General features: G+C 37.1%; 2 protein-coding genes across 3 annotated transcripts; both read right to left on the bottom strand.

Annotated features, from left to right (window-relative positions):
- Nucleotides 1-4,717: 4,717 nt before the first annotated feature.
- RNF128 (ring finger protein 128) lies at nucleotides 4,718-125,717 on the bottom strand. Of its 2 annotated transcripts, none has more exons than XM_047844890.1 (7): nucleotides 125,100-125,717; nucleotides 36,173-36,420; nucleotides 19,386-19,457; nucleotides 16,303-16,385; nucleotides 14,806-14,902; nucleotides 13,709-13,877; nucleotides 4,718-6,147 (listed from the first exon to the last, which is right to left on the bottom strand). In XM_047844890.1, the coding sequence occupies exons 1-7, from the start codon at nucleotides 125,503-125,505 to the stop codon at nucleotides 6,014-6,016; spliced, it is 1,209 nt and encodes a 402-aa protein (XP_047700846.1). In that variant the 5' UTR covers nucleotides 125,506-125,717; the 3' UTR covers nucleotides 4,718-6,013. The 2 variants fall into 2 exon arrangements, with proteins under 2 accessions (XP_047700846.1, XP_047700845.1); XM_047844889.1 differs by lacking the exon at nucleotides 125,100-125,717 and adding an exon at nucleotides 66,613-67,331.
- Nucleotides 125,718-134,287: 8,570 nt separating this feature from the next.
- On the bottom strand, nucleotides 134,288-226,741 carry RADX (RPA1 related single stranded DNA binding protein, X-linked). Its single transcript, XM_047844975.1, has 14 exons — nucleotides 225,998-226,741; nucleotides 217,903-218,045; nucleotides 216,567-216,759; nucleotides 195,796-195,904; nucleotides 195,509-195,600; nucleotides 195,280-195,402; nucleotides 192,140-192,244; nucleotides 190,628-190,792; nucleotides 189,228-189,388; nucleotides 188,231-188,409; nucleotides 182,387-182,457; nucleotides 149,869-150,159; nucleotides 146,329-146,490; nucleotides 134,288-135,538 (listed from the first exon to the last, which is right to left on the bottom strand). Exons 1-14 carry the CDS (start codon nucleotides 226,638-226,640, stop codon nucleotides 135,408-135,410), a joined length of 2,568 nt encoding a protein of 855 aa, XP_047700931.1. The 5' UTR covers nucleotides 226,641-226,741; the 3' UTR covers nucleotides 134,288-135,407.
- Between the last annotated feature and the right edge of the window lie 8,182 nt (nucleotides 226,742-234,923).

Raw genomic sequence — 234,923 nt, 5'->3', positions numbered from 1 at the left:
CTGTTTTGAGAACAAAGCCTCAAGGCCATTTCAATTAAAAACAAAAATGGGGTGGGGCACACCCAGATGCCAAGTCGTGGAGCCAAAGAACTCTGCCTTGGAGCAGTGTCTCTGGCTTAACCTTTCCAAGATGTGGGCCAGCTCAAGGGAGGCAGGTGTGTGCTACAACAGGGATTTTTCTTGGGGGTGAGAAAAGGGTCAATTTGGGATTAGCTTCTACTAAAAGGCAGTAAGTAGTACCAAGGCAGCTTCCTGGAGAAGATGGGAAGATACAATCATCCCAGAGCCCAAACTGCAATGTGTCTTTGGGGAAAGCCATCCCAATTTGGATGTACACTACTGAAGACGATTTCTTATCTTCCTCATAAAAGCTCAGTGAATGTAGCAAATGTCGAAAGATGTGAGTTGTTCTTTTTACCTTTCCTTCTCTTTTGAATTTTCTTCCTCATCAAACCACATTCTTTTCCAACATCCTTAATGGTTACAGTAGTGACAAGGGCTGTCCAGAAGTGGATGGTTCCTGGGGTGCCTGGGTGGCTCAGTTGGTTGAGCATCGGACTTCAGCTCAGGTCATGATTTCACAGCTCGTGGGGTTGAGCCCCACATCAGGCTCTGTGCTGACAGCTTAGTCTGGAGCCCGCTTTGGATTCTGTGTCTCCCTCTCTCTCTGCCCCTCCCCTGCTCATGCTTGCTCTCTCTCTCTCTCTCTCTCTCTCTCAAAAAAATAATAAAAAACATTACAATAAAAAAAAGAAGTGGATGGTTCCTCTCTATAATATTGATTTAATCCTTATTTAAAAACTTGTATATTTTTACATCCTTACTTTATAGATGAAGAACAGGAGTCTCAGAGAAGTTAAATAACCTAAGATCACATAGCTAAATAAGTAGCAGAGTTGAGATTTGAATGTAGATTTTTCTCACTACAAATTATGACACTATACTACCTTTTGCATATGGTTAATCTATTAACCATATGTATTAGGACATCAAATACAACATGTCCAAAGCCAAACTAAATTCTCCAATATTTTCCCTGCACAAAGTTGTTTACCATTCTAGGTTCTCATAGTTTACAGCACCACTGTTACCAAGATGTTCAAACTAAGAACCTTGGAATAATCTTCAACTTCTTTCTCCCACCACCTTCACTGTCTCACACACATACCCTCCCCTCTACTTTTTTTTTTCAAAAGTCCATTCCACCCTATTACCACTTCAGATTGGCCTCACATCACTTTCCTGCTACACTGTAATAGCATCCCAACTCATCTTTCTGGTTCCAGTCTTGTTTTCTGATTTATCCAAGCCACATATTTATGGACATAATGTTATACCATGCAGAGATAATACCTCATTTATCCAGCAATCTTTTCAGCTGAGTCAGCCTTCTAAATCATAGCCTGAAACATCTATCTGAAAAGGTAGTAGAAAACCACAAATAGCAGGGTCCCTGGGTGACTCAGTGGCTGAAGCGTCCAACTTTAGCCCAGGTAATGATCTCGCAGTCCTTGAGTTGGAGCCCTATCGGGCTCTGTGCTGACAGCTCAGAACCTGGAGCCTGCTTCAGATTCTGTGTCTTCCTCTCTCTCTGCCCCTCCCCCATTCACTCTCTGTCTCTCAAAAATGAGTAAACATTAAAAAAAATTAAGAAAAAAAAAAAAAGAAAACCCCAAATAGCAATTCTAAACCCTGTGCCATTGAAGAGCTGAGGCTGGCAAAGATTCTTCTGGATTCTTATTTGAAATGAATTTCACAAGCTTAGTTGATGCTTGACAGCATGCAGCAGGTTTAGAAGCAGTAAAGATTCAAAACAGGTGGAGCACTGTGAGAGGAGAACCATTTAAACGTTTGCTGCTCAAAATGCGGACCCTGAACCAGCAACATCTGCATCACCATCTAGCTTGCTAGAAACTAGAATCTCAGAACCCATCCTAGACCTGCTGAATCAGAATGTACATTTTAACAAGATCCCTAGGTAATTTGTAGGCACATTAAAGTTCTAGGTGCATTGATTTAAGCAAATTAGATATTTGAAAGTCAAACTCTACAACAAATTGGGGGTGATTAATCATGTTTCCATTAAGACCTACATAGGCATCTTTTAAAAATAAGTCCTGTTAAAGAATTTTAGATGATTGAATTGCTTTTTCAAAAAGTTTATTTCAGGACATGCCCATTAAAATTTTCTAAGGCAGTGGTTGAAAATGGGTATGGGTTGGAGGAGAAATTGCCACTATTCATGCTAAGCCCTATTTATATATGCTACTAACCATCAAAATCTAGGTATGTCCACAAATATCTCACATTCATGATATGTTTTTGGAGACAAAAAGAACTAGTGGGTAGTGTTTTTCAATCTTTTCACCAAATTAACTCTAAGGTAGAGGACAGTGAACATTTATCTCTGGAGGTCAAAGTGCCCACCATACATACATACATAGTCTAAATTTTGTGTTGTTTTTTTTTTAAAGTTTATTTAGAGAGAGACAGAGATAGTGCAAGTTGGGGAGGGGCAGAGACAGAGGGAGACAGAGAATCCCAAGCAGACTCTGAATTGTCAGCTTGGAGCCTAATGTGGGGCTCGAACTCACGAAACTGTGAGATCATGACTTGAGCTGAAACCAAGAGCCGGACGCTTAACCAACTGAGCCACCCAGGCACCCCGAAATTTTATATTGTTTAAAAATATTTTATATTTAAATTTTATATATGTTTAAAAATATTTTTAAAATTCACTCCAAACAGAAGAGGCAATGAGTAAAAGCCTCAGTATTTGTTATAGCCTAGGGTGATAAAATTTCTCCAGATGTTACAGAGCTTAATTAAACTACTTAGTAAATGATCAAAAACTAGATGGGGGGTGGTGTGGGGAAGGAATGTTCCTAGCATTCCAACCTATCTTTAAATGCCTGGGAACCATGTACATTCTTATTTGTAACATAATACAAACTGACTCCTGCTAAACTTACATATGAACTCTCGGAAAATCCCTCCCAAAGTTGGAGACTCCCTATACATATATATCTACTGCCACTGTTAATCAGTTTATATTTTGATTATTATGTAAGAGTAATAAAGTCTGTTGCTCAAACTATCTTTTTGTTACCAATATAGGAAGAAAATGCACAAGTGACACGGAAATATGACGAAAAAAATTGAAACATACATCTACACAGACTTGTACATAATTCATAGCAGCATCATCCATAATGGACAAAAAGTAGGAACTGTTCATTAACTGATGGATAACCAGATGTGGAAAAATGGAATATCATCAATGAAAAGGAATGAGGTGCTGATGCATGCTTCAAACATGAATGAGTCTGGAAAATATTATACTAAGTAGAAGAAGCCAGTCACAAAAGATCACACGCATATTGAATGGTTCCATTTATATGAAATGTCCAGAATAAGCACATCTATAGAGATAGAAAGCAGATCGGTGGCTGCCTGAGGCTGGGAATGGGAGCAGAAATTGACTGCAAGTGGGTATGAGGGAACTTTTTGGGGCTAATGGAATGTTCTAAAACTGGATTGTGGTAACAGTTGCACAACTCTGTACATTAGCTAAACATTGTGGAACTATACATTTATAATGGGCAAATTTTGGGTGTATTAATTATACTTCAATACAGATGAAAATTTTATTTATTTTAATGTTTATTTATTTTTGAGAGAGTGAGAGATGAGTCGGGGAGGGGCAGAGAGAGAGGGAGATACAGAATCTAAAGCAGGCTCCAGGCTCTGAGCTGTCAGCACAAAGCCCAACGCGGGGCTTGAACCCACAGACAGCAAGATCATGACCTGAGCTGAAGTCGGACGCTTAACCGACTGAGCCACCCAGGCGTCCCAAGATGAAAATTTTAAAAATTATAAATTTTCCCTAAAAAGAACCCCCCCCCCCACACACACATAAAACAAGAAGAGTATAGATCAAGAGGTTGTTTATTATGGGGCATCACACACATGTACACCTGGCATATTGCCACATAAGACATATGTGTACCCAAGACATATGTGTGCCTTGGTTTGATAATCAGGGCTCTGAGGTGTCCCTGTTTATTAATAAACATCTGTTTATTCTTAACAAGTTTGACAAAAGAGTTAACTCATTAACAGCATCCCAACAACCATACTGCCAAAGAAAAGGCTGAAGGAAAAGAAAACTTTAATAAAGTGGTTTTATGTCTTGGGTAGTATAAAGATGGACTGGCATCAAGGTGTTTTTCTAACCTTATATTATCAGTGATCAACCTCGTTATTTACCTTGCTGACATTGAAAAATAACTCAGGGGGGTGCCTGAGTGGTTCAGTCGATTGAGCGTTCGACTTTGGCTCAGGTGATGATCTCATGGTTTGTGGGTTTGAGCCCTGTGTTGGGCTCTGTGCTGACATCTCAGAGCCTGGAGCCTGCTTCAGATTGTGTGTCTCCCTTGCTCTCTGCCCCTCCCCCACTCACACTCTGTTTCTCTCTCAATAATAAACATTAAAAAAATTAAAAAATAATAATTCATGGTACATTCAGTTGTATTAAAATGTCAGCAATTCCCCTCTCTGTAATGAAATATGTAAATAAATATCATACTAAAGTTTGAGTTTTTATTCATCAAATATATCAATGACCATTTGCATCAACCATTTTTTTTCCTCTCCCAAATCCAAGCATATATGAAAAGTTAGTATAGGCTAACTGAACTAAACAGCAGATGCAAACTTCTATTGGAATATTTTATTTACATTTTATATTTAAAGAGAATCAATAAAAATCGGGGAATATTTACAGAATTTCAAATAAGTGTACAAGAATGCAATGGTTTTGTCCATTCTACATTTAGCAAACAAAAATACATGTCTTTTCTGCTTTTGCCTAAATTCTGCTGGAATTTTCACTGGAAACACAACTTTAAAACCAAGATAAGCCACACAGAATACAAATAAAGTGCATTTTTAAATAGCTCTATTTTACTTTGGTGGATGAAAGCTTCAAACTTTATATTAAGGCACCTGGAATTCCCCCCCCCCCATTCTTTTTCAAACACCAAGAAAATGCATTCACAAAATTTACAGCTATATGGACAGAATTTTAGTTTACCTAATGTAATTAGCCCATTTAGGTAAAATGTAAACTAAATTTTCAAAGTCAACATTGTTTGGAAAACATTTTCTGCAGACTAATTTCTGCAGACTTAATTCATACACAAGGATCAATTACCAATTTTTGTGTGACTTACTCATTATCATTTTCAAATAGTATGATAATTTATATACTCTGCTTTTGAAAATCCCGTAACTTTGAGAAATAGTTACACAGCATTTTTATAAGGAAACTTTTTGTCTATAAACTTGTGTCAAATTGGTGTCATTAATCAATTGACAACCAATCAATCCAGTCCAGTCCATATTCTTTGACAAACTATGCTCCACACTCAAATGAAGTACATTTAGCTTAATTTTAAAAACAAGAAATAGTTAAAATGAATATTTTGTTTTAATCTTGTTCTATCAACTTAATGTAGCTTAAAAAGACATTTCATGAGGTACTAGCCTAAGTTTGCATTGCTTTTTACATTACAATTCCAGATCAATATAAGCACCTGGAGAAAAACCCTGACACATATAGCCCAAGCTAAAATAGTAGTATTTTTAATTAAGATACTATCATAAAATAAAGTGATCACAGCTACTCCACATTTTAAAAGCAACATGTTTTTATAACAAAATTGTTGTAAATGAAAACCATGACTACTTGAAGAGAGTTTTAAATGTTTAAAAATGTTGCTATCACTATTAAGAGGAAACTTGCCTATGAAAAACATTATGAGTTTGTGGAAAAAAGTTAATAGATTAAATATTTTAAGTAATTTAACTATAGCATAATATTTGTCATCTCAGCACTTTCAGTATCTTTCTTATTTAATTAAGTTTATCCAGTTCATTAATAGTAAACTAAGCCCTGATTGGCAGTTCTGTTGTTATTACTAAAGTTTCAAGTTTTCTAGTGACACAGATTTTAGGATTTAATTTCTCGAACTGCAGTCTCTTGATCAGGAGTTTCATCTTCTTCAAAAGTTGGGTTGTCAACATGAGGAACAACATCCACTGCCATGGAACTTGCCTCATGGTTTACCAGCTGTAGATTTTCATCTTTAAAAAGAAATGACAATTTTAGGATGATTTCACCCCTCTCTTCTTTAAGACAAAATTCAACACTCACGTCTAAGAAGCTTTTCTTGTCTAATGCTATCATACTCTGATTATTATACTCATTCCCTGGTTCCTTTAATAGTTACATGATTTAGGCTATGTCTTACATAAGGCACATATGACATTATTATATTGATTTACAATTACTCTTTTATTTTTAAATTCACATGTGTGCTTACTTCTACCTAGATTAATAGCCTCCTTAAGAGCAAAAGTTCTGTCTTCTGCTTTTCCATCCTGAAACCCGGCTTCACATTTCAATCACCTGGGTGCTTAAAAAAATTACCTATACCTTTTCATACGCATAAATAGACTTAAAACAAACAGGAAGGTAGAGAGAGTTCTTCAAATGGAGTACAAACAGTAACAGATGAGCATAATTATATAAAGAGGAAATATATAAACATCCTGAAAACAGTGGGGAAGAAAAAAACTAACCTAAGTAACTTTGGAAAGCAGTATTTTGACTACATCCTGTAAGGCTAAAAATAAAAAGGACTATATTAGTTAGTGAAATGTTGAGTTACAAACAAGGAAAGGGGAAGGCTAGAATAAACTCTGTGGTACTTGACTAGAATCAGGTGTATCAGTATTAAGTTCACTGTTTTTCAGATAGATAGATATGTAGACGATACCCCCATAGCAATGAGCATACCTAGTGCCCAGATCTTGGTTCTGAAGTACTATTTTCCAAAAAAGCACTCCCCCAAAAAGTAGCTCATTCTAGGGCAAGGGCAAGGAGAGCACAAGATTAACCCCTTGTAGCTTAGGGATCAGCAAACTATAGCCTGCAAGTCAAACCAATAGCTAAGAGTGGTTTTCACATTCTTAAAAGGTTGTAAGTCAAACACCCCCCTCCTCACTGTGCCAAATACAGCAGAGACTCATGGCTTTCAAAGCCTAAAATATTTACTATCTGACTCTTTACAGAAAAAGTTTGCCAATCCCTGGCCTAGAACATCCTGTGGTACCAGAAAAGTAAGGAAGTGCTCAAAAAAAAAAAAAAATGAGGCATGTTGAAAGAACACAGGAGCCACCTTGAGAGAGTTCCCGATGACCAAATCTAGGAGAATCTAAGCAATTAATAATTCATGAGAATAATTTTATAGAATAAAAGAAATATCTATGAGTCCATACTATTATAAATGAATAATTGAATAAATAAATAGATAAAGGATAACTGTTCCTTAAAATAGAAGCTTAATTAATGTAGAAAGAAGGATGGAAATAGAAAATTACCATTTGGCACACATTTCAGTAATAATTATTGCAAGGAAGAAGCATCAATTGCTAAAATTAGTGGGTAAAAAGCATGATGAGAAACAGAACATTTGCATAGTCTCTAAGTGTCTCCCTGTAAGATAATAATTACAAAGGGAAAAATAGTAACTTTAAAAGAAGCTTGGCAGACACTCACTATCTTAACCAAGTAAGCAACATTAAAAACCATCAGTAATAAGATATGAACATCATGTGCCTCATTATATGAGGCAGAGAAGAGCACAATATTATTTCTCTGGTATTCTTGCCAGAAACAGACAGTGAACAATGAATTTAATCATTGGGAAATAACAGGTTCAAAGTGAGAGACATTCTACAAAATAACTGACCAGTAATTTTCAAAGTGTCAACATCATATATGACTGAGACTAAGGAACAACCACAGATTGGAGATGAAGATACGACCATTAAACGCAATGTGGACCACTCAACAAATTGGGTAGAAAAGGAACATATCCAAACATAATAAAGGCCATTTATGACAAACTCACACCTAACATCCTCAACAGTGAAAAGCTAAAAACAAAACCTTTTTCTCTAAAATCAGAAACAAGACAAGGGTACCTACTTCTACCACTTCTATTCAACATAGTACTAGAAATTGTAGCCAGAGCAATTAGTCAAGAAAAGAAAGGGCCTCAAAATCAGAAAGGAAGAAGTAAAATTATATCCACACGACATGACCTTATATAGAGAAAATGATTAAGACTCCACCAAAAGATTAGTAGAACTAATGAATGAATTCAGTAAAGCTGCAGGATACAAAATCAACATACAAAAACCAGTCACATTTCTATACACTAACAATGAAATATTTGAAAGAGAAATAAAACAATTCCGTTTATAATAGCATCAAAAACAATAAAATACTTAGGAATAAGTTTAACCAAGGAGGTAAAAAATCTATACTGAAAACTTTGATGAAAGATATTGAAGAAAATACAAACAAATGGAAAGATATCCTAGGTTCATGAATTAGAAGAATATTGTTAAAATGTCCATATACCCCAAATCCATCTATAAATTCAATGCAACTCCTATCAAAATTCCAATGGCATTTTTCACAGAAATAACAATCCTAAAATGTATATGGAACTGCAAAGACCCTGGATAGCCAAAGCAATCCTGAGAAAGAAGAACAAAGTTGGAGGCATCACACTTCCTGATTTCAAACTATACTACAAAGGTATAGTAACCAAAATAGTATACTGGCATAAAAACAGACACATAGACCAATGGAACAGAATTGAGGGCCCAGAAATAAACCCATGCACATGTAGTCACCTAATATTTGACAAGGGAGCCAAAAACACTCAATGGAGAAAAGCCAGTAAGTGGTGTTGGGTAAACTGGATATTCACATATGGTAGAATGAAAATGGACCCCTATCTTACACCACTCACAAAAATGAACTCTAAATGGGTTAAGGACTTAAACATAAGATCTGACACCATAAAATCCCTAGAAGAAAACATATGGGAAAAGCTCTTTGACACTGGTCCTGGCAATGATTTTTTGTATAGGACACCAAAGCACAAATCAACAAGGGGAACTACATCAAACTAAAAAGCCTCTGCACAGCAAAAGAAACAATAGAGTGCAGAGGCAACTTACAGAATGGGAAACGATATATAATATCGTATTTATGTATTTGCATATATTTGCAGATCATATAAAGGATTAATATCTAAAATATATAAGAAACTCATACAAAGTAGCAACAACCCCCAAATAATCCAATTAAAATAGGCACTGAAAATAGAAACTGAATATATTTTCTTTTTTTTAAGGTTTATTTGAGAAAGAGAGAGAGAGAGAACACCAGCGAGGAAGGGACAGAGGACCTGAAGTGGGCTCTGTGCTGTTAGTACAGAGCCCAATGTGGGGCTCGATCTCATGAACCATGACATCATAACCTAAGCCAAAGTTGAATGCTTAACCAACTGAGCCACACTGGAGCCCCTGAATAGATCTATTCTCAAAGAATATGTACAAATGGCCAACAGGTACATGAAAAGATGATCATTATCAGTAATCATCAGGGAAATGCAAATCAAAAACACTAATCACCTCATACTTGTTAGAATAGTTACTATCAAAAAGATAAGAGATAAGTGCTGGTAAGGATGTGGAGAAAGGGATCCCAGTGCACTGTTGGTGGGAATGTAAACTGGCACAGCCACTATGAAAACAGCATGGAGGTTCCTCAAAAAATTAAAAGTATAAGTACCATATGGTCCAGCAATTCCAGTTTGGGGTATATATCCAAAGGAAATGAAATCACAATCTTGAAGAGATATCTGTACCCCCCATGTTCACTGCAGCATTATTCAAAATAACCAAGATATGGAAATATCCTAAGTATCAGTTGACAGATGAATGGATAAAGAAAATATGATACACACACACACACACACACACACACACACACACACACACACAGAGGAATATTATTCAGCCAAGAGAAAGAAGGATGGACCTTGAAGGCATTTACGCTAAATGAAGTAAGACACAGAAAAACAAATACTGCACAATGTTATTTATCTGTGGAGTCTTAAAAACTCGGAAACAGAGAGTAGAATGGTGGTTGCCAGGGGCTAGGAGCAGAGGAGATGGGGAAGTGTTGAGCAAAGGGCACAAATGCTCAGCTATAAGATGAATAAGTTCTGGAGATCTAATACATGGCATCATATCTACAGTTAGCAATACTGTATTACATACTTCTAAAAATTTATATATCATGCTATTTTAACCTTACGTGTAGCTACCATCTGTCACCATACAATGTTATTACAACATCATTGACTATGTCCTTATACTGTGTCCTTTATTCCCATGACATATTCATTCCATAACTGGAAGACTGGATCTCACACTCTCTTTCCTCCATTTTGCCCATCCCCCATGCTTCTTGCCTATGGCAACCATCACTCTGTTTTCTGTATTTACAGGTCTGATTCTGCTTTTTGTTTGCTTATTCGTTTTTGTAGATTCCACATGAGTGAAATAATATGGTATTTGCCTTTCTTGGTCTGACTTACTTCATTTAGCATAATATCCTTTTGGTCCATCCTTGTCACAAATGGCATCATCTCATCCTTTTTTATAGCTGTGTAATATTCTATTTTGTTATATATACCATATCTTCCTTATCCATTTGTCTATTAATGGACACTTAGGTTGCTTCTATATCCTGGCTACTGTAAATAATGCTGCAATAAATGTAAGGGTGCACATATCTTTTGAATTACTGTTTTTGTTTTTCTTTGGGTAAATACCCAGTAGTGGAATTATTGGATATACCTGAAAGTTGCTAAGAGAGCAGATCTTAAATATTGTCACCAAACACACACACAAATTTGTAATTATGTGAGGTGGATTTGCTAACCAACCTTACTGTGGTAATCGTTTTGCAATATACAGGTGTGTCAAATCATGCTGTATACCTTAAACTTACACAATGTTATGTGTCAAATATATATCAATAAGTCTGGGGGAAAAAGAGTAAAGGGGAAATGCAATGTGGGATCCTGAGACAGAAAAAGGACATTAGTGGGTCAATGGGTGAAATTTGAGTATGATCTGTCATTTAGTTAATAACACTTTATCAGTTAATTTTCTGGTGTTAATAATTATATATGGTTATAGAAGGTGTTAACATTTGGAGAAGTTGGACAAAGGGTATATGGGTATTATTTGTACTATTTCTGAAACACTTAGCCTGAAACTGTACCAAAATTTAAATTAAAAATTGAAAAACAAAACCTGTGCTTGGGCCCCACCCTTCATGGATTCTGATTTAACCATTCTGGTGTAATGTCCAGGCATCAGTGATATTTAAAGTTTCTCTGGATGAGCACTGGGTGTTGTATGGAAACCAATTTGACAATAAATTTCATATATTAAAAAAAAAAAGTTTCTCTGAGTGAGTTTTTTAAAAAATCTACTGATTTAAGTTAATTTATTTTGAGAGAGAGAGAGAGAGAGAAACAGTGCACAAACATGGGGGAAGGGCAGAGAGAAAGGGAGAGAGAGAATCCCAAGAGATTCCCAGAGAATCTGTCTGTATAGTACAGAGCCCGACGTGGGTCTCAAACCCACGGATTGTGAGATCATGACCTGAGCCATAGTCAAGAACAGGACGCTCAACCAACTGAGCCATCCAGGTGACCTCTGAATGATTTTAATGTGCAGTTAGGGTTAAGAACTAGGGCTTTATTTAGTGGTTCTCAAAGTGTGGTCCCTGGACCAGCAGCCTCAGTATCACCAGAAACAAAAATTCTCAGGCCCTATTCCAAACCCACTGAGTCAGAAACTGGTGGTGGTCCATCTGTTTTAACAAGCCCTCCAGGTGACTTGATGCATACTTTAGTTTTAAAACCAGTGCTCTAATAGAACTTAGTGCCACGATGGAACAAATGGACATGAACTAATCAACTATATGTTTGCAAAGTTATTTAAACCACTATCACCACATTAATCAGTGGCTGATAGGCAAGATACCCACACTAGTAATACATAATCATAGATAAAATTAAATCTATTCTATCTGGTCATTCATTCAACATTTGAGTATCTACTGTGTGCCAGGCTGTTCTAGGTGCTGGGTATATGACAGTGACTAATAAGACACTGTCCCTATCCAAATGTTTTAAAAGTTTTAATACAATTCAGTAAAATAAATGCAATGCCAGAAATTCTGTGAAAGCAGACGGTAGGGCCATACAGGTGAGCCAAAGGAGGCTTTTCAAAGGGGGGTAAGTTTTAAAGGAGGACCAGGAGTTAGACTGGGTTCCCCAATTTCTTGGGAGGAAGAAGAGTGAAAGGAATGGGCAGAGAGAAAACAGTGGCTCAAACTATGACTGTGGAATTAAGGTTGGCAATTAGGAGATGGATTACAGAAAAGGGATATTGAATCAGTAAGAAAGAGGAGAGGGAAGGATCTAGGGTCTCCCTAGTTTCTGGTTTGAGGCACCTGATTGGGTGTTACTACCATTTATCCAGATAAAGAATACAGGGGGAGGAATGTTGATCATCATTTCATTTGCTCGTCAAATTCTCTGCAAAAACCGTTCTGCTTACCACCTTGCCTCACAAGAAGAACAGAGCACACAGAGAAGTTGACTGGACTTTTTTAACAAGCCTAAATATAAACTGAATTATCCTGTACACTCTCCCTTATCATCACTGAATTCTATTATCACACAGTTGTGGAAACAAAAAATCACCTGGGGCAAATAGACAATGATTCTCTATTATAGGTAGAATAATCCACTATTAAGGTTCTTATGACTACTCTGTACTCCAAGAAATGTCTTAAGATTAGATTACAAGAAATACAAAGTGCACATTTTGCATGATGGCACTGCTCTTGACATCTTCAGGAATGATGTCTATGGCACTGATAAGCCTACAGAGGATAAAGGTTTAAGTCATAGTAAGCTGAAACTTTCATTAATCATCTTAACATTTCGTTTTCTTCTACTTTTAATGCCACGATTAGGTTATTTCAAAATGAGGATTGAGAACCATCAAACCAACAAAAATGATGAAAAAGGTAGCAGTTAAAGAAAGAAAAAATAATTTGTATGAGGGTCTTCTCTTTCTAAGGGAAAAAAGTAACAAAATTCCCTAAACTTTCTCCACTGGACGGACATTACCAAGTTACAGTATTGATTCACATGAATTTTGAAAATATATATTCAATTTTAGTTTCCATGGTTTGTTCATTTCATGGTAAATAATCAACAGGTGGCAGCACATATTCTTATACACAGTTTCTAATCTGTGCAAAAGATGGGTTCCTACGAAATCAAGCTTTTGTAAACTGAATTCTATTTTATCATTTCAGGACCCCTCTACCTTAGTTTCTGATTGCTCCACAATAAACAACGGCTTCTAAAGTTTGAAGTTTCTCATCAGCCTCTGTAAGTTAATAGCCAATACTTAAATCCATCAGAGAGAAGCTATCCAATAAAAAAATATTTTTATTCTGTGAATAATCCTGATGCATTTCATCTGTTTCAGAGACATTTGAATATGTGCATATTGAGTTAAAGTAGGGGTGTGTCCTGTACTGCATCACTGTTACTAGAAAAAACCTGGAATGTATTTAATGAATGAAAGGAACAAACACTAAAAAGCAGGAGCACTCTGCCAGGAATATGATCCTCAATGGATCATTTGTGGGGCTCTCCTTGCCCCTCAGCATGGTGCTTACTTGCTGACTGCACGTGTTCTTCCAAAGGTGGCTCATCTGCTCCCTGAACAGAAGCATATCCAGACGATGCAGTCTCACTGCGATTATCCTCTTCGTGAGGAGAGGCACTATTTGATATTTCATTGGATACAGGGACTTGTAAAGACACCGGTCCATCTTCAACATCCGCCTTTGGAAAGCATTTGAACTAATTAAAAGACGCTCAGAGTACATGCTTTTCCCTGACATATCATTACAAAGTTTCTTCATAAGTGACTTATTAGAGCAATGCTTCTTAACCTTTTAAGCCTATAATCCCTTTTGATGATCACAAAAGTCTCTTGCTGGCCCCAGCCAGAGCAGTTGGAGTAACTGGGTTCAAAATGGGGTGAAAGAAGTTATAGGCAGATTGCCTTCACATCTGATGTTCATTTGGGTGATCCCAACACTTCATAATATAATGGCTGGTACAAGGTAGGTACTCCAAACAAAAAAACCCAGAAAACTACTCTGGGTCAAGTTCACCTCCAGCAGTTTCAAAAGGCAGTTTGCTGGCAAAACTCAAAGTCTGATGTTTAGTTAATAGTAATGACTCAATGTCAGTTTCTCACTTTTGACATATGTACCACAGTAATGCAAAATGTTAACAATAGTAAAAACTGGTGAGAGGTATCTGGGAACCCTCTGCATCGTCTTTGCAACTTTTCTGTAAATCTAAAATTATTCATAAATAACAACAACAACATCTCATGCTGTCCCCCAGGGGAGCTCAGAATCGGTATCATCTATGTATCTTCTAAAGTCAAGAAACATAGATGCTCATTTAACTACAAGTTTGGTGGCTGTGCAATAATAAGAGAAAAAAAATGCAACAGGTATCACAAGCCATCACTTAAAATTCTGACCAAATAATAAGAGGGAAGAAGAAGAAAAATGGAGGTGGTCCAAAATGGCACCTCACTGTCAATATGATGTAAATAGGTCCAATTTTTGGTATAAATCACAAGTCTGGCATGTTACATAGCTAAAAATTAGGCATGTTATTTTCCTGAAGGCCCAGGTACATAAATAACTTAAGTTCCTTCACCTAAATAGTTAAATAGTTCAGCAATATTTACCTCAATTCCCAAAGCTTTGAGTATGTCACATTTGCACATGGGGCAAGTTCTGTGTTCTAACAGCCAAGGGTCAACACATGTCTTATGGAAAATATGGCTAGTGAAAGAAAAAAGACACATAATTTGGTTATCAGTTGTGAAATAGCAACAACACTTGGCCTAATATACTAACAGGTTACCCTATATTTTTATTTAGTTTTTCTAACAGATGACTTTTTTCTTTTAAACACACTATTACAGCATTAAAAACTATAAAGGAGCCACAGAAACAAAACTTGGAAATTTCATAATATAGAAGTTTTAAATATAAAAGCCTCATTACCTTAGTTTCAAAAAAAACCCCACTATTTTCAATACTTACTACTTCAAAACTGGCTAAGACATTACCTGACCTAAGACTTGTTCAGTATTTCAGATCGCTATTGTCTTGTCATTCCTTAACTATAAAAATGGCACAGTCATTCTCAATAATAAAGTATAGTACAGAGCACAAGATAATGCTGATACTTTAGGCCATGTGATAAGTTCTAAGAACATCACCATTTAATAGCTAAAAGAAAGAGTGTTAAGAACAGTTTCCAGGAGACGGATAATGAAAAACTAAACAATGAAGACTTCCAAACAGGTGCCCATTGAGATGAATTTTTTTCCTTCAACAGGACTATTAAAATGATTTTAAATTAAATAATCCAGTAAAATACACACACACACACACACACACACACACACACACACACACACTATGGTTATGGTGCTGGCTAAGTTCTTAGTTTTATATGGAACTGGTTTCTAAATTATACCAGATTGTGGAAACATTATATAATTAGCCTTATACCTATTTCAATGATATTAAAATATAAAGCATTCACCTATATTTAAATGAAAATAAACGCTCTTTCCATACTTTGGCTATTGTTGATAGTGCTGCTATAAACATGGGGGTGCATGTGTCCCTTTGAAACAGCACACCTGTATCCCTTGGATAAATGCCTAGTAGTGCAATTGCTGGGTCCTAGGATAGTTCTATTTTTAATTTTTTGAAGACCCTCCATACTGTTTTCCAGAGATTAGTCAGTCAGAGAAAGACAAAAATCATATGACTTCACTCATATGAGGACTTTAAGAGACAAAACAGATGAACATAAGGGAAGGGAAACAAAAATAATATAAAAACAGGGAGGGGGACAAAACAGAAGAGACTCATAAATAAGGAGAACAAACTGAGGGTTACTGGAGGGGTTGTGGGAAGGGGGATGGGCTAAATGGGTAAGAGGCATTAAGGAATCTACTCCTGAAATCATTGTTTCACTATATGCTAACTAATTTGGATATAAATTTTAAAAAATAAAAAATAAAATTTAAAAAAATGAAAATGAATAAAAAATGAAAATAAACCAAATACCTCAATTTGGAAACATTCAAAATAGTTTCCCCCATTATAATCATTTCAATAAACCAGATATTTTTACTGATGATATAAAAGAAAATCAAACTTACTTGCAGGTTAAGATGCGCACCAAATCATTTGGTTTATATAGTTCAATACACACAGCACAACTATCTCCATCAGGGCCAATTTCCTATGAGCAAATAGTTATTGTTACTCTGATGGATAAGAAAAAATACATTAAACTACAGAGCAAGATCACAATATATATGTATTTAAATTGCATAGATTCTTTCAAAAAGTGATTTAAAATTATTTAGACTTAATTGGAATCTAAAAAAGGTCAAATTTATAGAAACAGTAGAAAAGTGGTTGCCAGGAGCTGGAGGATGGGGGAAATAGGGAGTAGATGGTAAAACGTGTACAAACTTTCAGATATAATACAAATAAGGTCTGAGGATCTAATGTAAAACATTGTGACTATCATTGATAACACTCTTATACAATTGAAATTTGAAAATGATTTAGACTTAAAAAAGGTAAGAAAATAGAGTCAACCAAAAGAGGAACAGTACAAAGAGGAACAGGTAGCAGTGATTTGAACAAATGCATGCTGTTAATTGGTGTTAGAATTCAAATGCCATTTGTACAAGTTCTAAAGCTATGCTCCCAATTTCAGAAAAATTAAGGTATAACTCACATGCAGCGAAATTCACAGTTTTTAGTATAGAGTTTTGCAAGTGTGGACAAATATGCCGTCACTTAATCTTCACCACAATCAAGATATAGGATACTTCAATTACCCCAACAAATTCTTCTATATGTCTTTGTAATTAACTGCTACTTTCACTCACCCCCACCGTCTGGCAACCACATGGATTTTTCAGTTCCTATACTTTTTGCTTTTCTTGAGTGCCATATAAATGGAATCATGTATTATACTGCCTTTTAATTTGGCTTCTTCCACTTAACACAATACATTTAAGACTCATGCATGTTATTGTATCAATAGGGTCCTCCCCCACCACACACACACCCTTTTTTACTGCTAAATAGTATTCCATGATATGGATGTGCCACAGTTTAGGTATCCATTTACCATTTGAAGGACATTTGGGTTCTTTCCAGTTTTTGGTAAATATGAGTAAAGCAGCCATGAACAATTATGTGTAAGTTTTTATTTGAACATGTTTTTTTTTCCTCTAGATTAACTATCTAGCAGTGAGATTGCTGGGTTCTTCAGAAAGGGTTATTTTTTACTTCATAAAGAACTGCCAAATTGTCTTCCAGACTAGCTATACATTGTATTCTTACCAGCAAATCCGTAAGAGTTCAGTTGTTCCACAACTGGCCAGTGCTTGGTTATTGTCAGGTGTGCTAGTTTTGCCATTTTAATGAATGTGTTGTAGTACCTCATTATGATTTTAACTCACATTTGCCTAATGACTAATGATATTGAGCATCTTTTCATGTGCTTTTTTGCCATCCATATATTTTCTCTGGTAAATGTCTGTTTCACCATTTTTCAGTATGCTGTTTGTTTTCTTACTACTGACATTTGAGAGTTCTTTATATATTCTAGATATAGTCCCTTATCAGCCATGTAATTTTCAAATATTTTGTCCCAGTCTGTGACTTGTATGTTCATTCTCGTAACAATGTCAAAGAACAAAGGTTCTTTATTTTGACAGAGTTAGATTTCTTTCTTTTCTTTAATGGATTTGTTTTTGCTGTCTTATCTAAGTAATCTGTGCCTAGCCCAAGTCTTGAAGATATTTTTCTCCAAAGTTTTCTTCTAAGAATTTCATGGTTCTAGGTTTTATATTTAGGTCTGTGATCCATTTTGACTTAAATTTTACAGACAGTATGAAGTATGAATTGAGGTTCATGGTTTTTGCATAAAGATACTTAATCATTGCATATGGAGAGCCAACAATTGACTACCCTTGCTTCACTGAAGTGCCTTTGTACCTTTGTTGAAAATCAACTGACCATATACATGTGGGTCTTCTCCTGGACTCTCTTCTATTCCCTTGATCTAAAGGTCTAGCCTCTCTCCAATACCACACTATATTGTCTATTGTATCTTCAAAATAATTCTGAAAATTAGGGAAATGTGAGTCATCCAAATTTGTTCTTCATTATAACGACTGTTTTGGTTATTCTAGTTCTTTTGCTTTTCCATATAAACTTAGCACCAACTTGTCAATAAATACAAATGATCCCACTAGGATTCTGATTGGAAGTGCACTGAATCTATAGATTAGTTTGGGGGGATTTGACATCTTAACAACAGTGAGTCTTCTGACCCATGAATATGGCATATCTCTCCATTTTTTTGGTCCTTTGATTTCTTTCATTGGTGTTTTGCAGTTTTCAGCATATAGATCGTGTATGTATTTTGCAAGATTTATACCTAAGTACTTAATGGTCTGAGTGCTATTATAAATGGTAATTATTATTTCAATAAGCTCTATAGCTATTTTTATAGGTATCTTTGATATATGTTTTACACACCAATGGCAGTTTTAACTGTCCTAAATCTAAAACTGTTCAAGTAAAGTTGCACTGAGGAATTGTATTAGTTCCCTGTTTTTGCTATAAAAAAAGTATCATAACTTAGTGTCTTAAAATAACACAAATTTATTTTTTTATTGTTCTGGAAATCAGAAGCCTTAAAGTCAATGTTTTGGCAGTGCCATGTACCTTCTGGAGGCTTCAGGGGGATAATCCATTTCCTCACCTTTTCTAGCTTCTAGAAGCTGGCTGTATTCCTTGGCTCATGACCCCTTTCTGGCATCACTATAACCTTCTTGCTTCCTTGGTCACATATTCTACTGTACTGCAGTCCAATCTCCCTTTTTCTTCCTCTTATAACAACACTGTGATTATGTTTAGGAGCTACCTGAATAATCCAGGGTAATCTCCTCATCTCAAGATCCTTAACTTAATTTTATCTGCAAAGTCCTTTCTGCCATATTAGGTAATATTTACAGGTTCCAAGGATTAAAACCTAGATATCTATGGAAGCCACTGGTCATTATTCAGCCTACTTCAAGTATCAAATAGATAAAAAAAGTCAATAAGATTTATAAATTCCAATGAAAAGCATACTTCGGAAGAACATTTTGTTTTAACAATAACTTGGTAGCATTGCTTTAAAACAAACAGGATTTAAAAGTCATAAATGTACCTTGTCTCCTTGTTTCAGTGTACGCAGTTGAAGCCTTCCAATAGCTTTTTTAGCATCTGCCTTTAGTTGTCTCTGCAATATAAAAATCATATTAGAAAAAATATTTTTAAAAGAAATATGGTGAAAAAGGGAGAGAGGATTAATAAATATTTTTCAGGTACAATTATAAATAACATTTTTAATGATAATTTAATTATCCATAATAAATGTCCCACTTATCAGGCAGAATTTTCAAATTACTGAAACTTTTCACTTATGTTTCCCTACGTTCTTAAATAATACCTTTGGATTACAATGACAAAACTACTATTGCAATAACCCAATGACAAAGCTACTATTGCAAATGGATTCAGATGTATGAATTTTCAAAGCACTTCCTATTTTCAACCTGAGAGTATCTTAAAATGCATCTTTTCCCATTTCTTTTTTGAATTGTGTCTTGTTTGTAAAAAGTGTACAGGATTTGTATTCAAATGGACCTAGATTCAAAATATGACTTTGTCACTTACTAAATGAATAGTCCTAGACAGGTGATTGATTAAATCTTTAAACTTGTTTAATCACCTATACCATGCAGATAACACCAATCCATACAGTGTTATTTCATATTAGGGGGAAAATTGCTGTTTATAACCACTACTGCCTTATAAGAAGGGTAGAGTCTGATAAAGTAGTAGTAAGTCTTTCTTGTTTCACTGAACATATATGTACCTGAGTCTAGATATGAGAAAGCAAGCCCCAGACTCATTTAGGGACTAAGGACTAAAATATGCATACTTGGATCAGAAATGAAATTGGGAATTCAAGATGGTAGCATAGGAAGATCCTGAATTCACCTCCTCCCATAGACACAACAAATTAGTTGTATGACATATGGAATAATTTCCTTCGAAAAAGAGCTGAAAACTAAATAAAAAGAGCCCCCACAACAAAGGATAAAAGAGTAGCATCAAAATGGGTGAGACAGAGACATAGTCTCATCAAAAACAGACAAAACAAAACACAACAAAACAAAACCCATCCCAGATACAGTGATCCACAATTGAGAGGAATCTCAAACATATGGAACTTTTCCCTAAGAAGCAAGGGGTCTATGCTTCACATCAGGCACCCCAGCCCCTAGATCTTGCATAGGCAAGACAAGCCCCCAAAGTGCCTGGCTTTGAAAACCAACAGGGATTAGTTTCAGGAAAACCATTAAAATAGAGAACAGAGAACCCTCTCTCAAAGGGCTCAATGCACAGACTCACTTACCATTTGAACCATTATAAAAATACCAGCTTTAAGTGTGTGCCAGAGAGCCAGAAAATTTGTTGGGAATCTGAGGATGGAGACACTGGCAAGTGCCATTTTTGATAATTCACTCTAACTTGCTAATGCTGGTACTGGCAGTGACATTTTAGAACTCTTCCTCTAGCCTGTTGGTGCTAGATGGTACACCCCACTGAGGGCCCTGCCCACCCCCATGCCAGAGCTGTGGCCCCACCAAAGCAAGCAGTAATGCCCAGCTCACACAGGCATCGTCCCTCGAGCCTGGTGGAGGTGGCCACGGGGATAGCACTGCTGAGCTCTATGGGACATCTCCTACACAAGATCACTCCATCAAGTCTGGGAAAGGTAGTTGATTTGCATAATACAGAGAAATAAATACAGAACATCAGGCAAAATGAGAGAAATATGTTCTAAATGAAAGAACAAGGTCCAGGAACCCCAGAGAGTTCCAAATAAGACAAACACAAAGAGATACACACCAAAAACAAAACCAAAACCACTATAATTAACATGGTAAAAATTAAAGAGAGAATCTTAAAAGAGGCAAGAGAATAACCAACTTGCTACCTACAGGGGAAGCCCCATAAGTCTACGAGCAGATTTTTCACCAGAAACTTTGCAGGCCGGAAGGGAGTGATATGACATATTTAAGTGCTGGAAGCAAAACAAATTTCCAAGCAAGAATTCTCTACCCAGCAAGGTTATCATTCAGAATTGAAGGGGAGATTAAGAGTTTCTTAGATAAGTAAAAACAGAACAAGTTTGTCAACCATTAAATCAGCCTTACAAGAAATGTTAAAGGGACTTCTTTAAGCTGAAAAGAAATGGCACTAATCAATAGAAAATTTACGAAAGTAATAATCTCTCTGGAAAAGGTAAGTACATGGTAAAGAGAGCGGATTAATCACTTATAAAACAAGTATAAGATTAATAGACAATAGTAAATTTAAGACTATAGTAATTATTTAAGGGTTGCATAAAACAAAAAGATGTAGAATGTGACAGACATAAAATGGGGGGGACTAAAAATGTGAAGTTTTGAAATGTGTTCAAATTTAAGTTCCTATCAACTTAAAACCTACCATTATATACATATTATGTTATATACAAACATCATGGTTACCACAAGGCAAAAACTTTAGTAAATACACTAAATAAGAAAGAAACCTAGGGGCACCTGGGTGGCTCAGTTGGTTGAGTGTCCAACTCTTGATTTAGGCTCAGGTCATGATCTCATGGTTTGTGAGATCAAGCCCTGTGTCCAGCTCTGTGCTGACAGCACGAAGCCTGCTTGGGATCTCGCTGCCCCTCCCACACTTGTGTGCTCTCTTCCCTTCTCTAAACAAACAAACAAACAAATATTTTTTTTAAAAAAGAAAGAAAGAAATTTAAATATAACACTAAAGAAGCCCTTAAACCACAAGGGAAGAGAAAAAGAAGAAAGAGAAGAAACTACAAAAAAGCCAGAAAACAAGTAACAAAATGTCAATAAGTCAATATCTATCAATAATTACTTTAAATGTAAAACGGACTAGATTCTAAAATCAAAAGGTACAGAGTGGGTGAGTGGATAAAAAAAAGACCCAACTTTACACTACCTACAAGAGACTCACGTCAAAAGTAAAGAGACTGTAGGTGAAGGGACAGAGAAAGATATTCCATGCAAATGGAAATGAAAAGAAAGATGGTGTAGCTATACTCATACCAAACAAAACAGACTTTAAAACAAAGACTGTAAAAAAGACAAAGAAGGACATTACGTAATGTAAAGGGGTCAATCCAGCTAGAAGATATAACATTTATATATATGCACCCATCACAGAAGCACCAGCATACATAAAGCAAGTATTAACAGACCTAAAAGGAGAAACTGACAGCAATACAATAACAGTAGAGGACTTTAACACTCCATATACATCACTGTATAGATTATCCAGAGAGAAAATCAATATAGAAACATCAGCCTTAAACAACACATCAGACCAGATGGGCTTGATAGATATATACAGAACATTCCATCCAAAAGCAGCAGAATATACATTCTTGTCAAGTGCACATGAAACATTCTCCAAGATAAATTACATGTTGTATCACAAAACAAGTCTAAAATTCAAGAAGATTGAAGTCATATCAAGCATCTTTTCCAACCATAATGGTTATAAAACTAGAAATCAATTAAAGAAAAGTGGAGGGGCGCCTGGGTGGCTCAGCTGGTTCAGCGTCTGACTTTGGCTTGGGTCATGAGTTCAAGCCCGGAGCCTGCTTGGGATTCCGTGTCTCGCTCTCTCTCTGCCCCTCCCCTGCTCACAATCTGTCTGTCTGACTGTCTCTCTCTCTCACAAATAAACATTTAAAAAAATGTAAAAAACACAAAAATGTAGAAATGAAACATACTACTGAACAACCAATGAGTCACTAAAAAAAAAAAAAAATCAAAGAAAAAACATACCTAGAGACAAATGGAAACAGAAATACAACATACCAAAACCTATGTGATGCAACAAAAGCAGTTCTAAGAGGGAAATTCACGGTAATATAGGGCTACTTCAAGAAACAAGAAAAATCTTAAATAAACAATATAACTTTAAACCTTAAAGAAACTAGGGAAAAAAAGGAACAAAGACTAAAATTAATAGAAGGAAGGAAATAATAAAGATCACAGTGGAAATAAATGAAACAGAGACTAAAAAGATAGTAGAAAAGATCAATAAAACTAATAAAACTTTTCAGAGACGTTTCTCTGAAAAGATAAACAAAACTGATAAATGTTTAGCTACGCAACCAAGAAAAAAAAGAGACAGGGCTCAAGTAAATAAAATCAGAAATGAAAGAATTTACAACTGATACCACAGAAATACAAAGGATCATAAGAACTACTACAATTATATGCCAGCAAGTTGGGAAAACCTAGAAGAAATGGATAAATTCCAGGTAACACACAACCTTCCAAGTCTGATTATGAAGAAAATAGAAAACCTGAACAGACCAATTCTCTAGTAAGGAGATTAAATCAGTAATCAAAAACCTCCCAACAAACAAAAGGACAGGACCAGATGATTTCACTGGTGAATTCGACCAAACATTCAAAGAATATTTAATACTTATGCTTCTCAAACTCTTTCAAAAATTGAAGAGAAAGGAACACTTCCAAACTCATTTTACGAGACCAGCATTACCCTGATACCAAAACCAGACAAGGATACCACATAGAAAATTACAGGCCCATGGGGCGCCTGGGTGGCGCAGTCGGTTAAAAGTCCGACTTCAGCCAGGTCACCATCTCGCGGTCCGTGAGTTCGAGCCCCGCGTCGGGCTCTGGGCTGATGGCTCGGAGCCTGGAGCCTGTTTCTGATTCTGTGTCTCCCTCTCTGTCTGCCCCTCCCCCGTTCATGCTCTGTCTCTCTCTGTCCCAAAAAATAAATAAATGTTGAAAAAAAAATTTAAAAAAAAAATTACAGGCCGATATCTTTGATGAACACAGATGCAAATATCCTCAACTAAACATTAGCAAAGTGCATTTAACAATACATTAAAAAGATCATTTAGCACGATCAAATATGACTTACTTCAGGGATACAAGAATGAATCAACATCTGTAAGTCAATCAACATGATACACCACATTCATAGAATGAAGGATAAAAATCATGACCATCTCAGTAGATACAGAAAAAGCATTGACAAAATTCAACATCCATTTCTGATAAAAACTCTCAACTAAGTGGGTATAGAAGGAATATATCTCAACATAATAAAGGCTATCTATGAGAAACTCGCAGCTAACATCATACTCAATGGTGAAAAAACTGAAAGCTTTTCCTCTAAGATCAGGAACAAGACAAGGATGCCCACTCTCGCCACTTTTATTCAATATAGTATTTGATGTCCTAGCCACAGCAAAAAGGTAAGAAAAAGGAATAAAATGAATCCAAATAGGAAAGGAAGTAGGAAAACTGCAGATGACATGATACTGTATATATGCAACCCTGAAGTTGCTCCCAAAAAACTATTAGAAAAAATGAATTCAGTAAAGTTGTAGAATATAGAATCAACATACAGAAATCTGTTACATTTCTACACACTAATAATGAACTATCATAAAGACAAATTAAGAAAGCAATCCCATTTGCAATTGCATCAATAACAATAAAATACCTAGGAATAAATTTAACTAAGGAGGTAAAAAAAACCTGTACACTGAAAACTATAAGATGAAAGAAGCTGAATAAGACAAAAATAAAGGAAAGATATCTCATGCTCTTGGATTGGAAGAATTAATATTGCTAAAATGACCATACTACTCAAAGCAACCTATAGATTCAATGCAATCCCTATCAAAATTCCAATCCATTTTTCACAGAACTGGAACAAATAATTCTAAAATCTGTATGCAACCACAAAAGATCCCAAATATCCAGGGCAATCTTGAGAAAGAAGAACAAACCTAGAGGTATCACGCCCTCAGAGTTCAAACTATACTACAAAGCTATATAGTAATCACAACAGTATGGTATTGGCATAAAAACAAAGATCAATAGAACAAAACTGAGAGTTCAGAAATAAATCCATACATATGCAGACAATTTATGACAAAGGAGCCAAAAATATATAATGGAGAAAGGACCTTCTCTTCAATAAATGGTGCTGGAAAAATTTGACAGCCATATGGAAAAGAATAGAAACTAAACCACTATCTTACACCATACACAGAAATTAAAATAGACTAAAGACTTGAATGTAAAACCTGAAACCACAAAATTCCTAGAAGATAGCATAGGCAGTAAGCTCTTTGACATCAGTCTTAGTGATATGTTTGTAGATCTGACTCCAAAGTTAAGGAAAACAAAAGCAAAAATAAACAAATGAGACACATCAAACTAAAAAGTTCTGCACAGCAAAGGAAAGCATCATCAAAGCAAAATGGCAACTTACTCAATGGGAGAAGATATTTGCAAATCACATATTTAATAAGGGGTTAATAGCCAAAATAGAGAAAAAAGCTCTACAATTGAACAATAAAAAACTGAACAACCTAATTTAAAAAGGGAACAGAGGTTCTGAATAGACATTTTTTCCAAAGAAGACATACAGATGGCTAACAGGCACATGAAAAGATGTTCAATATCACTAATTATTAGAAAAATGCAAACCAAAACCACAATGAAATATCACCTCACACCTGTTACAATGGCTATTATCGAAAAGACAAGAAATAAATGTTAGAGAGGATGTGGGAATATAAGCTGATGTAGCCACTAGGAAAACAGTATAGAAGTTCCTCAAAAAGTTAAGAATAGATCTACCGTAAGATCTAGCTGCTCCAATTCTGGGCATTTATCCAAAGAACACGAAATCAAATCACTAATTCAAAGAGATACATACATCCCTATCTTCAATACCACATTATTTACAATAGCCAAGATATGGAAACAACCTAAATGTCCATCAGTAGATGAATGAATAGAGTATGTGGTTGGTACGTACACACACACACACACACACACACACACACACAGGAAGACTATTCAGCCATAAAGAATGAAATTTTGCCACTTACAATAACATGGATGGATCCTGAGAATATTATGCTAGGGGCACCTGGGTGGCTCAGTCAGTTGAGCGTCTGACTTTGGCTCAGGTCATGATCTCACAGTTCAAGAGTTTGAGACCTGCATCGGGCTCTGTGCTGACAGTTCAGAGCCTAGAACCTGCTTTAGATTCTGTGTCTCCCTCTCTCTCTGTCCCTCCCCTGCTCATGCTCTGTCTCTCTGTCTTTGTCTCTCTCAAAAATAAACATCTAAAATTATTTTTAGAAAGAGAGAATATTATGCTAAGTGAAATAAGTCAGGCAGAGAAAGACAAATACCCTATGATTTCACTCATATGTGGAATCTAAGAAAAAAACCAAAATAATATAAAAACAAACTCAGATACAGAGAAGAGATTGATGGTTACCAGAGGGAAAGGGGTTGGGCAAGATGGGCAAAGGGGGTCAACTGAATGGTGATGGATGGTAACTAGGCTTTGGTGGTGATCATTTTGTAGTACATACAGATGTCCAATTATGTTGTACACCTAAAAGTTAAAGTTATATACCAATTTGACCTCAATAAAAACACAAGAAGTTAGGGTATAGGGGGAAATCTAAAATGTAAGGGAAAGGTAAGAAAGAATCAATGAAAGGCTGTCCCTCTTTGTGGGGTGAACAGCTAAAAGGAAAAAAATCCCAGGTAGTAGGAGATATTTGGTGTTAATTTAAAATTACTTGTAATCCTGCAAATAAATCCTTTCTTCCCTTTCAGTAAAATCTACTACATACATGATTGCCTTAAGTGAATATAATACATGAGTAAATTGAATAAAAGGCTAGGTTTCACACTTGGGTGAATGCTGTTTGGAACAGAGACACAACATGTGCAGCATGGCAAGATGATAAGCAATCTTCCTATTTTCTACTATAAAATGAACTTAGTAGAAATTCAGCAAACAGTAGGTACTCAGAACCAGGGGTCATTGTGAATATGTACCTCTATCCCCAGCAGGGAAACCCCCAGCTAACATGAAGAATATGTGGAAATCAGAGATAATGTAAGTTAAGAATTCAGTATAATGTCTGGCATATAGCAGACACTAAATACAATGTTGATTAAATGAAAATATAAACTACTATTCGTCAATAAGTCTAACAGGTTCTTGTAACATATTTATACATATCTGTAGCAAATATATTTTGGAAAGGAATAATCCATGAGTAAAGGTATATATGAGGACATTCCTTAATGCCTAAGCCTGCCTCTATATAAAGTATTTTGTGAAAGGTATTTGGCTTAATGCCAAGGAGATTCCTAGACAAACTATTTCTTTGCTGTCTCAGGAACAGCTGAAACTTCTGAGCTTGTTACCTGAGTAGCAGATCTAGCTTAACAGAAACAGTTAACAGGAAGGCCTAGCTAGTCCTTTGAAGGAAAGATGGTAATCAAGACCATTTCACTCCCACTTTGGGACTTAATTGTGAGTTAACTCAAAAGGGCAATTCAGTGATGGTACTTTATTTTATGCACATATATTTTCTGTCCTGTTACCTGCATCATAAGTAAATAATAGGGGGACAGTGAAAGTAAATGAGGTACACTTAGGATCTTTAGAGCTGGAAGAACTCTTAGAAATCACCTACCCTGATATCTGATGGATAAGAAAACTGATGTCTACTGCCTTGCTCAAAATCTCAGAGTTGGTTAGTGTAGGTCCCATTGAAGCCTAGAGTTAAGTGTTCCCTTCCCTAATATCAAGGTAGTTGTCTTTTTTTTTTTTTTTTACCGTAGCTTGCACTAGGAAGCTAGTACTACTATTTCCTTATATTTATGTAGTTATTTTATAATTTAAAATTATTTTTGATGTCTGTTACCTCATTTAATCCCAACAACTCCTTGAAGGAGATTAACATCCCCATTTTAGAGATGAGTAAATGGAGGCTTGAAAAAGTTAAATAACTCATCCAAAAGGGAATGCAACCTCTAAATGATAGAGCTGTTACTGGGACTTTGCTCTTCATACTTCAAGATTCCATTACAATACGTCTACAACTCAGCTACTTTCTGAAGCTTTTCCAACACCTGGATTCTAAGATCTATGAAACTGTGGCCAGTCCTTATAGTGAACAATCAGTATGCCCAAGGGTCCTGGCACTGGCCTAGACTTCCAAACATCAGTACTTTCTTTTTACATAGATCATAAGCTATTTAGAAACCTAGATGTGAACACTGCAAATGGTTAAAAAAAAAGAGCTAACAAGAAAAACAGGCAAAGAAAAAAAATGTAGTTGATGATAAGTCTTTGACAATCATTTTGCATTTTGTCTTTAGAGCACTTCTGATTTAAACAAGCTCTGTGACACAATCAAGGAATTGCACTCACTAGGAGGTGATACATCTCCAGAGTATTTACTTGAGTCTACGTAGTCTGTTTTCTCATTCCAAAATATTCAACACAATATAAATGCTTGAGTCTCCAGTGTGAGTGCTTATTAATTTATTAGGAATGAATGTTAAATATATAACTTTCTTTAGCCATATCAAAGACTAATGTAAATTTGAGGGATGGCCTCAAAGGCAAGCTCTAAATGTAATGTCCAAGTCTATGCTTATGAAAATAGAACTCACATTATAGAGAAATGCTAAAAAAAAGTTGAGGGACTATAAAAATACAGGGCAAAACCCAAGATGCCAGAGGATCCTAGGCAAGGGACTTGATTTTGAAGGATCTGTAAAAGACTTGCATAATAGTATAAACCCATGTTTATTAAAGCAGCTCTGGAATAAAAACAAGTCCTTTAAAAGGAAATGTGGGTAATTCCAATAGCTCCTACTGAGCTTTTATAAGGAAAAGCAAAGCCATTTTCTTTAAACATGGATGTGAGAATCATCATTTTGGTAAGAAGCACAAACTATGTTTTAGAGCCTGAATGAGGGTCACTCACAAAACTGCCAGTCCTCAAAATAGTTCAGTCACACTAACAGCAAGAGTTTCCAAGATACATTCATTCTTCTAAAAACTGATATCTGAGAACAACATTAAGATCAAGCAGTTTATGTTAAATACATATGTTTGGATATATTACTTAAGTCCAACTTCTTGGGTGCCCAAATATGTTTCCACATTTAAAGACAATGTGCCCAATACTAACTGTAATTTGTATTCTATTCCTTAAAAAGAACTTTAAGCATGTATCTAGTTTTTTATACAAATTTCTCTGGACACTTTTTAAATGTCTTGCCACCATTTCAGAATTCCCTCCTACCTTATAAATTCCAATAGCTCATTGTTTCTACCTCTTATCATATTCTGTAATTGTACTATTCATGTGTCTTTCCTACTAGGTTGTGAGTAGCTGGAGGAGTGGGGCTTAAACATTTTAAAAATTTTCCATAAAACCTAGTAATTGCTCAAAGAATAGCTTCTGAATTTAGAAAATCAAAACAGATTGTCGCAATTTTCTCATCCAAGTCACACTTGTACTCATTAAAAGCCTCTACTCTGCTAAATTTGGGAAAAGAAAGGTTTCAGGAACAGGTATTGGCCTCTACCGTGTGTCAGATGCAACCCTAAGCTTTTTACATGTGTCATCTTGTTTAATCATTAACAGCCTTATGGAATAGGTATTTTAATATCCAAGTTTTATAGACAAGAAAAGGTTCAGAAGCTTGATTAAAGTCCAGGCAGCTGGTTAGTTGCAGAGCTGTGATTTAATTCAAGCCCAGGTTCTATCTGGCTTTAAAGCCCATGATCTCTCCACTATAGTACACTGACTCCATTGTGTAATAGCAAAGAAGCCTTTAAAAAGGCTTCACATTCTTTGTGAAGAAGATAAATGAAAGAAAAAAACCCTCAAAGTCAGCTATTATCCAATCTTCAAATCCCTCCTAAATTCACTACTTACTGTGATTTGGGGAACTCTTTTAAGCAAATATTTTATACCAACAGACTCTCCCTGCCTCCTCTCCAATCCTAAGAGATACCTGGTCTAAGAATATTTGACAGGAGACTTGAAGACTAATCCAAAAAGGCTTGGTTGTCAGCCATTTTTCTTAACAGAAACTTAATGTAATTACTCTATTCAAAAACTGTGATCGTTCTAGTCACTGAAGAATCTCATCTATATAGTTTTCTTAGTTCTGAGTGAGACTGTATTTGGGCTGGAAATGAAAAGCCAAGCCAATTATCATCAGATATTCCAACATTCAATTTTTAAAGTGTAAACTCAAAGATATCCTACCTAGTTTATTTGTGTATTTACATCCCATTAAGTAAAATAAATGTTGCAGGCTGGTGATTGATTTGTCAGCCTGGCTTTTGGTCCCAAGGCATTCAAGCTTTTAGCATAACTGAAACCCACATGAATAACACTAGGCATGGAGTCAAACCTAATTACTTGATGGGGGGCAGGGTGTGCAAAAGCAAGAAAGGAGAGTGGATGTAAGCAAACTAGATTTTCCTGCTTTAAGTCATCACTTCTTTTAAATAAAATTTTTCATAAAAAGTTTGACTCAGATAGAACAGAATACTTAAAATCAAGAATTATGGTAACAGGATTCTTTTCCTCAGATCTATTCCTTTGAACAAAATCAATGTCTGAGTCATGTGGCTATTCAGATATATGAGAACTGAAAGACTCTATTTTTTCAATGAAAATCTATGCATATTGTTTTAATGAAGTATTCCTAAAGGAAAGAGGAGGTACAGGCTATAAAGCAGTTTCTTATAAGTCTATGGAACTATAGAGATGGGGATAAATAGGAGTACAGACTACTTGCCTGGAGGTGATCACTGTGAACAGTGTGAGGAAATGCACTGTAAGGAAGAGTGGTGAGGAAATGGGGAATTTGACCCAGTAGATAGGTTATGACTCAGATTATTGCGTTAAAAAAAAGGCAATCAAAACCTTTAGAATTAGTGATATAAAAATAAAATTAGAGAAAGTGAATATAAAATAATCCTGAGACCCATTATAAGAGCTTCCTTTTGTTCAATGAGAGCTAGAGAAAGTCTATAAAACTAAGTCCTACTAAGAGAATAATTTGTTTAATCTGCTCTTCTAACATAAAGCCAAACAATGGTTTTGTAAAAGGCTCTAATAAGTCTTCAGGTAGGAACAGATACATACAAACACACCCACTGCAAATGTATGTATTGACAGTGGTACAGTATGCGACACCTGATAAGTCTTCCAGTTTATTTCATGCACTAGTAGAGAAAACCTAATGTAACCAGAAATACTTCAGATATTTTTAGTCATGCTTTAAGTTGAAGGACAAATTTTAAGATATTAATGTAGCTTAGTGAGACCACATGTGAGTCCACAAAGGAGTGCTATCTCTTTGGTAGCAAACTACAAAGACATGTGTGACATATCTTTGCCCAGGGAACCAACTGGAGTCTCAGGGCTTGAGACTCAGATTGAGGCTGGTCACTAGGTAATCCTGCTAGTAACTGGCCATGCTGCCTGACACTCAGGACCCCAACAATGAAAATAGGTGCATATCATCCATCTTTACTGCCGTGCCTGGCAACCATGACAAGCTGGCACAACATGGTCCGTTGCTCCAGGTGTGTGTAACAAAATCATCAATAACAAACATAAAGAACACTTTGAGGGCCACATTCCCAGGGTTGGCCAAAGGCCAATCATGGTTCCCTTGGAGACTGGCAAGGAGTAAGCAACCAGATGTACTATGCTATTTCTTACTTCATAATCCATCCCCTATCTCTTGATCAAGGTCTTTTTAACAACAAAATAGTCATAGTTATTTGGACTTCTGCAATTAGTACAGCATTTATACATAAGGTGCAGTAAGGATAACAGAAGCATACCTAATACTTGCAGAAGCCAGTGAAGGGTGTAAATAGGATTCTTTTAATGTATAAGACAATTTCAAGCATCTTTATGTTGATGTGCCAGTTTAATTATCTGTTTACTTCCTTATTCTATGACTACTTGAACTTTGTGATAAACTTATAGTGTCATTTAATGTAATAATGGAATTAAATCTAATTCTTCCTCAGGCTAATCACTCTCCATTGGTATCATATCTTTTGGAGGTTTTAATTCAGTTTCCCAATACATATGACTATCACATGATTTATTTATATCAGGTAGTTGAATTTCACTAACAATACTGGTATTACACCATATCACAATATGGTTATGATGCAGTTAGGTTTGGTCACAAAATAAATCAGGAAGTATCACTGAAGTGTTTACTAAACCTTCCTAGAAGAACTGTTCTTTGCCCACATATTAGATATTATTATGGACAAGTGTTGTCACCAGTGAGGATGATTCTGTCATTTCTAGGTTCCATGTTAGCTGAGGACAAAGTCAATCATTTGTCTCACTTCACAGTATTATATCGTTATAGGTTCCCATTGACTGCTGTGCAGCAAGGCCATCTCCCTCTCCTGATGAGAGATCATTTGATGGGTATCATTTGATATTATTCCTACTAGCTCATCTTATTTTGGCCCATCCCTTTAGTCAAGATAGGTTAGAGATCAGCAATGTAATTTCAATTTCACTCAAAAAATTTCCATAAGTTTGGGATCTGTATGTGTCTCAAAGATGCTCTCCCTGAGCTTCCATAGCTAAAAATGGAAGGCCATTATATTGCCCCATGGTTACTTGGGGGCCTCCATTTGTATTAAGATCGTTAGCAGGCCCTGTTGTGTCAGATATATGCTCTTTCCCAGTGTTAAGTGCTAGCATTCTCTAGCATTATGTATTGGGTTTGTGTGGCCATATTATCAAGGCTTTATCATCCTTCCAAGTGGATTCCCATTTTTCCCTCCTCCTAGAAGATGATCGCTTCCAATGTGTCTATTTCAAAGAATAAATTATTTTCTTATGAAAGTCAGTCTTCATCAAAAGTTAATTCAGCTTCTTCCATTATACCTAGGCCAGCTTCTATTTCACCTACAGCTCTCTTTCATTTCACCAGCCAATGTTCACTCCAACACACACCTTGTTGGTACTGAGTATTAACTGCTTAAAGTATGGTTAGGGTATGTGCACCAAACCACAAAATTCTGGGTATCTCATGCTTGAGTCAAGTTTATTGTGGTCACTCCCAAATTCAATTTAGTCTGAATACACCATAAGGTTTTCCATAATCTTCCTTGTCTTGGGTTAGGGTTGTTCCCAGTGTGGACACAAATCTACCATGTAATGCCTAATATGTTAATTTTGTTCACAATCCATTGATACTTTTGTTTAAAAGCTTTCACTGCACGGAAACAGGGATGATATGTATTCTCACACATCATACTATGACATATCAAGCATGTGGCCACTATATACTGCCCAATATATTTGGGCATCTTGGCCATCAAAATTTATGGTTACACATTTATCAGTTTGACTGACATTATATATTATGCATTATAATAGTTCAGAGAAAAGACATTCCTGAATACTCTAATGAATTCCTAATATTCTAATGAAGGTAAGTTTCCATAACTCAGTTTCATTACCATTTATACCTGTAAAATGGGGTTAATGCAGTAAAGTATTTAGTGATAGTTATAACCATCATATGCATCAAGCTCTACCTTTAAAAAAAACAGGAAGTCAGGAAAACTAAATAACATGTAAATGATATCGTAACACTCAAATATTTATAAGCAAAAGGGATTACCAGTCATATATTTAATCCTTTAGTCACCAAAGGATACATAGATATAGCCTACTAAGTTGTGAAAGAAGCCCTTTCCAAAGCCTTCTCTAAAAGGTGACAAGTTTTAATGTTATTCTTGACCATTTTTATAGAAGTTAATTTTCATAAAATATACTATAAACTATGAAAATTACTTAAATGAATGATGAAACCAGAGTTATATATTCAATGGAACTTATGCAACACCAGGCCATTCTTTATAAACTGTATTACTTTCTGACTAGATTTAATGCCATATTAATAGATTTATTATAGCACTCAGAATATAGGAATTCATGCCCCACCATGAACATACACAAACCAAACACTCTTGTCATTGTATCCATAACCTTTAGTACTCATACTAGATACCAATTTCTCTCCCACTTCAGAGATAAAACAGCACAATATAGAAATGTCAAATATTAACACAGTGTGAAACTATTGAATGGCTTGGCCTAGGAATTTTAAACATCCTTTTGACCACAGCTAGTAACAGGCTGAACCTGCCACCAATGTTCTATGAAGAACAGAAGTCAATTAACTTTAAACATTGAGATAATCATCACTCATTACCATATACCGGTGTCTAATTTTTATGAAGGTTTTATAATAAGATTTCAATTTCTCATCTGTTCCTAAATTCAATGAACTTTCTTGCCATATAGAAATCTTCATTGCTCCCCCACTCCCAAATAAATTGGGTTCATTTTTGTTTCTTGGAGAAAGAGTACATGAAGTGGCCAGAATTTCATGGTCTTTGGAGGAACTTCTCAGTGCATATAGAAATATATTCTTGCCCTTACTATAATGATCAGCTGAAAACATTAAATCCCTACTGAGCATTCTGGAGAAATAGCATACCACTCTGCAGCTGTGTTGAGAATACATACTTGAGAGGGGGAGGAGTTAAATGATGGTGGCTTGCACCAGGGTGGAAGCAATGAAGTAGTGAGAAGTAACTGGATTCTGGATATACAACAAAGGTGGAACCAATGATATTTGCTGATAGAGGTTATATGGGAAGTGAGAGGTAAAAGAAGAATAAAGAATAACTCCAAGATTTCTGGCCTGGGGTCAGGAAAAGCTCTTTTGAAAAGGGAAGCAGTAATAGCATGTTTGTGTGTCCACAGTAACAGAAGACAAGGCAGAGGACATAGGATATAGACAGTCACAGACAGATGCGTAGATGTGGTGGTAGCATGGAGAGGTACTCTTTTGATCAATTTCCTCAGTGGAGTAAGATCCAAATGCCAAGTTGAGAGTAAAGTTGGAGGAGGTGTTGTCAGTTTAAGGAGAAAGGAACATGAATGATTAGTTACCTGTGAAAGCAGGGGGGAAATGCCCAAGAAAAGATAGTATGGTTGTCAGGCCACATTAAAGGCTCTCAGTTTGTGGTCATAGATTTAAAGAGAGACCAGTCCGTACTGATGTCAGTGTTTTCCTGTTACTTCAAAGTAGACACAGAGTAGGGAGGAATTAGGATTTAACCAGGGTTGGATTTTGACAGCAAGTGTAACAAATAGAGGGGCCAAAGGAACTGAAGATGTATACATGGCAATGACCATGGAAGTGAAGCTGGGTAAGAAGAGAAGGGAAGATATCAGGTGGATGAGGAACAGTTTAAAAGTTGTGGGGTTAATGGCATACAACCACCCTGTTCAATGATGCTTTTGTATTTTTGCTCTATTACTTCTATACTTTGTACCTATTTATATGTCAGTTAAAATATGATAGAAATTATGAATATGTGACTCTGTTTGGAGCCTAGCACTATATCATGCACAATTAGATATTTAAATCTGCCTTCTCATGATATTCAGCCTAGTCTCCCTTCCCAGTCCTAACCCCACATGCAAATACATGCATCCACAGGCACACACATACATGTAAAATAACAGTAGTTAACTTTGGGTGGTGATTACAGTTTTTTTGTTATATGGTGTTTGAGTGAGTTTTTTTCCCTTGTACTTTCTGATTTCTCAATTTTCTATATTGAGCATAAAACACTTTGGTAATTTAGAAAGAAATTTAAAAGAACATATATATTTATACCCATATATAATTAATTGCTGGCTGTGCTCCCTAATGAAGTGTCAGAAGATTTAATTAAGCAGGATTAAGGCCAAAGACAAATTACAAAAAATAAAAGTTGTGAGAGGATGGAAGCTGATATGCTTTTAAAAACTAGCAGTTTTCATAAAACATATGCATGGATCATTGTCTAGCAAGTGAAGTATATTAAAATGCATGACTCCAAAACTACAACTGAAAGAGTATTTTTAGATTAGAAGAAAGGACCATTACGGACCTGTTTCCTGCTTTGAGCTCTTGCATTCCGTAATCTTCGAGCAGAATAAAAGATAAAATAGCCCACAGTTGCTGCCGTAATAATAAAAAAGGACACAGAGACGAAGAAAATTGAATAGTGATTCACCCAAGGGCCATGTTTCTTCCCTACTTCGATGACCATTGTTACTTGTATGCCTCTTTGAATGGACTGTAGAATTTTTGTTCCTTTCAGATTGCCAATCATGATTGCAACAATGTCTCCTGCACCTGTAAAAGAAAAGAAATTCAGTTTTAGTTTTGGTAAGGCATTCTTAGTATAAAAATCCAATTGCTAAAGTGATTTTAAAGTATTCCCAATGAGACAATGAAAGGATACTCATTCATTCAATTAACATTTATTGGGCACCTACTATGCATATATGTTATAGGGGATATAAACATACTGAGACTTGGTTATTGATCTTAAGTGACTCATAAGTTTAGTAAGGAGCTATGATATTTAACAAATACCTCCACTCTCCTCAGATTAACCACCTATAACTCAACAGTATTGAATTTGGGGTCCAATTTACCTCTTACATGAAAGCTTTCTTAAAGACAAATAGTCCCCTGGATGGTAGAGAACAGGGCTTTACATCCTAGGGAATCTGAGATTTGGGAAAGACAGAAATACTTAACTATGTATTTTCCCAATTTATAAAGTGATAGACTATCTCACAAGGTCACTACTAAAATGTACAAGAATTTATTGGGGTGCCTGGTGGCTTAGTCAGTTAAGCGTCCGACTCTTGGTTTCAGCTTAGGTCATGATCTCATGGTTTGTGGGTTCGAGCCCATGACAGTGGGCTGACAGTGCAGGGCCTACTTGGGATTCTCTCTCTCCCTCTTTTTCTGCCCCTCCCCTGCTTGCTCTCTCTCTCTCTCTCAAAAATAAACAAACTTAAAATGTATAAGAATTTACATATCAGGAGTAGTAATCTGAGATAAATGATGTCCACAAGCCCAAATGTACAATGTATATATTTATATATCTCCATGTGCACATTTTTCTATATCCTCAAAAGCAATATAAAATTTGTCCAGGGTACTCTAAGGTTTTGCATGGACCTAATCAGGTTAGCAATGAATAGAACATGAAAAATTAATAGTACTGTATGGTTCTACTCAACACCAACTAAAGTCAAGCCTGAAATTAGACTAAGCTTATTACTTAGTCTAATAGTCTAAATCTTAATCGAGAGGCTTAAACACTTCCCTCTCTACCCCAACTATATAAATCTTGTGAAAAAAATAAAGGACAAACATTATCTTTCCCAATGTTGTGAGAACGTCAGATTACTCATGTCATTCCAATGCTTATCAAGGTTTATATTCCTTCTAGTTTATATGACCTGAGACCAATAATCTTAAGCAAAAGAATAGAGTTCTTTGAACGTTAAGAGATTACCGACCAGAGAAACCTCCCACTGATACTAGGTTAAGGTACTAATCTTGGTTAATGATCAAACTTCAATCTGGAATAAACATAACTATACACAACCCCCCACCACACACACATACACATAAATCCCAAAGGCCCTTTAAACTAGAATTTAAACACAAAAGTACATTATTCAAATAGTACTCACTTTCAATGATCAAATTAAGAGTACAAACCTTAAATGGCAATGTACATAGCAAAATTACTACCCAAGTAATCCCTTAAATTTAAGGTCCCCCAGTAGCCAAAGTCTTCAAAAGTTCAAGATGACGTCCTTACTTGAAGTTACTAATTCAAAAAATATATTTACAGGGTAGGATTACAGATCCTTAAAGTTTCAAAGACACTTTTTGTTTTTTGCATATGATAGCCATCTAGTTAAAACCTTTTACAACTTTACTAATTTGCCATCACTCAGTTTGGTAGACAATGACTTTCTCTTCTCATTTACATGAAGAAAATCTCTAAAGCAGTGGAGGAGTCTGAAATGGCTTTTGTTGTATCTTTTTCCTCTTTCAGTAAATGACCCAAATATCCCTTATGGATCTAGAGTATTGGCTATTTTGCAAGAGAGTGGCTCACTTTTCTATTTATTTGGAAGCTTTAAATTTCTAGCTTTGGCACTAAAAGCCCAGATATTATTTCAATTCTCTTTTGTCATTATTTGTCTTTTCTCTATAAGCCATCTGTCAGGAACATTTCTGGTTATAAAATTGCAATTATATAATCTAGCATTCATTTCTGATATTGTAACCTCTATAATCTTTGAAAGTAAAGATAATTATAAAAATTCAGGTTTTAGAATATCATTTCAAAGATTTCTTTTTAAATCTAAGATGTGTCCCTCTAAATTTTTTTGACTGATAGAAATAAGTTTTCATTCTTTCAGAAGACATGAGGTGGGTGGCAGGGGTGGATGATCAGGAAAGTATGGACCATTGTAGTCAGATGGAGATTAAAAAGCAAGGACAGTAAGGAAATGTACTTTGTCTACACACGGCGAACAATGCTGTGCTTCAAATGCCCCAAATTCATATTCATACATTATATGTATGTATGTATATATATATATACATATATATATATTATGTATATATATATATGTATATATATATATATGTATAATATATATATATAGTCCAACCACTGTATTAGCTTTGTAATCATATAAAAGGCCCATTTCTAAACATTATTATACATCTCTTCCTCCCTACACCTTTGCAACTATTCAAAAACTGCCCCCTCCTTCCCTTCCCAATCACAGTTAATGGTATCACAACCCTCTGGTCATCTGGTGTGAATACCCAGAATCCTGTCTGAATATTCACTGCTAACCTAGTCAGTCACGCAGATGCTACTTTCCTGGTGTCTCCCATTATCAGATCCTTCTTTCCACTCCTGCTGCCTATTCAATATAAGTCCTCATGATTTCCTTGCCTGAACTACTTCAGTAATCTAACTTGTGACTCTGTATCCAACATTCCCCTTCCCTTAAAGCTTCATCAGAGTTTACTTTCCTGGTTGACTTTTGCCGTCACTTGGTTGCATTATGCCTCTTTCTGGCACTAAAGTCTTTAGTGATTCCTTGGCCTCACATTTAAAGCCTTTTATGATCTGGTCCCAACTGACCTTTCCAGTTTGATACATCCCCACTACACCCCCATCTCATGAACATTCAGATCCCAAGCACATGGGGTTGGCTATTGTCATTCACTTTTTTTTTTTTTAATTTTTTTTTTTTTAACGTTTATTGATTTTTGAGACAGAGAGAGACAGAGCATGAAAGGGGGAGGGGCAGAGAGAGAGAGGGAGACACAGAATCGGAAGCAGGCTCCAGGCTCTGAGCTGTCAGCCCAGAGCCCGACGCGGGGCTCGAACTCATGGACCGCGAGATCGTGACCTGGCTGAAGTCGGACGCTTAACCGACTGCGCCACCCAGGCGCCCCTGTCATTCACTTTTTATAACTCTCCTTTTGTTCATTCTGTTCCCTTAGACTAAAATTTCCTCCATCTGCTGACATTCCCCCCTCCTTCTCTGCCTGTTCATTACCCAAATCCCAGCTCAAATGCTACCTCCTATATTATTTTCCCAAGTTCCAAGTGGGAACGTAAATGTTCCCTCTTTGTTTCCCTGTCACTTGGTTTTTAACCTTTATCTAATACTTCATTTTGCTTTTGCGTTTCAATTGGCATGTCGTACTCCCTCCCTAAATTAAGAGCATTTTAAGGACAGAGAGTGTCTTTTAATTAACGATAGTAATCCTTTCCTTTAACAGGTATTGTCAGGGAATTAGGTATTCTATATAAGTAAAATTTCCAAGTAACAAAAAGTTTTACACAAATAATTAATTTTAACAATTTTGAATGGACATTTTATTTATTTATTTTTTTGAGGTGGTATAGGTTTATTGGTCCATTTATTAGGCTTCTTTTTCCTAATATTGACAGCTCTCCCCACTTAACTGTAGTTTTATTTTTTATTGTGTAAAATACATACAGCATAAAATATACCATTTTAACCATTTTTAAGTGTCAAGTTCAGTGACATTAAGTGCATTTGCATTGTTCTGCAACTATCACCACCATCCATCTCCAGAACTTTTTCATTTCCTCCAACTGAAACTCTGTCTCCATTAAACACTAACTCCCCATTCCTCCTTCCCCCAGCCCCTGGCAACCACAATTCTTCCTGCCTCTATGAATTTGACTATGCTAGGTACCTCAAAGTGGAATCATACTATATTGTTCTTTTTGTGACTGGCTTATTCACTTAGCATAATGTCTTCAAGGTTCATTGGTGTTGTAGTATATATCAAAATGTCCTTCCTTTTTAAGGCTAAATAATATTCCTTGAATGGACATTTTAAAAATTAATCTATACTGTCCTATTTTCCTAACCAAGATATACTGATTAGGATTTATTATTAGCAGTGGATCACCTTTGTGAGCCATTATTTTACATGGTACTAGTAAGGTTATTTGTCCCTAAACTGTTATGAGTTTTCACCGAAGTCACTGATTTTTTGGAGCTATAATGGACCTTAGAAATCATATAGTCTGACTCATTTCTGAGTTCTCACTTTGGGTTATTTTCTTTCAGGGAGGGAGGTTCCCACTTGTTGCCTCTAGCAGTATCTCTCACCCCTTTGTAATTTTATACTTCAAATCTGCTCTCAACTCTGAAAAGTCAGTGAAGCTTTGGTCCAAAGAAAAAGCAAACAGGCTTCCAAAGAGAGCTTGAGGGCTTTAGTTGCAAGTACCCTCTGATATTTATATTGGTTGCTCGGTGACATTTTTGTTTGCTTCCTGAATCCTGGCTATGCTCTGCATAATTGAGGTTGCCAGATAAGATTTATCTATAAACTAGACTCTGTTCCAAGTGCTTTATATGCATTAACAGATTTAATCCTCACATCAACCCTATAAGGTAAGCATTGCTATTATCTCATTAAAGATAAGATTGACTAACTTGCCTAGGAGAACACAAGCTAATAAGTACACAACTGGGATCTGAACCCAGGCAGTTTGACTCCAGTGTCTCTGCTCTTCACCACCATTCTACATCAGCTATTCTTTGACTGTAAAAATGAAAATTAAATAGATACATTCAGGATGGGGGGAATGTCATGGTAAATGTTTAACAATGAGGAAGCCTTGAATGGTAGTGTGTGCCAATTTCCACGGTGTAAATAATGCTCCTGTGGCCATATAAATGCAGAGTTGGGAAAATATGGGAACAATTATCTTGATAGCATTCACTCCATTCAATAAGGAATCCTTGAACTTGCTACTTAAAAATCATTAGTAACACAATGTAGATCAAGTTTTTTACATCTTCACTCTACCTAAAATATTTTGGGAAAAGGGATAGATTAGGAATAGGTAACAATTAAGCAGAAGAAATACTCCAATTTCAAATGTTCAACAAAGAATAAAGGTTTTGGCCTGTGTCTAGCTTGGGAAAAAGGTAATGAACTAGACTGTGGCAACTCTTACTAATCTTACACAGTATCTTTCAATTAAAATGTTAATATAAATAAAGCATGTCGACCCTTGGCACTACTGGTGAAAAACACTTTCCAGTTCATAACATGGAGAAATTTGATCTAGGATTCTGCTGGTGGCCAGCCCCTTTCATGTCCTTCGAAGAGCTAATGCTATTATGGTTATGGCCTAATCTTATTTATGAACACAAGTTCACTGAATATTTATTGAGTATAAACTATGTACTAAGTTCTATACTTCTGGACCTCCCCCCACACACATACATTTAAATATTAATGTGTCAAAATGCAAAATAAATTCAAAAGCATTTTACAATATATGAAATATTCAAAGTATAATGATGGCGTGCTTCCAGCACCTCGGTATTCAAACACAAAATACAAGGAGGTGTGGAAAGCTGTTCCAGTATCATTTTCAACCAGTATTCCACTTTTAATATTAGAAAAGAGAGTGTCTGCAATGAGTGACTTACAAGTAATAAGTAAGGGCAACTGAAGGCCAAAGTACCTCTTCCAAAACTTAGTTCACATTCAATACTGCCCGACATTCTGATAATACAATGAAATCAGCACTTCTGAATTCACTCATATGTACAATGAATAAGATCTAGGTGTGAAGAAGTCCAACATGATTCTCCAACAAACATTTCCTCCATTAGAAAATCTGGAACTGATTCAAGTGGACTTCTGAATATTCATTTTGTTCACAGTAGCTTTCAAAGGCTCAGTTTCCCCCCACTATACCAACCAGGGCAGGTCAATGTATTTCAACTTAGGGCAAGTAGGGATGGTGAATGTATTTCAAAGAGGAACACTAAAGGTCATAAGACCAAGGAGTCCTAAGTGGCATTTTTTTTAAACCAGTAAAAAACAAACAAACAAGCAAAAAACCTAAACATCTGAACTTTCAGGTCTGACTAGCTTATCTTTCTTCAAATTCCCATTTTGTGACCTTTTTTTGGCCCCCTTTTGATTGCCAGCCACAGATGAACCGAATTTAGGTTTCTTAAATTGACTTTTTCACATCAGCTCTCTTGATTAAAAAAATAATAATTCTACCATTGTACCACAAAAAAATATAAATGATTTCTCAAAGGTATTGGAAATATGTCTGTGTTTCACTGGGAATCAGACAAATCAGTACTGCATACCTCTTTAATACACCAGTATGCTCCTAACTAGCCTTAGTTAAATTCTACTATGTTGCCAGATATGAAACAGGCATTAGTACAGGTGAGCTGTTGAGTAAAGCAATGTTTCTTAACATATTGTATTGTTAACAAATTATCTTTTGGGGGGAGGGATGGTGACAGTGAAAACAACCTAAATCATCTTTTATTATCATTATTTTATGCCAAAGGAATGACGGAGAGGTAGACAGTCATGTAAAGCACAGAAAGTTGCCTTTCTCTCTGCCAGGAACCCACATATACTTCTGCTATAGGTTGTGGAGATGACAGTATGTTACGGAATGGGTCTCAGCTTTGATATCACACCACAAAATCTCTGGCAGTTGGGAGTCCTCAGAAAACAGCATATTAAATACACTACGGAATTAGAAACATCACTGTTGAAAAGGTCATATTTGCCTAAGTTGTGGATGACAGGTCATATTCAGAGGTAAACAATTCTTAGAATTATTATTTAAAAATACCTAGCCCTTGGGGCGCCTGGGTGGCGCAGTCGGTTAAGCGTCCGACTTCAGCCAGGTCACGATCTCGCGGTCCGTGAGTTCGAGCCCCGCGTCAGGCTCTGGGCTGATGGCTCAGAACCTGGAGCCTGTTTCCGAGTCTGTGTCTCCCTCTCTCTCTGCCCCTCCCCCGTTCATGCTCTGTCTCTCTCTGTCCCAAAAATAAATAAAGATTGAAAAAAAAAAATTAAAAAAAAATACCTAGCCCTTATTTAAAAATACTACTCTGATTCCCATTAGGGAATGTTTAGCACATTGTTAAGAAACAGGTCATATTCAGAGGTAAACAATTCTTAGAATTATTATTTAAAAATACCTAGCCCTTATTTAAAAATACTACTCTGATTCCCATTAGGGAATGTTTAGCACATTGTTAAGAAACAGAGGGCTAGATCAGCATTTCTCTTAAGTTTTTAGTCTCAAGACCCCTTTATACTCTAAAGTTACTGAGGAATCCAAAGAACTGTTGTTTATGTACATATAGTTAGCATATTAGAAATTAACACTGGGAAATTTAAAAAATATTTATTCACTCATTTAAAATAGCAGTTGTAAAAAAATATTAATGTAATAGACTTTTTAAATAAAAAATATTTCCCCCTAAAAAATGTAATAAGCATGGAATTGTCGTTTGTGTAAACCTCTTTAATGTCAGACTTAATAGAAGACAGCTGGATCTTCAGATCTGCTTCTGCATTAGATCTATTGTGATCTGTTCTTCTGGTTTAGGTATATTAAGGAAATCTGTACTCATGTAGATTTATAATTAGAAAATTGTATTTACAACACTTAATAGCATTTTGAAATAATTGTAGATATTCTTCTTTGATACTACACCAAAATTCAACGAGTGGTAATTTCTTTTTCTTTTCTTTTTTTTTTTTTTTTTACCATTTATTTATTTTTCAGAGAGAGAAAGAGACAGACAGAGTGTGAGCAGAGAAGGGGCAGAGAGAGTGGGAGACACAGAATCCAAAGCAGACTCCAGGCTTTGAGCTGTCAGCACACAGCCTGATGAGGGGCTTGAACCCACAAACTGCGAGATCATGACCTGAACCAAAGTCAGATGCTTAAGTGACTGAGCCACTCAGGCGCTCCATCAAGTGGTAATTTGCTAAACATTAGGTACAAGGTAGAATTTGACACATCAATGAACTCTTTGTACTTGGTTAAATAAAAATGCATTGATCTATCTCACATATCAAATAGACCCTTTCCCATGCATGGTTTTATAATAGCATACATTGGTCATTTGGAAAGTACTGGTCCACCGAGTTATGCAGATTTTACAAACAGTGATTCAAGATTATACAATATCAAAAACTCATGGTTCAGGAAAAGTCTAGAAAACCTCCAAAAACATGGAGGTTAAAGAACACCCTACTAAAGAATGAATGGGTCAACCAGGCAATTAGAGAAGAAATTAAAAAATAAATGGAAACAAATGAAAATGAAAATACAACAATCCAAATGCTTTGGGACGCAGCGAAGGCAGTCCTGAGAGGAAAATACACTGCAATCCAGGCCTATCTCAAGAAACAAGAAACATCCCAGATACAAAATCTAACAGCACACCTAAAGGAACTAGAAGCAGAACAGCAAAGTCACCCTAAACCCAGCAGAAGAAGAGAAATAATAAAGATCAGAGCAGAAATAAACAATATAGAATCTAAAAAAACTGTAGAGCAGATCAATGAAACCAAGAGTTGGGTTTTTGAAAAAATAAAGAAAATTGATAACCCTCTAGCCAGGGTTCTCAAAAAGAAAAGGGAGATGACCCAAACAGATAAAACCATGAATGAAAATGGAATTATTACAACCAATCCCACAGAAATACAAGCAATTATCAGGGAATACTATGAAAAATTATATGCCAACAAATTGGACAACCTGGAAGAAATGGACAAATTCCTAAACACCCACACACTTCCAAAACTCAATCAGGAGGAAATAGAAAGCTTGAACAGACCCATAACCAGCGAAGAGACTGAATCAGTTATCAAAAATCTCCCAACAAATAAGAGTCCAGGACCAGATGGCTTCCCAGGGGAGTTCTACCAGACGTTTAAAGCAGAGATAATACCTATCCTTCTCAAGCTATTCCAAGAAATAGAAAGGGAAGGAAAACTTCCAGACTCATTCTATGAAGCCAGCATTACCTTGATTCCTAAACCAGACAGAGACCCAGTAAAAAAAGAGAACTACAGGCCAATATCCCTGATGAATATGGATGCAAAAATTCTCAATAAGGTACTAGTAAATCGATTTCAACAGCAAATAAAAACAATTATTCACCATGATCAAGTGGGATTCATTCCTGGGATGCAGGGCTGGTTCAACATTCGCAAATCAATCAACATGATACATCACATTAATAAAAGAAAACATAAGAACCATGTGATCCTGTCAAACGATGCAGAAAAAGTATTTGACAAAATTCAGCATCCTTTCTTAATAAAAACACTCGAGAAAGTCGGGATAGAAGGAACATACTTAAACATCATAAAAGCCATTTATGAGAAGCCCACAGCTAACATCATCCTCAAAGGGGAAAAACTGACAGCTTTCCCCCTGAGATCAGGAACACGACAGGGATGTCCACTCTCACTGCTATTGTTCAACACAGTGTTGGAAGTGCTAGCATCAGCAATCAGACAACAAAAGGAAATCCAAGGCATCAAAATTGGCAAAGATGAAGCCAAGCTTTCACTTTTTGCAGATGACATAATATTGTACATGGAAAATCCGATAGACTCCACCAGAAGTCTGCTAGAACTGATACATGAATTTAGCAAAGTTGCAGGATACAAAATCAATGGACAGAAATCAGTTGCGTTCTTATACACTAATAGTGAAGCAACAGAAAGACAAATAAAGAAACTGATCCCATTCACAATTGCACCAAGAAGCATAAAATACCTAGGAATAAATCTAACCAAAGATGTAAAGGATCTGTATGCTAAAACTATAGAAAGCTCACGAAGGAAATTGAAGAATATAAAGAAATGGAAAAACATTCCGTGCTCATGGGTTGGAAGAATAAATATTGTTAAAATGTCAATACTACTCAAAGCTATCTACACATTCAATGCAATCTCAATCAAAATTGCACCAACATTCTTCTCGAAGCTAGAACAAGCAATCCTAAAATTCATATGGAACCACAAAAGGCCCTGAATAGCCAAAGTAATTTTGTTTTTTTCTTCAATATATGAAATTTATTGTCAAATTGGTTTCCATACAACACCCAGTGCTCATCCCAAAAGGTGCCCTCCTCAATACCCATCACCCACCCTCCCCTCCCTCCCACCCCCCCTCAACCCTCAGTTTGTTCTCAGTTTTTAAGAGTCTCTTTTGCTTTGGCTCTCTCCCACTCTTTTTTTTCCCCCTTCCCCTCCCCCATGGGTTTCTGTTAAATTTCTCAGGATCCACATAAGAGTGAAAACATATGGTATCTGTCTTTCTCTGTATGGCTTATTTCACTTAGCATCACACTCTCCAGTTCCATCCACATTGCTACAAAGGGCCATATTTCATTCTTTCTCATTGCCACATAGTACTCCATTGTGTATATAAACCACAATTTCTTTATCCATTCATCAGTTGATGGACATTTAGGCTCTTTCCATAACTTGGCTATTGTTGAGAGTGCTGCTATAAACATTGGGGTACAAGTGCCCCTATGCATCAGTACTCCTGTATCCCTTCAGTAAATTCCTAGCAGTGCTACTGCTGAGTCATAGGGTAGGTCTATTTTTAATTTTTTGAGGACCCTCCACACTGTTTTCCAGAGCGGCTGCACAAATTTCAAAATGACTGGCTAACCACAAAAGGCCCCAAATAGCCAAAGTCATTTTGAAGAAGAAGACCAAAGCATGAGGCATCACAATCCCAGACTTTAGCCTCTACTACTACACAGCTGTAATCATCAAGACAGCATGGTATTGGCACAAAAACAGACACAGAGACCAATGGAATAGAATAGAAACCCCAGAACTAGACCCACAAACGTATGACCAACTTATCTTTGACAAAGCAGGAAAGAACATCCAATGGAAAAAAGACAGTCTCTTTAACAAATGGTGCTGGGAGAACTGGACAGCAACATGCAGAAGATTGAAACTAGACTACTTTCTCATACCATTCACAAAAATAAACTCAAAGTGGATAAAGGACCTAAATGTGAGACAGGAAACCATCAAAACCCTAGAGGAGAAAGTAGGAAAAGACCTCTCTGACCTCAGCCGTAGCAATCTCTTACTTGACATACCCCCAAAGGCAAGGGAGTTAAAAGCAAAAGTGAACTACTGGGACCTCATGAAGATAAAAAACTTCTGCACTGCAAAGGAAACAACCAACAAAACTAAAAGGCAACCAACGGAATGGGAAAAGATATTTGCAAATGACATATCGGACAAAGGGCTAGTATCCAAAATCTATAAAGAGCTCACCAAACTCCACACCCGGAAAACAAATAATTCAGTGAAGAAATGGGCAGAAAACATGAATAGACACTTCTCTAAAGAAGACATCAGGAGGGCCAACAGACACATGAAAAGATGCTCAATGTTGCTCTTCATCAGGGAAATACAAATCAAAACCACACTCAGATATCACCTCACGCCAGTCATAGTGGCTAAAATGAACAAATCAGGAGACTATAGATGCTGGAGAGGATGTGGAGAAACGGGAACCCTCTTGCACTGTTGGTGGGAATGCAAACTGGTGCAGCCGCTCTGGAAAACAGTGTGGAGGGTCCTCAAAAAATTAAAAATAGACCTACCCTATGACTCAGCAGCAGCACTGCTAGGAATTTACTGAAGGGATACAGGAGTACTGATGCATAGGGGCACTTGTACCCCAATGTTTATAGCAGCACTCTCAACAATAGCCAAGTTATGGAAAGAGCCTAAATGTCCATCAACTGATGAATGGATAAAGAAATTGTGGTTTATATACACAATGGTGTACTACGTGGCAATGAGAAAGAACGAAATATGGCCCTTTGTAGCAACGTGGATGGAACTGGAGAGTGTGATGCTAAGTGAAATAAGCCATACAGAGAAAGACAGATACCATATGTTTTCACTCTTATGTGGATCCTGAAAAACTTAACAGAAACCCATGGGGGAGGGGAAGGAAAAAAAAAAAGAGGTTAGAGTGGGAGAGAGCCAAAGCATAAGAGACTCTTAAAAACTAAGAACAAACTGAGGGTTGATGGGGGGTGGGAGGGAGGGGAGGGTGGGGGATGGGTACTGAAGAGGGCACCTTTTGGGATGAGTACTGGGTGTTATATGGAAACCAATTTGACAATAAATTTCATATATTTAAAAACAACTCATGGTTATTTAGTATCACCATTGATCTTATCAGAAAAGTCTAAGTATTAAGAAATTGTGAAGTTCACATGGTAGATAAAAATTTTCCAAAATTCTAATTTTTGCTTGATCACTTACTTTTGACCATTAGCATCACATGCTGTTATTTTTTTCCTCAAAATGACAGGCTCACTTGATTCAATTTTAAGAAAAGGTCTTCCAAATACCCCAGTCTAAATAACCTGTTTGTCAGTAATACTTTTAAGTTAAAAAGGAGCTATTTAGGGGTGCCTGGGTGGCTCAGTCGGTTAAGTGTCCAACTTTGGCTCAGGTCATGATCTCATGGTTCATGAGTTCAAGCCCCGCGTCAGGCTCTGTGCTGACAGCACAGCAGAGCCTGGAGCCTGCTTCCGATTCTGTGTCCCTCTCTTGCTCTGCCCCTTACCCACTCATGCTCTGTCTCAGTCTCTGTCTCTGTCTCTCTCTCTCAAGAATAAACATTAAAGAATTCTTTTTAAAAAAGGAGCTGTTTAAAGAAAGGCTTCTTCAGCTCACAACTCAGTTATATAAGTGCTTTTCCTTCAGACAACCATCATACTTTGGTATGCTGCAAAAGTGCTTGATGCCTACTTCCCACTTCATCACATAGAATATTCAAAAAAGAGTTGTGTATGACAGGGTAGAGATTTCATAAAATTAATTATGCTTACTGATTCATCAAGCACATTCTTAAGTGAAACTGGAATTCTTTTACTGTAAATGCATAGAGATATAGTATACAATAGTTTGATGTCTCTGTCTTAATGTCTGCTAAGGTGCCAGCAGTATTTTCCTACCGACATAAACATCAACACAATGAATATGGCAAATTATGTCTATGTATTACTACGGGAACAGTTTTTACCTCATGGAACCCTGAAAAAGTCTGAGGGACCAGTGGTCCCAGATTATATTTTTTAAAGGTTTCTTTTTAAGTTTATTTATTTTGAGAGAGAGAGAGAGAGAGAGAGAGCGAGTGAGTGAGCAGGGGGAGTGGCATAGAGAGAGGGAGAGAGAGAATCCCAAGCAAGCTCCATGCTATCAGCACGGAGCCCGACATGACGCTCAATCCCACAAACTGTGAGATCATGACCTGAGCCAAAATCAAGAGTCAGATGCTTAACTGACTGAGCCACTCAGGTGCCCCCAAGATTATATATATATTTTTTTAAATTTTTTTTCAACGTTTATTTATTTTTGGGACAGAGAGAGACAGAGCTTGAACGGGGGAGGGGCAGAGAGAGAGGGAGACACAGAATCGGAAACAGGCTCCAGGCGCTGAGCCGTCAGCCCAGAGCCTGACGCGGGGCTCGAACTCCCGGACCGTGAGATCGTGACCTGGCTGAAGTCAGACGCTTAACCGACTGCGCCACCCAGGCGCCCCAAGATTATATTTTTTAAACTGTTGGGCTAATTTGCAGCAATGTGGGTGGAACTGGAGGGTATTATGCTAAGTGAAATAAGTCAGGCAGAGAAAGACAGGTACCATATGTTTTCACTCATATGTGGATCCTGAGAAACATAACAGAAGACCATGGGGGAGGGGAAGGGGGGGAAGTTACAGAGAGGGAGGGAGGCAAACCATAAGAGACTCTTAAATACTGAGAACTGAGGGTTGATGGGGAGTGGGGGAGAGGGGAATGTGGGTGATGGGCATTGAGGAGGGCACCTGTTGGGATGAGCACTGGGTGTTGTATGGAAACCAATTTGACAATAAATTATATTAAAAAATAAATTAAAAAAAATATAAAAATGTGCTGTCAGATTAAAAAAATTAAAAAATTAAAACTGTTGGGCTAGATTAATGACCTTCAAGCTTTAAAATGCATGACAATTACCTGAGAAACTTGTTAAAACACTGAACTCCCTGGACCCATTCCTTGATTCAGTTGAGGCCAGACTTAGGAATCTGCAGTTTAACAAGTTCCCTGGGTTCTTTTGTTGCATGTGGTCTGTAGCCCATATTTTCAGAAATATTGGGCTGGAGTTTGAGTTATAGTTTGATGTTATGTTCAAGAAGTTTCAAGATAGTGGTCCTCTCTGGACAGATCAATGTCAATCCTTCACTCTGCATAGAAAATATCTGCCAATAGAATAATTTTGTTTTTGTATGTACTTCATACAGAGAAGTCTGAAAATAGGCCACATCAGAAACAGGTCTATTCCTTTCCTGTTATAATACATCTCCATTGCCTCTCCATTGTTTCTTACCTAAGTCTCTACAACAACCTCTAACTGGTCTTCAAACCATCAGTATCAGCCTCTCATTCATTCTTCTCACAGCTACCAGACAAATTTTTCTAAAAGGGAAAAATATTCATATTGTTCCTTTGCTAAAGGCCCTTAAAGAGCTCCATTTCACCTACAGAATAAAGTTCAACCTTTTATAAGATCTTGACCCATCTGGGTTAGGTATTGTTTTGACACTGTCTAGTGCAGACTTCCCTTGAAGTTATCTGGTTTATTTGTGTTTCACTAACTATGAACTCCTGCAGGTTAGGGACTGAGTCTTTAATCACTGTATCTACGACATCTAGCAGAGTAACTGGCACATAATATATGTCAAATAAATGTTTGATAAATCAATTTTAAGTATGCTATACTTAATGATAATGTGAATCTTGATTCAATCTGAAAACAAATTTATCCTTAAAGATAATTGTAGAAAACAGAGTCTAAGGTGTGCCTCCTCCCTACAGTCAAAGACCACATATCTTGACAGGACATGTCTCCCCACAGAAAGGATGTATTATAGACACACAGATAAAAAGTTAAACACTAATTCTACTCTATAGACTTTGGGTTTAATGTGACGCTTACTGCCACAGTGCTGATCCCCCTGAAATTACCATACTGGCAGAGTAGTGCTAGTGGTGGCAATAATCTCTCTCCAACCTGGGGCTTGACTATGCCTCAGTTTCCCACTTAAATTCAGGAGCTAGGACAGGTGCCATTTCAGCTCCAAGCTCAAGTTAGAACACAGTCATCCTGGCTCACTAGGAGACTGGTAATTTAGACGCTTATGAGGAGGTTCAGAGGATATAAAAGAGAAGTCTTAAAACACTTGGAAGAGGTTGAATGTCTACACACCACTTGGAAGAGGCTGAATGTCTACACAACTCTAAATTTGTGCTGATACTGAGGAAAAGAAAATAAGATATGCTATTACAAGGCCATGTACAAATTGTAGCATACATGTTATCTAATTAATAGGGTATTCTGTAATTGTATTAAAATTTTTATGCTAAAGGTCTATGGTCATAGTTTTTGTTTTGGGGTAGCAAGGTTTCTACAAAGCAAATTCAACATTTGTTGTTGCTATATGTTAATGTTTTCTGGAGGAATGTCAGTCGGTAAACTCTATAACATCAATGTACTTATTCAATCCTTTGGGATAATAAATTGTGCAATATCCAGAGCTGTTCAGAATCTGATAAGAATATTTGATGGTGCAAGGTGAAGCAACTACTGACTAGCAACATATACACAACAGGCTAATAACAATTAGAACGATATTTGTTGGGCAGTGTAAAAAGATAAACAGGAGATTTAGGGGTTTGAGGCAAAGAAAACTTATACAAATGAACATAAGAAATTTTGGTGACCCTTTGTCCTTGTGTTAATCAGTTCTGTTTTCCTATAACACGAGACCTTGGGAAGGAGAATTCCAGTGAACAAAATGTTGCTGTATCCAGGGGGAAAACATGAGCACAAAAGCAAGCCATAGCCTAGACCTACAATGAAATTGGGACATGGTCTGTACCACTTGCCACTTTACCTGCAACCTTTCAGACCAGGTGAAACTTGTCCAAGAATGTATGGAAGGGACATGCACTTTGTACCTTAAATACTTTCAAACTCTATCGAGTGCCATTTTTGTGTAGATCTAAAAGCCCCATCTATTCTTTTTAATGTTTATTTTGAGAGAGAGAGAGAGAGTGCTAGAGTGTGAGTGCACGTGAGTGGGGGAGGGGAAGGGGGGCTGGGAGGGGAGGTGGGAGAGGGAAAGAGAAGAGAGGGAGAGAGAGGGAGAGAGGGAGAGAGAGGGAGAGGGGGAGAGAGATTGAGAGAGAGAGAGAGAGAGAGAGAGAGAGAGAGAGAGAATCCCAAGCAGGCTTACACTGCCAGTGCAGAGCCCATGAGGGGCTCGAAGTCACAAACCTTGAGATCATGACCTGAGCAGAGATCAAGAGTCAGTAGCTTAATGGACTGAGCCACCCAGGTGCCTAAAAGCCCCAACTAAGTTGATATTTCAATGTCAGACTAAAATGTCCTTAGTTAAAAAAATGCAATAAGGCCTGAAAAGATGAAGTCCCTGGAAGGAAAGGACCATGTCATTGTTTATCTTTAGCTATTCCCTTCTCACTCTTCTACTACCACAGCATCCAGTACAGTGCTGGGCATAAAGGGTATTCAAATTTTTGCTGAATTTGGAACTTTTTGTATGCATTCTCTTCAGGTATAGATTGTAATAGGGGGATTACATTGGAAAATTCATTAATCATTAAAATTAGGAACAACATTGTGTTTAGGGATAAGGTATTCATTTTGATCTGGCCATAAGAACCCAAGGGTACAAAAGTTACAGGTGTCCCATTAGTATTCTATGAGGTATCTGGATTAGAGAAAAAGAGAATTTGGTACGCCTCTGCAGAAATTTTCGTATCATTTAGTATAAAAAAATTCATAAATAAGAACAGTGTACTAACTGAGAATATTAAATTTCCTCCTGTATGAAGTATTACAAAAGTTAACTTTTGTACTAAGGTCCACACACTAAATATAAAAACAAACATAAGGGGCGCCTGAGTGGCTCAGTCTGTTAAGCGTTGAGCTTCGGCTCAGGTCATGATCTCCTGGTTCTTGAGTTTGAGCTCCCTGACTCTGTGCTAACAGCTCAGAGCCTGGAGCCTGCTTTGGATTCTGTGTCTCCCTTTCTCTCTGCCCCTCCCCTGCTCATGCCTGTCTCTCTCTCTCTTAAAAATAAAATAAACATTAAAAAAAATTTTTTTAATAAACATAAACCGGTCTTCCTTGTGATTTTATACTTTCACAATAAATTGTTTCTGAAAGTCAATAAGGAAAATAGCCTGTAAAACTATACTTTGAAGTTACATTAGCTTGATATAAAAAGTACCACATTAGTACAAAGAAATATAACTAAAATGCTTGTTATCACAGTCAAAAACATTCTGTTCTTATCATATTGAGATAACTAGTTCCTTGACATTGACAACAGATACAGTTAAAGCCTGAGGCCAGTCTGAAAATGAGGCAGGAGGAGGGAAGGAAAGAGAAGCTATCAAGTGCATGGTAATCAGTGTTTTCCAAATTCTATTTCAGGTGTTAAGTATTTTAAGAGAAAATGAGTTCTGTAGATAAACAAATTTAGAAAATATTTCATTTAACAGTGTTGAACAGTACTTCTTTAGCATATCAGAGGCTCTGAGAAGCCCTGCAGTGATATGCATTGTCAGTCTCCAAAAAAAAGTGCTATAGATAAGGGTGAGGAGGTGGTTAAAATATCCTTTAATGAACCAGGCTGTATACTTAGTGCTTTGTATATTATCTGATTTATCCCTCACAATAACCCTATGAGGTAGGTACAGTTATTACCATCACCCCCCTCCCCCCACATTCTATAGACGAAAAAACTGAGTCTTCAAGAGGTTAATTTGGCCAAGGTTATAAAGCTATTACACTACAGTGTTGGGATTCAAATCAAAATCCATCTGATTCCTAAATCCCCTCTCTTTATCACTGTGCCATCAAAAGGTCCACAGCCATTTCTATTGTTAGGGATGAACATCTTGATTTTAAGGAATTGTTGCTCCTTAAAATGAAAATGCACATGGAGAAGAACAAGATAGTTGTTTTAGTTTCTTGATTATGTGATTTCTCCCTGAATTTCTCAAAACCAGCCCAGAAAACCGGAAATTTGGATGGCATGGTTTTTTCCCCCGCTTTTACATCTAAAACAATTACATATCTCAAAATGTAGTAGGGAACAGCTGTAATAACCAAAGGAGAAACAGCACGTTTAGTAATAAAAAATGTTAGCAAAAGATTCAAGAGAACTAACATTTGCTAAATGCCCACTCCATGACAAACACTTTATTTACAACATCACAGAAAATGGGCATTATTATTCCACTTTTTATGAACAAGATAAATGAAGTCCAGGTTTCACAACTCGTCCAAGATTACATATTTATTAGTTGGTAGAACTAAAATCAAGCTAAGCAGTCAGACTCAAGGACACCCACTCTTCCACTGTAATATGCTATCTCTCAATTTCAAATAGACCACATTCATCTTTGGTACAATATACTGAAATAAAAATAGAGCAATCATGTAGCTTTCCTTATCATCAAAGAATAATCCACTTGTCTTTAATTACATTACTCAAGGTAAATCAATATGCTCCTCTTCATCAGTTCAACCAAAAGTCATCAGTCAAATAGGAACAGCAAAAAGGGTTGGAGGTTGGGGGATTAGGGTAAGGGAGGTGACTGGTGAGCTGGCACTAGCCAGTTTTGGTCTCTCTTAAACATCCTGTCCTCTTGCCAAAATGAAATGATGGTGGTGGAAAACAGGAATTTGAAATACCATTACAACTCAAATCATTTTGGGGCGATGTTAAATATAGGTTGCTCATAGATCTATGAATGACAACCGCAATATAATCACATTTTCTAGCCTTAATCTAAATGCCTGTTGAAATCCTCTACAATGAGAAAAGATGTACCAACTTGAAAATGTATTAATGGCTAACTGATTTACAAATCAGTTACGTTCTTACAACTTTCACAAACATTACAAATGCTATTAAAATAAGCCAACTTCTGAGATCACCATAGGTTAGGAAAACAAAATGCAGAGTCCTCAAGGTGAAACACACAGAAAAGGTGAGGTAAAGCTTGAATCGACATTACAAAGACACTAAATAAGCAGAGAAAATTCTAAACCAGCATAATCAGGAATAATATGATAAAGTATATTTCACCAGGCTATCATTATGAACAAAAGCTACAAAGGTAACCCTAGTGGGTTGTGTTTCACCTATTCACTTGTAAGTCAGCTGTTGGGAAGTAAAGGCAGCATATTTTCCTATAGTAATGTGCTAAACAGTGTTTGGGTTCCCAAATGAGCCTACAAATGATTACATGTGAAAGGTGTTGAGAACTAAAAACTGCAAAGCAAATTATGAACTATTATTTAGCCCATACTTGTAATAAAACTTTTCAGGAAGCAGGATCACTGGAATAACTAAAGCAAAACACACAAAAGCACTTCAAACTTATCTTAAATACCAGGACATAAGAAAATACATATATATTCAAGAGGATTACATGGCTAATGGGTGGTTTTTGTGGAGATTGTGGGAGTAAGTTATGGACACATTCAAGGTTGTTAAATACGAGAGCGCTGACTTGTTATGTTAAATTTCACTTCAAAAGAAGTGGAACCCCACAGAAAGAAGCTCAGATTTTTTAAAAAAGAACATGGGGCTCCAAGAGGGTGTGAGGGTATGTGTGTAACATTATCTAAGGTAAAATTAATCATGCTATGAAAGGCAGGGGAAGAGGGTGGAAATGTAGGATACAAAATCTGCTCTCAGAAGGAAAGAAGTGGTGCAGAAGGCACCCCTGAATAGGAGTTTCTGTGCAAACTGCCAACTGGTAGAGTTTTGTATAGTGGTCTATCATTTCAAGGGACATGCTAATTTTAAAAACAAGTAATTCGATTTTAATGATGTCTTAAATATCATCTTGATTGAGCTTGTATGTTATGCATATCATTAATAAGGTGTAACATATGAATATTATGATTCTCCTCTGCCCTTACTCTAATAAATTTTCCTCTTTCCTAGAATGACAAAAACTACTGTCATCAGATGAACCCAGTGTGTCATAAATGAAAATTGCCAATATATTTGATTCTTCATACAAAGCTGTTAAACTTAGCACTATTAAGTACTGACAAGAACAGATATTGAAGGGGGCAAGTGAGGGGAAGCAGGATTCTCATGGGAAATAAGCAAAAATACCAAGAAAGGTAAGAGGTGGGTATGTGCGTAAGGGGGGAAAGAAAAAATATATGTAAATAGTGATATGAAGGGTAAAGCGAAATTTTTCACATTAAAATAGGAAAAAATTAGTCTTTAAAGTTCTTTAGTGTTCAAGGTTCATTTTACGTATGAAGAAACCACTTAGTGTTAACAAGAAAGGACGACATTAACAATCATACAGGTTAGATATATTCAAAAGGCCAAAACAATTCTTTAAATTCTCCTAATAGTCTGTAAATCATTTCTATTATCAGGTATGATTTGTTCCTGTTGTTGCTATAGTCACATTATTAATGCTTCCTTTAGGATTTATCAATGGTATAGGAATATTTTGGGTTTTTAAAAAATAACAGGGGCGCCTGGGTGGCTCAGTCGGTTAAACGTCCAATTTAGGCTCAGGTCATGATCTCACAGTTCGTGAGTGCAAGCCCCACATCGGGCTGTGTGCTGACAGTTCAGAGCCTGGAGCCTGCTTCGGATTCTGTGTCTCCCTCTCTCTCTGTCCCTCCTCCTCTCATACTCTGTCTCTGTCAAAAAATAAATAAACATACAAAATTTTTTTTTAAATAATGGATTTTTTTCTGATTACAAGTATAAGACATACTCATTATAGGAAATTCAGAAAATACAGAAAAACATAATGAAAAGAACAATAATCACCCATAATTTTACCAACCAGAAATAACCAACGTTAACATTTTGGTGTATTTTCTTCTTAAAAGCTAAGACTTTTTATTAGTTGAAGGCAGCATTTAATTAACTAAGCTACTTCAACATTTTATCTGAAATGATAAATGTCTTGAGAAACACACACATCAACAAGGGAGTTCTAGACCATCTTCTTTCAAAAAAGCAAAAATAAATAGGGTTAACTCAAAATCACTGATTTGTATCTAACTTAAGCATTCAAGCGTTAAAACCAAGTAAATCACGACTAGGTCCTGATCCTAACAGCCTCCATGATGTCAGGCATGAATCACCAAACTTTCTTTTCAAAAGAAATGAATACTATAATAAGTCTATGGGTAAATTCAAGCAGCAAGTATATGCCATGATATATAGAAAGACATGCACATACAGCTGAAAGAGAAAAAAAGAACAGGAAATACAATAATAACAAAGAGCCCTTGTACTCTGCTTTGCTCATAGGGCTCCAAAGTGGGTGTTCACAGCAAAATGTGGCAACTCTGAATTGGCTTGGTAACTGCATCAAAAAGTGCATGTACTCTGTGCTTGGAAATAACTCCCTACACTATATAGCTGAGGAGCGTCACAGTTAACTAGCTCCGGAGCAGTGAAAGAGAGCATTTCTGTGGGTGACTGAGTTCCTACCACATGCTGCAAGAGGTCACTCCCTGAAGAGACAAAGTTCAAAAATTCTTCATCTTGGGGTGTGAGGTAGTCTTCTAGGGTTCTGGTACTGTTCTGTTTCTTGATCTAGGCTCTGGCTACACAGGCATGTTTACTTTGGGAAAATTCACTGAGCTATATACTAATGATTTCTGTACCTCATTGGTATGTATGTTATACTTCAACAAAATTTACATATACAAAAAATTCTTTGTCCCTAAGATAATATTCGTGGTACCCTATCAAGTTAACTCTGGGGAAAACCCCAACCAATAATTTACAGTTCAGTGGTCGTCATGAAAACAAAAAGTGATCTTAGCCAATGAGATGCTACTTCACCAAGCAACAAGGAAATTAATTAGGTGCAAAACTCATTTGTGACAAAGACATCACCGATAGGAATATTATGGGGAGAAGAGAAACTAAAGGTACAAATGGTGATCAAACCTTTCAAAAGACCAAGTACATAATAGGTAATGCATATGGGTTAGACCAGATCACGTTTATGGCCAGAAGTATATATATTTACATAAATCTCTATAGAGCATATTTTTGCTTAAAAATTTTTTTTAACATTTATTCATTTTTGAGAGACAGAGAGTGACAAAGCGTGAGTGGGAGAGGGACAGAGAGAGAGAGGGAGACATAGAATCCGAAGCAGGCTCCAGGCTCTGAGCTGTCAGCACAGAGCCTGATGCGGGGCTTGAACCCATGGACTGCAAGATCATGACCTGAGCTGAAGTCCGATGTTTAACAGACTGAGCCACCCAGGAGCCCCATTTTTTAAATGTACCAATTCATAATCCTCCCTGTCACCATTTCAGCACTTCCTTTCTGCCAGTTAATGAAAGAGAAGCTCGATCCCTACCCCCCTCAAAACTTACCCCATTCAACTTGTAAGGGAATCCTCTATTTTTAATTACATAGGGAAATGCTTACAATAACAAGCTGGATACAAAACTGTACATACAATATGTAATTATAATTCTTTAAATATATATACAGAGCAAAAGAAGAAAATAACAAAAATACCCCAAAATGATAAAATGCTTCTATTTATGGATTTTTATATTTTCCTTTAAATTTTATTTTCTTAATACATTAATACTCATAAAAAATAACCATTATGATAAAAGTAGGATATAAAACCCTATCTACACATGAAAAAGAAACATGAAGGAATATTAATGGTATTGTGGAATTATGCATAGTTTTTTAAAAAAATTTTTAGCGTTTATTTATTATTGAGAGACAGAAAGAGACAGAGAATGAGCAGGGGAGGCGCAGAGAGAGAGTGAGACACAGAATCTAAAGCAGGCTCCAGGCTCTGAGCTGTCAGCACAGAGCCTGACATGGGGCTCGAACCCACCAACTGTGAGATCATGACCTGAGCTGAAGTCAGATGCTCAACAGACTAAGCCACCCAGGCGCCCCAGGAATTATGCATAGTTTTTAGTTTTATGATTTTCTGTGTTTTCCAAGTTTTCTGCAAGAAGCAGGATTAACTTCATAATCAGAAATAACAGAAAATGTCTTTGATACTCTGTTTATTCCATTTAAGGCTGGGAACAGATTAAATATGGCATTCTGTAGGAGATAACACATCTTCCAGGGACTGAGGGGGGCATGGAGTTCTTTATGTGCTTAGAAAAACAATATCTGAGGTGCCTGGCTGGCTAAGTCGGAGAACATGTGACTTTTGATCTTGGGTTGTGAGTTTGAGCCCCACATTCAGTGCAGATTACTTAAAAATAAAATCTTAAAAAAAAATAATTTGCTGATCAAGCTATTTTTTAAAGGTTTTTATGTAATGGAATTCCACATATCACCAACAAATTCAGTGGAAGCATTTTAAGTGGAGACATAAATTGAATGCTGGTGTAAATCAAGCTTTTAAAACAAAACAAAAAAACAGAACAGGGAAAGTTCAATGTAAATACTCATTCTTACTATCTCTTTGTTACATAAGTCATTTTGCCATTAAAAACACATAAACCATACTTATGACCCAAGCTCAGCAACCTGGAGAGTGAGGATGGACAACCAGAACAGATGACAGGGTGTGTGGAATCCAATGACGAGAGCAGAAGTTGCAACTTTCTGTTGTATTTCCATAAAATCAATCTCTAACAATTTTTATGAAATAATGGAATACAGAACAATGAAATCATTACTTGTTCACTGTCTTTTCCTTTAAAATGCAGAATGTTTGTGTTCATAACTCTCTCACGGTGCTTGGAACAGAGTAGGCACTCAGTAAACATACATTGCGTGAATAAACTAGCGAAGGCATAAAAAAATAAAAAATGAATAAAAACCCATTAATTGGCCCATGATGGTGATTACCATAGAAATTAAGGAGCCTGCAATCTGGAAGAATTTGTACACTCTTATTCCTCCTAATTTACCTTAATTATTTTGTATATTCAGGTAAGAAGCATAGTATGCACACAATATATCCTTGATAAATGCTCAGTGAATGGGATTTCAATCCCCTTCCCCACTAGATACTTTTCTAATGAATCTTATGACCCTCTGGCATTCTTTTCATTCTTGGGTATTTTTTTTTTCATTCTTGGGTATTTAAAGCAACTCGACAAGCATTTTCAGAGCACACACAGTACAAAGGTTCCCATGAGGAATATGAAAATAAAATATTAAAATAACTACAATCCAGTAGGAAGGTAAAACATATAAATACATAACTACCAGTAAAATGCAAAAAGTACTATAAGACACGGAATGCCATGGGAGCTAAAACAAAAGGATTATTTTGTTTTTGGTGTGGACTGTGGTGGGAAGAGTAAAGGAAGGAATTGACAAAGTCTTCAAAGATGAGACATTTGTGTTGGGTTTTGAAGGATGGGTAAGTTTTTGGCAAGCAGAGCTGGGAAAAAAAGGGTATAGAGGCAAAAGAGAAGTACAAACAAAGGAATGATAATGGGAAAGGACAGAGGGCATTTAGGGATCAACATGAGAGAAGAGGTACATAAAGCTTTGAAAGTATGTTGGGACCAGATTAAGAGTCTTGTATCCCATGCTGGGAAATGGAGTGTAAAATTTGTAAGCAATGGCTTTTCACACAATGGCATAGATGTGATCAGAGTTCCAGCGGCAATGTGGAAGATCTAGAAGGAAGAAACAACCGATCAGTGGCAGGGAGAACAATTAGGAGGCTAAGCATTTGTCTCTATGAGAAGACACAGGAACTAAAAGCAGGGTAATAACAGTTGCAAGGGAGAATGGGACATATGTGAGATTTAAAGTGATAGAATCAATTGGATGTGGCATTTACTGTAGGCAAGGGTGGTGGTGGCCCGGGTGTGAACACCAGGAAGAAGAGGTGTTAGATGAATGAATTAATAAAACAACCAAAATGAAACAAAAGAGAGATAAGAGAAGTAAAAGACAGCTTGGGAGAATTTCAGAGCAGTGGTCAACAGTGTTAAATATGGTACAGCAGAAATATCAAAAAGGATGTATCTAGAAATGGATTTTGAAATGGTTCTTTACATTGGTAAACCATCACCACCCAGTCTCTTCTCATCCTCTTTTGAACCTCTCTATTGAAAAAAGGTTCTCTTCAAAGTCAACATCCTAGGAAAAAAGCAGAATAAAAATTAAATGTCAAGTGGTTGAGAAGGGATTGGGTGGTGATAAATCACTATAAAATATTATCTTGAAGTCCTTTGTGAATGAAAAGATTGGTAGCTTGAGGGTGGTAGAAATAGTTATTTGAAAAAAGAATGACAAACACAGGTGGGCCCAAAGATGACTTTCTTGTGAAGAATTCAGTCTACTCACCCTATTCCTAAAGTGTGAAAGTTAGGATTCCAAGTAATGTGGATTTAGTACTCTAGGGTATTCATTTTCAAAGTATGTACTACAAACATCAGACTCCATTTTTGTTTTCTAAAATACATTTATTTAACTATCTTGATCGTGATAAAAAAATATTTCAGGAGCTTCCTTATATGCCAGGCACTGTGTTAAATACTGTATTTGTATTATCTCATTTAATCCCAGCAACTTTATGAGGAAAGTGTATTATTAAGACCATCCTAAACAGGAGAAAACAGGCACATAGAAAAGTAAAATAACTGGCCTAAGATTTTTAAAATACAGAAAGTCCCTGACTTAATAATGGATCGACTCAATGGCTGTATCAAAGCCAAACGCATTCAGTAGAAACTTTGGATTTGGAATGTTGATCTTTTCTGGGGCTAGCAATATGCAGTAGTGAGGCCAGCAGTGATGCTGGGCAGCGGCAGCGACCTGGCACTCCCAGCCAGCCATGCGGTCGTGAGGGTAAACAATCTACATTTACATCCATTCTATACCCTACAACTATTCTGTTTTTCACTATCTGTACAGTATTCAACCAATTACATGAGATAGCCACATTTTATTATAAAACAGGCTTGGTGTTAGATGCCTTTGCCCAACTGTAGGCTAAGGGAGGTGTTCTAAGCATGTTTAAGGTAGGCTACACTAAACTATGATGTTTGGTAGGTTAGGTGTATTAAGTGCATTTTCGACTTACTGATATTTTCAATTTATGATGGGGTAATCAGAGGTGTAACCCCATCCTAAGTTGACCAAAATCTGACCAAAAATCTGAAGTAAGTGGCAAAGCCCAACTTGTTAATATGTTCTACTGTCTTTCAACAATGCATACAAGCAACTGTTTTATACATCTCATTGGAGACCACCAAATCATTAACTTAAACTGCTTGGTTCATTCACTTTTTTACAACCCTCAGGAATAACACTTACCCTGTCATGCCTTGGAATATGTTTCAAGTTCCCATAAATGTGTCATGGATTATGAAGGTTGTAGCACTGCTCAGGTCTTTCAATTAATTCATGCCTGCACATGTTTACTCGAGCAAAATTGTACAAGCAGGTACCTACAGCACTTCAACCCATGGGCTGTGCTCAATTAGATAGCATGCAAGGTTCAGGCCCATCTGCCCAGCAAAAGCAGAACAGTCAGTTGCACAATAACATGTGTAACGTGTCTCATCATGACAATCCTACATTTTACATGGCTTTAGTGCTTACTCTAAGTTTTGGCTGCTTATCTCATTTTCATATTTAAGATAAAGATATATGAATAGTGATTAACCTTGGAAACCAAAATTTTCTCCTAATTCCCTTCCAGGACTCTGGATCAATGTGGTTGAAAAATATCCAGAGACTGTAAGACAAGCTGTTAATAAACATCTATCATTTGCAATTATTTATCTGTGTAATTCAGGATTTTTCTGGATACTTTGCAACCCAAAACAATAGACAGAAATAAACTGCATGGGTTGATGCAAGGCTATGACTACCTTTTGTGAAATTTCGGTATATATAAAAACAGCCTCATTTTCCTGACTGATTGCTCTTTATATAGTGGAGTTCCTCTACAATAAACAAAAGTGTTAAAGCAACTGCTCTAAACCAGTTAGTTCTGTTACTTGAAACAAATGGGTCTTCATGTTCCCAGGACTGTGATGGGGAGAGTATGGATGTTCATCCTGAATTCAAAAGGCAAACAATTCAAGCACTCCTGTGAGAATGGCTAAAGAGAGGTTTCATAAACAAAGACAACAGCAATGGCTTTTCCACATTTGGTGGCCCTTGGGTAATTCAAGACAATACATACTGAGTTAATCAACATTTAAACCTCAGTCCTACCTCTTTGCCACTAAGATCCCAGATAAGTTGTTTCTGACCAGAGATTACAATGAACCCTAGCCTAGGCTAACTCTCAGGAATGAGCAAAGCAAACAATACAAAACTTTGGGAGCAAATATTCAACAACACACGTGCATGAAATGCAAAGTGATTTTGTCCCCTGTGTTGAAAAGAAGTTTCTCGAGGCATTCATGGAAGAAATGTGATTCTATACTTCAAGTAACTAGGCTAGCTTTTTATGGCTAGTTAGCCTAGTGGTAAAATTTGCTGTAGTTATCATCTCAGTAGTAAAATTTTTAAGTCTCAAAATACCTTTCTGAGTGTCACTTAATTAAGTGCTCAATATTTAGGCCTTTATTTCTAGACAGTATCTTGAAATAAAACAGCCATGATTCTATTTAAACTGACAGCTGCATAAGCATCTATTTGTATGTTTTCTGCATCTTGCGGCTTTAACCTACTGTAATAACCAACTTTAATTGAGTGTGATTATTATCTGCTAGGTGGTTTACATATATTATCCTTAATCCTAGCAACGTAGGGGCACCTGGGTGGCTCAGTCGGTAAAGCATCCAACTTCAGCTCAGGTCACCACCTCATGTTTCCTGGGTTCAAGCCCCGCACTAGGCTCTGTGCTGACAGCTCAGACCCTGGAGCCTGCTTCAGATTCTGTGTCTCCTTTGCTCTCTGCCCCTCCCCCACTCGCACTCTGTCTCCCTCTCTCTCAAAAATCAATACACATTAAAAAAGTTTTTTAAATTACAAAAAAAAGAAGAAAACAATCCCAGCAACATAAGTATCTCCATCTTACAGATGCAGAAACTGAGACTCAGTAAAGTTACAGAACCTGATCAAGGGTACAAAGCTATTGTGTGCTAAATCCAGAATTTGACACCCGTTCTTGACTATGATGCCTGTGCTTTTTGTAGTACACCATATTGTCTCTGAATAGCATATAAGTAAGATGTATGTAGACTGCTTGGCACTTAGTGGGAGCTCAACAAAAATTAATTTTAGTGTCCCTTAAAACTATCACATAAATATAAGCTTACATCCTTAACAGAAAGTAGGATAAAAGTGATCTAAATAGGAACTGTCTTATTAAAGAGTACTCTTCAATTTCAAATCATTCATGCAAACGAATCTCATTTGGAAGAGACAAAGTTAAACTTTTGCATTTAGATAGCCAATTGAAACTTAAGGACTTTAAAATTTACCAAATCCTTATTCTTCATTTTTATTAGACTTTAAAACATAATTTCATTCTAATCAATGACTTATCAACCAGGAGAGATACACTTGCTCCTTTAATCAATATTAAAATCTAAGAATCGCAGCATTTTAGAGCTGGAAGGGATCTTAAGAGTTCATCTCCTTCGCTTTTGTCTCTGCACACTCTGCCAATTTGGCCTCCACCTCCTAACTCTATACTATCATTTGGCTAGTGAGTAACTTGTACAAGGTCACAAAGCTGCTGGGGGAAAAGAAGGGACTAAAAGAACTCCGATCTCCTGAGTTCCAGTTCAGTGCTCTTTCCATTTTACCACCCAACCCATGCAAGTGCTCTCTAGGGAGGGCCAAACCCACCGCTTTAAGAAAAACACAAAACCTCTAGTACTGAAATAAGCAGATTCATCTCTCCAGTGACTCCTTAAAAGGCTAATCCTATCAGCTAGCCTTTACTGAAAAGGATGGTGTATTAAAACTCTTTACAGGCGTTAGTTCATTTCATCCTCAAGGCAAACCTGTGGGAGTAGTTTTTCTTAGTTCTTTCCCTTTTGATTGATGAGGGAACACAGACTCGAAAGACTTCAAATAAGTTGCCCAAGGTCACAAGACTAGTTAGCAATGGAGCCGGAATTTAACCAAGGTCTGACTTGGGGCCCAGCTCTCGAACAACTATGATATAGTGCTATTTTGTGTCTCTTCCTTTTTCTCCATTTTTTTTCTCTTTGTCCTTTGGGGCTTCGGATCATACATACACTGTCACTACCTAATCACAAATAGGGAGAAGGTTTCTGGAAGAATCACCCAACAGGGAAAAACTGTAACCCACACCATCTCCACAAATTGAAGACCCACCTGGACTATTTTTCCCAAAGTCTAGGCCTTTGCTATCCTCATCCACAAAGCTCTTTATTTTTTCAGTAACATTAATCACCTGTTTGGCCACTCAATAACCGAAATCGGATGTTTCAAAGGCAAACGAAAGCACTGATACCGACAGTTGCTTGGGACCCGAGACCCCGGGGCAGAGAAGAGGCCCCAAACTAGGCAAAGTTTCCACCCAAACTGCAATGAGGTTAACAGGGCACAGTAACACAATCTCCTGTACTTGATACTAGGAAACAGGGAGAGAAAAACTGGGAGAGAGGAGGGCAAAACCTGCCTCCGCCCTGAGGCTGTTAAACAGGAAAAAGAGTGAGGAAGGGATTTCCAGGCCGCCTGCACTCCAGTCATGTCAAAGCCAATGCCTACCACCAAAGCAGCCAACGCAAGGCACCCTTGTGGAACACCAGGAAAAGGCGACCCAAGGAGCCCAAACAGTCCTTCTCGACTTGCCAGCCTCCACACTCCGTTGGTCTTACCCTTTTCCACCAGACAGGCACATTCTGAAGGATTTTTTTTCGCCCCACTCCCCACGCAGGGTGAGATCTCGGGAAGGAGAAGACCCTGCCTCACTTGGTAGGGACAGAAAGGGCACTCGTTTTCCCAGCGATGCAAGGGGATAGGGGAAAGACAGCACCGAGCAAAATAAGAGGAAAAAAAACAACTGGCCTCGGAGGGGGGTTGATGGGGCGCAATGTAGTAAATGCACTCACCCGGGTGAGACATGGGGATGACCTCATTGCGGGTCCCCGGGAAGTTAAAGATGACGGCTCCAGACGCCCCTCTCTCGTAAGCCAGATGGATCTTGTCTGCGAAGGTGCAGCCCCCGCCGCGCTGGATGAGGGCCAACCAAGAGACCTGCACGGCGCTTCCCCAGTCCCCCGGGACCGTGGGCACCGTGAAATTCGTGTGCGGGTTACAGGCGTTGAGCGCCCCCGGCCCGTCGGGCGGCACCAGGACCCCGGCCACGGGTTCGAGCGGCGAATCCTGGCCGTACACGCCCTCCTCGCTCAGCTCCCACACCGTGCGGTTCACTCCGGTGTGCGGAACCCGCCAGGACACGTTGAGGTACGCGGTCCACACAGCCTCGGCCCCCCGGGAGCCGGGGGCTTGGGGACTCAGAGCAAGCAGGAAGCACCACGCCAGCAATCGGGAAAAGCCGCAGCCACCATGGCACAAGACCCCGGCCCCGGGCGGCGGCCCCATGACGCGCGCGCTCTGCGGTTCCCGAGGGGCCCCTGGCACGCGCCCTCCTGGCTCTCGGCGGGACCCGGCCGGGCCCAGGTGCGCGCCAGGTGGGAAGGAGGCGGAGAGGGGCCGGCACGCGCCGGAGCTAGGTGGGAGCCGCGAGGCACGTAGCGTAGGCGAAGTGGCTGCAGCAGATGCAGCTCTTCACAGCTCCAGTCCTCGCCGCTACTGCTGCGGCCGCGTCGGGCTCTGGGGCTTTAGCTGGAAGCTCCGCCCAGAGGACTGGGGGTAGAGGTGGCTGGGAGGGAGGAAAGGACACTGCGGGATCCGCCTCTTAAAAGGGTAACAGGATGGACAGGCTAGTTAGAGTAGGCTCTGAGGCTGTGTGGCCAGGTGTGTCGCGTCGCGTTCTAAAAAATGGACAGGCCAGGAACTATATACCATCTGCGACCGTAAAAGCTCTCCAGTAGGAGAGCCCGTTTGGGGTTGCAAGAATAGGTTTTTCACTCCAAACATTTGCCTACAGGCCTTTTCTGGCTTAAGGTGCCAGAATGTGAAAGTACTTCTAGAAAGCGCGAATCAGAAGGGTCTGAGTTGTAGTCAAGGGAATTCGGGTGGGTGGGTGGTGTCCGGAGAGCGGGCAGGCAGGCTGTTTATTGATTCTCTAGAGGGGGAGGGGCAGGAAAAGCGCATTGTTACTTTTTTTTTTTTTTAAAGCTTTCTCCTTTCTTGCTCCAGACAAGCGTCATACTGGGTATTTCCTTCTGACGCTTACCTCGTGCTAAATAGACTGCATCAGAAGCCCCTTCTGAAAGTAATCTTAGTCCTCAGAAAAGAATTACCGTTTTCACACACATCAAAACTAAGTCTCTTCTCTCGTCTTCCACAAACAGGTTTACTCGAATCTATACATCTGCGCCATTCCTGACCTTAGCTATATAATCTTTGCCCGTTTCCCACCAACTGAAGGGAGCCTGACTCACCTTGGTGATTCATGCATGGCACTATTGCATTATGATTCCTCCTTACTTTAAGTGTACAATTTTTATCTGCCCTGTCAATTACTGCATTTAAGAGGTGCTTAAGAAATATGCATTGGACAAAAGTGAATTAATACACCTGTTGTATAACAGTTATGGATAACTTTTTACCTTGGGGAAGTTACTTCTCTGTGACTCAGTTTCCTTATCATCTGTAAAATGGGGATAGTAATATCACCTACCTCATAAAGTTGTTCAGACGATTAAATGAGTTCATACATGTAAAGCACTTAGAACAGTGCTTAGCACAGTGTAAAAAATATATCTGTTAAATACTATTATTAGTAAACAGGGTCAGGGACCCCATACCTTGTAAATAATCTTAAAGTTGTCACTTTGAGATAATAATCAGAGACAGTGATGTTCAGGATTTTCAGTTTTAGCTACATTTTCAGTTCAAAGAGACAATTCGCTTTATCCAGCCCAGCATTTGTTAAATTCCCAGTCACACTCCCCTCCGTCCCTGGCCTAACATTTACTTAATCAATATTATTCCCAAAGATTAAGCAATGGGACAATTTTTCACTTGATACTCTCATGGCTTGAGACAAACCTAAGGGAAAATTCACACCATAACTAAACAGCACTAGAATCCAAATTAAATGGGCAAATCTGTGAAACATGAACCCTATTATACTAAAAGGAACATAAGAGATCAAAGTGGGTATGTGAGGCCAATAGCATGACACCCTCAACTATGGATGATGTTTATCTCTGAGATAAAAATTACCTACAGAAAAAGGAAAGGGTAGAATCGACCATCTCTAAGAAATAGTACAATTCTAGAAATTGTCTGAATTTGTTGAAGAACACACGAAATTCAATAACGATTACCTGTGTGGCAATCGACTATGTTGTACTTTAAAGAAACAATGTATTTAAAATTAAAGAGATCTTTGGGGCACCTGGGTGGCTCAGTGGGTTAAGCATCGGACTTCGGCTCAGGTCATGATCTCATGATTGGTGAGTTCGAGCCATGATTGGTGAGCTTCGGATTCTGTGTCTCCCTCTCTTTCTGTTTCTCCCACACTAGCACTCTGTCTCTCTCTCTCAAAAATAAATAAAGATTACAAAAATAAAGAGATCTTTTATAAGGCATCTACAAAAATGAAGTTTGGAGAGACATTTGTTAATATTCATTCTTAAACAAGTATTTCTTGCACATCTACTATATGCCAGCCCTCAACTAAGCACTGGGGTAAAAAGGAAAAAAAAGCAAATAAGACATTAACTCTGCTCTCAAAAAATTCATAAATTAGTTTCAATGGGACAAACAAACAAACTTATTATTGCAGTATAGAGAGCTATATGTGTATAGTGTGAGTGCTGTGACAGAGGTGTGCACAGGGCAGTAACGGGTAATAGAGAAGAGGAACCTAACCCAGGCTGGGAAGTAAGGAAAAGCTGCCCACAGGAGGTGACACCTGTCCATGCTGAGTTTGAGAGGGTTAGCCTTCCTAGGCAGAAAACAATACAAGGGAATGCGCTGAGGCATGAAACTGAAAATGTTGGGAGACAAAATGTACTACAGGCTCTATAAACACAAAATGGTTGGAACCCAAGAGTACAAGACACAAAGTTCTATGGGTGCACAGAGGTCAGTTCTCGAGAGTCCTTTCATCAAAGCTGAGGAGTTTGGACTTTATCCAAAAGCAGGGAGTAATACAATCAGGGTTTACACATGGAGTAATATAATCAGCTCTGAATTTTAGAGATCATTATGGCTCCTCTGTGGATAATAGACTGGAGGGGACAAGATGAGAAGGAGTGGGCCAAGATAGAAGATTTTCAGGAGTGCTCCAGGTGAGAGAAGAAGCTGGCCCAGCCTAGACAGGTAGCAGAGATAAAGAGAGGTGGACAGATTGGAAATTTATGTTGGAGGATAAAAGAGAGGGAAGAGTTAGGGTTTGCTCTGAGGTTTTTGGCTTGGAAGACTGGATGACATTCAGTCAGGAGGATGGCTTTATTTATTTTTTTAAAGTTTATTTATTTTGAGAGAGAAAAAAAGAGAGCACGAATGGGGGAGGGGTGTAGAGAGAGAGAGAGAATCCCAAGCAGGCTCCACAGGGTCAGTGCAGAGCCCAAAGCGGGGCTTGAACTCACGAACCATTGAGATCATGGCCTGAGCCAAAGTCGGAAGCTTAAACAGACTGAGCCACCCAGGCACCCCAGAGGAGGGGTGTAAATGGGCAGAAGCGGGTGGAAGAGAGATGAGCTCAGTATAGATACGTTGATTTTGAGTTGCCTATGATGTAACTAGGTAGAACCCTCCGGTGGGCAGTTGGATTTTCTGATTATTGAACACCTACGAAGTGCAAGCCACTGGAGAGGCATAGGTATACAGAGACAAAAAAAAAGTCCCTACCCTCAATGAGTTTACAGTTTAGTAGGAAAGTCAGAGAGGTAGACGATAACAGTACAGTTTAATAACTGTTATGACTGAGAAAAACGTAGGGTGCTATGGCAACATGGGTGTGGCTGAGTCTTTAAGAACAAATAGAGTTAATCAAGCAAAAGGGAGTAAGTATATTCAGGCATAGGCAATAATATATTACATGAAAACACCAGGAGCATTCAGGGAACTAACATTAAATAGTTAAGTATGGCTGGGATGCAAGTTGCAAAGGGAGAGCCAGGGAAAGTGAAGCTGGACAAGTAGGCTGTGCCAGAATATGAAGAGTTTAGAAAATTGTGTTAAAGAGTATGGATTCAACACATATGTGCATACAGGCACACACACACATAAAGTAAATATGGCAAAATGATAGCAATTGTTGAGTCTAGATGGTGGGTCTATAGGTACTCACTGTACTATTTTTTTCAACTTCTCTCTATTTTTTAATTTTTAATTTTTTTGTTTTTAGAGACAGCATGCATGAGTGGTTGAGAGGGGCAGAGGGAGAGAGCTAGAATCTTTTTTTTAATGTTTATTTATTTTTGAGAGAGAGATTGCAAGCATCAGCAGAGAAGAGGCAGAGAGAGAGGGAGACAGAGCATCCAAAGCAAGCTCTGTGCTGATAGCAGAGAGCCTGATGCGGGGCTCAAACCCACGAACTGGGAGATCATAACCTGAGCTGAAGTTGGATGCTTAACCAACCGAGCCACCCAGACGCCAGAGAGAGAGAGAGAGAGAGAGAGAGAGAGAGAAGAATCTTAAGCAGGCTCCATGCTCAGCGTGGAGCCCGACACAGGGCTTGACCTCAGGACCCTGAAACCATGACCTGAGCCAAAGTCAAGAGTTGGACACTCAACCAGCTGAACCACCCAGGTGCCCCTTGTCTCTATGTTTTAAGCATTTTGTAATGATGTTTTAAACTGTGAATTTATATTGAAGTCAGTGGAACAAATAAATGATTATTATGGTACCTAGGCTCAAATAGATCATCTGGATTGTATGAAGACAAGACAGGAGGCAGAAAGACTAGTGAGGAAGCTAACATCTGCAGCACTATTCTGGAGGTCTAGCCCAGTTGTGGAGATGGAGATATCACACTATTAATAGCTTAAAGACATGTAACTGTTAAAATCATCCTATGAACTCCCCTTGCTATGAGTCCATCCTCATCAAGCAACCTTCTTATTATCAGCTAGCTCCCCATGTAAATATGCCTATAGGGAGATAATGCACTGATCAGCAAACACTAGTATCTGGTCCACTTGGAAGTTATACTTCTCATTATAAATTAATCAGTTGGCATTCTGGCATGGATATTGGTCTCTTGTGAATTTGGTTAAATGTGAGTCAGTCCCCAAGAGCCCAGTCTCTAGTTATACTACCAATCAAATCTCAAAACCTACAAAGCTAAGAACCAGACTGCATATCATGACTGCATCAAAGTCCTTCCACTCTGTGGAGACTTGTCTGGGTAACTCTGTGGCTTTCCCCAATAATATCCCTCTGTCTGTGATTTCTTTTCAAACTGCAACAGAGCCTTGCTCCTATGAATAAGACCTGTTGATCAGGAGCATCAGCATCAGCAGGGAGCTTGTGAGAAATGAAGAATTTTGGGTCCCACTCCAGACATGCTGAGTCAGAACCTGCATTTTAACAAGATCTGCAGATGATTTGTACACATGCACACAAGTTTCAGAAGCCCTGGGGCAAACTAGGGTATTGCTGATGGGTAGCCAGCACCCAGGCTCTGCTTGAACACTCCCAGTGTCAGAGTTTACTACCTCACAGAGCATCGCATCCTGAATAGTACTACATTTTGCTTGTTGGAAAGTTCATGAAAGTGTAGTTTGACTTTGCTTCAGTCCTTCCACTTCCTCCTACCCAGCTCCTGCAAGCCCGGGTCCCTAGAGTTTCCTTGCTGCTCATGGCTATATTGCCACTGCACCAGGACGTTTGCTTTGAGCAATTTTCCTGTACCAAACTTCACCTTATTCCCAACCCTCCAACCAAATGGACTAGCCATAGAAGTATTCCCTAGAAGTCCTACTGTCCGTAAGGCTAAATAACAGCTACTGCTCATTGAGCATTCGCTATGTACTGTACATGCACTATCTCATTTAATTTTTTTTAATTTTTAATGTTTATTTTTAACAGAGAGAGAGACAGAGAGACAGAGCATGAGTGGGGGAGGGGCAGAGAGAGAGGGAGACACAGAATCTGAAAGCAGCTCCAGGCTCCGAGCTGTCAGCACAGAGCCTGATGTGGGGCTCGAACTCACGGACTGCGAGATCATGACCTGAGCTGAAGTCGGAAGCTTAATCGACTGAACCACCCAGGTGCCCCTATTATCTCATTTAATTTTCACAATCATCCACTATTATCCCCGTTTGCAGAAGAGCAGACCGGCTCAGAGAGAATTTACAACCTGATTGAGGTCATATAACTAGTAACAGAATCAGGATTCCAATGCAGTCCTGACTCTAAGTGTTAATAGCTGATAATGACTCCGTATCTTCCTTTTGGAGAGTGGCTTTCGCACTTTAACATGGCCTTATACCAAAATAAGTTCAAGTGAAATGTTTCTCATATGCATTTCAGGCACTGTAACCAGTGAGGGAGACACACTTGGGCCAGGAACCTTTTGGGATTTCTCAAATCCTACCACTAAGGCTAACCCTGCTAAATATTTGTATCAGCAGTAGTGAGCCAAAAGGTGCCTTGAGCAGTGTGCCATCTAAATAATGAACTAATAAGCAGAGAAGCATCATGCAGAAGCAACAGCAGGGCACCATTGTGACCAATTATGTTTCCAATCACCCTGAGTTTCTGCAGAGGTGCAGAGATGGACAACAGCATTCAGCCTTTAATATGTCTGCAAGAAATGAGACATCACATCTGGCTTCTTACCATTAAATAAATGGCAAAGCACCATCTGGGACAAATAGTGTCTTGACAACTAAGCAATGTCGTGGCTACACAGCTCATAATATAGGTGTAGAAAATGTGTAGAGAGGGGATGGCAACAATTTTCTGCTCCAGGCAGCTGTTCTGTGGATAGCAAGAGGGAATTGATGGGGGTGTGGAGAGAGTGAGCAGCCAGACAAAGCAAAAAGCCCACAATGTGATGGTGCAGCATACTTTCAAATAACATCATTTCTGAGTGCAGGTAAACTTCAGTCAACTCAAGTGGGTATGCAACTATTAGAAAACAGGGGATCGTTGTTAAACCAAGCTTTCCTGCACTCAAAGACAAGACAGAATTTCAAAGAAGTGATCTCCAAGAGTGGGTATGCTCTCTCTGAAACAGTCTTCTCACGTCCATAACATTAATAGCTACCCCTTTTTAATTAAAAAAAAAAGTTTATTTCAGGCAAAAACCTCTTTGATCTTGGCCACAGCAACTTCTTACTCAACACGTCTCCAGAGGCAAGGGAAACAAAAGCAAAAATGAACTATTGAGACCTCATCAAAATAAAAACCGTCTGCACAGAGAAGGAAACAATCAGCAAAACTAAAAGGCAACCGACGGAATGGGAGAAGATATTTGCAAATGACATATCAGAATCAGATAAAGGGTTGGTATCCAAAATCTGTAAAGAACTTAACAAATTCAACACCAAAAAAAACCAATTCAGTGAAGAAATGGGCAAAAGACATGAATAGACACTTCTCCAAAGAAGACATCCAAATGGCCAACCGACACATGAAAAGATGCTCAGCATCACTCATCATCAAGGAAATACAAATCAAAACCACAATGAGATACCACCTTACACCTGTCAGAATGGCTAACATTAACAACTCAGGCAACAACAGATGTTAGCAAGGATGCAGAGAAACAGGATCTCTTTTGCATTGCTGGAGGGAATGCAAGCTGGTGCAGCCACTCTGGAAAACAGTAGGGAGGTTCCTCAAAAAATTAAAAATAGAACTGCCCTGCGACCCAGCAATTGCACTACTTGGTGTTTATCCCAGGATACAGGTATGCTGTTTCAAAGGGACACATGCACCCCAATGTTTATAGCAGCACTATCAAAAATAGCAAAAGTGTGGAAAGAGCCCAAATGTCCATCGATGGATGAATGGATAAAGAAGATGTGGTATATATATGCAATGGAGTATTACTCAGCAATCAAAAAGAATGAAGTCTTGCCATTTGCAACTACGTGGTTGGAACTAGAGGGTATTATGCTAAGCGAAATTATTCAGTCTGAGAAAGACAAATATCATATGACTTCACTCATATGAGGACTTTAAGACATAGAACAGATGAACATAAGGGAAGGGAAGCAAAAATAATATAAAAACAGGGAGGGGGACAAAACATAAGAGACTCTTAAATATGGAGAACAGAGGGTTACTGGAGGGGTTGTGGGAGGGGGGATGGGCTAAATGGGTAAGGGGCATTAAGGAATCTACCCTTGAAATCATTGTTGCACTATATGCTAACTAATTTGGATGTAAATTTAAAAAATAAAATTAAAAAAATTAAAAAAAACAAAGGAAAAAAGATAAATAAAACATTAAATAAATATAAAAAATTACCAAAAAGTTTATTTATTTATTTAGAGAGAGAGAGAGATGGAGAGAGAGAGGGAGAGAGAGAGAGAGAGAGAGAGAGAGAGAGAGAATCCTAAGCAGGCTCCATGCTGTCAGTGCAGAGCCCAATGCAGAGCTCAAACCCACGAACCATGAGATCATGACCTGAGCCAAAACCAGGAGTCAGACGCTTAGCAGACTAAGCCACCCAGGAGCCCCCATAAGGATAGCCCTCAGCTATCCTTGAGAACCTACTATAGGCCAGGTACTTCTACCTATGAGATAAGTATATGCTACATCATACAGAAGAAGAAACTGAGGATCAGGTTAAGTAACTTACTGAGGTCACCCATGGTAACCATATGGCAGAATTGGAATTTGACCCATCTTAAATAAAATCTACACTTGTTCCGGGGTGCCTGGGTGGCTCAGTCAGTTAAGCGTCCGACTTCGGCTCAGGTAATGTTTAATAAACATTAAAAAAAAAACACTACACTTGTCCTATTATACCACATTCCACTCTGTTCAATAGTACTTTCAAAAATAACGGTAGGAAGGCAACATATTTATTGCAAACCTACTATGCGCCAGATACTTTACATGCATGAATTATATATATCAGTCAACTCTTACAACAGGTAATAAAATCCTATTATAATTCCCTTTTTTTTTCAGATGAGGAAAATGAGGCTCAGAAAAGTAAAGTATCTTGCCAAAGGTCATACAACCAGTATGTGGCAGAGTTGGAATTCACAGTAGGAGTATGACTCCAAATTCTATGCCATTTTCACTCTCCTATACAACCTCTCCACTTACATAGTAAGGAAATTATGACAGGGTGCAAAGAATGGGTGTTTTACAGTACATCCAGTAACATATTTTAGCATTCTACAAAGCCCCTCACCAGAGGGCCCAGATTTCCTGCTTTGCAGCCTCCAAATTCCTAAACAGATTATGAAAGTACATTTAGTCAAGTGCTTCATCATCATTTATAAATGCTTACATCTTCAGGTGAGCACTCTCACTCCCATGAGTGTGTGGCGAGCAGTGCCTGAACACATGTGTGTTATGTGCAGAAAGGGTGTTTTATGTCCGTGGATGAAAATGAGTACAGAAAGGAATTGTATTGATGGATGACAATGCAGAAAATTTGTACTAAATTGTGTCAATTTGGTTGCTACTGGGGATTAGATTAGCTATCGAGTTTGGGGAGATGATTGAGGAGATCCCAGATTGCTAAAGAGGAACAAGAGTGGGGAAGGGACCAAGATATGGGGAACAGGAATGGCATTGGCAGAACATTGGGCAGGGCCAGTGCTGGGGGGAAATGATGGACATGGCACGATTGATTTTTACCTTCCCTCCACTGCCGGCATCAGGACAGCCTACTTGGGAAACTCATCTGGTCTCAGGCAGTCTCCTCTCTTTCCTTTTCAGGTTTCTAGTAAGATGAAGATTCCAAAAGAATTAAATCTGTGACCACAAGAGATTTATGTATATGCTATTGAAAGAAAGAAAAGTAATTACTTGGGGAAAATGAGCGAGAACAATGTTTTTAATGAATTTGCCCTACAGATATGAAAACATGTGAGATTTAGTTCCAATCCATTAATGCTACTCAGTAGACTAGATCCACAGAGCACCCCACTCCAGCCTCTGCTGTTATTTTTTTTTAATTTTTAATGTTTATTTATTTTTGAGAGAGAGAGAGAGACAAAGTGCAAGTGGGGGAGGGGCAGAGAAAGAGGGAGAAACAGAATCCGAAACAGTCTCCAGGCTGTGAGCTGTCAGCACAGAGCCCGATGCGGGGCTCAAACCCACAAGACATGAGATCATGACCTAAGCTGAAGTCGGGCGCTCAACCAACTGAGCCACCCAGGCGCCCATCTGCTATTAGTTTTAGATTTACTGTTGGCTGGATATTTGACACTGAGGAAGTTTCTCTTTCTTCTTCTTTTTTAAAAGGTTTATTTATTTATTTTGAGAGAGAGAAAGAGAGCACATGCACAAGTTGGGGAGGGGCAGAGAGAGGGAGAGAATTCCAAGCAGGCTCCACACTGTCAGTGCAGAACCTGATGCAGGGCTCAAACTCACAAACTGTGAGATCACAAACTGTAAGCCACCCAGGCACCCCAGTTTCTCTTTCTTCTTGCTCAACTATAAAATGGGGAAAATAATAATGAGAAATTATATAGCTATATTCTGAACCACTTAATGTTCCCTCAAATTAAAGCCTAACAACTCAAATAGTATATCTGAAGAAGTATCTATGATCTTGCCACTGCCTAGCACAAATGATAGAAGAGCTATAGAGGAGGGTGGGCCTGGCAGGCATAGATCAGATCAGTTTACTAAATTAGGGAGGAGTTGAGTTCTTAAAAATGTACATGGACAATGGGTGTTTTTTTTTTAACCTACAGACAGAATGGGGTTAATTTTAATTTTAATTTTTTAAGTGTATTTATTTAGAGTGAGCATGTAAGTTGGGGAGGGGCAGAGTGACAGAGAGAGAGAGAGAGAGAGAGAGAGAGAGAATCCCAAGCAGTCTCAGCTCTGTCAGCGCAGAGCCCGAAGTGGGGCTCATGAACCGTAGATCATGACCTGAGCTGAAGTCGGATGCTTAACCATCTGAGCCACCCAGCTGCCCCAGGGGTTCATTTTTAATGGGAACATAATTTGATAATTCCTAGTAAAGCTGGGATTTCTGAAAAGCAGTTTAAGAATAAACATACTTGTATTAGAGTGCGTAATCACAATCACCTACTGAGGCCAAGGCTTGCCCTTTAGAAGCTCAGGTCTGCCCAAGTGTGGGCAAAGGCAGCCTTTGTATTCCAAGGGGCAAAGTCACAAATTCACAGCTGCCAGCTATATGCATTAGGATTAGCCACAACTGGCCAGGGCTCAAAACTGATCAATAACATGTAGTAAACAAGTATTTGGCATTAAGTGACCAGGTGCTGTCACATAGTCGAGACAGCTGAAATCAGTTGGCTTACTACTTGTAATTCGCACAGTAATTAAGTTTTGTCACACCAGAATTAGATAAGTGTTATGGTTATATTGGTCACAGGAAACAGGCAAGGGGCAAGCAGGCCTTCAACAAAAGGGTATTTTGTGGCTACAAAAATTACTTTGGTTTGACTTCATCACAAATCATGCAATGTAAAGGCATAGGAACTTTAATGAGGAAAAATACTAAGGGGAACATCCAAAGGAAAAAAAGTGTCCCGATCCACTGAACCACAGCACACTCTGGAATCTATAAAATCACTTCTCCCTTAGCTGACAAACCTTCAAATAGCAGGGAGTAGGTACACTTTTTTCTAAGTTGTCTCTGTGTAACTTTGGGTGCAGATAGCGTCAGTATACTTCATGTTCTTCATAGCAAACTAGTTCAGATGCAGAAGTCAGTGACTGCTTAATATTCTGGATGTTGTCAACTCTGGAGCCACAGAAAGCCTTTCACCAGAGGCAATGAAGTGGCTCAGCAATGTTTGCTCTTTGGGAGAGAAGAGAAAAAAAAGCAGAAATTGAAAGCCTGAAGCTCTTGTGTGTTTGAAGAAGAGGCTCATCAAGTTTACCTTCAATAATCCCACCAAGTTCATTAAATGCCTTCGTTTTTCTTAGGTGAGGATAGTTGAGGTGTTTAGGGACCTGATGAGAGCATACGTTTGGGCCCTACATGGTGTTTACAGCATAGCACTCTGCTGGTTTTTGGACCTTCTATTTGGTTAGATTCAAGGCAGGATGAAAACTTCACACGTTTCAAGAAGGCTATCTTATATCAGTGCTTTCAATTACGTCCCTTATAGGCATTTTCAGCAAATGTTTTCCAAGTTTCAAGACAGAGGCCATAGTTAAAAAAAAAAAAGAAAAGAAAAAGAAAAGAAAAAGAAAAAGAAAAAAAGAAAAAGAAAAAACAGAAGTGTATTTATAATGCCTGCTGTTATTCCATTTTCTTTTTCACAGAATCTTACCCCTGTCACTGAAAATTGTGTTAGGTAGCAGTGAGCAAAGAAGAAGCAGACTTTCTGGGGGGAAAAGTAATAGACTAATTCCACCTGATCACTTCAATCTGTATACAAATTTAGGAATAAAACATTTTTACTAACCTTTACCCTCTGGGCTGTCTGACATACAAAATTGTAAGCAATTAGTGACATCGGGCATGCAGGAATTATAATTTTCTCCTTTGGAATTTCAGTAATTTAAAAGAAAATTCCCCTGTTCTGTAATTTATTCATTAGAATAATAAACATTTTTTAGAGCTTCTAATATCTGCAAAGTCTTATGATAGTTGCTGGGGGAGATAAAAAATCAATGTTGGGGCACCTGGGTGGCTCAGTTGGTTGAGCATCTGACTTTGGCCCAGGTCATGATCTTGTGGTTTGTGAGTTCAAGCCTCGCATCGTGCTCTGTGCTGACAGCGCAGAGCCTGGAGCCTGCTTTGGATTCTGTGTCTCCGTCTCTCTCTTCCCCTCCCTTGCTCGTGCTTTCTCTCTCTCTCTCTCTCTCTCTCAGAAGTAAAATAAAAACATTAAAAAAAGGATCAATGCAACATGATCGCTCCATTAAGTATGCCAGTCTACCGGGGGTAAATTGTAGCAAGAAAAATTTTGTGGACCCTCTGTTTTTGCCTACATGCATCTGGATTATTAGCCATACAATCTTTAATTGAAAGCTTAGTCCAATCTCAATCGTCTACTAATGGAGAAGTAATAATAATTTTCTCTTAGACTATTGTAAATAGCTTTCTAATTGACCTCCTTGCTTTTTGTCTCTCCCCCGCCTCCAGATCATCCTTCATATTAACTGCCATATTACACTTATGAAAACATAGCTACAATTATGTCACTTCTCATTGCACATTGAATAAAATATAAACTTCTAAACTTGGAAGGATAGCCCCTCCACAATCTAGGTCCATATGACCACTCCTTCCTTTATGCCTCCACTGTATCTGACATATGCCTGTGTTATATATAGCATCTTTTATACCCTGCTGCATTTATTTACCTGCATACCTATCACCTCCATCAGAGACTGAGTTCCTTGAGAGGAGGAGCCACATATTTTTCTTCTTTGTGGCCCCAGCTCTTAGCCTGGCACATTACAGTACATTTGAAGAACAAGTAAATGGATGGCCAGAGCTAAAGGGCAGGTTGGGGGGCGCCTGGGTGGCGCAGTCGGTTAAGCGTCCGACTTCAGCCAGGTCACGATCTCGCGGTCCGTGAGTTCGAGCCCCGCGTCGGGCTCTGGGCTGATGGCTCAGAGCCTGGAGCCTGTTTCCGATTCTGTGACTCCCTCTCTCTCTGCCCCTCCCCCGTTCATGCTCTGTCTCTCTCTGTCCCAAAAATAAATAAATGTTGAAAAAAAAAATTAAAAAAAAAAAAAATAAAAAAAATAAAGGGCAGGTTGGCTGGCTGGTATAAATTTTTCTCATTGTTTTTGTGAAGGTGTAATTTACATGCAGTAACATTCACCCTTTTTAGTGTACAGTTCTGTAATTTTTGACAGACATACAGTTGTGTAGCCACTACCACCATCAGGACATAGAACAGTTCCATCACCCCCCAAATTCCCTTGTGTTATGCCTTTATAGTCAAACCCTGCCCCCCACCCTTACCCTAGTAACCCTTAGTCTGTTTTTTGTCCCTATGGTTTCGCTTTTTCCAGAATGTCAGATAAATGGAGTCATTCAGTATGTAGCTTTTTGTGTCTAAATTCCTTCACTTAGCAAAATGCATTTCAAATTTGTCCATGTTACTGTGTTGGCATGACAGTTACACAAAAGGGTGGTCAGAGAGATGGGTGCTGTAAGGGGGTTCAAAGTTCTGTGTGAGTACAAAGGCAGGAAGGAATGTTTGATTCTGACTCAAGGAATTAGAGGAGATTTCATGGAGAAAGTAACATCTAAGCAGGGCCTTAAGGGATAGATGGTGAGGGAAGAGATTTCAGCAATGGATATAGTAGGGACAAAAGCTCGAAGTCAGGAAAGAGCAGAATGAATTTAGAAAACATTGTTTCAGTTTGGTTAGAGCACAAGAGAAGGAGTGGGAGAGCAGAAAATGTAGGTTAGGGCTTTATTGACCTTGAATATATATTTAGGAATTTGGTCTTGATTTTGTTAGGCAGTGGTCTGTCATTGCAGGTTTTTGATTCAAACTCTTCTTTGAAGGGAGTAGTAGTTCTGCTGACAAGTAATTATGCTGCCCCGCCAGAGCTGAAGTAGACTGGTCTCTGTCAGGGTGAGTATACAACAGTGACTCTTAGAACAGGGCAACAAACGGTATCCAAATATATCTAAAGCATGCCAAAAATATAAAATATCTGCACTACCGGTACTTGCTAGAAAATGTATTCATCAAATGACTGAATCCAATACCTACAAAAAGCTCTTATCTCTCTATTCATTTGCATTGTCTCAATTCTCTCTATAGTCAAGGTATCAAAAAGCCAAGTATAGTTCCTGGATCCCATTTTACTAGTTCTCCACAGGAGTACTTGCCAAGGAATTTGGATGTTTTCTTATGACATTAAAAAACAATGTCTTCACAGGGGTAAGAATTAATGTTAGGGCTTCTATCTTATCCAATAAACAAGTCCCAACTTAACAGCATTAGTTTCTTTTATAAAACCTTATTACCCACCAATGTCACTCAAATTTCTACATAAAAAGAACCCCTTTGTATTTTGGATGCTTTTTCTCTGAGACAAGAACAGACATCTGACCAAAGAGGAAATGGCAAATAAGTGCATGAAGAGATGTTCAACATCGTTAGCCATTAGGGAAATGCAATTAAAACCACATGTGATATCACGGTGTGCCTACCAGAATGGCTTAAGAAAAAGTGGTGACACCAAAGGTGACAATGAGGATGTGGAGAAACGGGATCACATATACACATACATTGTTGATGGGAATGTAAAATGGTACAGCCAATCTGGAAAACAGTCTGGCAGTGTCTCATAAAAATAAACATGCAACTACCATATGACTCAGCAATTCCAGTCATGAGCCTTGACCTCAGATCAATGAAAAATTATGTTCACTAAAACCTGAATACAAATGTTTATAGCAGCTTAATTCATAATTGCCCCAAACTGGAAACAACCCAGGTGTTCTTCAATAGATGAATGGTTAAGCTGTGGTACATCCATACCATGGACTACTACTCACTAATAAAAAGGAATGAACTATGACTACATGGGACAATCTGGATGAATCTCCAGAGAATTATGCTGAGTTAAAAAAAAAAAAAAAGGCCAATCCTAAAAGGCTACGTACAGTGTGATTCCATTTATATAATGCTTTGGGGATGAAAAAATTATAATAATGGAGAACAGATTAGTGGTTTCCCAGAGTAAAAGAGAGGGTATGGGATAGAGGTGCGTGTGGCTATAAAAGGGCAATATGCGGGAGCCTGTAGTGATGCAATTATTCTGAATTTTGACTGTGGCCATGGCACGTGAACCCACACATGTGATAAAATCACATAGCACATGCAAATGAGAGCATTAAAAGTAGTAAAATCCAAATAGGGTGAGTGGATTGTATCAAGGTCAATTTATTTATTTATTATTTATTTATTTTTATTTTTAAAATTTAAATCCAAGTTAGTTAACATATAGTGTAATAATGATTTCAGGAGTAGAATTTGGTGATTCATCACTTACATGTAACACCCAGTGCTCATCCCAGCAAGTGCCATACTTAATGCCCATCACCCAAGTAGCCCATGCCCTCACCCACCTCCCCTCCAGCAACCCTCAGTTTCTTCTCTGTATTTAAGAGTCACTTATGGTTTGCTTCCCTCTCTGTTTTTATATTATTTTTCCTACCCTTCCCCTATGTTCATCTGTTGTGTTTCTTAAATTCCAAATATGAGTGAACTCATATAATATTTATCTTTCTCTGACTGACTTATTTCGATTAGCATAATAGACTCTAGTTCCATCCATGTTGTTGCAAATGGCAGGATTTCATTCTTTTTGATTCTGGGTAATATTCCATTGTGTATATATATACCACATCTTCTTTATCCATTTGACAGCCAATGGACATTTGAGCTCTTTCCATAATTTGGCTTTAATGTCAATTTCCTGATTGCTATATTGTACTATATATAGTTATTTAAGATAATACTATTGGGGGAAACTGGGCAAATGGTATACGATATCTCTGTTTCTTAAAACTGCATGTGAATTCACAATTTTCTCAAAATAAAAAGTTTTTTAAAGGGAGGAATAGTGTTGGTTATAGAAATGTATGATATATTACTTTAATTAAATTTAGGAAATTATTTTTGTTTTCTTTTTGCCAAGGAATTTGGATGTTTACTTATGACATTAAAAAACAACAACTGATGGGAGGGGAAGATGGCAGCGTAGGAGGACGCTGGGCTCACCACGCGTCCTGCTGATCACTTAGATTCCACCTACACCTGCCTAAATAACCCAGAAAACCGCCAGAGGATTAGCAGAACAGAGTCGCCAGAGCCAAGCGCAGACGAGAGGCCCACGGAAGAGGATAGGAAGGGCGGCGAGGCGGTGCGCGCCCCACGGACTGGCGGGAGGGAGCCGGGGCGGAGGGGCGGCTCGCCGGCCAAGCAGAGTCCCCGAGTCTGGCTTGCAAAAGCGGAGGGGCCAGACGGACTGTGTTCCCACAACAAGCGCGACTTAGCGTCTGGGAGGTCATAAGTTAACAGCTCTGCTCAGAAAGCGGGAAGGCTGGAGGACAAAGGGAGGGAGAGCTGATGAGCCCCCGGACGACAGAGCTCAGTTTGGTGGGGAACAAAGGCGCTCGCCAGCGCCATCTCCCCCGCCCATCCCCCAGCCAAAATCCCAAAGGGAACCGGTTCCTGCCAGGGAAACTGCTCGCTCCTCGCAAACACCCAACTCTGTGCTTCTGCGGAGCCAAACCTCCGGCAGCGGATCTGACTCCCTCCCGCTGCCACAGGGCCCCTCCTGAAGTGGATCACCTAAGGAGAAGCGAGCTAAGCCTGCCCCTCCTGCCCCTGTGCACCTTGCCTACCCACCCCAGCTAATACGCCAGATCCCCAGCATCACAAGCCTGGCAGTGTGCAAGTAGCCCAGACGGGCCACGCCACCCCACAGTGAATCCCACCCCTAGGAGAGGGGAAGAGAAGGCACACACCAGTCTGACTGTGGCCCCAGCGGTGGGCTGGGGGCAGACATCAGGTCGGACTGCGACTCCGCCCACCAACTCCAGTTATACACCACAGCACAGGGGAAGTGCCCTGCAGGTCCTCACCACTCCAGGGACTATCCAAAATGACCAAACGGAAGAATTCCCCTCAGAAGAATCTCCAGGAAATAACAACAGCTAATGAACTGATCAAAAAGGATTTAAATGATATAACAGAAAGTGAATTTAGAATAATAGTCATAAAATTAATCGCTGGGCTTGGAAACAGTATAGAGGACAGCAGAGAATCTCTTGCTACAGAGATCAAGGGACTAAGGAACAGTCACGAGGAGCTGAAAAACGCTTTAAACGAAATGCAAAACAAAATGAAAACTACCACGGCTCGGATTGAAGAGGCAGAGGAGAGAATAGGTGAACTAGAAGATAAAGTTATGGAAAAAGAGGAAGCTGAGAAAAAGAGAGATAAAAAAATCCAGGAGTATGAGGGGAAAATTAGAGAACTAAGTGATACACTAAAAAGAAATAATATATGCATAATTGGTATCCCAGAGGAGGAAGAGAGAGGGAAAGGTGCTGAAGGGGTACTTGAAGAAATAATAACTGAGAACTTCCCTGAACTGGGGAAGGAAAAAGGCATTGAAATCCAAGAGGCACAGAGAACTGCCTTCAGACGTAACTTGAATCGATCTTCTGCGCGACATATCATAGTGAAACTGGCAAAATACAAGGATAAAGAGAAAATTCTGAAAGCAGCAAGGGGTAAACGTGCCCTCACATATAAAGGGAGACCTATAAGACTCGTGACTGATCTCTCTTTTGAAACTTGGCAGGCCAGAAAGAATTGGCACGAGATTTTCAGGGTGCTAGACAGAAAAAATATGCAGCCGAGAATCCTTTATCCAGCAAGTCTGTCATTTAGAATAGAAGGAGAGATAAAGGTCTTCCCAAACAAACAAAAACTGAAGGAATTTGTCACCACCAAACCAGCCCTACAAGAGATCCTAAGGGGGACCCTGTGAGACAAAGTCCCAGAGACATCACTACAAGCATAAAACATACAGACATCACAACGACTCTAAACCCGTACCTTTCTATAATAACACTGAATGTAAATGGATTAAATGCGCCAACCAAAAGACATAGGGTATCAGAATGGATAAAAAAACAAGACCCATCTATTTGCTGCCTACAAGAGACTCATTTTAGACCTGAGGACACCTTTAGATTGAGAGTGAGGGGATGGAGAACTATTTACCATGCTACTGGAAGCCAAAAGAAAGCTGGAGTAGCCATACTTATATCAGACAAACTAGACTTTAAATTAAAGGCTGTAACAAGAGATGAAGAAGGACATTATATAATAGTTACAGGGTCTATCCATCAGGAAGAGCTAACAATTATAAATGTCTATGCGCCGAATACCGGAGCCCCCAAATATATAAAACAATTACTCATAAACATAAGCAACCTTATTGATAAGAATGTGGTAATTGCAGGGGACTTTAACACCCCACTTACAGAAATGGATAGATCATCTAGACACACGGTCAATAAAGAAACAAGGGCCCTGAATGAGACATTGGATCAGATGGACTTGACAGATATATTTAGAACTCTGCATCCCAAAGCAACAGAATATACTTTCTTCTCGAGTGCACATGGAACATTCTCCAAGATAGATCATATACTGGGTCACAAAACAGCCCTTCATAAGTTTACAAGAATTGAAATTATACCATGCATACTTTCAGACCACAATGCTATGAAGCTTGAAATCAACCACAGAAAAAAGTCTGGAAAACCTCCAAAAGCACAGAGGTTAAAGAACACCCTACTAACGAATCAGTGGGTCAACCAGGCAATTAGAGAAGAAATTAAAAAATATATGGAAACAAATGAAAATGAAAATACAACAATCCAAACGCTTTGGGACGCAGCGAAGGCAGTCCTGAGAGGAAAATACATTGCCATCCAGGCCTATCTCAAGAAACAAGAAAAATCCCAAATACAAAATCTAACAGCACACCTAAAGGAAATAGAAGCAGAACAGCAAAGGCAGCCTAAACCCAGCAGCAGAAGAGAAATAATAAAGATCAGAGCAGAAATAAACAATATAGAATCTAAAAAAAACTGTAGAGCAGATCAACGAAACCAAGAGTTGGTTTTTTGAAAAAATAAACAAAATTGACAAACCTCTAGCCAGGCTTCTCAAAAAGAAAAGGGAGAGGACCCAAACAGATAAAACCATGAATGAAAATGGAATTATCACAACCAATCCCTCAGAGATACAAACAATTATCAGGGAATACTATGAAAAATTATATGCCAACAAATTGGACAACCTGGAAGAAATGGACAAATTCCTGAACACTCACACTCTTCCAAAACTCAATCAGGAGGAAATAGAAAGCTTGAACAGACCCATAACCAGCGAAGAGATTGAATCGGTTATCAAAAATCTCCCAACAAATAAGAGTCCAGGACCAGATGGCTTCCCAGGGGAGTTCTACCAGACGTTTAAAGCAGAGATAATACCTATCCTTCTCAAGCTATTCCAAGAAATAGAAAGGGAAGGAAAACTTCCAGACTCATTCTATGAAGCCAGTATTACTTTGATTCCTAAACCAGACAGAGACCCAGTAAAAAAAGAGAACTACAGGCCAATATCCCTGATGAATATGGATGCAAAAATTCTCAATAAGATACTAGCAAATCGAATTCAACGGCATATAAAAAGAATTATTCACCATGATCAAGTGGGATTCATTCCTGGGATGCAGGGCTGGTTCAACATTCGCAAATCAATCAACGTGATACATCACATTAACAAAAAAAAGAGAAGAACCATATGATCCTGTCAATCGATGCAGAAAAGGCCTTTGACAAAATCCAGCACCCTTTCTTAATAAAAACCCTTGAGAAAGTCGGGATAGAAGGAACATACTTAAAGATCATAAAAGCCATTTATGAAAAGCCCACAGCTAACATCATCCTCAACGGGGAAAAACTGAGAGCTTTTTCCCTGAGATCAGGAACACGACAGGGATGCCCACTCTCACCGCTGTTGTTTAACATAGTGCTGGAAGTTCTAGCATCAGCAATCAGACAACAAAAGGAAATCCAAGGCATCAAAATTGGCAAAGATGAAGCCAAGCTTTCGCTTTTTGCAGACGACATGATATTATACATGGAAAATCCGATAGACTCCACCAAAAGTCTGCTAGAACTGATACATGAATTCAGCAAAGTTGCAGGATACAAAATCAATGTACAGAAATCAGTTGCATTATTATACACTAACAATGAAGCAACAGAAAGACAAATAAAGAACTGATCCCATTCACAATTGCACCAAGAAGCATAAAATACCTAGGAATAAATCTAACCAAAGATGTAAAGGATATGTATGCTGAAAACTATAGAAAGCTTATGAAGGAAATTGAAGAAGATTTAAAGAAATGGAAAGACATTCCCTGCTCATGGATTGGAAAAATAAATATTGTCAAAATGTCAATACTCCCCAAAGCTATCTACACATTCAATGCAATCCCAATCAAAATTGCACCAGCATTCTTCTCGAAACTAGAACAAGCAATCCTAAAATTCATATGGAACCACAAAAGGCCCCAAATAGCCAAAGGAATTTTGAAGAAGAAGACCAAAGCAGGAGGCATCACAATCCCAGACTTTAGCCTCTACTACAAAGCTGTAATCATCAAGACAGCATGGTATTGGCACAAAAACAGACACAGAGACCAATGGAATAGAATAGAAACCCCAGAACTAGACCCACAAACGTATGGCCAACTCATCTTTGACAAAGCAGGAAAGAACATCCAATGGAAAAAAGACAGTCTCTTTAACAAATGGTGCTGGGAGAACTGGACAGCAACATGCAGAAGGTTGAAACTAGACCACTTTCTCACACCATTCACAAAAATAAACTCAAAATGGATAAAGGACCTAAATGTGAGACAGGAAACCATCAAAACCTTAGAGGAGAAAGCAGGAAAAGACCTCTCTGACCTCAGCCGTAGCAATCTCTTACTCGACACATCCCCAAAGGCAAGGGAATTAAAAGCAAAAGTGAATTACTGGGACCTTATGAAGATAAAAAGCTTCTGCACAGCCAAGGAAACAACCAACAAAACTAAAAGGCAACCAACGGAATGGGAAAAGATATTTGCAAATGACATATCGGACAAAGGGCTAGTATCCAAAATCTATAAAGAGCTCACCAAACTCCACACCCGAAAACAAATAACCCAGTGAAGAAATGGGCAGAAAACATGAATAGACACTTCTCTAAAGAAGACATCCGGATGGCCAACAGGCACATGAAAAGATGTTCAACGTCGCTCCTCATCAGGGAAATACAAATCAAAACCACACTCAGGTATCACCTCACGCCAGTCAGAGTGGCCAAAATGAACAAATCAGGAGACTATAGATGCTGTAGAGGATGTGGAGAAACGGGAACCCTCTTGCACTGTTGGTGGGAATGCAAATTGGTGCAGCCACTCTGGAAAGCAGTGTGGAGGTTCGTCAGAAAATTAAAAATAGAACTACCCTATGACCCAGCAATAGCACTGCTAGGAATTTATCCAAGGGATACAGGAGTACTGATGCATAGGGGCACTTGTACCCCAATGTTCATAGCAGCACTCTCAACAATAGCCAAATTATGGAAAGAGCCTAAATGTCCATCAACTGATGAATGGATAAAGAAATTGTGGTTTATATACACAATGGACTACTACGTGGCAATGAGAAAAAATGAAATATGGCCCTTTGTAACAACGTGGATGGAACTGGAGAGTGTGATGCTAAGTGAAATAAGCCATACAGAGAAAGACAGATACCATATGGTTTCACTCTTATGTGGATCCTGAGAAACTTAACAGGAATCTATGGGGGAGGGGAAGGAAAAAAAAAAAAAAAGAGGTTAGAATGGGAGAGAGCCAAAGCATAAGAGACTGTTAAAAACTGAGAACAAACTGAGGGTTGATGGGGGTGGGAGGGAGGGGAGGGTGGGTGATGGGTATTGAGGAGGGCACCTTTTGGGATGAGCACTGGGTGTTGTATGGAAATCAATTGGTCAATAAATTTCATATATAAAAAAAAACAACTATGCTAAGCGAAATTAGAGAAAGACAAATATCATATGACTTCATTCATATGTGGAATTTAAAATACAAAAAAGATGAACATAAGGAAAGGGAAGCAAAAATAATATAAAAACAGGGAGGGGACAAAACATAAGAGACTCTTAAATACAGAGAACTGAGAAATTGCTGGAGGGGTTTTGGGTAGGGGAAATGGGCAAATGGGCAAGGGGCATTAAGGAGGACACTTGGGATGAGCACTGGGTGTTATATGCAGGGGATGAATCACTGGATTCTACTTCTGAAATCATTTTTGTACCAAATGGTAACTAATTTGAATGTAAATTAATATATATTATATTTTATATATATTATATATATAAAAGTACCAGAGAATATCGTCCATGCTACTGAATTTCTAATGTGTGGAATTACAAAGTTTTAATATCCCAATACATTTTTGACATCTGGGATTCATGTCCCATTTGCACAAATTATATTATTTATTTATTTATTTATTTATTTATATTATTTATTTTTTTTGGGACAGAGAGAGAGCATGAACAGGGGGAGGGGCAGAGAGAGAGGGAGACACAGAATCGGAAACAGGCTCCAGGCTCTGAGCCATCAGCCCAGAGCCTGACGCGGGGCTCGAACTCATGGACGGCGAGATCGTGACCTGGCTGAAGTCGGACGCTTAACTGACTGCGCCACCCAGGCGCCCCATGCACAAATTATATTTAATGCAATACGATATCAACTTACATTTAAGTCTACTGAAAAATTAATGTGGATAAGGAATGCCTAACCTAGAAGACTTTTCTCATTCCACATCGCCCTACCCACCAAAGTCTCCTCAGAATTACCAACAACTAAAACTGGAGAAAAAAATTACCATCATGGAAGTGTACATACACATATCTTTTATATGGTAATCTTAATTACCCTCTGCATCCCCTTATTCAAGCACTGTCAGAGCTGTAAGACTCACTATTTATAGCCTTTACCCATTGCCAGTGAGCTTCCATACCTACTACTCCAGTAATAGCCCAGCTTTTGATACTTATACTCCCTTTAAAGTGACATTTGAGTGCTGTTAATAATTGTTTTCTCAAAAATTCTCCCTTGCCTTGTTTCTCACAAATCCAATCTTTCCTGGTCCTACTTCTCTGGCTGTTCTTCCAACTCTGTGTTCTTTTTCCCTGCCATCTATTTAAATGCTGATCATCCCCAGGGTTCTCTAGCCTCTACTTTTCTAGAGATGTACACATTTCCCTAGGAGTATATTTCCTACACCCTTCACTACTTTGGTTGATGACTCCCAAATCTGTCTCCCTCCATGCAGATGATTTTGTTGCACTCCAGTTTGTTTCTAACTGTCCTTTCTACTACATCACTCTACCTGGTCTCCTGGTAGATTGCCTCTAGGCAATGTCTTCCACTTTATCACCAAGACTCCTCCTCGAAAAACAAAGATCTAACCATGTGATTCTTTTGAAATCTTTTGGAACTCCTCACCACCAGTCCTAAAGGAAAAAATAGCATAACATTAAAATCCTTCATGATTTTAGGGGCGCCTGGGTGGCTCAGTTGGTTGAGTGACTGACTTCAGCTCAGGTCATGATCTCACGGTCTGGGGGTTTGAGACCTGCATCGGGCTCTGTGCTGACAGTTCAGAGCCTGGAGCCTGCTTCAGATTCTGGGTCTCCCTCTCACTCTGTCCCTCCCCTGCTCATGCTCTCTCTCTCAAAAATAAAAACATTAAAAAAATTAAAATCCTTCATGATTTGATCCTAAACTACTTTTTCTGCCTCATCTTCTCTTCCTTCCCTCATATTATGTTACACAAAATCACTAAAAGTTTCTCAAACAAGGGGCATCTGGCTGGCTCAGTTGGTATAGCATGAGACTCTTGATCTCAGGGTGGTGAGTTCAAGCTCCATGTTGGGTGTAGAGATTACTTTTAAAAAACAAAGTTTCTCAAACAAGCTACCTATTTTCTTTCCTTCATGTTATTAACTCATGCTATTTATTGATGTTGCCTAAAGTGTACTTCCCCCTAATTTGCATGCTAAAATCTTGTTCTTCTTTTAGGACTTGTTTTAGATGTCACTTCTGGTGACATTCTGTTCTCTCCTTCATTGCCTTATTAATTGGTCATTCTAGCCTCAACATTTCTGCTGCAGTAATAGCAGCTCTCTTAGAAATTATTTCATTGTATTATTGTAATTATCTGTATACATGTCCACTTATGTAGAAACACTGAAGGCAGGGATAACCTCTTGTCACCCCTGTATCCCTGTCGACTTGCAAATATGCCATACAGTAAATGCTTAATAAAGAGATGCTCAATAAGCAAAATCAACAACAACAACAAAAAGCAACCAACAGTAAAATTCACCATGTTTCTAGTTTCAACTATGTTGTCAGGAAATGCAGAGTCCAAACAGGAGCAACTACCACTGCTTCTGCTATAGTGGTTCTAAACCTTTTTTGGAGTCAGAGCTACGTCTGAAAATTTGATGAAACCTATGTACAGAATAAATGAACACACACAATTTTGTGCCCAATTTCAAGGGGTGTTATGGGCCTCATGAAGCTTATCCAATGACCCTATGTTAATGTTTATCTGCTGCTATACTGTTCTATATGGTCGCCAGTAGCCTTATATGGTTATTTAAAATTAAATAAAATAAAAAATTCAGGTCTTCAGGTACATTAGCCACATTTCAAGCACTCAATGGCCACAGGTGGCTGTGGCTATGTATTGGACAGTATAGAGATAGAGCTGAATGTTCTATTGAAAAGAATTGCTCTGGAACATTTAGGACAAGATTTACTTTATTTTTTATTTTTACTTTTTTAATATTTATTTATTTAGAGAGAGAGCAGGTAGGAACAGAGAGAGAGAGAGAGAGATAAAGAATGCCAAGTAGGCTCTGCTATGTCAGCATAGAGCCTGATGCAGGGCTCGATCTCACGAACCATGAGATCACGACCTGAGCCAATATCAAGAGTTGGTCACTTAACTGACTAAGCCACCCAGGCACTCTCACTTTATTTTTTAAAAATCAGCTCCCTGTACTTAACTTCAATAATACTTCATTTGTATAAAGACCCTGTGCAGCCCACCTGTGCACCTCCAAGGACCCCAGCCTAAGAACCTCTTCTTTAGATGGATGCTATTTTATCCATAATTGTTTTCTTTTGTATCGGGTTTAATCAAGGGACTAATTTAAATCCCCTTTGAATTAGGTAGACTATACACCAAAATTATCATTTCAACAATTATATACAATGGCAGAAGAAGACAGGGCTGACATTTGCAAGTAGGGAGCATTGTTTCAAGTGCATGAAGTACTTTTGGAGGAGAATAGATACAGATGAATAGATATTAAGAGATAGTCAGGAGTCAGGCTCATCTATATAATACCAAAACAGTTGGTTAAAAGTGGAACATTCAGTTGCTTTGTTCAACTAGTATCTTTAATTTATTTTAGTGTCATGTAAACACATATGATACTGTGGCAAAGGGTTATTAAAATAGAAATAGAAGAACAAGATTTTAAATGTTGTGATGGGAAAATAAATAGCCAAGTTGAATGACATTTTAGATGTGTAGGCAGAGAAAACGTGTAGAAAATGTAAGGGAACTTGTGTCTTGCAATAAGTAGCTTTCTGGTTCATTGTAATTTGTCAAGTATTTAGGAATGGAAGGCATTCATGCTTCAAGTGGTAGGCATTTACCGAAGCTCTGATGATCTTTCTCTTATTAGAAGAATTATATTCTTAAAATGTAAACAACATCCTTCTTGGTTTTTTCCTTCAAATATTGAAATCATTAAAATCTTTTAAAATATTTATTCATTTATTTTGAGAAAAAGCATGCACATAAGTGGGGTAAGGGGCAGAGAGAGGGAGAGAGAGAGAGAATCCCAAGTAAGCTCCACACTGTCAGTGGGGAGCCCAACACCGGGCTCAGTAGTCCCACGACTGTGAGATCATGACCTGAGCCAAAACCAAGAGTCCAACACTTAACTGACTGAGCCATCCAGGCGCCCCTTGTTTCTTTTTTGAATTGAATTTCAATTTCCACCTAAAGCTAAGTACACACCAGAATCATTATTTGAAGGTATAGTTTTCTCAGGTCATTGTCTATTAGTCCTCTATAAAAGAATTGAGTTATAATTCAGTTATAGATACTAGTAGGTGGGAAGCGGTGATGTAGATGATACAAAACAGCAATCAAAAGACCCCTGGTGTTGGCTTTGAAATGCATTCTTCAGCACATTTTCATTTTATCTTTTACTCAGGCATTCCCTCCAGACCCCTAAGGGGTGACTCTGAAGTAGCATGAATGATCAAAGACAGCCTCTGATTTCAACATTGCAAGTGGATTTGCTGCATGCAAGTAATTAAATTAATGGTATAACTTAGCATATTTATATTCTGAATATCGCCTTACTCCCATGAGCATGTAACCAACCATTAAAGAGAATCTATGGACGCATGGTTCTTATTCATTCCAGGAATTTATTTACATCTTCAAGGTGCTTGGTTTTAAAGTAATCGATTAGATTGATTTTTGTTTTATTCAAATCTATTTGGCTGACCTTGACTAACTGAGCATCTTGGTGTTTTCTTAATTGAAAGAGTTGCCATATGGTGTCAGAAGACATTTGCAATTTTGATTCAGATGCCAATATAGCATGTTACTGTTTAAATATGCTTAAGTACCAAGGTGTTTGTATTAGCCATAAAAATGCTCAACGTGCCCTCTGCTGGGCCTTTCTAAGGTTGGAACAGAAAAATGCTGTGTCATCTAGTTATACAGTGGGTTGAGAAAAGGAATTCCTCTGTAACTATCACATGCAATGAATAAACGATAAATACCAATTCACAAGTCGTTCTGGAATGGATACGTCTGGCTCACTTAGTTTGAAAAGGAAGATTTTAAAATGCTGTCTAGACACCAAGAAAGTAAAATTTTGTGATGTGCTTAGGAACTCTCCTGTGTTTTATGAAATAAAATAATTTTATCATCAGATCATCTGTCCATAAATATGTAAACCAACTAAATAATTTTACCATTATTACATTGTTATATAATTATTACATTATTATGTAAACCAACTCAATAATTCTTCCATGAGAGGACATCTGTGAAGAGGTGAATTTTAATTGAAGATTTTTGCAGAGTGTGCAAAGAGTCACTTCCATTCACTGCCCCCATCCCTGCGGTTTTATCTGAGGCCCAATCTTATAAATCATATTCCTATAAATTAAGTGGATGTTTTGCTTATGGAGAAGATTAGAGAATTAGAGTCAATGTTTTCTTTAGCAAAAGATATTTATACATTTTTCTTGGATCAAAATATTTTTTAACATCCTATGTGGTAAAGTAACAAATATTCAGCAAGTATCTTCCAGACAACTACTTTCACAATCAGTGGGGTTGTATGCAATTCAGTTGTATAAATTGTACACATAGCCTCATTTTAGTTGACCACACATTCCTGCTTATAGCTTCAAAAGAAGCAAATCATGAAACTACAGGGAATCTAGAGAGACTATTGTTTTTACTCTCCCCAGCGCCAACTGGCACTCAAAAAATAGAACTGGCCAGAATATAGCTGGCTATTTTCTTTATGAATTTCTCCCTAAGGCACAAAGATCAGCTTCTCATACCCCTGGGAGTCAAAAAGATTTTCATTCTATCAAAGTGAAAATTCTTCTGGACTGTTTCAGTCAATGCCCTCAATTAAATCATTGTTCTCTGAGTTTTCTAAAACATTGTTCCCAATTGCTTGCACCGTTATTAAATAATAACAGGTGCAAAATTAATGCTTGGAGCACTAAGTGAAATTTGCCTATTGGTGTGTCAGTCGTCACCGCTTTTCTTTTGTTATGGATGTTAGTGGTGTGTCAAAGCCAAAGGTAACACAGACTCAAGGACAGAAACACAAATATATTTAAAGGAATTGGGATTATGTATTTTTTCATATTTCAATAGAATGTCGTAACTTTACTGTTTAGCTTCTCAGAAATCAAAATACAATCTAGGCAGTAATTAAGGGTAACAGTTTTATCTGTCTATTTTTGCCATTTTGTTTGGCAGAAGGCAAAGAAATCTTGAATAACCCTTGTACTCTGAGAAATAGTTTGTCTAAAGAGCAAATAGGGTATGTGAGTTCAGAAGACATTTTTAGAAGATTCACTCTCTCCATGATCTTAGATCTTACGGTAAAGAAATGGAAGTATCCCCATAAGAAGTTACACCATAATTCTCCCAAATGAATGTCAAAAAACCCCACAAACCACCACAACTTCATGTTTTTAAGATGTAATTACAGGGGCACCTGGGTGGTTCAGTTGGTTAAGGGGCCAACTTTGGCTTAGGTCATGATCTTGCAGTATGTGAGTTCAAGCCCCGAGTTGGGCGTTGTGCTGACAGCTCAGAGCCTGGAGCCTGCTTTGGATTCTGTGTCTCCCTCTCTCTCTGCCCCTCCCCTGCTCATGCTCTGTCTCTCTCTGTCTCTCAAAAATATATGAACGTTAAAAAAATTTTTTTTAAATGAACAAGTAAAATGTAATTACAGGTTAAGGGTACAGGCCATTAAATGGGAGCCTAAAATACCAGGTTTGTAATGTATGACTGCTGGAAGGAGACACCTTTTGTCAGTATTTACCACTTCACTAACATTTTAAGTATTCATAGAGCGAGGATTAATGTGCTGTGGACAAGTATTTTTTAGAGAAGTATTAATAATATATCCAATAGTTTAAACAATTTTCACAAATAAACAATGTGGATATTCTTTTAGGTTTAACTTTTTTTTTTCATTGCTAGAAGTATAGTCCAAGCATACAGAGTAAAGACAGTAGAACTCTACTTGCATTATGAAATTGTTTTGCAAATAGAGTAAAGCCTTACTAAATCAGACTTGCTTGAAGTTGGCAAGTTCTATCATTGCAATTATACAATATAGAAAGATTTTGTTACTTTGGAGGAAGGCTAGGACTCCTTATATGATGAAAGGAAATTTATGCTGTATATAAGTTCTGCACTGGGAGCAGATACCTTGAATGAAAAAACCAATTTTTCTAGTGCCTTAAGAAATACTCATTTATATAAAAGCAATTGGACTATTAATTAAAATCATGTACATTGTTCTTTGAAGTAGAGTTCTAGAGTTCATTAGCTTTGATTACATTACTGTATATGTCGAAAAAGATATTTTAAAAAACACTCTTCCATAGTTCATGATTTCCTGTCAGGCCTTCCTCTTTTTTTTTTTTTTGACTATGGTTAATACTGTATTGCATTTTTGAGAGTTGATGAAAAAGTTTTTTTTTAATATATGAAATTTATTGTCAAATTGGTTTCCATACAACACCCAGTGCTCATCCCAAAAGGTGCCCTCCTCAATACCCATCACCCACCCTCTCCTCCCTCCCACCCCCCATCAACCCTCAGTTTGTTCTCAGTTTTTAACAGGCTCTTATGCTTTGGCTCTCTCCCACTCTAACCTCTTTTTTTTTTTCCTTCCCCTCCCCCATAGATTCCTGTTAAGTTTCTCAGGATCCACATAAGAGTGAAACCATATGGTATCTGTCTTTCTCTGTATGGCTTATTTCACTTAGCATCACACTCTCCAGTTCCATCCACGTTGTTACAAAGGGCCATATTTCATTTTTTCTCATTGCCACGTAGTATTCCATTGTGTATATAAACCACAATTTCTTTATCCATTCATCAGTTGATGGACATTTAGGCTCTTTCCATAATTTGGCTATTGTTGAGAGTGCTGCTATGAACATTGGGGTACAAGTGCCCCTATGCATCAGTACTCCTGTATCCCTTGGATAAATTCCTAGCAGTGCTATTGCTGGGTCATAGGGTAGGTCTATTTTTAATTTTCTGACGAACCTCCACACTGCTTTCCAGAGCAGCTGCACCAATTTGCATTCCCACCAACAGTGCAAGAGGGTTCCCGTTTCTCCACATCCTCTACAGCATCTATAGTCTCCTGATTTGTTCATTTTGGCCACTCTGACTGGCGTGAGGTGATACCTGAGTGTGGTTTTGATTTGTATTTCCCTGATGAGGAGCGACGTTGAACATCTTTTCATGTGCCTGTTGGCCATCCGGATGTCTTCTTTAGAGAAGTGTCTATTCATGTTTTCTGCCCATTTCTTCACTGGGTTATTTGTTTTCGGGTGTGGAGTTTGGTGAGCTCTTTATAGATTTTGGATACTAGCCCTTTGTCCGATATGTCATTTGCAAATATCTTTTCCCATTCCGTTGGTTGCCTTTTAGTTTTGTTGGTTGTTTCCTTGGCTGTGCAGAAGCTTTTTATCTTCATAAGGTCCCAGTAATTCACTTTTGCTTTTAATTCCCTTGCCTTTGGGGATGTGTCGAGTAAGAGATTGCTACGGCTGAGGTCAGAGAGGTCTTTTCCTGCTTTCTCCTCTAAGGTTTTGATGGTTTCCTGTCTCACATTTAGGTCCTTTATCCATTTTGAGTTTATTTTTGTGAATGGTGTGAGAAAGTGGTCTAGTTTCAACCTTCTGCATGTTGCTGTCCAGTTCTCCCAGCACCATTTGTTAAAGAGACTGTCTTTTTTCCATTGGATGTTCTTTCCTGCTTTGTCAAAGATGAGTTGGCCATACGTTTGTGGGTCTAGTTCTGGGGTTTCTATTCTATTCCATTGGTCTCTGTGTCTGTTTTTGTGCCAATACCATGCTGTCTTGATGATTACAGCTTTGTAGTAGAGGCTAAAGTCTGGGATTGTGATGCCTCCTGCTTTGGTCTTCTTCTTCAAAATTCCTTTGGCTATTTGGGGCCTTTTGTGGTTCCATATGAATTTTAGGATTGCTTGTTCTAGTTTCGAGAAGAATGCTGGTGCAATTTTGATTGGGATTGCATTGAATGTGTAGATAGCTTTGGGGAGTATTGACATTTTGACAATATTTATTTTTCCAATCCATGAGCAGGGAATGTCTTTCCATTTCTTTAAATCTTCTTCAATTTCCTTCATAAGCTTTCTATAGTTTTCAGCATACATATCCTTTACATCTTTGGTTAGATTTATTCCTAGGTATTTTATGCTTCTTGGTGCAATTGTGAATGGGATCAGTTCTTTATTTGTCTTTCTGTTGCTTCATTGTTAGTGTATAATAATGCAACTGATTTCTGTACATTGATTTTGTATCCTGCAACTTTGCTGAATTCATGTATCAGTTCTAGCAGACTTTTGGTGGAGTCTATCGGATTTTCCATGTATAATATCATGTCGTCTGCAAAAAGCGAAAGCTTGGCTTCATCTTTGCCAATTTTGATGCCTTGGATTTCCTTTTGTTGTCTGATTGCTGATGCTAGAACTTCCAGCACTATGTTAAACAACAGCGGTGAGAGTGGGCATCCCTGTCGTGTTCCTGATCTCAGGGAAAAAGCTCTCAGTTTTTCCCCGTTGAGGATGATGTTAGCTGTGGGCTTTTCATAAATGGCTTTTATGATCTTTAAGTATGTTCCTTCTATCCCGACTTTCTCAAGGGTTTTTATTAAGAAAGGGTGCTGGATTTTGTCAAAGGCCTTTTCTGCATCGATTGACAGGATCATATGGTTCTTCTCTTTTTTTTGTTAATGTGATGTATCACGTTGATTGATTTGCGAATGTTGAACCAGCCCTGCATCCCAGGAATGAATCCCACTTGATCATGGTGAATAATTCTTTTTATATGCCGTTGAATTCGATTTGCTAGTATCTTATTGAGAATTTTTGCATCCATATTCATCAGGGATATTGGCCTGTAGTTCTCTTTTTTTACTGGGTCTCTGTCTGGTTTAGGAATCAAAGTAATACTGGCTTCATAGAATGAGTCTGGAAGTTTTCCTTCCCTTTCTATTTCTTGGAATAGCTTGAGAAGGATAGGTATTATCTCTGCTTTAAACGTCTGGTAGAACTCCCCTGGGAAGCCATCTGGTCCTGGACTCTTATTTGTTGGGAGATTTTTGATAACCGATTCAATCTCTTCGCTGGTTATGGGTCTGTTCAAGCTTTCTATTTCCTCCTGATTGAGTTTTGGAAGAGTGTGAGTGTTCAGGAATTTGTCCATTTCTTCCAGGTTGTCCAATTTGTTGGCATATAATTTTTCATAGTATTCCCTGATAATTGTTTGTATCTCTGAGGGATTGGTTGTGATAATTCCATTTTCATTCATGGTTTTATCTGTTTGGGTCCTCTCCCTTTTCTTTTTGAGAAGCCTGGCTAGAGGTTTGTCAATTTTGTTTATTTTTTCAAAAAACCAACTCTTGGTTTCGTTGATCTGCTCTACAGTTTTTTTTAGATTCTATATTGTTTATTTCTGCTCTGATCTTTATTATTTCTCTTCTGCTGCTGGGTTTAGGCTGCCTTTGCTGTTCTGCTTCTATTTCCTTTAGGTGTGCTGTTAGATTTTGTATTTGGGATTTTTCTTGTTTCTTGAGATAGGCCTGGATGGCAATGTATTTTCCTCTCAGGACTGCCTTCGCTGCGTCCCAAAGCGTTTGGATTGTTGTATTTTCATTTTCATTTGTTTCCATATATTTTTTAATTTCTTCTCTAATTGCCTGGTTGACCCACTGATTCGTTAGTAGGGTGTTCTTTAACCTCTGTGCTTTTGGAGGTTTTCCAGACTTTTTTCTGTGGTTGATTTCAAGCTTCATAGCATTGTGGTCTGAAAGTATGCATGGTATAATTTCAATTCTTGTAAACTTATGAAGGGCTGTTTTGTGACCCAGTATATGATCTATCTTGGAGAATGTTCCATGTGCACTCGAGAAGAAAGTATATTCTGTTGCTTTGGGATGCAGAGTTCTAAATATATCTGTCAAGTCCATCTGATCCAATGTCTCATTCAGGGCCCTTGTTTCTTTATTGACCGTGTGTCTAGATGATCTATCCATTTCTGTAAGTGGGGTGTTAAAGTCCCCTGCAATTACCACATTCTTATCAATAAGGTTGCTTATGTTTATGAGTAATTGTTTTATATATTTGGGGGCTCCGGTATTCGGCGCATAGACATTTATAATTGTTAGCTCTTCCTGATGGATAGACCCTGTAACTATTATATAATGTCCTTCTTCATCTCTTGTTACAGCCTTTAATTTAAAGTCTAGTTTGTCTGATATAAGTATGGCTACTCCAGCTTTCTTTTGGCTTCCAGTAGCATGGTAAATAGTTCTCCATCCCCTCACTCTCAATCTAAAGGTGTCCTCAGGTCTAAAATGAGTCTCTTGTAGACAGCAAATAGATGGGTCTTGTTTTTTTATCCATTCTGATACCCTATGTCTTTTGGTTGGCGCATTTAATCCATTTACATTCAGTGTTATTATAGAAAGGTACGGGTTTAGAGTCGTTGTGATGTCTGTATGTTTTATGCTTGTAGTGATGTCTCTGGGACTTTGTCTCACAGGGTCCCCCTTAGGATCTCTTGTAGGGCTGGTTTGGTGGTGACAAATTCCTTCAGTTTTTGTTTGTTTGGGAAGACCTTTATCTCTCCTTCTATTCTAAATGACAGACTTGCTGGATAAAGGATTCTCGGCTGCATATTTTTTCTGTCTAGCACCCTGAAAATCTCGTGCCAATTCTTTCTGGCCTGCCAAGTTTCAAAAGAGAGATCAGTCACGAGTCTTATAGGTCTCCCTTTATATGTGAGGGCACGTTTACCCCTTGCTGCTTTCAGAATTTTCTCTTTATCCTTGTATTTTGCCAGTTTCACTATGATATGTCGTGCAGAAGATCGATTCAAGTTACGTCTGAAGGCAGTTCTCTGTGCCTCTTGGATTTCAATGCCTTTTTCCTTCCCCAGTTCAGGGAAGTTCTCAGTTATTATTTCTTCAAGTACCCCTTCAGCACCTTTCCCTCTCTCTTCCTCCTCTGGGATACCAATTATGCATATATTATTTCTTTTTAGTGTATCACTTAGTTCTCTAATTTTCCCCTCATACTCCTGGATTTTTTTATCTCTCTTTTTCTCAGCTTCCTCTTTTTCCATAACTTTATCTTCTAGTTCACCTATTCTCTCCTCTGCCTCTTCAATCCGAGCCGTGGTAGTTTTCATTTTGTTTTGCATTTCGTTTAAAGCGTTTTTCAGCTCCTCGTGACTGTTCCTTAGTCCCTTGATCTCTGTAGCAAGAGATTCTCTGCTGTCCTCTATACTGTTTCCAAGCCCAGCGATTAATTTTATGACTATTATTCTAAATTCACTTTCTGTTATATCATTTAAATCCTTTTTGATCAGTTCATTAGCTGTTGTTATTTCCTGGAGATTCTTCTGAGGGGAATTCTTCCGTTTGGTCATTTTGGATAGTCCCTGGAGTGGTGAGGACCTGCAGGGCACTTCCCCTGTGCTGTGGTGTATAACTGGAGTTGGTGGGCGGAGTCGCAGTCCGACCTGATGTCTGCCCCCAGCCCACCGCTGGGGCCACAGTCAGACTGGTGTGTGCCTTCTCTTCCCCTCTCCTAGGGGTGGGATTCACTGTGGGGTGGCGTGGCCCGTCTGGGCTACTTGCACACTGCCAGGCTTGTGATGCTGGGGATCTGGCGTATTAGCTGGGGTGGGTAGGCAAGGTGCACAGGGGCAGGAGGGGCAGGCTTAGCTCGCTTCTCCTTAGGTGATCCACTTCAGGAGGGGCCCTGTGGCAGCGGGAGGGAGTCAGATCCGCTGCCGGAGGTTTGGCTCCGCAGAAGCACAGAGTTGGGTGTTTGCGAGGAGCGAGCAGTTTCCCTGGCAGGAACCGGTTCCCTTTGGGATTTTGGCTGGGGGATGGGCGGGGGAGATGGCGCTGGCGAGCGCCTTTGTTCCCCACCAAACTGAGCTCTGTCGTCCGGGGGCTCATCAGCTCTCCCTCCCTTTGTCCTCCAGCCTTCCCGCTTTCTGAGCAGAGCTGTTAACTTATGACCTCCCAGACGCTAAGTCGCGCTTGCTGTCGGAACACAGTCTGTCAGGCCCCTCCGCTTTTGCAAGCCAGACTCGGGGGCTCTGCTTGGCCGGCGAGCCGCCCCTCCGCCCCAGCTCCCTCCCGCCAGTCCGTGGAGCGCGCACCGCCTCGCCGCCCTTCCTACCCTCTTCCGTGGGCCTCTCGTCTGCGCTTGGCTCTGGCGACTCTGTTCTGCTAATCCTCTGGCGGTTTTCTGGGTTATTTAGGCAGGTGTAGGTGGAATCTAAGTGATGAGCAGGATGCGCAGTGAGCCCAGCGTCCTCCTACGCCGCCATCTTCCCTCTCCAGGCCTTTCTCTTAAAGTTTTAACAAAATACAAAATGCAGCTTTATTATTTTCAAGTGATACAATAGCACAAACGAATTGCTGCTAAAATCATGCCAAAGAGAAGCACTGCTGGATATCCTTAATGAAGGCAAAGATTGCAGGAAAAGAGTTGCTTTTATGTACTGCTTAAAAAGAGTTTCTATTCTCTGAAGGCACTTAACTGTCTCCCCACTCCTTTAAGTTCCAACCCCATATTTTTAACTTAAATTAAACACTGGTGAGAATTAATGAGGTTTCTATTATACTCTTCCCCAATTCACATAGTACAGTGCAGGTCACCACATCTACAATAGCTTTATACAAATAAGTGAAAGAGTAATGTTAATTCCACGGTACTGCGCAGTGACACAAGGCTTGAACTAGAATCTGGGTCCTTCACTCCATGACCTTGTGTGGGTGTAACCTCTCTGCGTAGGTGTGTGAATCACTGGTGGTAATATAGGCAGTTCCTATTGCCAGAGCTTTATATAGAAACAGCCTAACAAAGAAGTCATGTCCCCGACTGCCAGCTGAAGGTGAGACACCAAATAGCTTCAGGGAGAGCCAATAGAAAAAGAACACTGTTAATAGCCAGCAAGGCTGTCATTAAGCTGAAAAGCCTCAATATTTCTGGTGTTACCACAGTCCATTGGCTATACATAGAATTGTGAAGTGGGTAATATTTATTTGAAAGGGCATATACTCCCCTCTTCAGCTTCATTCATTCTTTCATCAGTGAGAGCCTAGGGTTCATCACTGTGCTGAGTGTTGTGTGTACTCAGATGAATGAAAAAGCCCCCTGGATCTCCAGCTGTCTAGTACTTCATCCAGGTCACACCTTAGCCTAACTTATATTTTGTGCTCAAGTCACTATCAACGATGTAGTCGCTACTGTGGTATCAGTTGTTAAGGTTAAGATGTTACCTTTCCCAGGAGCACGTTCCTTTTAAACAGGGACTCAAAAACCCTATAGCTTTTAAACTCCAAAGGAATGCTGCTTTAATGATGGATGGAATTTCAGATATCATAGGGAGGAGGATATTGTTGGGCAGGGGAATTCCTGGGACCCAACAAGTCACATCACGCAGGTGACTGGCTCCCACATCCTCTCCAAGACTCAAAAAGTAAAGTCATTCTCAAAAAGCAAAGGCAATTCCCCCTCCCCATCAAGGGAAGAAAAGATTGTAGTAGTAATAAACATTGAAATTCAACTTTGCCATGAGTTAAAAAAAAAAAGTCAATACCACTGATTGAGAATTGAATGGATGATATAAACTAAGTAGAAGACAATTTCATGTAGTGAACAGTTTAATTCTAGAGCAAGCCTAAATTAAACCTATATTTAGTCATATTGTTCAAGAGGGCACAACTAAGAATAATGTGTGAAAGATAGAAGGAGGTACATTTTGGTGTAGTTTGAAAAAGTTAAGTTCCTGGAAACTTAAGCTGTCCAGCAATGAACTGAACAGCTCTTGTGAGATGAAATCTTGTCCCTGAAAGTGCTCAAGTTGTGAATGGATGGCCATCAGACAGAACTATAGGTGAAGGGGTTTGTGATGTACATGGAAGATTTATATTCTTTTATGTTTAGCCTCTGACTCTATTAATATATGATAATTGGGAACCCAGGAAAGACACAAATAATACATATGAATACATACAAATGGGTAAGGAGCACATTATTACCCATGTTTGTAAGTGTTGGATAGATGCCAAATAAAGGAGAGCTCAGGGCAAACTGCTAGTCAAGAAAGGCTTCTAATAGGATGTAATTTTTGCCCAAGATTTTAAAGTGAGAAAGAGACATGGTCAGGCAAAGAAGAAGAGATAGAATAAATCAAGAAGGGGGATGATTTCATCAGCATCATCTTACTACTACGATTTTTTTGAGAGTCTACTACAGAATAGGCACCATGCTAAGTGCTTTTTTTTTATTTTACATGCGTTATTTCATTTAATCCTTACAACCATCCTGTAAAGTAGTACTGTCATATCCCCATCTTACCGATGGGGCGATTGAGCAGAGAAGACTGGAATACAGAGAGGTTAAATAAATTGTCCAAAATCACACAGCTAGAAAACGGAAGATCTGATATTCAAACACAAGTCCGCCTCCCTACAAAGCCCATGCCCTCAATCAATACTACATTCACTGCTTTTCATTAAACACATGTTCTCAGAGAGAGAACTATGAAGTGTGAAACGTGGCAGGGCAGGACAAATAGCCCTTAGTAAATATTTGTTGAGTGACTAAGTATACCATTGCTTTTTATTTATTTATTTTTTATTTTTTTAATGTTTATTTATTTTTGAGAGAAAGAGAGAGCGTGAGTGGGGGAGAGGTAGAGAGAGAGGGAGATACAGAATCTGAAGCAGGCTCCAGGCTCTGAGTTGTCAGCACAGAGCCCGACACGGGGCTCGGACTCACAAACTGTGAGATCGTGACCTGGGCCGATGTTGGACGCTTAACCAACTGAGCCACCCAGGTGCCCCAAACCCTTGCCTTTTAGATGAAAAAAAGAAACACACATTTTTATGTCTTCTTTTATTCCCATTTGGAAAACCCAATTGTCAGGCTGAGTTTGACCTCCTAAGAGCTTACTCGCTGCAGAACTTCCCTTGGTCCAGGGTTTGGCTATGTAAACAAGAACAAATAGCTCTCCAGGGCTTTATACCCTAGGGTTTAACCTCAGGTATCCTGTAGTAATACGCATCAGGTTAGAGCCCTAGTATTTCTCTTCAGGACTTCTTTAGGTTTCTCTTGTTGAGTCAAAGGGCTGCAGTTTTCAGGGGAGAAAAGGGTGTGTGTGTGTGTGTGTGTGTGTGAAACTGTCAGAGAAACTGCACATCTTCCTTTAGCCAACATGCAACTTACCCCTCTCTCCATCTGAGTTCTGTTCCAAAAATTCTGCACAAAGCCCTTTGGTAAATAATGGCCTTTTTGTATATCCTGGATTTTTGACAAGGCTAATTTTTTTTTTTAAAGAGCATTTGCCTCTGTGTTTGGAATGGTACTAAATGTCTCAGAATAAACCACTGTGGCCTCCGACTGCAGCTAATTTTACCATGTATAAGTTGCTGAGCATTTCGATGCTAGTTATGTCCTGTATGAGACTAATAAAAATAGTGCAAAAATTATTTTGAAAAATGGTATTTAGTCTATGCAGATGTTTTTAGAGCTAAAATAATGTCAAACATCCTATTTGACTGATTATACACTCCTTCTCCTCCTCCTCCTCCTCCTCCACTGAATTGACTGCTTTGAGGAAAAGAACTCAATTTGCATTTCATTTAAAAGCTAAAAATATACACAAGCAAATGTAGATTGGATTTAATTCAATTCTGGAATGCGGGGCATTCAGGCATTTAATGATTGCAATTTTGACATCCTAAGGCCTTTACTAGGTTTCTGTCAGTTTTTACTAAAATCTTAATCTCCTCAATGCAGAGATAGGGAATTAGCATTAGTCATAACAAACAGATCATTTCCCAGGACATTTTATTTATTAAAATGGCCTAAAAGAATTTTGTTGTGTTTTCATTCTTTATAATGATTTCATATGTTCATGCAACATCCTCCAGATACTCAGGTAACACTCAACTCAAGCCCCAACTTGCACCTGATTTAAGACTTTAAAGCAGTTCCATTTGGAACTTTACTGCTGGTTAGTTTTACATTCAGGTCATTCAGCACTTATTACTTTCCACTGTATTACCCCTTCCTGCCCAGACATTAACAGGCCCCTCCTTCATCCTTGTAATCTACAATCGCACCTCTAGGACCCTTCTGGTCTAAATTCTTCCATATTTTTATCTCTACCATATTCAGCTCTGCCCTTCTCAGCTCCTCCAACAGTGCCTGCTTTCTTGTGAGTAATTCTCTTACATTTTGTGTACACCACCAGCCTTCTATACCAATCAACCAAGTGCTCTACTTGTCTGAGATAACTTTATTCCAGAATTTAGTTTGAAACCTTTACACTAATGCCTCCCTGGTCTCCCATTCATGTCATCCTTAGTTGTTATCCCAAATGGAAGCTAATTTAGTTCATATTCACTTCTGTTCTCCCCACTCTATACTGCTCATTCTTCTTCCACTATTCTCCTCCCAGAAGTTTCCACTGTATCTTCAAGATTTCTGGTTACATGACACATGCATAACAGGTAAGATTTTCTTTCTCATTCCTCCTCACTGAGGGTTATACTAAGGTTTATGACATTTCTCTTAACCCATATTAACCCTGAAGATACCACTTCTTCAGCTACTTTCGGTAGAGGCAGCCCATCATTCTGTACCCCACATATTTCTGGGCTATAGGGGGTTCTTTCACTCCCACATGGTTTCCTGACCACTTTCCTCCCACCTTCACAAATAAAACCCCTGTTTCTTGGAGATTTGTGGTAGTCAAGAAACTCATGGCATTTGGTTTTACCATCCTCTCTTTCTTCCCTGCCTGTTTAGTCATGGACCAACATCCCAGTCATTCTCCCACATATATGAAGACTGTCATTTGAATCACAGTCATCCCCTCCACTCTATGTCCTTCCATCATCCAACACTCTCACCTCATTGTGATACAACTTCAGGGAACTTTGCCACCTTAGTCACCCAATTGCCATGGCCATACTCAAGACATTAGTGTCATCCTGATCTGCTCAACTTCTGAAATCCTTTTTCTTTTGTCCATGAAACTAAAGTTTATTTTCTATTTTTTAAATATATTTTATTGTCAAATTGGCTTCCATACAACAGCCGGTGCTCATCCCAACAAGTGCCCTCAATGCCCATCATCCACTTTCCCCTCTCCCCTACCCTCCATCAACCCTCAGTTTGTTCTCTGTACTTAAGAGTCTCTTATGGTTTGGGGCACCTGGGTGGCTCAGTCGGTTAAGTGTCCGACTTTGGCTCAGGTCATGATCCCACGGCTTGTGAGTTCAAGCCCCACGTCGGGCTCTGTGCTGATAGCTTGGAACCTGGAGCCTGCCTCTGATTCAGTCTCCCTATCTCTCTGCTCCTCCCCTGTTCATGCTATGTCTCTCTCTTTCAAAAATAAATAAACATTAAAAATTTTTTTAAAAAAGAGTCTCTTATGGTTTGCCTCTGTCCCTCTCTGTAACTTTTTGCCCCCTTTCCCTCCCCCATGGTTTTCTGTTAAGTTTCTCAAGATCCACATATGAGTGAAAACATATGATATCTGTCTTTCTCTGACTGACTTATTTCACTTAACATAATACCTTCCAGTTCCATCCACGTTGCTGCAAATGGCAAGATTTCATTCTTTCTCATTGCCAAGTAGTGTTCCATTGTATATATAAACCAATGGCCAAATTATGGAAAGAGCCTAAGTGTCCATCAACTGATGAATGGATAAAGAAGATGTGGTTCAACTTCCTAAATCCTAACAGAAGTACCCCACTTTCTGTTGGCCTACCCTGTTGCTCTCCCTTTCAATATGCCCACTACTGATCTCTGACTTCTCTGCTAACATCTTCCATAATTTTAACATCCATGCTGATGACCCTCCTGGCACCCTGGCCTCATAATTTCTTAATCTCTTCAGCTCCAATAACCTTTACACTTCTATTACAGTGTCATATTCTGCCTTCTAGTAGTTATATAAATATCAGTTCTCCCTACATTTTCCTCCTTGAGGGCAATTATCATATTTTTGTGCCATTTTTGTACAGTGCTTTGCATAGTATATGCTTACTAGAGAGGAGGTATCATGAACTAAATGAGATCACAGACTCCAGAGTCAGGATATTAGGGTTCAAATCCTGGTTTTGCAACCTATGAGATGTATGACCATGGGGAAGTTAGTTATGCCTCTGTTTCCTTATATATAAAATGAAGATACTAACACTATGTGTCTCATGGAGTTGTTGAGATGATTACACTTAGAAGAATGCTTGGCACAGGGCTAATAAAATACTATTAACAATTGCCTTCATAAAGGGCAAGGGAAAACATTTTAATAGGAATTAGGTACAATAGTGAAAGAAAACAGAGCTCCAATTATTAGGAATAATGATACTGAGAGACAGTCATTTAAAAGAGAAATTGAAAGCAAATGAATTATTAAGCAAATTTTCATTTCTATTTGTGCTTTCCACTGAGAAGAGGCCAATGTATTTATTGATTTTTGCCAGAGACTTGTTTATTTGACCACATGGTGTCACTATCATTGCATGGTGAAGTCATTAGAAGGTCACACTGAGACTATATATATTATTAAAAATTTGGATAAAAATATGCTATACATAAAAAATCCAAAAAATCATAACTAACATTGTTATAATATTAAACTTTGGTGTGATCATGGAAGGTTCTGAGTGTAGATGGAATAGGTTGTTGCTTACATGACGTAATGAGGGAGAGTCTAACATACCATTTTATCAAATTTACTGTTGGATGGTTCTGTCAAAAGTCTTGTTATTATCACCAGCTGGAAATCAGGTTTCTTTACTCAAGTCATTTCCAGGTGCAACAAGTAAAGTTCCCACCTGGATACTCTATCAAAGTAGTTCCTGCATATCTAACAATTCCCTAAATGAGTAGGACATAGGACTTGCGAGTTTAGATGGAAATGGATACAATTTACTTACATGAAGTCCTTGCTGCCTAGGGAAGGTAGGCTTGAGTAAAGGAAGAGGGGTAGCTGGGGTAAGAGGACTTAGAAACCAAGGATTGCTGAAAAGAGAGGGAAAGGGTACTTAAGAGGAACGAGCCTATTTGTACAATTCCACTCAGGCATTTCTCTGTATTCACACACAGACACACACGTGCATGTGTACATTCTTTCCTAATAGTTATCAGTAATTTAGGGGGAAATATGTGTCCACAACAAATCATAATATAATCAATAAACATTAAAAGTTTTGGAGGAAGAGGCCAAGAGTTAAGCAAAGACTATGTTAATGAACAAAAAAACACGTGTTTAGACTCTTACAAAATATTTATTGATTTTAAAATGGAGAAAAGGGAGATAAAATGTACATTAAAGAGCTCTGGGGTACCTGGGTGGCTCAGTCAGTTAAGCATCCAACTCTTGATTTTGGCTCAGGTCATGATGTCATTGTTTGTGATTTCGAGCCCTGAGATGAGCTCTGAACTGACATCATGGAGTCTTCTTGGGATTCTCTCTCTTCCTCTCTCTCTCTCTACCCCTCCCTCACTTGTGCTTTCTCTCTCTCAAAATAAAGAAATAAGCATTAAAAAAAGAGCTCATAGTGAATGTACTCATTTTGTTTTTTTCTGGAAACCAGCATCCAGAGGTTCTGTATCTTTAATTACCTTATAAAAAGGTAAACTCTTATGTGGTTATATATGTATGTACTTTGATGGAGTCAGGGGAAGGAAGACAGAAAGAGAGAGATAGAGATCCTTGGGAATATATGAGACAGAGGTACTAAAATACTGTTAGTGTAAGCTAGGTTATATTCAGGCTTGTGATGTTTGCAGTTTCATGAATTCCAAGCACAGCTGAGGTATTTTCCAGACATAACATGTTATGTATTTGTTGGTACATGTCACGATCATACCAATTTTTATTTTTTAATTACTTAATTATTTTATTTTTGTTATATTTATTTATTTTTCACTTCAGTCTTGCCTTTTATTTTTTATTAATATAATTTATTGCCAAATTGGTTTCCATACAACACCCAGTGCTTTATGTTTATTTATTTTGAAAGAGAGAGATACAGAGTGCGAGCAGAGCAAATATATCTGATCTATATCTACATTGATCTACACATATATGTATAAATATACATATACATTTATATTCTAGCTTACCAATAAGAATAACAAGATTCAAAGGCCTTATTGAAGTCCTGAAACTTGATAAAGAGTATCTCCCAGAAACTTCTTTCAAACAACACACTTAATAGTGGAAGAGTGGGAACATTTTTTACTAAAGTCAGGATCAAGTCAAGGATGTGTACTATTATCCCTACTAGAGCCCTAGATAATGGAATAAGACCACTGGAAAGAATTAAGAGATATAATTAATATAAAAGATGAGGCAAAACTTTGTGGAGAAAATTATCATTTATCTTGAAAATTCAGGCGAATCAATGGTCAAACTATTAAAATTAATAGAAGTTCAACAAGGTGATCAGATGCAAGATCAATATCAATAGCTTCCTTGGGTATCAGCAATAATTATGTTCATCAAAGTAGAAGAGCAGAGTTGAAAACAACCCAAATGTTCATTAATAGGGGAGTGGTTAAATAGATTATGTGTGTGTATACACTACGAAATATTATGCAGTAGTTAAAAGAATTAATTAGATCTAAATGTAAACATATTGACATGGAAATAGCCCAATCCCTATGGCTGAGTAACAGAATCAAGCTGCAGAATAACTTCATTAATGTTAAAAATAAAACACAAGTTGGAGTGCCTGGGTGGCTCAGTCAGTTGAACATCTGACTGAAGGTCATGATCTCATGGTTCATGGGTTTGAGCCCCGCGTTGGGCTCTGTGCTGAGAGCTCAGAGACTGGAGCCTGCTTTGGATTCTGTGTCTCCCTCTCTCTGTGCTCTTCCCCCATTCACTCTCTGTCTCTCTCTCTCAAAAATAAATAAACATTAAAAAAAATAAAAAAAAACACAAGTTGCCTATATATTCTATACTTTATATGTGAAAATCAATAGAAAAAGCTTGCAAGGTTACCTACTGGATGAATAACAATGGCTATTTCTTAGGAGAGGACTGAGATTGGGGGTGGAAGTCAATGGGGACTTTAATCTCTAGTGGTGTATGTATGTATGTATGTATTTACAGATCGAGCAGGGGAGAGGGTCAGAGGGAGAGAGAGAGAATCCCAAGCAGCGTTCACTCTTGTGTGGAGCCCGATGCAGGGCTTAGTCCACGACCCTGGTATCACAGCCTGAGCCGAAATCAAGAGTCAGACACTCAGCCAACTGAGCCATCCAGGCAACCCTCAATTGTTTTTTTTTCTATTTTTTTGAAGTTCATTTATTTATTTTAAGAGAGAGAGTGAACACAAACAGGGGAGGGGAGAGAGAGACACAGAATCCCGAACAGGCTCCGCACTGCCAGCACGGAGCCACACACGGAGCTTGAACTCACTAACCTTGAGATCATAACATGAGCGAAAATCAGGAGTCGTATGCTTAACTGACTGAGCTACCCAGGTGCCACACTAGTGTTTTGTTTTTTAAAGGAGAAAGTATTACTTGTATAGGTAAAAATGAAAACAGTTTTAAAATGCAACAGCTTGCTGAATTCATCTAATAAATGTCATTTAAATTTGCCCATCTTTTCTTTCTTTCTTTTTTTTTTTGAATGTTCATAGCAGCTTTATTCAGAATAGCCAAAAAACTGGAAACCACCCAGATGTCCTTCAACGGGACAAGGAGTATATCAAGGAATACAATGCAGTAATCAAAAGGAATGAACTACTGACACACGCAACAACCTGGATGTATCTCTGGAGTATTATGCTGAGTGAAAAAAACCAATCCCAAATGGTTACATACTGTATGATCTCACACACCATTCTTGAAATGACAAAATCTTAGATTAGTGGTTGCCAGGGATTAGGGATGGAGGCCAAGGGGGTGGGTGTGGTTCTAACAGGGTGCCCGGAGAGAGATCCTCGTGGTGATGGGGTAGCTCTATTTAGTCTGAAGTGGCGGTTACACAAATCTACTTGTGACAAAGAACTATACACCCACATTGTGCCAGTGTCAGCTTCTGGGATTTGATACTGTATTATAACTATGTAAGAAGTAACCATTAAGGAAAACTGGGTGAAGGGTACCTCTAGCTTTGCAACTTCCTGTGAATCTGTAATGGTTTCAAAATAAAAAGTTAGTTAGGAAAAAAGTAAGCAATAATTCTAAATGCAACTTGGTATCCTGGATTGGATCCTGCAACAGAAAAAGGACATTATTGGAAAAACTGATGTAATCCAAGTAAAGTCTGTAATTTAATTAACAGTTTTGTACAAATGTTAATTTTTGTTTTAGTTCTGATAGGTGTACCAAGGTTATGTAAGATGCTAACATTAAGGGAAAGGGTATATAGAACTCTTCTGGGAATCTAAAATTATTTCAGGGGTGCCTGGCTGGCTCAGTCAGTAGAGGATGCTAAATTTGCCCATCTTTTCTTATGTAAAAGGGAATTGCTTTCTAATTGCTTAAACTTTGATTCATTCAACAACTAGTGAAGACCATGAGCTATTCTTAGTACAATTGATACAATGACAAGCATGACAGACATGGTTTCTGCCTTCCTGGAACTTACAGTCAAGTGGGAGAGGCAGATAATAAACAAATAACAAAACAATTACACATTATAAGACATTTAAGAAGAAATGAGCAGTGGGGTTTGATGGAAAATAATATGGTTGAGGGAGAGCTCCCAGAATAAGAGACATTTAGATCACATATTACTCCACAAAGCAAGCCTCAACAAATTCAAGAAGACTGAAGTCCTACCATGCATCTTTTCTGATCACAACGCTATGAGACTAAAAGTCAACCACAAGAAAAAATCTGGAAAGACCACAAACACATGGGGGTTAAGTAACAAGCTACTAAATAATGAATGGGTCAATCAGGAAATCAAAGAAATAAAAAAGCACATCGAACAAATGAAAATGAAAACACAACGGTCCAAAACCTCTGGGATGCAGCAAAAGTCATTCCAGGAGGAAAGTTTATAGCTATACAGGCCTACCTCAAGAAGCTAGAAAAATGTCAAATAAACAACCTAACCTTATACCTAAAGGAGCCAGAAAAAGAATAAACAAAACCTAAAACCAGCAGAAGGAAGGAAATAATAAAGATAAGAGCAGGAATAAATGATACAGAAAGTAAAAAAAAAAAAAAAAAAAAAAAGAACAGATCAATGAAACCAGGGGCTGGTTCTTTGAAAAAAATCAATAAAATTGATAACCTCTAGCCAGACTTATGAAAAAAAGGAGAGAAAGGGCTCACATAAATAAAATTACAAATGAGAGAGGAGAAGTAACAAACACGACAGAAATAAAAAAAATCAAAAGAGAATATTATGAAAAACTATGTGCCAACAAATTGGACAATTCCTAGGAATATATAAACTACCAAAACCGAAATAGAAAGAAATAGAAAATTTGAATAGAATGATCATCGGCAAAGAAATTGAATCAGTAATAAAAAAAACTCCCAGAAAACAAAAGTACAGGACGAGATGGTTTCACAGGTAAATTCTACCAAACATTTAAAGAAAAATTAATACCTATTCTTCTAATACTATTCCAAAAAAAAAAAAGAAAAAGAAAAAGAAGGAAAACTTCCAAATTCATTCTATAAGGCTGGCATTACCCTGATACCAAAACCAGATAAAGACACCACTAGAAAAGAGAACTACAGGCCAATATCCCTGATAATACAGATGCAAAAATTCTCAACAAAATACCAGTAAGCTGAATTCAACAATACACTAAAAAAATTATTCACCACGATCAAGTGGGGTTTGTCCGGGGATACAAGAGTGGTTCAATGTTTGCAAATCAATTGATGTGATACCACATCAATAAGAGAAAGGATAAGAACCATATGATAATTTCAATAGACACAGAAAAAGCATTTGACAAAGTACAACCTCTATTCATGATAAAAACCCTCCACAAAGTAGGTTTAGGGGGGATATTCCTCAACATAATAAAGGCCACTTATGAAAAATCCACAGCTAACATCATCCTTAATGGGGAAAAAAACCTGAGAGCTTTTCCCCTAAGGTCAGAAACAAGACAAAGATGTCTACTCTCAGCACTTTTATTCAACATATTACTGGAAGTCCTAGCCACAGCATCAGACAACAAAAATAAATAAAAGGCATCCAAATTGTTAAGGAAGAAATAAAACATTTATAGTATTTTCAGATGACATGATACTATATACAGAATACCTGAAAGTCTCCATCAAGAAATTGCTAGAACTGATATACAAATTCAGTAAAGTAGCAGGATCAACAAAGATAAATCTGTTGCATTTTAAAAATATAATTTATTGTCAAATTGGCTTCCATACAACACCCAGTGCTCATCCCAAAGTGCCCTCATCAATGCCCATCACCCACTTTCCCCTCTCCCCAACCCCCAACAACTCTGTTCTCTGTATTTCAGAGTCTCTTATGGTTTGCCTCCCTCCCTGCCTGGTTGTAACTTTTTCCCCCTTCTCCTCCCCCATGGTCTTCTGTTAAGTTCCTCAAGATCCACATATGAGTGAAAACATATGGTATCTGTCTTTCTCTGACTGACCTATTTCACTTAGCATAATACCCTCCAGTTCCATCCACGTTGCTGCAAATGGCAAGATTTCATTCCTTCTCGTTGCCAAGCAGTATTTCCATTGTATATATAAACCACATCTTCTTTATCCATTCATCAGTTGATGGATATTTAGACTCTTTCCATAATTTGGCTATTGTTGAGAGTGCTGCTATAAACATTGGGGTGTATGTGCCCCTATGCGTCAGCACTCTTGTATCCTTTGGGTAATTCCTAGGAGTGCTATTGCTGGGTCATAGGGTAGTTCTATTTTTAATTTTTTGAGGAACCTCCACCCTGTTTTCCAGAGAGGCTACACCAGTTTGCATTCCCACCAACAGTGCAAGAGGGTTCCCGTTTCTCCACATCCTCGCCAGCATCTATATTCTCCTGATTGGTTCATTTTGGCCACTCTGACTGGCATGAGGTGGTATCTCAGTGTGGCTTTGATTTGTATTTCCCTGATAAGGAGTGACGTTGAACATCTTTTCATGTGTCTCTTGGCCATCTGGGTGTCTTCTTTGGAAAAGTGTCTATTTATGTCTTCTGCCCATTTCTTCACTGGATTATTTGTTTTTCAGGTGTGGAGTTTGGTGAGCTCTTTATAGATTTTGGATACTAGCCCTTTGTCCGATATGTCATTTGCAAATATCTTTTCCCATTCCATTGGTTGCCTTTTAGTTTTGTTGGTTGTTTCCTTTGGTGTGCAGAAACTTATCTTCATAAGGTCCCAGTAGTTCATTTTTGCTTTTAATTCCCTTGCCTTTGTGGGTGTGTCAAGTAAGAAATTGCTACGGCTGAGGTCAGAGAGGTCTTTTCCTGCTTTCTCCTCTAGGGTTTTGATGGTTTCCTGCCTCACATTCAGGTCCTTTATCCATTTTGAGTTTATTTTTGTGAATGGTGTGAGAAAGTGGTCTAGTTTCATTCTTCTGCATGTTGCTGTCCAGTTCTTCCAGCACCATTTGTTAAAGAGACTGTCTTTTTTCCATTGGATACTCCCTGCTTTGTCAAAGATTAGTTGGTCATACATTTGTGGGTCCAATTCTGGGGTCTCTATTCTATTCCATTGGTCTATATGTCTGTTTTTGTACCAATACCATACTGTCTTAATGATTACAGCTTTGTAGTAGAGGCTAAAGTCTGGCACTGTGATGTCTCCTGCTTTGGTTTTCTTCTTCAATATTACTTTGGCTATTCGGGGTCTTTTGTGGCTCCATACAAATTTTAGAATTGTTTGTTCTACCTTTGAGAAGAATGCCAGTGCAATTTTGATTGGGATTGCATTGAATGTGTAGATAGCTTTGGGTAGTATTGACATTTTAACAATATTTATTCTTCCAATTCATGAGCATGGAATGTTTTTCCACTTCTTTGTGTCTTCTTCAGTTTATTTCATAAGCTTTCTATATTTTTTGGCATATAGATCTTTTACATCCTTGGTTAGGTTTATTCCTAGGTATTTTATGGTTCTTGGTATAATTGTAAATGGGATATATTCCTTGATTTCTCTTTCTGTTGCTTCATTATTGGTGTATAAAAATGCAACCAATTTCTGTACATCGATTTTGTACCTTGAGACTTTGCTGATTTCATGTATCAGTTCCAGCAGACTTTTGGTGGAGTCTTTAGGTTTTCCATGTAGAGTATCACGCCATCTGTGAAAAGCGAAAGTTTGAATTCTTTGCCAATTTTGATGCCTTGGATTTCCTTTTGTTGTCTGATTGCTGATGCTAGAACTTCTAACACTATGTTAAACAACAGCGGTGAGAGTGTACATCCCTGTCGTGTTCCTGATCTCAGGGTGAAAGCTCTCAGTTTTTCCCCATTGAGTATGATATTACCTGTGGGCTTTTCATAAATGGCTTTTATGATGTTTAAATATGTTCCTTCTATCCTGACTTTCTCGAAGGTTTTTATTAAGGAAGGATGCTGAATTTTGTCAAATGCTTTTCTGCAACGATTGACAAGACCATATGGTTCTTATCCTTTCTTTTATTAATGTGATGTATCACACTGATTGATTTGAGAATATTGAACCAGCCCTGGAGCCCAGAAATGAATCCCACTTGATCATGGTGAATAATTCTTTTTATTTACTGTTGAATTCGATTTGCTAGTATCTTATGGAGAATTTTTGCAACCATATTCATCAAGGATATTGGCCTTTAGTTCTCCTTTTTTGTTAGGTCTCTGTCTGGTTTGGTAATCAAACGAATGTTGGCTTCATAGAATGAGTCTAAAGTTTTCCTTCCGTTTCTATTTTTTTGGAACAGCTTGAGAAGGATAGGTATTAACTCTGCTTTAAATGTCTGGCAGAATTCCCCTGGGAAGCCATCTGGACCAGGACTCTTATTTGTTAGGAGATTTTTGATGATTGATTCAATTTTTTCACAGTTATGGGTCTGTTCAAATTTTCTATTTTTTCTTGTTTGAGTTTTGGTAGTTTGCGTTGTTTAGGAATTTTCCCATTTCTTCCAGGTTGTCCAATTTGTTGGCATATAATTTTTCATAGTATTCCCTGATAATTGCTTGTATTTTTGCGGGGTTGGTTGTAATTAATCCATTTTTATTCATGATTTTATCTATTTGGGTCCTCTCTCTTTTCTTTTTGAGAAGACTGGCTATAGGTTTATTAATTTTGTTTATTTTTTTAAAAAAAACCAACACGTAGTTTCATTGATCTCTTTTACTGTTTTCTTGGATACTATATTTTTTATTTCTGCTCTGATCCTTATTATTTCTCTTCTTCTGCTGGGTTTGGGGTGTCTTTGCTGTTCTGATTCTAGTTCCTTTAGGTGTGCTGTTAGATTTTGTAATTGGGATTGTTATTGTTTCTTGAGATAGGCCTGTATTGCAATGTATTTTCCTCTTAGGACTGCCTTTGCTGCACCCCAATGGGTTTGTTGTATTTTCATTTTCACTTGTTTACATATATTTTTAAATTTATTCTCTAATTGCCTGGTTGACCCATTCATTCTTTAGTAGGGTGTTCCTTAGCCTCCATGTTTTTGGATATTTTCCAGACTTTTTCTTGTGGCTGATTTCAAGTTTCATAACATTGTGATCTGAAACTGTGTATGCTATGATCTCATTTATTTTATATTTATTGAGGGCTGTTTTTTGACCCAGTATGTTACCTATCTTGGAGAATGTTCCATGTGCACTCAAGAAGAAAGTATATTCTGTTGCTTTAGGATTTAGAGTTCTAAATATATCTGTCAAGTCCATTTGGTCCAGTGTATCATTCAGGGCCATTGTATCTTTACTGATTTTCTGTCTAGATGATCTGTCCATTGTTGTAAGTGGTATTAAAGTCCCCTGCAGTGATCACATTCTTATCAATAAGATTTCTTATGTTTGTGATTGTTTTATGTATTTGTGTGCTTCTGAATTTGGTGCATAGATGTTTATAATTGTTAGCTCTTCCTGATGGGTAGACCCTGTAATTATGATATAATGCCCTTTTTCATCCTTGTTCCAGCCTTTAATTTAAAGTCTAGTTTGTCTGATATAAGTATGGCTACTTCAGCTTTCTTTTGACTTTCAGTGGCATGATAGATAGTACTCTGTCCCCTCACTTTCATTCTGAAGGTGTCTTTAGGTCTAAAATGGGTCTCTTGTAGACAGCAAATGGATAGGTGTTATTTTTTATCCATTCTGATACCCTATGTATTTTGATTGGAGCATTTAGTCCATTTACATTCAATGTTATTATTGAAAGATATGGTTTTAGCATCATTTTGTTATCTGTAGGTTTCATGCTTATAGTGATGTCTTTGGTACTTTGTGATCCTTGCAACATTTCACTCACAGAATCCCCCTTAGGATTTCTTGTAGGGCTGGTTTAGTGGTGATGAATTCCTTCAGTTTTTGTTTGGGAAAACCTTTATCTCTCCTATTCTGAATGACAGACTTGCTGGATAAAGGATTCTTGGCTGCATGTTTTTCCTGTTTATCACATTAATGATTTCCTGCCATTCCTTTCTGGCCTTCAAAGTTTCAGTAGATAGGTCTGCTACTACCCTTATGTGTCTACCTTTGTATGTTAAGGCCTGTTTATCCCTAGCTGCTTTCAGAATTCTCTATTTAGCCTTGTATTTTGCCAGTTTCATTGTATGTCATGCAGAAGATTGATTCAAGTTATGTCTGAAGGGAGTTCTTTGTGCCTCTTGGATTTCAATGTCTGTTTCCTTCCCCAGATTTGGTAAGTTCTCAGCTATGATTTGTTCAAGTACACCTTCAGCCCCCTTCTCTCTCTCTTCTTCTTCTTCTGGAATCCCTATGGTATGGATTTTGTTCCATTTGATTGTATCACTTGGTTCTCTAATTCTCCCCTCATGATCCTGGGGTTTTTTTTTATCTCTTTTTCTCAGCTTCATCTTTTTCCATAATTTTATCTTCTTATTCACCTATTCTCTCCTCTGCCTCTTCAATCCATACTGTGGCCACCTCTATTTTATTTTGCACCTAATTTATAGGATTTTTAAATTCATCATGACTATTTTTTAGTTCCTTGATCTCTGCAGCAATAGATTCTCTGCTGTCTTGTATGCTTTTTTCAAGCTCAGCGATTAATCTTATGACTATTATTCTAAAATCTTGTTCAGTTATGTTGCTCATATCTGTTTTGATCAATTCTTTAGCTGTCACTAATTCCTGGAATTTCTTTTGAGGAGAATTCTTCCATTTTGTCATTTTGGCTAGTTTTCTGTCCCTTATGAGTTTTAAAAGCTTGTTATGTGCTGTGCACCTGCAAGCACTGCTATATTAAAGGGGGTCATACACTGTCCAGGGCCTGGACCTTCAGGAGGTGTTTTCTGGAGAGTGTTATTGCTGTCTGGTGTTGTGACTTTGGTTATTTTATTTCCCTACTTGTAGTGATGTTTTGGACCCTCTACCGGGTGTGCTTTGATTTGTTCCTTGAAGTAGCCCTGGAAAGGAAAACAAACAGACAAACAAACAGAAAACAAAAACACACAAACACACAAATAAAACAAACAAACAAAAACAATCCAAAAGCAAAAAACCAGAACCACCAGCTACAAGTAAAGAACAAGTTGGATGCAGTGCTGATGTAAGAGCACATATAAGAGAGAAATGACAGGGGCGGTGAAAAAGAAAAAGTAAACACTGACCAGGCAGAGAGACCAAATGGCTTAATCCAGATAGAAAGAGAAAGGAAAATAAAGAAGGAGGCAGGGAAAAAGAAACCAAGATAAAGTTACCCAGACAGAGAGATTATATGGCTTGATTATTCCAGAGAGAGAGAGAGAGAGAGAGAAAGGAAAATAAAGAAGGAGGTGTAGAACATGTATGAAGAGAATGGATTCAATATGTCTGCTTAAACAAACCAACAACCAGAGTAACCAGACTAGAGGAGGGAAGAGATAAGAAGGAGAAAAGGGAGTAACAATATATCTAAATAACAAGAATTGTCTGAGAATTAATCCAGCCAATGCAGCAGTGCACAAACCTTCTTATTGACATGGCCCATGGTTTCTCATGGTGCACATTCTCCCTTTGCTGCAGCAAATAATAAACCCAACTTTTTCAACTACAGGTCTGTTCCCAGTGGTTTTTGGTTGGAAGTCATTGACATCAGTGAGTGAAGAGGCACAGCATTGTGGAAAAGCTACTAAGGCCTAGCATGGAAAAATGGGACTGAAGGAATGGAGGTAGGTGAAACAGGGCAAGAATGAAAGGGTTCTAAAGCCTTGAGCGGGCTAGGGTGTGGTTTTCTGAAAAGGTGGTTTTTAGTGGTGATAAAAGATGAGGTGATGGAGATGAAGCCATGAGCTTTTGTAGGAGGAAGAGGAGTTGTAGTGTGCTTAAACAAAACAGAACACTAATGAAATGTTAGCAAATACTAACAAAATTTTGGCTTATGTTATAAAATAATGACTCAATCTTTAATGGTCTAGAAGTTGATCATAGAGTTTTTGTATACACACTTGCTTCCCTGTTTGTCAACTGCATCATCTAATAATTTATACATAAAGGGAAATTTCTGGGAGGGAAGAACTCCAGTAACACACTAGTTGACAGGTCTTATAACTTCAAAACACTAAACTTACAATTTTAATTCTTTAGGGTTGAGATCATTCAATGTTAAAGATCAATATTTATTAAATAAAATAAAGGCCCTGCAACAGTGCCTGACATAGAGTAAATGGCAATAATTATAAACTATTACAACTATTATCATTATGCTATCTTTTTCAATGTGCTTATTTTAAAAGAGGGACAACGCAGTAGATTCAAAATACGTTTTTGATCATGTATCAAATGTAGCTTCTTTGTTTTTAATACTCTGCTCAGGGTCATGCATTCAAATGACTGCAGGCATGCCTTTTGGTGAGATTTACTGTAAGTGACCTCTGGTAAATCTTTTAAAATCAATGGTTGGGCACCTATATTCCACTAGATGTTGGTGCCTACTGCATGTTGCAAAGCAATTTTTGAAAAGAGGACTACTATTCAGTTTGGTACTATTTATGCTTTAAAGATAGCAGGGGGTGAAAAGAATGTGATTGTCCATGTAAAAGGAAACCTAGAGTACTCAGAATCTAAGTTGAAACATAAGGGAAATAGGTTCTTTAGAACAGGTTTAGTTTCTAACTTTCATGAGAAGGCTGTCTCTCTTTATTTCTACAAAAATAAAAGTCACTTGTGAAAATAATAAGAACATGCAGGGAAGGCTTATGAAGTACTCTGAGCTTCAAAATAAAACAATTGGCAAGGAAGAAGTCAAACTTTTACTCTTCACAGACAACATGATACTTTACATGGAAAACCTGAAAGACTCCACCAAAAACCTGCTAAAATTGATCCATGAATTCAGCAAAGTCGCAGGGTATAAAATCAACATACAGATCTTGGTTGCATTTCTATACACCAATAATGAAGCAGCAGAAAGAGAAATCATGGAATCAATCCCATTTACCATTGCACCAAAAACCATAAACCTAACCAAAGAGTTAAAAGATCTTTACGCTGAAAACTATAGAAAGCTTATAAAAGAAATTGAAGAAGACACAAAGAAATAGAAAAACATTCCATGCTCATGGACTGGAGGAACAAATATTGTTAAAATGTTGCTACTACCCAAAGAAATCTACACATTCAATGCAATCCCTATCAGAATAACACAAGCATTCTTCACAGAGCTAGAAAAAACAATTCTAAAATTTATATGGAACCAGAAAAGACCATGAATAGCCAAAATAATCTTTAAAAAGAAAACCAAAGCTGGAGGCATCACAATTATGGGCTTTAGGCTGTATTAAAAAGCTATAATCATCAAGACAGTATGGTACTGGCACAAAAACAGATACATAGATCAAAGGATCAGAATAGAGAACCCAGAAATGGATCCACAAGCATATGGCCAACTAATCTTTGCCAAAGCAGGAAAGAATATCCAATGGAAAAAAAGACACTTTCTTCAGCAAATGGTGTTGGGAAAACTGTACAGTGACATGCAGAAGAATGAACCTTGACCACTTCCTTACACCACACACAGAAATAAATTCAAAATGGATGAAGGACCTAAATGTAAGACAGGAAGCCATCAAAATCCTAGAGGAGAAAACTGGCAACAACCTGCAACCTGGGTCGCAGCAACTTCTTACTAGATATGTCTTCATAGGCAAGGGAAATAACAAAAATGAACTATTGGGACCTCATCAAGATAAAAAGCTTCTGCACAGCTAAGGAACAATCAAAACTAAACAAACTAAACTAAACTAAAACAAACAAAACTAAAAGTCAACTGACAGAATGGGAGAAGATATTTGCAAATTATATCAGAAAAAGGGTTAGTATCCAAAATCTGTAAATAACTTATCAAACTCAACACCCAAAAAACAAATAATCTAGTGAAGAAATAGGCAGAAGACATGAACAGACACTTTTCCAAAGACATCCAGATGGCTAACAGACACATGAAAAGATGCTCAACATCACTCATCATCAGGGAAATACAAATCAAAATCACAATGAAATACCACATCATACCTGTCAGAATGACAAAAATTAACAACTCAGGAAACAACAGATGTTGGCAAGAATGAGGAGAAAGGGGAACACTTTTGGACTACTGGTGGGAATGCAAACTGGTGCAGCCACTCTGGAAAAGAGTATGGAGGTTCCTCAAAAAATTAAAAATAGAGCCACCCTATGATCCAGCAATTGCACTAGTAGGTATTTATCCAAAGGATACAAAAATGCTGATTTGAAGAGGGGCACATGGAGCCCAATGTTTATAGCAGCACTATCAACAATAGCCAAATTATGGGAAGAGCCTAAATGTTCATCAACTGATGAATGGATACAGAAGATGTCATGTATATATATATATACATACATACATACATGCACACACACACAACGGAACATTACTTGGTGATCAAAAAGAATGAAATCTTGCCATTTGCAGCAACATGGATGGAACTAGAATGTACTATGGTAAGCGAAATAAGTCAGAGAAAGACAGATATTATATGATTTCACTCATATGTGGAATTTAAGAAATACAACAGATAAACATAGGGGAGGGAAGGAAAAATGAGATAAAAACAGAGAGGGAGGCAAACCATAAAAAACTCTTAAATACAGAGAAAAAACTGAGGGTTGCTGGAAAGGTGTTGGGTGGGGGGATGGACTAAATGAGCGATGGGCATTAAGGAGGGCACTCATTGGGATGAGCACTGAGTGTTGTATGTAAGTGATGAATCACTAAATTCTACCCCTGGAACCATTGTTACACTATATTTTAACTAACTTGGATTTAAATAAAATTAAAAACAATCCCCCCACACACCAAAACCAAGCAACCAAACAAAAAAGATTAAATAAAGGAAAATGGAACTGAAGATACTGAAAGAGATTCAACGGACCCAGAGGAAAAGAAAGAAATCAAGAGTAGGAATGGGGAAGAGGGGACAAATGGAAGTTAGGAGGAGAAGGGAGGAGAGTAGAAAAATAAGGGAGACCAGAAATAAATGCACACTAAAAAAAAAAAAAGGCATGAATGCCTGAGTTCTGGGAATGTCCAGGATATATACTGGGAATGTCCAGTAGTGAGGGGAGTTTTCTACATTTACCATAATTTTGTACTGTTGAAAGACCATGTTACCTGCTTTTTTGATACCCAGAGAAAAAAAGCTACTTGTTGTTCCAGTATTACTACTAAACTGCCATGCCGCAAATTTGATTTTCTTTTACAATTCTAAAATACGTTTACTTTGCATTAATTTTCTCAGAGGCCAGATTGAGTGGTGATAACCAATTATTCTGATATTGTGTTCTTTCAGCTCTTACCCTGTTTGAAATTAAATTATTATCGGTTTTTTTCTTTTCAGCCATCTGGGGTTAAAAACACCCCTACCCATCCATGGTATAGAAAACTTGGGTCAGAAGTCTACTTCTTTACTAGTTTAAAACTATTTATTTAGAAACTGGCACTGTTTTACAAAACAAAAACAGTGATTCTTGGAAGTAAATTCCAATACAAATTTAATAAATTAGATGATTATATTTACTCAAGAAGTCATAAGTAAATACTTCTAAGGGAAATCTTTACTTTTAATGTAAATTCCAGTGTGATCCTATTTCTACCGTGCTTTTTCCAATGTATAATTTTTTTAGAGAGTAGTTTTATATGTATTAGTCCCACAGATTCACATCTCACATGCATATAGCAGATAGTTGAATTCTCATTTCTGTAAACATTTTGCATACTTACAATATGCTATTGTTTACTCATAATAATGAATTAGTTTTGTAGCTACCACATAACTTGAATACATACAATCCTTTCTGTATGAGAAAATGAATCAAACTGAAAAGTGCAAATTAAAAATGAAATTAAAATATTTATGATTCCTTTAGGTATGGTACATTTTCTTAAAAAGGCAGTTATATAATAAACAGTGAGAAAACTAATACAGCTAAGAAAATCATGAAAAAAAATAGGGCTCACTTCATGAACTTCTTTTGTCCTTGGAATAAATTAATTACAAATATTAAGTAATAAAGAAATTCCAAGTAGTGCTTGGCAAAAAAAAAAATTAAGTAAAATTGTTTTACAACATCATTACCAGATCCTAGAGTAGTTCTAGATGGAAATACCATTTTAAGATAAACAAAGACATAAACCCTCTTTGGGTCTTGGTCATTACTTACCAAAATTTGCCATCTGTATTGTCTGGTTGCCAGTGTCTGGAACATTGTAAATCACAACAGCATCTGCATTTCTTCTGCCTGCTGCTTGAATTTTTTCTGAAAATGTACAATTACCTCTTTCTATCAGCGCAATCCAGGGACTGTTAGTATTAGTAAACTCAGTGTTGTAGTCACAGGCTTGGTAGTTATTGTTCTTAGGGATGCTCACCACCCCCATAGCAGTAGCCACTGGCGAAGCTAATCCATAAACACCACATTCACACGTCTCTATCGAAGTGTAGTTGCTGGTTTCGTTGTAGTAAGTCACAGTCACATAGGCATTCATTGAAAAAGACACTGTGATTCTAAATAAAAAGGTACAAATTATAAGCAGCCAAAAACAACTGGACTTATTCTCCTGGTTCATTGCTTGTTCATTTGAGCATAAAATTTAAGATGTCTGCTGATATTTCCAGCTATCAGTCAACATTTGTCCACTCACGTCCCTGCTAAGCAGAAGTTTGAAATTTCAGTTGCAAGCTGGTAACTGATCTCCCCTCTAGCAACATAAGCTCTGAATACATCAGCTCTATTTCACTTTAGTTATCTACATTCTCCCTTGTCTGCCCCTCCTCCAACTGTACACACGTAACTTTTAACGAGGACTACCTTCGCAATAAATAACACCATAAACTTTATTCTACATGTCAACTTATCAGGATTGGATGACTTCCTGCACTGAGATTTTTTTTCTTAATGTTTCAGCTAATGCAGTTTAATAAACATGGAGTGGATTGGAATGAGGAACTGGACTCTTGGGAACCCCACGTGACCAGGCTGAAAGTCACCTCTCTCAGAATATCTAAAACACAAAACTGGTTTTCCAAGCCCTGCTGAAATATGTTATCAACCAGTTCTGCCAGAAATAAGTGAAGATCCGTAAGTTTAACTGCTATAGTAGCAGTAGAATTGATTTCAAAGCCCTTTACCCTCTTATTTCTTTGTGGAATTTTTCTTAACAGGCTCCCCAAGGAATATCTTCTGCCACTTAGTTCATTGAAAAGTAAACATATGTCAGTGGCTAGGGACCCTTTCAAGTACAATGCCTTGCCTGTAGTAGGCACTCAAATATTTGTTGATTGCCTGATACTTGAGTTGCCACATTCCATTAATTTTTATGTCCCATGTGTTATACTGTAACAAAAGATCAGTCAAGGTTTCATTTTTAACACTAAGTATTTTAAATTCTAGTTCTTTCAGATGTATAAACAGATTTATTTATGCCATTATTTCCTTTATTGTAAGCTCTGCTTTTAATCAGGAGGGCACTGATAAATATTGCTGTGGGTCAATTGGTTGAGGCAAGTAGCTGGGGTAGGGAGATTCCAATATGTGCTAAGGGCTGGTGAAGAAGTAGATAAATGGACAAGACAGAGATATCAGGAGTCTGGGCCAAGAGTCAGCAAACAAGACAAACAGGCATCAGGCTGTCAGAGAAGCAGAAGGACACTGGGTCAAAAGGAAGGCAGGCATGATGGTAGTCTGAAGTCCAAGGAAAGTAGTCTGGAATCAGACCACTAGAGTCAAGGGAACAGGACAACATAAAATAGGAAAATAGGAGACGTTGTTTTTTTTAAAATTAATTTGTTTTATTTTTGAGAGAGACAGGCAGTGTGAATGGGGGAGGGAGGAAATGGGAGAGAGAGAGAGAAAGAAAAAGAGAGAGAGAGAGAGAGAGAGAGAGAGACAAAATCTCAGGCAGACTCCACACCGTCAGCACAGAGCCCAATGCGGGGGCTCGAACTCACAAAACTGTGGGATCATGACCTGAGCCAAAACCAAGAGTCAGCTGTAACCTACTGAGCCACGCAGGCACCCTGGAGACATTATTGAATGAGATAATCAATGAAGCTATTTCTTCCCCTACTTCTTATCTGTCTTTAGGCATCTGACATAATAGTGTTGGAGTTGTCCCTGTGGGTGGTAACCAAAAGTGAACACTATTCAGAGGAGGGGAGGAGTTCAGGAAATCTGTAGTAGAACCTGATGAATAAAATCCCAACAGATGCACAATACAAATATAAACCTTTCTATCATATTACAGCTGTTTATTACTCATCTGCGTATCCTCCTCCCCCATATCTAGTATTATAAGCACCTTACACATAGTAATCAGTTAATAATTATTCATGGAATTGAACTGAAAAGTTTAAAGGTCTAGGTGTATTAGCTTGTGATCTACTTAAGAATAAACTCAAATAGTTCATTATTTTGCGATTAGCACTATGATTTTGATGGTCAAATTCATAATAAAGCCTGTACTCACTGGACAAAGAAAACTATCAAATTGAAAACAGAAGTGTTATCATTACCAAAAACCATTAGCTTTCTGATTGCTGGTAGACATTTATGGTAAATGCAACATCAGCATTCAACATGCAAATAATTAGTCAAGTCCCAGAAGTTTGATTTCACTTTTCCTACCAGTTATTGAATTGTTTCCAAAGGAAAAACTTCCCATGAAATAGTTTAAAAACAGATTAGTGAGAAGTGAGCTAAATCCATTAGAAATTTTGTTGGTCTTAACATACTAGTTACAGGTCTTCACATTATAGTTTTTGCTGAAGTCAAGTCATTAAAGGCCTTAAAAATGACAACTTCCCCATAACACCATGTGGCAGTGCTGGTGTATTAAAGAGAATTTTACTAAACTATTTAAAATCACTCTCTGGAGTGCCTGGGTGGCTCAACTGGTTAAGCATCTGACACTTTATTTCAGCTCAGGTCATGATCTCATGGTTTGTGAGACTGAACCCTGCGTTGGGCTCTGTGCTGGCAGCACAAGACTGCTTGGGATTCTCTCTCCCTTTCTCTCTGCATCAAAATCAATATGTAAACTTAAAAAAAATAAAAAAATAAAAATTCTCTGAAGGTTGAAGTGCATGACTTTATATGGTAAAAGTATATATAAAGTGCATGACTTTATATGGTAACCAGCATTATATTCCTTGTATATAAGTGCATTTGTTTCCTTTTATGCCTTTAAGAGAGTTGCAACTGACAATCTTAGATTGATGTAATTTTTCTGTTAACTCTTTTTTATTTAAGTTTATTTTTGAGAGGAGGGGAGGGGCAGAGAGAGAGGGAGACAGAGGATCTGAAGCAGGCTCTGTGCTGACAGCTGCAAGCCTGATGGAGGGCTCGAATTTAGGAACCATGAGATCATGACCTGAGCCAAAGTCGGACACTTAACTGACTGAACCACCCCGGCTCCCCTCTGTTAACTCTTAAGGTAATTTGCTGGGGCGTGAGTGGTCTAGTGCTTATTCAGTAATTTTAAAGTTTAGTTTATGGAACACCTACATTATACCCACTTGGAATTTTATTAAAAACGAAGGTTCCTGGGTCCTACTCCAAGTCATACTGAATCAGAATCTGAGGGAAATATCTAGGAATCCACATTTTAAATAAGCTCTCTAGGTAATTCTTAAGCACTTTACAATTGAAAAACTTTAGATCATACAACCTGGACATGATGAAAATCATATAGAACCTAGTTGTGGTTTTGACAGACTCTCTGACATCTTTTTTTTTTCTTTTTAAAGTAGGCTTGAATGTGGGGCTTGAACTCATGACCCTGAGATCAACACCTGAGCTGAGATCAAGAATCAGATGCTTAACCGACTGAGCCACCCAGGTGCCCCATTTTATTTCAACCTCATTGTGCTTCAACTTCCAATCTATACTTGTCTTATCTACATATTGTACATTTACTCATTGTACAATCTATATTTCTATGTTTATCTGTATTTTAGGTGATATTCCGAACATTTTTGAAGTATATTACAAATCAAAAGTTTGCACAAGTGTTGGCTCTGCAACATCTAAGTATTATATCCACAGGAAAAGAAAAACCTCTCTGGGGCTTTTTGTTCGTTTACACAATAAAGCAGGTTGGATTTGAATTTATTTATCCTTAAGGCCTTTCCTAGATCTGACATGCCAGAACTCTATGAAAATAAAAGTTGTTTAAAAACTATCAATTTTTAAGTTTTCTTTCCTCTCAACACAATTCACGATGACACTGCATTGGGAGTAGCTGAATCTTGTAGTACCTAAACTGGAGGTCAAGGTATTGGGTAAAGCTTGAGCTCTAATAAAACTGACAAGTGCTTTACACAGTACTGTATAGGGGCGCTTGGGTGGCTCGGTTGCGCATCCAACTTTGGCTCATGATCTTGTGGTTTGTGAGTTCGAGCCCTGCATCGGGCTCTGCACCAACAGCGTGGAGCCTGCTTTGGATTCTCTCTCTCCCTTTCTCTCTGCCCCTCCCCTGCTCACGCTCTCAAAAATAAATACACATTAAAAAATTTTAAACAGTAATATATATCAGTGTTTATCAAAATTGTCTGCACATTAGAATCACCTGGGGAGCTATTAACTGCCTTGATGATCAGGCTACACCCCAATCAGAAACTTGGGGGTGACACGTAGGCATAGTAATTTTTAAAAATTGCCAGGTAATACCATTAGGAAGCCGAGTTTGAGAACCACTGCTCTACATTATTGTTCAAACATTTAATATTATTGGACTTTTTCAATTATTTGCATCTTAACTACCTTAATACATATTATGTATCTTAGCAAAGGTACATTATCAATATTAATAAAGGCATAGAGAGGGGAATTATTCACCTCTTAGGCAAAGAACATTTCAAATTTCTCCATATGATTGAACAACCGTTATGGCAAACCCAACGTTTTAAAGATGAGGAATCACAGAACTGTGTCTCTAATAGAATACAGGTAACCCTTGATTACCTGTTGCACACTTCAAAATCTGTACTCGGTGATTCTAACTTGGTGTATGTTTCAAATGAATAAAAATTAATTTTAATATTAGCCCATACTGAATAAAAGAAATAACTGAGATCTGATATTACAAAACACTTGATGTCCAAAGTCAAATATGCCTAGGACTATATGACAGCAAAGATACATGAAAGTCATCTACATTTTACTTGGTTACTAAGAAATTGCCTTTGTGATTTTGGGGAAGGGTGAGGAGAATTTTTTGTGTTAAAATTTTTTTTTTCTTTCAGTAAGAATTTGTTAAGAACTGGACCAATAGAATCAGGCAAGATGCCTGAATCTATATTTTAAGGTTATCTCTGAAACTTATAAGGACTATATCCACCTCTGTTGATATCATTTGTCATGCAGCTGGTCCCCTTGCTTTCACTTCTGCCTCCTGCATTAGTAGTATACACACTGGGCTGTTGGTCAGAGACCCAAAATAGTGGTGACATAAATGAGACAGCTTATTTTTCTCTCATGTAACAGCCCAAACAGGTAAGAAGTACAAAGCTGGTATGGCCTTGCCACGGGCCTAGTCTCCTACTAGCTGGTTGGGTTGACATCCCTAGAATGTTGGATCCAAGATGTCTCACTGCCATGCTCACATTTCATCCAGCAGGAAGGGTGGGGCGGGGGGGGGGTGGGGATGGAAAGGGAAAAGAGAGCATCCCTTTACAATCTTTGAGGAAATGGTTTAGTAATTGTACAGATCACTGATGCTCACTCCTGAACTTAGTGAGAACTTAGTCACAAGGCCACATCTAGTGACAAAGAAAGCATGGGGAAGTATTCTTTATTGTAGGTAGCCATGAACCCAGCTAAAGATGGACAGATATATTACTACAGAAGAGTAGTTATTAGGGTCCAACTAGGAGTCTCTGGCAACCTCTTTATATCTATTCTCCTTCCAGGAGACAGTGACCGTTCCAAAACATAAATTGAATCATGATGTATATTGGCCATAAACCATTTAACGGCTTCCCAGTGCTCTGAAGATAGAAACTAAAAAACTAAAATCCTTATTATGGCCTATAAGGTTCTGCATAGCTTGCAGGAGCCTTTGTCTATTTGCTGGTCTCATCTTGTAAGCCACTTTCTGCACTTCAGCCATATGAGTTCTGACTCAAGTGCTCAAACACAGATCCACTCCTTCAGGAAAAACTTTCACGGTGCACACCCCACTGCCCAACGTGGTTTCCTTTGCTTAAAAGATCTAATATAAACCACATATCTTTCCTTTGTAGCACTTATCTCACTTTTTGTGCAATTATTTGAATGTCTTTCTCCTCCACAACATTGTAAGCTGTATGACAATAGGGGCCATGTGTTTTTGCTTGTATTGTGCTGTGTTCCTGGTGCTAACCCCAGTGCTTGCCACAGAGTGGGCATTCACATACTTGGAGGTATGTTGCAATAGTTTGGCTTATTATTTTATGAGCCCCAGGATTTGGAGAAGTTTATCTCACAGTGATTTGGTATACTACATGAAATTTTACTATTATTCAGACATTTTATTTTATGCACAAATGAGAGTTTAAAGAAATAAACCTTGAATTTATAAGCCTAACCCTACAATTTAATTGCTTTGGCAATTTTACATTAAATCATTTAGTCTTTTTCTGTTTTAGTTCCTCCACATACAAAATAGATATTAAAACCCTGTTAGGGGCAACTTCTAGATCCTAAGCTACTAGGAGTCAGATACAATAATCTCAGAATCACATAAGGGATATTCAAATTCTTGAGAAAGTGTTGCTTTTCAATGAAGATGTGCCTATCATTTAAAAAAAAGCTAACTTGGGGCACCTGGGTGGCTCAGCCGGTTAAGCATCCGACTTTGGCTCAGGTCATGATCCCACGGTTCATGAGTTTGAGCCCTGCATCGGGTTCTGTGCTGACAGCTCAGAGCCTGGAGCCTGCTTCGGATTCTGTGTCTTCCTCTCTCTCTGCCCTTCCCCCTTTCATGCTCGCTCTTTTTCTCTCTCTCTCTCAAAAATGAATAAACATTAAAAAATAAAAAAAATAAAGCAGCTAAAATACTTTAGATTTTTTTTTTGAAAAAAAATCACTGAAAGGTGACAAGTTAGGAAGAACACTAGCAGTAAAAAAACACCTGGGATTAAAATACTTCAATTGTTTTTTGTTACAATGAGCTGCTATAATTGACAAATGGTCTAATCATATTAAAATGTTCTTCATAGAAAATCACATCTTCATGAAAGACATAGAAATAACACAAACACATTTTCAGTGTTCTAATAACTATGTTAATAGACCCAAAGAATCATAGAATTGGATGGGACCATTATTGTGCAAATTTTACAAATAAGGAAATGAAGGCCAAGCAGTTTAAGTGGCTTTCCTTAAAATTTCACAGGCACTTAGGGACAGACCCATGGCTAGCTTTAAATATGTTTTTTCAAAATCCACTTTTTGTTTCTTATCATAAAGGAAAACAAAAACTTAGGGCTACAAGTGGTATCAACATAACAATGTAAGAATGAAGATAAAATAATAAGTGGTAAGACCTGGACCAAGAAGTAAGTTTATATGCCATGTTGTTATTTTGGACAATAGACACAAATATAATATGACTTGACTAGAAAATAATCTCAAAGAACTGAAATCATCAGATAATATCCAAATCTTGTTTTGCTGATCATTTTTTAATCTTTTTTTCCTAAAATTTCTTTACTAAAAGTAGTTGATTACTAAAATAATCTGGACCAAATAATACATATTTCACCTCCCATCAATTTACCTGCTAATTCTTAGGTAGCAAAGCTTAAAAAAGAAAAATAAAGGAAATGTAAAGGAAACCAGTGAAACAGTAACCAGTATGAACCATACAAATGATTTTATTTATTTTAAGAGAGAGGGAGAGACAGAATCCCAAGCAGGCCCAACACCAGGCTTGATCCCACCACTGTGAGATCATGACCTGATCCTAAATCAAGAGCTGGACACTTAACCAACTGAGCTACTCAGGCGCTCCACAAAATGACTTTAGAATAACAGAATTCGTTACAATCAGCAGTCCATATTGGCAGAGGGTATATAGCTAAAAATATCAAATGTTATTAGTGTCACCCTTATTTGGTGATAAGGATGAGACTAATTTCTTAAAAAACCCTTTCTTAATAAGAATAAAATGAATGCAGGCTAATTCCCTGAAGAAAAAAAATGGCAGAGAGAACGTGCTCAAATTCTTTTTTTTTAATGTTTATTTTTGAGAGAGAGAGAGAGAGAGAGAGCGAGCAGGGGAGGAGCAGAGAGAGAGGGAGACACAGAATCTGAAGCAGGCTCCAGGCTCAGCTGTCAGCACAGAACCCGACACGGGGCTTGAACTTGTGAACTGTGAGATATGACCTGAGCCAAAGTCAGACGTTTAACCTACTGAGCCACTCAGGCACCCCTCAGATTGTTTCTTTAGTAGCTTACCAAAGGATTTCAATGTGTATATCTCATGGTCCATCTAAAGTTAGAGACTGTGGTCCTCCAGTAGATTAATATTTCAGAATTTACTAATTGATTTATTGACATGAAGGTGACATTACAGTAATATATTTGTGTGTCTCTGGAACTAATGAACACATACTGTCATTTAAAGGTTAAGTTCTTCTGATGGTAGTTTGGTATTTTTCTTTGGAAACTGCTACCATAGGTATCCAATTTTACAACAACCAGAAATGTGGACACAGATGTTTAACTTCAAATATAGATAGAAACACTGCTAGAATATAAAATAAATCGCCAGGGAAGTTGTTTTTAAAGATCCTAAAACTTCAAAAATAGCCATATTTCTCATTAAATATGAGAACAGAAATTATACCTGTTAAAGTGTGTAGTTTTGAAATCTCAGCCTGAGGTTTTTAGTCAATAGCTATTTAAGTATTAATTTTTTCCTTCCCCAACACTTATATGTCAGTAAAATTGAATTGCCTTTTAAAGTTTATAATGGTTTGGTGCACCTGGGTGGCTCAGTTGGTTGAGCATCTGATTTCAGCTCAGGTCATGATCTCACTGTTTGTGAGTTCGAGCCTCACATCGGCCTCCCTGCTGTCAGTGCAGAGCCTGCTTTGGATCCTCTGTCCCCTTTCTGCCCCTCCCTGGTTCACATTCTTTCTCTCAAAAATAAATACTTAAAAAATTTTTGCAATAGTTTCATACAAAAACCCAGATTCCATCTGATAAGTCTTCAAACCATATGGAAGAATCATATTGGCTATTTGGCAAGTACATGTAGGTCTATTATAGGCCAAAAATACAGAGGAGAGACATCAAATACATTCAAAATGAGACAAGAGACCAGAAAAGTTATTGTGTTTTAACTTTAATAACACACTCAAAATTTTAACACAAGAAGGATTCACTATTTTAATTACCATTTAAACACAATTATAAAGAACAAAAGGCTGAACACATTTATGAACAAAGTACAACATCTATCTTTAGATTTGTGAGCTGCACAAAAACATTTAAAGTATACAGCATATGAAGTCACTGAATCACAGGGCTAGAAGAAAACCCCACAATTTAATTGCTGAACTACAATCAGATTGATCTTGACACTGAATATTTTTTCTCATGTGATGGTCATTTTGGCTCATCCACTAACCACATAGATGTCAACCACACGGCTTTGCAAATGTGGAATGGCAATTTATAGCTAAGATGAAGTAAAACAGATAACCAGAATAAAATCAGTTCCCTTAGTCACTGTTTTATATTTTCAAAATGCATACTTAAAATATTAATGAGATAAATTTTCACAAAACTCACATTACATGTACGAAAACTACAAATCAACACAGCAAGAATAGAGGCATATGTAGCCTCTGGCTTTAACCTCACACACTGGTCAAAATACTTAGAAATTCAAAGGATATGAGGTCACAATAAAGAGTGGAAAGCCTTAAGACAATTTAACACACTCATTGTAAAGTTCACCAAACTGAAGACCAAGGCAAATGAACCATAACAGTCCATGTGTGCTTTTGAAAATGACAGTAACTACCATAGTTGTGAGAAATGCAGGTTGACCGCTTTAGGAGAATATAACCTTCAAATAAGCAATGCAAAATTTCCCATTATAGGTGAATAAAAGTGAAAGCATGTTAAATGTTCAAGAGAAGTTACTTTTGTAAGTCAGGATGCCTTATGCTGAGGCTTTTGAATAAAGGAACACCACAAATAGAACAGTGAACACAAATTAGTACAAGTCAAGATAATAGTTATATAGAAGGTAAATTTTCTTGATACACAAAATCTGTTTTAATGAACTTTTCAGTAATTAACTTTAAATGAAGTGCATTAGCTCCAAACACAAGATGAACATGAAACCACTTAATAACTTTAAAGCTTATGTAATATTCTTGTTGAAAAACAGGTACTAAAATTACCAACAAAATGACAGAGTATCTTTAACGCAGTGCCCTCGTTATAACCTGTAACCAATTCATCTGCCAACTTTTAAGAAGTATTAGTTGGGCTATAAATTTTGTGCAAGTAGACTTCTACCTTATTGTTACCCAAGTTACAGATATCCAAGATACCAACGATGTGCACTTTATCCAGTTTAGTTACAGCTTTGATAATATCACCTGAAAGTAAAAAGCAGATGGTATTGTAAAATACTTAAATATTTACTTGGATTTAGTATCACATAAGCTGACTTTTTTCTTATTATAACATTAACACTGTCCCTCATCTTCTCTCTCTTCCCTCCAATTTATCACACAGTCATCAAAGTTACGTTATGCTAACTTCTGCACACAACAGTGAATATATCAAACAGATGCCACTAATAATGTCAAGATACAGGCTGGTATTCCAAAGTCATATTTAGTTATTTATTTGTTAAATTTTTTTTGGTAAAGTCAGTCTACATGTTTTCAAGGTTATTTATATGGTGCCAAGTCAACAACTTATTGTTACACTTCAAGGAAGTACAAAAATAATTTTTTCTATCTTGAAACATAATTATCAATTACTTACAAAACTTACAAGACATAAAGCAAAATACATATTTGAAATTGAAGTTTCTTTTAAACTATATTTCCTTTGGGGGCACCTGGGTGGCTCAGTCAGTTAAGCGACTGACTCTTGATTTCGGCTCAGGTCATGATCTCATGGTTCATGGGTTCCAGCCCTGCGTCGGGCTCTGTGCTGGCAGTGCAGGGCCTGCTTGGGATTCTCTCCCTCTGCCCCTACCTCACTTGCTCTCTCTCTTGAAATAAATAAACTTAAAAAAATAAAAGAGATCTGGTTTGAAACTTAGCTTATTAAAAAAATAATAAGGTATATTTCCTTTGAAGTAGCTTTATTGACTAACACTTAGCATTGGATACTCTCAAGAAGCTTTATCAAAAATGGGTCAGGTGAGTGACACTGCTATAAATGGCAGAGTAGGCAATTTCAGGGCTGGGTCCCTCAACTAAAGCAACTCACAGGCTGGCAAAAACTCTCAGATCAACTTCTGCAGAACTCTGGAATCTATACACAAACTTAAAATTATGGGGGAAGGATTAATAAAGAAAGAGCTGCTGCACTGTGGTAAGAATGTGCTGCGGTACTTTACGTTGCCCACCTACTACCTGTATCAGCAGCAGCCATGAAGATGGCAGCTGGCACGCCTGGTGCTGGCTGCTAGTACCAGATAGTGCGATGCAGAACTTATTCTCAAAGATGTAGTTGTGTGTTTTGCCCTGTAAGGCAGCTCGCTCAAGGAGACATGAGGGCTTGCTTTCATTTCATCTGATTTGGAGCATTCCCATGACTGGGGTAGCTTCCCCAGTGGCTTTTGTTGAAAACACATTAAGACAAAAACATTAGCCAGACTAAAAGAGCTGGGGAGGAAGGGGTTGGGGAAAAGATATGTGGGGGAAATAAGGGCTTTTAAAAGCTTCTGTATATACTGGGGCATCAAGAAGGCTATATGTACACTCAGTGCTGGACACATGCTCAGAAAAGACCTGATAAAAACTCTAATTGTTCACCTCTGGCTGGTCATCAGGCTCCGCACAGCAGGAAGCGAAAGCTAAGACAGAGTTGTAAACAGCCTGGGTAAGCACTGAAGGGGTGCCGTGACACAGATCCAACTGCAAAAACTGGAGATAATTTTTTCCTTGGTTTCCTTTCTCGCTTCCAGGTGTTTAAGGAAACTCTTTCAAAACACTATCTGACAGCTACTAAGCTAATGGATCACAGACTTCAGTGGCTAGATAAAGACTTGATTTTAAATATGAAAAAATGAAATCATTTAGAGGTTAAGTAACTTAAGCAAAGTCACATGGTGATTCTAATGTACACAGTCTGGCTTTGAGGCATGTGATCTTAACCTTTGTATACTAGGGTTACATCTCTGAAATTGTGCCTCAGGGCACCTGTGTGGCTCAGTAGGTTAAGCACCCGACTCTTGGTTTCGGCTCAGGTCATGATCTCACAGGTCCCTGAGATCCAGCCTTGTGTTGGGCTCTGTGTTGATGGGAGTGGAGCCTGCTTGGGATTCTCTTTCCCTTTCTCTCATGCCCCTACCCTATTCATGCGCACACGCACGCTCTCTCTCTCAAAATAAATAAACATTAAAAAAAAACACCTGTGCCTAAAAGCCAGTGTTGGATCTAGGTTTTGTGGGACCTGAAGGGCATGCTGTTTATGAAAAATAATATAAAATACAAAAGAGTACCAAAGCAAGTGAGGGCTTTTCAAGCCTAGGCTTCAAGAGCTTCACAATTAATTTTTTTAATGTTTATTTTTGAGAAGGAGGGAGGAAGGGAGAGGGAGAGGGAGAGGGAGAAAATGTGAGTGGGGGAGGGGCAGAGAGAGGGAGACACAGAATCTGAAGCAGGCTCCAAGCTGTTAGTACAGACCCCGATGCGGGGCTCAAACTCATGAACAGCGAGATCATGACCTGAGCCGAAGTCAGATGCTTAACCGATTGAGCAACCCAGGTGCCCCATGAGCTTCACAATTAAAGCCACCTCTGCTAGACATGTCACAAAATCTGATGAATGATTTAAAACTGTGCAAGTTCACTAATGCACAATGAGTATAATAACAACTGCTGCTACTGTATAACTTTCTTCTTCTTTGAAGGGGATGGACTTTAACCTAGATGCTTTGGAAAGATTTTGAGATGTCAAGATTTGATGCCAACAGAAACAACCCAAACCCTAATAATTCTAGTTGTTATCATATATTGACCTTTATAAATAATGACTTACAGAGTGCCTGAAACATGAAGTCTAAGTAAATCTACTGTTTAGGTGAGGAGCTCTGCCTACTTGTGTTAATACTTTGAGCAAATGACAACCTCTCAATCTGTTCATCTGGTACTACATCACAGAATGTTGTGAGGATTAAATAGACTGTAAAGCACTTAGGATGGTGGTTGATGCACAGCAAGCACTCAAATTATCATCAACAATCAGTCTCTACTTAAGAAAACCTAGTATGAAATGAGGATGTTATTATTTACATCACATAGAGATTCTTTTAAAAGGACTACAGATTTTTACCTAAAAAATGAGTTTTTCTAAATTTCACTTTAAATTGTTAGTACTGTTTACAAAAATTGTACACTTTTAGAAATGTCACAAATACAAAAAAGTGAGAAAAAGGCAGTGGAGTGTTCACTCCGTTTTCTTATGGGTGATCACGTGGGAAGACAAAGTGTCCTGGCATCTCTTGTTGCTAGGATGGGATCATGTAGGTAAGCTCTGGGAAATGAGAATGTGAGTAGAAATGGTATGTCACTTCCACTCCAATGTAATTAAAAGCTAGTGTCTCCTTCATCTCTTCCTTCCTCTGCCTAGACAACCCTAGAAGCTACTTGTTCCTGCTGAAGCTGCAACAAGATGTAAGCAGACTGGATTCATGAATCACTGCTGAGAAGAAAGCTAATGTCTGATTGCATCAGACTCAACTTGAGCAAGAAACAAACATTTATTGTGTTAAGTCACAGAGACTTTGAAGTGGCTTTGTAACTGCAAAACCACCTAACCTATCTTGTAATACAGTACAGTATTCTTGCCTGTAAAAATAATATGGGAAACCCTGATTACATAGGGAATAATAAAATTGGTATTTTTACATGTGTTAAAGCTCTTCCATATCGTGTTTCTGAAATGTTTATCGATGGAGAAGTTAACTCATGCTTTCAAATAGGAAGAAGGTGTGTATGTATGTGCATATATATATGAAATGTTTATGTGCATTACATACACACTTTCTTCCTATTTGAAAGCATTGAATTAACTTCTCCATTGATAAACATTTCAGAAACACGATATGGAAGAGCTTTAACACACACACACACACACACACACACACACACACACACACATCCTTGTAGCTCATAGTTAAAGATGATACCAATTAGGACATTATAGCAGTAAGCATTATTAAACACATGATTTGGGAAATAGAGCTAATTACTTGGAAAAAATAAAGCTAGGTCCATTATTTCATTTTCCATACCAAAATAAATTCCAAATGGTTTAAAATTTTAAACTATAAAAATGAAGACATATTAACAACAAAACCCTAAACAACCCAATTCAAAATGGTCAAAGGACTTGAATATACACTTCTCCAAAGAAGATATGGCCACTGAGCATATTAAAATATGCCCAACATCATTCATAATTAGAGAAATGCAAATCAGAACCAAAATGAGACACCACTTTAGGATGGCTGTTATTAAAAAACAAAACAAAACAAAAAACAGGGGCATCTGACTTCAGCTCATGATCTCACAGTGTGTGGGTTTGAGCCCTGCATTAGGCTCTCTGCTGTCAGTGCAGAGCCCACTTTGGATCCTGTTTCCCTCACTCTCTCTCTCTTTCTCCCCCTCCCACGCATGTGTTTTCTCTCTCTCTCAAAAAAAAAACACATAAAAAAATAAAAAAAAAACAGAAAATAACAAATATTGGTGAGGATGTAGAGAAATTGGGATCTGTATGCATTGCTGGTGGGAATGTAAAATCGTGCAGCTGGTGTGGAAAATGGTTTGGTGGTTCCTCAAAAAGTTAAATACAGAATTACCATATGACTCAGCAATTCCAATCCTAAATATGTTCCTAAAAGAACTCAAAGCAGGGATTCAGATACTTATACACCAATATCCATAGCAGAATTATTCACAATAATTATTCATAATAGCCGAGAGGTAGAAACAACCCAAATGTCCATCAATAGATGAATGGATAAACAAAATGTGGTATATAGACACAATGAAATATTCTTCAGCTATAAAAAGGAATGAAATTCTGATATTACACACATGGATATTACATTCTGTATATTACAACATGGATGACCAAGTGACATAGGTCAGACTCGCAAAGACTATATGATTCCACTTATATGAGGCACCTAGAATAGGCAAATTCATAGAGACAGAAAGTAAAATAGAGGTTACCAAGGGCTGGGGAGAGGGGGGCAATGAAGAGTTACTATTTAATGGTACCATAATTTCTGTTTGGGATGATAAAAAACTTCTAAAAATGGATAATGATGATGATTGCACAACACTGTCAGTGTACTTAATGTCACTGAATTGTACAATTAAAAAATGGTTAAAGTGGTAAATTTTATGTAAATTTTGCCATAATAAAGATTATATGAGTACAAAAATGAAATTATAAAAGTACCAAAACCCACAGTGAATTAAAAAAATAATCTTGGACTAAGTAATGCCTTTCTGAGTATGACATAAAACCAGCAGTCACAAAAATAAAAGATTGATATATTTGAGTATATAAAAATAAAATTACTTAAAATACCAAAAGAATCCTCCCACTGAACAAATTTAGTCAAAATGTGTAAAATTATTTGCAACACACAATAAAGGGTTAACTCTAATATACAAAGAAAACCTACAAATTAATAAGAAAAAGAACACTCACAGACAAATGGAAAAATAAAACTAGCATACAAAATTCATAGAAAGAAGAAATATAACTGACAAACATTATGAAGATATTCAAGCTTAGAAATAAGCAAATGAAAACAATGATAATAATAACTTTTTGCCATCAGTCTGCCAAAGACTAACAAGAACAATAATACCTAGCATTTCTAAGGGTGTGAGTAAAGTGGCACTCTTGCCTTTGGTAAAAGTGTAAATTGGCATAAACTTTTTGGATGACAATATCTACAAAAATTTTAATGCCTACATCTTTTGAGTCAGTGATTTCTCTTCCAAGAATTCATCTTACAGATATGTATGTAAGTACACAAAGATTATATATACATACACACAGAAAGATAGATACTCACTGCAGTACTCTTTGCTAAGAGCCAAAATATTTGGAAACAATCTCAATGTTCATCACTAGGGGATTAAGTAAATTTTGGTACATCCACGCAGTGATGTATTTATAGGTATTAAAATGAATGAAGTATCTCTCTATATACTAAATATGAAAGATATCCAAGATATATTGTCAAGAGGAAAAAGGTGGTTATGGAACTATATGTTTACTATAATTCCATTTATGTGTATTTCCTTAAGACTGTGTGTGTGGGTGATCAAGTGAGATTTATTCCTGGGATGCAAGGGTGGTTCAACATTTGCAAATCAATCAACGTGATGCATCACATCAATAAGAGAAAGGGCAAGAACCATATGACCATTTCAAGAGACACAGAAAAAGCATTTGACGAAGCACAACATCCATTCATGATTTAAAAAAACTCTCAACAAAGTAGGTTTAGAAGGAACCTCAACATAAATGCCATATATGAAAAACCCACAGCTAACATAATCCTTAATGAGGAAAAAACTGAGAGCTTTTCCCCTAAGGTCAGAAACAAGAGAAGGATGTCCACCCTCACCACTTCTATTCAACATAGTACTAGAAGTTCTACCCACAGTAATCAGACAACAAAAAGAAATGAAAGGTAACCAAATTGGTAAGGAGGAAGTAAAACATTCGGTATTTGCAGATGACATGATACTATACGTAGAAAACCTACTATAACTGATAAATGAATCTCAGGATACAAAATCAGTGTGCAGAAATCTGTTGCATTTCTATACAGTAATAATGAAAGCAGCAGAAAGAGAAATTAAGAAGACAATCTCATTACAATTACACCCAAAATAATAATGATACCTAGGAATAAACCTAACCAAAGAGGTGAAAGACCTGTACTCTGAAAACTATAGAACACTGATAAAAGAAATTGAAGCCAACACAAAGAAATGGAAAGACATTCCATGCTCATGGATTAGAAGAATACTGTTAAAATGTTTATACTACCCAAAGTAATCTACACATTTAATGCAATCTCTACCAAAACACCAATAGAATTTTTCACAAAACTAGATGAAAGAATCCTAAAATTTATATGGAACTGCAAAAGATCCAGAACAGCCAAAGCAATTTTGGAAAAGGAAAGCAAAGCTGGAGGCATCACAATTCCAGACTTCAAGTTATATCGCAAAGATGTAGTATTCAACACAGTATGGTACTGGCACAAAAACAGACACACGGATCAACAGAACAGAACAGAAAACCCAGAAATGAACCTACAACTATATGGTCAATTAATCTTTGACAAAACAGGAAAGAATATCCAATGAGATAGAGACAATGTCTTAAACAAATGGTGCTGGGAAAACTGGACAGCTACATGCAAAAGAATGAGCTTGGACCACTTTCTTATACCATACACACAAATAAACTCAATATAGATTAAGGCCTAAATGGGAGACCTGAAATCATAAAAATCCTAGAAGAGAGCTCAGGTAGTAATGTCCTGACATGGGCCATAGCAACATATTTCTAGATATGTCTCTTGTGGCAAGGGAAATGAAAGCAAAAATAAACTACTGGAACTACATTAAAATAGAAAGTTTACACACAACAAAGGAAACAACAAAACCAAAAAAGCAATCTACTGAATGGGGAAAAGACATTTGCAAATGACATATCCAATAAAGGGTTAGTATCCAAAATATATAAAGAACGTATAAAACTCGACAGCCAAAACTCAAATAATCCAATAAAAAATGTACAGAGGACATGAATTGACGTTTCTCCAAAGAATACCTATAGATGGCCAACAGACACATGAAAAGATGCTCACCATCACTCATCATCAGGGAAATGCAAATCAAAAGTACAATGAGATATCACCTTACATCTGTCAGAATGGCTAAAATCAACAACACAAGAAACAACAGGTGTTGGTAAGAATGTGGAGAAAAAGAATCCTTTTGTACTGTTGGTGGGAATGCAAACTGGTGCAGCCACTCTGGAAAACAGTATGGAGGTTCCCCAAAAAGTTAAAAATAGATCTACCCTACGATCCAGTAATTGCACTACTGGGTATTTACACAAAAAATTGAAAAACATTAATTCAAAGGGATATATGCACTCCTATGTTTACTGCAGCATTATTTACACTAGCCAAATTATGGAAGCAGCCCAAGTGTCCATGGATAGATGAATGGATAAAGATGTGGTATATATGTACAATGGAATATTACTGAGTTGTAAAAAAAGAATGAAATCTTCCCATGTGCAACGACATGGATGGAGCTAGAGAGTAAAATGCTAAGTGAAATAAATCAGTCAGAGAAAGACAAATATCATACGATTCCACTCATACGTGGAATTTAAGAACCAAAGCAAAGGAGCAAAGGAAAAAAAGAGACAAGCCAAGAAACAGACTCTTTTAACTACAAAGAACAAAATGATGGTTACCAGAGGGGAAGTGGTTGGGGGGATGGGTGAAATAGGTGATGGGAGATTAATGAGTGAACTTGTCATGAGGAGCACCAGGTGATGTATGGGATAGTTGAATCACTATATTGTACACCTGAAACTCATAGAACACTCTGCTAGCTATACTGACTTTAAAAAAAGTGTGGGGTGGGAGAAATATATACTGTTATATGCAAAAATAATATTTTAAAGAATTCAAAGAATACTGATTATCTCTAGAGAGGAGATGAGTGAGTTGGCAGCAGGAGATGGGCCTGCCTAGGCAGGGAGGAGAACTTTCACTTTTACCCTATAACTTTGTGTGCTGTTTGAATTTTTGAATTGTGATCATATATAGCTTGTATAGTAAAAAAGAAAACAGGCTATAGAAATGTTTAAAAGGTGATACAAATGTTATACTATTAGCATTTCATTATTCTGTACTTATTTTTATCTTTCAGTTTGGAGTTATGGAAAGAACGAAAATATTTTGAATCTGACAGATCTGAGCTGAAATGATAGCTGTTACCCATGCTGGTGAATCTCTCTGTTTTTCATTCTAGCCATCTATAAATAGGGGATAATAATGTTTACCTTTCAAGGCTCTTAGTAGGATTATTTGTAACTTATGTAAAATGCCCAGGCACAATGCTTGGCACAGAGCTAAATGGATACTATTATTATTAATAATTCATTGTCATGAAAAACATGACATCTTCTACTTGAAACAAATCAGATTGCTTTTTTTTTAAATATCAAAATTCTATTTTTTATTTTTTATTTATTTTTTGAGAGAGAGAGCATGAGAGGGGCAGAGAGAAAGTGGGAGAGACAGAATTCCAAGCAAGCTCTGTGCTGCTGGCACAGACCCGACACAGGGCTTGAACTCACAAACTGTGAGATCATGACCTAGCTGATATCAAGAGTTGGACACTTAACCAACTGAGCCACCCAGGTGCCCCATTTTTTTATTTTTCATTTTTTTTAGTTAGATTGCTTTTGATTTTCTTGCCCTTCATGTCTCAAGTATTAACTGCTTTGGCAGAAGGGTACCAGGTTTTTTCATTTGACCATGTTAGTAACTTCTGGAGAAAAACTGGCACTAGCAACTAGTAAGTAGCTGAGAATTTTGCCTTGATATTTCATGCCAATAATAACATACATATAGCAGAAGAAATTTAATGGAAGTAGATGTTGTATGAAGTAAGAAAATGAGTATATAAATATTTAAACCATGTATTAGGGAACTAATTAAGAAATCTGGAATTTCTGGAAATCTAAAGAGCTGCATTGTAGGAAGTAATACTGCAAGTCAACTAATAAACTATTTCTAAAAATGAACTGAAAAAAAAATAAGACTCTTGTCAAATCAGATATTCAAGCTCAGTTTGCAGTAACCATTATTGCCAAGAGTTACTTCATCAAAAGGCATAGCTCATAAGACTTGTTGAAAAACAATATACACTCAAGAGTTTCATCAGCTTACAAAGACCCACTGCAAAATCCCCAGATAATAATGGCTGTCTTAGAAGCTCTTTTAAATGTAATATCCTTATAAGCTCAGTGAAAACTGCTAGCAACTTTACTACATGCTTAGGAAGTACAAATGACAACAGGAAGTAGATAATTATACTGGACACATAATTTCACAGGAATAGAGAAGTAATTTAAAGTTGTTTGTTATGTAGCAGCCTAAACAATTGGTCGGTTGAAGGGTTTCACTATTGGGATTACATAAGCTCCTAGCAGTCCTCAAGGAATCTATTGCATAGCACATGAATAACTAAACATTTATAAGAAAAAACAACCACACTATATTATGCTATGGAGGTATTAAAATTTCAGGCAATTGTAAGGTGAAAGGACAAATCATCTCACCTGAGTTAAAATAAGAGCTGAATTTGTACTGCTCCATGTGCATACCACTTAAATCTAATGAACACTTACATTTAGAAATCTAGTATAAGAGAAAATTCTTAATGTATGCCTGGAATAAAAACCATTAATTTATATAATTTTATTTAAAAATATATTCTTGGGGCTCCTGGGTGGCTCAGTCAGTTAAGTGTTCAACGTCGGCTCAGGTCATGATCTCGTGGTCTGTGAGTTCGAGCCCTACATCAGGCTCTGTGCTGATAGTTTGGTGCCTGGATCCTGCTTCAGATTCTGTGTGTCTCTCTCTGCCCCTCCTCTGCTCATGTTCTGACTCTCTCTCTCTCTCAAAAATGAATAAACATTAAAAAAAATTTAAAAAATATGGGGAATCTGGGTGGCTCAGTCACCCAGTTGACAGTCACCCAGTTGAACGGTTAAGCGTTCAACTTTGGCTCAGGTCATGATCTTGTGTTCATGAGTTCTAGCCCCGCGTTGGGCTCTGTGCTGACAGCTCAGAGCCTGAAGCCTGCTTTGGATTCTGTGTGTCCCTCTCTCTTTCTGCCCCTACCCTGCTCGTGCTCTTGCTCTCTCTCTCTCAAAAATAAAAAAACATTAAAAAAATTTAAAAAAATAAAAAAAATACTCTCATATATAAGTCTTGGGGTACCTTTGCCAAATAACCCTTTAAACTATATTAAATGTTAAGGCTGTAACTGGTTACATGGTAACATCTTAAGATTGGAACTGTTTACAATACTAATTTTGTTTTTGGGGTGAAAGGAATACTGAAATGCTCTTACCTGCAAGTGCTCTTGGCAGTCTGTCATTGCCAGGTGTTTCCTGCGGATACACACAGCTGTAGTTCATGCAGGTTAGTAATGTATCGATTTGAGATGTACGGAGATCTTCTGGAGAATACATGGGCAGGAATGCAACATCGATTGCTATCTCATGGTTCAGTCCTGTTATAGAAAAACCACAGTTTGTTAAAAGTGGGTTAATACATGAAGCTAATGAGGCCAGGTTTGCTGGTTTGATCCTGACATGTGCCAAACAGCTTCACACCTATAAAAGCATGATTTCAAATCTAGGAACTAAACCCTTTGCTGTGCAAAACTTTACAAATACATGCTACTGGTTGAAAGAGAAGACACTTCAGTGCAGTTTATCACCACTGCTGAAAATAACTATCCAAAATGTTTTACCTACTGATAGGAGGTTACAATTTTAATATCCAGAGGATGGCCTGGTCACATAAATGAAGACATGTAGAACACTTTCTTGGTTATTATGTGAGGGGCCATTACAGGATAGAACAATTCAGAGGTAACTACTGGTTCCCTTATTGTCATTTGGACTTAGGGATGTATGACTCAAACAAAGCCAGGATGGTAGTGACAGGGTCCCATGTGTCCTCAATTATACATTACAAACTTCAATTACTCACAGAGGTCTAGAACAGGGGTCAGCAAATTATAACCTGGGGGGGTCAAATCTTGCTTGCACCAGGCTTTGTACAACCCATGAGCTCAGAATGTTTTGTTTTTAATCTTAAATGGTTGAAAAAAATCAACAGAATATTTTGTGATACGTGAAAATTATATGCAATTCAAATTTCAGTGTCTATAAATATTTATCCCCAAAGAGCATGCACATTCATTTATATATTGTCTATGGCTGCTTTCACACTAAAACAGCAGAACTAAGTAGTTCAGACAGATGCTGTATGACCTGCAAAGCCTCAAACATTTACTACTTGGCCCTTTACAGGACAAATTTATTCCCTTGTACAGAACACACTTAAGGTTATCTTTTGGTTTTAGGATCTTATCTTTTAACAAATAGTACAGTAATTAAGAGATGTAATCCTCTCTTCTGAGTCCATTGCTCATGCCATGCTTAAAATGGACAGGCTATTTGGTCTCATAACACAACTTTGGTTTCATACTTTTACAAAAGGTACAATCAATTCACCACCTTCACATCTGATATTCACCAGTTATTTTAACCAAAATCTGGGAATATGTATACTTCCAGTGCTATTAGGAGAGTAGTATTTCTCAATCTTAATTCCACTGTTGCATACTTCACAAGCTGGATACACTGTTGTCATTGGCTCTAGTGTAGCTGTGAGTCTCCCTTAGGTAGGTAAGGGAAACTGGATGGGCTGCTTCTCTGGAGTATGCCAGAATTTTAAGGAGTGTGGTAAGGTCTCCCCTCAGATGATTTTGATAGGTTACCCCCTCCTACCAAGATTCCATAAGAATCAGTGAATCACTATCATTTATATTAGTTCTCTGGATTTCATTTCTGTATTAAGTTAAACCATTAGAGAGCTAAATTCTTGGATTATGTAATAATTAAGGCGAAAATATACTCCTTTACAGAAATGTCTTACTAAGATTTGACTATTATACTGATTATATATTATAAGGTTGACGTAAGACTCAATTATCTGAAGAGCAATTCCACATTTTAAAAAGGAAAACTATAGCTGCAAATATCCATCCATTTGTTATTCTGTGCTATTTACACAAGAACTTCATATGGTAAATTCAGACTTGAGTTTTGATAGAGGAAAAAAATAACAGGCTTCCTATATATGAGTGTTTGTTTTCTCTGAAATAGAAGATACGTTTAGAGACTCAGGAGACATGATTTCTAATCATGGCCTGGGTTCTATCTAGCCAGGGGGTAGGACTAAATGATATCCAAACTTCTTTTAACTTTAAAATTAAATACCTCATCAGGAATCCCCTTTATTTCTTCTTTCCAGAAAGCTCACAAAAAATTACTGCCAAATGCTAATTTAGTTGTTTGCAAGTACCTGATAAAACATACTTTTTCTGTTTCCTTTTAAACATTGTTTTGTTTTATCCATCTGTGGCTTATTTTTCCTTGTATTTTATCCCTGTAAACCACCTTAAGTCCTTGAAAACAGGTAGGATATAAAACAGCATGAAAATGGGTAGGATATAAAACAGCATAATTCTAATATAGATTAGAGATGATTGGGCAGAATGACAAATTTGCCCTCTTCACATTTGATTCTTGCTTTTAAGTGATACAAAGAGACCAAGTAACGCAGTCTAGTAAAAAAAAAAAAGTTTGAAACTTAGGTCTGACATGTCTAAAAAGAGTCAGCGGAAATTCATTACTTTTCATAAATTATTCACACATGCACAATCACATGTATGCACATACTTATGTGTGAGGAGGCAGAGAAGAGAGAGTGGGAGAGAGTAAAAAGGAGGAAGAATCTTGATAAAGGTCAAGGTAATGCATTCCAGTGCTGTAGATACAAAAATCTTTGAAATGAATTTTCTTTCAGCCATTAATTTACTAATGACTTTTCCTCATTCTTTTATTTTAAGGTAACATGACCTTCCCTTAAGATACAAATACAAATAAATTTTTTTGTTGTTAACTATGAGAATAGCTTATTTTGGCTAAGATTTTATTTAGGAATTTTTTTTGTGTGTACATTTTTCATTCATTGGAAACAAATGTAAAATGTAACTTTAAGAATGTGTTGACTTTTTAAAAAGTTTTTATATAAATTCAAGTTAGTGAACATACAGTGTAATACCAGTTTCAGGGGTATAACATAGCGATTTGACACTTCTGTACAACACTCAGTGCTCATCAAAACAAATGTCCTCCTTAATCCCTGTTACCTATTTAATCCATTCCCCTCACCCACCTTCTCTGTGGTAACCATCAGTTTGTTCTCTTAAAAAAAAAAGTGTTGCCTTTTAAATTTCTGTAAGTTTTATAGCTACTTCTCAGTTTTGAACTGCCTGAGAAAAATCAGTTTATTTTCCCTTACAGACCAGGGAAGTTTTTTAAGTAGGTTCTTTCTGTTACAACCTGAGTTAGTTGAGAATTTTATTTTCTTCAGGGGCTAAACAGATCTCTGTTCATAGAAGCCTCTCTAGATTAGTATGATTGGTACCTTTTTTCTTTAACTTACATTTTACCTTTCAATAGTTCAGATACACCAAGAAAGAGGCAGAAAACATGAGCAAGAAAGTGGTGGCTAAAGAAGAACAAAATCAGTTTTAGAAGTAGTCAGGTTGTCAGGGGTGAGGAAAGTTCCCTTGGTTCCCATTCTCTTCTGCCCAAATACTTTCCTAGGACTTGCCAATGTTTAAAAGCCCACAGAGCTTAATGTATTCCAGAGTCAGTGCTCCATTCCTTTGGTTTGAGCCAAGCAGGAGCGTTCCTTGGACATTATTTCTTTTGGAGGGGGGAGCATAATTTCTTAAAGCAAAATAGTATCATCTATATTGAAAATATATTAAATTAATAATTTTCAAAGAAAATAGCACTTGACTTACCTAGGATGGTTACTTCGAAATGTCCAAGGCTTCGGGCGCTTTTAAAGTCCTCAAGTTTTGGAGGCCTTCCCTCTGGTGGTATGTATTTTGCAGGCTGAGAATTAAACTGCTCAGTGAGAAACTTTCTCTGCTCAAAAATAAATTTCCGTGGAATACTTTCAGGATGAACACAGCTATAATGCAAGTGATCTATTAAGCCAAACTTTTTCTCTCTCCACAGAGGACTTTCCCATCTATCGCTTATAGTTTTTCTCGCTTTCCCTTGGACACCAGTGCTTGTGCTTTCTCGACCTGTTAAAGACACAATGAGACAGACACAATGGACCTTATTTATAAATCAAACAAATTAAGTCGTTCAGTACAAAAAAGCACAGATTAAGGAGGAATAGTTTAGTCAACTTTAACAATCAAACCACTTATAAAATATAAATTGAATGTCCAAGAGATAATTGTTATTACAGTGAAAACTAAATTCATTTTCAAAATAAACTTTTACTGCAAAATATTAAACACTGATATTATTTTCTCTGTTGCTTGGATTATGAAGATTTGTAATTACCTTCCTTATACTTTTTCTGTATTTTCTAAACTCTCTTAAATAAACAAATATTTCTTTTATATTCAGTGACAAATTCAAGTTAAGTCAAATTCAAAACTGTTAGATATGGGACCACCACTCACTATTGGTGGAATTTAAGCTTAAAATAAAATTTTGTTAATCTTTGCTAAAAGCAGCTTGAACAAATACAAAATGCAGTCTTTTTCATGGATATAACTCTGCTTCATGAAGACAATTTATTATATATGATACTCCTTTTAGATATAAATAACATGGAAATCAAAGAGGGAACTAAACTCAGATGACAGACCCCTTCAATTTTTTTTTAATGAAATTTATTGTCAAATTGGTTTCCACACAACACCCAATGCTCATCCCAATGGGTGCCCTCCTCAATGCCCATCACCCACAAGACCCCTTAAATTCTTGTTTGTTTTCTATCATCAAGTCAGTTTATCACTTATGTACAATTTATTTAACACATTTAATTTTTAAGGCAGAATATAATTTCTCCCCTACACATTATGACATCCATTGATTCAGCAAATAATTACTGAGCACTTATTATATATATTCCAGATACTGTGCTGAGGACTTTGGTAAAATAAAATTTTTTTTTTAAATTTTTTTTTTTCAACGTTTATCCATTTTTGGGACAGAGAGAGACAGAGCATGAACAGGCGAGGGGCAGAGAGAGAGGGAGACACAGAAACGGAAACAGGCTCCAGGCTCCGAGCCATCAGCCCAGAGCCCGACGCGGGGCTCGAACCCACGGACCGCGAGATCGCGACCTGGCTGAAGTCGGACGCCCAACCGACTGCGCCACCCAGGCGCCCCTGGTAAAATAAAATTTTAATTGAATAATACACCCTGGGACCTGAAGACATAAGGCAGAATCAGAAAAAAAAAAGGTCTGGAACAAGACTGTCTTGTTATCAGTTCTGGTAGCTCAGACAAGCTGATAGCAACTCGGTTTCAGAGTTTACCAAGGTTGCTGAATTGCTTCCTTGCAGGTGGCCTATGCCTTGGTGTTCATTATTATTCTAGCATAAAAAACCTTGCTGAGGCCGAAGGGGGTTCTAACAGAAAGATTTCAATGTGGCAAATATATCATTTCTGCTTTTGAAACATACCTTATTCTCAGACTACTTTCTTAAGCTTTTTAAACCTAGCCAGAGACTTACCAAAAATTTATTATGAGGTAAAATACTAGACTGCGTTGTAAGAGAAGATGAAATTGAATATGTACTTACTCACCAAGAATTCAAAATACTGCAATATTACAAAAGAGTTTTTTATTTCAAAATTCAGATGATGAACACACTTAACTTCCTATAATAATGCTTGATAACAAAAGGATAAAAAATTCAACTGCACATGAAAAATAAAGGAATCAATCAAAGCCAACAGGAAAATTCAGTTAATAGGACTAAACTGAGAACTGTATAATGACTTAATATTTTTATTTTCTAAAATAAATCTCCTTTCCCTAAACTTATACAAATACATAATTAGAATAGCAGTAAGTAGCTATTACAATATTCAAGATATAGCGAGCATTCCTGACTTATTTGTTCTAAAATACAGCATGCAAAGAACAAATTATAGGCTATTCCAAATTTTAAAAATTAAATAATTACATCTGCTTTACAGAAAAAAAATCCTAAAACTGACCCTGACAGAAATAAGTCAGAATATTTTCTATGCTTGTTTTGAGTGTTGATATCAAGGACTGGTAAAATACAAATTTTTATTTGAAAAATTCCTCTGAAAAATCCCACTTTGTTTTTATCGTAACTTGGGATTGTAACTACCTACTCCAATTATATGTTCACAATTATTACAAATGGGTATGAATTCAATACAAGAGATATTGGCAGTCACTGGTTGTGAAAAGCAAGATTTCAAAGGCAATAATTAGGAGATATAGTTCAGGTTTTTCTAAAGATATGATGGAAAATTATGAACTGGAATTCTTTTTAGTTTGCATACTACTAAAATTACCATATGAAACACATGTTTTTAAGCCTAATGCACAACAAAGATACAGGTTAATTACCTAGCTAAATTGTGTGTGTGTGTGTATGATTATATGTTGTAACTTATTTTAATGATTCATTTTACCCTAATTTCTGGTGAGAACAGAATCATGTTTTAATGGGGAGAAATTTCAGGAAAAGACCACATTTTGGCTGTGAGGCAAACAAACAAACAAACAAACAAACAAACAAAAATAAGAAAACAACCACATTATAAATGTATGGATATAGGCATGGTGATTTTGTTTCCTCACAAAATCTACTCTGAGCATTTCTCATTCCATAAATAAAAGTGATGGGCAGGGGTATATGGAAGCATTTGGGAGGGAGAGGAGCTATTTTCTTTGCCTCTTCCCCCCTTGCATCTACTAACTCCACCTTGGTGCAAGATCTACATGGCTAGAAAAGAACAGGGTATTTTTCACTCACTAGCAAGTATAAAATAGACTTTTTAAAAAAGTGTGTAAGAGCTACCTGTAATATTTTGTGATCTCAGTAATACTGTTATTGTCATACTCAACAGTGAAAAACTGAAAAGCATTTTCTATAAGATCAGGAACAAGACCAGGATGCCCTCTCTTACCACTTTTATTCAATAGAATATTGTAAGTCCTAACCATAGCAATAAAGCAAGAAAAAAAAGGCATCCAAATTGGAAAAGAAGTAAAACTGTCACTATGTGCAGATGACATGATATATATATTCCCAAAGTTTCCACTTAAAAAAACCTGTTAGAGCTAAAAAACAAATTCAGTAAAGATGCAGGATACAAAATCAATATACAGAGATGTGTAGTATTTCTTCTATACACTAACAACTATCATATTCTTCTATACACTAACAACTATCATAAAGAGAAATTAAGAAAGTAATCACATTCACAATTGCACCAAAAAGAATGAAATACCTAAAAATAAATTTAATGAAGGTGGTAAAAGACCTGTACACTGAAAACTATAAGACAGTGATGAAAAAAATGAAGATGATACAAACAAATGGAAAAATATTATGTGTTAACAGACTGGAAGAATTAATATTGTTAAAATGTCCATGCTACCCAAAGCAATCTACAGATTCCATGCAATCCCCATCAAAATTTTAATGGCATTTTCCATAGAACTAGAACAAGTAATTCCAAGGTTTGTATGGATCCACTAAAGATCCTGAATAGCCAGGACAGTCTTTATTTTTTTTTCAATATATGAAATCTATTGCCAAATTGGTTTCCATACAACACCCAGTGCTCATCCCAAAAGGTGCCCTCCTCAATATCCATCCCCCACCCTCCCCTCCCTCCCACCCCCCATCAACCCTCAGTTTGTTCTTAGTTTTTAAGAGTCTCTTATGCTTTGGCTCTCTCCCACTCTAACCTCTTTTTTTTTTTCCTTCCCCTCCCCCATGGGTTTCTGTTAAGTTTTTCAGGATCCACATAAGAGTGAAAACATATGGCATCTGTCTTTCTCTGTATGGCTTATTTCAGGAGTACTGATGCATAGGGGCACTTGTACCCCAATGTTTATAGCAGCACTCTCAACAATAGCCAAATTATGGAAAGAGCCTAAATGTCCATCAACTAATGAATGGATAAAGAAATTGTGGTTTATATACACAATGGAGTACTACATGGCAATGAGAAAGAATGAAATATGGCCCTTTGTAGCAACGTGGATGGAACTGGAGAGTGTTATGCTAAGTGAAATAAGCCAGGACAGTCTTTAGAAAAAGAATAACAAATCTGGAGGTATCATACTCCCAGATTTCAAACTATACTACAAAGCTATATAGTAATCAAAACAGTATTTGGCACAAAAATAGACACACAGATCAACTGAACGGAACTGAGAGCCCAGAAAGAAACCCACACAGACAATTGTATACAGACAATTAATTTATGGTAAAGGAGTCAAGAACATACAAAGGAGAAAGGACAGCTATTTCAACAAATGGTGCTGAGAAAACTGGACAGCCACATGCAAAAGGATGAAACTAGATCAGTAACTTAAACCATACACAAAAATTAACTCAAAATGCATTAAAGATTTGAATGTAGACCTGAAACCATAAAATTCCTAGAAGAAAACATAGGCAGTAAGCTCTTAAGGCACTAAGACACTGGTCTTAGTGAGGTGTTTCTGGATCTGACTCCAAAGGCAAGGAGAACAAAAGCAAAAATAAACAAATGGGACATCATACTAAAAAATGTTTGCATGGTAAAAGAAGCCATCATTAAAACAAAAAGGCAACCTACTCAATGGGAGGAGATATTTGCATATATCTGATAAGGGATTAATATCCAAAATATAGAAAGAACTCATACCACTCAACAATTAAAAAAATCTGATTAAAGAAAGGGCAGAGGATCTGAATAGACATTTTTCCAAAGAAGACATACAGATGGCCAACAAGCATATGAAAAGAAGTTCACCACTGCTAATTATTAGGGAAATGCATATAAAAACCAGAACAAAATATCACCTCACACCTGTTAGAATGGCTATTATCAAAAAGACAAGAAATAACTATTGGAGAGGAAGTGGAGAGAAGGGGAACCCTCATGCACTGTTGTTGGGAACTTAAATTGGTGCAGCTGCTAGGAAAACAGCGTGGAAGTTTTTTTTTTTTTTAAATTAAGAATAGATTTGCCATATAGATCTAGCTGTTCCACTTCTGAGTATTTATCCAAATAATACAAAACACTAATGTGAAAAGACACACACGTTTTTATCTTCACTGTCACATTATTTATAATAGCTCCAATAAACATCTTAGAGCATGTCTCCTTGTGCACCCAACACATAGGTCAGAGGGTATAATATATTTTTAATAAATTAGGTATTGTCAAATTACTCTGAAAGGTAGTTGTACCACTTTTTATCTAAGAAAGGGGAACATGACTCTTTCTCTCTTTGAAATACACACATATCTGCTTATATTATAAAACAAACAATGGAAAAATACATCGTATAATCAATTAAAAAGTTACCTACAGTGGGCGAGAAGGAATAGGATGCAGGGAACAAAAATAAAAACTAAACTTCTTTAACTATATGTTCCTTTGTGTATTTGACTATTGAACCATGAAAATAATTTACAAAATTAAATGTTTAAAGAAAGCAATCCTTAAGCATCAAAATAAATGAACCTAAAATATATCTATCCAGTTGGTAGTATAACCACACAGAAATAAATATCACCAGTGATTTTAAAGTATAATAATTCATACATCCTTTGTGGGCATATTCAAAAGATAAAATCACTGCAAAACAAACAAACAAACCTTAACTGTTTATAGCAATATTGTTCATAGAAAGGTTAAGGTGATTATTCTGAAACTGTTCTTATATGTGGTGAGTGAAAGCAAACAAATTACTATGTAATATTCTGATTATATCATCTCCAGGGTCTTCAGAGCCAGGATTTTTGCAGTGGGAAAAAAACCTCTCTTCTGTCTTTATCTCCTATGTCAAAATTCTGTAGTTGTGAATTTTAATTGAAAATATAAAAACAAAATCATGACATATTTTGTCTTAACTGTGCAACCAACCAGTGAGTTGAGTACATTTTCTAGTTCTGTCTACTGTAAAGGTCTAGAAATAATAATGAGACCAGTATCAGTCAACACCCATAATGCCTAATGTGTAGTCTTCAAATACCAGACCTCTGTGGAGAAATAGCTGATTCCATGTCTGGGGCAGAAAATGTTCACAGTTGGCATGGATATACTTTGTCAAATCAGATAGAAAAAAGCTATTGCAAACTATTAGAGTCATATCAAAAGGACTTATAAATAAATTTGAAGAGTTTCCTACTAGCCAAAGATGAGACAGTGTGGCTAATAATAAGGATGGCAACTGCAAAAGAAAAAACACATCGAGTTTGTTTGTTTGTTTGTTTATATGAAATTTATTGTCAAATTGGTTTCCATACAACACCCAGTGCTCATCCCAACAGGTGCCCTCCTCAATACCCATCACCCACCCTCCCCTCCCTCCCACCCCCCATCAACCCTCAGATTGTTCTCAGTTTTTAAGAGTCTCTTATGGCTGTTGGTGGGAATACAAACTGGTGCAGCCGCTCTGGAAAACAGTGTGGAGGTTCCTCAAAAAATTAAAAATAGATCTACCCTATGACCCAGCAATAGCACTGCTAGGAATTTACCCAAGGGATACAGGAGTGCTGATGCATAGGGGCAACTGTATCCCAATGTTTACAGCAGCACTTTCAACAATAGTCAAATTATGGAAAGAGCCTAAATGTCCATCAACATCACATATATTTAAATCCATGTTCATATTATTTAAAACACCAAAGGCAAAATCTAATTGGTGATCTTTGGAAAATTCTAGGGATCCATCTCATTATTTTGAAAATTGATAAAGAGAAAGAATCAAGCATGTGTCCTGTCTTTTCTCAATGAACTGTACATCTTAGTAACCAAATAATAAATTAAAAGAAGTTCCTCCTTATAAAGCTGTATCAGCTACTAAATGAAGAAGGAATGACAGAATTAGGGTATGACTGTTTTGCAGCCCCTTACAAATTAATGGTCCTAAGCATGTTATCAACAGCCACTAACAATATCAAGAAACAAGAACACTTTATGAGTTGAGGAAAAGAGCACAATAGGCAACTCAAAGCTTCCATTCCCTACCCCGAAACATTTAAAAATAAGCAGAAACTGTCAGAAATGACTTTGTCAGAAATCTACAAAAACAATCAAATGTTTACAGCAACAAAGTGAATACTGAATCAAGAAAGAGGTCACTTAAAAATATTAGGAAAGCTTTGTGGCATTGTTTTCTTGCCTTTTACCCACTCGCTCCCCAGCAGGGTAGCATTCTTTAAGAAGACAACCTGCATTCCTAGCATGGGACCCTGGTCCAAGGTTCTGGAGGGAGCAGAGCAGATGTTATTCACAAATTATTGTGTAGATCTTTTCTAACTTGTCTGAGGCTTTCTGAAGGACTGATACAAGACTCCTGTCTCTGTTTCACCTAATCTGGAACTCACCCAGGATGGAAAAGCAGCAGGCATTACTGGAAAACATTAGAAGTTAGACAAACAACTCCCAGATACCTGGAGCAGAAGATTACACTGAGACATAAACTGCCTAAAGCCAGAGAGGAAAAGCCAGGGACAAAGTTTTATTGGGAAACTGATGCATTCCAAATCATTCCTGTATCTTGGGAAATTTAGAAAGCCAAGTGCACATTCAGGATGAGATGCATACACAGAAAAGACCTAAGACCATAAGATTTTCACCTTGGGCTGATTCCTAGGCTTGGTGTAAGTCTAGCTAAGTATTGAAGGTGAGCCTGAAAATAGAGCCAATCTGCAAAGGCTGGAAGGGGTAGTATCTCAGATTTTAGTTCCTGTTATTCAAAGAAATCCATGTCAAAAAATAGCTTAATACATGCTAAGTAAAAGAAATTTCAGGGACCACACATAAGAAATAGCCTCAAAAATTTTTGGGAAAAGTCATTAGACCATATTAATGTACAATTTACATTCCCACCACAAGCACACAAAATTTCCTTTACTACAACATAGAAAGTATCTTCTATGAACACAACGGAATGAAACTAGAAGTTAATAATTGAAGGAAAACTGGAGAATTCACAAATAAGTGGAAATCAAACAATACCCTCGTGTGTGTGTGTGTGTGCATGCGTGCAAGCGTGGTTTGTGTGCACAGTCCGCATTGCCCACCATTATGGCTCTAACCTCTGACTTGAAAATGGGCAGTAATTGCATAGTAAACCTGCATCAAATGTGGATTTCTTTAAAAAACACACTATTAAAGTAACTAATAGGTCAAAGAAGAAATCACAAGGGAAATTATAAAATACCTTGAGGGGCGCCTGGGTGGCTCAGTCGGCTAAGTGTCCGACTTCAGCTCAGGTCATGATCTCGCAGTTCGTGGGTTCAAGCCCCGCATCGGGCTCTGTGCTGACAGCTCAGAGCCTGGAGCCTGTTTCAGATTCTGTGTCTCCCTTTCTCTCTGACCCACCCCGTTCATGCTCTATCTCTCTCTGTCTCAAAAATAAATAAACATTAAAAAAAATAAAAAATAAAATAAAATAAAATACCTTGAATGAAAACAAAAATACAACATAAGTCTTATAAAATGCAGTGAAAATAGCCAGCAGAGGGAAATTTATAGCTGAAATGGTAATATTAAAAAAGAAGAACTCAATTCAATTACCTAACATTATACTTTGAGGAACGAGAAAACTAGAAAGCTAAACTCAAAGAAGGAAATAATTATGTTTAAAGCAGATATAAACGAAATGGAGAACAGAAAAATAGATAGAATCTATGAAATCAAAAATTCATCCTTTGAAAGATCAAGAGAATTGATCTTTATCTAGACTAACCTCCTAAAAAAGAAAGAAAACACAAATAACCAACATTAGAAGTGAAAGTGGGATTCACTACAGAAATAGGATTATAATAGAATACTATGAACAGTCATATGCCAACAAATTTGATAACCCAGATGAAACAGAGAAATTACTAGAAATAAATTACCTAAACTCACTCAAGAAGAAATAGAAAATCTCCATATATCTATAACCAGAGATTGAATGAGTACTTAAAAATCTCTCAACCAAGAGAAATCTAACATCAGATGGCTTCAATGATGAATTCTATCAAATATTTAAAGAATTAACATCAATACATCTCAAAAATCTTCCAAAAAAATAGCAGATGAAGGAACATTTCCAAACTCATTTTATGAGGGCAGTATTACCCTGATACTACTAGAAAAGAAAATGATGGACCAACATCTCTTATTAATATAGATGCATAAATACTCAACAAAATACTAGCAAACCGATTACCATAACTTCTTAAAAAGATTATACACCATGACTGTGGGATTTATCCAAGAAATGGAAGGGTGGTTCAACAGAAAATATCAGTAAACACAATGCACTGTATCAATAGAATGAAGAAAATACCAGAGAATCATTCTATTTGATGCCAAAAAAGGCATCCAAGAGCCTGAACTAGAAGGTGCATGTGGGAGGAGCATTCCCTAGCTGAACAGACATCCTGTCCCAGGACAGGCTAAATTATCAGAAACCAGGAAGGTTTCTGGTAAGTTCCAGAAAGATAAACAATCCAGAAAGGAGGAAGAAGGTAACAGTAGAGTAGGAGGACCCTAGGCATGTTTTATCCCATGAACACAAACAGACAACCATAAAACCATCCTAAATACTGGAGAAATAGACATGAAGACTGACAGAATAAACTCCACAACTAAAGGGAGAGAAGAGGTCACATCAAGGATGGAGCAAGAGACATAACTGGATTCTCTAACACAGAGAAGAAGGCAGAGACTTAGACAAAAATGACAATATGGAGGAATTTATTCCAAATGGAAGAAAAAGATGAGGCCACAGCCAGAAATCTCAGCAAAACAGATATAAGTAACATGCCTGATGGAAAATTTAAAGCAACAATCATTAGGATATTCACTGAGCTTGAGAAGAGAATAGAAGACATCAGTGAGACCCTTGCCAAGGAGATAAATGAGTTAAAAAGAATCAGAGATAAAGAATGAAATAAATGAGACTGGAAACAGGCTTGATGCAATGAACAGTGGAATGGAAGAGGCAGAGGAACAAATTAGTGACCTAGAAGACAAAATAATGGAAAATAAGCTGAACAAAAGAGAGGGAAAAAAGAATCATGTAACAAGAGAACAGGCTTAGGGATAACATTTGTATTACAGGAGTCCCAGAAGAAGAGAGAGAAAAGGGGGAAATTTTTATTTCAAGAAGTAATAGCTGAAAAATTTCCTAAAGTAGGGGAAGAAACAGACATCCAGATTCAAGAGGCACAGAGAACACCCATCAAAATCAACAAAAGCAGGCCTACACCAAGACATTGTAATTAAGCTAGCAAAATATAGTGATGAACAACAAAATCTTAAAAGCAGCAAGACAAAAGAAGCCCTTAACCCACAAGAAAAACTCATAAAGCTAGCTGGAGATTTCTCAACAGTAACTTGGCAAGCCAGAAGGGAGTGGCATGATATATTCAAAATGCTGAATGGGAAAAATCTGCAGCCAAGAACACTTTATCCAGCAAAGCTATCACTCCGAATTTAAGGAGAAAGTTTCCCAAGCAAACAAAAACTAAAGGAGTTTGTGACCACTAAACCAGCCCTGAAAGAATATTAAAGGGGACCAAATCTTTGAGTGGGAAGGAAAGACCAAATGTGACAAAGACAAGAAAGGAGAAAAAAATCTCCAGAAACAACAAAAAAACAAGTAATAAAATGGCATTAAATATGTATCTATCAACAATTAGTCTGAGGAGTGCCTGGGTGGCTCAGTCGGTTGAGCGTCCGACTTCAGCTCAGGTCATGATCTCACAGCTCATGAGTTCAAGCCCCGTGTTGGGCTCTGTGCTGACAGCTCAGAGCCTGGAGCCTGCTTCGGATTCTGTGTCTCCCTCTCTCTCTGCCCCTAACCCACTCGCATCCCATCTCTGTCTCTCTCAAAAATAAATATTAAAAAAAATAGTCTGAATGTAAATGGACTAAACACTTCAAATACGTATCTATCAATAATTAGTCTGAATGTAAATGGACTAAACACTTCAATCAAAAGACAAAGGGTTCCAGAATGCATAAAAAACAAAACCCATCTATATGCTGCCTACAAAAGACTCATTTTAGACCTAAACACACCAGCAGATTGAAAGTGAGAGGATGGAGAAACATGCAAAGCTTCTTTATTAAATACTAGCAAACACAATCCAATAGTACATTAAAATAAATCATTCACCATGATCAAGTGGGATTTATTCTTGGGTTACAAGTGTGGTTCAATACAGAAATCAAAGTGACACATCACATTAATAAAAGAAAGGATAAGAACAATATGATCCTTTCAATAGACATAGATAAAGCATATGACAAAGTACACATCCATTCATGACAAAAATTCTCTGCAAAGTAGGCCTGGGGGAACATACCTCAACATAATCAAGGCCATACATATAAAAACCCACAGCTAACATCATCCTCAATCGGGAAAAACTGAAAGCTTTTCCTCTATTGTCAGGAATAAGACAGGGATGTCCACTCATCGTTATTTAACACAGTGCTGGAAGTCCTAGCCTCAACAATCAGACAACAAAAAACAACAAAAGGCATCCAAATTGGCAAGGAAGAAGTCAAACTTTCATTATTTGCAGATGACATGATAAAATATATAGAAATCCAAAAACACTCCACCAAAAAAAAAAAAACTGCTAGAACTGATACATGAATTCAGTAAAGTTGCAGCTACATGAATTCAGTAAAGTTGAAGGATACAAAAATCAACATACAGAAATCTGTTGCATTTTCATACACCAATAATGAAGCAGCAGAAAGAGAAATTAAGGAAATCAATCCCGTTTCCTTTGCACCAAAACCAATAAGATACCTAGGAATAAACTAACCAAAGAGGTGAAAGACATGTCCTCTGAAAACTACAAAACATTGATGAAAGAAACTGAAGATGACACAAACAAATGGAAAGACATTCCATGCTCATGGATTAAAAGAACAAATATTGTTAACATGCCTATACCACACAAAGCAATCTACTTATTTAATGCAATCCCTATCAAAATGCCAATGGTATTTTTCATAGAGCTAGAACAAACAATCCTAAAATTTGTATGAACCACAAAAGATCCAGAATAGCCAAAGCAATCTTGAAAAAGAAAAGCAAAGCTGGAGGCATCACAACTCCAGACTTCAAGTTATATTACAAGGCTGTAGTAACCAAAAAATATGGTACCAGTACAAAAATAGATAGATCAACAGAACAGAATAGAAAACCCAGAAATGAACCCATAACTATATGGTCAATTAATATTCGACAAAGCAGGAAAAAATATCCAATGGGAAAAAGACAGTCTCTTCAACAAATGGTGTTGGGAAAACTGGACAACAACATGCACAAAAATAAACCTAGACCAGTTTCTTACACCATCAAAAAATTAAAATGGATGAAAGACCTAAACATGAGACAGGAAACCACAGGCAGTAACCTCTTTGACATCATCCATAGCAACTTCTTTCTAAATAACTCTCCTGAGGCAAGGGAAACAAAAGCATAAATAAACTATAGGGACTTCATCAAAATAAAAAGCTTCTGCACAGCAAAGGAAACAACCAAAAAAAAACTAAACAGCAACATATAGAATGGGAGAAGATATTTGCAAATGACATATCTGATAAAGGGTTAGTATCCAAAATATATAAAGAACTTATATAACTCAATACCCCCCAAATGAATATTCCAATTAAAAATGGCAGAAGACATGAATAGACATTTTTTCAAAGAAGACATACAGATGACCAACAGACACATGAAAAGATGCTCAACATCACTCATCATTAGGAAATGAGAAATTAAAACTACAATGAGATACCACTTCACACCTGTCAGAATGGCTAAAATTAGCACAAGAAAACAACAGGTGTTACCAAGGATGGAGAAAAAGGAACCCTTCTGCACTGTTAGTGGGAATTCAAACTGGTGCTACCATTCTGGAAAATAATACAGAGTTTCCTCAAAAAGCTGAAAATAGAACTACCTTATGATCCAACAATTGCACTACTACGTATTTACCCAGAGAATAAAAAACATTAATTCAAAGGGATACATGCACCTCAATCTTTATAGTGCATTAGCTACAATATCCAAATTATGGCAACAGCCGAAGTGTCCACTGGCTGATGAATGCACAAGGAAAATGTGATGTATATATATTTGCTATGTGTATATATGTGTGTGTGTGTGTGTGTGTGTGTGTGTGTACAATGGAGTATTACTCAGCCACTAAAAAGAATGAAGTCTTGCCATTTGCAAAGACGGATGGAGCTATAGGGTGTTTTGCTAACCAAAGTAAGTCAGTTGGAGAAATATAAATACCACATGATTTCACTCATGTGGAATTTAAGAAACAAATGAGCAATGGGGAAAAAAGAGAAAAAGAGGCAAATCAAGAAAAGACTTAACTATAGAGAACAAAGTGATGGTTATCGGAGGGGAATGGGGGTGGGTGGGTGAAATAAGTGATGGGGATTAAGGCATACATGTGTTGTAATGAGCACCAGGTATTGTATGTGTTGTAATGAGCACCACGTACTGTATGGAAGTGCTGAACTGTTATATTGTACAGCTGAAGCTAATATTACACTGCATGTTGACTAACTGGAATTTAAGTAAAAAGTGTAAAAAATGCATCGGACAAAATCCAACAATCATTCATAATAAAAGAACACAGAAAACTAGGAGCAGACAGGATTTTCCTCAATATGAAAATGGGCTTTTACAAAAACGGCACAGCTAACATAATACTCAATGATAAAGTACTGAAAGTTTCCCCCCTAAAGATGAGAAACAAGACAGGGATGTCCACTTTCACCAATGCTATTTGCCATTTTACTGGAAGTTTTAGTCAAAGCAATTAGATATGAAATAGAAATAAAATGAATCCAAATTGGAAAGGAAGAAATAAAATGACCTCTGTATGCATATGCCATAATCCCATGTATAGAGAATCTGCAAGAATCTACAGGAAGGCAACTACAGCTAATAAACCAAATCATCATATTTCCAGGTTACAAAATCAACACACATCAGTCAGGAGAGTTTCTACAAACCAACAATAAACAATATGAATCAGATATTAAGAAAGCAATTCCAATATTTTGAATTTTTTAAATGTTTATTTATTTTGAGAGAGAGAGAGAGAGAGAGAGAGAGAGAGAGAGAGAGAGAACCAGCAGGGGAGGGGCAGAGAGAAAGAGAGAGACACAGAATTCAAAGCAGACTCCAGGCTCCAAGCTGTCAGCATAGTGCCTGGTGCGGGGCTCGAACTCAAGAACTGTGAGATCATGACCTGAGCTGAAGTCGGAGGCTTAACTGACTGAGCCACCCAGGCACCTCAAGCAATTCCAATTATAACAGCAACAAAAAGAATATAGGAGTACATTTGAGCAAGGAGGTAAAAGATTTGTGTCCTAAAAACTAAAACATTGCTGCAATAAAATAAAGCATACCTAAATAAACAAAAGACATCACATGTTCATGGACTGGAAAACAATATTATTAAGATATCAATACTATCTGAAGTAATCTATATAACCAATGCAATACCTATCAAAATTTCAAAAGCCTATTTTGCATAAATGGTAAAACCTGATCCTCAGATTCATATGGAATTACAAGGAGTCCTGAATGCTAAAGCAATCTTGAATAAAAAGAACAAAGTTGAAGGACTCACACATCCCAATTTCAAAACTCAATACAAAGCTACAGTAATCAAAATAGTGTGCTACTGGCATAGGGACATTTAGACTAGTGGAATAGAACTGAGAGTCCAGAAATAAACACATGCATCTATGGCCATTTGATTTTCAACAGGAATACCAACTCAATTCAGTGGGGAAAGAATTGTCTTTTCGACAATTGGTATTGTGAGAACTGAATTTCCCCATACCAAAGAATAAAGGTGGACCCCTGTCTCCTGCCCTATTTGGCAACCTATTTAGGTTATATTCTTATATTTAAGACCAACAACCTAAAATATGAGCTAGAAACCATAAAACACAAGCAAACAGGAAAAAATCTTCATGATTTTGGATTTGGCGATGGAATATTAGATATGATACCAAAATGAGATTGAAAGAAATATTTAACAAAGTATTGATAAAGTATATAAAGAAAAAGAAAAAAACTGATAAATTGTAGTTCATTAAAATAAGAGTAAACCAAGAAGGATATATTTTACCTTGCTAATGAGTTTGGACTTTAAAATGTTTTAAGCAAGAAGTATGAACTGGTTAGTGTTTTGAAAAGATTGCTTTGATGTCAGTGTGGAGAACAGATTTAAATGTCTCTTCTTATTATTACTGAAGTCTAGGAATTTTTATTCCATCAATATTTTATGGTTTCATTGTCATAAGTAAACATTTATATGTGCAAAAAACAGTTTTGTGCATCAAAGGACATTATCAGGGAAGTGAAAAGAAAACCTATAAAATGGAAGAAAACATTTGAAAATCATATATCTGATGGAGATTTAATATCCAGAATAAAAAACTCCCCAAATTGAATAAAAAGTCAAACAACTCAATTAAAAAACAATCAAGGAGGGGGGTTGTCTGGGTGGCTCAGTTGGTTAAGTGTCCAACTCTTGATTTCAGCTCAGGTCATGATCTCACAGTTCATGAGGTTGAGCCCCACGTCAGGCTCTGTGCTGACAGTGTGAAGCCTGCTTGGGATTCTCTCTCTCCCTCTCTCTCTGCAATTTCCCTGCTTGTGTGCTCTCCCTTTCTCTCTCTAAACTAAAAAAAAAAAAAAAAAAAAAAAACCCAACAAAAAAAAACAAGCAAAGGAAGTCAATGCACAACTCTTCAATGAAATCATACAAATGCCTAAAAAGCACATGAAAAGATGCTCAATATTATCAGTCATCAGGGAAATACAAATCAAAATCACAATGATATATCACTTCTCACTAATCAGGATGGCTATAATAAAAAATAAGAAAAAAATAAAAGAAGTTCTGGCAAGGATATGGAGAAGTTAGAACCCTCATACATTCCTGGTGGGCATGTAAAATGCTGCAGCTGCTATGGAGAATAGTTTTGGCAGTTCCTCAAAATTTAAACAGAAAACTATCATATGACCCAGCAATTCTACTTCTAGGTATATACTCAAAAGAATTGAAAACGGGGATCCAAATACCCGTTGACCAAAGTTCATAGCAGCAGTATTCACAATAGTTCAAAGGTGGAAACAACTCAAGTGTCCATCAATGGATAAATGGTTTAACAAAATGTGGTATGTACGTATACATTCATACTTACATATACACACGTATATATGAGAATAGTATCCAGCCACAAAAAGGAATGAAGTTCTGATACACACTACAACATAGATGAATCCTGAAAATATGCTAAGTGAAATAAGCTAGACACAAAGAACAAATATTGTATGATTCCAACTTATGGATTTACCTAAAATAGGCAGATTCACAGAGTAAGTAGATTAAAGGTTACAAAGGGCTAGGGGAGAGGAAAATGGTGGCTACTGCTTAATGGGTACAGCGTATTTGGGGTGATGAAAAAGCTTTGGAAATGGATAGTGATGGTTGCACAACATTGTGAATATATTTTATGCCACTGAATTGTACAACTAAAAATGGTTAAATTGGCAAAATTTGCTATATATATTTACCACAAATACAATATTTACCATAATAAAAATATTTAAATATTCCTCTTCAAATATTTGGTAGAATTCACCAGTGAATATTTAAAATATTTACATGAACCTCCTTATGCAAGAAAATAGCACCTATGAAGTAGTCATGACCCCAACAAATTATACCCAAGTATCACCAAGTCTCTAGGTCCAACTATCAAATTTCAGAAAATAAATAAGACTGAGCACCTTAACATTGTAAGCATGAAATTGGCAACATTTAGACTGTGGGAAAGTCTACAGAAAACTGACTTGGTTACTTTAACAAATACATTTTATTGAAAAACAAAATAGATGGAAAGGAAGCTACAGATTAAGAATCTGTAAGAGATTTATCAGTCATTTCCAACAGAAGGACCTTATTTGGATCCCAAATAAATGCAAAAAATTCCCTTGAGATTCTTTCTCTCCTGCTCTCTCTCTGCTCCTATCCTGCTTGCATGTGTACTCTCTCAAAATAAACTTAAAAGAAAGAAATTACCGCCAATTTTTAAGGTATGATAATGATATTGTGGTCATATTAAAATAGTTCTTATCTTTTAGAGGTAATACTAAAATTTTACAGATGAAGTGATATAATATCTGTGTCCAAAAAATGTGGGATGAGTAGGTGTAAGTATAGGTGAAACAAGATTGGTCTAGAGTTGATAACTATTGGGAACTGAGTGATGCATAACATTGGTATATTATCCATGTGCTTTTTTTTTTGTATGAGATACTGTACTTCATACTGTATTTTCCCCCATCAGTTTATTATGAAAAATTTCAAATATACGACAAAATTAAAAGAATTTTACAAGAACACTATATATCCACTACACTTAGATTTTCCCATTTTAATGCATGAGCTATGGCCATCCTTATCCATCTATTAATCCATTTTATTTGTATTCTTTTCAAATAAAGACTTCTTTTAACTTTTTGATAAAAAGTTTCAGCACGCATATCATTACCCGGTTTAATATTTGTTTAAAATATTGTAATATAAAATTTACATGAAATACACACATCTCAGTTATGTGCACTTGACAAATGTATATACTTTAGGTAACCAAAACCCCTCTCAGGATATAAAGTACTGCTATCACCCAGAATTTTCTTTCTGCCCTTTCCCAGTCAATCGCCATACATCAGTTCAAACTCTATACTAAGACAACTACTGTTCTGATTTTTCCACCAGAGATTAGTTTTTCTTGTTCTGGATCTTAATATAAATGAATTCATACAGTATGCACTCTTTTGTGTAATATTTCTATCTTCATATTATTTTAGAGTTTCGTCTATTCTGTTACAATGTTTTGTATATTAGCAGTTCATTATGTCTTGGATACCAGTCCTTAGATATATATCTTGAGAATATTTCCTCTCCATCTGCAGCTAGTCTATAGATTTTTTTTCAGTTTCCACTTTTTAATATTCTAAATGTTTATTTATTTATTTTGAGAGAGAGAGAGAAAATGTGAGTGGGGGGAGGGGCAGAGAAAGAGGGAGAGAGAATCCCAAGCAGGCTTTGCACTATCAGCATGGAGCCTGATGCAGGGCTCAACTTCACAAACTGTGAGATCATGACCTGAGCCAAAATCAAGAGTCAGATGCTCAACTGACTGAGCCACCCAGGCACCCCATTTTTAATATATTTAAATAAAATTTATACACATTTAAGGCTTACAACAGAATGATTTTATATACATACACATAGTAAAGTGATTACTACAGTTAAACTAATTAATGTATCACTCCTCACATACATGATGGGCACCTGAAATCTACTGTTAGTGTATTTCCAGTATTCAATATAGTATCAACTATAATCATCATGCTGTACATTAGATCTTTATACTTATTCATCCTCCATAACTACAACTTTGACTGACATCTCTCCATTTCCCCCACCTCCCTGCCCCAGGGTAACTACCATTCTACTCTCTACCTGTATAAGTATGACCTTTTTAGGTTCTATATACAGGTGAGATTATGTAGTATTTGTCTTAACCATATGTTTCTGATGCTTTGGCATCTGGGGCTTTGGTGACCCTGGACAGACTCCTCTCTGGGCTAGCCAATTCTCAGAGACAGAAAACAACTTGCCTTGGACCTTTCATATGCAAATCAACCATCCCAGAGCCCAGAGCCTTTACAGGGCTTCTCATACTTTGAGTCACTAATTCCCCTACCCTAATGACCCTAGGACAGGGACCAGACAATGAGGGTCAGTCCTTATACCCCTGAGCCTGCTGAAATTATTTAAACTAGTCAATCCTAAATCTGCTTATCTGCCTTGCTTGTTTGTTTCCACAGAAACCACAATAGAGGCTTGTGCTGGAGCCTGGGTGGCTCAGTCGGCTGAGCATCAGACTTCTGATTTCAGCTCAAGTCATGATCCCAGGGTTGTGGGATTGAGCCCTATGTTGGGCTCCGTGCTGAGCATGGAACCTGCTTAGATATTCTCTCTCTCTCTGCCTCTTTCCCCGATCACATACTCTCTCTCTAAAATTTAAAAAAAAATGTCTCATGACCATGTTTTCCCATTACTCACTCTGCCTCCTGACTGACCCTGGTGCTACCCATGGCATGATGTATCCCCTCCTCTGGGGATCTGTGAATATAATACCTATCTTTTCAATGCCAATTATCTCCTGATCCGATAGATTTGCCATACCTAAGTAATAATAAAACCTATATTTAAAAATGAGGGTTTGTTATACTACTCTGTTCACTTCTGTATATATGTGAATTTTTTCATAATAAAAATTTAATCTCTTAGTTGATAACATCGTTGCTCTGAGCTGAATTGTGTTACCCAAAAATTTATATTTTGATTCTTTAACCCCCCAGTACCTTAGAATATGACTAAATAAAGAAAATAGAGACTTTAAAGAGGCCATTAAGTTAAAATGAAGCTGTTAGTGTGGGTCCTAATCTAATCTGACTGGCATCTTTATAAGAAAATGTGGATATACAGAGAGACACCAGGGATGTGTATGCACAGAAAGACAATCAGGTGAGGACACAGCACAAAAAGATGGCTATCTGAAAGCTATGGGGTGAGGGCTCAGGAAAAGCCAAACTTGCTGACACCTTGATCAGGGACTTGTAGCCTTCAGAACTATAAAAAAAAAAAATTCTTTTGTTTAAGCCATCCAGTTTGTGGTATTTTATGGCATCCCTGGCAAACTAATACAACTGCCTACCCAAACTAGAATACTGAGTCTGTCAAATTAAGACAAGGAGTAGGTAAATGAAGCACCCCTGAAGTCATTTCCCTACTCTGTTTTAGTCAATACCTAGATATGGTTGATTGTATTTTCAAATTTTTCTCTTGTCTCTTCTCTTACTCTTTTTTCTTTATTACCACTGCTCTATCCATGGCCTTTATCATCATTTACTGGCATGTTTGGCTCTAGAGTTGTGTCCCTTAAACCCATCCCCCACATAGCATCAGAGTTAACTATTAAAATGCAAATCAAGATTCCAGGACCCATGAGCAGAGAGGCGTGTGGGACATTCCAGTTGGCCCTGGCAGGTTGATTTTACTGAGAGAGGAAGATGGCGGCATAGGATGATGCTGGGCTCACTGCATTCTGCTGACCAGTTAGATTCCACCCACATTTGCCTAAATAACCCAGAAAACCCCCAGAAGACTAGCAGAATGGACTCTCTGGAGCCAAGCGTAGACGAGAGGCCCAGAGAAGAGGGTAGGAAGGGCGGAGAGGCGGTGTGTGCTACATGGACAGGAGGGAGGGAGCTGGGTGGTGGAGGGGCAGCCCGCCTGGCAAGGCAGAGCCCCTGAGTCTGGCTTGCAAAAGCAGAGGGGCCAGAGAGAGTGTGTTCTGACAGCCAGCGGGACTTAACATCTGGAATGTTATAAGTCAACAGCTCTGTTCTGAGAGCGGGAGGGCTCGAGGACAACGGGAGGGAGAGTTGTTGAGCCCCGGAGGACAGAGCTCAGCTTGGCGGGGAACAAAGGCGCTAGGAAGCACCATCTCCCTTGCCCATCCCCCAGCCAAAATCCCAAAGGGAACCAGTTTCCGTCATGGAACTTGCTTGCATCGCGCAAATACCCAATGCCATGCTTCTGCGGATCCATCCCTCCAACGGGTCTGCCTCCCTCCTGGTGCCCTAGGGCCTCTCCCGAAGCAGACCACTGAAGGCAAAGTGAGCTGAGTCTGCCCCTTCTGCCCCTGTGCACCGTGCGGATCCACCCTAGCTAATACGCCAGATCCCATCGAAGCAGCACCACAAGCCTGGCAGTGCGCAAGTAGCCCAGACAGGGGCAATACCACTCCACAGTGAGTCCTGCTCCTCGAAGAGGGGAAGATAAGGTACACACCAGTCTGACTGTGGCCCCAGTGGTGGGCTGGGGCCAGACATCAGGTCTGACTGAAGTCCCGCCCACCAACGCAAGTAACTCCAGACAGCACAGAGTAAGAGCCCTGCAGTTCTGCGCCACTCCAGGGACTATCCAAGATGACGAAACGGACGAATTCTCCTCAAAAGAAACTCCAGGAAGTAGCGACAGCTAACGAAGTAATCAAAAATGATTTAAGCAATGTAACAGAAAATGAATTTAAAATAATAGTTATAAAATTAATCGCTGGGCTTAAAAAAAGTATAGAGGACAGCAGAGAATCTATTACTACAGAGATCAAGGGACTAAGAAACAGTCAGGAAGAGCTAAAAAATGCTAGAAATGAGCTGCAAAATAAAATGGAGGCAACCACAGCTCGGATTGAAGACACAGAGGAGAGAATAGGTGAATTAGAAGATAAAATTATGGAAAAAGAGGAAGCTGAGAAAAAGAGAGATAAAAAAAATCCAGGAGTATGAGGGGAGAATTAGAGAACTAAGTGACACAAATAAACGTAATAACATACGCATAATTGGTATTCCAGAGGAGGAAGAGAGAGGGAAAGGTGCTGAAGGTGTACTTGAAGAAATAATAGCTGAGAACTTCCCAGATCTGGGGAAGGAAAAAGGCACTGAAATCCAAGAGGCACAGACAACTCCCTTCAGAACTCAACTAACTTGAATCGATCTTCTGCACAACATATCATAGTCAAACTGGCAAAATACAAGGATAAAGAGAAAATTCTGAAAGCAGCTAGGAATAAACATGCTCTAACATATAAAGGGAGACCAATAAGACTCATGATGGATTTATCTACTGAAACTTGGCAGGCCAGAAAGGAATGGCAGGAGATCTTCAATGTGATGAACAGAAAATATATGCAACAGATAATCCTTTACTCAGCAAGTCTGTCATTCAGAATAGAAGAAATAAAGGTTTCCCCAAACAAAAACTGAAGGAATTCGTCACCACTAAACCAGCCCTACAAGAGGTCCTAAGGGGGATCCTGTGAGACAAAGTACCAGAGACATCACTACAAGCATGAAACCTACAGATATCACAATGACTCTAAACCCATATCTTTCTATAATAACACTGAATGTAAATGGACTAAATGCTCCAACCAGAAGACATAGGGTATCAGAATGGTTAAAAAAAAAAAACCAAGATCCATCTATTTGCTGTCTACAAGAGTCTCATTTTAGAACTGAGGACACTTTCAGATTGAAATAAGGGGATGGAGAACTATCTATCATGCTACTGGAAGTCAAAAGAAAGCTGGAGTAGCCATACTTATATCAGACAAACTAGACTTTATATTAAAGGCTATAACAAGAGATGAAGAAGGGTATTATGTAATAATTGCAGGGTCTATCCACCAGGAAGAGCTAACAATTATAAATGTCTATGTGCCGAATACGGGAGCTCCCAAATATATAAAACAATTACACACAAACATAAGCAACCTTATTGATAAGAATGTGGTAACTGCAGGGGACTTTAATACTCCACTTACAACAGTGGATAGATCATCTAAACACAGGATCAATAAAGAAACAAGGGCCCTGAATGAGACATTGGATCAGATGGACTTGACAGATATATTTAGAACTCTGCATCCCAAAGCAACAGAATATACTTTCTTCTCGAGTGCACATGGAACATTCTCCAAGATAGATCATATACTGGGTCACAAAACAGCCCTTCATAAGTTCACAAGAATTGAAATTATACCATGCATACTTTCAGACCACAATGCTATGAAGCTTGAAATCAACCACAGAAAAAAGTCTGGAAAACCTCCAAAAGCACGGAGGTTAAAGAACACCATACTAAAGAATGAATGGGTCAACCAGGCAATTAGAGAAGAAATTAAGAAATATATGGAAACAAATGAAAATGAAAATACAATAATCCAAATGCTTTGGGATACAGCGAAGGGAGTCCTGAGAGGAAAATACATTCCAATCCAGGCCTAGCTCAAGAAACAAGAAAAATCCCAAATACAAAATCTAACAGCACACCTAAAGGACCTAGAAGCAGAACAGGAAAGACACCCCAAACCCAGCAGAAGAAGACAAATAATAAAGATCAGAGCAGAAATAAACAATACAGAATCTAAAAAAACTGTAGAGCAGATCAATGAAACCAAGAGTTGGTTTTTTGAAAAAGAAAGAAAATTGATAAACCTCTAGCCAGGCTTCTCAAAAAGAAAAGGCAGATGACCCAAATAGATAAAATCATGAATGAAAATGGAATTATTACAACCAATCCCTCAGAGATACAAACAATTATCAGGGAATACTATGAAAAATTATATGCCAACAAACTGGACAACCTGGAAGAAATGAACAAATGCTTAAACACCCACACACTCCCAAAACTCAATCAGGAGGAAATAGAAAGCTTGAACAGACCCATAACCAGCGAAGAAATTGAATCAGTTATCAAAAATCTCCCAACAAATAAGAGTCCAGGACCAGATGGCTTCCCAGGGGAATTCTACCAGACATTTAAAGCAGAAATAATACCTATTCTTCTCAAGCTATTCCAAAAAATAGAAAGGGAAGGAAAACTTCCAGACTCATTCTATGAAGCCAGAATTACTTTGATTCCTAAACCAGACAGAGACCCAGCAAAAAAAGAGAACTACAGGCCAATATCCCTGATGAATATGGATGCAAAAATTCTCAATAAGATACTAGCAAATCGAATTCAAAAGCATATAAAAAGAATTATTCACCATGATCAAGTGGGATTCATTCCTGGGCTGCAGGGCTGGTTCAACACTCGCAAATCAATCAATGTGATACATCACATTAATAAAAGAAAAGATAAGAACCATATGATCCTGTCAATCGATGCAGAAAAAGCTTTTGACAAAATTCAGCATCCTTTCGTAATAAACACCCTCGAGAAAGTCGGTATAGAAGCAACATACTTAAACATCATAAAAGCCATTTATGAGAAGCCCACAGCTAGTATCTTTCTCAATGGGGAAAAACTGAGAGCTTTCCCCCTGAGATCAGGAACACGACAGGGATGTCCACTCTCACCGCTATTGTTTCACATAGTGTTGGAAGTTGTAGCATCAGCAATGAGACAACAAAAGGAAATCCAAGGCATCAAAATTGGCAAAGATGAAGTCAAGCTTTCACTTTTTGCAGATGACATGATATTATATATGGAAAATCTGATAGACTCCACCAAAAGTCTGCTAGAACTGATACATGAATTCAGCAAAGTCGCAGGATACAAAATCAATGTACAGAAATCAGTTGCATTCTTATACACTAATAATGAAGCAACAGAAAGACAAATAAAGAAACTGATCCCTTTCACAACTGCACCAAGAAGCATAAAATACCTAGGAATAAACCTAACCAAAGATGTAAAAGATCTGTATGCTGAAAACTATAGAAAGCTTATGAAGGTAATTGAAGAAGATATAAAGAAATGGAAAGACATTCTGTGCTCATGGGTTGGAAGAATAAGTATTGTTAAAATGTCAATACTACCCAAAGCTATCTACACATTCAATGCAATCTCAATCAAAATTGCACCAGCATTCTTCTCGAAGCTAGAACAAACAATCCTAAAATTCATATGGAACCACAAAAGGCCCTGAACAGCCTACCTCATTTTGAAGAAGAAGACCAAAGCAGGAGGCATCACAATCCCAGACTTTAGCCTCTACTACAAAGCTGTAATCATCAAGACAGCATGGTATTGGCACAAAAACAGACACATACACCAATGGAATAGAATAGAAACCCCATAACTAGACCCACAAGAGTATGGCCAACTAATCTTTGACAAAGCAGGAAAGAGTATCCAATGGAAAAAAGACAGTGTCTTTAACAAATGGTGCTGGGAGAACTGGTCAGTAACATACAGAAGGATGAGACTAGACCACTTCCTTACACCATTCACAAAAACAAACTCAAAATGGATAAAGGACCTGAATGTGAGGCAGGAAACCATCAAAACCCTAGAGGAGAAAGCAGGAAAAGACCTCTGACCTCAGCTGCAGCAATTTCTTACTTGCCACATCCCCAAGGGCAAGGGAATTAAAAGCAAAAATGAAATATTGGGACCTCATGAAGATAAAAAGCTTCTGCACAGCAAAGGAAACAACCAACAAAACTAAAAGGCAACCAACGGAATGGGAAAAGATATTTGCAAATGACATATCGGACAAAGGGCTAGTATCCAAAATCTATAAAGAGCTCACCAAACTCCACACCCAAAAAGCAAATAATCCAGTGAAGAAATGGGCAGAAAACATGAGTAGACACTTCTCTAAAGAAGACATCCAGATGGCCAACAGACACATGGAAAGATGCTCAACGTCACTCTTCATCAGGGAAATACAAATCAAAACCACACTCAGATATCACCTCACACCAGTCAGAGTAGCTAAAATGAACAAATCAGGAGACTATAGATGCTGGAGAGGATGTGGAGAAACGGGAACCCTCTTGCACTGTTGGTGGGAATGCAAACTGGTGCAGCCGCTCTGGAAAACAGTGTGGAGGGTCCTCAAAAAATTAAAAATAGACCTACCCTATGACCCAGCAATCGCACTGTTAGGAATTTACCCAAGGGATACAGGAGTGCTGATGCATAGGGGCACTTGTACCCCAATGTTTATAGCAGCACTCTCAACAATAGCCAAATTATGGAAAGAGCCTAAATGTCCATCATCTGATGAATGGATCAAGAAATTGTGGTTTATATACACAATGGAATACTACGTGGCAATGAGAAAGGATGAAATACGGCCCTTTGTAGTAACATGGATGGAACTGGAGAGTGTTAAGTGAAATAAGTCATAGAGAGAAAGACAGATACCGTATGTTTTCACTCTTATGTGGATCCTGAGAAAGTTAACAGACGTCCATGGGGGAGGGGAAGAAAAAAAAAAGAGGTTAGAGAGGGAGAGAGCCAAAGCATAAGAGACTCTTAAAAACTGAGAAGAAACTGAGGGTTGATGGGGCGTGGGAGGGAGGGGAGGGTGGGTGTAGGGTATTGAGGAGGCCACCTTTTGGGGTAAACACTGGGTGTTGTATGGAAACCAATTTGACAATAAGTTTCATATTAAAAAAATGAAAAAAATAAAACTTACCATTTACTTATGTTAAATAAAATAAAATGCAAATCAAATTATGCCATACTGCCTCTTAATGTTTTCCAAAATCTCTCCCTTAGTGACTAGAGAATAAATCCAAGTTTCTTCATATGGCATACTAGGTCCTCCATTAATGTTGATCTTTAATATTTCTTCAGCCATTAGACTACTCCGTCTTACACTTTATACTCTAGCAACACCACAACAGTTGGTGGTTCCATGAGATTTCCATGAAATGTCTTATCTTTGTACCTATGCTAAAACTCTTGTAGGCTTATATACACTTAGCTAATTTGACAAACCTCTATTCATCTTTTAAGAATTAGTTCAAGTATCACCTGTATACTCTAGTGTTTTAAACTTATCTTTTATTTTTTTAGACAGAAAAATTGGAAAAATACATAGAATACCATAGTAAATACCAGTATATCCAACACCCAGTATTCACATTTTCAGACTTATATTTTGCCATCTTTGCTTCCAATACTGTCATGTATTTTACTGTATAAGTTTTAAAACATCAACAGTAGGTAGGAGAGTACAACAAATCCCCATGATTCTACCCTCCAGTTTTAACATTTATCACCACATGGCCACCCTTCTTTCATGTATATTCTATGCTGCTCCCAAACCTACTGTTCTTTTTAAAGCAAATCTTTGAGATATCATTTTACCTATAAATAATTCAACGTGTATCTTTAAAGGACTTCTTAAAAAACATGATATCATAACACTATTAATAATAATAATTTTAATGTATTATCAAATATTGTGGTCAAATTTTTCCATGGTCTCATAAACTATTTGAATTTGGTTTGCTCATATCAGGATGCTTCAGATAAAATAAAATAATAAAATAAACAGAATACTTAAGATGAGTTTTAAATCACCTTTCTTTACCCTTCCTGGCCACATTCTCTTCTTTCCTCCCCTAGAGACAACTAATGTCATTAATTACCTATATATCTTTCCATTCCAGAATAGATTCCTATATATGTATCTATGAAAAATAAATAGTTTGGCTTTGGACGTTCTTAGAAATGTGTACAAATTAAATTATAATACCCTCTTGTAGTTTTAAAAACAGTTATAAATTTTATACTCTTTCATTACTACAACTGTTCATTTGTAGTTTTCTTTTTAAAATTTTTTTAAAATTCTTATTTATTTTTGAGACAGAGAGAGACAGAGCGTGAACGGGGGAGGGGCAGAGAGAGAGGGAGACAGAATTGGAAGCAGGCTCCAGGCTCTGAGCCGTCAGCCCAGAGCCCGATGTGGGGCTCGAACTCACGGACCATGAGATCGTGACCTGAGCTGAAGTCGGACGCTTAACCGACTGAGCCACCCAGGCGCCCCTGTAGTTTTCTTTTTTATTCTTGGTCAGTATTGCTAGAGATTTCTCTACTGTGTAAATCTCTTAAGAGAACCAGCTTTAGGTTCCACTATTCTCTTTTTTGTTTTATATTTCACTAATTTGTTTGTAATTTTATTCTCATATTTTACTGACTCTAAAATGGTATAGGGGTGCCTGGCTGGCTAAGTCAGTAGAACATGTGACTCTTGATTTTGGGATTTGAATTTCTTAAAAATAAAATATTTAAAAATACAATAAAATGCTTCAAATTTTAAAACACGTCATTATTTCATGTGCCACTAAAAAAATAGATTGCCAATTAAATAATGATGTATAATTCATTTTGGAATGTGCATCCCAGTATCAGAGATGTTAAAATATGCAAAAATGGATATCTTGGAATTGATGACATATAGATTTTCCATCTGTTTAATTTGGGTTTGATTTTCTCCATTAGATTTTTTTTTAATTTTATTTAAATATAAGTTAGTTAACATACCATTAGATTCCTTTAAACATATTGAAACTTTTTTTATGGCCACAGTATGGTTAATCTTGGTAAATGTTCCATGTGTACTTGAAAAGAATATGTATTCTGCCATTATTAGGTAGAGTGTTCTATAAATATAACGTCAAGTTGGTTGATAATGTTATATATTCTTACTGATTTACTGTCTAGTTTTTCTTATCAATTCTTGGGAAAGGGATGTTAAAGTCCTTAAACATAATTGTGGATTTGTCTGTTTCTCCATTCAATTTGTCAGTTGCCATTTACCTAGAAGCTTTATTGTAAGGTATCTACACATTTAGGATTGGCATGTTTTCCTCGACAATTGTAAACAGTATAATATTCTTCTTTATTCCCTGCTCTGAAATCTACTTTGGTAAGTATAGCCACTCCAGTTTTCTTTTTCATGCTATATATATATTTTCCATCTTTTTATGTTGCATCTTTAAATTTAAAGTGGGTCTCCTTTAGATAGTATATAGCTGGCTCTTACTTTTTCATCCAATATGATAATCTCTGCTTCTTTATTGGGGTGTTCATACTATTTAGTTTAATGTAATTAACAATACAAGGCTTAAATTTGTTATTTTGCTATTTTTTTCTATTTGACAAATTTCTTCTTTATGTCCCTTTTTCTCTTGTCCTGCCTTCTCTTGGATTGAATATATTAAAAAATAATTCCATTTAGCTCTAACATTGACTTATTAGCAATGCCCTTTTTTAGTGGTTGCTATAGGGTTTATAACATACAACTTTAACTTATTATATCCAAGCAATGTTATGCCACTTCATGCATACAGTATAAGTGCTTCATAACAGTATTATCTCCATATCCCCTCTTGCCTCTGAGATCTTGTGGTCATACATTTTACTTCTATATAAACTACGAAGTTTACATTTTTATTATTTTTCAGTGAAAACATCAAAATTGAGAATATATATAAGTTTATATAATATATATATAATATATATATGTGTATATATATATTATATATATATAAGTTTATTTTGAGAAAAAAGAGCACATGCATGGGGAGGGGAGGGGCAGAAAGAGAGAGAGGGAGAGAGAATCCCAAGCAGGCTCTGCAGAGCCTGATGCGGGGCTCAATTTCATGAACTGTGAGATCATGACCTGAGCTGAAATCGAGTCAGATGCTCAACCGACTGAGTCACCCAGGTGCCCCAAGTGTGTCTCTTATATGCAGCATATAACTAGATTAATTTTTAAAACTGATGCATGAAAGCTTAACATGTTTTCATTTGTTGAAATTGTTGATGTATTTGGAATTATTTGTGCTATATAATTTTGTGGTTTTTCTTAATCATGCGTTTTCTTTCCTTCTTTCCTACCTTCCATTGTCCTGATCAAATTTTCACAATTCCCCTTTTTTTCTGTGCTGCTTTGAAAGCTATACCCCCTATACCTATTCTTTCAGCATGCCCTTAAAAATTTAACTTTCATGTTTGAAATTACAAAGCCTACAGTTCACCAATCACTTCCTTTCTCCATAAAGATAAAATGACCTAACAATGCTTTCTCATCTTCCCACCTATCTTATTTTAAATAGTATTTTAGTTTTACTTTGTTTCAAATCACATGAAATTATTTACCATAGTTATTAATTTTTACTGCCTATTTTTAGTTATATTTACCAATATTTCACCAACTTCTTTCCTCATAATTTCTTCTTGCATTTTGATACTTATTTGGTTTATTTTAATTCTTTAGTAACTCTCATTGAGACAATATGAGTAATAACTCTCACAGTCTCTGAATATCTAGAAGTATATATATTTCACCCTCAAAGTTTGTTTAGATAGACATAGAATTCTAGGTTGGAAAACATTTTCTTTCAAGATTTTGAAGACACTTTCCATTATCTAAGGCATCTATGTTGCTGGTAAGAAATCTTCCAGTCTAATTATATTTCTTTTGTAGATGGATATGTGTTTTCTTTCTGGCAATTTAAGATTTAAATTTTTTTAAATTTTTATATCTGAGAGAGTGAGCGAGCAGGGAACAGGCAGAGAGAGAGACAGAGACAGAGACTGTCTCTGACAGAGACAGAGACAGAGAATGTAAAGTAGGCTCCAGGTTCTGAGCTGTCAGCATAGAGCCCGACATGGGGCTCAAACTCACAAGTCATGAGATCATGACCTGAGCTGAAGTCAGACGCTTAACTGCTTAACTGACTGAGCCACCCAGGCGCCCCTCTTTCTGGCAGTTTTTAAGATATTTACTATCTGTGATGCAGTGCAGGTTCACTACGATGCATCTGCATATGAATTTAATTCTTCTGCTCAGGATTCATTGTGATCCTTCAACCTAATGATTAATATATAATCCTTAATTTTGAAAACGTATCCTTCAAATATTGATTCTTCTTGATTATTCTGTCTTCCTGGAACTTTTATTAGATATAAATTGAACCTTCTCACCCTATCCACCATGGCAGTTTCCCAGATGTTTACTAATTAATTACACACATTTCAATAATATTGGGAGTGTGATCTTTGTTAGGTTACATACATTATTCTTTTCTTTTACCTTGCCAAACTCTTTAACTATCCCTGGTGTGATTTCCTCTGTACCTATCTTCCAAATGTACTAATTCTCTCTTCATCTACATTTGCTTCCTCTTCAACCCATTGTAAATATATAACTTATGGTTTCTATTCACTCCTTTAACCTTTTAAACACATATTTACTTGAAAGCCTCTTTCTGATTGGTTTCGTATTTCTAGTTCCTAGGCTATAAATTTTCCCTACATATTACATCTGATCACATTGCCTCAAAGTAGTTCATTTTCTTGGCAAATCTGTAATTTTTTTAATCATGAATTCTCTACATTTTCTATGGGAGTCCCAAATACCCTAGGTTATAAGATGCCTCTTTGAGGCAGTTTCACACCTACCCTTGTCAAGACCTTAAGGTTTTCACTGATTTGAGATCAGATATTACTGTTAACTCCTTAGCTCAGTGTCTTCACCATTATAGTCCACTGAACTGTGACCACACCTCCACGTTGCACAGGTCTAAGATTCCAATTTCTCTCAGGTGACTTTTTCCTAACTATTGTCCAGAGGATAAAGAAAGCTCCTTGATACTTCCCCACACCAATGGACATACTTTCTCTGGTCCTTCATAACCTTCCAACTTTATTTTAGTTCTACTTCACATGCAGGAGGCCTGTGGTCTGGACTCTCCTTGCCATATAGTTATTATACCTCAGCCTATAATCATTCAGGCCTCTATCTAGTTCTGAAATGCCCAAGAGCAGTTTTAATTTTAGTTCCTACTCACTGCTAAATTTAAAATGTTTTATTTCTAGCACCCAAGGATTTTTCATTCTTGCTCTGAGCTTTGTAATATATTTATAGTATAATGATTTTCCCCTTATTCTCTATGCTTTAATTTTTGGGGGGGATGCAGACTTCAGATCCTTTCGTGGGCTTTTAATCTGCCAGACTGACAAGAAATCAACCGCAAAATAAGAGTAACTCAAGGGGCTCCTGCGTAGCTCAGTCAGTTGAGCGTTCGATTTCAGCTCAGGTCATGATCTCATTGCTTGTGAGTTTGAGCCCCGTGTCAGGCTCTGTGATGATAGCTCAGAGCTTGGAGCCTGCTTTAGATTCTGTGTCTCTGTCTCTCTCTGCTCTTCCCCCACTCTCACTCTTTCTCTCTCTCTCTCTCAAAAATAAACAAACATTAAAAAAATAAAGAATAACTCAAAAAGCACGAAAGACAAAGTGTTAAAAAGTCTAGTCCAGCGAGAAAAGCCCTTATAAGACCAGATTTAAACCAATCACTCTGAGGCACTAAATTGCCCTACAAAATTACTTCATAAATGAGCCAAATATTCAAACCAGTCAACCCAATAGCAAAGAAAGCTTTACCTATATTTATTTAAGCTTTACCTATATTTATTTTCAAATAAAATTTAAACTTCCTACTTTATTCTTCTGGCAATTAAAAACAGTATATCTGACAGGACATACTGTCAAATAAACAAATTGCTAAGTATAGGTTTGTTTACATTTACTTCCACTTTGGTGATGATACCAAATTATTTTAAAGTTGGGACCAGGATTTTGACAAGGACCTGAACTAATATAAATAAAAAACAAAAGAAAAACAACTATCTATATATTTATTTAAAGTACTTCTATCGTGCTAAACATAGGCATGACACAAAGAATGCAGAATGAAAGCAAACAGTAATCTGTATATAATAATGTTCCATAAATATTTCAAAAATAATAATCAACATCATCAAAGCAACATACGTTGGAAAATGTTTGGTGTGTCAGGTCTATTTCCTCTTTGTGCAGAAGTTTCTGGCTGAGGTACAGGAATTCTACAAAAGATAAAAAAAGGATAACCAATAGTTACAAAAAGAGACTTGAATGAAAAAAAAACTAATTGGTCCATTCAGAATTTATTCTAACTCAATAAATTTAGAAATTGTATAGGTTTAGTTTCTTAAAGCACTGCATTAAAAAATTAAGGAGCATATATTCATATTATGAATAAACATGCATATATAACATAATTCAAATACTTCAGTAGATTTAAATACTCTTTTAATAAGAAGAATCCCACAAAAGGAAGTATTTATCTTTGTTAAATTTCAATGAAAGATGGATATATATATATATATATACATATATAATATATGTGTGTATATATTTCATTCTTTTGGACAGAAATTTAAAAATTAGTTCAATGGCCTATTTTAATGGTTGCTTTGTTCAAATATTCTGGGAAACCATCTGGCCTAATTCTCTAGCTTCAATTCAAAGTTTTCTACAAGGCTTATGCTCCTTCCAGTTCGTATTCCTCTTTCAAAATTTAACTCCAGCATTATTTCCTAAAAGAAGCCATCCTTGATCTCTAGTCAAGACTCACTGCTCCTTGTACATGGTGTCATAACACCAGAAATAAACGTCTATCACAGCATTCATCACTCTGTATTGAAATTACAGGCTTATGAGTCTGTCTTTCCCACCAGATTCTGCTATAAGCTCTGCTAGAAGGTCTACAAAAGTATAGACTTTATTTTTGTATCTCTATAGAATATCTACTCAATAACATTTTATTGAACTGAAATAAATGGAGGAAAAGGGAAGTATCTTATTTTGAAACTGAGGAGAAGCCTACTTTTATAAGGAAAGATTTCCATCTTGTGGGCTATTAGCATATTCCTGTGATGAGATTTTTCTATTGTTTTATTTCCACAACTAAAAGCATAAAGTAAAACAGAAATGTCATATTGTTGAATGCCACCATAATATTGCTCAACTTATTTTATCAATGGATTTTTTTTCTTACAATGGTAGTATTTGTTACTTTGCTAGTGAGATATATTAATGAACTAAAAAGAAGCAGCTTTCGTGAAAGAAGAATGCATCCATTTCTTTACCTTTAAACCCCAGCAAATAAAGGCATAATTATAGTTGTAATTTTACCTTTTTTTAATCATCAAAAATTTGGTATCTCCAGAAATTAGAAAGCTGAAAACATCAACTGTGAAAGTAATCTAACTAAAAAAATAGTTAAATTACATGTATCTTGAGATCCTTTAACAGCATGTATCTACTTTTTAATACATGTGATTAGGAAGTGACTTTTTCCATCTGAAACAAATTAGACGAAATAGTTTCCAAAACCCTAATAGCATTATTATATTGTACAGAAGTTTTAAAAAAGTGGCTTAGGAGATTTTTACTGGAATATGTAATTTGTATGACATAAATGTCTTAAAGGTGAGGGGCTAAATGACAGAAGTGGAGGTATACAATGTCAATGGGTATCAACTGAGGAAACAAAAAAAGAGAAATGAAAAGTGAAAAGATAAAAAGTATAGAAAAATAAACAGAGGAATAAAGGGAAAAGAGCTAAAAGAATAGAATACTGCATATGCTGGGTAGGGGCAGAATAGTATAGAATTATGTCACAGGCTGGAAGTTATACTCTAACCTTGTCCTTTTCATGAACTTATCAACCTTAGATAAAAGTCATGCAGATGCTAAAAAATGCCATTCCCTCATCTGCATAACAGGATTATAATTAATATTATTGAAGTCTTAGAAAGTGTCTCATGCAAAGAAATTAAAAGTACTTAATATACATACGCACATGTATAAATGCTATATTTTATTTTTTCTGAATCTTAGATTCTTCCAAGTCAAAAATAATTAAAATGGTTATAAATGGAGTTAAAGTGTTCTAAGGTTCTAGCATTATCAGGAATATAGGAAAATAATGTGTATTTAACTACAATAAATTAAGTGTTCAGACTGTAATTTATAGAGCAACCACTCAACAACATGTAACCAAAAGAAGGGAAACTGAATAATTAAAACTATTTGATTAAGCAGTACAAAAATTGATATAAACCCAAATATATCACTAATTTCACTAATACAGGGAACAAATAGTTTAAGTAAAAGACAAAGATTGCTATATAAGATTAAAAAACCAATTACATGCTACTTAAAAGTGACAACCTTAAATGCGAAGACAGGTTCAAAGTAAGATGGATGGAATATACTGTTAAAGGCCTAATAAAAAGGCAATTGCTACAGGTATATTAGCATTAGACAAAGCAGACTTTGAGGCAGAAAACACTGTGAGAGATAAAGAAAATTTCATAGTAACAAAGAGAGCAATCTATCAGGAAGATACCACAATTCTAAATATGTATCCAGTTAACATATTTCCAATATATATTAAACAAAAACAGAACAGGAGAAATATATCTTTAATCATAGTGGAAGATGTTAACACACCTGTCTCATTAGTTGATGGAAAAAGCAGACAGAAAATAAATAAGAATACAAAAGATATAATAAACACAATCAATATCCTTGGACCTAATTTACATAATAGAACACTGTATCCAACATTGAAAGAATTCACATTATTTTCGGGTACATATGAAGCATTTACCAAAACTGACCATGTGATCAACTTAAGGAAAGTCAACACATTTCAAGGGATGAAAATAATCCACAATATTTTCTCTTTCCAGAGTGGATAAGATGAGGTAAATAACAAAAAAGTTAACTAGAAATCCTCAAGTGACTAGAAATTTAACTATACACTTCCCCATGAGTCAAAGAAGAATCACACGGAAAACTGAAAAATGTTTTTAATTACCTGAAAATTGAAGTAGTAGGTAGCTAAAGCAGTGCCTAGAAATATACAGCATTGGATGCATATATTAGAAAAGAAGAGCCAAAATTCAAAGACTTAAGTATCTAGCTCAAGTAGCTAGAAAAAGAATAGCAACACTGATTCAGAAAAAAAGAAAACACAAATTACAAGTATCAGGAGTTAAAAGGGGACATTAATATAGATTGTACAGAAATATAAGACAAAAAGATCTTATGAATAATTTTATACCAAAAATATTACAATCTAGAGGTAAATATCAAATTCTTTGAAAAATAAAACTGATAAATAGAAAATATTAATATTCTAAAATCTATTAGAAAAATTAAATCAGAATCTTCCCAAAAAAGCCTCTGATCCAGATAGTTTCATTGAACATTAATTCTAAACATTTAAAAAAGTAGTAACACTCATTCTAGGAATGCATGGATGATCCAATACTCAAAAAATTAATTTAATTAACTACATGAAAAGAAAATAAAACTCAACAGATCAACAGATTCAATATAAACATTTGACAAAATTCAGCTCACATTTATGAGAAAAATTTAGAAAGCTAGGATTAGAAGGAAACTTCCTTAATCTTTGTCTTGGTTATCCTTCTACTTTAGAAAAATCAAATCTGTTAATCATTTATGATTCATAGTAGATGAATTTTATATAGGAAAGATTCATGCTTAGATAACTGGTGAACAAATGTAAGCTGTAATATTTTAAATTCAAGTAAAATACTTAAAATGTATTGTTTGCAATTCCTCCTTTTAAACTCATTGTCACTTAGCCCATGCCGAGTGTAGCAGGTAAGAGGACTTCTGTTATGGGTTGAATTGTATCTCCTCCAAATTTCCTGTTGAAGTCCTAACCGCCAGTACCTCAGAATGTAATCTTATTTGGATATAATTTCACTGAAGATATAAATTAGTTAAGTTAAAGTCATACTGGGGTAGGGTAGACCCCTAATCAAATGTATCTGATGTCCTTTTGAAAAGGGAGAATTTAGACATAGACACAGATTGGGGGTGATATTTCTACAAGCCACAGAATGACAAAGATTGCCAGCAAACCAACAGATGCTAGGGGAAAAGCAAAGGGTAGATTCCTTCTCAAAGTCCTTAAAACAAACTGACCCTGTGGACACTTTGATGTTGGTCTTCTAGCTTACAGAACTGTGAGACAGTACTTTTCCATTGTTTAAGCCATACAGTTTGTAGTACTTCATTATAGCAGCCCTAGAAAATTAATGCAGATTTTGGTTACCAGCACTACCACCAGTACAGTGGAGTGCTACTGTAACAAATAATTTAAAATGGGGAAGTGGCTTTGGGATTGAGTATTACCTGGAGGCTGAAAGAGTTTTGAGGTGAATATTAGAAAAAGTCTAGATTTTCTTGAAGACAATGTCGGTAGAAATATGGATTTTGAAGGAGACTTTGTTGAGGGCTCAGAAGGAAGAGAGCTGTAGAGAAAACTTGTTGTCTTGGAGAATACATATATCATTATGAACAGAATGTTGCTAGAAATATGAATGTAAGAAGTACTTCTGGTTAGGTTTCAGACAGAAATGAGGAATGGGTTATTGGAAACTGGATGAAGGGTGATCCTTGTTATGAAGTGGCAGAAATCTTGGCTGAATTGTGCTGAATGGCAGGTGAAACTTGTATGCAATGAACTTGCATATTTAGGTGAAGAGATTTCTAAGAAAGTGGTGAAGGCGCAGCCTCGTTTCTCCTTATTGCTTACAGTAAAATACAAGAAGGGAGAGAGAAATTGAAAATAAAATTATTAACAAAAAAGGAACCAGAGCTTTGATATTTGGAAAATTCTCAGCTTATCTATACTGCAAAAAATTAGAAAGCTTCCTCTGGAGGGAACGCCAAAGGTATTGTTGGACAGTCCTTTGCCCAAGAGATTAGGTTTGTGATTTGTGGATCCAATCAATCATCTCAGTAGGCATGCTACTAGCTTGGACTGAAAGGGACATAGGTAGGATGAAATGAAGAAAGGGCTGTCTAGGATTCTATTCAGGAAATGAGTTGATAAGAGATATTCAGCTGTGATCATGTGTTATCCTTCAAGAAATGGGACAATGATCCTGAGGGTAAAGTCCTGATACTACTAGGCTTTCAATTTGCTTGTGACTCATGACCCCCTTCCCTTCCAATTTCTCCCTTTTGAAATGGGAATGCTTATCCTATGTTTGTCCCATTGTTGTGTTTTGGACAGATAAACAGGTCTAGTTTCACAGGCTCACAGATGCAAAGAATTTTGCCCCAGGATGAATCACTCTGCACTTCATCCGTATATGATTTAGATGATGCTTAGATGAGAGTTTAGACTCAGAATCGATGGTGGTATGGTTTAAGACTTTCTGGGATGTTATTATGGGTTGAATGTATTTTACATGTGAAAAGGATATGAATTTTTAGGGACCAGATGGCAGACTATTATGGGCTGAATTATGTCCCTACTAAATACCAGTAAGACTAATATATAACCAATTACACTTTCAACAACCCTCAGAATGTGACCTTATTTGGAAACAGGATCAATGAAGATATAATTGCTTAAGATGAGATCTTACTGGAGTAGATCAGTACTCCAGAGTACGTCCCTAATCTAATATGGCTGGTGTCCTTACAAGAAGAGAAAATTTGAACACAGATACACACACAGGGGAAAATTCCATGTGAAGGTGAAGACAGAGATTGGAGTGATGCTTCTAGAAGCCAAGGAATGCCAAAGATTTCCAGTAACCACCAGAAGCTAGGGGGGAGGCATGGAACAGATTCTTCCTCACAGCCCTCAGAAGGAAGTCACTCTGCCAGTATCTCGATCTTGGAATTCAGCAGCCCTAGAAAACTAATACCACTTCTAGTATAATTGGTCATTTTACAGGGTAGAAATAAGCCAAAAAAATTTATATGCTATGTGTATACTTAAGACAAATGACTTACAATTTGGCACATGGCCCTTGCAGAATTCTTTTTTTCTTGGTAGGGCTCAAACTTTCATGTGTAGCTGGAAAATACTGAGAGCCCATAGGATCATCATCTTGATATTGTTTATTATTATCTCTTTCCTGACTTTGATTTTCTCTTCTAGTTGCTTGGGATGTTGAGGGTCGGTTAGCATTCTAAAACCAAAAATTCAGAGAAAACATTTTAAACTAATTAAAAAAATTATTTTTCTTAGAAGACTATAATTTTAGTTTACCCATTTTTTATAATCTTAAGATTTATGACAACATTTTACAACATAAAAGTGCTTTTTATAAAGCTAATTTATAGATAGGATTATATTTATCCTAATTAATGCAACTGGTATTAAACATTTTTTAAAGGAAGATAAACAAAAGTTTTTCTTATGCTTGTATAACTGAAAAATTGAATTAGATACTTATTTCCATGAATATAAACCTTAGCAATAATTTTTACAAAGATAAATTCAGGGAAAAAATTAACTTATTTGTCTTGATTGTGCCTAGATTCCAGTAGTAGCCTTTTCTACTAGAACCTTTATCATACCAAAGTCATTGCTACCTCTTACAAAATCTGGGTGAGACTGCCATGCCAAATATAAAGGTAAAAACTTCCTGTGAAAGTGTTCCTATAGTTCTCTGGCCTGGACAAAAGGAATGGAATAATCATATATACCACCTGGGAATTTAAATAAAGAGAATCACAATGGGATTCAATTATGCACAAAGCAAAAACAAGACACCAAGTTTTGGGGGCCTTGGGAAATATCAGAAGCTGTGACCTTTAGCTCAGCCTGCTCCAAAATAAATGATAGAAAAAGGAAATAAACAAAAAAACATAAATGATTTTTTTCTGAGGTTTACCATCATTAAGAGTCAATACATGTGAGTTCAGAATAAAACGTACAAGGTACCGATTGTAATTTTGATCACAGTGCTTTCAAAGATATACTATTAATTCTCTGGCACCATACCCGAAGTGTTTCTGATGCTGAGGCATTTTCAGTTGCACTGGCATGGGGGATATACTTTATAACAGTAATTATCCCCTGAATTGCAATGCGCTTTTGTTCCCTATACTGCAAGTCTTCAATCTCCTTCCTCACTTCACTTATAGCTGTCAAGAGCGACTCAACTGCAAAAGAATAATTCCAAAGAAACTGTAAGTTTTAAAGAACTGATATAATAAAAATAAGAATTAGATTTGCAATGTCATTTTACAGTATGGAATCATAAACTTGCTACATAAGTTAAATTTGTGAGATTTCTTTATACTTGGCATCATCCCTTATGTAATTTTTATCAAATAGGCAAAATATACTTATCAGTTAAACTGTGATACAGTTTTCTGGCCTGGAGTCTTGATTTTAAACAGAAATTTTACATACTGAATGGACAGCTGACCTTTGAACAACATGGGAGTTAAGGGAACCAAATCCCATGCAGACCAAAATCCATGTATAACTTTTGACTCCCCCAAAACTTTACTAATAGACTACCGTTGACCACAAGCCTTATTGACAACATACAGCTGATAAGCACATACAATAAAGTAACTTAGAGAAAAGAAAATGTTATTTAAAAAATCATAAGAAAAAACATTTATAGTACTGTATGTATATTTACTGAAAAAGTTGCATAGAAGTGGATCTATATAGTTCAAACCTGTGTTGTTCCAGGGTCAATTGTAATTTACATATTTCAAGCTATAAAGTGCACAGAAACACACATTTTAATATATACAACTATATACTATGTATTGCTGGGATAATGAAGTACAAGACGATGCCAGTATTTAGATGATGATAGGTTAGTATTTTAAAGTTTCTCTTTTTTCCCCTGAACCATGCAATTATCCCACAGCTTAAAAAAAAGAATGCATTTATTTTAAACTTTTCAACCATCATATCTAATTCTTCTAAAATAAATTAATGTTAGGCCTTTTATCAGTACTTGTTCTGCATCTAATTTATTTTGGTGTCATTTTTATTTAAAGGTAGTGCTCAATTGTGTAACATCCAATATGTATCATTCCACAAGAGTAACATAATACAGTGTCAGTATCTTGACATCAAATTATCCAGTGTCTCCTTTGATATCTTTAGTCTCTCTACGTAATGTCATAGGAATTGGGATCTATTAAAGTCAGATTTGATCTCAGTAACATTAAATCAAGACATGATGCCCAGTTAGTCATCATCTATGTTCTCCCTTATTCTAATCTAATAAAATCCAAGTATTAACCTTTAGGAATCACCACATGTATTTTTAGGTCTTAATAAAGACAAAATTTTTATCAGTGAGTGTTGTTACACATTATGATATACATATACATAGCACATAAACATATACATAACTAGCAATTACTTAGTACCTTTGACAGAATTACTATACTTCGAAAATGTCTCTGGCACTGGTGGATAGGGGTAATATCCACCAATAACAGTAGTCCTCACTTCCTCAGAATCAGTCCTTGTTTTAATCCAATGAATAAAATTTTTTACCTTGATATCGTTGGTGTATGGCTGGCCTCTGTGACCTTTTGTAAGAAGGGTAAAACCAAAAAATGAGAAAAAAAATTGCTGTAATAAACTTAAAGGATTTTTTTGTATAAAAACAGTTTAATATTACAATAGTCTTTTATGTCACCAAGAAAAGAAGTCAAGTTCACTTATTCACTGTGTAGCAGATTACACTTGATATGTATACAAAAATTATCAGACACTAAACCAATCCTAAATTGAGAAGGAAATCAGACATATTAGAGTTTAAGTGGACTAAATTGTAGCTATCTATAGGATACTGAAAAGTCATAACAAAAAAAACTAATAATCTGGATTTTTCTAACTATCAAAATGGTTGGCATCTTCTTAAAAATTGATTTTTAAATCATGTATTCACCTAAAGGTATGGCATCATGTTGAAACTGAATAGCCTATAATATAGGTCAGCATTTATTTATTTATTTTTTTATTTTTATTTAAAAAATTTTTTTTTCAACGTTTATTTATTTTTGGGACAGAGAGAGACAGAGCATGAACGGGGGAGGGGCAGAGAGAGAGGGAGACACAGAATCGGAAACAGGCTCCAGGCTCTGAGCCATCAGCCCAGAGCCCGACGCGGGGCTCAAACTCACGGACCGCGAGATCGTGACCTGGCTGAAGTCGGATGCTTAACCGACTGCGCCACCCAGGCGCCCCAATATAGGTCAGCATTTAAATTCATGTTCTTAAAACATACTTAACAGTGCCATTTATATCTGATATTGTTAGTATTTATAAAAGGAAGTATTGACAAAGATGTGTATTACATCCTTCCTAGGATTCTTCTATTGACAAATTTCTTAATGATTAACATGGTAGTATTTTAGTAAACACACCACACTATTTCTTTACTCATTTGGAACCTTTTATCTTTATTGTTTTGACCCTGTTATCAGAAAGAATAGAGAAAAATAATATACTTGTAGACAACTAGTGAGACTTCTTGCTATGTAAGTAAAATTTGAGATCAGGAACCAAAATCTGATTCATATTTTTAGTTAGTATTTAAAAACAGTTAATTGTATCCATATTGTGATATAGGGCCTAACAGTCTTCAATCTATCAAGCAATTTATGATTATCTACCTTACAACAGGTAGGAATTAAAAGTTAACCAAAGGACATCAAAGCAATTCTCCAGTGAGTCAGAAAATCATTGCTTCAGTCATAAATAATTCAGAAGCAATATATTTCATGGGCTAAATATTCTTTGTTAAACCATTCTCGCAATGATTAAGGAAATTAAAATAAAGCTATCTTGTGGTCAAATGTTTTAATGTAAAAGTTAACTTAGTCAGTAGAAAATATATTACATCTCCAATAAAATATAAACAAATTGCTCACCAGTAAGAAACACTCGGCTCTCATTTGTAGTGGTTAGGTAAAGCAGTTTAGGTACTTGAGCATCATTCCTGACAAGTTTCAACTGAGTACACACGAAATATGTCACTGTAGAAAATGGAAACAGGAAATAACTTCTGCATTTCAAAGAGAACATATCAAGATCAGGACCTAACACAGTGCCTCTCAAACCTTAATAAACATAGGAATCACCTGGACAGTTGTTAAAATGCAAATTAAGAATCAGTAGTTTCAGAGTGGGGCCTGCGATTCTCTACTTCTAATAAGCTCGAGGTGATACTAGTGTTGCAGGTCCTGTGACCACACTTGGAACAACAAGGATCTAACAGTTAACCTTTTCCTTTAGATATGGGATCTAACACTTACTTTTCCTTTAGAAAGTACAATGGCTGCACCTAACTGAAGTCACTGCTTGCTGCACAGTTGAAGACTGCAACAGTCTTCCTAATCAGGCACACAACTGAGTATGAATAGTTATTTCCTACAGAGAAAAAAAGCTTAGTTTCTCCAGGATGCTTTTACTGATTAACCCAATATAACACTGATCCCTGAATTACTCTCTTCCACCAGATAGGGGTATGCATTATTAACTTAAATTTGTTTATGCAGGTGTTTATCTTAATTAGACCTTAAGCCTCATGACAGGGCTTATACAACCTATTCTCTTCTATTCACCTTGCTGAATTGTTTTTAACTGTCTGTCAGTTACTTAGGTAAAGTTTCTTAAAGCCAACAACATTTAAAATTTTTTTAACTCATTACATACCCAAACAGTTATGGTCTTATGAACTAGGAAATGAGGAAATAAATGTAAATACTTATAATCTCACAATAACGGTTAAGTTCTCATTTGAAATAAATATTTCCCTAGAGTATGATAATAACTATAAACTCATTTACTATATCTAACATTTCCTACTTCTTTATTTGGGCAATAAAAATAAGGGAAATCTGTTGAAATGACTAAGAATAATTCCTATTTTATATTACTGTCCTTTATTTAAAAACCATACAAATATGTCACTATTCATGGTTAAAGATGTTGATATAGGAATATTAAAGAAACATCTACTTCTCACTTCATGACTGTTAAAAACCAGACATTCCGACCCGACACCTTTTAGCTGTCTGACATCCAGGAAATTACTTAACCCTTCTGGACCTTTGTTTCCTCACCTGAAAATTTGTAAAAACATCAACTTTTAAAAAGGTAACTAGGAGCACAAAATGAGATAGCATCGACAAGCATCTGGTACATAGTAAACAATATTAGTTCCCCCTTAGCTCTTCAGTTTCCTTAATCAAAAGTGAAAAAGATGCTCTACTCCCAAAGGATTCTGGTATTATTCCAGAAGATAGTTGGTCATGTTCCCCTTCATAGGCCTGAAGCCCCCTTAATACTCATCATTCATTTAATAATTTTTTTCATCTTGGTCAAAAGATGAAAATAAATTGTGATTATTGTCAACAATTGTGCTAGAGTAAATCTCACCAAGGTCACCTTTCTTAGAGAGATGCACTTCACATTATCATAAGAAACAGAACATGCATACTTGGCAACATTTCTGTGAAGAAAACAATTATCTGAAAGTTATGTCAGCTTGTTTGAAGTGGCTACAAAGAGAGAGGCTCTGGCCATAAAACCTACATAAAACGAGGTAACAGAATTGTCATCAGAAGTCATCACTACCAATCACTTATGCCCTGAGAGAAGTTACATGAGAAATCATAGCCCAGCTCACCTTGGAAGCTCATACCTTGGTTTAGCAAAAACTCTTTCTGCCCTCTCAACAGCTGGGGTGAGGTTTAATTCTATTCAGATATATTTTAAAGTTTTAATTTCACAAGCCAATGACAGAATCTAATAAGGTAATATCTGAATGGTGTGTAATGCTGCTTTGCAACAGCCACTAAAGGGGTAGCACAGCAACTCTGTATATGGTCTCTAGATATCCTGATGTTCTACAATTTTTACCTTGTTGACGATTTTAAAAATTACAGGTGGTCAAAATTGGAAGATTTCCCAATGTTGGCAAACATTTCACAATCAGTATTTTATTCATATATAAAATAGTATGAATGAAAAATAGTAAAATAGTAAATAGTACTATTTTAGTACATGAAAAATATAGTACATGAAAAAATAGTACATGAAAAATAGTAAAATAGCATACAGTATCTATAATAGCTTTATGCTACAAGTTGATACAAGGAAAAATTCATTTAATTTGCTAAAAAGTATTAAATATACTTTTCTTATCATAATAGATCAGAAAACTAACTTGTTGTATAAAATATATAGTAGGGCATACCTAAAATGTTTTCAAATGAATAAAATTAGTGGAAAAAATACCTAAATACCTGAATAAATGCAAGGAGGAAAGGTCAACACCAAAGTGAAACACTGACCAGCTGCTAAAATACCACCAATCTAACATTAATTTAAAACTCAGGGGCGCCTGGGTGGCTTGGTTGGTTAAGCGTCCGACTTCGGCTCAGGTCATGATCTCACGGTCCGTGAGTTCGAGCCCCGCGTTGGGCTCTGTGCTGACAGCTCAGAGCCTGGAGCCTGTTTCAGATTCTGTGTCTCCCTCTATCTCTGACCCTCCCCCGTTCATGCTCTGTCTCTCTCTGTCTCAAAAATAAATAAACGTTAAAAAAAATTTAAAACTCAAATCATACTTACATTGTCCTTACTTAATTACACAAAATGTCAATCCCCTACCAATCAATTCTATACTAGTAAAGTCTTCGTTGTCTTTTTTGGGGTCTACTTAGTCAATTTTTCAAATGGATACAAAGGGAATTGAGTACCTATGCTTTAGTTTCACTGAATGTTAAGCTTTTATGCCTGAAATGCTAATAATGAGCATTGATAAAAGCACCTGTTTTCTGAAAAACTGGTTTCAATCCCAAATCAACTCTGAATAGAAAACCAGAAGGTGTTTAATTTCTGTAACACCAAATATAATAATATAGAAAAAATTTAAACATGCTATCACACTGCTTGAATTTGCTAACTCAGTATCATGCTCTTCTGTAAGTCAGTACACTGTAACATTTTTTTAAGTCAATGCCCCCCACTTCCAAAAATAAAAAGATAAAAATATTGGACTGAATACTTGGGTAAATATTTTCAAAGATTTCTGGCTGAGAAGTAGAAAACAGCTCCACTATAAATGGTTGTTCTGAAGTCCCGTCAGCAATGTGAATCCAGCGATATGACCAAAAGTCTTCACGGCTTTCTATATGGATAGAATATTAGAATAAATGAAGGTAACCAATTATGCATGTATGAACACAGAACTATTCACTGAAATGCTGTCATGACTTTCAAGTTTAAAAGCTTACCTTTCTTTTTTGACCGCTGGACCCTTCCTACAAAAACTAAAATGCCAATAACATCACAGATATGATTTTCTGGCATATCATCCAATTCTGACCTAAAAAAAGGAAAATTATTAAATACTGTATCTTTAAACGCTGAAAAAGCATTCTAAAATTATGACTGTGAAAATGTATATCTATATAATCTATAGGGCATAATTTGGGGTAGATTTTGAGCAATAATAATACATTGTTTCAGTGTCTAACGTTAAAAATTAATACTTAAGGTATTTTACACAAGGCCATTTTACCTTGTGATAAAGCGGTGATTTAATTTTGGCAATCTCCATTCAGGTTTCACCTGCTTTTCTGGAATGATAATTATGTTAGTTGGAGGATCTCGGAGGTTGAGGCAGATTTCTGAAAAACAAATATATTACTTTAATATGACATTTGATACAGATAAAAAATACACAAGTGTACAAATCACACAGCACAATATTATATTGAACTCTTTGGAGCCCACCACTAACCTTCATCAAAAGCTTTCTTCTTCTTACTCCTACATTAACATATCTACTTATCTCTCCACCAAAAGTTAGCCATTCTTTAAATTTTATCATTTTTCTTTTAAAAAATGTTTTTATCATTTATATTTTTTGCCCAAAATACTGTTTATCTTTGTTTTTAAAAATTTTTATGCTTTTATTTTTGAAAGACAGAGTGCAAGTGGGGGAGGGGCAGAAAGAGAGGGAGACACAGAATCCCAAGCAGGCTCCAGGCTCTGAGCTGTCGGCACAGAGCCCCACACAGGGCTTGAACTCAGGGAGTATGAGATCATGACCTGGGTTGAAGTCAGATGCTTAACCAACTGACCACCCAGGCATCCCTGTTTCTTAACTTTACATGGATAAACTCATACCACATCCAGTGTTCTAAGGTTACGCTTTTCACTCAGCATTATGGTCCTAAAATTCATCCATGTAGCTGCATGTAGTGCTTTTATTTTCTTATTCCCACTGCTGAATAATGTTCCAGGGTGTTGACATATTACAATTTTATTTACCCATTGTTGTGTTGATCGACATTTGGGTTATTTCTTGTTTTTTGCTATTACAAACAGGGTCACTATGAACTTTTTGTACATGTCTCCTTGTGCACACAGGCAAAATTCTTCTAGGGTATTATACCCAGGAGGGAAACCCTGGATTGTATAATGTGAAAATGTTCCACTCTACAGGCTAATTCCTATTTTCAAGTAATTAACCTATTTATAGTTCCACCAGCAATGTGTAAGAATTCCATTGATCAACATCCTCTCCAAATTTTGCTACTGTCAAATGTATTTTTTGTCAATCCAGTGACACAAAATGACAATTTGTGGTAGTCTTATTTTGCACTTCCCTTATCATTAATCATGTTAAACATTTAATATACTTATCATTCATTCATGCATTCTCTTTTGTGAAATACCTGTTTGTGTCTTTTTCCCACTTTTCTATTGGATTGTCTTTTTCTTATTTATTTGAAGGACTTCTTCATATATATCGAATACTAATACTTTGTTGATTATATTATTGCAAATATATTCACCCAGTCTGTGGATTGTTTTTCATTCTTTTTATGGTGTCTTTTGATGAAAAAAAGTTTCTAATTTCAATGTAGTCAGGTTTAATAATCATTCATTTACAAATACTATTTCCTGTATCTTATCCAAGAAATCCTTCCTTATCCCAAGGTCAAACACATATTTCTTACAAGTTCTTCTAAAAATTTTGGCTTTTACATTTGATATATCTGGAATTGGCTTTTTATACGGTATGAGATAGGGATATAATGTCATTTTTTCTCCAATTTTTAATTATTCCAATACTATTTACTGAATAGTTCTTCCTTTCTTTATGATCTGTACAGCACATATACCCTATCAAAATTTTGTGTGTTTAGGGCTATTTCTCAATTGAATTGTGATTTTCTGATCATTCTGTTTATACCTATACCAATATTACATGGCCATAAATTCTTTTATATTAACTTATGATATTTGTAGGATAAGTCTTCACTCACTCTGCAGCTCCCTACTACTTTTCTTCAGAACTGTTTTGACTACTTTTGATAATTATGTGCCTTCATATAAATTTTAGAATCAGTTTGTCAGTTCCAGGAAAAAAAATCTTATGGAATAGGACTGAATCTGCAGATCAATTTGGGGGTACTTGACACACTTACAAAATTGAGACTGACTTCCTACATGGGATATTTCTCCATTTATTTAGAGAATTTTTAATGTCTTTCAATGAAGTATTATAATATCTCCAAACAGGTCTTACTTATCTTCTGTTAGATTTATTTCTAGATACCTTGTAATTATTGTTGACAAAGTAAGTTATTTTTTTTAAATTGCAATTCCTAACTGTTATTGTAGTACGCAAAATCAACTGACTTTGGTATACTGGTCTCATTGCTAACTTTGCCAATATCTTACTATTTTTATTTAATACTTTGTGTTATTTTGTATATTCTTTGTAGAAAATCTAATTTGTTAATAATGACAGTTTTGTGCTTTTCCTTAAAATCCTTATGATTTTAATGCATTTTATCTTCACTTTGGCTAGGGCAGCCAGTATAACAAATAAAAACAGGAATATGAGACATCCATGTTCTCCATTTGAAAAAGGAGTGTTTTTAAATTTTCCCTACTTAGAGGTGTGTTTGTTTTGTTTTTATTTTGTAAACATCCTTTATCAGGTTACGGAAAGTTCCTTCTCTTGCTATTTTCTTTTTTAAATTTATGAATTGGTGTAAAAATTTCACAAATGCCTCTTGTGCCTCTATTAGGATGACCATTATCTTCTTTAATCTGTTGATGTGAGGAGTGACACTACAAATTTTCACATGTAAAATCAACTTTGCATTGCTGGAGAACGATGCAACTTAGTCACACTGAGTAATCACTTTTTACATAGAAGTGAATTCAGTTTGCTAATATTCTATTTAAAATATCTGTATATATATATTCACGGCTGAAGCTAGCCTTTAATTTTTCTCTTTCATACTATTCTTCTTTAGTTTTATCAAGGTCATATTGGTAGCAAAGAATGAGTTAGACAGTATGCCTTCTTATTTTATTCTCTGGAATAGTTTTGTATTGATAAATTCCATGAATTTTGGGTAGCATTTGCCTATAAAAAGACGTATGCTTTGTGGAAAGATTTTAAAACTTTGATTCAATTTCTTTAATAGTTATACAGCTATCTGGGCTTTCTATCTCCTTTTATGCAGTAGGAAATATTTTCTAAGAATTTGCTGTGTAGGAAACAAAGATTAAAACAGGACAAAGACACTTAATTTTTCATCCTGCCTATTACCAGCCATGTGACTAGAAAATTCATTTAAACTTTATGAGTTTTAGTCTTTTCGCATATAAGTGAGGAACGTTTGTGTTACATATTACCTTGCACTGAGACAACAGTCTGCATTTTACAAAGCACTTTCATAGTCATAGTTACTTGATTATATTTAAGTTCCCTCCCAGCTACAAAATGCTAGGGTTTTTAATGAAATAAACAGCCCCTTCCCACCAAAACCCAAAACACTTATCTCAATAGGTATTATACAAAACAGTCTGAAAAACTCAAGATTTTTAGATGTTGGATTACTACTTGGTGATCAAAAAGAATGAGTGGAGGAGCCAAGATGGCGGAACAGCATGGAAGTTTTTTGTGTGTCTCGTGTCCATGAAATATAGCCAGACCAACACTAAACCATCCTACACACCTAGAAAACTGATTGGAGGATGAACACAACAATCTGCACAACCTGAACCACAGAATTCAGCAGGTACGTGGCATAGAGTGGTGAACATGGGGAGAGAGAAGCTGGCAGTGGGCAGGGAGCCATCTTTGCAGGCAGAGAGAGGACAGAGACTGGGGCGGGGGAGAATACGGGAAAAGCACCCCTCCCCAAAAGCAGCTGGAGAGAAAGTGGAAAATTGGAAACAGCCACAGGGACTAAACTAAAAAGGGAGAAAGGAGAGGGTTTAAATTCCATTAAGACTGTAAACAAGGGGAGCGCAAAGTCTGCAACTCTGCAGCTCGATACCCGGCAGTGCTCTGGTGGGAAGGGTGAATCCCCAGGAACAGAGGGGTCTGAGAGGTTCTCAGGCCACATGGGGAAAAGCGGTTCCAATGCTGGAAGGGCATTTAGTAGAGACTGTTGAAGCCACCTGGTCCCAGCAGACCCCAGAAACTGACCACATTCGCTGGTGCTGGAACAAGGTCATTAAGGGTGAAGCCTGGTGCTAGATGTATGTTGTGATTTTCCATACCCTGAAATGCTGCTGCTACACCATCTCGCAAACTTTTTCTGGGGCGGGCTGGCACCTGGCCCCAGTCTTGGGGCACCAGCAGCAGCAGGGTCCAGCAGGTGTTCCTGGGTGCAGCCAGCATTTGGCCATTGCTGGGTGAGACCCTCCCACAGAGGGCGGAACGGGTCAAAGCCGCAGTCCTTCAGAAGTAAGGGGCCGGGGAAAACAGCCGCATCTGAGACAAAACTTGGGAGAGAGGTACTGCCTGGGGCTTGGTCACGGACAGTGAAGAAGCAGGGAGAGGATGAAAGCTGAAGACAGAGGACGGGTGTCCAATTGCTGATTGGAGAGAAAAGTTCCCATACTAGAGACTGGGTAGCTGGGTGATGCCATTTTTACAGCTCCCACGCATACACACCTACGGGCACTGCAACAACCCACCCCAGTAGGCTAGCGGCGCCATCTAGTGGAGAACAGAGCCGTTACACTGAGCCCCGCCCAACTGGGCCAACCTGGCTCTTCAGGAATACAAGTATCCTCACCTACTTAGTTTATGGACTATAAAGCCCTACATAGTCTGACTTCTAGGGGAAAACGAAATCATCTCAGTCCTATTTCAATCTGTTAGCAGGTCCATCTTATCAATTTTCTTTCTTTTTCCTTTTAAACTATTGTTTTTCTTGAATACAGAAGGAGAAAAAATTCATTTTTATTTTCAATTTTTATTAAAAATATTTTTAATTTTTTTACTATATTTTTTACTTTTGTGTAAATTCTTTCAAATTCTATTTTACTCCCATCATGTCATTTTAGTCTACTTCAGTGTATTCATTTTTTCAAATTCTCAAACGATTTCTTTTTTTTCTTTTTCTTCCACCCTTTTGTTTTCTCTAATCTGTCAAACCACTTTGAACATCCAGACCAAAACACACGTAGGATCTAGCATCATTTATTAGATTTTTGTGTGTGTGTGTTTTTAAATTTTTAATTAAAATAATTTTTAATTTTATTTTTTTAATTTTAATTTCTCTACCTCATTAATACCTTTTCTCCTTTAAAAATGACAAAATGAAGGAATTCACCCCAAAAGAAAGAGCACGAAGAAACGACAGCCAGGGATTTAACCAACACAGATATAAGCAAAATGTCTGAACCAGAATTTAAAATCATGATAATAAGAATACTAGCTGGAGTTGAAAACAGATTAGAATCCCTTTCTGCAGAGATAAAAGAAGTAAAAAAATAGAATGAAATTAAAAATGCTATAACTGAGCTGCAATCACGGATGGATGCAGCGGCGGCAAGGATGGATGAGGCAGAACAGAGAATCAGCGATATAGAGGACAAACTTATAGCGAATAATGAAGCAGAAAAAAAGAGGGAGATTAAGGCAAAAGAGCACAATTTAAGAATTAGAGAAATCAGTGATTCATTAAAAAGGAACATCAGAATCATAGGGGTCCCAGAAAAGGAAGAGAGAGAATCAGGGGTAGAATGGTTGTGTGAGCAAATCATAGCAGAAAACTTTCCTAACCTGGGGAAAGATATAAACATCAAAATTCAGGAAGCACAGAGGACCCACATTAGATTCAACAAAAACCGACCATCAACAAGGCATATCATAGTCAAATTCACAAAATACTCAGGCAAGGAGAGAATCATGAAAGCAGCAAGGGAAAAAAAGTCCCTAACCTACAAGGGAAGACAGATCAGGTCTGCAGCAGACCTATCCACAGAAACTTGGCAGGCCAGAAAGGAGTGGCAGGATATATTCAATGTGCTGAATCAGAAAAATATGTAGCCAACAATTCTTTACCCAATGAGGCTGTCATTCAAAATAGAAGGAGAGAAGAAAAGATGAATATTTATATATATATATAAATACATATTTATTTAAAAATCTTTATAAAAATATATTTATTATATATAAAATATAATGATATATAATACATAATATTATATAAAATACAATATATAAATAAATATATAAATATTTATACACACACACACACACACACACACATACCAAAAGCAACAAAGATTAGAAAGGACCAGAGAACACCACCAGAAACTCCAACTCCACAAACATCATAATGGCAATAAATAAATCTTTCAGTACTCACTCTAAACATCAATGGACTCAATGCTCCAATCAAAAGACATAGGGTAACATAATGGATAAGAAAACAAGATCCATCTATATGTTGTTTACAAGAGACCCACTTTAGACCTAAAGACACCTTCAGATTGAAAATAAGGGGATGGAGAACCATCTATCATGCTAATGGTCAACAAAAGAAAGCCAGAGTAGCTATATTTGTATCAGATAGTCGAGACTTTAAAATAAAGACTGTATCAAGAGATGCAGAAGAGCATTATATCATAATCAAAGAGTCCATCCACCAAGAAGACCTAATGACTGTAAACATTTATGTGCCAAATATGGCAGCACCCAAATATATAAATCAATTAATCACAAACATAAAGAAACTCATCAATAGTAATACCATAACAGTAGGAGACTTCAACACCCCACTCACAGCAATGGACAGATCATCTAATCAAAACATCAACAAGGAAACAATGGCTTTGAATGACACACTGGACCAGATGGACTTAACAGATATATTCAGAACATTTCATCCTAAAGCAGCAGAATATACATTCTTCTCCAGTGCACGTGGAATGTTCTCCAGAATAGACCATATACTGGGACACAAATCATCCCTAAGTAAGTACAAAAAGATTGAGATCATATTGTGTGTATTTTCAGACCACAATGCTATGAAACTCGAAATCAACCACAAGAAAAAATTTGGAGAGGTAACAAATACTTGCAGACTGAAGAACATCCTACTAAAGAATGAATGGGCTAACCAAGCAGTTAAAGAGGAAATTAAAAAGTATATGGAAGTCAGTGAACATGATAACACCACAACCCAAAACGTCTGGGATGCAGTAAAGGCAGTCATAAGAGGAAAGTATATACCAGGCTTTCCTAAAGAAAGAAGAAAGATCTCAGATATACAACCTAACTTGACACCTTTAGGAGCTGGAAAAAGAACAGCAAATAAAACCGAAAACCAGCAGAAGACAGGAAATAATAAAGATTAGAGCAGAAATTAATGCTATCAAAACCAAAAAAAACAGTAGAACAGATCAATGAAACCAGAAGCTTGTTCTCTGAAAGAATTAACAAAATTGATAAACCACTAGCCAGTTTGATCAAAAAGAAAAAGGAAAGGACCCAAATACGTAAAATCAAGAATGAAAGAGGAGAGATCACAACCAACACAGCAGAAATAAAAACAATAAGAGAGTATTATGACCAATTATATGACAATAAAATGGGCAATCTGGAAGAAATGGACAAATTCCTAGAACATAGACACACCAAAATTGAAACAGGAAGAAATAGAAAATTTGAAAACACCCTTAACCAGCAAGGAAATCAAATTAGCAATCAAAAATCTGCCAAAAAACAAGAGTCCAGGGCCAGATGGCTTTCCAGGGGAATTCTACCAAACATTTAAGGAAGTTAACACCTATTCTCTTGAAGCTGCTCCAAAAAATAGAAATGGAAGGAAAACTTCCAAACTCATTCTATGAAGTCAGCATTACCTTGATTCCAAAACAGAGACCCCACTAAAAAGGAGAACTACAGACAATTATAAACATTTATGCATTTCCCTGATGAACATGGATGCAAAAATCCTCAACAAGATATTAACCAACCGGATCCAACAATACATTAAAAAAATTATTCACGGTTGCGACAAGATGGCGGCTTAGGAGGACGCTGGGCTCACCGCACGTCTTGCTGATCACTTAGATTCCATCTACACCTGCCTAAATAACCCAGAAAACCGCCAGAGGATTAGCAGAACGGAGTCGCCGGAGCCAAACGCAGACGAGAGGCGCACGGAAGAGGGTAGGAAGGGCGGCGAGGCGGTGCGCGCTCCACGGACTGGCAGGAGGGAGCCGGGGCGGAGGGGCGGCTCGCCGGCCAAGCAGAGCCCCCGAGTCTGGCTGGCAAAAGCGGAGGGGCCTGATGGACTGTGTTCCCACAACAAGCGCGTCTTAGCGTCTGGGAGGTCATAAGTTAACAGCTCTGCTCGGAAAGCGGGAAGGCTGGAGGACAAAGGGAGGGAGAGCTGCTGAGCCCCCTGACAACAGAGCTCAGTTTGGTGGGGAACAAGGGCGCTCACCAGGGCCATCTCCCCCGCCCATCCCCCAGCCGAAATCCCAAAGGGAACCGGTTCCTGCCAGGGAACTTGCTCGCTCCGCGCAAACACCCAACTCTGCACTTCGGCGGAGTCAAACCTCCGGCAGCGGATCTGACTCCCTCCCGCTGCCACAGGGCCCCTCCTGAAGTGGATCACCTAAGGAGAAGCGATCTAAGCCTGCCCCTCCTGCCCCCGAGCACCTTGCCTACCCACCCCAGCTAATACGCCAGATCCCCAGCATCACAAGCCTGGCAGGGTGCAAGTAGCCCAGACGAGCCACACCACCCCACAGTGAATCCCGCCCCTAGGAGAGGGGAAGAGAAGGCACACACCAGTCTGACTGTGGCCCCAGCGGTGGGCTGGGGGCAGACATCAGGTCTGACTGCGGCCCCGCCCACCAACTCCAGTTATACACCACAGCACAGGGGAAGTGCCCTGCAGGTCCTCACCACGCCAGGGACTATCCAAAATGACCAAGCGGAAGAATTCCCCTCAGAAGTCTCTCCAGGAAATAACAACAGCTAATGAGCTGATCAAAAAGGACTTAAATAACATAACAGAAAGTGAATTTAGAATAATAGTCATAAAATTAATCGCTGGGCTTGAAAACAGTATACAGGACAGCAGAGAATCTCTTGCTACAGAGATCAAGGGACTAAGGAACAGTCACGAGGAGCTGAAAAACGCTTTAAACGAAATGCATAACAAAATGGAAACCACCACAGCTCGGCTTGAAGAGGCAGAGGAGAGAATAGGTGAACTAGAAGATAAAGTTATGGAAAAAGAGGAAGCTGAGAAAAAGAGAGATAAAAAAATCCAGGAGTATGAGGGGAAAATTAGAGAATTAAGTAATACACTAAAAAGAAATAATATACGCATAATTGGTATCCCAGAGGAGGAAGAGAGAGGGAAAGGTGCTGAAGGGGTACTTGAAGAAATAATAGCTGAGAACTTCCCTGAACTGGGGAAGGAAAAAGGCATTGAAATCCAAGAGGCACAGAGAACTCCCTTCAGACGTAACTTGAATCGACCTTCTGCACGACATATCATAGTCAAACTGGCAAAATACAAGGATAAAGAGAAAATTCTGAAAGCAGCAAGGGGTAAACGTGCCCTCACATATAAAGGGAGACCTATAAGACTCGTGACTGATCTCTCTTTTGAAACTTGGCAGGCCAGAAAGAATTGGCACGAGATTTTCAGTGTGCTAAACAGGAAAAATATGCAGCCAAGAATCCTTTATCCAGCAAGTCTGTCATTTAGAATAGAAGGAGAGATAAAGGTCTTCCCAAACAAAAAAAAAACTGAAGGAATTTGTCACCACTAAACCAGCCCTACAAGAGATCCTAAGGGGTACCCTGTGAGACAAAGTCCCAGAGACATGACTATAAGCATAAAACATACAGACATCACAATGACTCTAAACCCGTATCTTTCTATAATAACACTGAATGTAAATGGATTAAATGTGCCAACCAAAACACATAGGGTACCAGAACGGATAAAAAAACAAGACCCATCTATTTGCTGTCTATAAGAGACTCATTTTAGACCTGAGGACACCTTTAGATTGAGAGTGAGGGGATGGAGAACTATTTATCATGTGACTGGAAGCCAAAAGAAAGCTGGAGTAGCCATACTTATATCAGACAAACTAGACTTTAAATTAAAGGCTGTAACAAGAGATGAAGAAGGACATTATATAATAGTTACAGGGTCTATCCATCAGGAAGAGCTAACAATTATAAATGTCTATGCACCGAATACAGGAGCCCCCAAATATATAAAACAATTACTCATAAACATAAGCAACCTTATTGATAAGAATGTGGTAATTGCAGGGGACTTTAATACACCACTTACAGAAATGGATAGATCATCTAGACACACGGTCAATAAAGAAACAAGGGCCCTGAAAGAGACACTGGATCAGATGGACTTGACAGATATATTTAGAACTCTGCATCCCAAAGCAACAGAATATACTTTCTTCTCGAGTGCACATGGAACATTCTCCAAGATAGATCATATACTGGGTCACAAAACAGCCCTTCATAAGTTTACAAGAATTGAAATTATACCATGCTTGCTTTCAGACCACAATGCTATGAAGCTTGAAATCAACCACAGAAAAAAGTCTGGAAAATCTCCAAAAGCATGGAGGTTAAAGAACACCCTACTAACGAATGAGTGGGTCAACCAGACAATTAGAGAAGAAATTAAAAAATATATGGAAACAAACGAAAATGAAAATACAACAATCCAAACGCTTTGGGACGCAGCAAAGGCAGTCCTGAGAGGAAAATACATTGCCATCCAGTCCTATCTCAAGAAACAAGAAAAATCCCAAATACAAAATCTAACAGCACACCTAAAGGAACTAGAAGCAGAACAGCAAAGGCAGCCTAAGCCCAGCAGAAGAAGAGAAATAATAAAGATCAGAGCAGAAATAAACAATATAGAAACTAAAAAAACTGTAGAGCAGATCAACGAAACCAAGAGTTGGTTTTTTGAAAAAATAAACAAAATTGACAAACCTCTAGCCAGGCTTCTCAAAAAGAAAAGGGAGATGACCCAAATAGATAAAATCATGAATGAAAATGGAATGATTACAACCAATCCCTCAGAGATACAAACAATTATCAGGGAATACTATGAAAAATTATATGCCAACAAATTGGACAACCTGGAAGAAATGGACAAATTCCTGAACACCCACACTCTTCCAAAACTCAATCAGGAGGAAATAGAAAGCTTGAACAGACCCATAACCAGTGAAGAAATTGAATCGGTTATCAAAAATCTCCCAACAAATAAGAGTCCAGGACCAGATGGCTTCCCAGGGGAGTTCTACCAGACGTTTAAAGCAGAGATAATACCTATCCTTCTCAAGCTATTCCAAGAAATAGAAAGGGAAGGAAAACTCCCAGACTCATTCTATGAAGCCAGTATTACTTTGATTCCTAAACCAGACAGAGACCCAGTAAAAAAAGAGAACTACAGGCCAATATCCCTGATGAATATGGATGCAAAAATTCTCAATAAGGTACTAGCAAATCGAATTCAACGGCATATAAAAAGAATTATTCACCATGATCAAGTGGGATTCATTCCTGGGATGCAGGGCTGGTTCAACATTCGCAAATCAATCAACGTGATACATCACATTAACAAAAAAAAAGAGAAGAACCATATGATCCTGTCAATCGATGCAGAAAAGGCCTTTGACAAAATCCAGCACCCTTTCTTAATAAAAACCCTTGAGAAAGTCGGGATAGAAGGAACATACTTAAAGATCATAAAAGCCATTTATGAAAAGCCCACAGCTAACATCATCCTCAACGGGGAAAAACAGAGCTTTTTCCCTGAGATCAGGAACACGACAAGGATGCCCACTCTCACCGCTGCTGTTTAACATAGTGCTGGAAGTTCTAGCATCAGCAATCAGACAACAAAAGGAAATCAAAGGCATCAAAATTGGCAAAGATGAAGTCAAGCTTTCGCTTTTTGCAGATGACATGATATTATACATGGAAAATCCGATAGACTCCACCAAAAGTCTGCTAGAACTGATACAGGAATTCGGCAAAGTTGCAGGATACAAAATCAATGTACAGAAATCAGTTGCATTCTTATACACTAACAATGAAGCAACAGAAAGACAAATAAAGAAACTGATCCCATTCACAATTGCACCAAGAAGCATAAAATACCTAGGAATAAATCTAACCAAAGATGTAAAGGATCTGTATGCTGAAAACTATAGAAAGCTTATGAAGGAAATTGAAGAAGATTTAAAGAAATGGAAAGACATTCCCTGCTCATGGATTGGAAGAATAAATATTGTCAAAATGTCAATACTCCCCAAAGCTATCTACACATTCAATGCAATCTCAATCAAAATTGCACCAGCATTCTTCTCGAAACTAGAACAAGCAATCCTAAAATTCATATGGAACCACAAAAGGCCCCGAATAGCCAAAGGAATTTTGAAGAAGAAGACCAAAGCAGGAGGCATCACAATCCCAGACTTTAGCCTCTACTACAAAGCTGTGATCATCAACACAGCATGGTATTGGCACCAAAACAGACACATAGACCAATGGAATAGAATAGAAACCCCAGAACTAGACCCACAAACGTATGGCCAACTCATCTTTGACAAAGCAGGAAAGAACATCCAATGGAAAAAAGACAGCCTCTTTAACAAATGGTGCTGGGAGAACTGGACAGCAACATGCAGAAGGTTGAAACTAGACCACTTTCTCACACCATTCACAAAAATAAACTCAAAATGGATAAAGGACCTAAATGTGAGACAGGAAACCATCAAAACCTTAGAGGAGAAAGCAGGAAAAGACCTCTCTGACCTCAGCCGTAGCAATCTCTTACTGGACACATCCCCAAAGGCAAGGGAATTAAAAGCAAAAGTGAATTACTGGGACCTTATGAAGATAAAAAGCTTCTGCACAGCAAAGGAAACAACCAACAAAACTAAAAGGCAACCAACGGAATGGGAAAAGATATTCGCAAATGACATAGAGGACAAAGGGCTAGTATCCAAAATCTATAAAGAGCTCACCAAACTCCACACCCAAAAAACAAATAACCCAGTGAAGAAATGGGCAGAAAACATGAATAGACACTTCTCTAAAGAAGACATCCGGATGGCCAACAGGCACATGAAAAGATGTTCAGCGTCGCTCCTTATCAGGGAAATACAAATCAAAACCACACTCAGGTATCACCTCACGCCAGTCAGAGTGGCCAAAATGAACAAATCAGGAGACTATAGATGCTGGAGAGGATGTGGAGAAACGGGAACCCTCTTGCACTGTTGGTGGGAATGCAAATTGGTGCAGCCGCTCTGGAAAGCAGTGTGGAGGTTCCTCAGAAAATTAAAAATAGACCTACCCTATGACCCAGCAATAGCACTGCTAGGAATTTATCCAAGGGATACAGGAGCACTGATGCATAGGGCCACTTGTACCCCGATGTTCATAGCAGCACTCTCAACAATAGCCAAATTATGGAAAGAGCCTAAATGTCCATCAACTGATGAATGGATAAAGAAATTGTGGTTTATATACACAATGGAATATTACGTGGCAATGAGAAAAAAGGAAATATGGCCTTTTGTAGCAACGTGGATGGAACTGGAGAGTGTGATGCTAAGTGAAATAAGCCATACAGAGAAAGACAGATACCATATGGTTTCACTCTTATGTGGATCCTGAGAAACTTAACAGGAATCCATGGGGGAGGGGAAGGAAAAAAAAAAAAGAGGTTAGAGTGGGAGAGAGCCAAAGCATAAGAGACTGTTAAAAACTGAGAACAAACTGAGGGTTGATGGGGGGTGGGAGGGAGGAGAGGGTGGGTGATGGGTATTGAGGAGGGCACCTTTTGGGATGAGCACTGGGTGTTGTATGGAAACCAATTTGTCCATAAATTTCATTAAAAAAAAAATTATTCACCACGACCAAGTGGGATTTATACTTGGGATGCAGGGCTGGTTCAATATCCGTAAAACAATTAACGTGATTCATCACATCAATAAAAGAAAGGACAAGAACCATATGATCCTCTCAACAGATGCAGAGAAAGCATTTGACAAAATACAGCATCCTTTCTTGATAAAAACCCTCAAGAAAGTAGGGATAGAAGGAGCATACCTGGAGATCATAAAACCCATATACGAACAAACCAATGCTAATATCATCCTCAATGGGGAAAAACTGAGAGCTCTCCCTCTAAGGTCAGGAACAAAACAGGGATGTCAACTCTCACCACTCTTATTCAACATAGTATTGGAATTCTTAGCCTCTGCAATCAGACAACACAAAGAAATAAAAGGCATCCAAATCAGCCAAGAGGAGGTCAAACTTTTACTCTTCATAGATAACATGATACTCTATATGGAAAACCCTAAAGATTACACCAAAAAACTGCTAGGATTTATTCATGAATTCAGCAAAGTTGCAGGATATAAAATCAACGCACAGACATTGGTTGTATTCCTCTACACCAACAATGAAGCGACAGAAAAAGAAATCAAGGAATTGATCCCATTTACAGTTGCACCAAAAACCATAAAATACCGAGGAATAAATCTAACCAAAGAGGTGAAAAATCTATACACTGAAAACTATAGAAAGCTTACGAAAGAAATTGAAGAAGACACAAAAAAAATGGAAAAAAGATTCCATGCTCCTGGATAGGAAGAACAAATATTGTTAAAATGTCGATACTACCCAAAGCAATCTACATATTCAATGCAATCCCTATCAAAATAACACCAGCATTCTTCACAGAGCTAGAACAAATAATCCTAAAATTTGTATGGAACCAGAAAAGACCCCAAATAGCCAAAGCAATCTTGAAAAAGAAAACCAAAGCAGGAGGCATCACAATCCCAGACTTCAAGCTCTACTACAAAGCTGTAATCATCAAGACAGTATGGTACTGGCACAAGAACAGACACTCAGATCAATGGAATAGAATAGAGAACCCAGAAATGGACCCACAAACGTATGGCCAACTAATCTTTGACAGAGCAGGAAAGAATATCCAATGGAATAAAGACAGTCTCTTCAGCAAGTCATTCTGGGAATACTGGACAGCGACATGCAGAAGAATGAACCTGGACCACTTTCTTACACAATACACAAAAATAAACTCAAAATGGATGAAAGACCTAAATGTAAGACAGGAAGCCATCAGAATCCTCGAGAAGTAAGCAGGCAAAAACCTCTTTGATCTTGGCCACAGCAACTTCTTACTCAACACGTCACCGGAGGCAAGGGAAACAAAAGCAAAAATGAACTACTGGGACCTCATCAAAATAAAAAGCTTCTGCACAGCGAAGGAAACAATCAGCAAAACTAAAAGGCAACCTAAAGAATGGGAGAAGAAATTGGCCAATGAATTATCAGAGAAAGGGTTAGTATCCAAAATCTATGAAGAACTTATCAAACTCAACACCCAAAAAACAAATAATCCAGTGAAGAAATGGGCAAAAGACATGAATAGACACTTCTCCAAATAAAACATCCAGATAACCAACCGACACATGAAAAAATGCTCAACATCACTGATCATCAGGTAAATACAAATCAAAACCACAATGAGATACCACCTTACACCTGTCAGAATGGCTAATATTAACAACTCAGGCAACAACAGATGTTGACGAGGAGAAAGAGGATCTCTTCTGCATTGCTGGAGGGAATGTAAGCTGGTGTAGCCACTCTGGAAAACAGTATGGAGGTTCCTCAAAAAACTAAAAATAGAACTATTCTACAACCCAGCAATTGCACTACTAGGCATTTATCCACGGGATACAGGTGTGCTATTTTGAAGGGACACATGTACCCCCATGTTTATAGCAGCACTATCAACAATAGCCAAAGTATGGAAAGAGCCCAAGTGTCCACTGATGGATGAATGGATAAAGAAGATGTGGTATATATATACAATCAAGTATTACTTGGCAATCAAAAAGAATGAAATCTTGCCATTTGCAACTACGTGAATGGAACTGGCGGGTATTATGCTAAGTGAAATTAGTCAGAGAAAGACAAAAATCCTATGACTTCACTCATATGAGAACTTTAAGAGACAAAACAGATGAACATAAGGGAAGGGAAACAAAAATAATATAAAAACAGGGAGGGGGATAAAACAGAAGAGACTCATTAATATGGAGAACTGAGGGTTACAGGAGGGATTGTGGGAGGGGGGATGGGCTAAATGGGAAGGGGGCACTAAGGAATCTACTCCTAAAATCATTGTTGCAGTATATGCTAACTAATTTGGATGTAAATTTAAAAAAATGAAAAATAAAACAAGTTAAAAATAAAAAACTAATTAATTAATTAAATAATTAATTAATACATTCTATAGGACTTTATCTAAATAAAATTACCTCATTTCTAAGGTGTCGTCTACTGGGTAAAACATTACTCATTTTTAAAATCAACTTTATCCATGTAATTTACCTGTCATTCTAAGTGTTTAGTTTTATAAGTTTTGACAAATGAGTGTACCCATGTAACCACCCTGGATTATCAGTTTTCATAAAAGAGCCTACTGGGAGTTTGTTTTGGACAGCATTATATGTATAAATAAATTTCAAGATAATTGTACACCTTAATAATAGTGAGTCTCCCAGTCCAGGAATATGATTAACTTTCTCCCAATATGTGTTTTCTTAATTTTTCTTAATAATGTCTCATAATTTTCAGAGTGTAAACCTTATATAAGTTTGTTATATTTATCAATTAGTTTATTTTGTTATTTTTGATGCTGTGATAGATTGTAGTTTTAAAAGATATATTTTCTAATTGTTGTGATTAAATAGAAATACATATTGAGTTTCACTGTAAAAAAAAAGAATGAAATCTTGCCATTTGCAACAATGTGGATGTAACTAGAGTGTATTATGCTGAGAGAAATAAGACAAAAAAACCAAATAAATGATTTCACTCATATGTGGAACTTAAGAAACACAGCAGATGAACATAGTGGAAAGGAAAGAAAAATAAGTTAAAAACAGAGCAAGGCAAACCATAAGAGACTCTTAAATAAAGAGAACAAACTGAGGGTTGCTGGAGGGGAGGTCGGGGGGGGGATGGGCTAAATGAGTGATGGGCATTAAGGAGGGCACTTGTTGGGATGAGCACTGGGTGTTACATGGAAGTGATAAATCACTGGGTTCTACTCCTGAAACCAATACTACACTGTATGTGTACTAACTTGAATTTCAGTAAGTAAATTTTAAAAAATAAAATGTTTATGTGGGTATGCTAGGTGAGTACTATTTGATAAAAGGTAGGACTTCTGTGTCCCCCCTCTCTCTCTGCCCCTCCCCAACTCGTGCTCTGTCTCACTCTGTCTTTCAAAAATAAATGTTAAAAAATTTTTTAGAAAAGATAAAAGGTAGGACAGAATGATATGCAAAATGGCAAGGACAGAATGATATGCAAAATGCCAATCTCCAAAACCACACATTACCAGCAAATATGTCCTGTGCTTTACAACACATTTATTTGGTCTTAAAAAATATTATCTCTCCGTCTCTGTAACTTGGAACTACACATGTAAATATGAAAAGATAAACCAAGATAATTACCCCAATAGTTTGTCTTTCAACATCAGCATCTAGAAAGCAGTGATGGTACCACAAATCTTTATTCCCTTACTGTCCAACACCAGCCCCCACTACATACTCTTTCTCATTTATCCTAGTCATAACACTTAAACTACCCTGATACTATTCCTAACCCCCACTTACACTTTCTCCCATCCAACTCATTCTCCCACTCTCCCAACCATTCATTCTTCCCTCAACTACATTTCTGTTCATTTACTCTCTCCTTTTGTTCATCATACCTTCTTACTGTTTACTGTCATTAATCTTTCATTTTACTGTAATCTGTCCATTTTACTAATCTGTTACCGTCAGACTAATTTTTTTCAAATTTTTATTTAAATTCTGGTTAGTTAACATACAGTGTAATATATTACCCTGCTAGACTAATTTTTTGAAAGTAGAACTCTGTATTACCTATCTTTATATCTCCTGTGTCTAGAATGGTTTACGGAACTGTCATTTCTCTTCAAAAGATTATTAACACATTTGAGCTTTTTAAAGATCATAAATCAGTAGATCTCAACTGTAGCTGCATATTAGAATCACCCGAAGAATTTTAAAGATGTGCCAATGTCTTGGTTCCCTCCTCAGAGTAATTAAATCAGAATCTCAGAGGGTGGCGTGTCTACGGTTCTTTAAGGCTCCCCAAGTCCCTAATGTCCAGGCAGTGTTGAGATCTGCATATATGTATAGGCTCAGCAAACTATACTCTGCAGATAGATGATTGTTTTTGCAAATAAAGTTTCACTGTAACACAGCCATGCCCATTCCTTATATATTATCTCTGCCTTCACTCTATAAAAGCAGAGCTGAGGTGGTACCTAGGTGGCTCAGTCAGTTAAGCCTCTGACTCTTGATTTCAGCTCAGGTCATGATCTCATGGTTCGTGAGTTCAAGCCCTATGATGGGTTCTGTGCTCATGGAGTAGAGCCTGCTTGGGATCCTCTCTCCCTCTTTCTTTTTGCCCCTCCCCTGCTCATGCTTTCTTTCTCTCTCTCAAACATTTTTTAAAAAGGCAGAGCTGAGTATTTATGACAGAAACTATATCGCCTGTACAGCCTATAATATTTACTATCTGGCTATTTACAGAAATAGCTTGCTAACCCCTGATAAACAGGGAAAAAGTCCTATTATTTATCAAAAAGGTATGGGATAGGGGTGCCTGGGTGGCTCAGTTGGTTAAGTGTCCGACTCTTGGTTTCAGCTCAGGTCACAATCATCTAGTTTGTGAGTTCGAGCCCAACATCAGACTCCGTGCTGACCACTTGGAGCCTGCTTGGGACTCTCTCTCTCTCTCTAAAAAAATAAACAAAATTTTCTTAAAAGGGTATAGGATAAAGTAGACTGATGCTAATACTGATAAAAAATAAAACTGTTTAAAGACTAAAAGAACCATTTTCAATATATTCTCATCAAGACTCCCATTTGAAAAAATAATTTCTGTATTTACAATTATTTACTTGAAAGTATAAATAACCTCTCATATCTTAAAGAGTTTCCATATGAAAATATAGCCCTAGAATTGTATATTGTAGAGGTAGCATAGTGCTTGATTCAATTTCAGTGTTAAGTTTTAGTAGCTGTTTATCTATTGACCACATGCTGTCTATTGTTCTATTTTCCATATGTTTTTAAGGTTTAGAAACAGCTATTAGTACCAGACACATTTCTAGATTGCCCACAGCCATGTAAAAATTGTGATTTAAATTAAGTCTCTTTACACCAGGAAAACAGTGTATCTCATAAAAAGAACACTAGGTTAGGTATCAGAAAAACTAGGTTTTCACTATGCCAGTGATTTATCATGTGACATCAACAAAGTCACTTACCTTATCTCTTATTGGCAAATGTCTCAATTTTTTTCACCTAGATATGCTTGGTTGTGGAAAGAATTTACAAATTGATAGAAATAATAACACATGTTGCGAATTCGCTTCTTTTTGCCAGTTCTTACTGTATTTTTTCAAGTAAGTCCCAACATCAATATCAGTGTACCTTCTCAACTTTATGATAAAGAGTAATGATAATAGACTAATTGTGTCAAACTACTAGGTAATAACTTGTTAATCCAGAAAGACATGATTGATGCCTACCAAATCCTTAAGATTTTAATAAGGAATCATATGAGATTCCCCAAATAAACATCTATCTAAGGAAACAGTGAACAAAAGCTATATTATCTGCACATTCTCCAAGTAATTAAGCTTAATCTATCAGTAGGGAATTCAGAATACAAAGAAATACAGGTCCAGTATAAAACTATTATGAGCCAATAACAATACCTAAACTTGTTGAGTGATATAATCTACAATTCTAAAAATAGAAAGGCAAAAAATTGATATCCATATCTGAAAGCAATCACTTAATATATTAATTTTAATGCTCCAAAAATATTTAGTATGATGCCAAGATGTCAAAACTTTTGTTTTAGTACTAATTAGGAAGAGTAGCAATTCAATTGCACTTGAATATTGACCACAGCTTAGATAACATCAGTTTATCAATTTTAAATTTGCTGAATTTGTAACTGAACTGTGATTATAGAATAGAATGTTCTTGTTCTTAGGAAATAAACATTGAAATATTACTGAAGTATTTTGAGGTAACAGTATGTGTGATGGCTGCCACTTACTCTCAAATATATACAATATATGTATATAAATATTTGTAATACATATACATATGTATTTGTAATATATATAATGTATTTAGATTCATGGAGTCAGGGAATGATAAAGTAAAGGTAAATGTTAACAACTGTTTTATCCATGAAAAGGGTATATGCGAGTTTTTTATACTATTCTTTCAACTTTTATGTAAGTTTGAAATTATTTCACAATAAAATGCTGACAAAGCCCTTTTGAATAGCACCTTATAGTAAAAGTATATTTAAGTCATTAATTTAGTATTATAATACAAAAAAGAAAACAGATATAAGTACATCCTAAGTGGTGCTCATTCATAATCAACAATAAATATATCACATATTTTTTTAATAAATGTATTCATAAATAAGTATAGTTATTAAGTGATTGCTTAAAAATGTTATAAAGGAACTTAGAAGTTTACCAGTTTCTAACAGATTCAGCAATTTTTTTTAATGTTTTTATTTATTTTTGAGACAGAGAGAGACAGAGCATGAGCAGGGTAGGGGCAGAGAGAGGAGACACAGAATCCAAAGCAGGCTCCAGGCTCTGAGCTGTCAGCACAGAGCCTGACGCGGGGCTCGAACTCATGGACTGTGAGATCATGACCTGAGCTGAAGCCGGACACTTAAACAACTGAGCCACCCAGGCGCCCCAGATTCAGCAACTTTTAACAGCCTTTGGCTGATACGGTTCTTTTCACATTTATACAAACAAAATAGCCATAAAACAAGAAATTTATTGAATACTTAACCCATTGTAGAAATTAGTTTGATCTGTGGATCCACAGGGAGAGGCTGCATCCTGAATGGATAACTCTTTTTAACAGAATAATCCTGAAGCAGAAGAACTAAACCAACCCGTAGACTTTTATACCACTCAGGACACAAGGCATTCCACATGATCACTGACACTGTGCCTGAACTGTCAGCCACTTCCAAAAAGGTCTAGAAAAAAAGAGTAAAAAAGCACATGCGTATTTGTTACTTTTATCTACAGGGTATTCTAATTTTAAGAATGAGAAAGCAAAACTACAGGGGAATGACTGAATAAGTTATTACATGGTACAATCTATAACTATGCAAAGTTATAAATGAAGGATTTTTAGTGATAGAAAATACTTAAGGAAATGTTAAATAACATAAAATTGTATATACAATATGATTTCCATTTTGTAAGATAATTTATCATATAGTCATGCAATATATTATATGCATACATATACATATAGATGTGATCTATATTACATACATACGATATATGTGTGTAAACATGTGATATGTTCATATGAAAAAAGGGGATGAAACACACTTTAATATTAACAGTGACCCTCTCTGGTAGAATTTGGGGTGATATTTTTTCAGCTTTATTTATACTGCTTTCTACATTTCCAAATTGCCTCCAAGTATGTATAACTTTTATAATGAAAGCTTAATAAAACACCTAAAATAATTCTTGACAACATGTGAAAATACAGTAAAACGTTAGGTAAAAAAACAAACAGGACAGAAATCAAGGAAGTAGTTCTCATTGGCATTATAGAGCACAGAGAGTCAAGATAACAGAAAAGTATCAGCTACATTTGACAATTAAAAGGTCTCTAGTGAGTGCCCAGCTGAAGAAAAAAGCCAAACCAATTGTGTTGAGAAGTAAATAGGAGACAAGGAAGTGAAAATATCTAGTGGAGACTACTTCAAGGAGCCTACCAGAAGAAAAGGAGAGAGGGAATAGAGGAGTCCTGAGGTCAAAGGAGATTTTTTCTTTTTTTTTAAATGAAAGTCCAGAGTATGTCTATATGCTGGTGTAGAAAGCATACTAGTGAAGAAAAGGGTGAAGATACAGAAAAAAGTATGAAGTAGACCAACTGAATCAGGGAACTAAAAAGGTGCCAATACAGAAAGAATTTCTTTTTGTACAAGAAATTACATAAAAATAATACCCTGAAACACACATTTATGTAAATTGTAAATTATTAAATTACATTTATAAAATATAATTTGAACATAAATTATCCTAATAAGGAGTCAGGTCTGTAAGCTATAACCTATAAATGTTACATTAACATGTCATATGTTAATCATGATTTATACCTGGTATGGCTCAATCATCTTTTTATCAGGTTTTCCATAGTATCGCAGTTTGGATTTATGCAAGATTCTCACAAGCAATGCAGGAAAATTCCTTCTGTTAGACCAGGTCATCTCAAGGTGAGAAAGTGAAATTATTTTGGTATCTAGAATAAAAAAAAATAGAATAGAAAAAAATCCTACTTAATATGTCATGGTAATTTAAAATTTCTGTTTTCATGGTTAAAAATGGTAGCGACATCATCCCTAAAGCAACTCCTTCTCACCAGCTAAGCCAGTCTATATACTTCTCATATAGAACTTAATAATACCAATTATCCTTAATAATAATAGCTAATATATAAATATGCCTTACTATATGCCTGGGACAAAGGTAAATATCTATATTAACTAACATAGTGTTCCATCTCGAATGCCCTCCACTTTGTCAAACTGGGTAATTGCTTCCTGAAAGACCTGAATCTAAACTCATACCCCACTAGGTGGGGGGAATGGGTGAAACAAATAAAGGGGATTAAGAGAACACAGATCCTGATGAGTATCAATAAATGTACAGAATAGTTAAATCATTATATTGTACACCTGAAACCAATATAACACCATATGTTAATTATACCTTAATAAACTCATCTCCCTTAAAAATTTTGTGGGAAAAACTCAATACCATGGAATGTTTTCCCACTACTAAGGACTTACATATTTAACTTATACAATTGTTTCATGACATATTTCTGTATTGCCCTCATCGTGGTTTCATGTGTAAGTTCTATATTTCCCAAACATGCCAGACATAGTCCTGCATTAGGGCCTTTGCATTTGCTGTTCCCTCTGTCTGGAATGTCTTCTTCTTAGACACCAGAGTGACTTCCCTCCTCCTCTCCTTTAGGTTTTGCTCAAAGGTCACTTTCCCAGTGATGTTATTCCTTACTACTCTACTGTAAACTGATCCCTTTACTTACTCCCCTTCCCATATTATTTTTCTACATAGCACTTATCTTCTCATACGCCATACAATTTACTTTGAAATTTTAATCTCCATGCCTGCTGGCAAGTACAAAAATTGCTTAAAAGCTATTCACCATCTTTAAAGATTAACTTGTATTTTTAATTTTATTCTTCCTTGAGTTAAGAGAGGTTCCATCTGCATTCCTCTCTACAATTTTGCTCCCTTACAGGCCAGTCTCAATTTTTAAAACTTGAATTTGTATTTGTTCAATATTTTATTTCACAAGGTACCCCCACTCCATTTTTATTTACATAATATATCACTCAACATTTTGGCATGAAACCGTACTTGTAATTTCTTTTTAATAAGAATTTAAATGGAATGTTGTAGTTATACCTGTATCATAAAAAATACTATTTTTAGAGTTAGGCCATCTTGTATAATTTTCCTTGTAGATTCTTCCAAAATATTAATAGCCCAGAATCATAGGTCCCAATATTTGAACTGACATTATTAAGTGATTTCCTTTTTAGTTAGATCAGACAAATTGTGGATCAGATGCGAATTATCTGGAATGTATGTAGAACACTCTTGATCAAGGAAGGCACATATACCTTCACCGATTAGAATAAATTCAAGAGTTATATGCTTTTGTAAACCAGAGTTCTAAGAGCCCCTGCTTCTGCTATAATTGGATCCAGAGAGTTAGCTGTGATCAGACATCTGCCTGATTAATGTTTTGCCAGTTTTGATTTTTAACTCGCAAACTCCATAGAATATACATATCTCTCAAATCCAAAAAGAAATTACAGGCTATACATAGACAATGAAGAATCTGTATAAATTCATAGAAATGTGTTCATTACAAAAAGAATGAAAATAAATAGATACCCAATATAAAATGTTAGATAGTAAGCAATAGAACAGTGATTCTCAAACTTTCTGGTCTCAGAAAGCTTTTACATTCTTAAAAATTACCGTAGCCCTCAAAAAGCTTTTATTTATGTGGGTAATATCTATCAAAATTTGCCATATTATGAAGGAAAACTAAGAAATAAAAAATTATTCATAACTCCTTTAAAATAACAACAAACCTATTATGTATAATATATATGTATGTTTACACACACACACACACACACACACACACACACACACACACGTGACTATTTTCTAAAACAGAAAATGTAGTGAGAAGAGTGGTACTGGTTTACATTTTTGTAAATATTTTTAGTGTCTAGCTTAATAGAAGACAGCTGGATACTCCTATTTCTTTGGCATTCAGTCTGTTCCAATGTCACATATCATGTAGCCTCTGGAAGACTCCACTGTATACTTTCATAAAATTAGAGTGATAAAAAGTAAATGAATATCATAAAAATAGTTTTGATGTTGTGAATACCTTGAAAAGGTCTTGGGGGACACCTCTCGGGGTCCTTAAACCATACAATGAAAATCACTGCAAAAGAACTAACCTAAGGAATGACAAAAGGAATAAAGATAAAAGCTGAAAATAAGGTATTAGAAAAAAGAACTGTTAAATCCAATTCGTTGGAAAAATTAATGAAAAGGTAGATCTCTGACAAGTGCAATCATGACGAAAGAAAACAAAAATATGTTTGAAATGTGATCAACTATAAATCTAGAGAAAAATATTGTTATATATGATTACATATCACTAAACTTGAAAATACCAGTGAAATAGATAATCTTCTAGGAAAACCTGAATTATCAATATTGCCTCAAGAAGCAGAAGAAACCTAGAATACGTCAATAACCATGGAAGAAAATGGAAAAGTTCACAAATAATGACCTCCAAAAATGGCACCAGGTTCTAACAATTAATTTTGAAAACATAGATAATTCCTGAAAAATTATGACAAAAGTAGTACAAAGGGAAAAAAACCTATAAATCCAAATCATTTATGATGGCAAATATCCTAAATCAAATACTTTCAAATCCAATATAGCAGTATGCCAAATTGCTTCATGACCAAGTAGAGTCCTAAACACCTTGTATTGTTCAGGAGGAAGATACAATAAGTTGTGAGTAATCCTGGAGACTGGCACAAAAATCTTAAGTTTAAATAATTTTGTTAAAACATTAAGGGAAGCCAGTAGGAAAATACAAATTAATGGATAACTTCTAAAGCACTAGAAGAAAAAAATTTAAATCTTGCAAAAGTAAAAAAAAAAAACATCATAAAGCAAGGTGTACAGTAAACATAAAGTAGTTTTGCAAGAACAGGTACAAACATCAGTAATGACTTTAAATTTAATTGTGGATTAAATTTATCTCTTAAATGAAAAAGAACTGTTTTGGGTCAAAAAAACAAAATCTTAGTTATATATTTCTTTAAAAAGACAAATGTAAAACAAAATAGAAATAAAAGGATGGACAAAGATACATACACTAGGTCAGTTCTCAAAATGTGGCATTTGTACCACCAGTGGATGGTGAGGCTCTACCACAACCTACTCAATCAGAAACTGGTTGGGGGGCCAGAAATCTGCATTCTAAAACACTTTGGAAGTGATATGGATGCCTATTCATGTTTGAGAACCACTGAACCAAATGTCAACTAAAAGACAGCAATAGTAAATAGATCTACCAGACAAATTAGAATTCAAAACACAAAAAAAGGACAAAGAGACAAACTGCAAACTGATAAAGGGTAAAACCCACCAACAAGATATTACTATGTTATGAAATGAACATTGTAGTAACGCCTAAATCAAAAATTTTTAGAAATACAAGGAGAAATTAACAAAATCACTGTCAAAAAGAGAAGTCAATATTCCTCTCAAAGAAATGGGCAAGTAAAATACATTTAATGATAAGAATATGGAATACTTCAATTAAATTTTTAAAACTTGGTATAATAGGGACTTCGTACCTAATAAGTAAACCTTTTCTAAAAGTTTGAGGGTTGAAGAGGAACTCAAATTTAAAATCAGAAAATATGAGTAATGAGTGAAAAAAAATCTCTACACTTCAAAACCTGGGGTATACAGCCAAAGCAATATCCATGGGAAATTTCAGAATTTTAAAAAGCTTTTCAAAGAAAGAAACAAGGAAATAAATGAATCAAGCATTAAACTCAAGAACGTAGTACAAAAAAAATATGAACAAAGGAAAGTAAAAGATAGCAGAAATAAAGTAGAAAATATCTCCCGGATATACACTTAACTAGTAAAGCCCAAAGTCTTTTTTTAAAAATACCAATTAAACACACAAGCCCCTGGCAAGGCTGATCATAAAAAAGGTGAGCACACAGGGTCCCCTGGGTGGCTCAGGTTAAACGTATGACTTTGGCTCTAATCATGATCTCACAGCTTGTGGGTTTGAGCCCTGCATAGGGCTCTGTGCTGCACAGCCTGGAGCCAGTTTTGGATTGATTCTCTGTCTCCCTCTCTCTCTGCCCCTCCCCTGCTTGTGCTCTGTCTCTCTCTCTCTCTCTCTCTCTCTCAAAAATAAACATTAAAAATTTTTTTTAATAAAAAAAGGTGAACACACAAACATGAGGAATGTAATAGAGGATGAAACAAGAGTAAAATATTTTAAAAATATAAACTAAAATTTAAATTATATATGCATATAAATTATATATATATTAAATTTAAATTAAAGTGTAAAACTACTGCATACAACGTTGAGATCCAGTGAAATGAAATTTCCTAGTAAAATATCAACTCTCAAAAATGGACTCAAGAAGAAACATTATTGATTTCATGAATTTTTCTACAAGAAATTGAAAAGGAGTCATTCTTCTAACCCCCAATACTGGCTCAAGGCCCCAGGTTCAAATAGTTTTAGGGGTAAATTCTACCAAACCTTCAGTGAACAAATGATTTTAAGTAGCGAAAAACAGGCAAGTTTCCCAATTCATTCTACTAGGCCAATATTAATTAACCCAATATCAATATTGGACTAAAATAGTAACCCCTTTTAAAAATAAAATCTATGGAACAAATTTGCTTTAAACATACAGATGTAAATATAACAACCATGACCAAGTAGAGATATAAAAGTGGTTCAACATCAGAAAATACATTAATGTAATTTATGCATTCTTTTATTCAACACTTCCTGAATGCCTACCATGTGACACTGTTCTGGGTATAAGAGAAATGCCCCAGAATGGTGACAAAAAGAAAGTCCTTACCCTCATCAATTTCATAAACCAATGGGAGAAAAAAGGAAAACAACAGATATAATAATTTCAGTGTTATCAATTCTATGAAGAGCATTTCCGTGGTGATGTAATAAGTGGGGAGGGAATACATATTTAAACAGCCCTTTTCTAACCTGTTTTATAAATTTGAGTTGAAACCTGAGGATGGAAAGGAACTTTCCAGGAGGAAAAAGCAGGAGCAATGTACTTGATGTACTTGACGTACTTGACGCAGGAAAGAGTGAGGAGGTTTGAGACCAAAATGAAGGCTAGTATTTCAGAAACAAAATGGTGGAGGGGAGGGGTTAGAGAGGTGAGTAAGGGGGTTCCATAGGGCCGGGGTCTGCAAACTACAACTCATGAGCCAAATCCGGCTTACTGCCAGTTTCGGTAAATAAAGTTCTATGGTAAAACAGCCAAACCCAATCATTTACATATCACCTATGGCTGCTTTCCCTATACCAGGGCCAAGTTGAATAGCTGTGACTGGAGACCACATGTGTGGGGAAGAAAAAAAATTTACTATGTGGCTATTTAAAGAAAGTTTGCTGATGCTGCATGGCCTCGTGCATGCGTTAGGAGGTCTGGATTGTCGTCTAACTGCAATGGGGAGACACTGGAGAGATTTAGGCAGGAGTGACATTACCTAACTTCCATTTTGAAAAGCGGTCTTTAGATCACATTATTTGTTACCTTTGGAGTAAGGTATTGACCAGGAGAGGGCATGAGGGAGACTTATGAAATGCTTCAAATGTTCTGCATCTTGATCTGGGAAGATGGTTATCAAGCTTTACTTTTAAGCTGTATTTTTTTTTTTTTGGTATTTCAAGCTGTATTTTCAAGACTTTTCCACTTTACTCTGTACACATCATGCCTTAATATAAAAGTTTTAAAAAGCACAAAAAATGCACTATAACCAAAGTTAAGAGAAAAGGGACAGAGTGTGAGAAAGCAACTTGCAATATATAGCACACAAAAAACCTCAATACCCATTAGCAAAGAAATAAGAAAAATCAAAAGATATAATTTAAAAATTAGTACGATATGGGGAAATGGGCACTCATATATATGTTAGTGGGAATGTAAATTAGGAAAACCTTTTCAGAAGATGATTTGTCAATATCCATTAAATTAAAAAATGCAAAATACTCTGTAACCTAGCAATTTCACTTCTAGGAATCCATCTATTTAACAGATATACTTGAACATAATGAGCAAGTATGTGTATATCCTAATGATGTTCAGTGTGGATCTAAAACAGAAAAACCAGTAACTGCCTAAAATTGATAATTACCTATTCACATTGGCATGATCATATAAATTATGGTACACTCATCCAAGGAAAGTATATATATGCAGATGTACATTAAAGACGCTTAATGTGTAAACACCAAATCATGCCATGCCACAGAATATTTTTTTTTCAATGATACATACCAAACTGCTGAACGTTTGGAGTTTTAAGAGGAAAGTTGAAGGCACTGGAGGAGGTAAAGGGGTCTTTCACTCCACCCCAACATTTTATTATTAAAAATTTCATACAGCAAGCCTGAAAGACCACCAATATATACCTACTTCTAAATTTTGTTATCAAAATTTTACTATACTTGGGTCTTGCATTTTTAATACAATATACGTTTTTATGTTTATACAAATAATGGACTTTTAATATTATCTTGTGCAAATGCATTTGCTTTTCAGTCTATAATGCTTTTTTTCTAGTTAACAATATACTTTTAAATATACAGTTTGGCTTTTTAGCACATGAACATTGCCTTTTGTAATAAAAATATGGTTTGAATAATGAATAGATATTACTTTCAAGAAAAAGATTTTTACAAATTATTATTCCCCTCTTAATTCTTCTAGACACCAATTTTTCATTTATATATTCCATCCTAAAAATAAAAAGTGATAAGCACTTAAGAGGTAGTGATGCACTACTGTCTTATTCCATACTTGAGATAAAATTCATTCCATTACTGCATCCATGAAATGACTATCTTGCTTTTAAAGCTTAAGTTATTTAAATCATCCTTGTCTACACATTTCTGTATTTTCCCCTTATAATTGGATATTAGTTTAGCTGCCTATTTTTGACCCACCTTTTCACTTTCAAGCCTGTTGCTGTTACACGTCATAGTAAGATCATATATGAGCTAGTATTATGACTGCAATGTAAAAAAAAAAAAACCTGAAAAGCAGTAAATGTAGAAAATTATCATCTATCTTCCTCCAGTACTTGCACTTTTATTTTTTTGTGTATTATTTGTTCCCCATCCCGTACGTGTACATGCCTATAGTACTATCATTCCCCTTCCATCTCTGATAAAATATGTTTTACATCAGTTGCTGATGATGAACAGGCATTTTCACGTTAACTGCCTACTTCTGGTACTGAAGAATTAAACTTCTCAGTATTGTCTGTGATACGTAATAAGAAACATAAGAATGAAAATTCCAAGCCTGCCCACAAAAATCACACGCTCAAAAAAAGCAATATTTACATAACTGCTACAAAGACATAAAGATGGCGTTTCATTAATGCAAATTATTAAGGAATAAATCACGGAATATCCGTTTTTGAATCACGGTTAAAACGCACAACCCACAAATATTTATGCCTTTCATGCCAATTTCAAATCTATATACTCGCCAACCAACACAGTGAGTACTATTTCCACAAACTGAACGAAACGAAGATTAAACCGTAGGCAAACGCACACACGCTATGTGTGCCAGATTAAATTTGAGATGTATTCAGACACTTCCTGAATGGCCACTTGAACAATCAAAGCAATGACGGGTTGCGCAAATTTTCATTAAGCGAGTGCCAATCTGACATTGACGAAAACTTGTCTATTTCCACTCGCGGCTTGAAATGAACAATACCAACGCACCCCCGTTTCCTTTCCCATCAACGCAAGCTCCCGAAAACTATTTCTTAACCCCTCCGTCATTCCCTCCAATTACTTACTGTTAAAATTGTGCTCCTCAGGTTGCTTGTTGGTTAACCAAATATCTCCATATGGATCTTCGTTATTCCACAGGGCCAGGTAATGACTCTTCCCGCCTCTTAAAGGCCTCTCGGGTACCTCCTCGTGCGCACTATTTCTGAATGGAGTTTCTAAAGAAATATCCTCTAAGGTCTCCCCACAGTGGACGTTATCTATGCACAGGATCCCTTGGCCTAATCTTTTCTCGTTGTAAAGACACGAGACTCTGGAAATTTTCATTTCTATGCCGACTTTAAGAATATTTTTATACACGAGAAAGTTCAGGCTGGGGTCCAGGTAGCACTTCTCCTGGTATACCCCGTCTGAGATCGTCACATCATAGCAGTAAAGGGGAGGTTTCGGTATTGTGTCGCGTGGTTCATCCTCTAACAGGTATCTCTGGACGGCCAGCACAGCGACAGGCACCACCTCCGAGGGGGTGACCCACTGCAGAGGTGAATCCGTTATTTGCTCAAGAACCTTTTGGATCCAGGACCTGCGCCCTTGGGCACCGGCCCTTCGGATCACCCCTCCCGGGACCCCAGCCCGATTTCTCTCAGGGTTCGGCAAATCTAGCCCAGCATGTGAGGGGCCGGCCTGAGGCTGACCTAACTCACCAGACATTTTTAGGTAACTGCGTACGCTCCTTACTCCCCAAAGCTAGTCTGTCCCGTCAGAAGCTGAGAGACCAGGAAACCGCGCGCTAGGCGACGATCACTACTCTGATCCCGCCGACTGGTAAGGCTCCGCCCCGAAGCCAGGCTGTGAAGACGTTCCGCGCGCGCGCGCCAGCCCTCTAGCCCCACCCCTCTCTCGGCTAGCTTCCAACTCACAAGCGCTGCTACTAGGCAATCACATGCGCGGTTACGTAGCAGATCCTCCCACCTGGTGCTTGCCTGAATGTCTGGGGGGAGGGGAGGGAGGGGGAGAAAGCGTTGGTCGCCATGGTTCCCAAAATGTAGCAGGAGGGAGGGGGAGGAGCGCTCTGAGCTCTTCTAGAAAGGAGGGTGCTGAGAGGCAATGGAAAAGAGAAAGTGTCTGGAAGCGGGCTATGTAGTCGTAGCTCAGGTGTTTGGAGGTTTGGGCCTTGGGCCAGCTACAGAAAGTAAATTAGAGTTCATTAATATACATGAATGTGATACCACAAGTCTCGTACACTATGAACGGAACCAGATAATGTATGCACAGCCTTCAGGAAAGACGCTCGCACAAAAAGTCCTCCTTAGTAAACCTTAGTTGCTGTTGCTGTAAGCATTATTAGCATAATTGTCTGTAGTGACTCCCTAAGTGCAGGGTTGGTGAATTAGTGATTAAGTGCAAATGAAAACAGAAAATTATAGAACTGGCTTGGTAAAGAGCTGTCTTTAGAATTCTTAAAACGTATTTATGTTTTATACAATAACTGGTGTAACAGAGGGCTAGGGTATAGAATGTCAGAAACTGCATTTCTAAACTACAAGGAATGTATACAGAATGAATGTAAAGTGAAAAAGCTGATAACAATAGTCCAAATTAAAAATAAGATATTTATTACATGTCCCCATGTGTGCTAGTATAAAGGCATAACTCTAAGATGTTTCAGGTTTGGTTCCAGACCACTGCAATGAAGTGAATATCGCCATAAAGCGAGTCAAATGAATTTTTTGGTTTCCCAATTCATATAAAAGCTATGTTTATACTATACTGTAGTCTAGTAAGTGTGCAATAGTATTATGTCTAAAAAGAACAATGAACATACCTTAATTTAAAAATATTGCTAAAAATTGGGAGGTGCCTGGGTGGCTCAGTCAGTTAAGCATCTGAGACTTGGGCTCAGGTCATGATCTCCCGGTTTGTGGGTTTGAGGCCCCTGTCAGGCTCTACACTGACAGCGCGGATGGAGCCTGCTTGGGATTCTCTTTCTGCCTCTCCCCTCCTCTCCCTCTGTCTCTGCCCCTCCCCTGCTCTAGCTTGCTCTGTCTCTCTCTGTCTCTCAAAATAAATAAATAAACATTTAAAAATTGCTAACCATAATCTGGGCTTTCAGTAAGTCATAATCATTTTGTTGATTGCCTCATTGTTGATGGCTGCTGACTGATCAGGGGTTAATGGTTGCTGAAGGTTGGGGTGGCTGTGACAATTCCTTAAAATAAGACAACAATGAAGTTTGTCCCATTGATTGACTCTTCCCTTTCATGAATGATTTCTCTATAGCATGAGATGCTGTTTGATAGCATTTTACCTACAGTGGAACTTTCAAAATCAGAGTCAATCCTGTCAAACCCTGCCACTGCTTTATCAACTAAGTTTATGTAATATTCTAATTTTTTAAGTGTTTATTTATTTTTGAGAGAGAGACAGAGTGTGAATGGGGAAAGGCAGAAAGAGAGGGAGACACAGAGTCCAAAGCAGGCTCCAGGCTCTCAGCTGTCAGAACAGAGCCTGATACGCAACTCCAACTCATCAACCGTGAGATCATGACCTGAGCGGTAGTCGGACACTTAACCAACCGAGCCACCCAGGCACCCCAAGTTTATGTAATATTCTAAATCCTTTTTTGTCATTTTAACAATCTTCACAGCATCTTCACCAGGAGTAGATTCCATCTCGAGAAACCGCTTTTGCTCACCCATAAGAAGCAACTCCTCATCCCTGAGAGTTTTATCATGAGACTGCAGCAATTCTATCACATCTTCAGTCTCCTTCAGGCTTCTAATTCTAGTTCTCTTGCTATTTCTACCACATCTGCAGTAACTTTCTCACTGAAGTCTTGAACCTTCAAATTGTAAAAAACAGAATACTTGTGAAGCTCATAAAGTGAAGTGCAATAAAATGAGGTATGCCTGTACACAGAATGTAGTAATTGTCCTAAAAATACTTTGCAAAGGTGGCTATAGGCTTGTTTTGATTATATTAATCCCCTTTTACTATTTCATCACTATTTATTAACTCTTTATGAAGTCCCTACCATGATTCAGGCACTGTTCTAGGCCACTGGGAATAACCGTAGTGAGGATCCTTTAGCCAAGCTTCTTCTCATTGCTTGGGTTGAACACCCCTGACATTATTTAACCAATTCATTCATTCTACACATATTTCTTGAGTATCTGCCCTGGGCAGGGTACAATCTTGCTGTGGAGACCAAAAAACATAATAAGGGGAAAGGGAGTGGATGGGCAAGAGTTAATATTTTATTTAGAATATGAAGATTAGGGAAGGGATCTTTATGAAAATACAGACTGAACAGTGATGACCTACAGGAAGTGATGGAGTAGATGTGTGGATATCTTTGAAAAGTACATTTGAATCAGAGGGAACAGCAAAAGCAGATTCCATAAGAAAAGAGGATGCTTGATAATTTCAAGGAAATGCTAAAGCCATCCACTGGAGTGGAAGGGGGAGGGAGAGAGTGGTAGGAGATGAAGTCAGAGAGGTAGCAGGTCTCTGTGGGCTTTCCTCTGCTTTGAGCAGGAGAGTGACATACTTCAGCTTAAGCCCCACTTCCTTCATGAAGACTCCCATAACTAATTCATTCTAGAATGATCTCTGTCTCTTATTGGTATCACCTGGTGTGTATCACTTATTTAGCATTTATCATCTAATACCTTGTAATTAAAAACAAAACTTCTAATGTATGTAGTTTGTCCCTCTAACTCAGGGTTCCTCAATCTGGACACTTTCGACATTTTGGACCACAGAATTATTTGTTGTGGGGGTGTCTTGTGCACTGGGGGATGTTTAGCAGCATTCCTGAGCTCTACCCACCTACATGCCTGTAGAACTAATCTCCCTCCCCTGCCAACCAAAAGTATCTCCAGATATGGACAAAGATCCCATGAGGGGTAATATTACCACTGGTTAGGAACCACTAAGTTAACTAGACTGTAAGCCTTTTAAGAGCACAAACTGATTTATTCTTTTTTTGTTTTGCCTAGTTCTTTCATTACTGTCATGCATAAAAGGCACTCAAATATTTTAAATAAATGAAACTTGTAACTCCTACCACCTTTCCACCAAAGTGAATATACATAAGTATGCCTCTCTATAAACAAATACATTAAACAATCCAGACGTACAAAACACAAAGTAATTAAGCTCCCAGAGTACTTTGTTATGTTTGCTGCTGAATCCCCAGTGCCAAAATAAGTATCTAGCATATAGCAGGTGCTCAATAGTATTTGTTAAATGAATAAACGACATTTTGGATTTTTATTGGATTTACTGCAAGAGACATTAAATATCAGCCATCTCTATTATTTATCCAGGAGGAATTGTTCAAAATCTTTCATATTTGATCCATTAGCACCCCCCTAAACTATATACTCAGTAAAGTTTATGCAGAATAGTATTGTATCATCATTTTCTAAGTCCTTCTAGCTAATTCATAAAAGATAAATATTGGCAGTGGTGCTCAGTGTTTCAGTAATTAGTGGAATCAGGAAAAAATAGCACCTATGCTTTTTTCTTTTTTTGCAATACTACACACAATAAACATGCACAGTGACTATGATAACACATTTGGAGTCTTGTATTGTTCTACTGACAATCTGCTGACAGTACATCTCTCTAAGAATTAAGGTGCCTACTTGGGTAGTTATCTTACCTATGTATAAATGTTCCCTGTTGTGGCATTAGAAGTGTCTGTTTTAGGGTTACTTACACAATAACAGAAAAAGTAAGAGAAATAACTTTTAGAGCCAGTAATGGATATCATTTAGGTCATTGATTTTTTTTCTCCCCTCAGATCTGGATGATCTGTTATAGTGCCCTCCAGAGTGTAAAATAATAAAAGCAGGCAAGATAATATTTTATTTTATTAAATGGTGATATTCTAAGATATTTAAAACATTTTAAATACATCATGAAATTAATTTTGGTAGACCACCAAATTTGGTATGCAGATAATAGCCCATTAATTTTTCTTATCTTTAAAATTGGACTAATGAAATAGTCATGGTTGTTGAAAAATTAAATAAGTTCATATGGATGAAGTGCCTAAAGCAGTTTTTGGCACATACCTAGAATTCAATGAATGGTAGTGATTCTTAACATTATTTTAAAAAGAAGATATTGGCATAACATAAAATCATAGAATGCTAGAACTGTAGGAGCCATTAGATAGCCACTAGTTCGGTGTTCTTCAAACTGAGCATTGTGAGGCATTAATGAGGTCATGATGTCAATTTATTGGGTCACACGCAGCAGTTAAAAACATGAAAAAGAATAGAACAGGGTTGCCTGGGTGACTCAGTCGTTAAGGGTCCTACTCTTGATTTTGGCTCAGGTGATGAGTTCGAGCCCTGCATGGGGCTCTGAGCTGCCAGTGCTGAACATGCTTGGGATCCTTTCTCTCCCTCTCACTCTCTTTTCCTCCCCTGCTCAAAACCCCCCCCTCTCTCATTCTCTCTCAAAAATAAATAAACATTAAAAAAGAGAATAGAACAGAAAATGTCAGAGTGCATCACACAAAGTAAGGGTAAGGATTGTTTTGTAAAATTTTTGTTTCAGATTTGTTGGTGTATGTGTATACTGGGTTGTGATGTAAAATGATTTCCTTACCATAGATTGTGGCCAGAAAAGTATAAATACAACTGCTATATAGTACAACCCCCCTTTATTACAAATGACGAATTTTGGGCCCAGAAAAGGGAGCTAACATGACCAAGACCACCCTGTGATAAGTGATGGAGAATTAGAACTGATAGCCAAGTCTCCTGATTACCAAGCCAGTGCCCTTTCCATGACATAAAGTTAGATCCTGGATTAAACCCCAACTATATCAAGTTTTTTATTTGAAAAGCCTTAGTTTGTTTATTATAATTTTAGTTATTTTTCTTTGAATAACCTTGTTTGATCTTCTCATTAATTTAACCGTCCTTTCATTTATTTGCAATAGGGAGGTTAATCAAAATCATTTCCTGGCCTGAGGCATTGGGCATTGGAGGTACACTTGTCAGTTCATCTAGTATGTAAGATTCTGTCAGTGTGGGTAGAGATGTGGGGGAGGAAGAAAAAGAAGTGGCATGACTAGCTGGTGTTAAAGGGATGTGGAGAGTTCGGATGATATCTCAAAGAGTATTTAGGTAAGCTCTCCAAACATCACCACGGTAACCAAAGAGGGCCTGAGGGTGGCTGCTTGGCAACCAGAGCTCTACAACCTCCGGCTCAGCGCTGCCCTTTACCAACATCGTTCATTTTTAAGGCTGATCTTGATGATTTTATTAACCAAATTTCCTCTGCATACAAGGATGAGTCTGCATAGCTTTTAATACCCCCTACCTCATTGGAATCAAGAATGTTCTGTGTTACCTTTCTCTCTGATATCAGAAACGTTTTGATTTATTTGTTGGATATGTATATATATGTGTGTGTGTATATATATATATATATATATATATATATATATACATATATATTTATACACACACACATATACTCAAATACACACACACACACACACACACACACACAAAGGTCTCTAACACAAGCTTACCGTAACAATGGTTTTAGACTCCTTTTGCCCCTCAGTTACTCAAATAAATATTCATATTTGTTCCCATGCCCTTGCTTATCCTATGTACATATTGGATGCGCAATTAATAGTTAATTGATGCTCTTCCCCCTTCTCTTCTGTCCTTTCAAATCCTACTATTTTTGTAAAGATTTCGGTGTGTTAGCTTTTCTTCTGAATCTCAATATTATGTATCTGTAAGAGACTATTGGAATATGGATTTGATCATTTTTTTAAAAAGTTTAAATGTTTATTTTTGAAAAAGAGAGACAGACACAGAGAATGAGCAGGGGAGGGACAGAGAGAGGGAGACACAGAATCCAAAGCAGGCTCCAGGCTCTGAGCATAGAGCCTGATGCGGGGCTCAACCTCAAGAGCTGTGAGATCATGTCCTGAGCCCAAGTCAGACGCTTAACCAGCTGAGCCACCCAGGCACCCCTGGATTTGAGTATTTTTAACTAATTAAGTCTTCGTTTCCCTGACTGAGAAAGGGGTATTGCCAGCAAACTCCCAGGATTCTACAGATTAATTTATTCCTGCTTATTCTCATTTGTCATATCCAGCACGCTTCAGTGTTTATATTTCTCCTCTCAAGAATTTGTTTGTTGATATGTGTGGCTAAAATTTTGGAAATATGAATACCAGTATGTATACTGGGTTGCCTTACCTGAAATAGGCCTGGGCCAGCAAGTTGGTTCTCAATAGGCTATTTACTTAAAGATGTCCATGCTAATTTATTTTAAAAAACAACAGCTTTATTGAAATATAATTCACATAAAATATAATTCACTCATTTTTTTAAAAAAGTTTATTGATTTATTTTGAGAGAGAGAGTGTGCAAGCAGGGAAGGGATAGAAAGAGAAGGAGAGAGAGAAGCCCAAGCAGTCTGCGTGGATCCCGACGTGGGGCCTGAACTTATGAACTACAAGATCATGACCTGACCCAAAACCAAGAGTCGGATGCTCAACCAACTGAGCCACTCAGGCACCCCTGTTCCTCTTTTCTGAGACTATTTTAAGTATTCTGGGTCCCTTACATTTCCATGGGAATTTTAGGGTTAGCTTGTCAATTTCTGCAAAAATGGCAGCTGGAATTTTGAATTGCAGATGTTAGTCCATTTACATTTTTCCATCTTTATTGAGACATAATTGACATATAGCATTAAGTTTAAGGTGTACAATGTGGCGATTTGATAAACATATATACTGTGAAATGATGACAATAAGGTTGTTTAACACAACCTTCATCTCACATAATTACAACTTTTTTGCTGATGTTCTTATGGTGAGACCATTTAAGATTTACTCTCTTAGCAACTTTCAAGTATTCATTAGAATAATTTTAACTGTAATCATCATGCTACAATTAGATCTTGAGTACTTATTACTCTTATAACTTGAAGTTTGTAGCTTTTGACCAATATCTCCACATTTATCCCACTTCACATCCCCTGGCAACCACCAATCTACTCTGCTTCTATGATTTTGGCTTTTGTTGATTCCACATTAACACATCTCACTTAAGATCATATAATATTTGTCTTTCTCTAACTTATTTCACTTAGCATAATGCTCTCAGGGTTTATCTATGTTGTCACAAATGGCAGGATTTCCTTCTTTTTATGGCTAAAATATATATAATATATATTATATTATATATTAATTATATATATAGATACAGATAACATTATCCACATCTATATATATAAATATCTATATATATACATCTATATATTTCATCTATATATATATCTATCTATATATATCTACATCTATATATTTATATATATAGATATTTATATATATAGATGTAGATAACATTATCTGTATCTATATATTTACATATATAGATGTACAAAGGCCTGTGATCAACATTCTGCATGAAATTTCCCCTTGAGGCATTACCTGACTTTTAACCTATGCCTGTTCAGGGTGAGAGGCAAAGAAACCAAGCATAAATCAGCTGCTAAAATGATACTAAGCTAAACAGAGTCATAATATCACAGAGTGCTGGGAAGGCAAAAACAGGAATTCAGGAATCTCCAAATACCCTAATAAACAACCTAGGTTTTTAGTTGAGCCCAAGGAAGGTTGCATCATGTGAGTAAGTTTAAACTGGCAATAGACCAGCCAGCCACAACTGTGTTAAGATGATCTATCCCCCACTCTATCTGTTGTTTAGAAAAAAAAAATTTTATCTTATTCTGAGGAAGATATAATCCAGAACCACTACAATTTTCTATGCACAAATAAAAAATTACCTGATATGCTAGGAAACAGGACCAAATGACAAAAAATAAAAAAAAAATCAAGAAAACACTCAACAGAAACAAACACATAGGTGATTAAAAAGTTGGAGTAAACAGAATGGCCTTTAAGATAACTATCAATAATATGTTCAATAAATAAAGGAAATA

This window comes from Prionailurus viverrinus, chromosome X, assembly GCF_022837055.1.
Source record: "Prionailurus viverrinus isolate Anna chromosome X, UM_Priviv_1.0, whole genome shotgun sequence".
NCBI lineage: Eukaryota > Metazoa > Chordata > Mammalia > Carnivora > Felidae > Prionailurus > Prionailurus viverrinus.
The sequence above is the reverse complement of the archived record's forward strand: the minus strand, read 5'-3'. Positions and strand labels throughout refer to the sequence as shown.

Excerpts from the sequence above, each read along its gene's own strand:
- RNF128 (XM_047844889.1), bottom strand. The coding sequence starts at position 67,105 with ATGGGGCCGCCGCCCGGGGCCGGGGTCTTGTGCCATGGTGGCTGCGGC. Across the intron at positions 36,421-66,612 it reads CATCCCCATGTCTCACCCGG|GTGCAGGAGACATTGTTGCA; the intron begins GTGAGTGCATTT and ends TTTCTTTTACAG. Across the intron at positions 14,903-16,302 it reads GTGCGCATCTTAACCTGCAA|CCATATTTTCCATAAGACAT; the intron begins GTAAGTTTGATT and ends TTCTTTCACTAG.
- RADX (XM_047844975.1), bottom strand. The coding sequence starts at position 226,640 with ATGTCTGGTGAGTTAGGTCAGCCTCAGGCCGGCCCCTCACATGCTGGG. Across the intron at positions 190,793-192,139 it reads GAGCCGAGTGTTTCTTACTG|GTCACAGAGGCCAGCCATAC; the intron begins GTGAGCAATTTG and ends TTCTTACAAAAG. Across the intron at positions 189,389-190,627 it reads GTATAGTAATTCTGTCAAAG|TTGAGTCGCTCTTGACAGCT; the intron begins GTACTAAGTAAT and ends ATTCTTTTGCAG.